Genomic DNA, 288358 nt, shown 5'->3' on the forward strand with positions numbered 1-288358 from the left:
TTGACCTTCTGAACTATGCAATGCAGCCACTGTAAAACTTTTATACCTCCACATTTGAGCATTTCTGGTTGAATGTTATCTACTCCAGCTGCCTTTCCACATTTCAGGTTTTTGATTACTTTTTCTACTTCAAGTGTGGATATGTATTCCTGACTGAATTCCTATTGGGAGTTTTCTACCATTGTGCTGGCACTTGATTCATTTAACAGTCTTTCAAAGTAATTACTCCAGACATCTGGAATATCTTTATGTTCAGTTTTCATGTCACCTTTATCATCTAAAGAAAAAATAAAATAAATAAAACAATGTGAAAATTACTGAGGAATTTCTGTACTAAGTATTCCAGGTAAGATTTACACAAGCATGCTCAAGAAGAGCCTAAGAAAAAGTGTGGAAGAGAAACTGGGAAGAACAAGCTGGGTTCATGCCAAATAGAGGGGTAGTGAAGATCAGATTTTCCCTTTATGACAAACAACTGAGAAATCATAGGAATATGACCCAGATCTATATTTGTTTCATAGATCTGGAAAAAGAATATGGTAAAGTACCAAGAGTAATGCTGTTCAGAATGCCAGTTATGTGGAGTAAATCGGACATTGTATAGAGCAGTACACAGTCTATATTTAATTTGTAAGTCAGCAGTTAGAATTAAGGAGGTATAAGAAGATGGTTTGATAAAAGAAATCAGGTTTGAGAGATGGGTGCACACTAATCTTCATGTTATTCATTATCAATATGGATCAATATGAGGGAAACTGGGATCAAACATGATATGAAAACTAGACTTTAGCTCTTTACTTAATACATATGATGATACACTCCTAAATAAATCTAGTACAAGTTTGCAGATTCCTTAACTAAAAGAGAAAGACTATGAAAACCAGCAGGAATATTGCAAAAATCAACTGCATCCTGAATGGGGAACCTATGGAACAAGATACAATTTTTAGTGACATGACAAATTAAAGTGTGGAAATAGAGTAACAAAGCTGATATTGTGGGAGAAAATCACTGAATAAATTTATATGGAATAAGAGAGAAATTATTCAAAACACTGAACCAGCAGTATACAAGACAGTGTTCAAACCAATTGTAACTTTTGGATCTAAGAAACTGGGTTAGAAATAAAGCGTTTGATCAAAGACTAGAGAGACCTTTGATATGAAAGTTCTAAGAAAGATTAGTGGAGTGAACAGATGGCATCAGTGGCAGTATCTCATCAAAATGAGGATATCAGGAAAGAACCTGCCATTGTTAGCATTCAGAAATGTGTTAGTGGAGCTAATCTCAGTTGGGATGGTCACTTAAACAGAAAGAGAGAGGAAAAATTAGCAAAATAAGTGTTCTTTGCCAGACTGGCAGGAAAAAAGATGCAAAGACCAAAATCTAGGTAAAATTGATGTACTCAAAAGTGCCATAAGAAACACAAATATAAGAGCTGAAACTCCTGAAGTATTGTCAAGTGGCAGGCTAATTTTGTGGAAAATTGCTGATAGAAGAAGAATAATAAAGTAAACCTAATCATGTTCATGAAGTTCATTATAATAAAAATTAATTAACTTAGATTAAAAAAATCCACAATATCATTATGACGTTTAAATTCAATGCACCAACAGTAATCAAATGTTTTCTTGTTCGTTATACATGTTAAGTGTTTAAACTGTACCTTCGCTTTTCTGAAAGTTAACTTTTAGGTGCTACTGATTTAAAAAATGATTAACTGCTTCATAAATTGTATACAGTTTGTTATAATTTTTTTAATGAATTTCAAGGAAAAAAAAATTAGCTCGAAACAAGGCCAAAAAAATAATTTTCTCATAATCTATTTGCATTGCACACATTTAAAAATTCTTTCTGCCAAATGAAATCCCTGATAAGATTGACCAATTTCATATAATATACAGAATGTCATATCCATCTCTTATTATCATTCATGCATGTGCACAGCAACAAAAAGATCACATTTAACTTAATAAAAACTACTCTAATAAGTTTAGAACAGTAAACATATTCAGTACATCAAAATGTATATAACTATATAATTTACATTAATTAATCCATTCAGTTCTTACCTCAAATGGCACCATGTTGAACAAGATTTTATACAAGAAAATTACATAAATAGATAACATGGTCATTAATGAACAGAAAAATAGTTATACAAGAACAATATTTCTTACATTAAAAAAAAAAAAAAATTATATGGCATTTTATACAGTGAAAACACTGTGATGAACCTCTTATCAAAATAGTAGATTAATCTACTATTTAAGTGAACATTTAAAAATATACATATGTATAACAATTACAACTGTACAGCTTCAACAAATTTACAAATATATATTATTTCACTGCAAGACAGTTTTGAAGCTTTTTTACAGTACTCTGATCTAATGTACATAAGTCAAAATCAAATGTTGAGCTTGTGACTTGAAACTGACCTGTTTCTTCAATCACATCCACAATGCGCTGCAAAAGATTGCCATCCCTGAGTGCCATAATGCGTTTCTGAAGTTCGATGAGCTCAGCCAAATATTCTTGGTCAGTAGAAAAAGACTTTATTTTTTTATTCTTATCCCTATCATAATTCTGAAATGTTTTGGGGATATTTTCGGAAAACACATCTGAAGTTTTTTCTGCCTTTACTATTTCTTTCTGCTTGTTTTCTGTTTTTGACTTAGATTTTGAGTTAATTGATGGTTCTAAGCTTCCATCAACATCGTCTTTATCTTTAGCAGAATGTATACAAGATGATCCAGATTCACTGGAAAGCGGAGAAAGGACTTCATTTTCCATAGCTTCCATCATAGCTGCAAGAGGTCCATGTGACACACCTGATGGAAGAGAAGAAAGACTAATACTAGACGAAGGGCTGCTTTCATGTGTATCATGTGAAACCTTACCTTCTGGTTCTTCTGTTACACTGTTAGTATCTGGCTGTTCAGATGCATCCTGACTAGAGTGAGTAGGTAATTTGGTATTAAGAACACAAGGCTTTGGAGATTTATTTGCATCACCTTTTGAAGATGAAGATCTATGTGACTTAGATTTTGACTTATCTTTCTCCTTCTTAATAATATTGTTATTTGCGATTGGCTGTTGTTTATCTTTTTTGTGCTTCTCTTTTTTCTCTTTTCCTTCTTTTGTTTTTACTTTTGCAGGATTATCTTGTTTCTTTTCACCTCCCTCAACATTTGTAGAACTATTCACTGAGGAAGTTGATGCACTTCGACGACGTTTCTTTCCAGAAACACCATTAGGTTGCTGAGAATGAGAAGGAGATGGACGTTTTATTGCTGTTTTTATTTCTTTCTCACTAATTTTTAGACCTTTAGGATGTTTTTCCTTTGTTTCTACAAAATGAGAATCTCTTTCTTTAGTTTTGGGGTCTTTATTAGTAGAAGATGGCACATGAATTGAGCTATTATTTGTAGAAGGTTTGATCAATTTATTGATTCCACTGCTACCACTACTGCTGTTATTTTTTTGGTTTTGGTTAGGTGGATGACTACTGACAGGGACACTTTCCTAGAACAAGGAAAAGAGACAGATAGTTTAAACATTATTCTTTATAATATCTGGAGTAAGCTTTGATCACTTAAACATCAATATATGGCCATGATTTATATAGCTAACAGGGCAAGCGTAAGGATGGAAACAGTCTTGCCAAAAGACAATGAAAATAGGCAGAATCATTGAAAATGTCAACTGTGTTGTGAATGGAGAACCTGTGGAACAAGTAAAACATTTCAGCTACTTAGGCACGATTGTTAGCAAAGATGGTAAAATAAATATGGAAATAGACAACAGAATCAACAAAGATGGTATGGTAGGCAGTCAACTGAATAAATTTATATGGAATAAGAAATTAGACAAAACACTAAATTCTCTGTATACAAGACAGTATTCAAGCCAATTTTAACTTATGGATCTCAGAGCTGGGTTAGAAGTAAAACACTTCATCAAAGACTACAGACTGCAGATATGAGAGTCCTGAGAAAGATTAGGGGCATGAACAGGTGGCATCAATGGCAATATCATATTAAAAATAAAGATATTACAGAAAGAACTTTCCACCATCAGCATCCAGGAATGTGTTAGCTGAGCTAGTCTCAGGTGGTTTGGTCACTTAAATAGAATGGGAGAGGAAAAATTAACAAAACAAGAGTTCTCTGCCAGGCTGGCACGCAAAAGACACAGAGGAAGACCAAGATATAGGTGGACTGATGCAGTAAAAAGTGCCTTAGAAGATAGAATATCATCATCATCAAATTCCTGTCATGTACCCTCAAGGAGTGTACAGGATATGATAGTACAACATGAAAAATTGACATCATTACTAATTTCCTATCTAATTTTCCTCCAAATCAGTCTGTTACTTGTCAAGACTCCAACATTACCAGATCTTATATTTCTATCGTCTAAGGCACTTTGTACCTTAGACGATAGAAACTTTGTACCGTATCAATCCACCTATATCTTGGTCTTCCTCTGGGTCGTTTTCCTGCCAACTCGGCAGAGAACACTTGTTTTGCTAATCTTTCCTCGCCCATTCTGTTTAAGTGACCATACCACCTGAGATTAGCTCTGCTAACGCATTCCTGGATGCTGACAATGTTAAGTTCTTTCAAGATAGAATATAAGATCTGATAATATTGGAATCTTGACAGGTAACAGACGCATTTGGAGGAAAATTGTAGATAGGAAGTTAGTAATGATGTAAATTTTTCATGTAGTACTATCATATCCTGTACACTGTTTGAGGGTATATATCTGGAATTTGATGATGACGATACAAAACATATCTGACCACCAAAGAGGTCAACCATGATGCAACAGTTTGTGAGGAATGTGAAGGCACACCTCTACCGTAATCTTGTGAGAACGCAGAAAGTGGTGTAGCAAGAGAGGAAGGTTTCGCAGAGAATGATGTCACGTGTACTTACTGATGACCTTGGGATGAGAACCTATCATTTTTCTACTGGACACTTCCACCACAACTTTAGCGGCAGAGGGTGAAAAATCAAAGGCACTTCTCTGGCGTTACATGAACTACAAACACAGAGATATCCTCTTCACAGATGAGAAGATTTTCACCATTGAAGAGTCGTTTAACCATCAAAATGATTGGATATATGTCCCAAATGGTGCCATAGCACCCAGGATCCAGAGGTCATCACCTTACATCAGTGATGGTTTGGTGGAGTGACGTATCAAGGGGGGGGGGGAATCCAAGTTTCATTTCTGCAAAGAAAAGGGTCAAAATTTCTGCTAAAGTGTATTAAGACACTGCACAGGAACTTGTGGTAAGGCCCTTCAAACAACATCTTGTTTCACAATATAGCAGTGAACCTTCCAACAGAACTTAGCCCTTGCACAGAAGGCGATGACCACACAACAGTGGTTGGCAGCAAATGTGCCTGATCATCATCTGATTGGCCTCCTGGAAGACCTGATCTGAATCTGTTGGAATTTCAAATTGTGGTCAGAGCTTGAGTGAGTAGCCTCCAAGAAACGACATTCCACCATTGCCAGCCTGAAGGTGGATTTAGAGCAAGCAGTGGCAGCATTTCCATTGAATGTCAAGTGTGCTACCATCGATACATATGGCCTCACAGACTTTTGGGTGTGCATGAAGGCAAAAGGGGAAACATTTCGAACAATAACTGCTGCTGTATGCACATTATACGTGTGGTTTGTATGTGCTGAAAGCTGTAAATGATTTACTGATAGATTAAAGGTTTGTGCACTGTTCAAGTTGTAACAGTATTTATGGCTAGACCCACACTTATGACTATCAGCTCAACAAATTTCTTCTTTGTATTGAATTTTTGTTACAACTTTATAACACAGTAGTAGATAACACAAAAAATTATCTGTGCAATTAACTATGCTAGGCTTATACACTGAATTATGCCAAATGGTCTAACATTTAAATAGTTTACTTTGCTACATTGATTTCAAAAATGATTTTTTTTCAATCATGTGAAGATTTTTCATGCATAATACATGTTTATTGAAAAATTCCCAAAAATTAAGAAAATGTATATGAGCTATTTATTCATACAGACTTTTAAAGATAATAACACATAACTGAAAATTAAATATACAAAATAGCATGTGATAACAGATAATGTGCTCAAACAGAAACCAGTTTTGGTTTGATTATGACATAAAACCCCCTCATAAAAATGTAAAGGATGTGAAGGGTTTAGGACAGCTAGGATTGATCATAGCAGTACACAAGTAATAATTATTTATTAAGTAAAGGAACATGTATAAAAACAAGTGCATAAAAATAAGTGTAAAGTTCTTAAAAAAACACAAAACAACTAAAAGTTGTTTTGTGTTTTTTTTAAGTATTAAGAGACAAAGTATTAAAAGACAAAACACAATAACTATATTCTATAATTAAAAATAATATATACAATATGTACAAGATTATACAGTGATAAATACTGATGTTTTGTAAAAATTTAAAAAAGAAAATACACTTGATGATTCTGATAAAATCTGCCTGATTAATCCTCTCAGGAAGATTTTATCAGATTATGATGAGTACTGGGCTCAGATAGATTATGAAGAAATGTGAATGACAATTAGCCTGGTGCAAGACAACTAATGCACATAGGCATGTCTTCATCTTTCAATAGGAAGGAGTATGTAAAATGACTATTCAAAGCCAAGTAAGAATATATTTCTCTTTATGGTAACTGAGTAGAGAAGACTGCCACAATTGGATTTCAGGCTTGATATGACGGAGCTTGTTATTGGGATTCTATAATGAATGACTTGCCACTGGGATAAGAGTTTCTGTTTTATGATATGCCTGGTAACTCATGTGAGGGACACATGCTGATGGTGAAAGCTAAATAAGATGACTTAGCCACATTATATGTAGCCTTGTTTCCTTAATCCGAATGTGGCTTGGGATTGCCTGCAGACAGCTTAGTGAATCTGTATATACGATTAATCTTTGGTAGCACTACAATGAAATATAAAATATAACATTGCAAAATATAAAACATGAGTGTTGTATAGATTCTTCCACTGTGGGTAAAATATAATTGGGCACATGGGATGATCAGGCAGAGATTTCATTTTGGTAGCATATAACAGAGATTAGGGATGTGAAGTTTGAAATGCTCTAGTTGCAATTCTTGTGGCCTGATAGGTTCCAACCATTACAGTGTGCTCTCTATCTCTGGCAGAAGACAGACTCGGGACCCATAATCAAGATTGATCTAACCAGTGCATGGTACAAATGGAGAAAAGAACATCTGCCAGCACCCCTAGAAGTGGAAGGTAGGGTGATAAGGATGTTCATAGTTTCACAGTACTTATTTTGCAACTGGCTACATGAGGGAGGAAACTAAGTTTCTTGTCAAATATGAATTCAAGGCATGTGGCTTCTGGTGCAACTAGGATTAATGTTTGTTCTAGTCTGAGTTCTGGGTCAGGATGAAAACCATGTCTGCAGCAAAAATACAAACAGCTTTCTGGGAAAACTCAATCCATTCAGAAGTCTCCATTTTGAAAGATGGTAAAGTCATCCACATTAACCTCTTCTTTGATATACAGTTGGGAGAAAGTGGTTTTCACCCAGACTTAGAAGACTCAGTTGGATAAAAAAGTTCTTCATAAAAAAAAGGGAGGTTCCTTCTGAAACCAAAGTTGCAGAGGGCCATATTTCAAATCTTTACAGTGTCACATGCTTTTTCCATACCAAAGAAAACTGATACTAGGTGCTTGCATCCATTTGAAAGTATCTCAAATGGATGCTTCCAGTCAGACTAGATCAGTAGTTGAGCAATGTTTGCTGATTCAAGATTGTGTTCCAGAAAAAAAAAGGCTTCTCTCCAGAAACCATAAAAGACAAGCATTTACCATTATTTCCAGAATCTTACACAAGCATCTGTTGAGGCAATCGGTTGATAGTTTACTGGGAATTTTGGACCCTTCACTGGCTTAGGAAAGCCAATAATTGCTTTTACCAGGTTGGTTGGTTGTTTTGAATTTACAGCAGAAGAAACTAAGGCTATGAGGCCAGTGTATTATGTCTGTAAATTGTGTCCTTCTGGTCTGTTTACCTGTTTTACAGGATGAATATGAAAGATGGTAAAGTCATCCACATTAACCTCTTCTTTGATATACAGTATCTGAGAGGAAAAAAACCCTGCTACCTCCATATGAGACTGGCTAACCTGCCGTCAATTGTAAAGCCATGATAAGGTTCGTGTCCTAGACAGAATTCGAACCCAGGTCTTTCCAACCAAAGAGCATCATTGAAATTGACTGAGCTATGGAAGTTCCTTTTGCCAGGTGTTCAGAAATATATCCATGGTAGATGGTGACACCTCCATGGAGTCTAAGGGCTCATCGAGGGAGGGAACATACTCTACAACTCCACCTGTTGAACATTTAAGCAAAATAGCTAAAATTTCTTGTTTTGTGAAAGACCTGTCGTATTCTTCCTTCTTCCATACCACCTGATGAAAACAAAATTTGTTATTTTTTTCAGAAAAAGTGTAAAACCTTTCCCAAAAATGTAAAGTAAAGATATTGCTGATGTTTTTGGCAAAAATCTCCCTAAGTGATTGCTGTTTGGTCAGCAACTGTACATCCAATTATGTTCAAGGATCAAAAGTGGGAGGGGTGGAGAGCACTGAGACACAACTGAGCACTGCTGTTGTTGAATATCAGCAGAAGATACCACCACCTTTCTTCTGAGCTTTCTCAGCTGTTGTGTAATGATGTGTAACATTCCTATGGTTTACGGAAAAGTGGAAAATGACTAGATATTTTAGAAATTGAAGCTATGGAAGTTTGTGTAACACAATATCATATAATTCGCTCCATCAGTGACAGGAGATGACCTGACTGTTCAGAGAATTCTGCTAATGAAGAGAAGGTAAGTCCAGCTTGCTTGATTTTCCATTGTGATATTCATGATGTAGTATATGGTTTTCCATGCAAAAAAAAGTGCATATCATGAGGAAATTATCACTCCCCAATAAGTCATCACCAGTGTCACACTTAAACAGTGGGAAGATGAGCAGACAATTAAGTCAAGAGCAGTGAATATTCAGGTAGGCATATGGAAGAAGGTGTTGCTTCCTATGTTCAGGAGGGAGAGATTACTGTTGCTGAGCATATGCTCTTCCTCTGATGTTAGTTGAGGCACTACTCGCACTGAGTGTTATGCCCATTTAAATCACCCATTAAAAGTAAAAGGGGATGGCAACTTCAATATGAAATCATCAAGGTCATTCTGAGAGATATTTGCAAGATAACAGATCTGACTTGGCTGAATGGCAAATGCTTCTATGTTTGTATAAAATGGGACTTGCTGGAAGAGGGTACAGCTGTTCATAAGAATTACAACTCCTATGGGCAGTCCAATCCATGTCCTGCCCTTTCAAATGATTGCTACATTTTGCAATGCCAGATCATCATTCAGCTTCATGTTTCCTATAGGCAAAGGCACACTGGTTTATACTTTGCAAAAGACCTTTGGTACCATTGCTATTTTGATGGAATTCATGTCAATTTCATCACAAGAATATCATTATTTATTTTTAGTGGTGTCACCTGGCTTGCAATGGTGGAAGGTCTTGTTTTCATTCACCTTGGACTTTTATTTCCCCTTTTTGGAGAACTGTGGATGGCCAGTGTCCATCACTTCTTTCTTCTTTAAGAAAAATATCCAGGACATCATCAAAATGGACTCCCTTTAAGGTATCTTTCTCAGGGGAATGGAGATATCCATGTTATCTAGTAATGGATCTGGAGGCATGTTCTTAAATCCCTGTGGTGCATGTTCTGTTATTTTTTTAACTACTGGATTTTCATTTATTAGAAGCAATTTTGGTATATCATCAAGAGGGACATTGGACTGTAGCTGAGTGCACGTGTTTGTAAATTTTAATACTCGATATTGTTCAAAGTGCTTTTAATGGCACGGATATGTACCAAAAAAATGTCAGCCAAGGCTTCTTTGTTCACTGAATTCAGCATGAGGGATTCTGTATATCATGTGTTAAATGTTCACAATGCACTCATTGCCAAGAGAGAATGGCTTTATGGAGGAAGAGAGAGTATGCTGTGTGTGAGAGTGCACGAAACGCAAGTTGTGCAGAAAGCAGGAGAATGAAGTAACTGATATTAATGATATAAGGCAGGATAGTGAAAGTGCTGTAGAGAATGTGGAATGATTGAACAAGTGGACAAAATATGAGTGAGGGTATGAAATAAGTGACTGAAGGTAATATGGATCAAGAGGTGACAGTGAGGAGAGAAATAATGCACCTCTAGAGCAACCAGAGGTGCAAAGATCAAGGATGTCAGTGAAGCTGTTAGTTTTCAGAATGGAGAAATGAAAGAATTGAATGTTTTGGCTGACACAAATTATTTGAAAAGTGAGAAATATGCAATGAGACAAGTTATGAAAGAGTTCTTTCATAACTCTTCTTTCTTTTTTGGACTGCATGGAAATGGTTTTGAAGATAGATGTTTGGAGAAAGTGTTGTTCATTGGTAAGTTCAACGTGCAAAATCAAAGGAACTAGATGTACTGGAGTAAAGGGGGGGGGGTGCAGTTCAGTGTTGGTTCATCCACCTCTGGGAGCCAGACCCATGATGAGATCTCAACAAAGTTTGAAACTGGTCTGGTTAGTGGCCCTTCCCATAATGCATAGTATTATACATGTCTGTAAGTATATATGCCTTGCATTATGGAATACTAAGGCAATTGAGGTGAAGTCATTAGCCTCTATATACAAATAGCCCAGTTGTGAAGTTACTTCGCATGCAAACTTTCTCTGCTTCCACTTGGATAAAGGATAGGGTTGAGATATTTTGGAAAACCAAATATGGGACATGGGTGACCAAAAGAATGATGATGCTTTATGCCATGAAATGCCATAGTTATTTCTGTGGCAATAGCTTTTCTTTCATTGCTGGTATTTGATTTTACAAAATAAGTATCAACACTTTTGGAACTGGAACTCGAAATGCTCAATTTGTGTTTCTGAGTGTTAATGTGTTGTGTAATATCTGATTCCCCCCCCCCCATGTGCAATACTATATTTTCGTCTACAAATTTAGCATTCAACTTCGTCATTATGTTTTCTTTTTGCAATAAAATTAAATTCTTTCAAATAATCATTGTTAAAAAAGCACTTTGCTTTTGGCATTGTTAAGGGTTTAAGGAAAGAAACAAAATTTACCTTTGTATAATTAATAAAGAAAATTAATTTACCTTTAATTATATATTTTTATGTATTAACCAAATATCGCACATTCGAAAAAGGCGACATTAATGACTTTTTCTACTTCAAGTATGGATATGTATTCCTGACTGTATGCCTGTTGAGTGTTTTTTTTTACCACTGTACTATCACTGCTTGTTTCATTTAGCAATTTTTCGAAGTAATTACTCCATACTTCAAGGATATCTTTTTTCACCAGTTTTCATGTCACCTTTATCATCTCTAATTCCTTTTACAACACCAATTCCTCCATTTCTGAGCTTCTTGCCACCTTCTTGATATTTATTTTCTATGTTCTTACCAAAGTCTTCCCATGACTTTTTTGCTAGTTTTACATAGCGTTTAGCTTCCTTACATTTGTCTCTGTATTCTCTAAGAGCACAAGCTGACTTATTTGATAGGAACTTTTGATATGCTTTCTTCTTTTCCTTCACCATGGAGTTATGATTTTTCTATCCTTGCAGACAACCTCACCACATGCCTCTCTGGTTGAATCAATCAGGGTTTTCTTCAAGGCTTGGTTCCTGTTCTCAAACTCTTTCATTTTTTCTTCAATAATTGTTGTATATTTTAGTCTACAGTTCACATCTGAGATGTGTTCAACTTTTATTTGCCATAAAATTTATAATTTTATCTTTTCATTAAAAGTACCGGACATTAGGTTGTCTCTATAAGTACAATACGAGACAGTCCCATATATACGGGATGCCTGGCAAGCCTAATAAAGGATGAAACCAAGAATATCATTTCTTGGCATCTTTAATTTATAGTATAACCAAGTGAAAAACTTTCAACATCAGTAAATGAACGTGAGAAAGATTACATTAAAAAAAAAACTTTTAACTTCTCAAAAAAATTTAACATAATAGAAGGTATAACAGCTGTGGATTAACACATGTATCCATAACTAAATACATATATATTTACACAAAGGACATACTTTTATTTTTCCAGTGGGCTCGGGAGAAAGCTTAGCTTTAATAGGAGTACCAAAAATATCTGTGAAGGGTTGACTTGGACGAACTGCAGTGCTTTTATTCCCTTCCTAAGCAGAGAAAATGAAGTTCAAAATTAATTACTGGAACAGCTTAAAAAAGAATTAATTAATTCTCCAACATGTTTAAATTCAAAATATATATTTATAGGGGTGAAATATTCTAAGGGTGATTTAATGATGAAGAAGCTTGGGAAAAAATATCCCATGATTATCTTTAAAATATTTTAATTTGGTTTACAATAATAATAATAAAAAAGAATAATTTCTTCTTAAAAGACAAGAAGGGTGTAACTGCGGTACCCTTTTTGTGCACCCTAATTAAGTGAATTACGAATAATTTTTGAGATGGATGGGGAAAGAGAAGGAGAACGAGTGAGTGGTACTAGTAACATTTTAGATGAGCACGATTGTTACCTATTCCCATGTTACTAGTGGAATTGTTAAATCTAGTTCCATTCCAGATGCATAAAATCACAGGCTAGTTCATTACTATGACTACTTGTTTTCATTATTACAACATCCTTTATCAAAATATCCAACAAAATATACTTTCATAAGGAGAGTATATTTTGTAGGAAGATCTGTTATCATCTGACAAAGAACATAAGAAATATATAAGCTATCATCATCATTATGGCAAATAAGGACTGGTAGACTACACAATGTTCACCCAGGAAGAAATGGAAGAAAACTACAGTACTATTTCATTACAAAACTATAGTGCCATTATAGATCTGAGAAACTTCTTTTGAAGTAAGAATCAGCAATGAAGTACTTCCCAAAATGAACAAGGCATTAATTTACCAAACATTTGGTAAAACACTTTTAAGATTTTCAGGTGAATAGTTGTAAAGGACTTTAAATCCAGCCCCTAGAGGGGATGGATTGAAAGGGTGTTAGCTCTTATTTGTTACAATTTTCAAATGTTTCCATATTTGGTTATGTCTTAATCTGAGATGTGTTTATCATGTTGAGGATAATGGTTTGAAATCCAGCAAAACTATTAGCAGCTGAATAAATTAAATTATTGGACTCTTGAGGTGTTGTGAGTTAATACTGTGAAATAATTAAAATTAATAACAGCCAACATTAATTCTTTTTACACATTTTAAGATTAGGGAAGTTGGACATGAGCATCAGGTAATAACAGCAACTGCATATCAAATAACATAATTTAATTACAAAATAAGTAGAAACAGATAAACACAAAATAATAAAGAACATATCATTATTAAAGTGATTGGGTCCATGAGTTATTCTCAAATACCTTGAATTATTTGCTCTATATTAACAGGATATGAACTGTTAAAGGTGTACCAAGTCAATATATTCATACAGGATTGTGCTTTTCCAAACATAAACGCGACTTGACACATCTTGGGGAGTATTACCATCTGGATAGCTCTGAGTTTTACCATTTTACAGGCTTCACCAGATAACAACATGACAAGTCTGGTAGCTTTCTCTAACCTACCATGCAAAAGTGATCACAGTCACCTAACTTTTCCTAATTCATCAACATTTGGACTTCCTAAATAATATTACACTAACTAACTAAATACATATCTTACAAACAATTCTAGGTGTTTATAAGATATATATTCGGTTTTATAGACCACCCCAACCTCCCATAAGTATTCTTCTATTGGTTATTGGTATAAAGCACGTGCAATCCAAATAAATTGACTTTCATGGAAAGCAAACGTGATTTATCACTAAAATCAGTATTTTCCCCTATGTTTACACAAAATTAACCCCACATTCAAGTTAGCGCTCCATTCCCTTTTTGCAGCTGCCAGAAATCCAAATAATACTTTCAATAACACTGTTTTAGTGGTACTTACAGATTCATTAGGTTTAATGTAAGGAATACAACACAGAAAAAAAAAAAAAAAAAAAAAAAAAACACAAGTTTATCGATCCTATATTTTGTCTCTCTCACAGAGACATCATCCAAGATAAAATCATAATATCATAAAACCACACACAAAAACATTCAAAACAATAAGCAGAAAAAAGACAAAGCCTTAAGTCCTATGAGGGTACCCTATATGGGTGCTGATGGCTAGCCTTAGCTGTTGGGTGGGAGGCCTAAGAATTAAAGTTTCCCAAATCTTAGGAAATTTAGCACAACCATATATTAAGATTAGGTTGGTTTTCGAGGAAAAACATTTTTCAGTATAGCTGAAGTATCAAAAAGATAAATAGTGGAAAATAATAAGTAAATACTGAAAAATGCTTTCCTCTCCTGATATCATTGATCTTTTCAATTTTGCCATCCATGCTGGCTACTTCTTTGAAGGACGGCATACACAGTACACAGACAGAGGGTACAGCAATGGGCTCTGTCCCTAGCAAATTTCCATGCAAAATACTTTGAAAAAAATGTTCTGCATGGAAATTTGGAAAGCAATTTTTAGACCTCAAACCTAACAACATAAATACAGGGCATTCCTCATAGGATTTGAGGCTTTTAGCCTAACTTTTTCCTACTTTTTGTTTTGATTGTGCATGCTTTTATAATTTTAAGATTATATCCCTGATGACTCTGTGACAGAGATGAAATACAGGATCCATTAAACCTGTGTTGAATTGTTTCTCTGTACTGTATTCTAATATATTAATACATAATATATACTGTATTCACTGTGTTGTAATTCTAATCTGATGGTATCCAGCAAGCTATTACAACAAGTTATTATTAAGAGAAATCTCCATGAAGTCAGAGACTCATCGAGGGAGGCCACATACTACATGCACCAGCTACTATCACACTTCTTCTTGAATTCATTCACACTACTTGCAGACACAACATCCAATGGCAATCTATTGGATGTTTGTTTATCAATTGAATGTCGAATCCAACAGATAAATAAACATGAAAAACTATTATTCTAATCACTATTACCCTAATTAATAATACAATGTTATTGCTCAAAAACATATAAACAACATTTAATTACCAATAGCTATCTGACCATTACCAAACCGCAAGGCAAATAAATCTTAATTATGAAAACTTTACTAATTTAGTAAAAGCCTCAAAAAAGGCTGAAACCGGTCTGGGTAGTGACCTCCCACCATAATGTAATAACAGCATACATTTCCTAGGAAATGTGTTTTTACATTATGGAAAATACCTAAGAATAGCGATCAGAACTTCACCACCTTTGCTACGAGTTGTCCGGTATTGTACTACGTACTAGGGTCATTTGCATTAGCTCATGCTAGTGTTAGCCGATACTTTATAGTTTACTATATTCGGCATGAAACTCTCTGATTTCAATCTTTGAGTTTTCTTATTCGGTTTTAGAGCAATGTGGGATTCAGTATCCCCTTAATTTAAATAATGCTAATTAATGTTTCTTTTTTGGAAAATATATTAACATGGAAGAATAACTGATCATTTTTGAAAGAAATAATCATAATCATTCTGTATGAGCTTCTAAAATGTATTTTTTAGAATACATAGGGCTGAAAATCAGTATAAGAATGAAAATATGAATTCATAATATGAGAACTGAAGAATCGAAAATGTATGAAGGAATAAAAATACAAGTTAAAAACATGGAATAAAACAATAAAATAAACCTATGAATATAAACCAATTAAACCTTCTTCTTCTTCTTTCTCATCCATCAGATGATGGTGTACTAACATTTGGCATTTGGTTCTAACTCTGGTCATTTCTCTCATTGCTCTGAAGCTCGATAATTGTGACCTTTCCTTCAAAGACTGTAGCCAAGATCTTTTTGGTCTCTATTGATTGTCTTCCTCCAATGATTCCATTCAAGATTATATTTGGTAATCTTTGAAAGGACATTTGGGGTGCTTAAGGTTCAAAGCTGTGTAACTGAGAGGAGACCTCCACACAGCCTTTAAAAGGAACGAGGAGAACCGACCAGGGCTTCTGACCTAATGTCCAATCCTCACCTTTCCGTGGTGCATCATGTTAGATATCTACCTGGATACTGAACGAACGAGGATGGGCTGGTACAACATGACAGAATTTCATGCTGGCTGGGGCATCACATGGTTAAACAAGGCTCCTTTTGTTTTCTCCAGGGAACCAGGGAGAACAGCCAAAAGTCAGCTACCAGAACAAATCATAAAACATACCAACTCAACATCAGAGTTCAAGACTGGTAAGATCAACATAAGATGCCTGAATGGCGAAGAAATGGAACTAGCTGAGGAACTGAACAAGTACCAGATCGACATAATAGAGGTGACTGAAAAAAAAAAAAAAACTGGCGAGATCTTTCTGAGCAATAAATACAAAATGTTATATTCAGGCAATAACAATCAAGGAAAAGAAGGTCAAGCCACAATATTCAACACTAAATATGAGGCTAATCTTCTTGAATGGCAGGCAGTTTCAAGTAGAGTAATATGGGCATATATCAGAATAGGGAACTGGACAATGAGACTCATTTGTGCCTATGGTCACAGCAGGTTCTACTAAGTAGAAGTGGAGCAATTTTTTGAGGCTTTAGAGAAAGCAAGTGACACAATGAAAAATGATAATTTGGTCCTTGTTGGGGATCTAAATAGCAGAGTCGGAAATGTTTATCACACATACAAAAATATTTTGGGAAAATTTGGAGAAAAGGACAAAGCTAATAATAATTGGCAAATATCTGTTCGACTATTTCTGCTCAGAACATGGACTGGTTATTACTAACACTATGTTCTCATATAAAAATGTGCACAAATTCACATGGACAGAAGAGTCTCATTGACTATGTTGTTGCCAATAGTGAAGTTTTCTCCCTGGTGCAGGACACCAGAGTGTACAGAAGATTTGAAATTGGAAGTGATCATGATTACCATTTAATCTTGAGCATGATAAAATTGAATTTCATACTGAAAAAAAAACCAAAAAACATGTAAGAAAGTTTTAAAGTGAACAAAAGTTGAGCAGCTCTCAGATGTAAGCTGTAGACTAAAATACACAAACATTATTCAAGAAAAAAATGAAAGAGTTTGAGAACAGGAACCAAACCTTGGAGATTCAGTGTCAAGCCCTGAATAAAGCGCTGATTGACACAGCCAGAAGGTGGTGAGGTTGTCAGCAAGGATAGAAAAATCAGAACTCCATGGTGGACACAGGAAGTTAAAGAGGCAGTGAAGGAAAAGAAAAAAGCATATCAAAAGTTCCTGGAAAATATAAGTCAGCTCCTGCTCTTAGAGAATACAGAGACAAATGAAAGAAAGCAAAATAATGTGTAAAACTAGATAAGCAAAAGTCATGAGAAGACTGGTAAGAACTTAGAAAATAAATATCAAGAAGGTGGCAAGATATTCTAAATGTTGTTGAAGATGCTCGGAAATGGAGGAAATAGTGTTGTAAAAGGAATTAGAGGTGATAAAGGTGACAAGAAAACTGGAGAAAAAGATATCCTTGAAGTATGGAATAATTACTTTGAAACATTGCTAAATGAAACAAGCAGTGATAACACAGTGGTAAAAAACTGGGATGCAGACAGGAATACTTATCCCTACTTGAAGTAGAAAAAGCCACAAAGGCCTGAAATGTGGAAAGGCAACAGAAGTAGATGATATTTGACCAGAAATGCTCAAGTATGGAGGTATAAAAGTCTTACGGTGGCTGCACTGCATAGTTCAGAAGGCCTGAACAGAGGGACGAATTCCCGATGATTGGAGTAGAGCTCTCATAGTATCCATATATAAAAAGGGAAATAAAACTGAATGTGAGAATTACAGAGGTATTTCTCTACTGAGTGGTTCTGGTAAGATTTATGCACGTATACTTGAGAAACAGTTGAGAAGGATTGTGGAAGAAAAGCTTGACGAAGAACAAGCTGGATTCAGGACAAAAAGAGGCTGTCAGGATCAGATTTTCACTTTATGACAAACAGTTGAGAAATCATGGGAATATAACAAAGATCTCTATTTAAGTTTTGTAGATCTGGAAAAGGCATATGACAAAGTGCCAAGAGAGAAGCTATTCAAAACGCTACAGTTATATGGTGTCAATGGGGCATTATATAAGCAATACTTGGTCTTTATTTGAGTTTTAAGTCAGAAGTTAGAATTGAAGTACAGGAAGATGGTTTAATGTTAAATCTGATCTCAGACATAGATGTTCATTATCCCCCCCCCCCTCTGTTATTCATTATCTATATGGATCCCATTATGAAGGAAAGTGGTATTAACAACCTTACCAGCCATTATGGATCAAATACGCATACTCATACGCTTCGTATTCATCATATATTTCAATGTAATATCAATGGAATTACAATTTTAATATGCACTTCACATCCATGGTAACTTGGACACACACACACACACATATACATATAAGTTCTGGCTGGTAGCATGGTTAAACCTGATATCAAAATTGGAGATGTTAATCACAGCTCTTTGCTTTATGTGGATGATGTTATACTTCTAAATAAATCCACTACAAGTCTGCAAGATTCCCTGACTAAATTGAATAACTATTGTAATAGATTTGGTATGAAAGTCAGCAGTAACAAGACAAAGACAATGAAAACAGGTAGAAGCACTGAAAATATCAACTGTCACATGAATGGAGAACCTATAGAACAAGTAAATCATTTCAACTACTTAGACACGATTTTTAAACCAAGACATAGGTGGACTGATACAGTAAAAAGTGCCTTAGAAGATAGAATATAAGATCTGATAATATTGGAGTCTTAACAGGTAACAGACTGATTTGGAGGAAAATTGTAGATAGGAAGTTAGTAATGATATCAATTTTTTTCCTTTGTAGTACTATCATATCCTATATAACCCTTGGGGGTACATGGCAAGAATTTGATGATGAAATTATATTCTTGTTTAATCCTTGACATAAGTGCAAGCAAACAAAGTTTGCACTTGAAGTATCATCATGACTATAATCCCATAAATGAATCCAAATTGATCTTTGTTAAGTTCTTTATTGAGATCTCATCATTGAAACCCAAACCCATAATTCATATATTATCCAAATATGAATTATGGCTTTGGCACACTTTATTACTAAAATATTACTAAATATTACTTATTACTAAAGCGAATGTAAAAGAAATTTACGTTCACTAAGGCACTCCGTATTTATGACCGCACAGAAAAAGCAATGCTCAGAGAACAGATCCAAACAGCCCGCCAAAACCTAGCAACAACACAAAATCTGGTTTCAAAATTGCAATCCGAACTATCGAACTATATTAATCCAAAATTCTACAAGTACTTGAAAGAATTACCGACAATTCGGCCAAATATACCCTGGAAAAGAATAAAGAAAAACTCAAGACCAAATTCCACAGTTTGAAACAACGGCAAAATATGGCGGCCAATCGCAGGAATCCATCCAATCTGAAGACCTCCTCCCCGATAAACACCAACAATAAACAACAAACAAGGGAGACAAGAAGCGACCAACCACCACCAAGCAAGAACCATGTAATCAACCTATTAAGCCACACTCTGAACAACGGCGAACTTACGCTACCGAATAAAGGACTTAACTATGCAATAGCACCTAAAAAGGTAAACAAATTGGATTTTATCTACCACACAGAAAGAGGCATCAGGTCCCTACCTAACAATATAGCAGATAAAATACGACTAGAAACTAGTAATGTCCTGAACACTAAGAAAACCATACAGAACAATCTCACAAAAACAGAACTAGCAGCAATTAAGTCATTAAAATCCAAACAAAACATAATAATAACGAAACGAATAAAGGCAGTGCCACTGTCGTCCTTGACAGATCAACATATGTACTTCCAATGAATCAACTAGTAGCCAATAACCACACATATAAGCTGGTAAATTATAACCCAACAAAAAGGGTAAAGGATAAAACAGAGAAACTACTCAAGTCTGTCACTTCTTGGCCACCAGACATGGTTAAAAAAACTCAAACCCCACTACGCCCCCCCCCCCCCCCAGAATATATGGGGTCCCGAAATAAACAAACAAAATGTGCCCCTTCGACCAATCATAGCAGGAATAGACAGTCCCAATTACCACTTAGCCAAGATATTAGCAGCAACACTCAAGGAGTTGGTAGGTCATTCCCCCTCCTACATAAAAAACACACAACACTTTATAAACAAAATTAAAAACATAACACTCGTCAAAGACAACTTATTAGTCAGTTTCGACGTTTCTGCCCTTTTCACTAATGTCCCCATCAATGACACAATTCTCTTACTACAGAACAAATTTCCACACGACATTATGGCCCTCTTTGCCCACGTACTACAGTCCGGTTACTTCGTGTGGCAAAACAAATTTTACCTACAGAAAGAAGGTACAGCCACGGGCTCACCACTCCCCCCCCCACCCCAAATTGCTACCTTCTACATGGAAACCTTTGAGCAAAGGGCTCTTGATTCCGCCACGCTAAGACCAACCGTCTGGCTTAGATACATTGACGATGTGTTCGCGATCTGGCCACACGGGCCACAAACACTAAACACATTCCTTGGCCACCTGAACAAACAACATAAACGCATACAATTCACCATCAAAATCGAAAATCAAAATTCACTCCCGTTCCTAGATACACTAGTTACACGTCTTCCTTCAGGCAGTCTATCCTTCATGGTCTACCAAAAACCGACACACACTGGCCAATACATACATGCTAATTCACATCACCACCCATCACAAAAATATGGAGTCATTAACACCCTTAAAAACAGAGCTACAACAATTTGCTCTAATCAGCAAGCCCTGAAACAAAAACTAAAAATCATCAGCGACACATTCATCAATAATGGCTAATAACAAAAATACTATTAATAAAATACTCCATAAAACAACAACAAAAACAAATCTAGATTACAGTAAAAAAACCCAGTAGCATCCCATACATTAAAGGGTTATCAGAAAAAATCAACAGAATCCTACAACATTATAACCTCAATGCCACCTTTAAACCACTCATTAAACTTAAAACCACATTCAACTCCTCTAAGGATCCTCTCCTCCCATTAGCACATCCTGGAGTCTATTGCATCCGCTGCACCTGTACTTACCGTACATTGGTGAAACAGGATGGACAATACCTATACGCAAGAAAGAACACATTAGACACATTAAATATAACCATTATGGTGAAGCAGGCCTCTCAGACCACGTGCTCAATGCCTTATACCAAATCAACTGGAAAAGCACCCGCTCTTTATACCACACAAAAACCTGGTATGAAATGAAATTTAAGGAAGCCTGCGAAATCCTGATAAACCACCCAAATATCAACAACAACAAAGATGGCATGAAAATTCCGAGGATCTGGATGGCACACATTCAGCCTACCTAATATATAAGATCCAGCATAAGTCAGGACACTAGCCAATCTTCAGCTAGTATTAGAAACCATTCCATACCAACTGGCTGGAATGTACAAGTATAATCATGATGTTAATTTATGTATATAGATAGATACTTGTTGGTACGCCCAATGTATTTCTACAACCAACAGATAACACTAATAATAGGACTCTAGTGTTGATGTATAATTTTTTTTTTTTCCCACCGGAGGTCAGGCCAACAATTGTTGCAGCAGTTGGTCAGTATCTTTAACAAACCAGTTTGATTGTAGTGTAGCTTGTTTTCTGTGTATAGTTGTATGCTCCAGAAGATGACCTTGACATAAAGGTTGAAACGTCAAATGTAGATTTTAGTTATATTAAATTAAAGTTTTTATTCAAACACGGTAGTTGTCTCCATAATTTTCAAAAATGTATTACTAAAATACTCTGAATTAGAGATAGATGTTGAAATTTTAAAGTATTTGTATATAGAAATAAGACTTCTGCATTACTTCAAATTTGGTATCACTTCTGGGTCTGGCTACCACTGATGAGACCTCAATAAATGTCGAAACCAGTCTTGGTAGTGGCCCTTCCCATAATGCATAGCATTATACATGTCCGTAAGGATATATGCATTACATTATGGGATACTAAGGCAATTGATGTGAAGTCATTAGCCTCTGTATTACAAGTAGCCCAGTGATTAAGTTACTGCATGTGCAAACTTTGTTTATATGTGGATAAAGGATGCAACCAAGAATACAATTTCTTGTCATCTTTAATTTATAGTATAACCAAGTGAAAAAAACTTTATAAATAATTCTGATCCAGAGCGCCGCCTAAGTGTCAAAGTCAAATAACTGGGAGGAGACTGCCACATCACTTAGCGATGCTCTGGAAGAATTATTTGTACAGTTTTTAGGTTTCTAACCTAATGTCCCGGCCTCAGCTTGTGGTGCATCCTGTTTCTAGGTGTCCACTGGATGTTGAATGAACAAGGATGTGCTGGCAATTTGAAACTTAACCGACCAAATTGTACTCTCTGTTGGCTTAACCCAGAAATACAAATTATAATACATGAGATTTCGTGGTGGCTGAGTCATCTCCAAGTTAAACAAGGCTCCTTCTGTTTTTGTCAGTGCACCAGAGCAAACAGCGAAAAATCAGTTACTGAAACAAATTCCAACTCAATATCTAGAAGAAGAAGAATAAACCTAATTTCAGAAGAATTGAAGACAGGAATCATCGATATAATAAGTATTAATGGGAAGGAAATTAAACTTGCAGAAGAACTGAAAAATTACCATGCGAAGACACTGTGAGACAAAGGAGACAAAAACAGGTGAGATCCTATGTAATAATAACTATAGGATGTCGTATTTAGACAATAATGATCAAAGAAGGACAGGAGTAGTGATAACCAATAATACCAAACATGAAAATAAACTTCTTGATTCATTATTCAAAACTTTTAGAAACAACTACTGTGTTATAGTAAAACTTCAGTTTAATATAAACCAAAATAATCACTCGACATTTTGACTTTCACATTAAAGTCATCATATGGAGTATACATACATATACAAAGAAACAAGCTACATTACAATCTACATACTATGCTAATGTCACATTAATTTGGTCAACTGTTGAAACTACTGTCCTGACCTCTAGTAGAAAAAAAAAATGCTACTACATCAACACTAGAGTTCTGTTATTATTATTATTTATTCGATTAAAAATCATTAAGCGATATCTTAAGCTAGAGTGCAACACGTTCTCACATAATTACTCTTAAGTACACTCATAAATTAGAACAAAACAGTATGGATGGTGCCCAATAAGAGCTGAAATTATTGCTTAGAGTCCTAAAGTAAAAGTTTGCTGGAAAACTTGAACTTAAGTGGGCCGAACATGTGCTATCCTAATTCTTGGGATTTTTATGTCACCATTATTGTTAACATTAGGACGGTTGGTCAAAATTTTGCAGGCTTCTTTAAATTTGCATTGATACCAGGTTTTTGTATGATCTATAGAACATGTACTTTTTCAATCAATTTGGTGAAGGGTGTTAAGAGCATGATCTGAGAATCCTGCTTCACCAAAATTGTTGAATTTAATGTGTCACTGCCCCCCCCCCCCCCCAGATAGGAATTATACGTCCAGTTTCACAAATATAAGTTTACTTAACTAATTGTTAATTTAATAATTATATTACATTGTATTGTATACCGTAAGGGGTGCTTAAGGGTCAAAGCTGTATAACTGAGAGGAGACCTCCACATAGCCTTTAAAGGAATGCAGAGAACCGACCAGGGCTTCTGACCTAATGTCCAATCCCTCACCTTCTCATGGTGCACCCTGTTGGGTATCTACTTGGATAATGAATGAACGAGGATGAGCTGGCAATTTGGAATTTAGCCGACCAAATTGTATTTTTATTGGTTAAACCAAAATAAAAAATTATGGTACAACATGACAAAATTTCATGCCGGCTGGGGCGTTGCCCGGTTAAACAAGGCCCCCGTTGTTTTCGCCAGGAACCAGGGCAAACAGCAAAAAGTCAGCTACTGGAACAAATCTGAAAACAAACCCCAACTCAACATCACCAGAGTTAAAGATTGGTACTATATTAACGTAAGAAGCCTGAATGGCAAAGAAATGGAGCTAGCTGAGAGACTTATTTGTGCCTATGGTCCCACAGAAGGTACTACTAAGGTAGAAGTTGAGGAATTTTTTGATGCTTTAGAAAAATCAACTGACACAATGAAAAAGGAAAAGTTGGTCCTTGTTGGGGATCTAAATACCAGAGTAGGAAATGATTGTGAGACATACAAAAATATTTTGGGAAAATTTGGAGAAAAGAGCAAAGCTAATAATAATGGCAAATACCTGTTGGATTTCTGCTCAGGACATGGACTGGTTATTACTAACACCATGTTCCAACATAACAATGTGCACAAATTCACATGGAGAGAAGAGGCTAGAAATAAGAAAAGTCTCATTGACTATGTTATTGTTGATAGAGATGTTTTCTGCCTGGTGCAAGACACCAGAGTGTACAGAGGATTTAAAATTGGAAGTGATCACTATTTAGTCTTGAGCAGGATAAAATTGAATTTCATATTGAAAAGAATAACATGTAAGAAAGTTTTAAAGCGAATAAAAGTTGAGCAGCTCTCAGATGTGAACTGTAGACTAAAATACAGAAAGATTATTGAAAAAAAAAAATGAAAAATTTCGAGAACAGGAATCAAACCTTGCTGATTCAGTGGCAAACTCTGAAGAAAACATTGATTGATTCTGCCAGAGGGGCATGTGGTGAGGTTGTCTGCAAGGATAGAAAAATCAGAACTGTATAGTGGACACAGGAAGTTAAAGAGGAAGTGAAGGAAAAGAAGTAAGCATATCAAAAGTTCCTGTCAAATAAGTCAGCTTGTGCTCTTAGAGAATATAGAGACAAATGCAAGAATGCTAAACCACTGTGTAAAACTAGCTAAACAAACATCATGGGAGGACTTTGGCAAGAATATAGAAAATAAATATCAAGAAGGGTGCAAAATATTCTGGAGGTTGTTGAAGAAGCTTAGGAATGGAGGAAAGAGTGATGTAAAAGGAGTTAGAGATGTAAAGGTGACATGAAAAACAGGAGAAAAAGATATCCTTGAAGTATGGAGTAATTACTTTGAAAAAACTGCTTAATGAAACAAGCAGTGATGACAGCACAGTGGTAAAAAGCACTGACCAGGCATGCAGTCAGGAATACATATCCATACTTGATGTAGAAAGAGCCCTCAAAAGGCTTGAAATGTGGAAAGGCAGCAGAAGTAGATGATATTCGACCAGCAATGCTGAAGTATGATGGTATAAAAGTCTTACAGTGGCTGCACTGCATAGTTCAGAAAGCCTGGACAGAGGGACGAATTCCCGATGATTGGAGTAGAGGTCTCATAGTACCCCATATATAAAAAGGGAATAAAAACTGAATGTGAGAATTACAGAGGTATTTCCCTACTGAGTGTTCCTGACAAGATCTATGCAAGTGTACTTGAGAAACGGTTGAGAAGAATTGTGGAAGAAAAGCTTGGTGAAGAACAAGCTGGATTCGGGCCAAATAGAGGCTGTCAGGATCAGATCTTCACTTTGCGACAAATAGGCGAGAAAGCATGGGAATATAACAAAGATCTGTATTTAAGTTTTGTCGATTTGGAAAAGGCATATGACAAGGTGCCAAGAGAGAAGCTATTCAATACGCTGCAGTTATATGGTGTCAATGGGGCATTATATCAAGCAATACTTAGTCTTTATTTGAGTTGTAAGTCAGCAGTTAGAATTGAAGGAACTACAGGAAGATGGTTTAATGTTAAATCTGGTGTGAGACAAGGATGTACATTATCCCCTCTGTTATTCATTATCTATATGGATCACATTATGAAGGAAAGTGGTATTAAACATGATATCAAAATTGGAGATGTTAATGTTAGCTCTTTGCTTTATGCGGATGATGTTATACTTCTAAATAAATCCGCTACAAGTCTGCAAGATTCTCTGACCAAATTGAGTAGCTGTTGTAATAGATATGGTAAGAAGGTCAGCAATAAAAATACAAAGACAATGAAAATAGGCAGAATCGTTGAAAATGTCAACTGCGTTGTGAATGGAGAACCTGTGGAAAAAGTAAAACATTTCAGCTATTTAGGCATGATTTTTAATGAAGATGGTAAATTAAATATAGAAATAGACAACAGAATCAGCAAAACTGGTATTGCAGGAAGCCAATGGAATAAATTTGTATGGATTAAGGGAGAACTTAGTCAGAACACTAAATTAGCTGTATACAAGACAGTGTTCAAACCAGTTTTAACTTATGGATCTGAGAGCTGTGTCAGAAGTAAAACACTTAACTAAAGACTAGAGACCACAGATACGAGTGTCCTGAGAAAGATTAGAGGCGTGAACAGATGGCATCAATGGCAATATCATATTAAAAATAATTATTATTTTTTTTTATATAACGAAACCTGTGGTGAATTCGTCACTAAAAACACACGTAATAACCACAGTAATGATTATTCAATTCGTAAATATTTCATCCCAAGTATTTTGGGACATCATCAGTAGAGTAGTTCAAACAATACTAGAATAACATACAGTTAGAGCGCATGATTACAATGGAATCTCAATAAGCGTGCAGTAACGTGTTATAGAAGTAAATTAAATATAACTGGAAAAAATACATATATATAAAGATTTATTTACACAATTTTGTATGACAATTTCCATACTTTAGGAATAGTAAGAACATTGTTGCGGTTTAAATTTGGTCTGTGTAGTAGGGCTTCAGCACTTTCTTTATATAAACATGCATATTTATATAAAGATCTGTGTAAAAGTTTCGACTTCTCCCAATGGATCCTATGGTTTTGATTTTCAATTCCGTGTTGGAAGAGACCAGATTTCTGCGGTTTGATAAGACGAATGTGGTCTTGATGTTCTAAGATGCGTTTCTGAACAGACCTACCTGTCTGACCAAAGTAAGACAATTTGCAGGAGCATGGATCTCATAAATGCCAGGTAACATCAGAGGTGAGAGTTTGTCCTTAGGAGAAGGTAACAAGTTATAGATTTGGTTGATAAGTTTGTAAGTAGTGGCAAAATTGTATTTGCGATCTCCTTTATCACCAAACTTGTTTCTAGAACACATTGAAGGAAAAATATTCACTTTTGAACAAAAACCAAAAATTTGGTTACGATATGTCGATGACCTATTTGTAGTCTGGGATCATCCTGAACAGGAATTACAACTGTTTCTAGATAAAATAAACCTTCTTCATCCTCGCATCAACTTTATGCTAGAAAAAGAATCTTCACAGGGTATCTCCTTTCTGGATTTACACATTCAAAGAAAAGAAGACAGTTCCATCGCCACGTCTGTCTATCACAAGCCTACATTTTCAGGTTGCTACATTCACAATTCTTCCGCTCATCATCCATCTCAGTAATTTGGCATCATTAAATCACTAGTTTCCAGAGCACACTAATTCTGCTCCTCTGAAAATTCTCTAAACCAAGAACTAGAAATAATTAAAAATACAGCTATAATAAATGGATATAATCTTAAAACAACTCAAAAAATCATCAGTCACCTTCCTGCACAAGAAGAAGTCTATAGGATTCCCATACCTTACGTCAAAGGCATCTCCGAATGTCTTTCAAAAATTATGAAGAAATACAATTTTGCCACTACTTACAAACCTATCAACCAAATCTATAACTTGTTACCTTCTCCAAAGGACTAACTCTCACCTCTGGTGTTACCTGGATTTTATGAGATACCATGCTCCTGCAAATTGTCTTACTTTGGTCAGAAAGGTAAGTCTGTTCAGAAACACGTCTCGGAACAATTATCTTTTCAAACCGCAGAAATCTGATCGCTCCCAACACAGAGTTGAACTTACTACACAGACCAAATTTAAATTGCAATGATGTTCTTACTATTCCTAAAGTATGGGAAATTGTCATACAAAATTGTGTAAAATAATCTTTATATATATATATATATATATTATTTTTTTTTTTTTCAGTTATATTTAATTTACTTCTATAACACGTTACTGCACGCATATTGAGATTCCATTGTGCACCCTAACTGTATGTTATTCCTAGTATTGTTTGAACTACTGTACTGATGATGTCCCAAGATACTTGGGATGAAATATTTACACATTAAATAGTCATTACTGTGGTTATTACGTGTGTTTTTAGTGAAAAAATAATTATATTAGGAAAGAACTTGACATTGTTAGCATCCAGGAATGCATTATAGAGCTAATCTAATGGTATGGTCACTTAAACAGAATGGGCAAGGAAAGATTAGCAAAACAAGTGTTCTCTGCCAGGTTGGCAGGAAAACAACCCAGAGGAAGACTAAGATATAGGTGGATTGATACGGTACAAAGTGCCTTAGACGATAGAAATATCAGATCTGATAATGTTGGAGTCTTGATAAGTAACAGGCTGATTCGGAGAAAAATTGTATATAGGAAGTTAGTAATGATGTAAATTTTTCATGTAGTACTATCATATCCTGTACACCCCTTGAGGGTACATTGCAGGAATTTGATGATGATGATGACACGTGCGCAGACCATTTTAAGTACTATTATTAAGTTATTTATAAGTACTATTATTAAGTACTATTTATTTATTTTATTTTTATTATTATTATTTTTATTTTATTTTATTTTTTTATTTTTATTTATTTTTATCGCTAGAGGTCAGGCTAGGGAAAAGGATTAACTAACTACGTAGAATATTTAGTTTACCGGTATACAGGGCATGAGCATGTAGCTTTGTTCCATATACGCTTATATTCTTCCAATGATGACCTCGATACAGAGGTCGAAATGTCAAGTTTTGTTTTATTAGTAATTAATAAAATAATCTGTTCAACATGTGTGTTTTTGTGTCCCTAAATTTACAAATATGACCATTTTAAGTAATTCATGATCAGATTGTACAATAAATGGCAGGAATATCAACTATACAGTTGGAAAAGATAATATAAAAAGTTTAAATGAAAATGAATCTAAGCAAAACTAAAACAAATGAAAATAGGAAGATATGAGGAAAAAATTTCAATAAACTTAGAAAAATAACATACTTGAACAAGTAAAGCAATTTACGTATGTTGGGAGTTTCATTACTTATTCAGCCAACACAGAAATGGTAAAATATAAACTTAACAAAGGATAATCTAATATGAATAAAATAAACAAAATATGAAAAAATAACAGAATTTCAAAAAGCCTCAAACTAAAACTCTATAAAATCATTATTATACCTTCAACAAAATATGGAGCCGAAACTCATACAATCATTCAGAAAGAAATACAGAAAATCAGAGAGTATTAGATTTTCATAACACAAAACAAATGAGCAAGTCAAACACAAATTAAACTATAGAGAAGATATCATAGCTGTAATTCTTAAACAGCAACTATGATGGTTTGGACACCTCCAGAGAACTCTTTCCTCCAAATCAGTCTGTTACATGTTAACATTAAATTAAATATTTCCTATTTCCACTAAAAATTGTGCCTAAGTAGCTGAAATGTTTCACTTGTTCTATAGGTTCTCCATTCACAATGCAGTCGATATTTTCAATGCTTCTGCCTATTTTCATTGTCTTGTTATTGCTGATCTTCATACCATATTTATTACAACAGTCATTCAATTTAGTCGGAGAATCTTCCAGACTAGTAGCAGATTTATTTAGAAGTATAACAACATCTGCATAAAGCAAAAAGCTGAGATCAACATCTCCATTGATATCAAGTTTAATACCACTTCCTTCATAATGTGATCCATATAGATAAGGAGAGAGGGGAAAAGTACATCCTTATTTGACATCAGATTTAACATTAAATGTTCCTGTATTTCCTACAATTCTAACTTCTGACTTAAAACTCAAATAAAGACCAAGTATTGCTTGATATAATGCCCCATTGACACCATATAACTGTAGCGTTTTGAATAGCTTCTCTCTTGGCACTTTGTCATATGCCTTTTCCAGATCTACAAAACTTAAATAGAGATCTTTGTTATATTCCCATGATTTCTCAACTGTTTGTCATAAAGTGAAAATCTGATCCTGACAGCCTCTTTTTGTCCTGAATCCAGCTTGTTCTTCGTCAAGCTTTTCTTCCACAATCCTTCTCAACTGTTTCTCAAGTATACGTGCATAAATCTTACCAGAACCACTCAGTAGAGAAATACCTCTGTAATTCTCACATTCAGTTTTATTTCCCTTTTTATATATGGATACTATGAGAGCTCTACTCCAATCATCGGGAATTCGTCCCTCTGTTCAGGCCTTCTGAACTATGCAGTGCAGCCACCGTAAGACTTTTATACCTCCATACTTGAGCATTTCTGGTCAAATATCATCTACTTCTGTTGCCTTTCCACATTTCAGGCCTTTGTGGCTTTTTCTACTTCAAGTAGGGATAAGTATTCCTGTCTGCATCCCAGTTTTTTACCACTGTGTTATCACTGCTTGTTTCATTTAGCAATGTTTCAAAGTAATTATTCCATACTTCAAGGATATCTTTTTCTCCAGTTTTCTTGTCACCTTTATCACCTCTAATTCCTTTTACAACACTATTTCCTCCATTTCCGAGCATCTTCAACAACATTTAGAATATCTTGCCACCTTCTTGATATTTATTTTCTAAGTTCTTACCAGTCTTCTCATGACTTTTGCTTATCTAGTTTTACACATTATTTTGCTTTCTTTCATTTGTCTCTGTATTCTCTAAGAGCAGGAGCTGACTTATTTTCCAGGAACTTTTGATATGCTTTTTTCTTTTCCTTCACTGCCTCTTTAACTTCCTGTGTCCACCATGGAGTTCTGATTTTTCTATCCTTGCTGACAACCTCACCACCTTCTGGCTGCATCAATCAGCGCTTTATTCCGGGCTTGTCACTGAATCTCCAAGGTTTGGTTCCTGTTCTCAAACTCTTGACTTTTGTCATGTCTCAAACATGACTTTTGTTTAGCTAGTTTTACACACTGTTTAGCTTTCTTACATTTGTCTCTGTATTCTCTAAGAGCAGAAGATGACTTATTTGCCAGGAGTGTTTGATATGCTTTCTTCTTTTCCTTCACTGCCTCTTTAACTTCCTGTGTTCGCTATGGAGTTCTGATATTTTTATCCTTGCAGACAACCTCACCTCGTTTCTCGGGCTGAATGAATTAGTGTTTTCTTCACAGCTTGCAACTGAATCTGCAAGGTATTATTATGTGATATGCCTGAATGCTCTTTAAAGCTAAAATGATCTTATCTTATTAGTCACCTGGCATGCTGTAATAGGTGTGATAAGAAAGCTAAAAATATAAAACATAAAATATGAAATAGAATCAGCATATTACATAAATAAAAAAGTGATGATTAACCGGAAAGCCTCTTCTGTTAACTTGTCTAAAATGCATAGCATGGCAGGTGTATTCTGCCAGACATTATGGTAAGAATTACTTCCCAGATCTGTGAAGATAATGATAACTATTTTAATGAAAATAATCAAATTTTTGATTATTAGGAAAATGACATTGAGAATTTGAGATAATTATTGCAATTTTTTTTATTTTTTTTATTTATTTATTTATTTATTTTTTTAACCAAGTTGGAAAGCATATTATATTTGACAAGAAATTATATCCTTGTTTTCATCTGTATTGTACTATTTAGCATATGCAAGAAAAATTTGCCTAAAGAGTCCTTATGAATAAACCATCTCTTTGAAGGATGACACTGATGTGCATTTTGGGATACAAAACTGATGATGTTAAGTCAGCTGCTTTCTGTCTATAGGTAGTGTTGTGAAAGCACTCTGCCACATTTGTATGTGGCAATTTCTAGGAAAATAAAAAATAACTTCAATCTGCTGGTCTTGAAATCTAATGTATAATAAGTTTCGTCTTCCTCTAACTTTCTATCCATTTACAGTACTAAAGTATAATAAGTTAAAGTGCTGTGCGTGGAATTATCATTAGTTATATAATTAATTAAGGTGCTGTGCATGTGTGTGGAATTACCATAAAAAACACCTTAGTTTGCTTATGCTGAGATAAAATACAGATGAAAAACAGGATTTTAACTTTTTGTCAAGTATGTATATATATATATATATATATATATATCCTTTCCGAGTGAAAAAATTTGCCATAGATACTCTAGTGTTCTGCAGTAGCAGCAATGTCTCCACTTAAACTCCTGAAATTCTATAACACGACCATCATCCTTCAAAGTTTCCCATTCTGCACTGTTGCTGTTATTGCCTTTTTTGCTGGACATGTTTTTCTGTGAATTCTCTCCAAAGCCACTCTTTGAGAAACAGCTGATTATTAAAGTTAATGTAATAAGATTCCAAGGTTCCATTGTGGCTGTGTGTGTGCCACATGATATGAACAGGGGATTTATACCAATATTTCTATGTACTATACAAGCAATTTATTATATTCTTAAATTACACTAGACAAATTATAGTATTGTTTTCAACCCTAGCAGATGTATTTGAATGGAGAAGTTAGAAAATAACACAGGGAATTTCAAACACAGATTCACAGAAAGAAAGTATTGGAAACATTCGAAAATTACACTTTTTTTTAACTATAGGTTTATATTAACCTTGGATGAACCATGTGAGCGCTGCTTCTTTTCGCCATGCAAATTCTGTTTTCTCTCTGACTGGGATGGCTTGCTGTGTGTCACTGGTTGTCTTTGAGACTCTTTTACTTCAGTAATTTCTTTGGTATGCTGAACAAGGGCACATGCCTGCGTCTGAAGAGAAGCAACCCCTCCACCACCAGGTACCATTGCTCCTACATGCTAAAGTTAAAAAAAAAATAATAATAAATAAAATTAAATTAAAAATTACATGACTGAAATAGTCCTTTCATATACAATCGAGTCTCACTATGGCAAACTTGTAAGAACTGCAAGAGTAATTTGTGAATAGTTATGTAGTGAATAGTTTGTTATACCAAATTTTGTTTAGCATAGCATTGTATTTGTGAAGCTTTGGTCAGGGCTTTCTGGCAGGTTGTTATTACAGTGTTTGCTATCGTGAGAGTTGAATGTACAATAATATTAAAAAAATTTACAGGATTCATTTCAAAAACTGAATATTAATGCATCCTTAAAAAATTATTTCCTCTTCTATAAATTAACAAGTTTCTATGATTATCTTGAACAGCTTATATCTACAAAAGGAATATCCATTATTTTTTGCTTCACTTCCAACAAGCCTTCAGTAGCCCTCCCCTCTTTCAAGATCATAAGAATGATTCTTTAAACCATTCTACATCCTCTTCTCCTCTCCAACATATATACTGCCAGATTTTAGGTATGCCACTGATATCTACATAAATTCACAGCACAGAAACACGAGTACGTGTTGCTACAGTCATTTCTGGGTGATAATCAAAAATTGATTATTTGTATTACACCTATTATTTCTGTATTATCTGTATAATAATAAACATGGCTAATTTTTTTTTAAATCTCTTCTTTAAAATATTAGGCTTAAGAGTTTATTATGGTCAAGTAAACTTGTCTTCTTGTAAACTTAATTTATTCTACAATAGGGTGGTTAGTCATATTTTCACTGTTTGGATATAAATGGATATATATATAAGAATGTATATAAACGTAGTTCTAAAAAGAAAGGTGTACAAAAACAAATATTAAAAAAATGATTAAAAAGTTTTGTAAAAATGATCCACGAAAAAAAAAAAGAGTAAAAAAAAGTGCACAAAACAAATAAACATCATTAAAAGGGTGTATACAAGAAACACTGTACAAATAAAAATAATAAGAATGATCTATATATGATAAATATATTAACTGTCCATAAAAATTTAAAAATAAAAGAAACATTTGTTGAGTCTGATAAAATCTGCCTGTGTATAGGGCTCAGACAGATTGGGAATAAAGCTAAAAATAATGACTGCATTCATTCATGAAATGAGGAGAGGAAATTAAAATAGGCAAAACTCACACACAAGGCATGACATCTGCCCTCAATAGAAAGGAAAAGAGTGTGAGAGCTGACTATGACCTTTATGGAATTAAGCAAGAACAACTTCCTCTGTTCGAATCCTGTGCAGACTAGCCTGCCATAATTTAATTTCAGGCTTAATTTGTTAGAGCTTATTATTAGTCTCTATTCCAAGATGACCCACTGGGATAAACATTTGTGTCTGATAATCTGCCAGTAATCAGTGTATGGTACAGGCAGATGGATGCTTGAGAAATGCACTGACCTGGCTGTATCAGCAGCCTCATTTCCCTTGATCCTAACATGGCTTGGAATTCAAGAGAAGTTTACATTGAAATGTAGCTTCCATAACTGAAAGAAGAGGTGTTGGATTCAAGAGAGGTCCTGGATGTTTCTGTAGCTCTAGAACTTCATTGCTTGAAAAGAACTTTGTGAGTCTGAATGTCATGCACCTTTGGTAGTGATGCAGTCTGATGTATTTTAATACAAGCTCTATCATATACAACTCAGCTATAAAGTTGTTGCACTCTAGTGGTATTTGTAATTTAGTGACATCTGTGCTATGTTGTCTATCCCAATCTCTAGAACATATAAACTTTTTCACAAACCAAAGAGCTTTATGTCAGTCTGTCAAGTGTTATACAGATTCTCCTAGTGTAAATGAAAAATAGTTGCCCAAGTGGGTTGGTCTAGTCGAGCTTTTACTTTCATTACATTTATACAAACAGTTGTTGGCATCGAAACAAAAGAGGTGGTTCATTTGTTTCTATGTACAGACTAGAGATTGGTGAAGCTTGAAATGCTCTACTATTCATGGCTTGATGACGAATAGAGTCAAGCTGTCACAAGGAACTCTCTGGTATAAGAACAGACTTGGGCCTCATAATCAAGTTTTGATCTTATCAATGTCCTGTACAAATGAAGCAAAGAACATCTGTCAGATGTTTCATACTCAGATAAACACGTTAATAGTTACACAAGGTAGAAATTAGTTGCATCACTGTTATTGTTAGCATATGGAAACATCCAAGATACCAGTACTGGCATTTGGATCTAACACAAGGTATTGGTAAAAAAATCACTACTTCCCAGCAGGAGGCTACTGCAAGCTAAAATCATTCCCAAAATGTCCCATGTCTGTAGATATGTGTAGTCACAGGCCAGTTTGTTTGTTTTGAGAAATAAAAAACTAGAGTTTCTGGAAGAAAAAACTCTCCAAATTGGCTAACTCACTTTTAATTAAAAAAAAAAAAAAAGACCTGATAAAGGTTCTTCTCATCATAGAAGGAAATCAAAACCAGGTCTTTTCAACCAAAGGGCTTCAGTCATAGCATTAACAAAAGCTTATAGATTGACAAGCTCTGGAAAACATATAACTATGATATATAAGCAAATAGGATAGAGAATGCACATGCACAATATGCAGAAACAATTGTGTTTGTGGTTGGGAGATGAAGTAGTGTAAATGAAGGATTAAGTGTTACAGATGGTGGAATGTGTGGTGTAGCGTTCTCTGGTAATGAGTCCTTGGACCCCAATGGATATGTTACCTAATAATAATACTAGATGACCACTGTACTCCCACTCCTAGGCTGACACCTAATTAGAGAGACATTTGCTTGAATAGCGAGTCAAGACATAATTTTTCAAGCACTGATTATCGCTAAATTTAGAGACAGTTAAAATTATATTTTGAAGGAACAGAAATTAAACAAAGATTTCATGCAATAAACGTGTTGTATACCTAGCTTGAGACCGGGTGTGAAACAAATGACTACTGAAATTAAGAAGGAATTACATAAAAAACAAAACTTATGGAAAGAGTATAAAGGAAAGAGATGGTGAATAATTGTGCAACCATATACAATGGAACCTCCGTCGTTGAACTTAATTCGTTCACGAAGGCTGTTCGGAAACCGAATTGTTCGAAAACTGAAACCATTTACCCATAAGAATTAACGTAAAATGGATTAATCTGTTCCTGAACCTGAGATGATTGTTTATTTAAACCTTTACAACATGCATAAGATCGTATACAAACATAATGAAAATGCATAAAATCTTACATAAAAAGAATAAACACAATAAATAGATAAAATAAAAATAAAAATTTAACTTCACTTTAACTATACATACGGAGGAGAGATGATGGCATAAGTGGAAGGAGGTGAGTCCCCTTCTATAAAAACATCAGGTTACTGTCCTTCTGGGGTCTTCTCTTTTTCTCTTTTCTGTCTCTTGACACCACTCGACTCTGCTTGAGACACACCGGGCCTCTGGTCTCACTAAAAACCTGTCCAATGACATTTGTTTTTGCCTGCATTTTAAAATGTTTCTGAAGTGAGACGTGGCACTGTCATTGATATGGTTTATGATGAAGTTTGCTACAGCTTTGTGAGGGTGACATCTTGCCACAAAACTTGGCACCTCACCCCATTTCGCACACATTTCTTTGATCAAAGAACTAGGAACATCCTCAATCCCTTCCTCTGAAGACATTTCCTCCACCTCCGTCTTTTGCTGCTCCTTCTGGAGGTGTTCCAGTTCTTCCGTGGTGAGCTCATTCCTGTGATCCTCCACATCAGCAGTCAACTTCCAAACCCATGCTTTTGCCCAGAGACACAATATCGACAAGAGCAACATGCTCACCCTCAATGTCTCTGTCTGCTACACAGTCTGGCCAAGCTCATTGTCCTGTAAGTCACTTGCGCCCAGGCTTTGTCAAGGATACTTAAGCAATGGAGGATGTTGAAGTGATTTTTCCAGAATTCTCTGAGTGTTAATTCTGTGTCAGAGGTCACTTCAAAATACCTTTGAAACAGTGCTTTGGTGTAAAGTTTCTTGAAGTTTAAAATGACCTGCTGGTCCATGGGCTGAATTAGAGAAGTTGTGTTAGGGGGCAGGAACTTCGGTGTGATAAAATCAGACTCCTCCACTAACTCGTCCTCCAAGCCTGGAGGTGAGCAGGAGCACTGTCCATCACAAGAAGGCATCTAATTGGCAAATTTTTTTCTTGAAGGTATTTTCTCACACTTGGGGCAAAGACTTCATGGATCCAAGTGGGGACCTCAAGCAATGGCTTGCAGTCCCCACTTGCGTTTCCACATAGCAAAAGAGTCAGCCTATCATTCATTGGCTTGTGTTCTGGCAATGCATTTTCCTCCTGAGTGATGTAGGTTCTCTTTGGCAATTTTTTTTCAAAATAGGCCAGTTTCATCACAGTTGAACACTTGTTGGGTAAGAAAACCCTCAGCCTTTATATAGTCACTAAATTCTTGCACATATTTCTCAGCAGCTTCTCGGTTCGAACTCGCAGCCTCCCCATGTCTAACCACACTATGTATGCCACTTCTCCTCTTAAATTTCTCGAACCACCTTCTACTAGCTTTGAACACATCAGTATCAGCACTCGTACCAGGGTTTTTCTTTAACAGGTTATCATGTAATCGCCTCGTTTTTTCACAAATTATAGCCTCAGAAACACTATCACCAGCTAACTGTTTCTCATTTATCCAAATCAGCAACAATTTTTCCACTTCTTCAATCATCTGCGATCTTTGTTTAGTAAGAACCTTCACTCCTCTTGCAACATCAGCTCTCTTGATCGCCTCTTTAATTTTGAGTATTGGACATATCGTTGATTTCGCCATACCGAACTGCATAGCAAGATTCGAGACACGAACGCCATTTTCATGTTTGGATATGATTTCTTTTTTCATCTTTATCGTGGTTCTAACAACTTTTCTTTTTTGCTTTGCTGCTATCACTATTCTTCTGCGGCCCCATGGTGGCTTAATTAATAATAATTTATATATATAAAAAAAAAAAAAAACCCACAAAGAAAATGAAGAAAACTCACTGCAAATTCGAGCAGGTGTCTGCACCGAATGAAGGCTGCCACGTAACTGACACTTTCTCGCCTTAGCTCAGCATGCAGAGCACGTGGTTGCCGTTTGCCTGTTTGGGAACCAAAATTCTGTTCAGAAACCGGGGCGCTTTTTGTTTGAAAAATATGTTTGGGAACCGAATTGTTCGAGAACAGAGGCGTTCGACAACCGAGATTCCACTGTATAACATAAGCTATGAAAATGAAAAGAATAGTAAGGAAGGAACTAGGGAACTGAATTTATTTTATTTTATTTTTTCTAATACAGTGAAGAAGAAATGATTATGGCAAAATGACTCTTGAATGGAGATGGTAATCAGATATCTAGGGTAAAAGATATTGTGAAATTATTTAGTATTCACTTTGTCGATTACTTAATTACCATGTCAGAGAAAAGACTGCAAAAACTGGAGGTAGGTAAGTCAGAGATATTTTTGAATTTCACATGCTTTTGATTTTAATAAGGTGATAGGGCCAAATGAGATCTTGCCATGTATTTTATGGCAAGTGCTGGAAAATTACCTGCATTCTTCACACCTGTTTAATGAAAGTCTTGAAATGGGAAGAATCCTGAAGGAGTGGTAAAAGAACATAATATAAGAATAGCGATGAAAAATGAAATACAAAATTATTGACCATAATGCAAGAATGGTAGATGGCAGCCAGAGTTTCTGTGGTGACCAGCATGGGTTTGTTAAAGGGGAATGGAGAAATTTAATAATCTAGTTATATTCTGTAATAAGGTTAGCTGTAGTAATAGATATAGTAATATTTCTGAAATAATTAATGATAATAAGAAATTTATTAATAGTTTAATTTATTAGTAGTTTTTCTATTTATTATTTATAATTATTAGTAGTTTTTTTTATTTTTATGAGTTTGAGTGTGCCTGTTTTTTATATGGCACCAATATGTAAAACACAGCAATAGTGCACGGGACGTCTTTGTTTCAGATCATTCATGTTAAGAATTTATTCGTGAAGGACTTCTGCATAAATATATAAAGGATTATGTGTAAATGTGCAATGGGTGTAAGATGTATTGTTTACCAAGGATGAAGGATTTGATTATGAAAAGTAAGAATAGCGAGTGTAACAAGGCAAGCTACCGAACTAGTGAACACTGATAAAGGAATGAAAGTGCGAGTATCATAGACAATACAAACAGAAAAGTAATTACAGTAAATGAGAGACAGCAAACAAAGTATGAATTATAACATGAAAGAGAAGTGATGGAAGATCAACAGAATGATAAGATAGTAGTAATGAGAAAATATGGCATTTTATGTGGAGTCTTTCATAGAACAAAATGTGAGCTTCAGCAAACGAAAGAAACAGCTAGCATGTGGTACAGCAGAGAAGGGAAAGAAAGGAGTATATGAAAGAGTAAGAGAGGTAGGTGGGAAGGAGTAAGGATAGAGTATTTTATGGTGATCTGCAATAAGAGCTTTGCTTAATGAGAGTGAGAAGAAATTGTATTTTCTGGGTGCAAAGATTATGAATGCTAAATGATGTCATTAGAATGCAAAAAAAAAAAAAAAAAAAGAGAGAACATGAAAGAGTTAATTGTTTTTCAAGCATAAACGATTACAATGGGTCATATAAGGAAGGGCAAGAGGATGTAAAAGGTAAATGGAAGAAGAAGAAAGTATAAAGCTTGTGAGTCTATTGCTGAGGTATAACAAGTGTGAAATGAGATGAGCCATGTTACAAATGAATAAAGACACATGGTGTGAAGAAATGGTACAGTTTTTTATGTGCATATAATAAATCTGATGAATGAAAGGGACTTGTATGTATATTGAATGGATTTGAAGTTATTATCATCATCATCACAAGAGACCTCTAGGGAGGCCACATAATCACTCATATCATGTCATACCTTCTCTTCTTGTATATCTAGAGAAAGTTTTGTTCAGTGAGAGAATGCAAATACAGAATGCAGGTCCCAAAAAATGAACGGGACATTCATTAACAAATGCAAGTGTACTTTTCCCAAAGAGAATGTTACAATTCACATCAAGAGGATGAGGAATTTTTTGGCTCTGTTTAACTTGACTTGGGAAAAAACATTATTCTTGTTAGTGAGACTAGGTGGACAGAGGAGGATATAGTAACAGGTATACACCTCTGAATCAAAAAAAAATTAGAATAATCAAAGAAAATGTGTTGAATGAATTGCCACATATGCTAGTGGTTTCTTCTGAATTAAGAAGAACAAAAAAATAATACAAGGGGTAAATCTGAAACAATTGAGAAAAAGCTAACCTCTTGGCTTCACACTTTCCCTCCAATGCACATATAACTGATAATGGCAAATGCCCTCCAGTCCTGCAATGCCCCCTGTATCCTTTTGCCAAAAACATATCATAAACCTGTTGTCTAAAATTAGACACAAAAAAGTCTCCTGGCCCTGGTGGCATTCCTCCAATTGTCCTGAAAGTCTGTGCAACAGAACTGACTCCTATGCCGTCTATACACTGTACTCTTTTACTCCACTAGTATATATATATATCCCAAAACCTGGAAACTGGCCCACATTCAACCCATTCCTAAAAAGGGTGACAAATCACTACCATCAAACTACCAACCTATCTCGCTCACTTCAATCCTATCTAAAGTGACGGAAAAAACCATAAACTCTCAACCCCTACTCTACCTTGAAGGTGCCCAACTATTAAGCGACCACCAGTACAGATTCTGGCAAAGTCGATCAACAGGAGATCTACTCTCATACATCACCCATCGCTGGACAAATGTCATGGAGAAATTCGCGAATCCCAAGTAGTTGCACTTGATATCTCTAAAGCCTTTGACTGGGTCTGGCACAAAGGCTTACTAAACAAACTCCCATCATTTGGACTGTCTCAGGACTTCTGCAGATGGATTGCCAGCTTCCTATCCTCTCACCATTCAACTAATGCTGGGGTCCCACAAGGTTCAGTTCTCTCACCGACCCTCTTCCTTCTATGTATCAATGACCTACTTCAGTTGATCTCTAACCCAATACACAGTTTTGCAGATGACAGCATATTACACTCCTCCCTCTCATTTGACAAACCCTACTCTACACAACTCACAGAACATCAACTACCACTGCCCTTAATTCTGACCTCCAAGCCATCCTCCAATGGTGCTCAGATAACCTCGTCAACTTCAAAGCTAGTAAAACCCAATTCTGTCTTATTTCTCACAAAAAAGAACCATTTCCACCCAACATTGTTTTTCATAACACTGAAATTCCCAGACAAGATGAGATCTCTCTTCTCAGAATTACCCTGACACCAAGCCTCACCTGGCATAAACACATCACAACCATTGCATCCTCAGCTTCCAAAAAACTAGGTTCTCTCTTTCCCTCAAGATGCTACACTTCTAAACAGCTGTTAACATTATACAAATCTCAAATCTGCCCAGCTATCGAATACTGCTCTCACATTTGGAGTGGGGCTCCTAAAAGCTGCCTCAAAATGCTCGACTCAATACAGAAGAGAGCAATTAGATTGATAAATGACCCATCTCTCACCAACTCACTCCCCTCACTTTCACATAGATGCTTGGTCTCTGCAATTTGTATATTCCATAAATATTTCCTCGGAAAATGTTCATCCGAAACAGCATCAATAATTTTCCCCACTCTGTACTAAGCCCATTGAAACATGTACAGCTGCTGCCCAACATCCGTTCACAGTACACCTTGAAACCCACTAAACAAGTTTCTTTTCCTCCTCCTACATCCCTGCTACTGCAGTACTGTGGAATAGTCTTCCCTCTGATGTATTTCTCAAGGAATACAACATGCAGGCTTTTAAATCAAATGTAAACAAGTTCCTCCTTTTCCAATCCACTATCCATATACAGAACTAACGTACTATAGGTCGACCAGCCAACCTCTTGTATATGGGCCCAACATTTAAAAAAAAAAAAAATCTACTTTATTACATAGAAAATAATTATTATAAATATGAATTAGCATCACCTAATCTACGTACTTTGTAGATTATATAACCATGAAACATATACAAATGTAATAATATAAATTATAAGAAAACTGTTATTTGAAAACATTCACAAAGTTAGAATAATTTTTAACATACTTCAAAATATTAGAATAATGTGAAAATAAATGCACAAAAATTACAGTGAAAGGGAAGCAACATAATTAGCACTTCGTTGCATCTCCCTTAGCTTTTATGACCATTCATAAATGATTGGGCATGTTATTTAGTAGCGGGTCACAGTTTTTTTTTTTTTTTTAAATCAAAACATGTCCATATGGTCTGCAGACTAGAAACAAGTTCATTTTTGTCTCTTGGGACAACTTCTTGAAGACATTTCTCCATGATTCCTCACAAACTCTCAATGGGGATTGAATCTGGTGGGTTTGCCAGCCAAGGAATTACATTGATTTGTCTTTCTTTGATCCATCTAGGTAGTGGTCTTGGAAGTGTGACAAGAAGCTGAATCTCGCTGAAGAAAGAAATCACTATCACATAAATCTTCTGATGCGAGTAACAAAGTGCTCAAGAATTTCTTGGTACACTTTGCAATTGACTCTTTTGTACATGATATACAGCCTACCTAGACCCTCTGTGGTCATACAAGACCATACCATGACAGAGGTTGCAAATTTCACCCAAGGTTTCATGCATTCTTTATCAAATGCTTCTTGCTTAAGACGTCAAACACATATCCCTTGATGACCATGAGACACACAAAACATATTCTCATCGCTAAAATGTACTTTTTTTCAGACCTCTTGACCCCACAACAGTCTTTGCTTACACCATTGCACTCTAGATGCTTTTTGCTTGGAAGTCATAAGCGGTTTGTCTTAGGCACACGTGATTTAAAACCCAATTGGTAAAGTCGTCTCAATGTCATAGATTTAGACACATTCACACCTAGTTCTTTCCATCTCCTGTGAAAATACCTTGCACTTCAGAAGCAGTTTTTCTTCACGATATTCTTCAATCTCCTATCATCTCTTGTAGTTATTACCTTTCAACTGCTATCGCAGTGATTATTTTGAAAACTCCTGATATTAGAATACTGTCTCAATACTCTACTCACGATTGCTTAAGAATATTTCAATTCTTTAGCTCTAAACTGTTGAGTTTGGCTTTCTTTGTGTAACCACACCATACAAAACTTTTTAGCTTCCGATATATCACTCATTTGATCCATGTTTTGCAAATGATTAATTGAAATCCATGTGCAAACGATTCCTCACACACAAGTCAGTCCTGTAGCTACTGAAGTATATCAGTAGCTACAGGACTGACAAACATCCCGCAGTGTGCATGGATGTTTGTGATTGTCTGTGAAAATACTAATGGTGGTGGTCGGCAGTAGATAGCGTTGGTATAGATGATGAAAGTAGTTGGTGGATGCGGTGGAGGTGTCCTCCCTCGATGAGTCTTTGGACTCCCTGGAGGTATAATAATAATAATTTGCTATTTCTATGCTCTCCTGAAAACTAATCGGAAAAAGTTGGAATATTCTAATATTTTGAACCACATTAAAAATTATTCTAATTTTGTGAATGTTTTCAAATAACAGTTTTCTTATAATTTATATTACATTTTCATGTATAGTTATACAACAGTGGCAGCTCGTGGCTTGAAATTGTGGGGGTGCTGCAACTTTCGAAATATACATACACACTGTAAGTACAGTGTATACGTTTTTGGATAAAATATCAAAATGATGGTAAAATAAAAAATAATTAAATATGAAACAAGATTGTTTATTATCGATAAAATTATACAGTTTAGTATAATTCAAAATTACTTAAAAATAAAATCCATTATCATAACCCTAATAATGTTCTAAAATAAAAACTATAACAAATGTTATGTCTTTAACCTTCCTACCGGCTGAAATGGATGAAATATCCAGCCCACCATAGCATTCTGCATGGATCAAAACTTCAACAGCATTGTACCTTTCATCATGCCATTACCTCCCTCCGCCGTTAATCCCTTTATGGCTATTTTAGAGCCATTCGTGGATTAACTGTTAGTGCCTGACTAACAGTTTGTGTCACCTGTCTTTACACACACTGTTTTACTTGGAATTTTCTTTACTGTCCTAAAATTTTGACTTTTTTGCCTCTAAAATGATTTATTGTGTTTCTTTCCAAAAATTGAAACGAATTTCACATGTGCAAAAATAATCAATCCTGAAATGACCATCGATCAGCCTTTGCAATGAATCTATTTAGTAGTAGCAAATTTGCTGTATTATAAATTTATTCTTCAAATTACTGCAACGGAACAGTTGCTCTGGTTGTTCCAATATAGAAACAACTTTTTTCGCAAATTTTCAGATGTTTGCATTGAACATATTATGTCACATATTTATATTTTTAAATAATATTTATTGAAATAAATATGACCTTTTGCTTTCTTTCCTAGCAAAATACCGTTACATGGAATATCACATTTCAGTTCTAGAAACGATTTTTTTTTTTTGTTGTTTTATGAACAGCAAACGATGTTATATTGCATAACTCTGTTTCCGATTGTGAATCTTTTTAGTATCAAAAATTTATATCCAATGATGTTTTAGCAGGGATTCTTCGCCTTTTTTTTTTTTTTTTTTTGTAGGATGCACATTACTATAATATCCAGTGTGTAACCACTGTAGATATGTTGAAAATATAATATGAAGAATATCATATACAGAATAATTCAAAATTTATGCTCATTTTGAAGATATGCTAATGCTTACGCCCCCCCCACACCCATCCTTATCCTCTCCTGGAATTCAATTACATAACCACTCTAAATTTCTACAGGTTCGAAAACGTTTCCAGACAGTATTCAAAATCTATTACTTCATTTTACCGTTTAGACAAAAGAAATAAGGCAATAATATTGTTGTACCCCGAAGCTTCTAATTCTGTACTATTTCTTTGCAATCTAAAACCAGCTGTTCTACTGTCTGCTGAAATGATTTGAAATTTTAGAAATACTACGCTATATTTTCACGACATAAAATTGTTTATATGCATACCACACAAAAAAAAAAAAAGTTCAGTAGTATTATTTTAGTTTCTTTTCTTAAAATAATCTAAATATTTTTACTTCTACTTATGCTTCTGGTTGCTATTTCTGAAGTAATCTATGTCTTAGAAATACTTGTAGTAATCCTCTTAGCTGGAGAGAAAGGTAAAGGCTTAGATTACTTTCAGTGCTATTGAGGAAGAAAATTGAGAACGCTTAGCTAGAAGGGACACTAAAGTGCCTCAAGCTATAGTGCGAGATACATCAAGAATGTCGTGTTTCATTTTCAATTGTTGATTAGTAGACATCCTAACATAGAAAAAAATACAGACATTTCTTTTACAGGCTGATACAGTATTTATGCTGAAATAAGTTCTTAATTTCTAATGATCAGTTTCATTTTTATTATCGAAAAATTATAAATTATTTCATATAATTATCTTGAAAAAGAGGACTTGAATTATTTTAAAAGAAAAGGAGCATATACTTCACATAATCTTATTTTTTGGGGAGGGTAGGAAGGTTATATTGAAGACCTATTCAATTTGCAGATATTTCAGAGAATTTATTTTATAAATCGTTCGCAAGACAACAGTTATGAACGTAAATCACTTGGGGACATGCCCATTCATTTTAGTGTAAATAGTAGCAAAGGTTTAGCTACTTCAATAATGCCACGTATCTAAACTAGAAGAAAATGTTGTTATATCTGCTGATGTTAGAACTCTTACATAAATAATTTTTCTGGCATGAATTCTCTATCAGCTATAATGTAATCAATCTACAGATTTTTGCCCTCTTGTATTCTCCCATCTTATGCGCAGTGATTTCTTCTTTGTACTACAAGAAAAAAATGGAATATTTTCTTTTTCATTGGGTGAATTTACGATGTTCTCGCTTTGTGTTTTGAAAAGAAAGTACAAATGATTTTTTTTTTTTACTATTTTTGCCATTAACATCTGATACAATTACAAGAGTGGCATTTTACTGTTTTCCTCCCACACGAGAAAGGAAATATGACAATAATATTGTTCATTCTGTCGAACTTTTGTAGTGGAAATTTTTAATACAAAACTTTGTAATTTATATATATATATATATATATATAAGCAAAAGTATTGCTTATTATAAAATTGGAGTATAATATCTGAACTAGCAGAAAATATATACATATCAATTTAAATCATAACCGTTAATTTTATTTTGTAATGACCAATTATACAGGGAAACCAAGAAGGTGAAAGTGCAAAGAACAGTAGATTACAGTATAAAGAAAAAAAATTTAGTGATATGTTTAAAGAATTTCATTATTCTCTATAAAGCAAAGTCACTCAAGCACGTCCTTCAGGAAATCTGTGAAGTATTCTTCGAATCATGATTTTGAACAAAAATATAACAAAATCTCAAACGTCAGCAGCTGGTTTTTGAAAATTAGCAAAACAATTAAAAACTAAATTGGTTCTGGAAGGTAACGCAATATTTAAGTGAAGAAATTAGGCAAGGATCTTTATTTTGTCCAGGCATTAAAATTGTATTGTACAATAAAAAGAGAAAATAAAAATAATTTCTATATTTTTAGTGTATCCAATATAACTAAAATTCAGTTACCCAGCATAGAAACAAGGAACTGCATTTCTCATTATAGGTAACTGAGTCACAGTTATGAGCCTGAGATAATCTGATTAAGTGGTCTCTTCAGCGTGAGGGATTATCACACCTTCTAATGGACATGCTGGCGAATTCCACTTCTTATCCATGTTCTTTCAGCAGATAGCATGCATCGTATCCAGATTTAGCTGGACGTCTATAGACGTCCTGGCTGGTTGGGAGGTTAATTGTAATGTCCAAATATTTAAACAGACAGAGTAAACATGATAAGTACTACGAACACTCTACTACTGGCGCAAACTGCATATAAACAACAGTGGAACTGCACGACGGACAGTGTTGCATTACGCTAATAGGTCGCATCTCACTATGACGTGCATATGCTTGCGCACGTAGCAATATGACACTGTGGTAAACAGTACTGCTAGCGTCCTTCGCCCTCCTAAATGCTACAAGATGGATTTTTATTACTTTTTTATACAAAATAAAAGAATTGTATAGGATTGATGATAAAATTAAATATTACAAGCAAATATAAATAAATTAATAAATATATTTATATATCGAGAAAAATTGGGGGTGCTGCAGTTCAGCAGTGCTATGCACGAGCCGCCCCTGTTATACAATCTACAAAGTACGTAGATTTAGATGAAGCTAATTCATATTTGGTAATAATTATTTTCTATGCAATATATTGGAAATGCAAATCATTCGACACATTTTCTTTGATTATTCTAATTTTTTGATTCAGAGATGTATTAGGTGAGTGATACTTAATTTTCAGGAGGATAGAAAGAACAGAAAGGAGTAGGGTAGTAATGTTGCTGTCACCTGATCCAGTTGAGTGCTGGATCAGGTGACAGAATCAGAGAAATTGTTCAAATTACTCTGTCATGTAGTTTTGACCTAGAAGTTGGTCACATTTTCTTTGAGCAAGTGGAACTACAGAGCTAATGATTATGGCAAACTTAGGTGACAGTGGCACCTGCATAAAAAAACTGTAAGGGATGTTAACCATTCTAATTAAAATAGTGAAAGGATGTTTGAGGATAACAGTATTAGAACATATGCAGTGTTGAGTGGATAAATCAGGTGGGAGTAAAATGGATGAATAACATCTTTAACTAGGAGCGACAAAATAATCAACTGTTTGGGAGGGAATACCGAGAGAGATGTGACAACAAGCTCATGGACAGCACAAAGCACACAGGTAAGAGTAACCAGTATGGTAAAGAAAGAAAATCAGATGAGAGGAAATTAGCCAAGAAGGCCACAGGAAATTCTAGAGTTCTTTTGCTATATGGTGAATGAGCAAAAGAAGATATGAATATGGAAGAATAGTTTAAATTAATATAGATGACAGAAAGGTAACAGAAATAACCGACTTACTGAGTGATCACTTTACAGCAGTGTAACACTCTGATAGAAAGCTGCAATAATTGATGTGATAAGGACTAATACAAAACAGAGATGATGAAATGATGTTTTTAGGTTATTAAGAATTCTTAATATAGCATATCGGCCCACGTTACAAGTGCAAACTAGAAAAATTGCAGTGTAGCTATTTTTCTAGTTAAAACTATTCCTGATTAAGTTAATCAGGGATAGTTTAACTTAAGTCTCACCACTGGAAGAGTGCCAAGGTAATGTAAAGAGGACAAACAAGTTCTTTTACATAAAGGAGGTTCCATGACAGAGATAATAAATTAGTGACCAACCAGTATCTCAAGAATGGTAATTAAAGAGAATGGACATATAATAATGTAAAAATAACTGACATTGGATTTTATTAGGCCATTATAGTATAGATGATTATACTAGCTAGTTTTGCCACATATGCTAGTGGCTTCTTCTGGATTAAGAACAAAAAAATAATACAATAAGGGGTAAATCCAAATCATTACATAATTAAAAAAACAGAACATAATGGTCAGTCAGGCAGGGATGGATAGGAATATGATATTCAATGGAGGACATCATGGTTTTGTGAAGGGGAGGGGGGGGGGAACTGTGTCTTAATGAACTACTCTTCATTCTATAATAATTACAATAACCAAATCTGAAATAATTCAATAAATTCAAACATAAATCCTACATAGCAAATTTCATCCAACCAGTAGAATTATGAAACCATAATTATATATCAGTTTGAATCATTTTGTTAAAATGATCTGATTAACACCAAATCTGAACTTTATGGGTATTTTTGTTTACATCCTAAACCTCAATTATATTAAATTCCATCTGGCTATTTTCACAAAGAATTTTGAAATGTATCTCCATTTATGCTCCTTGTACAACCAAAACAAAAACTTGAATGGCTCAGTAAATTTTTGTAAGGATTCAAATACCAAATTTCAATAAAACCTGTCTAGCCACAATTCCAGAATAACTTGCATAGATGGGTCAGTTGGCTGAGTGGGTAGAGAGTCAGCTCTTCAACAAACAGGCTGTGGGTTCAAATATTGGCATGGATATGGATGTTTGTGATTGTCTTTAGGTATGAGATGAACTTCGTTGCCCGCTGTGAGACCACCACCTGCTTAGTGGAGACCTAAAAAGTTGCATATTTGGTCTCTAAGAGCAGGGTTTATATACTATGTAAAAATAAATTTTAAAAATTGCAAAATATATTGTATATAAAATTAATAAAAATACTAAATAGTATTCTGAACTTTGGGTTCACCCTGCATCTTTAGTTCAGACATAAGAAGATAAGCAAGCTGTTTATGTTATGGAGCTCTCTGCTTTAATCAACTGTTTTTGGCTATGGTTGATTTATAATTATGTCATGAATGTGCTTGAAAACTATATTAGTGAAAAGAAGGCATCTATTTCAATTATTATTCTTTTTTTAGTAAAAAAAAGAATAATAATATCAAAGACCTATCTTGGTAGGGTAAACTTCACCTAGATATGCAGAAACAGTATGGAAATTAGATTAAATGTGTAATATAAATTTAAATTGTTTGAGAAATAATAAGAAAAATTAAAAATATTATTACATGGGCAACTCCATGGAGTCCTTACACTGCTTTGAACTCATTCACAATCATGGAACTTGCAACAGACTCTGGCAACCTGCTCTTCCACTCATTCATCACTCTAAACAAAAAATCTAGTCCTGATTATAGTTAGCCCTGCTACCTATACTCTTGCTCAGTTTCCAGGGATGGTCCCTAGTTCTTCCACTACCAGAGCTGTTCTGAAAAATTTCCTCTGTATTAATTTTGTAAAACCCCTTCGGTAATTTGTGTGTCTCAATCATATCACTCCTTTTATGATGGTCAAACAATTTCTGTAACCCACAAACCTTCAAACTGTGCTCATAAGGTTCATTCCATAAACCATAAACCTGCTACCATCTTATTCACTTGCCTCTGGATCATCTCTACTTCTTCGTCTTCAAGAAACCAAGGTGACCACCAGATCTGTAGACAGTAGTCAAGATGGGGTCATACCAAGGCTCTATAAAGGAGTATAACCTGCTTGTCAGGATATTCTTCAGTAACCAAGCAATCTGATGATCTGCTTTAGCCCACTAAGGAGTGATATGGGTACGAAATATGAAAGGGTGATGGGTTAAAACTGGGATATAAAGTAAGATGGCAAAGTAATGCACAAACATTGAGATGTAAAAGTCAATCAACAACAACCATGGGTTCAATGCCCATAGGTATCTGATGCCATCTTGATAAGATTCTTCCATTGCATTCTATTTTGTGCAAGATGACTCAGTTTGTGTATAGAGTATCTGCACCATTTGACAACATCATCGCCCCATTCTCTGTTTGTTCTTTCCTTCATTCATTCCAAAGAGCAACGTTTTTAATATTCTCTCATTGTTCATTCTACATATATGGCCAAATAGACATAGTTTCCTTTTGATTATTTTCTGTATCAGGTTTTCTTTTGGTTGTATTCATCTATAGTTTTCCTCATTATTCACTCTCTGGATCCAGTTCATCCTCAAGATCTTTCTATAGCACTTTCTCTCAAATGCCAATATTCTCCTTTCAGATTCTCTCAGGAGTACCCAGGCATCCATAGAGCATGCTGCTGAAGATACAGGCTTCCACAATGCACAGTTTAGTGTGCATCTTTATAGCTCGGCTCTTCCATATTTTGTCCATGGCTTTTAAGATAGTTTTCACTCTGGCTATTCTAATTTTTACCTCTCTTTTTCGGTCCAAGTCATGCATCATGCGGCATCCAAGATATGTGAATTGTTCCACATTTTCCAGTTGAAACCTCCAATGGTAACTTTGTTCAGTAACTCCCGCTAGTGATGTCATCAGCGTTTTAGTTCTTTCAAAATTGACATTTAGTCCATATCTTTTTCCTTCTGTGAATAGTGTTTGCAGTGTCCTTTCCAGCCTTGCTGCATCTTATTCAATCAGGATGATGTCATCTGCAAAGCAGATGTAGTTTATTCTCATTCCATTTATTGAAATGCCTTCACCTTTTTCTTTGATCTTATCTAGTGTCCTTCTCAGATGTGTGATGAAGATGGTGATATCGAGTCCCCTTGTCTTGTGCCTTGACTAGTAGCAAACCAATCTCCAGTCACACCTGCTATCCTGACTGTTGCTTCTGCTAGGCTGTTTATATCTTTCAACAGATAAACAATTTATTGTCTGCACCATAGGATTCCAAGACAGCCCATGTTATATTTTGATCAATATTATCAAAGGCTTTTTGGAAGTCCCCGAAAACAGCAGTATATCTTTTTGTTATGTTCTTTCTTTGAGCTTTCTCTGCTATTAGTCTTAGTGCAAGTATTTGTTGCACTGCACTTCGATCTTTTCAAAATCTGGCTTGCTCATCAGGAAGATGTACCTCAATATGACCAGTCAGGCGTTCTGTAAGTCTTTTCATCAGCACTTTGCCAAGATGACTCATCAGTGCAATAGTTCTGTAATTGGTGCATTCTAAAGCACTGCCTTTCTTATGAAGAACAACCAAGACCAATTTTTTCCACTCTTCAGGGGAATACCCTGATCTCCATATTTCATTGCATAGTTATGCATTTCTTTTACAACCAATTCTCCCTCTTTTTAGCATCTTACCTATTATGTTGTCATTTCCAGGACTCTTGTTGTTCTTGAGATGTTTTATAGCCTTATTTACCTCCTCTTCCAAGATGTCATTTTCAAATATCTCGGCTGGTGGAGAGATTGCTTTTAGTTCTTTGATTACTTCTGTTGCAGTATTATTTAGTTGATTTTATATAGTTCACTGCAATATCTTGTCCATCTGTGTATGATTTCTGTCTTGTCCATCAATACTTTACCATCTTCATCTTTGACTGCTACTGATCTGGTTTGCCACTTCCTATTGATATTTCTTATAAGTTTATAGACCTCTCTAGTTTTGTGCTCTTCATAGTACTGTTCAATGTCTTTGCATTGGTCCTCCAGCCATTTGGCTTTATCAGATCTTGCTGCTTTCCATATTTCATTGCATTTTTGACGGTATAACTGGTCTGCTGCCTCTGAATTCTCTCCTAAGTTTCAGTTCTCTTGTACCAATTTCAGGGTTTCCCGAGTTATCCATTTCTTATTGATCTTCTCTTTTTCAGGAATTACTTCCTCTACTGCTTTTTTAGTAGAGTAGTCAGTCGTTCTGCTCTTGTATTTATATTTTGTTTTTCACTTGTGGTCTTAAGCTTAATTTCCAGCATGTTTTGATATGCTGTTCTTAGCCTGTCTTCATTTAGTCTTGAGATGTCTCTAGCCTTTTGGAACTTTACTTTGTATTTCTGTTTCAGTTTTAGTCTTATATTCACAATCAGTAAGCTGTGGTCCGAATCAGTATCAGCTCCTTGGAATGATCTGCACTTTTGAACTGATGTTTTCCATTTCTGATCTATTAATATCAGGTCAATCATATTCCTATGCCTGTCATCGAAGGAGCGCCATGTCCATTTACGACAATCTTTTTGTTGGAATTTGGTATTGCAAATCATCAAGTTGTTATCAGTGGCAAATTCCAGAAGCATCTCTCCACGTTTATTTCTTTTTCCGTATCCAAATTTTCCCATCCTGTGTTATTTCTGCCAATCTTTGCATTCCAGTCTCCTCCAATGATGAGTATATCTTGCTCTGGTACCTCATCAATTTCTAGTTGTAGGTCTCTGTAAAATCTTTCAATGTCTTCATCTGCACTCTCCACAGTGGTCGCATATACTTGAATGGTGATATTAAATGGTTGGGCACTGAATCTTGCAACTATTATCCTTTCACTAACTGGTTTGTATCCTATCATTGCCTGACAGGCCTTGTTACTTAGCAGGAAATCTACGCCTGCTTCATGCTTACTTTCATTTCCTGACCAGAGAACTCTTCCACCATTTGTTTTTCCTGACAGTGTCCATCTCATTTTTGAAATACCCAAGATGTTGCATCTGTATTTCTTCATTTCTTCTTGAAGCAACTGCAATTTTCCAGTTGCCCATAGTGTATGGGCATTCCATGCACCTATTGATATTCTATACTTTACAGGCTTGGTTTTTTTTTTTTTTTTTTTTGTCTTTGTTTTCAGTAGCTGATTTTTCGATCTAACCCTGATTGCTCGATATTGGGGATGCGGACCTTGTTTGACTGGGCGACATCCAAGCCGACACGAGTCTTTTCTCTTGTTCTTTGGCATCAGATTTCAATTGTATTCTTCTTACTGTCAGCACATTGACACTTATCTGACAAACCCTCAATCATCCTTGAAGAGCTCGAGAGATGTAAGAAGAATCGTATAGGTTATGTTTAGGCTTAGAATGGCCTAAGCTCACCTTGATGCAGTACCGTCACTGGACTTCTGTGGCATTTTATAGAGTTACTGGAGTTGTCTACTAACCCACCACGTCCTGGATATAAAAGTACTGAATAAAAAATAAAATATAAATAAATAATCCATTAATGCCTTTTAATTCATATAGGCAGTAGGTGAGGCTGTTTTAGTCCTATCTAGCTTTTGGAGACTTCAATGTCAACCAGTGACCAATCAGAGATAACTTTTCCAAGACTAAACTCAGGAACTGGCCGAATAAAGGGTTAGAAAAAGTAACTCTAGTCTATGACCAGATTCGAACTACGAATGACTTGGTTCAAGTGGCTCTATGGATGCAAACACTACTTACTTATTAATTTTTTTAAATTAATATGTAAAACTAAAGAAATGAAAGTAATACATTAAAAAAACTATAGAAATAATAAACTTCAAGATTTAATGAGATAAAGAACAAAAATCCAATATACATATATACACTAGTGGCCAAAATTGGAAACCTTTTGGTAAAAGTGTATTTCAGAGGTTTGATGCTCATAACATCACTTTTTTTGGAGTAATACCCATAAAATTATATATCAATGGAAAGATAATTTAATCAAGAATGTAATGCGATAGCTTTTATGAAGGATTTTTTATTAGAACAGCAATTATAAAGAAGAAAAGTGAAACACAGAAAAAATGAGATATACAAAAATTCTCACAATGTGAGTTAATACTTAGTTGGGTAACCTTTGGCGTTAATTATGGCCTTACAATGCCTTCCCATGGAGCGAACCAAGTTTTTTAGTTCTACAGCTGTTATAATGTGAAACCAAGATTGAATTATTGCTTCTATTAATTGGGTTTTATTGGTGGGTTGCTTCTGATTAACAAGTTTCTTTAGTCGGCTCCACAGATTTTCAACTGGGTTAAGGTCCGGGCTATTCCCAGGCCATTCCAGCAGTGGAATATGATTTCTTGAAACCACTTTTTGCGCACAGCAGCAACACGACATGGAGCCGAATCCTGTTGAAATATAAATGCTTCATTATCTTGGAAAAGATCACGTGTGGAAGGCTCCAGTTTGGGCTCAAGTATTTCATTTATGTATTTTTCTGCATTTATATTCCCATTAATCACGCAAATTCTGCCCACACCTTTTGATGTCATACAACCCCAGATCATAGCACTAATGGCTGTTTCACAGTAGGTGTAATGCAATCAGGATGCAAATCTTCTCTGATTCTTCTCCTTACGTATTTTATGCCATCACTACCAAACAGGGAGATTTTGGTCTCATCACTCCAAATAACACTGTCCCATTGTTCCACTGTCCAGCTAACATGGGTTTTAGCCCAGTTTAATATTTTCGACCTTTGTTTGAGAGATAAAAATGGCTCTTTTCATGGAATTCTAGCATTTAGACCAAATTCCTGCAGTATGCGCCGAACAGTCCTTGCACTCAACTTCACATTGTATTGCACCATTTCATTTTGTATACACCCAGATGATTTTCTTCTGTCACGTAGGCACAGCTTCTATCATCACTTGCTGTTGTGCACCTTTTCCTGCCTTTACCAGTCTGGGTTTGTAGTGACTGAGTCTCCTTAATACCTCTTCAAAAATTTAGAAATGCCACCCTTGGTGAAGTTTCCACCAATTTTTCTTCTAATTTCTTCATAACTGTAGCCTTGTTCACTTAATAGTACTATTTTACATCGCTTTTTGGGTGACCAGTCAACTCTTTGTGCAATTTCTTTAATTTTATTAAGTTTTACAAGCTCACTAAATGAAAGAACACACACACAAAAAAAAAAACAACCAACTTGATAGCAATCACATAACACACTGACAAATGTCCTCCTCTCAGCTCCAATACATGCCATCTATAGCTGAATCCTACTATGACCTTATTGGCTCTCTAAACACTCATGCTCATTGGCTACATTCAAATGAAGGAAAGCTACTTCATATCAATCTAAGCAAGTTGTGCTTCTTTTTTCTGGTTATTTAGCTATAACTTTTCATAGAATACAGATAATTGAACAGTCTTTGTTGCATTACATTCTTGATTAAATTATCTTTCTATTTATATATAATTTTATGGTATTACACCAAAAAAAATTGAACCTCAAAAATACACTTTTACCAAAAGGTTCCCACAATTTTGGCCACTAGTGTAGTTATGTATAAAATCCAAGATATAAAAAATAATAAAACCTAAAATAAACTAAGCAATGAAAGTATGTAGAAGAATTAGAAAGTTAAAATAATACCTTATGGGAAAATAAAAGAACATATCTGCAATTCTGAATGACTGGTATGAAACTAATCGTGATATCAAGGTTCATTTTACAGGATAAGATTCATTTTGGATTCAGCCATCCTCAGAAATGTGGAAGAAGAAAAAGAGAAAAAAGTGCTGCCAATATAGTTAGCATCAATGGCATGCAAGTATTCTGTTTGGCTGTGTGTTTTGTATTCATTTTTATGTGATGGAGCCATCCAACCTATGAAATAAGGGGGTGGGATAAACAGGGCTGTTTTAAGGTAATGGCAAACCCGGTAGCTGCCGGGGTCCCCATTCTCTTATTTTTTAAAAAAGAGAAACCAAACAAATTTTCAGTGCTCAATGTGAGCCAGTTAAAATATTACATAACCCTAATATAACTTGATGCAAAGTATTTTATGAAAATGTTATGAGGAAAGACCTTAGGATTATGTTGAAAAGCTTAATTTACTTTTGTCGATTGTTGTTTTCAAACTCCAGTTACAAGAAACCTGGTTAAACAAAAACTGCTACTAAACTTTTACACGTGGATAGGCTTATTGTGTTCGTCAGACATTTCTGTAATAGATTTCACAGTTTGATATGAACAGAGATGGATAAGAAAATAGCTATTTATTAACTTAAAAGCTAATATTTTGCTGATATCCAGCATCTTCAGAGCACACAAAGTTTATTACAAATGCAAAACAACCACAATCTGGTGTAACAGTGGGGCTAGTAAAAGTAATTGCAGCGTGCAACACAAGACTAAAGTCCTAATATGGCGCCATCTAGGTTTAAAGAAAAAAAAAATTCAAAGTTTTGAAATAGTAGTCCAAGTGATATCTTAGAGAGTTTGAAAAAATGAAATAAAATAAAAGTAATAAATATTAATTTGGTCTTAAGATGACTGTCTCCCAAATCTTTGGTAGATTTATACAGCCATACGTGTTAAGGTTTGGAGTATGTTTTAAGGCTTCTGTTGATTCCAGGAACAACCTCTCTGACTTGTAGAAGCTTCTGTGCATTACTTTTGTTTCTTTCCAATTGATCCTGTGTGCAGGGGTATCCAAAGCATGGTCTGCCAGACCCGATTTGCCACAGTGAAAGTTTCGGATATATTTTTTGTGTTCACTGAGGCGGATGCCCACAGTTCTTCCTGTCTGTCTGTAGTAGGCTTGATGGCAAGAACAGGGCACTTCATAGACTCCTGGATGTGATAAAGGAGTGCATTTGTCCTTAGATGAACAGATGAGAGTTGCTAATTTTACATAAGGTTTAAATACTGTGTGTAGTTGGTGTTTGTTAAGCACCCTAGATATCTTTTCAGATGTGCCTTTAATGTATGGGATGGTGACAGTTTTGTTGTAGTCTTCTGTGGAGGATAGAGGGGATTTCTGGATGGCATTTAGTATGTTATCTATTTTATGGGGATTATAACCGTTGGTTAAGAAGGTGTGTCGTAGGTGAGAAAGTTCAGCAGTGAGAGCAATGTCAATGGAACAGATTGCTCTAGCTCTATGGGTTAGTGTTTTTAAGATACCATATTGTTGAGAAGGGTGATGGTGTGATTGTTTGTATAAGTATCTCCCTGTATGTGTGGGTTTTCTATAAACCAAAAGTGATAAGGAACCTTCTGGAAGACGTGTGATCAGTGTGTCCAGGAAGGGTAGGCGGTTATTGGCTTCTGGTTCCATTGTAAAGTGGATTTTAGGGTGCTGGCTATTTAGATGCATTAAAAATGTATTCAATATGTCTGGGCCACGTGGCCAAATAGCAAACACATCATCAACATAGCGTAGTCAGAGACTAGGTTTGAGAGTGGCTGTGTTGATAGCTAATTTTTTCAGATGTTCTATGTAGAAATTGGCTAAGGGGGGAGAAAGGGGCAACCCATAGCTGTCCCATCTAATTGTTTGTATATTTTCCCTTTCCAAGTAAAATAACCTGCCTGTACTGGGAATTTAGTAAGTTAAGTGTTGCAATCAGTGGTACATACGGAATAATGAGGTGATATCAAACTTTCCATTAGGACTGAACTATTTAAGGTGTGGTTTTCTAAAATACTTTTTAGGTGGGTAGAATTTTTAACAAAAGAGGAATAATTGTTTGTGTAAGTGGTTAGTAATTTGGCTAAATGTTTAGCTAGTTTATATGTAGGACTGTTTATACTATCTACAATAGGATGCAAAGGTGTATCTTGTTTGTGTATTTTAGGAGCACCATATATTCTGGGTGTTTTAACGTGCAAGGGCTTGAGTTTTTTGACAATTTCTTTTGGCCAGGAAGTGACTTTGTTCAATAACTTGCACACCTTATTCTTTTTGTGAGTTGGTGGGATCTCGATTTATGATTTGATATGTGTAACCCTAAAAGAAAGGATTACGATAATTCATGGCGATTCGACCCACAAGCGATGTAATCAATATGGTAAGCTGAAGATCCAAGTTTCAAATTTGATCAATCGACTGGCGTTTTTAAAACAGTGTGGGGACAGTGATATTATTCCTAATTGCATCAGGCTAAAGAGAAAATTCACTTCAGCAAAGGCACAAAGAATATACCACCGCATGGAGAAAGCACTACTGAGAGAGCAGATCCAAGCTACCAGAAAGAATCTAGCTGCTACACAAAACCAGCTACTAAAAGAAAAAACGGAGCTGTCGAGCTACTTAAACGCAGATATCTGGATAATCATAGAAAGGATTACAGACAGCACAGCAAACCACATCCAACAAACGAAGAAAGAAAATCTAATTTCCAAATTACAAGGACTAAAAGAACGACAAAACCAGCTGCCATATTCAAAGTTTGCCACAGTGAACAACAACAACCAACCAGAAGCAAGAAACAACAGGAGCCACCAATCACCCACAGGTATCAATAACATAATTAACCTATCTAACCATGCTCTAAACAAAGACGAAATCTCTATACTTAACAAAGGTTTAAATTTTGCTATAGCACCAAAAACGATAGACAAACTTGAAGTTATTTGTAATATGGAAAGAGGCCTAAGATTCATACCTAACAACATAGCAGACAAAATACGTATAGAAACTGCACACATTTTAAACCATAACAAAACAATAACAAGCAAAATAACCACACACGAATTAACAGCGATAAAATCACTTAAAACAAATCCGAACATAGTAATAACCAGAGTCGATAAAGGAAATGCCACTATCATTTTAAACCGTACCACTTATATAGAAAAAATGAATCTGCTGGTCTCTGACAATAACACATACAAATTAGTTAACTACAACCCAACTAACAGAACAAAAAACAAAACAGAGAAACTACTTAAATCAATTACCACATGGCCCGAAGATACAGTCAAAAAACTGTTCCCTCACTGCACGTGCTCCCCTAGAATTTACAGGCTACCAAAATTTCACAAAGAAAATACCCCGCTAAGACCTATCGTTGAAGGAATTGATAGCCCGACGTATCACTTAGCCAAAAAATTAGTGGCAACACTCAAGGAGTTGGTAGGTCATTCCCCTTCCTATATCAAAAACACACAACACTTCATAAACATCAAAGACATTACATTAAAAAAGATGATTTATTAGTCAGTTTTGACGTCTCTGCCCTCTTTACGAATGTCCTAATCAATGACACAATCCTTCTCCTACAGAACAAATTCCCTCCAGATATCATGGCGCTTTTTGTGCATGTATTACTGTCGGATTATTTTGCTTCTACTTATAAAAAGAAGGCACAGCCATGGGCTCGCCATTATTCCCCCCCTCCCACATTGCTAACTTTTACATGGAACATTTTGAGCAACTTGCCCTAGATTCCTCCCCTCTAAAACCCAAAGTCTGGGTTAGATACGTTGATGATGTTTTCGCGATCTGGTCCCATGGCCGCCAGACATTAGACACATTCCTTAGCCACCTAAACAAACAACAAACGCATACAGCTCACAAATGAAATTGAAAAACACAACACACTTCCGTTTCTAGATACACTTGTCACATGTCTTCCCTCAGGCAAACTTTCCTTCACTGTTTACTGAAAACCGACACATACGGGACAATATATACACATAAACTCCTACCACCACCCAACACAAAAACTAGGTGTCATCAACATGCTAAAAAATAGAGCTCAGACGATTTGTTCCAGTGAACAGGCCCTGAAAGACGAATTTAAAATTATCAGTAATAACCTACAAAAAAACGGATACAGCCAAAATACTATAAACAAAATTCTCTACAAAACCACAATAAAAAACAAAGACAAACCAGACTACAGTAAAACTATAACCATTTCCTACATTAAAGGAATATCAGACAAAATAAACAGAGTACTACAAAAGTACAACCTCAAAGCCACCTTTAAACCTCCTGCAAAATTAAAAAACTTACTCAACTCATCCATAGACCCACTCCCTCTGCTAGCTCACCCTGGAGTATACTGGATTTATTGTACTTGCAACATACCATATATAGGAGAAACAGGACGCACTATTCCTATTAGACAAAAAGAACATAAACGACATATTAAATATAATAATTGTGGTGAAGATGGCCTTTCTGATCATTCCCTGAATACCTTACACAGAATTGAATGGAAAACCACCAGCTGTCTACATCACACTAGAGCATGATATGAACGGAAATTCAAGGAAGCCTGTGAGATTATCAGCAACCACCCCAATCTGAACAACAATGATGGTTTAAAAATCCCAAACATATGGAAAGTATATATTCGACCTTCCTCACCAAGAACAACTATAAACAGTCCTGTTTATAGTTGTTCTTGGTGAATCCAGTATTGTAATTCCATTATTGTAAATCAAAAATTAGAATTGTAATACTAAAAATAGGGCACCAATTGTTTCTGAAAGAAAACCATCTAAAAGAATGTTTATTCCTGTCATTGTTAAAACAGAATTTAGCTTGATGTAAAAATTTATTTATTTTAATTTTATTTTATTTTTTCACCAGAGGTCACGCCAGTAGAATAACATGTAATCAAATCATTGTTTCTCTAGCTTACAGTTAATGATGTAACTCAGCTTGTTCTCTATACTTATGTACGCTCCAGATGATCTTGATGTGAAGATCGAAACGTCGGGATAATAAAAAAAAAAAAAAAAGTTTTTTTAACACTGTTGTAAATTCCATAAAAATTTTTAAAATTAATGCTGATCACCATGTAAACCTAAAAGAATGGAAAAGTTTTGTGCAACAAAGTCGATATAAAACAAATCGAGCTTTTGGGAAGTATACCGGCACTTCTAAATTTCTATTTAGAGCACTGCAAAATATAATACATAAATGAATAGAAACTTTTTTTAAATCTCGAACAACCTTTCATAGCTGGAATGCCACAACAATAAATGAATCTTCTCGTGCGGCAAGCAGGTGATTGTTGAGTACCAACCGTAATATATACATTGCAGTTCAGGTTCAGCTTTCTGCTTTACAACTTTAAACTAGTAGATAAGTATACTGTGTTATTGTCTTAGTCTAGTTTGAAAATAGTTAAAAGTTATAGGCAAGTCATAGGGATATTAGGAGAACATGCTTCCCCCTCAGTATGAAACATTACGAAAGTGGTTGTGCCAAACAAAAGAAAATGAAAGAACAGGCAAGGGCTATTCAAAAACTTCCAGAATTAATAACATTTTTTAAGAGCAGTGAAAGTGAAGTTGTTGGGGAGAATGAAGTGCGTAGGGAAAGGGAAAATACGGAATTGCCAGCAAATTCTGTTTCAAGCAAGTCCTTGTGCAATAACAGTGTACAGGAAGAAACAACCTCCACTGGTGCTACAGCAAACGTAAGTACAAATAATGACAATTATAAGAGTACAGATCCCAGACTATGGCCAATGGCAAATCATATCTTACAGGAGTACTGGGTTCAAAAAAGGTCCATCTGAATGCCACATCAGTCAGCCCGAGAATATATGGTAGGAAGTAGCAACTCAGATAAAGAAACTAGGTATTTAACACCAGCAATGTTTTCGCAATGGTTGTCGAATAGAGAAACTCAACTTCGAGATTGGCTTATTTATTCACCCACAAAAGGGAAAGTATATTGTTTTGTTTGTAAATTGTTTTCAACTACTACTTTTTTCCCATTTATAATGAGCAGATTCAATGACTGGAAACATGGAATAAAGGTCATTTCATATCATGAAAATGGGGCGGAACACAGAAAATGCATGATGATATATTGCAGTTGTTTAAAAGCATGGGTACATACACACAAAATTGGTAATCCAGTTTGACAGTGAGCTTCAGTACTGGATAGAAGTATTGAAAAGAATAATTGCAGTTATAAAATTTTTAGTGTGTGTAGAGGCCTGCCACTAAGATAAAAATGCCATTCCTAGGCTTGTCTAGGAATGGCAATTATTTAGACATTTTAGAACTGAACAGTCAGTTTGATCCATTTTATGTAAACATATAAAGTATGGTAATACAGGAAAGGGGGTCCCATCATATCTATCAGCTACTATTTGTGAAGAATTCATACAAATTATGGGAGTTAAAGTGTTGGAAACCATTGTTGCTGAAATACAGAAAGCTAAGTATTATTCCATATTGGTGGATTCAATACCTGATATCACACACATAGACCAACTGACATTTATAATAAGATATGTTTCTGGAGGTATTCCTTAAGAGATTTTTACAGTTATTCCTATTCGGGGGCATAAAGCATATATTCTCGCTGACGTAGTCACGACTTTTTTGGATCCAAATAATATACCACTAATGAACTGTAGAGATCAGTCCTATGATAATACAGCAAATATGTCAGGGCATTATTCAGGATTACAGGATTAAGGAAACAAAATAAATATGCATTGTATATACCATGCACAGGACATTCCTTGAACCTTGTAGGTGTTCATGCAGTAAATAGTACCTTAAATGTCACCATTTATTTTGATTTTGTTCAAAATCTTTACATTTTCATCTTCGCCTTATCGTTGGGAAATGATAGTTTCGGATTCGGGATCTCGGCTTAAAGTGGTAAAGCAACTGTCAAGAACTTGGTGGTCTGCACATGAAGATACAGTAAGTGCTCTATATGAAGGTTATGAAGAAATCAGATAGAGTTTGGATGATTTAGGAGGCAGTCAGGAATCATCGTAAACATGGCTTACAGCTCAAGGTTTAAGAGGCAAACTAGAAACAAATTTTCTGACTATTTTTTGGAATGACAGATGGTGGTAGAAACACAGACGACTCAGACAGGCAACTTAAGTGCAGCAGGAAATTTAGAGTGGACACATACTTACCGATCATAGATTCCTTGGTAACTAGTTTGGACACATGAGAAAAACAGTAAGAAGAAATATTTAATAAATTTGGCTTCTTAGAAACTCTTCATACTTTAGATGATCAAGACATAAAGACTCACTGTGATGATCCAGCCAACTTCTATAGCGAAGACCTTACTTCTACAGAACTATTCATGGAATGTCTCCACTTTAGGTTACATATGATGATTTATAGAGAATCAGTGAAGAAAATAAACGTAGGTGATAAGTCCTTAACCACAAATGAAGAAGACGACTGTGTTACCATTAACAAAATTTACGCTTATATGCATAATAAACATATATTTTCAGTATTTCCTAACATGGAAATCTATAAGGATTTTTCTTTCAATGATGGTTACTAATGCCTGCAATGAACGTTCATTTTCTAAAATGAAATTACTAAAAAATGAATTAAGAAACAGCATGGCACAGTCATGATTAAACCACCTAAGTTTAATGATCATTGAATATGAGATTTTACAAAATATTAACTTTGATGACCTAATACATGATTTTGCCACATCAAAATGTAGAAAAGTCACTTTATAATGTTAGTTTTGCTATGGGGGAAGCATGTGTGTGGGAAGGAGTGAAGTGTTGTGTTATTTGTGTTTTGAATATCGTCTTCACATCCACCAATGGGATTACTTGGCACTTCAAAATTGATGAGTATATTATTATTACTGAACATCAGGAAATGTGATAAGTGGCCACATATTTCCCCTTTGGAATTTTTATTGGTCTGTTTTTTTATTCTTTTTTTGGAATTTGTAAAAATTTTCTGGAATGGGAAACCAGTCATTCAAAAATGTTCATATAGGCACGAACTGAAACATCTGATGATAGAATCAATATTAACTGAACTGCAATAAACAATATTGTAATGGAGAATTTTTTGGTCTGTCTGTTTTTCTATGGATCTGAGATTTAATAATTTAAGGTGACTAATAAAAATTATGATTATTTATTGGTTTATTGATGTACAGAGTAGAAACCTGGAGCCTAACAGTTGCAAATATCTGAAAATAAATTCTACAGAAAAGTCTGTGAATGTGTAAGAGATAATACAACAGAAGAATGGAGAAAAAAGACAACCAAGAACGATATTAATTCTACAGAATTAATATCGTTTCGATATTAATTCTGTAGAATTAATATCGAAACGATATTAATTATAAAAATCTGAGATTCGAGTAAGCAGATTGAGAAGGCTTAAACAACATGTGGAAAGAATGTGTGAGGAGAGAATGGGTAAACAGGCATTCAGGGTGAGGCCTGGTGGAAGGGCGGCCCTTTGGGGGGGGGGGGCTGCAGATGCGTTGAGAGAATGATATCCCAACGCATCTACAGTTTTCCTCGGGGTTGCTTTCCATCAAGCTTCGCTTTGAATGCTTGTTTACATACCAACCTCTTTCATTCCTTTTTGTCTTGAGCTTTTTCATATAAAATGGGAATTCAGAACTGGAATGAAAAAGCTCCAGACAGAGGGGAGTGAAGGAGGTACGTGCGTTCTTAAGCTAATTGAACCTCTTAGCTTCAACTAGCTAAAGAAGAATAATTAGACTGATTTACAGAATTTGGTTCAGAGCATTTAAAAAGAGGGTAAGGTGAGTGATGAGTACTGTAATAATGTCTTCTTTTGCCTTACTGGTAGTGGCGTGGCAATAGAGAAAATTGCAGGAATTATTTCACGCCAGACATCACAGGAAATTGCGGGATTTATTTCATGACATAAGTATTAAAGAAAATTGCAGGTAATATTCACACAATAGGCGTCAAAGAAAATTACGTTATAGTAATCATTAATCATGTCTTCTTTGTGTTGAAAATAGTTCATTGCTTTAAACACACCCACCCACACACACACCCACACACACACACACAAACAGACTGTTGTGTAGCATGAGATTGGTAACAATCAAATGAACAGCAACACTTAATACACTTAGACATTTTTGCAAAATCATTATTCTCTAGTATACAAACACATGCTGGCCTGGCTGGCCGAGTGGTTAGTGTATCTGCTATCCAGCCAAGAGGCTGCGGGTTCGAATCCTGAGTAGGCATGGATGTTTGTGATTGTCTTCCACCTTCATACGTTCATTCACCCAAGTATAAATACACTCCCCCAATATGGACTGGGTGACCATGGGAGTAGTAGACCCAAACCTCCTGCAATGGGAGAGGCCTTGAGCCTGCAGTTGGTAGAAAAGTAGGATGTGCATCATCATCAATAAAAGCTATCTTATAATCAGTATATTTATTATTATATATCTACTCCTCACTCCCTTGCTAACCACACTCTTACTCAATTTACATGGATGACCTCTAGTTTTCCTCATATTATTCATGTACTGAAATATTACCTCCACATTAATCCTGTAAACCCCCTAAGCAACTTATATGTCTCTATCACATCTCCTCTGAATTTCAACTTCCTATCTAACAACAGCCCCAAATCCTAGGCTTAATCAAATTCTTTGAGTACAGTCCCATCAATATGGTACACAGATGTTAATATTTTGACTCCAAAATGCATAACCTTACACTTTGCCACATTAAATTGGCACCATTCTCCTTTGCCCATACTGCCAGTCTATTTAAATCATCCTTAAAATATCACCATTATCTTTTTTTACTATTGCTCCACTTGATTTTGCATCATCTGCAAACAACTGAATATTTCCCCTCCTATATCATTAATGAACAAATTAAATAGTAGTGGAGCAAGTACAGAGATCCATGGCAGTACATGACTGTCTGATCTCTCTCCATCGACCACTCTCTTATCCACAACACCAGCTTCAAGTCCATATCTATTTGATGTAACTTATGTATCAGGATTCCATGTGGTATCCTATCAAATGCCTTTGTGAAGTTCAACAGTATGACTGTATAGCCATTATGGTTATCCAACTTGGCTTGTGAGTGAGCAAGCTACTAAAGCATGACATACCCTTCACAAAGCCATGCTCCCCCCCCCCCCACAATATAACATTCCATTCTTATCTATCCAGTCCTGAATTTTGCCTTTAACACCTTTTCCAATACTTACACTAATATAACTTGGTTATACTATAAATTAAAGATGCCAAGAAATTATATTCTTGGTTTAATCCTTTATCCAAGTGTAAGAAAACAAAGTTTGTCCCTGAAGTATTTTCAGGACAGAGCAACTCTTATCACTTGCCTTAATATTGCATAATGCAAAGCACATATCCTTACGGACACACATATAATGCTATGCATTATGGGAAGGCTCACTACTCAGACCAATTTTGACTTTTATTGGATCTCAACAGATCAACAACATTTTGCTATTTGAAATATAAATTAGTTTTGGTGTGCCCTGAAATCTTGGCTTAAATATAATTTTCTTTTTTTTTTTTTCAATAATTAAAACTTAAAATCAAATGCACAGTATAAGTTATCAGGAATTTATATATAATTACATGAAAAGAAGCTACATCCAAATTTGATTCCATGATAAGACATTAATAAGTAATGCTTTATACAAATACGAGTTAAGATAATTATTGCTATTACTTTAACTGTAGCACTCAGGCTTAATGCAATATATTTTTGGCTACTGAATAATTTTTGGATTTAAATGCAACTGTTTAAAAGAAAACTACATGACACAATTCATTTGTGAATGTACATGCACAACACTGTCAACAAATTTAAAGCAAGGCAGGGAAATTTTCCATATAATTATGTGCAAAAAAACTGGACTACTGGCATACCATTTTTATTTTAATAGAACAATGAGACAAATGGTGCCACAACTTGACATCATATACCCACACTGCTGAGTGCTCATTATGAGAAGTATTGTAACATGATACATTCTTTTTTTTTCTTTTTTTTGGTAATTTTTCTCACTTATTAACATAAAAAATCAAGTATAAATAATACTTCAAGTATTATTTATACTTGGTATGTTTTTACATGTTTATCATAAAATCACAGTAATATTATATATAAAAATTGATCATATTAAATTTTAATACTGGTAGCAATATTTTATTAATTTGTTATATGAAAATTAGCCTCTGTTTATCATAACATGTAGATTTTACAGATTCTTTATTCTAAAACACATCATTTATATATATATATATATATATATATAAAATCATACTGTCCAATTGATGAATTTATTAAGTATAATATAAACAAAATTTGATATACAACAGGAAGTATAAATAATACTTGATAAAGCATTATTTATACTTTGTATGATTTTTATGTGTTTATAATAATGTATCATATTAAATTTTATTCGTCAAAATTATATATACCAATGTAGAAAGTATTTTACCTTGGGTATAATAAATGTTAAAAATACCAAGCAATTTTAAACCTGGTTACAAGTCAAGTTTGCAGGCGCAAACTTGACTTGTTTGTCTGTTTGCTTACTTGGGAAATGGAGTAAAACCAGGTTTAAAATTGCTTGGTATTTTTAACATATATATATCAATATTTATCTAATATTATAACTTTGAGTATAGATAGGGATAGCAATATTTTGAAATAATTCACTAACTATTTTGTGGAGGAAAAAAAATATGGTTTTGTTACTTTTTTTTAAAAAAAAATATTTGTCTAAAATCAGTTGGAAATTATAAAAAAAAAATAACTTGATCACCGAATTACAATTCACAATTTCAAAATTGTATGTCATAAATTACTTGTTATCCTTACTACCGATGCTACACTTCCAGAGGAATGTCACACGTCAAGGCTGCCGGTATCTACCGTCACAGATACAGGCATACACAGGTGAGCTAATTCACCTAGCAACCAAGTTAAGACAAAATAGCCAAATAGAAATAAAAAAGTTATCACATTTTAAATTCGTGCAAATCAGTATAACCAACATTTAAATCTAGTGTAGGCGACCACAGTGTAAAATAAATTTCCTGCCATTTTTAATAAGAACAAAACAGCGTTATATGCTAAAAGTTAGGAGGTTGCAATTAAATAATTGATTAACGGAATAAATGCAATCACTCAGAAGTTTTCGAAATAATTCAGATGCGCGAGCTATTATGATGAAAACCAGTGAGATATCTTCGAGCTTAGTACCGATCGCTAACACACACAGCGTCACGAGGGTAACACATGGTTCGTGCCAGCTGGAAGAATGCTATGCTGCTATCCTTCGAAATAAAAGCTACTTCAAAGAAGCTTTTATTTTCATGATTATTATTCATTTATTATTATTTTATACTTACCAGGAGCAACTGTCCCACTGGGCTCGCCGTCTCCCCGCTGACACCCGAAAAATGCGGGGAGGGCAAGAGAAGACAAACGGTATTAAAATGACTATTATAATAAGAGTAATGAAATCTGCCGAGAGGAAATTGGCAGTGAAGTAAAAAGCTCGAGCGACGTGGACGTTTCAAGTGTGACCTATATATTGCGCCTACTAGCAAGATAACTAATTGTACAACTTCTCTCTCTCCATTGAACAATGGCAATGCCAAAATGAAATACGGGAAATTACAAATGCAGAAAATTATCGATGTGAAATTTGTGACTGTTCAACATTCATGGTCCTTGTGGAACAACAAAGATAATCCACTAACCACGTGGATTTTATACATTATGAACTATAATAAAATTCTCAACAGGTGTTTTAAATAAATAATATTACATGTTAAGCATATCTTTGCATATAACATCGCTTTTTGCTACCGCTTGTCGTGAATCACCACTTTTACATTATTTTTTATATAAAACTACTGAAGTATGTGCAACAGTTGAGAAGAACCAGTAGAACACAGTTCCTCTTACAATTCTACCCTTAATTCCAGCTTTTTCAGATTATTTGGTGCCATGTTTTACTTGAGTGATGACAAAATGATGACTCAAAATCGGGAAAAAAGTGGTAAGATTTAAATAAAATGTTGAAACTAACAGAAAATAAGTAATTTCATAGGCGAGGAGAAAAGCGAGGGTCAATACCAGGGGCAAGCATTGCGAGCTATGGAGGGGGAAAGGAGGTCAAATAACTGGGACCCCAGACTATTTTGTATATTTCTTTGCCTTTCTTCATAGTAGTATTATTAGTTGGGGGAGTAACTGATCCCCCCCCCCCAAGTATCACAACGTTGAGTCTAATGTTTAGAATTTTTAACAAAATTCTCCAATGAGGCTGTTGACTCCATACAGGAGTCAGACATCAAGAAAGATATCGCTGTGCTACAACATATTTATCATACTGGGCCTTAAATTCATTCATCCTGGCAGTCATAATGCACTCTTGTCAAAGCATTCCACTTCCTCCTTAACCTCCAAGGACGGTTCTCTCTATCTTTTTTTAAAATTTAGAATTTTTAACAAAATTCTCTAATGAGGCTGTTGACTCCATAAAGGAGTCAGATCTCAGAAAAGATATCACTGAGCTACAACATATTTATCATACTGGGCCTTAAATTCATTCATCCTGGCAGTCATAATGCGCTCTTGTCCAAGTATTCCACTTCCTCCTCACTCTCTGGTCTTCATCACACTCTTCTTTAACCTCCAATGATGTCTCTCTCTCTCTCTCTCTCACTGAATCCTGCAATTTATATTTCTTGATAAATCCCATAGCCAACAGTCTCTAGATTCAAACTTGCTATCTGCACATGATATGGACCTATGTGGTCTAATCAAGGTCTTGTACAACAATACAACTGCTTAATGATCTACTTGTCAGTGTACTCCTTATTATAGCAGCAATACAGTATGTAGTTTTGCAACAACTCCAATGTGCACTTTGAATTTCAGGCCACTGTCAACCATCATCTCAAGATACTGAATCATCTACCTCCTGGCATACAGTCCCACCACACACACAGTCTTACACTTCTATACTCTCAAGTGCAACACCTTGCACTTATTAGATTAAAATAGAAACCAAATTCATCCATCTATAGAAATTAAAATCTTCCTTAAAAACATCTGACATCAGTATTACTGTCCTCAACCTTATATCAGCAAACAATTGACTATCTTTCTCCTGTCAATTAATCCACACAAAATATAATTAGAAAATAAGCTGAAGTAGTGGTCTAAATAACTCTGTATATGCTACTTATCATCTTCCACCTGGGAGGAGGAGGGGGGGAAGGATGCTGCCCAAAAGCCAGACGACATCATTCAGATATAAATATCCAATTGAAAGAAGCACAAATAATAAATTACTATTACTTGTGCTTCTTAAGAAAAATAATAAGTTTCATAATATTTCGATAGAAATATTATTAGTTTCATTAGATCAAGAATGTCAGCTTTTTCTTTTGTCTGAAATGAAATTTTTCATTCTCTGCTGGCTTCATCGATATTACTTCACTTTTCACACAATTTTTATTCTAATGGCATTCTTTTTTATATCTTAATAATTTATATATATATATATATATATATATATATATATATATATATATATATATATATATATATATATATATATATATATATATAACAAAACATTAAATTTTTCATGTATTTTAAAAAGCTTCATTTTTTCATAACCTTTGGACTTAAACTAAAAAATAAATAAAAAAACTAAGAAAAGATAAAACTTAAAACAGCAAGTTTATAGATGTCCTTATAGTGACTAGAACACTACTACTACTACTGGCTTCTTCTAGGACAGTACAGTGGATGTTTAGATCTCAGAAGCATGCTTTGCATTTTTAAAACCTACTCAAAATCAGTGGCATACAGTGGTTATTCCAGTGAGTGTGCTGTGGTAATTTTTTAATCATAAAATTTGTATAAAAAACATGTTTTATTAAGAAAAACTGTTTTTATTATACATCAGTTCAATAATTTGTTTCCAGTATCTAAATACTATGTAAATTTGGAAGAGGTGGTTTACAATCTTAATTTTTAACTTGATCTTGTACTCTCAGTTTGAAAAAGGTGTGTATAAAATGCCTTCGGCACTATTTTTGAGCTGACAAGAAGGATAAAAATAAATGCCAGTTAAACACAGTTATTTAACAGGAAACCACAAGGAATAACTAACTACTGCATTTCTTGGTCGCAGATAATCTACTGAAAAGAACTAAGCTACCTGTGAATTGTGGGAAGCATGGGAATTAGGATGTGTAGCTCTGTTGAGAGCCACGCATCCTAATTCCCATGCAAATATCATTCAGTGTGAATGCACCAGCATATGTACTGCACAATCACCACTCATCTTCAGCTGTTAAAAATGCATGTTGATGCCTCGTCACAGAATCCACATAGGAAATTAACTTTATTCTCTCTTCATATATGACTAGTCAACACATGTGGTGACAGCTATGCTTGCCTATCTGATTTACATTCATGCTGTGAATGTTTTGATATCTGTAACAGCTCATGACTATTCATTTCAAATAAAAACTGCTCATAAATCATTTCTTCATGAATTTTATGGGTGTGCAGCGCACACCTAGCAACATCTGGAACATACATCCCTGACTAAAATGGCAAATGCATAAATTATCTTTATTTCTCTTTCCTGAAAAACTGCATTTGTAGATTATCACTCCTCTTGATGATGAGTGATATATTAGAATCAACTACCTGCATTAAAAATAGTAGGGTTACCTATGTCCGTATTTAGAATACAGGACATTTGTATTCTAAATGTCCTGTCCGAACTGTACTTTGGTAAAATAAACGAAATGTCTGCATTTTATTTATTTATTTATTTATTTTTGTATAAATGTAACAGGAAAAATAAAGCAACACAAAAATAATTTTTGCGGGAATTTTTGTTACATAGAAATAGGGGAATCATATGAATCACCTGATCCAAATTTTGCACACATGTCCCTTCTCCTACTCCCTCTCCCTATTCCTACAGTTTCAGTTGTATTATGTCATGCATCCAGTGTTGTGTATGATCATATTGAGAATATTCAGATAAAATATGTTACATTGGCGATTGATCTAATCCTATATGTATTTAAAATAATCCATGCTGTCAAAAGAAAAACTTCATAAAGTGCCATTTTAATACAGAATTACAAAGTGAATTTAAATTTCTGAAGCTAGAGAATGAAGAGAGAGTGACACTGTATTTTGTTCTTTGTGCAACAATAAATTTTCTCTTGGATTTGGTGGCCAGCATGGCATTGTTAAACACATGCACTTCAAAATATCAAAAGACTGTAAGAGCAGGTAATATTAATAAGACTCTCAATGCATTTTTCAAAAACAAAGAGCCAAAATCTGATGACCATGCTCGTGTAGCTAAAGAAGCCACATTTTCTTTTCACACAGTTGTACATGATCAAAGTTTTAAATCATGTGACTGCCAGTGGAAACTTATTTCAAAACTTTATGATCCAAAATAATGTAACTGTAGCTTTTGGAATGGATTGGTTAGTGTATCCACTCTCCAGCCAAAAGGCTGCAGGTTTGAATCTTGCTGTGGGCAGGGATGTTTGCGATTGTCTGTGAAAGTGGTGGATGGTACATACAGTCGGTGTAGTTGCGGTTCATTGTAGTTGGTGGATTGAGAGTTGTAGAGCAAGTGCCCTCCCTCGATGAGTCTATGCACTCCCTGGCAGTGTCATGTAATAATAATAATAATAAAGCACAAAATTAATTAAATAGTGCCAATTTTGTTACTATAAATGTAGATGCCTCCAACAGACTAGATATGAAACTTGTACCCATCTTAACTAGAATATTTGTTCCACACTTGGACAACTGATAGAATTTGATGATTTAGGAGAGATAGTAGCTATTTTAACCCAACATGCGACTGAAATCTTACTTCTTTTCACAGCCTAAAAATTCTCATTACAAACTAATTAGAGACTTTTTTGAAAATGCACTTAGTGAATTATTAGCCTTATTTGTTCATGGTAGCCTTCAAATTTTTCAAGAAAAAATGAAATTTCAGCTACAGGAGTAGCTTTGACGTACAAGGAATTGAAAGTAAAATTAATAGCCAGAAGAGACAATTTCATCCCCAAGTTTTGCAAGCAAAAGCTGTCTCTGTATGCCAATGAGAGATGTAAATAAAGATTTTGAAAAAGCATATTTTGAATTTTTATGAGAAATGTATCCCTTATTTAGAAATGAGAGAAAGCAGTCTTGAAGGTACAGAGCAATTTTCTTTGATATAATTAAGTTCAGATATTGAGCTTCAGGAGATAGATGCTGAAGCATCTGCAGAATTTGTTACTTCCATAGTTCCTTCCAAAAAAAAGCAGTTGACATAGAGCAGTGGTCACCAAAGGGGTCAATATAAAATTGTTAGGGATCGATAGAAAAATATAAGACATCACTGTACGGGTAATATTTAATTCGGTTAACTTGGATTACCTCCATCCTGAATGACAACACAATTAAGAGTGAATCGTGGTAACAGTGACATGAATAGGACCTGTAAGATGGAGCAAGGTCATGAATATAGTTATGGAGGCCAATCAAGTAGGCCAAAATGACGTATTTACCAATAAATGGATGTTGGTGGTTCCCGCCCGGTTGGCGCAGGAGAGCGAGATTGCAACGCACGCGCCATTGCTTATTTACTTATACTTACACGTATTTGATCCCAGTCTCATTTTTGCACATCGACATACAAGTGAGCATTAATGTTCTAAAATTCATCAACATACATATTATGTAATATTAAAATTACATAATAGTAAAACAGAGGGGGTCGATAAAAAGTCAAGAAACTCTTGAAGGAATCGACGGTCAAAGAAGTTTGGCGACCCCTGACATAAACTTTTTGATGTGGTTTCAATTAGAAAAATAATATTGCAAGACTTAAAAAGTAAAATTGAGAAAAACATGCATCCAGATGGAAAAAATATAGAAGAATATCAGAAGGCCACATCAAGTGTTAATTTATGGGTTGAGGTATTCAAAATGATTAAAACAAATGGGAATCAATGTTAAAACTTGGAAAAGTTGATGAAGTTCATCTTTTGCTTGCTAGGATCAACAGCACCAGTTGAAAGAGTTTTTTTTCCTCTGATGAACAATGTTCGGTCTGCTGATTGAAACAGACTGAAAACACTAACTATCTCCTTCAAATAAAAGTGAATTTTGGGGGTCGATAGAAAAATATAAGACATCATTGTACGGGTAATATTTAATTCGGTTAACTTGGATTACCTCCATCCTGAATGACAACGCAATTAAGAGTGAATCGTGGGAACAGTGACATGAATAGGACCTGTAAGATGAAGCAAGGTCATGAATATAGTTACGGAGGTGAATTGCTCAGAATTCTATGAACTGACAAAAAATGACAACTTTTTTAAAAAAAGTTCATTCCTCTGAAAAATATGAATGGCACAATTAAAGTGAATGAATGAATATTTATATGAAGGTAAACATTTCATTTCTCTTTATTTTATTTTTTTTTGGTCGACATTTTCATTCATATTTTGCTTTCAAGAAATATGGTAATCCTAAAAATAGATAACACACTTTCACGATGGAGATAAAAAGGGAAGTCTGATAAATGCGTATTAGTTGTTTGGGATCATCTTAGAAAGAGTCAAGAAGTCTATATAAATTAACGATGCCAAGAAATTACTGTATTTTCCGTGTATAAGACGAACCCTACTTTTTACGAACCAAAAATTAAGAAATCAATATTTTAAACATAAAACAGAACACATTTGATATTTTGTTAAATATTCAAAGTATATTTAGTAATTAGGTAATATTTTTATACATACTAAGAAATTATGCATCACTCTCAGTTCTGGGCATAATTTTCTTCAGTACTATTAGTTACAGACATATCACTTTCTTCAACCTCTGCATCACTGCTGTCTTCTGAGTCACTGTCTCTCTCTCTCTCTCTCTCTCTCTATATATATATATATATATAAGATCATTCTCAGTTCCATCAATGGCATTGCTGATTATTCCACATTTCCTGAAGAAGTTCATAACCACTTCTTGCTTGACTCCATTCCGTGAGTTTAGGATCTATTTGCATACCTCAGTAAAAGGGTTGGTTTTTTTCATTCTTCCTGTCGGTGTCAAGTTATTACCTCCTTTTTGCATCCATTTATTCCATTCTTCTTTCATCAGAGCTTTGAAGGGCTTGTTGATAGAAATATCTAGTGGCTGTAGCTGACCTGTAAGTCCACCAGGAATAACTGCTAGCTCTGTTCACAAATCAGCTGCAACCCTTTTTGACTTTTCTGTTAAATGTGCTTGGAAATGATCAAACACGAGCAGAGCTGGCCTCTTCTAGAGCCCTCCAGGTCTTCTGGACCAAATCCATGATCTCTTCATTCATCCAGCCGTTCTCATGAACTTCGACAAGAACGCCAGGTAGTATGCTCTCTTTAGGATACATTTTCCTCTTAAAAATGAGCATAGGAGGCAGTTTGGTACCATCTGCACAGCATGAAAGGACAGCAGTATAGTGTGTCTTTTCATGACCACTTGTTTTGATTGTCACTATTTTGACCCATTTCATATCAACAGTTCTGTTGGAAGGCACCTCATCCATGTTTGCAATCTGACTTGGTTCAAAAGCATATTTTTTCTGAAGTTTTATGATATAGGAGTAAAACTGTTGGATTTTATCCTCATAAGCTGGTGGCATTTTCTGGGATAACTTGGTTCATGTTCTCATGGCCAATCCTTCTCTCTCCTCATGAAGTTGAAGCACCATTTTGTGTATCCTGTGAAATCAACAATGTTAATTTCTTGCAAACCTTTTTGCCTCATATTGAATAAGCTTGGTTGACATATATCTCACTCTGGTGCTGCTCCATAACCCAAGTCTTAAGCTTTTGCTCCAAGTTTGGCCATTTTGCTGGTATTCCTCTAAGGCCCTCTTCTTTTTTGGCATCTTGAGTAGTTGTTCTTACTGTTTTCTCCACTGTCTAATCATATACTCAGTGGGAAGAGGTCCAAACTGTCTCTCTGAAGCTTTATTTCCATGTTCTTTCACGTAATTGATGACTTTTAACTTGAATTTTGAAGAATATGACAATCATTTTTTATTTTCAGACATTTTTATGGGCTAGTGCTCAAAGTATTGTTAATGCATTAACTTACCCTGCCAACGAGTTGCAGATGTATGAATGCTTTCAGAGTTCTGATTGGTTTATTCAGAATCAGCCATTAATGACGTCAATCGACAGTGTTAACAAAGATTAGTGATTGGCGGAAGTCTGTCTGCAAAGACAAGGTACCCGCAGTTTCTCATGGCAACCGTGGGTCTCTCAACTGGTTACACCCTGTGTATAAGATGACCCCTAATTTTTGGTCTAAAAATTTTAGAAAAAAGTATCATCTTATACATGGAAAAATATGGTATATTCTTGGTTTCATCCTTTATCCAAGCGTAAGCAAACAGGGTTTGCATGTGAAATCACTTCATGACTGGGGCTACTTGTATATAGAGGCTGATGACTTCACCTCAATTGCCTTAGTCATCAACACAAGTAGCCCCGTTGTAATAATATCCTTACATGTCTGTAAGGATATTATTATTATCTGAGACCTCCAGGGAGTCAAGGACTCATTGAGAGAGGCTATAAATCACCCAACGCATCATATCTTCCCTTAAATTCATTCACACTAGATACACTCCTGCTCTCTGGGAGAAAAAACCTAGCTCTTACCCCCTTTCTTGACTGCAAATAAATTTAACTTCCATGGATCCCCCCCCCCCCCCCGTGTTCTCTCCCCACCTTCCATATAATGAAAAATTTCATCAGTTGGTATCCTATAACACTCATTCAAAAATTACTAGACCTTTATCATATCACCTCTCTTTCTCCTATTAACCAGTCTGCAATCCACATACGTGCAATCTGTCCTCATAATCTAAATTCCATAATCCAGATATAATCTTTGTAACTCTTCTTTGCACCCTTTCCACAGCTTCTTTATCCCCTTGGAATCCAGGAGATCAAATCTGCACACAATAATCCAGTGTGGTCTTATCAAAGCCTTATAAAGAGGAAAAATGACTTCCTTACATGTCAAGGTTCGCTTCACCATCGCAATTATCCTCCGAGTTGTATTTGCAACTTTTGCTATGTGACCTTTGAAGTTTAAATTCCTATCCACCTATATGCCAAGATCCCTTGCTTCTTCAAGTTTCTTGTAGCATATCCCCACTAATATAATATGCCGCTGGAACTCTAATCACAGCAAAGTGTAACTTTACACTTACTAAACATTAAACTGACAGCCATTTTCATTTGCCCAAATTTCCAGTCTAATCAAGTCATTTTGTAAGTGCTGAATATCAGTAGCATCCCTGATTGCCCTACCTTTCTTCTCATCATCTGCAAATAATTGCACATCTGATGTTAGATCCTTCCTGATGTCATTAATGTATAGATTGAACAATAATGGCCCAAGGAGTGAACCCTGAGTTCACTCCTTGGGCCATTATTGTTCAATCTGCTTCTTGGGCCAGTATTGTTCAAGACTGCTGTATACCACTTTTTGATATTTATCTATCAACCATCCCCTGATCCAAGTCAAGAGTTTATATTCCAATCCCATATTCTCCAGTTTAGGCAACAACCTTCCACATGGTATCCTATCAAATGCCTTAGAAAAATCCAACATTATCATAGTGTATCCATTCCCTTTATCAAACTTGGTGGTAGCATTGTTATAAAATATGAGCAAATTACTAAAACATGACCTTCCTTTAGTAAACCCATGCTGTTCCTTGCAGAGTTATAGCATGTTTGTCTACTGTATGTGAGTTCTTACCAACTTCTCTAAAATCTTCACTCCCAACACCAGAGATACTGAAGGTCGGTAGTTAGACACATCAGTTTTTGCACCACCCTTGTACAGTGGAACTATCATACATTCCTTCCATTCCTGTGGTATCATTCCTGAGCTGAGACTCAAGTTATACAAACACGTGAAAGGCATAGCCCTATAGACAAATTCTTATCCAGGTTATGCAACAGCTCTTCAACCTCATTTTCATGAACCTCTAACTCTTCAGCCATATTCTTGACAGAGATCCCTTCTGATGCTAAGAGAAATTCCAATACTCTTTGATCTCAAGTTCCTTCTTTCACATGCTGCTTGAGAAAGTTGCCTCACAACAATTCAATAAAATTCCTCTTCTTTCTTATGAGATTTCTCTTCTACCCAGTCAATATTTGGAAAATTAAAGTCACCCAAAACGATCATTTTTTAGCACCCATAAAGCTAAATTGGCGATGCATTTCTCCGTCTCCTGCAACTGAGCCACCAGGTCTGTAGCAACACCCCCCCCCACCATATTTCAATCTATTAATCTCCACTTCACACCAGGTACACTCAAACTCACTGCTACATGGGACATTTACATCACTGTTTTCTTCTGTTTCTACCCGAACAGGACTTAAGTCATCTGATATCATTAGTAGCACTCCTCCTCCTCCTCCTCTCCTATCTCTTCTGTCATTCCTAAAAATAGTATACCCATTACACTCAATCTCACTTACCATATCTGATTCTGATAGCCTGGTTTCACTAATGCCAAGAATCTTAGGCCACACTGTATTCAATAAAGCAACGAACTCAACCCCCTTTGTTTCTAATGCTCCTGGCATTTGTGTATAGGCATAATAAATTACCTATTCTTATAATTAGATATGCAATCTATTTGGTCTTGTTCTGGAGTTTTCTCTTCCCCCTCTACAGACATACTTAAAATGGCCAAACCTAAAGCATATTTTTCCACCCCTTTGCCACATACATAACCATGTTTGAAGACATTAATATCTTTATCATGTATATTATTTCTGGGAAAACTCCCATGTTACTCCTCTTTATAAACTATTATGATTACAGCTATTTTGCCTGCTTCAGTTTAGGAGTACCCCTGTTTAAATGTCATTGGCTATTTACTCATGGATTCTTAGGGCATTATGAGTGTAGATGTACTAAAAAGTATATGTAGCCTAAGGAATAGAAAATTGCACATACCTTTTTCTGGGTGTTGTGGCTTTTCCTCAGTCTGCGATGTCGAAAACTGCAGAGTGTGTGTGTGGGGGGGGGGGGGGGGTAGGCAGTATGGTATAATAAGTTAGAAAAACCCGGGTTTTTTTCCATAACATATAGAAACATATACTTTTATATAGGGTGGGGGAAAAATGAAAGGGTTAATTTTTTTAAAATAATTTTCCCCTTCCTCCTCCCTATTTTAAAAAAATTAACCCTTTCATTTTTTCCCCACCCTATATAAAAGTATATGTTTCTATATGTTACGGAAAAAAACCCGGGTTTTTCTAACTTATTATACCATACTGCCTACCCCCCACACACACACTCTGCAGTTATCGACATCGCAGACTGAGGAAAAGCCACAACACCCAGAAAAAGGTATGTGCAATTTTCTATTCCTTAGGCTACATATACTTTTTAGTACATCTACACTCATAATGCCCTAAGAATCCATGAGTAAATAGCCAATGACATTTAAACAGGGGTACTCCTAAACTGAAGCAGGCAAAATAGCTGTAATCATAATATCTTTATCATGTTTGCATACCATAGCTGAACTTTCACACACATTTTTCCCATTCTTCCCTTGATGATCTAGTTTCCCTAACTCTCTGCATTACGTCTCATCATACCAAGAAGTAATTTCTCCAGGCTTCTGATGCCAAATGAATTCAAATGCAGGCCATTCTTCTTATACAAGTCTTTTCTGCCATCAAACACACCCCCACACATCTAAAACCTCTCATCCATATCTTCTACACAGCCTGTGCATAAAATCATTTGCTATCATCGCTCTCCTTCTTAACTCAGTACTGTCATATCTGGGTAGTAATCCAACAATTTTTACTCTCACAGTTCTTTCTCGCTTCTTCCAACAGACTTTATCTTCTCTCATACTATATTTGTCATTACTTAAATTATTTGTACCTACCAGAACTATCATCTCTTTTACTTTTCTTTTTTAGTTTACAATTAGGTTTGTCATATTTTTAATTTTTGCTCCCAGGAAACTAGAAGTGGTGACTCCCTCGGCAAGTGCAAATTTTAAAATATCTACATTGCATTATGGGATAGTAATGCAATTGATGTCAAGTCATTAGCCTCTATATACAAGTAGCCCAGTCATTAAGTTACTTCACACACAAACTTTGTTTGTTTACGTTTGGATAAAGGATGAAACTGAGAATATAATTTTTGACAGCTTTAATTTATAGCATAACCAAGTGAAAAAACTTTCCACATCAAGAAGTCTCAGTTGGTGAAACAAAATAACCTAATATATGCAGAAGACATGCTACTAATCGCTAAGAACAAAGATTTGCAAAATGATCTAGTTAATAAAAAATTTATCATCAAAACCAATAGCAACCATAGATTAAAAGATTAATAAAACCTAAACATAACTTTCAATCATTACTCCACAAATTTGTAGAAAAAAAAAAGAGCCACATTGCACATCATAGAACAAGTGAACTTTTTAAAAATTGGCAAACAACAAACAGAATAAAGAAAAAATCAACAATGCATGAAATCATGGAAAATAAAATTCCCTTGGATTATCCAAATAAAATAGCCAACTACCCAGCATTTCCTCCAAAATCAAGACAGGAAAAATATAGTTATCAACTTATAAATAGGGAAACATGAGAAAAAAAGCCTAGAAAATCCTGAAATCTTGAGATCATTAGCTCTTTCAAAAATAATGGAATATGGACCTGACTCAATAAAGATCTACACAGATGGCTCCAAAAATCCAAATGGCAATTCTGGGAGTGGCATACTCCCATTAACACAGCACTGCAACATTTGGATAAACAAAACCCAAAGGAGTTTATATTTTTCACAGATTCCTTAGCAGCCCTTCAAGCTATTAAGAACTGCTACACTAGCCAGCAAGAAATACTTACAAGACATAGCAAAAAACAAACAAACTACATAAGGATTCCGAAATAATTTTCCAATGGATCCCATCCCATGTGGGATTAAAGGGAAATGAAACTGCAGATGAAGTAGCAAAAATGGCTGCAACATCCAGTGATACCACAGATTTCAATCTTTTTAAAACCACTCAAAAAGCAAACATAAAAAGAACGATTCTCCAGGACATGACTCACCACTGGTATTCAGCAAAAAAAACCAGAAGCTAGCATCAACTCCAAGTTTAATCATTGTGCCACTACCATGATCTCTCGCCTTAAGACTGACCACACAAGACCAATCAAGTTTAACAATGGCATAAAAGTCTTCCCCATCTGCAAAATCTGTAACATCGAGGAAGCATCGCCAATGCATTTACTAAATTGTATGAATATTTTTAAATGTGAACTTTATAACAACCCAGAAAAGGTGCTGTACAAATTACATGAATTTGACCTCTATGATCTGGTGTAATAATACCATGAAATAATAAAAACTCCACAGAAGACACAGATATATATCTGGAAAATCTTTGCTCATATAATTTCACTACATTTACTGCATATCATTCTTCTGTGATTACTGCTCTTCTCAGTTGCTAAATATTGGAAGAACTCTCAGGATTCTTTAGCCACATTGGAAAATCTCTAATATTGCATCCCCCCCCCTGACCACCAGTGCTTTTCTGTCTTGAATTTTATACTCCTTATGCATCTGGTCATTGTCCGCTATCTCATATCTCCTCCATAAAAATTCCATTTTCTACACTGCTGGTTAATTTTTGGAGTTTATTCATCTCATCCTACTTTACTGACTTACCTAACTCTTGGTACACAGCTGTACATCACTTATGTCAGATGTATCCTAAACAATTCTCTTGCTCTATTAATCTCTTTTGGTCATAGCTCAGAAAGAGTAAGCTAATTGCAGAGCCTTTTAAAATACCAGCTTAAAGTTCCACATATAAATCGAACGAAACCTTGCAATGCATGGTTACTTTCACACTGATATAAGGTAGTTAGTTATACATCAGCTACTTGGAATTTCATCCTGTGTGCTTCTATATGATCTTCCCTCTCCAATTCATATGCTCATAATTAAAATTCGTTGTGAAGATCAAACTTTTAAAGAGGGATTTCGTATTCCATCTTCAGAACAAGCTTGTTTCAGCAGCAAAGCATCTCTGCTTTGAAGACCTCCAATAAATAGGCAGTCTCACACCAAGTTCAAATTTATCTACCACCTGAAGACATCCACAAACAGCTATGGATTTGAACCATGTACTACTGGTTGGAGAGAAAAAGCACTACCAAACTCAGACAACCAGACAGGAACCCAATTTGCCAAAATATTTCAAGATCACCATCCTTTATATTCCTAGGATTATAACAACATCCAATTAGATATACTGTTTCACTTATTTCACATTCACCCAAAATAGCCTCAAATCCATCAGATGCAGACACATAGCACTAATGTGCTAAGTGTTAAAACCTTTTGTGTATCAGAATGAAATTAAAAGTATTGCCATTCTTCATTGAGTTGAGACAATGTGCAAGCATGAATAGGATGAAACACAGAGAAGTGTGGAGCTAAGGAACAGATGGAACTGTATAATAGTGATGGATTACATTTGAATGGATTTGCATTGTCATCTAGTGAGGTGTTGTTGTAAGGAAGAGTAAAGAGGGTACATGCATGCATGTGTAATTTTAAGATTTTCATACAGTCATGGGTGCACAAAGTCAAAGAAAAAGAAACATACTTGCACTGGATTTAAAGACTTTTTAAATTGTACTCAAGGAAATACAAAAGAATGTAGACTGTTTCAAATCACAGCAGCAGAAGGAATGAATGAGAAGAAAGAAAATTTGTTATATGAGTTAGTAATTTGTTTCAAGAGATTCAGAGGGGGATTAGAGGATCACCTATGTCAATTATAATAAGCAATCGCCATTGAAATATTATGTAGAAAATACCAATAGAAGAATGTGAAATGAATATGTTAAAGATGGGGTATTAATGTGACATTGCCTTAACAAGTTCCTGCTGATCTTCATAGAAAATCCTGTTATTATCAATAATCTTGAATTCCAGTCTTTATCAACCTTTGTCTCTAAACCTTAATCACATCTCTAGATAGCTGTCAACTGAAGCCCTCATCCCAACAGTACCTCCATAGCTCAGTTAGTTTTGATGAGGCACTTTGGTTACAAAAGACATTGGTTCTATTCCCGTGTAAAATGAGAAGAACCTTTATCAGGACTTTTCAAGTGAATGCGAGTTAGCCATAAAATAGAAGAAAATTATTTCGGAAGGATATAATGATTAAGGACCTGTATACGTCTGATGAACTGCACTTAAATGGTTTTGGAGTTAGATGCTTTGAGAAAGTGTTGTTCAGTGAGAAGTTTGAAGTGTAAAACCAGGGAAACTAGAGATATCGGAGGGGGGGGGGAAAGCAATCAAGCATATGTCTAGCTATCCCTGGGACAAATGAAGGTGAGTGTAGGAATGACCTATGTGGAAATAGTCTTCCCTGGGATAGATAAGTACGAGTGCGGAAATGATTGTGAAGAGTTGGGTGCAGTTTCCCAGGTTTCGAATCTAAATGGGCAGATAATGACATTATGTAAGAGTAACTGTGGGTCCAAGGGGATGTTGAAATGCATGTACACGAATGCCTGATGTATTAGAAATAAAGGAGAGGAGTTTTTAGCATTGATCAGCTCAATTTGGTCAAAACTCATTGGCATCAGCAAGACCTATTATCAGAGAATGATGTAGTTACAGAATAGAATGTAATGGATATTGTATTTTCAGAGAAGATAGAAGAAATAGGGCAGAAAGAGGGGGGTATTATTAATGATAGCTGAAGAATTTCAACCAAGAAAAATAGAAGTTAAGGAAGATTGCAGATCTAATGGAAATGGTTAATTTGAGGGTGTCTGGTGTGAGATTTTAGAGGCCAACAGAGCAAAATGCATTGTTGGTTATTACTATAGACCTGGGAGTGGGGGGGGGGGGATAATTACCTGAAACAACACATGATAGAAGGGACCAGGGATTTGAGAGTGATGAATCTGGTAACAGCATCAGAAGATCTATATATAACTGCAGTAGCAATTCTACCTCCAATCAGAGAAAGTGATCATACAGTCTTGTCATGCGAGGTTGCTCAAAATGTGGAAATTTCAGTCAAGAACTGGTTTATGCTGAACTACAAAGCTGGTGGTTATGACAAACTTAGGAGGCAACTTGGAACAGTGTCATGGTATAAGAAACTACATGGAGTGAATGTCATTAGTGCATGACATTCACTCCATGTAGATGGTCAAGGATTGTTTGAACAGAAAGTATCAGAGTGCATACCTGGAGATCGGTATGCCCATGAGCATTATAAAGCACAAGCAAGAAGATAAACAAGTACAGTAAGGAAAGCCAAATCAGATTTCAAGAGAAAATTAGCTAAGCAGACTGTAGTAAATCCAAAAGAGTTTTATAAATTAAAGATACCAAGAAATTATATACTTGGTTTAATGCATTATCGAAGTGTAAGCAAACAAAGTTTGCGCTTGAAGTATCTTTCAGGACTGGGGCAACTCGTGGCAAAGGTGGTATTGACTTCAAATCGCTTGCCTTAGTATCCCATAATGCAAAACATCTCCTTGCAGACATTTATAATGCTATGTATTATGGGAAGGGTCACTACCCAGACTGGTTTTGACCTTTATTGAGGTCTCATCAGTGGGAACCACACCTGGAGGTGAGATAACAAGGTTGAAGTAATGCAGTGTCATATTTTCCTATATGAGTTGCCAAAAGGTGTCACAGCTTATTATTAAAATATTCTGGATTAGAGATAGATAGTAGTTGAAAGTTTTTCACTTGGTTATATATTATAAATTAAAGATATTAAGAAATTTACATGTCTGCAAGGAGATGTGCTTTGCATTATGGGATACTAAGGCGAGTGATGTGAAGTCATACCACCTTTGCCACAATCCTGAAAGATATTTCAGGTGCAAACTTTGTTTGCTTACACTTGGATAATGGATTAAACCGAGTATATAATTTCTTGGTATCTTTAATTTATAATATATAACCAAGTCAAAAACTTTCAACAACCAAAAGAGTTTTTGCTACTGCAAGAAAAAGAATGATTATGGAAAGATAACTTTACTCAGTGATGATGGCATGAAAGTTAGAAAAATAGAAGAAATAGTTCAGTTATAAGTGATCACTTTGCAAGGGTTTATCATCCAGGTGGTAATTTTGCAGTTACTGAGGTGAGCAGTGAGATAGATGAACTGAAGGTATTCAGTATATTCATCATCATCATGAACCATGGGCACACTGCCTGTTGGTGTCCGATGTCTCCTTCACTATCTTATTCCACCTTTGTTTGTCCAGTGCACAATGTAGTAATTTCCTTCCACACCAGTCCTTTATGTCATCTATCCATTCTCTGTATGGTCTACCTCTTCTGTTTACAACATCCATAATAACCAGCATGAATTTTATCTTCAGATCCTCACTCATTCTTCAGATATGTCCAGATGATTGCAGCTCTGTTGTAATAATTTTCTGCATTAAATTCTCCTTTGGTTGTATTATCTTCTGATAGAGCTCTTCATTTGTGATTTTCTGTACCCATCCCGTTCTTAGAATCTTACTGTAACAAGTTCTTTCAAATGCCAAAATTCTTTTTCTTGATTCCTTATTTATTACTCACATTTCAGATCTATACAGCACTGCTAAAGATGCATGTTTCTAGTACTCTTAATTTTGTTTGCAGACTGATCGCTTTACTTTTCTGGATGTTATCCATGGCTTTCAGATTTGTTCTTCCCTTTAAAATCCTGATCTTTATTTCTTTTTTACAGTCCAAGTAATATGTCATTTTACTTCCCAAATATGTGACTTGTTCTACATTTTCTATATCAATTCTTGTATCTTTTGTTTCATGTTCTTCTCACCAAATACCATTGTCTTTGTTTTTTCAAGTTCATATTAAGTCCAAATCTCTTCCCTTCCTCATTTAACAGTTTCGGTGTTTTTTGTAGTTCTCTTTCGTCTTCTTCAATAATAACAATGTCATCTGAAAATCTCAGATTGTTATTTCTCATCCCATGTACCGATATTCCTTTTGCATCCTCCTTCATTTTGTTCATTCTTCTTTCTAAATATGTGATGAAATGCTTGGTGACACTGGGTCCCCCTGTCTAGTACCTCTGCTTGTTCTAAACCATTTTCCCAAATTCTCACCTATTCTAAGTGCTGCCATCGCATTCTTATAAACATCTTTTAATATGGCTATTACTTTTTCTGTTTCCATACTTTCAGTTCCATAGGATCGACCACAAAGAGACACTAATGTCACTTTCTGGTTCATGCTGTCAAATGTCTTCTGAAAATCAACAACGCAAGTATATATGTTTTTGTTTTTTCTCCTAGCTTTCTCTGCTATTAACTGCATTATCAAAGTCTGTTGAATTGTACTTCTATCTTTCCTAAATCCTGCTTGCTCGTCTGCAAAGGTATGCTTCCAATTGTGTTCTCAATCTTTCTTTCAATATCATTATCATCACCTTACCAAGGTTACTTGTCAAAGCAATTGTTCTATAATTTTTACATTCTAGCTTATTTCCTTTCTTGTACAATGTCACTAATATCAATTCCACCCACTCCTCTGGCATTTTCCCTTCCTTCCATACCATATTACATAGTTGGTGCATTTCTGCAACCATACTGTCGCCATCATATTTAATAATTTTCTCCGGTGATGTTATCATTACCAGGACTCTTGTTGTGTTTTAGCTATCCTATTGCATTTTCTACCTCTCCTCTTAAAATGTCCATGTCATACTCATTACCTGGTGATGATATCTGCTTCAATTCTTCAATCAGTTTCCCAACTCTAAATCTAGTTTTTCTTCATATAGCTCACTACAGTATCTTTTCCACTGCTGTCCAATTTTATCTTTACTCATCAATACTTTGCCTTTTTCATCTTTAATTGTGATCTGTTTTGGTTTCCACCTTCTATTAACGTATCTAATCATTTTGTACACCTCCCTAGTTTTTGCTCTACGTAGTGCTGTTCTATATTATTGCAATGAACTTCTAACCATTTCATCTTATCCATTCTGACTGCTTTTCTGACTACTCAGTATATTGAAAATATCAATGTGAATACAGCAGTGGGCCTGAACAGTATGTCTGCTCGTGTGCTATGAGAATGTGCAAGTGAACTGGCAGTGCCTCTGGCAAAGTTGTTTAATCTATGTCTCAGATCTGGCAAGATTCCAAAGGAGTGGAAAGAGGATAAGATAGTTCCATTACATAAAGGTGGCCCCAAGACAGAAGTAGCAAATGACAGACCAATTAGTATCTCCGGAGTGGTGATTAAATTATTGGAAAAGTTGGTTAAAAGTAAAATTCAGGAATGAGTGGATAGGAATATGATACTCTATAGGGGCAGCATGGCTTTGTAAAAGGTAGGTCCTGCCTCAGTAATTTATTCACATTTTATAATAAGGTGACAGTGAACTGGATAAAAGAAATGGCTACACCATGATACTGCTAGATTTTGCAAAGGCATTTGACAGAATAACACATGGAAAACTATTATATAAGTTGGAACAAATAGGGATGTAATATGAGGCTGGTGGCATGGATAGGGGGGGGGGGGATGGCTGATAGACATCAGAGAATAGTGTATAGTGAAATGGCATCAAGGCAAATCAAGATGACTAGTGAAGCCCTAAGGTCTGTACTAGGACCACTACTCTTTAATCTGTACATTAATGATATAGCAGAAGATTTGAAGGGGGATATTCGGTTGTTTGCTAATGATGCAAAACTGGGGAGGGCAATAAATGATATACGTGATGTAGATATCTTACAGGATGATTTAAATAAATTGGCAGTGTGGCAAAGGAGAATGGTTCAAAATGGTTCAATTCAATGTTGCAAAATGTAACTTCAGCCCAACAGCCAAAACAACCAATATAGCCTGCTAGGAGAACCTTTAGGACTCTAGTAAACAGTAGTTTTCTCTTCTCTGCCCCATGAAGATGGCAATGTGACATTGATGAAATATAGGAGGTATTTATTAAAGTTTATTTTAATCAATATTCCAGTATACGTTGTAAATTCCTTAAATAATTTAATAGTCATGTGTTACCAATGTATAAGCCTATCTACAAGAATAACTGATGGTACTAGTTTACAGGAAATTGATGAAGCTAAGGATCTAGGTGCAATGGTGGATAGAAATTTGAATTTCAGAGGACATATTGCAAGAGATGGCAAAATAGCTCGGAGGATTACTTGGATGCTGAAAAACAAATTGGCAAGTAAAGATAGGGAGGTTATCTCTTTTATATGGCTATGATTTGGTCACACGTTGACTACTGGGCAAAGATTTGGTCACCTGCGTTTCTTGGGGATTGGGAGGTGGTGGAGAGGATTCAGAGACGAGTGACCAAGTCAGTGACTGGTCTATGGAATGTTCCCTGTGAGGGGAGAGAGACAGAGAGAGAGAGAGAGAGAGATTGAGGGTTGTGTGGGTTGGAGAGTTTAGCTGACAGGTGGAAGAGAGGGAAGATATGATAGAAACTTATAAGTTACTAAAGGGATTCTATAAGGACACAGAAGAAATTTTTCAATACATGGGGAGTAGGGAGAAAACAAGAGGTCATACTTAGAAGTCGTCTAAGAATGTTAGTAAGGGTAAGTGGACTAGGTTCTTTACTTGTAGAGTGGTGATGAGTGGAATGGATTGCCAGAAGTGGTTGTGAGCACCTCAACAGTGAATAGGTTTAAGGAGATGTATGATAAGTATTGTGTTAATAGATAGAGTGGGTCTCCCAAGGTGAGTCTTTTGACTCCACGGAATGCCCATATAAATAATAATAATAATTAATGGAGGTATTGGCAATGGGGCCACTTCAAAGGACATACAGTTTAGGCATGTAATTGCTTCATAAGATACAGAGAATTTGATAAAATTTTTATCAAATTCTCTTTTTATCTAATTTTATCAAATTAGAGATCATAGTTGCAGGGAATTTGATAAAATTTTTATCAAATTCCCTGTAACTGTGATCTCTCATATTTTGGACAAACTGGACGCTCTCTTGAAAAAAGAATCCAAGAACATCAATCCTCCATTCATCACAACAAACCTGAAAAATCTGGATTGGCTCCATACGGGATTGAAACTAATCACAACATCATTTGGTCAAAAACTCGCCTCTTACATAGATCCTGCTATAAATTAGAGGCATTACTCCATCGTCCTAACCTCAATCGGAATGACTGTATATCTGTATCAAAAATCTGGGAAAGTCTAATCAGGATAACTCATTAATTCATATCTTTATTTCAATCATGTCTCTGCTTAATAATATTCCCTTTAATATTTAGTGATATAACATCATGCGGCTTGTTCTATTTTTAATGATCTATTGTTAGTATTCCACTTTGTATTTTTTAAAACTATTCTTGTAGTGCCACTGAAGATGGTCTGCAATTTTCAGACTGAAATATTTGGCTAATTAAATATCTTTCTTGTGTTTATGTGCTTATATTATTCAATCTTTATGGCACAAGTATCCTTAAAATATCAAACTTATCGGACAGCCAATCCTGAATCCAGTTGACCAACCTGACATCTAGACCCATGTGCTGCAACTTAAATATCAGCTTATCATGTGGCACCCTATCAAATGCCTTTGTTAAGTCCAAGAAAATGGCAGTATATGCCCTCATCTACTGCTCTTCTAACTTTATTATAAAAGGCTAGCGTATTGCTAAAACAAGAGTGCCCCTTCACAAATCCATATCGACTTCACAGATAACATTACCCTCATCTTCTCAATGCTGTATACGGTCCCTTACTAATTTCTCCAAGATCTTAGTAACTACTGATGACACACAAACTGGCCTATAATTAGACTTCCAGTCTGCTACCGTCCTTATGCAATGGCACTATCTTACCTTCCTTCCATTTGAAGTGAAGAAGGGCACCTTTCCCACAGCCAGACTTTCACTGAAAAGCCAGGTCAAAGGCGCTGTCAGTTCTTTAGCACATTCTCTCAAAACTCGTGGTGAAATACCAACCAGTCCCACAGCTTTACTGGCATCCAGAGTACTCAGTATTTGGAACACACTCTCTTCCTGCACCTCTAAACCTGCCTTATCCCTCTAGTATTAAAATTTACTCCTCCAGGATGAAATACTCCAATAAAGTGTTCATTGAACAATTCCACTATGACCTCTGGATCAGTCACTCTCTTCCCATTTTTATCACACATCATTCTTCCATAGTCATTTCTCCTCCTACTGGCCACATAGCTAAAAAATTCCCTACGATTTTCTTTTGATCTTACAGCCAATCTCTTCTCATATTCCAGTTTCGCCTTCCTTACCATACTAGTCACTCTCCTGGCCTGTGTCTTATATTCTTCATGCATCTTCTCTTCACCTGTCTCCTTATCTCTTCCATAGCCTCTTTTTCGCATGCAATTCCTTTTTAATATTGTTTGTCATCCACTTTACTCCTAATTATGTCCTCTTCTTCACTTGTGGAATACAGCTTACTATTGCTGCTAAGAAATATTCCTTCACAATTTCCTAAGTACTAATGATATCCCATCCTTCTAATTCCTCCCTCCATGAAACTTCCCCAAGCTGATGTCTAAGACTATTACAATCACCTGCCCTATAATTCCACATACCATTCCCATCTCTTTGATACTCCTGCATGTCTATTCATCTTCCAAGTCAAAACCATATGGTCACTCTGTCCAGCTGGTGGGAGAGATGTCATCTCAGTTATTATCAACTCTTCTGATGCTATGACCAAATCCAAAACTCTTGAACCTCTTGTTCCCTCTATTACATGTTGCCTAAGACATTTGTCCCTCAAGAATTCTAGAAATTCCATTCCCTTATTGCTACATGCATCTTCCTCTCCTCAATTTATACTGCTATAGTTAAAATCTCCCATAACAATCATTCTTCTTGCACTTGCCAAACTCAACTGTCTAAACATTTCCTGGTCCCCACCCTCTGTGCTCCTTGGTCTGTAGAAACACTCCACTAAATATCCTGTCTTGCCCACCTCTACCTCACACCATATGCTTTCAAAATCATTAGTGTCACTGCCTTCCAAAGCCTCCACTCTTAGAGGACATAAGTCATCATTTATCATAAGCAGTACTCCACCCCTACGCTTTCCCTTTCTCCTGCCGAAAAATGCTGTACCCAGCTACTTCTATTCCTATTATTATATCCTCTTCTGTCAACCACGTCTCAGTGATCCCAATAATCTTTGGCCAGGCTGATGCTATCAGCACCACCAATTCCTCTCCTTTATTCCAGATACTCCTGGCATTAGTATAAACATAAAAATGTCATTGTTTCTATACCCAGCATTATCCCCTCTAGACTCCACTGAGCTCAGCGTTACCTGATGTCGTCCCGCTTCTTCCAAGTACCCATTCCCACAAGGGATCACCCCTGCTACCATCCACCCTGGGACACACCTACTTGTTCAGAACAGCAATTTCTCCAGATGCCTACGTCATTCCTCATTCAAATGCAAGTGGTCTCTTGCATACAATTCCTCTCTGTCCTCAAATGCCCTCCAAGTATCCACATATTCCAATCCTCTCTTCTGGCACATTCTAGCTATTATGTTATTCAATATTACTGCTCTTCTGCTCAGCTCATCACTATCATACCTAGGCAACATGCACACTATCTTTCCTCTCTGCATCTTCTTTCGTACAACCTCAAGCAAGAATCTCATATCTCTCACTGCCCAATTTACATAACCACTCAAGTCATTTATTCCTACCATCAGAATCATCTCATCCACCCTTTCACCCCCTCTTAATTGCATAGCCACACTTTCTATCGTTCCTCCACGAAAACACTCCTCATGCATCCTATCTTGAACACAACGGATCATTGAGTCCCCATACATTACACCTCTTACCACCCTATTCCTCAATTGCTCACATGCATCTCTCTCTCTTATCTAGCACTTTCTCACTGTGCTCTCCTACTTACCTGCCTTTGCTCTATCCCTGGTTCTAGTACTCCCTTGCATTCCTCTCATTCCCTCTCTCCTCTTCTATCATTCCCATAACTCTCTCTCATTCCCTCTCTTCCACTGTTCCTATTCTCTCATCTTCTATCATTCCCATATGTCTTTCTCATTCCCTCTCTTCCATTTATCCTATTCTCTCCTCTTCTATTATTCCCATATCTCTCTCTCTCTCATTCCCTCTCTTCTACTGTTCCTATTCTCTCCTCTTCTACCATTCCCATAACTCTCTCATTCCCTCTCTTCTATCATTCCCAAAGCTCTCTCTCTCACTTCTACTCTGATTCGCCTTGCATTCATCTCTTCCATCTGCATAATCTCATCTTTCACACTTCTCTTTTCATTTCCTAGACATTCCACCTGCTCTTTCAGCTCATCTATCTCTCTGCAAGTCAGCCACTCTTATTTGCCATTCATCCTCCCAGTTGAGACCATCTCCTAAACCTTAACAATCATTCAACCTTTCCATATTCCCCATTCTCATTATTTTATTCATATTTCTCTCACCCTCTATCATACCACTCATCTCTCTCTCTCTCTACATGGAGAATCTCCTGTCTCAGACTCAAAGAGGTCAGTTATAGTCATCTCTAACTCACCAAGTTCCTCCCGTTGCCTGCATTTTGCACATATACGTATTCCCCCTTCTCTCACCTGCCACATGTACAACCGCCGGGACGTATATATTCCACAAGTCCCGCATGCTACAAAATCCTGTATGATATCATGCAAAATAGAGTCCTTAAATGGGGGAGGACTTGAAGATATGCCATTTGCAATTTTAACTGCCGCCGCCATTATTCAAAATTGTGTCGCTAATTAGTGTCACAACTAAACGCTAAATAAATATAAGGGAGTATAACTATATAAGTAAAAGTACAAACAATTACAAACAAAACATTTAAGTATATTAAATATAAATAAAATAAAACTAAATAATGAAAACTTATGCTATCTGCATCTTGTCTTCCACCATTATGCATCCGATTCCGACCCTGTCTTCTCGGTAACCAAAATACACAATATAGCAACAACTAACTTCAAAAACAACCACTGAAGGACACTCGTATTCCAGAAAAACAATGTAGGCACTACAAAACATAGAAAAAACAGACTATTCACAGATTAAAAAGCACCTTTTTTTTAGCACAGCTCAAATTCCCTGTCACGTTCTCTGCTGACTCTCTTTCCCTAAATCATTGATATACAAATTAAAGAGTAGCAGCCCTAGTATGTTGGCCAAGTGGTTAGTGTGTCTGCTCTCCAGCCAAATGGCTGTGGGTTCTAATCCTGCCACAGGCATGGATGTTTGCGATTATCCTACAAAAAAAAACTTTGTGTGGAAAGGGGATCTGCAACCCTATCACTTATTCTAGCAGAAGACTTCACTCCAAAAACCCTGTGAGGTATGGGAGTGACCATATGGCATCTGCAGACATCAAATATGAAAAAAAAAAAAAAAACCCTAATACAGAACTCTGAGGCACTCTGCTAGTCATCCTCATTTTCCTAGATTCCACTCCACCATATACCACTCTCTAATATCTGTCAGCTAGCCACTCCCTATCCAGACTGAGACTTCGTATCCATTCCTATTTGCTCCACCTTTTGTAATAGTTTTCCATGTGGTATTCTGACAAAGGCATTTGTCAGAATAAATGATACTACTGGTGTAGTCATTTCCTTTATCCAATTCCACTGTCAGTTTATAATAAAATGTGAATTACTAAGACAAGACCTGTCTTTTACAAAGCAGTGCTGCTCGGTATAGATTATTTTCCTTATCCACCAACTGTTGGATGTTACCTTTAACTTTTCCAATACTTTAACCACTCCAGAGATATTAACTGGCCTATAATTTTCTACTCTTATCTTGAAGCCACATTTATGTAATTGAAGTACCTTACTGTCTTTCTACTCTCTTGTAACCTTGCCAGAGCTGAGACTTAGAATGAACAACTTTATCAGAGGCAATGTCATTTTTCTTGCATATTCACATAATACAAGGGCTGACATATCATCCAGTTCCACTGCTGTATTTACATTGATATTTTTCAATATGATGAGCACCTCCTGTTCATCTACCTTAATTTTGACATGCATCTCTGTCACATCAGCAACTGCAAATTTTTCACCTGGATGATACACTTTTGCAAAATGATCACTCAGTATTTCAACTGTTTCTTTTACTTCTGTCACCTTCCTATCATCAGCACTGCCTAATGTTATCCTTCTGTAGTCATTTTTCCTCTGACTTGCTACATAACTAGAAAACTCTTTTGGATTTACTTCAGCCTGTTTAGCTAATCTTCCCTCATAAAATAATTTGGCTTTTCTTACTATACTGATCACCCTTCTTGCTTGCACTATGTATACTGTTCAAGAGTATACTATAATCATCTTTTCTTTATATTGCTACCACAATGCTTTCTTTCTTTTTTGCAGGTCTTGCTTTATATCTCTACTCCACTTAATATATGCTCTTAACTTTGGATATGCAATACGATACTGCTTCTCTCAAACAATTTCTGATCACTTCCCATGCACTACTGACTTTCTTTCCTTGTAGCTTCTCAAGCCATGACACTGCTCCAAGGAAGCCTTCTAAGCCTGTCATAATTACCAGTTTTATAGTTCAAATTACATTTGAACTATAAAACGATATCAACATGTTTAGAAACGTCAAAGAACACAACTGCATGGTCACTGTCCCCAACTGGAGGTAGAGTATCTACCTTGCTTCTCTCAAACAATTTCTGATCACTTCCCATGCACTACTGACTTTCTTTCCTTGTAGCTTCTCAAGCCATGACACTGCTCCAAGGAAGCCTTCTAAGCCTGTCATAATTACCAGTTTTATAGTTCAAATTACATTTGAACTATAAAACGATATCAACATGTTTAGAAACGTCAAAGAACACAACTGCATGGTCACTGTCCCCAACTGGAGGTAGAGTATCTACCTTGCTTCTCTCAAACAATTTCTGATCACTTCCCATGCACTACTGACTTTCTTTCCTTGTAGCTTCTCAAGCCATGACACTGCTCCAAGGAAGCCTTCTAAGCCTGTCATAATTACCAGTTTTATAGTTCAAATTACATTTGAACTATAAAATGATATCAACATGTTTAGAAACGTCAAAGAACACAACTGCATGGTCACTGTCCCCAACTGGAGGTAGAGTATCTACCTTGCTTCTCTCAAACAATTTCTGATCACTTCCCATGCACTACTGACTTTCTTTCCTTGTAGCTTCTCAAGCCATGACACTGCTCCAAGGAAGCCTTCTAAGCCTGTCATAATTACCAGTTTTATAGTTCAAATTACATTTGAACTATAAAACGATATCAACATGTTTAGAAACGTCAAAGAACACAACTGCATGGTCACTGTCCCCAACTGGAGGTAGAGTATCTACCTTGGTTATGGGTATGTCTTTTAATGCTATTATCAGATTCAGCACTCTGCCAACTGTATAAATTCCTTCCATCTTGCCACACACTCTTACCTCCCTCCAATCTACATCCCCCCATATAGTTCAAGTCCCCTATAACTGTTTGGCCTGCACTCATGTTAATCTGTCAATGCATGGCATCTACATCTTCCTGTGGACTTTCTGGTGTATAAAAACAATATTTTGTCCTATTGACCTCTATCTCACACCAGACAGCCTCAAATGATCCCAGTCTTAAAATCCTCAATTTCTAATTTTGTTAGTTGTGGTTCTTCAGCTATCATCAGAAATACCCCATCTTCTGTCCTCTTTCATCCCTGAAAATACAATACCCTTTACATTCTATCCCTGTAGCTATATCAGGTTCAGTCAACCAGGTCTCACTGATGCCTATAACTTTTGGCCAAATCGAGCTGACCAATGCCAAAAATTCCTCTCCCTTATTTCTGGTATTTGAATATATGCATTTCAACATCTCCTTGGACCCTTGTGTAATGTCATTACCAACCCACTCAAAGCTAAAACCTGTGTAATGACATTCAGCATTGCATAATCATTTCTGTACACACACACTCATTTATACCAGGAGTGGCCAAGCTAACCTAAACATGCTTGATGCATCCCTCCCTAATATCTCTAGTTTCCTGGTTTTCGCACTTCCAAAATATCCTCTTGGATGCTAACTAAATAAAACTAAACTGCTAACTAAATACTTTCTCCAAACATCTAACTCCAAAGCTATTCAAATGTACTCCATCAGGCAAATATAAGTCCTTTCATCCATCAAATTCACTCCATACATCTATAAATTGCACACCATCTCCTTAGTATTTATTTATTCCATATCTATATTATTTGAATTCCTAACCTTTGAAATATATTCAAATACTGCTGCTATTAAATATTCTCTGTCCTGCAATTCAGGTAACACTGATCTTTTCTACCTAATTCTTTCCATTCCCAATAGTACTCTAAGCTTTCTCAAGTTTTCCATAATCATGACTTATCGTTCCACATAAATCCTTTACTTGTAAAAGTGTTCATAGGAATGGCCACAACACATGGTTTGCCACATTCCACAATCTGGGGACAAATATGACTCCTCATTCAGAATAGCATCATTGGAATAATAAAGCTTAAGGCAATTCAAGGTGGCTGTTCCTCCAAAACTCAAGAAATTCATTTTGCTTCTTTTATCATGCTATTTTAATCTAAATTCCATAATTAAAATCAACCATAATGATCAATCTTTTCTTAACTGCTGAACATATTTGCCAAAACATTTCACTGTGATTATGACAATAGCAACATCCAACCAAATATCTCCTGAAATGTACTTCTACTTACTAGCATATACTAACACTCCCCATTATCACACACTAATCACTATTTTTATCCCCTAGAATTAGAATAAGTCTTCTATTATCAAGTGCCCTCCTACTTGTCTGTGCTGTCTTCAAAGAGGAGATCATCTCTCTCTCTCTCTCTCCATCTTGGTACATATCCAATCACATTGCACTTTATATCAATGATTTTCAGACAAATGAACTTAATCAGTCTATGACTAACTTCATTTATAACAAGTCTATAACAAGCATAATCTACGCCACCTCTTACCTATGGTTCCTCCAACCAGACCACAACCATTCCCCTTTATCAACATCTATCATATTTTTCCATAAAGAACCTACTGATCACCATGTATTATGGGTCATCCCATCTTCACAATGAGGTCCTCCTTCCCATAACACACATTTACTATTGTTTCCTTGTCTTCACTCCTACATGGACACATGAAACAGTAGCAAACAGAGAAATTTCCTGATCTTCCATACTCATTCTCATTAATATATAGCAGTGGTGTCCATAATGTATTTATGATTGACAGTTGATTGCATAAAGATTTTTAGTTGATTGCCTAGAATATATTCATATAAAACAGAAATTATCAAGAACTCAATCCATTAAAAATTTGTGTGATAGAATTCAAAGCAAGACACTGCTCGCATTCTGATAACATTATCAAAAGTACATCCATTCTTAGAAATAATTTCACTTCAATTTCACTGCAGGTAGACAGGAAAACTGGAAATGTGAATAGTGATGGCAAGTATAAGCAAATTGGTTTGACAAGGAAGGTAATATGATAAATTTTAATTATGGATATATAAATTGGAATGAAGTGATATCATCAAGGAGGAAGGAAAAATTTTTCACGAGTTCTTGAGGGACAACCAACTTCGTATTAACAGAGGATTGAGATTATTGGGTTTGATCACTGTATCAGGGAGAGAAAAGCAGGATTTTTTGTTTAGAGAGTGATGAATGAGTTATATGCACTGCCTGCATTTGTGCTAAGTACAGAAATGGATAGCAAGTATGTGCATAGTGCAGTTGAATAGTGAGGAGATAGCTCATGAATGATGTCCAAACACACTGACCATGATGAGAATGCAGATTATTTTGTTTTTCCTAATTTTGTCATTAAACTGGGCCAATGAATAACTTGCAAAACTTTAAGAGTGATCCTAATTACCAAATTCAAGGAAGGAATTATCCTTATCATTTTTGAATTGTTTCAATAAAAACAATCCAATTCTAGTATGCTGAGGGGAAGGGGAAGTGTTTCAATTATGGAACTATCACTAAATGAAGAACAAAAATTATTGCATTCCATGTGCCCAAATAAACATATGCTCTTATAACTGATAAAACACAATATAGTTTCAAATCATTCAAACTGAATTTTTGATTGTTGATATTTCTATAATTTTCATATGAACTATTATCATGATACGTGTGGAAAATCTGTTATTAAAATGATCTCCAGCATGATGAAAATTCAAAATTTCATATTAATATTTAAATTTATCATCAAAATGGTCCCACTGAAACACCTAGATAAATTTTAAGAGAACCCTAAATGCCCAATTTTATTAAATTGGGCATTTAATATCATTTTCCACTCAGTGTACCAAGAAATCAAAATTGCACTGCATGAACATATTTTCATGTTCAATGGTTTCCATAAATTAAGGGAAAAAAAGAGAAAAATCATGATAACTCAAAAACAGTATGATGAATTTTTATGCAATTCAGTGAAAAGCAATATAATATAAGATGTGAAAGAAACACCCACAAATGTTGTAAATAGTTCAATTAAGTAACAAATATCTACATGAAGACAATGATCAAAAACAAGAGGTCAAACTGAGATTGTCCAAGTGCTTCAATAAGGAATGTGGTCACCCCCTCACAGCAATACAGCACTCACAATGATGTTTCACACTGTTTATAATGGTGTCCAGGAGCAATGGTAATAACAACCATTGCTCCTTTCAATATCTACTAAGTCCCTCATGGTTTTGTGGAGGCATGTTGAAAGCAGCAACATGCCTACTTAAAGCATCCCAGGCATAAGAGACCTGGTCGTCCAGTCCATATGTACGATATGGCTAACAAATGGTCTGAATGAAACAAAATTTCACATAGTTTGACAGATTTCTATACAGATATGCAAGACAAATTCACATATGGATTCCAAATATGTATTTCGGTAAAATTCATTTTAGCTCAGAATGATTTGCACGTGAACAGACAAATGGACTAACAAGAATTTAATAGACGCTTGCATATTTTGTAAAGTAATCCTCCTTCTACTAATAATTTTTGGTTTCCAGTTTAAAATTAAAACTGAGATATTTCAACGGATTTCAGTAAATATCCCAAATGCTATATTTGAACAAAATCCAATCAGAATAGAATTGTTAGATGGATAGATGTGGACATGGGAGGACAAACAAAATACATCTTATAAGAACTTATATTTTCTATGATGGTCAGCATGGGTTTGTGAAGGGTAGGTCTTTCTGGATGACTGCCGCATGACAAATTGGTGTACAAACTAGGTAAGATCGTGATGGATAATTGCATGTTAAATGGACTGGCAATACCAACTCTCTACGAACAATACCAACAAGATGTGTATGGCAGGGCAGTCCCAGAAAAGAAAGATAATCATTGGTATGATAACCATTAACCTATGTGTTAATGATATATGATGTGGATTGACTGGGGGTTCGGCAGTTTGATGATGCAAAGTTGGGAAACATTAGAAAGAATGATGTTAACTCCCTTCAGGAAGATTTAAAATAACATATACCTAGAATGAATGAGTGCATATTGTTGAAATATGAAGTGTAGAGATATAAGGCTGTGTACTGTATTAGTAGAACTGTGCTGCAGGAGGAAGACAAGATTTAAGCTCTGGTTTGGGACGGGTAATTATTGTCATCATCCCAAAGTTTAGATGACAGCAAGCGCTGTAAAGCTACTAAAGATACTATGCTCAGATATGATCACCTAGTTTCCTGATATTGCCTTAGTGATAATTAAGGCAATATCAGGACTTTGGAATGTTGGTTATGAGGAGAGGTTGAAGGAATGTAAACTGTAGAGTACAACGAATAGACAGAAAAGAGGTGATATGATAGCAGTATTTAAGTGAGTGATGAGATTTTATCAGATTATGGAGTGGAAAATGAAAGAAAGAAAGAGGGAATGAGGTCATTTCAAGTTTTTTAAAGATGTAGTGAAGAGGAGAGAGTGCAGTAGATTTTATTACATAGAGTGAACAGTGAGTGGAATGCACTAGCAGAATATGTTATCAATGCTAATAGACTCTTGATCAATACTCAAAACTTTCTTCTCTCCACAGTCGTTCTTCTATCTCAGCCAGTTGTTTCTTGTTTATTACATTCATTTATAAAAACATCACAGAATATCACAGAACTTTTTTTAAGCCACCTCATGCTACTAGTAAATAAACAGGGTTATGGTGTCACACTGAGCAATGAAATTCATCTATCTCCTAAATATGGACTTTATGTGGACTTTTTCAATCAAAGGTGAGTTAGCCGATCTCATATGGAGGTAGCAGGGTTTTTTCTCCCAGAAACTTGGATTTTTCATCCCACATACAGACAAATCGACCCTTCAGAACACAAGTAATTTACAGACAAATTGTGGTGGAGGGTGGTAGATGCCGTTGATGTGGATGATTGGTAGTAGAGGTTCGGTGTAGTGGAGGAGACGGAGAGTTGTACAGTAGGTGTCCTCCCGCGATGGGTCTTCGGACTCCTTGGAGGTGTCATGAATAATAATCACACTTCCCTGACCCCCCTCCCCCAACTTTCTCATTCATTCTCTCAACATACATATCCTTGGCATTGCCTCAGGCATAGATGCCATACATCTACTTTAAACCATCCTCAAGAAATAATTACTACTTAATCTGTTTGACCTATGGATTATCTAAGAGTTAGATAATCTGAAACTCTGCTTTAGAGATCAAATACAGAACTTTTTTTTTAAAGCCACCTCATGCTACTAGTAAATAAACCGGATTATTGTGTCACACTGAGCAATGAAATTCATCTATCACGTAAATACAGTAAAATGCTGATTATCTGGTACTCAATCATCTGTGAGGTCAGATTAACTGTGGTCCTCTGTAGTACATATAAATTAATTTTTTTTAAAACATTCTCTACGCAAGTGGATTCATAAAAGTCATTACTGTGTATTTTAAACAACACTGCAAATAACAGAAAAATAAAACAAAAAAATAATGCTACAAAGAAAAAAAACAATGAACTTTCTTATCTAATTAAATTTTAAAATGTTCATTATAAAGTAACTTTATAGCTTACAATGTAGCAAAAATTATATAAATTTTATTTAAAAACTCAAATATATTTCATTCAACATTACATGGATGAAATATATTTTTTTTTGTCAGGGAGATAGACTGTTAACTACATTCAAAAGATGAAAATCACAATAATGAGTCATAATTCATGACTTGTACAGTAGGTAGTAGAGGAACAACTGTAAAAAGATTGCATAGATTTAAAAAAGAAAAAAAAAAAAAAACTTACGAACAGTTAATAGTGATCACTTCCCAAAATTTAGATATCAGAATGCAGCCTGATCAGTTCAGGTTCAGATGACTTTGTAGAGTTGCACATGTTTCTAGGAAAACGAGATCAAATTTGAATTTGCTGGAATAAAGAAGTTTCATCTGGTTCCAAAGAAGTCTGGTTCTTCATTCCAACAAGTTCAAATTCAATTGTCTTTTCCTAGAAACAGGGGAAACTCTACAAAATTGGCCAAACCTGAACCGATCAGACTGAATTCCAATATTCAAGTTTTGAGAAATGATCACTATTAACTGTTCATAAGTTGTTTTTTTATTTATCTACACAACTTTTAACATCTGTTCCTTTGAACTCTAATAGTGTAATATCATTTACTTCAGCTGCAACCTATATAATTTTTGATACATGTGTAAGCCGTAAAGTTACTTTATGATTTCAAGTGCACACATCCCATTAAAAGTATTAATTAAAAATGTTCAGTTTTGTAGTTACATACTACAGGAACATTTATCTTATGTTTTTATAAGTTTTTTTTATGTATTTTAATCCAATAAAATTTGGTTAACCATGTTTTTCAAATTATCTGGGCTCTAGCATCTCCCAATTACCACAGATAACTGTTGTTTTATTTTACTGTACTGTTTGACAAACATCCATGACATAGAGTAGAATTTTATGGTCAAAGAATGGAGATGTTACTCATCAGTCAGATGATATTACTATGCAAGAATACTATTACTAAATGCACTATTTTTTGGTATGAAAGCCCTCAATCATTTTCAAAAATACCCTAATATTTTCAGTATTTATACAAATACCCCACAATGAAAAGTAAGTAGATAGATCATATTAAGACAAATTGTTTTAAAACTCTACAAATTCTACTAGTTCAATAATTATGGAGTAAAGAGCACACCCAGTAAGGCCACCACCAAAATAAATAATTGACATGCAATAATAATAAATAATAACAACAACATTGGTAAGCAATGATGGGATGCAAAGTATACACTTGGTGAGGAAACTTTAAAGGAGGTAGAGAAGATGAGAGATCTGGGAGTGGTGGTAAACAAGGACCTGAAATTCAGGGACACATTGCACAAACTGTGAGGACATCACATTGGATAATGGCAATGATGCAAAGGACCCTGACATGCTGTAATAAAGAGATTATAAATGCCATTGTGTAACGCCTAGATGAGGCCTTCTATGGATTATTTGTGCACAGATTTGGTCACTTAATTTTCATGGTGATGAGGATATGTCAGAAAAGATCTGGAGAAGATTTCAAAGGTGGTCTTTAGAATGTGGAATATGAGGAGAGAGAGATCGAGAGAATGTAAACTGCAAAGTCTCATGAATAGGAGAAAGAGGGGAGGGGGTATGACTGAGACATATAGATTAGTCAGGGATTGTTATCAGGTTAACATGGATGAGATTTTTTTATAGAATGGGAGAGGGGAAAAGGACAAGAGGCCATCCTTGGAAACTGTATAAGGACGGTGTGAGCAGGGAAATGAGGAGAAGGTTCTTTACATAGAGTGCGCTTGGTGAGTGCAATGCATTGCCTGAGTGTGTTGTGAAGGCAGTCAATACTGAATTAGTTTAAGGCATGGTTGGATGAGCTTTGTGTGCGATAGTGTCCCATGGTGAGTCTCTGACTCCATGGAGGTCAATGTTAATAATAATGACCTAAATAAACTTTTGGCTTAACAGGAGCATAATATGTCAAAATTTGAAATTATGGTAAATATTAAATGTAAAATCAACAATGTAACTCTTCTGTTGTTAACAGTGTTCATTAAGATGTGGCCAACATCTTTAGCCCTCCTAAAGTCAATTCTCCTTAAAATGAAATAAAATGTAACTAAGATGGATAAGAGTAATACCATTATAATAATGAATCAAAGAGACTACATTTAAAAATTTAATAATATTCTAAAAGCTCATTATATCTCCTAGATCACAAATAACAATTTTGCAAGTACACAACAGAAAAAAAAAAAAAAAAAAGCATGTGAATTGCTAGAAACGGTTCCTTTTAGACTTGAAGAAATAACAAGCTGAAACTTTACTATGAAAAATGTGCTTGGAATATATGAAACCCCTAATCAGAAATAGACTACTACTCAACATTTGTGCAATAATGAACAGTATTCTGCATCCCATGTGGCCTTACAAGAAGACTTGAATAAATTGAGTGATTAGGCACGGGAATGGGGATGCACGTTCAATGTTGCAAAATGTAAGATTTTAAAATTTGGAAAACAAAGATGGGATGCAGAATTTATGCTTGGTGAGGATATATTGTCGGAGGTGGAGGAAATAAGAGATCTAGGGGGGGACACAGCCAAAATTGTGAAGACAAAACAAAGGCTTCTGGGAATTATGCGGAGGACACTGACTTGTAGAAGTAGGGAGATTCTTGTTCCATTGTATTAGACTTTGGTTAGGCCACACATGGACTATTGTGCCCAGATTTTGGTCACCTGGTTTTCAGAAGGACGAAGAGATGTTGGAAAGGGTCCAGAGGCGACTGACTAAGGTAGTTTCTAACCTCTAGCATGTCGAGTATGAAGAAAGATTGAGAAGATGTAATTTACAGAGTCTGGTGGAGAGAAGGAAGAGGGGAGATATAATAGAGACCTACAAGTTGGTAAGGGGTAGTTATAGGATCAATAGTGGGGAAGTTCTACAGAGAATAGTGGGAGATCAGGGGAGAACAAGAGGTCATCCCTGGAAACTGTATAAAGAACGTGTGAGTAGGGGAGTGAGAGGCAGGTTTTTTTCGTGTAGAGTTGTGAATGATTGGAATGCCATGCCTGAGAGTGTGGTGTCTGCAAGGAGTTTGAGTGTGTTTAAGACAATATAATGAGATGTGTGTGTGATAAAAGGACCTCCCAGATGAGTCTTTGACTCCATGAGGTCTTGGGGTAACAATAATAATATTTGTCCATCAGCCACCCCTCTAATCCAAAATTACCAGATTCATATCCATTGCCATTTGCTCCAATTTATGCAAAGAGTGCCATGTGGAATCCTATCAAATGCATTTGTAAAGTCTAGCAATATCACTGAGAAGCCATTTCCCTTATCCGACTCCATTGTCACTTTTATTACAAAAAGGAAGCAAATTACTAAGGCAAGACACAAAACCATGTTATCCCTTATAGAGTATCATATTCTTATCCACCCAGTCCTGAATTCTATCTTTTGCCAATTTCACCAATACCTTTACCACAACTCCTGAGATGCCGATTGATTTCCTACTTGAATTGATTTGAAGTAGCAAATCTTCTTGGAGCCTCCTTTATGCAGGAGTCTATTTATCCCTCTTTCCTCTCCATAGTACCTTCCCAGTACTGAGGCTTAAATTAAACAGCTTGGTCAGAGAAGTTGATAATTTCCTTGCATATTCTCATAATACACAGGCTGATATGCCATTTAATTCCATGAGCGTGTTCAAATTGAGGTTCTGCAAAAATTTAAGCACCTCCATTTCTTAAATTTCTATTTTCCCATCAGTCAATGTAACACCTGACATTCCAACATTACCACCTAGATGGTACACCTCTGCAAAATGCTCACTCAGTAATTCAACTATATAGTTTGGTTTTGTTACCTCCTACTATCAGCACTTTTTAAAGTTGTCCTTCCATAGTCATTTTACTTACCACATAGAGAAAGAACTGTAGAATTTATTTTGGCCTCATCAGTTAGCTTTCTGTCATAAGTAGCTTTAGCCTTTCTTAACATACAGGTCACCCTCCTCACCTGTGCATTTTACTGCTCACGGGCATGCTAAGCACCTTTTTCTTTATATTCCATCCACAACTTTTTCTTTGTCTGCAACTCCAGCTTAATGATGCTAATCTATCCATCTAACTCCAACAAGATTTATCCTTCTGACTGTGTATACATTCTGACATCGCTTTCTTCAAACAACCCCCCCCCCCTTCTAAATTCTTATGCCATGGCACTGCTGAAAACCGACTCCTTAGCTTGTAATCATCTGCTTTGTAATTCCATATATATCCCTTCTTAACAGAAAATTCTGCATGTCGGCAATCTCCCAGGTAAAGACAACATGATCACTTTCCCCAAGCAGAGGCAGAGTAGCTAGATTGGTTACTGTTACATTCTCTGATGCTATGATCAGATCCAGCACTCTCAAACCTCATATTCCCTCAAATTACCTGTCACGTCAGGTAATTATCTCTTAGCAGCTGTATAAATTCCATTTCCTTCTCTTTCTGTGACCATTCCTCCTCCCATTCTATGTCCCCACAGTTGAAATCCCCATTAATAATTACTTGACCTGCACTCATTGTGCTAATTTGAAAATGCATGCCATCTACTGCTCGGCATTCAACTTCATATTTAAAGACCCAGTTTCTCTTCCTCTTTTTGCATTCCATCTAACTCTATTCTTTAGCACTTCTACCCTCACACTACTTTCTTTAAAGATTACAACCTCCAGATGCTCAAGAAACATAACTGATTCCATATGTCTCTTTAACTTCTTGACCAAAGGCACTAATGTGCTATAAGATTTGCAACTAATATAAAATATATATATATATATTCATCCAGCTGAAAACAAACACATTCACACATTCAGAATAAATATATACAAGTCCATGCAAAATATTATGACCACCCAACCTTACCAGGTGTCACTCATATAAAGAAAGCCATTAATTACACATTATACTGGAGGCGTGTAGCACACTGCTCTTTTGAAGTTGCTGATAAACATGGACAAGGGATGTGATATGACAGATTTTGAAAAAGGCATGATCATGAATGTAGGGTACTAGTATCCAGGAAGCTGCCAATATTGCAGTTTTTTGCAGAGTGCTGTAGTTAATATGTTCCAAGTGCAGAAGGATAATTGGTGAAACATTGGGTTGTCGGGACCAGGCTTGGTAATCACCCCTCATCGATGCCTGTCCTGCTTGTGCAAGCTCATACACACACAAAAAAAAAAAAACAACCCTGTGGAACAGCTAATCATGGAATTTAAGCAGAACACAAATGGCAGTATTTCCCAGACCACAATCCACACACTCTCCTTGGTAGGTACCTCAGAAGTAGGTGCCTAGTCAAGCTACCCATATGTATGCCTGACCATCAATAACTGCATCTATAGTTTGCATTTGAGAGATGTTGTTGGAAAACTGAAGACTGGGAAACGTTGTCTTTTTGGATGAATTGTGTTTCCAGCTCTGCTATGTATAGAGTTGAAGGATTAGGCAAAAACCTAAGGAGAGGAATTATTCCAATGTCAATGATTGTGCAGAAACAGGCAGGCAGAAGTTAGCAGTCATGATATGGGTGATGTTTTACCCCATATCATGACACTGCTTGAAAGACAGTTCCATCAATGATATCCTATTGAACTGTCTTTCAAGGTGGCAAAGGTGTGTCCCAGGAGGACAATTCATCATTCCGCACTGCAAGTATAGTTGAGTGTAACTGCTGATTTTGATGGATATGAATTTCAGAGAATTTCTCTAGGATTACATATATTGAAAGATCTGGCAACATCCAGCATACCTCCTGCAATATTCAAAGGTCTTTTTAGAGTCCTTGTCTGGCATTCAGGGAAGAGGGACTAATGAACTATCAGGACATTGGTCATAATATTTTAAGTGAAATGTTATTATTATATGACCACAGCTGTTATGACCAGTCCTTGACTCCTTGGAAAAGTGAGACTTCCAGGGAGTCAAGGACTCATCAAAGGGAGCTACATATCACCCAAAATAGCTATGATACCTTCCCCTTAAACTTATTCATACCAGATGCACTCACTACTTCCACAGGCAAACTATTCCATTCACTCTCTGCTCTATGAGAGAAAAATCTAGCTCTTTCCTCCTTTCTTAACCATAAATAAACTTAACTGCCATAGATGCCCACATATTGCCTTCCTACTTTCCACATAACAAAAACTGTCATCAGATGATATACTGTAACACTCATTCAGAAATTTACAGACTGCTATCATATCACCCCTGTTACTGCTGCGAACCTGTCTGTCGTCCACATAATCGAAAATATGTCCATATAATCTAAATCCCATAATCTGGATATAATCTTTGTAACTCTTCTTTGTACCCTTTCCACAGCTTCTTTATCCTCTTGGAACCCAGGAACCCAAATCTGTGCACAATAATCCTTTATAAGCCTCTTTATAAGGCTTATAAAGGATTATTGTGAACATGTAAGGAAAAGGAAGGCAAAATGACTTCCTTTTCCTTACATGTCAAGGTTCACTTCAACATTGCAATTATCCTCTGAGTTGTATGTGCAACTTCTGCCACGTCACCTTTGAACTTCAAAGTCCTATCCACCATTACACCAAGATCCCTAGCCTCTTCAGTTTCTTGTAGCATAACCCCACTAATATAATATGCTGCTGAAAATCTCATCATGCCAAGGTGCATAACTTTACACTTACTAACATTAAACTGATGGCCATTTTCAGTTGCCCAATTTCCAGTTTATTCAAATTCTGTAAATGCTAGATATCAGAAGCATCCCTGATTGCTGTGTCCATCTTTGTATCATCAGCAAACAATTGCACATCTCCCTTCCTAACATGTAAGGAAGGGAGACATTTGGAATATAATAAGTTTATATTCCAAACCCACCCACAAGAACATTCCACTAAGGAATTTAGGAATTTTCTGAGGAATCAGCAGCTGACAGAACAGAAAAGGAAAAGTTGGTCATTGTTGGAGATCTAAACATTAGAGTAGGAAATGATGACCAGATGTATAGAAATATTCTGGGCAAATTTTGCAAATCCATTACCTGCTGGATTTCTGTTCAGGACATGAACTAATTTTTACTAACTAACACTGCTGTGTACAAATTCACATGGAGAGAAGATGCAAGAAATAAGCAGTTTCGCTGACTACATTATTGTTGATAGTAAATGTTTTCCCACTAGTTCAGGACACAAAATATACACAGAATTTGAAATTGGAAGTGATCACCATTTATATTTTAGCAGGTTAAAATTCAATTTCATAAGAAAAATAAGAGCAAGCAAATTTTAAAATGACCAAAATACACAAACATTATCCAAGAAAAAATGAAAGAGTTTGCAAACAAGAATCAAACTTTGGAAATTCAGTGGCAAAAATGGAAGAAACCATTGATTGATTTGCTCAGATTGGTGTGTGTGATGAGGTTGTCTGCAAGGAGAAAAATCAGAATTCCATGATGAACTCAGGAAGTTAAAGAGGCAGACAGTGAAGGAAAAGAAGAAAGCCTATCAAAAGTTCCTGATTAGTAAATCGGCTTGTGTCTATGTTTAGTTTTGTTTAGCTTGTTTTACTATGTAAAACAAGCTAAACAAAAGTCATGGAAAGACTTTGGTAAGAACCAAACACTTGACCCAGCTCTCAGATCCATAAGTTAAAACTGGTTTGAGCACTGTCTTGCATACAGCTAATTTAGTGTTCCGACTAATTTCTTTCTTATTCCATATGAATTTATTCAATTGACTTCCTACCATACCATCTTTGTCGATTCTGTAGTCTATTTCCATATTTAATTTACCAGTTTCACTAAAAATCATGCCTAAGTGGCTGAAATGTTTCACTTGTTCCACAGGTTCTCCATTTACATAGCAGTTCACATTTTCAATGCTTCTGCCTATTTTCATTGTCTTTGTCTTGTTACTGCTGACCTTCATACCATATCTATTATCAATTCCCTGACTAAATATTCAATTTAGTCAGGGAATCTTGCAGACTTCTAGCAGATTTATTTAGAAGTATAACATCGTCCACATAAAGCAAAGAGCTAGCATTAACATCTCCAATTTTGATATCAGGTTTAATACCACTTTCCTTCATAATGTGATCCATATAGATAATGAATAACAAAGGGGATAATGTACATTAAATCTGGCATCAGACAATGATGACATTAAACCATCTTCCTATACTTCCTTCATTTCTAACTGCTGACTTACAACTCAAATAAAGACTAAGTATTGCCTGATATAATGCCCCACTGACACCATAGAACCTATAGAAAGTAAATGTCTAGTTGGTTGGCCGAGCAGTTAGCAATCCAGCTCTCCAACAAACAAGCTGAGATTTCAAATGTCACTGTGATGTTTATGATGATTATTTTTAGGTGGGAGATTAATTTCATCGTCCATTGTAAGACCACCACCCTACTTGCTGGGGGGCTGAATTGGCTTTAAAACATTCCATGTTTGGTTTCTAGAGTATGGATAAATATAATAATATAAATTTTTAAAAAAATAATTTTTTATGAATAGAAAATTATAAAAAATTATATAAAATTGATAATGGAAAAAAAAAAATCCTTAGCCCACCCATAGTACAAATGTGATATAGATTTACTGATAACCTTTCATGGGACCACAAAAAAATCAGGAGGGTGGCAAAATATTCTAGAGGCTGTTAAAGAAGTTTAGAAATGGAAGAAAGAATACTGTTAAAAAAAAAGAGAGATGACATGAGAAATGAAAATAAAGATATGTAGATTTACTGGAGTAATTACTTTGAAAGATTGCTAAATGAAACCAGCAGTAGCAGCACGGTGGTAGAAAACACTCAACAGGAATTCATATAGATAAAAAGTAGAAAAAGCAGCTGCTTTTTCAGGAATATCATTTACTTTTGCTACTTTTCCACATTTCAGGTTTTTAGTTTCGTTAAAAACCTCAAATTTGATGCAGAAAAAGCAGCAGGAATAAATGATATTAGACCAGAAATGCTCAAATCTGGAGGTGTGAAAATTTTACAGTGGCTACACAGCATAATTCAAAGCCTGGTTAGAGGGTTGAATTCCAGATGATTAGGGTAGAGCTCTCTCATAGTACCCATCTTCAAAAAGGTGAAATAAAACTAAATATGAGAATTATAGAGGAATTTCCCTACTGAGTGTTCTTGGTAAAATTTATGCAAGTATTTTTGAGAAACGGTTAAGAAAAATTGTGGAAAGGAAGCTTGGAGGAAAATATGCTGCATTCAAACCAGAGATTGTCAGGATGAGATTTTCACTTTAAGATAAATAGTTGAGAAATTATGGGAATACAATAAGGATCTGTCTTTAAAGTTTTGTAGATCTGGAAAAGGCATATGAGAATGTGCTAAGAGAAAAGGTGTTCAAAATGCTACAGTTATATGGTGTAAATGAGACATGATATCAAATAATACTTAGTCTGTATTTTTGAATTGTAAGGCAGCAGTTAGAATTGAAGGAGGTACAGGAAGATGTTTGATGTTAAATCAGGTGTGAGCCAATGGTGCACATTATCTCCACTGTTGTTCATCATCTATATGGATCACATTATGAAGGATAGTGGTATTAAACTTCTAAATAAATCCAGTGCAAGTCTGCAGAATTCCTTGAATAAATTGAATAACTGCTGTAATAAATTCGATATGAAAATCAACAATAAAATTATTTTACTTTTTCATGTAGCAATGTCATGATATCCTGCTACCCTCTCCCTTGAGGATTTGATGATTAATTTTTCACCCAGAAAAAATTTATATTCAAAAATGAAGACAATGAAAATAGGCAGAAATACTGAAAACATTGATTGCATCCTGAATGGAGAACTTATAATGCAAGTAAAATATTTCAATTATTTAAGAACATGTTATTTTCACAGTATTGAAAACAACACAGAATGATAAGAAATAATATTTATTAACTTATTTGCTGATATTATATCCAGCATCTTCAGAGTACAAAAACAGTTTGTCACAGTATGCAAAATAACAATTTGATATAACAGTGGGACCTAGTTAAAAAAAAATTGGAACGGACGATACAAGAAGTCTCAATTAGGTGCCATCTATGTTGGAAAAAGAGAGAAAATAAATATTAATTAGATCTTAAAATGACTGTCTCCCAGATTTTTGGTAAATATATACAGCCATACTTGTAGAGGTTTAGAGTATGTTTTAAAGCTTCTGTTGATTCCGAAAACAATCTCACTGACTTATGACGTCTGTGTAGTACTTTTGTTTTTTTCCATTTGATCCTATGTGAAGAGATATCCAAGTCATGGTCTGCTAAACCCAACTTGCCATAACGATAGTGCCAGATGTTTTTTTTTTTTTTTTTTTTTTTTATGGGTGAAAGTCAGGTATCCTAACCACTAGACCATGCTGAAATACGTGTATGTCTCACACGTTTAGAGCAACGTAGAAAACATTTCTTTAATCATCTCACTTGTATGACTTCCATACAAATGCTGACAGTTCAAGAGCTATAAGATATATATTGAAAGTTTGTGTAAGGTCAGTGTCCTGTGAAGCTAATGAAACTTTCATTTGTATGCTGACAGGTCTATATATCCCCCATGTAAGAAAAATATATTTGGCATCGCAATCTTGCTTTTTACCAGTTATAATTAATCATAAATATCTAGAATTTTTTTTTTTCTGTAAAATAATTTCTTCAAAGAAAATTATATTGTGGAAAGCAAGTTTACTCATCAACCTTGTAAATCCTTCATATTGAACAATGAACTATAGCAAGTTATTATTACTATTATATTACATAACACCTCCAGGGAGTCCAAAGACTCATCGAGGGAGGGTACCTACTCTACAATTCTCTGTCTCCACCAATCACAACTACCTTCATCATCTACACCAACGCAATCTACCACTGACCATCACCTTTATTATTTTCACAGACAAACATCCGTGTCCATGGCGGGATTCGAACCCGCAGCCTTTTGGCTGGAGAGCAGATACGCTAACCACTCTGCCAACCAGGCTAGCATTTTTCCATGCAATCATTTCAGATATAGCCTAATGTCTTTGCCATTTACATCCCATTTTTTTAGATTTTTCTATGTCAAATAGCGTTTGTTGATTTTGGTAGATTTACTTTAGATTCTTATTGCTTATTCGTCCTTCAATTCTGGCTTGTTTCACTTTCACGCTGGATATTTCACTTTCACTGTTTTGTTTTACAAATTTATCACTTGCATTTTACATGATTGATCTCTGGAAATTTCCTAATACCACCTTAAGGGATTTGTTGTTTACATATTTTACATACTGCAAATTTGAATCTTCACATAAATTGTAAAAGTTCAAAATAATGCTTTTATTATTATTATTATTCATTACCAAAACTATACTCTTTTTCAATATTTTAAGTTTATTAATATAAACTAAAATAAAAATGCAGACATTAAATTAAGTACCTATACCAAATGCAACAAGTATTTTCCTAATTTGTAGCATTTGTCATGATGTATGTATAACAAGATTTTTCTATTTCACTCAACTGTATACCAATTCTTCCTTCTGATTGGCTAAGCATTTGCAAACAGAGCAAATCTGCCAAATATCGAACCAAAATCAAATATTTGGAACATTCCTATCCAAAACACCCTTTTTATGCAGTTTTAAATATTTTTAAGTGCTATTCATCAAACTCCAATTCATTTAATGCAATGGAGATTCCTCTGTCATGAAATTTCTAATGCCAAGATGCAGTTTCAAGTGTTGTCCTCTAAGTTTATTATAATCAACTGCATTATACAGTATGTCAAAAAAAGCACTTAACGTCAACTTCTTCATTACATGCAGTATGTACTGAAGGGGGTGCATTAATTGAAGAGCACATGTAGAGTCAGTGGCATTACAGTTAGCTGTAGCAATGGTGTAGTCGTTGGAAGAAAAATTTATTGTTGAGCATTATTTTCATTCACACGGAGCTAGTAGAATAAATGATACAGTAAACAAGCCTACAGCATGTTTGTAAGCAGTTTGTTCATCGTTTCCATAAGCGTGCCCCAAGCAATAGTGTCATCATTGCCTTAATTGAGAGGTTCCGATGTACCAGGAGTGTTCTGCCTCAATGTAAAGGGCATTGGGGAAGGGGGGGGGGGAGAGAAACTGTTAACACAAATGATAATCTTGGGAGTGTGCTGGAGCGTTAAGTCTCTGAAACGCAGTTAACGCTGAAGAGCGGTAAAACTTGGGATACTGAAACAGTCACTACAGAGAATCCTTAAGGAGATGCTTGCCTTTTCGTATGTCATTCAGGTATGTCAGTGTTTAACAACAATGGATTATGCTGCACGGCAAGAATACTGTGCATGTGCGCTGGCCAATGTCTATGAATATCCATTCTTCCTCCATAATGTCTGGTTCTAAGATGAACTGCATTTCCTTCTAAGCGGTAATGTAAACAGACAAACCTACAGGTTTCTTGAGACCTGAATTTGTCCTCTCACAGCAAGGTCACCACATGGTTTGCAGTTTCCAGCCATGGCATAATTGACCACTACTTCATTGAAGAGGGCGGTATAACTGTGACCTTGAATAGCAAACGCTACATCAAGAATGTGTTGGTTCTGTTCACCCAGGATTTGCATAGGATGTGTCGTGCAAAATGCATCCCATTTCGTGCACAGGTATTCCAACAGGATAGAGCAACCGGTCACGCATCACATGGTTTTAGAGCTTATTTATCAGAACAGTTCCCTGGGAGGATCATTTTGAGGTTCACAGAATTCCTATACCATTCATGTTTTCCTGATCTCGCATCACTTGATGTCTTCATTTGGAGTATGCTGAAGGAATGGATATTATACCATGGCCACTCTTCAAATCTTGATGATCTAATGGATAAAATTATACGATATGTCCAGCAGAAGTCCCAACCGTTGATCTCTAAGATATCAGAGAACCTTCATATGCACTATGAAACCTGTCTTGAAAGACAAGATTATGATCTACAGTCGTTAATACTTCATTTGACCGAGATTCCACAGTTGGTTGTGGATGTACATAACACATCAGATGTAAACATATATTTCTTTGTTAAACTCATTTACTCCATAACATAAATCGTTATAGTTATTCAGTAAGTTTAAAAAAATTTAGTACCTTTTTTTTTTGCGCCATACTGACTAGCTTTTATGAAGTTCCTGAAAGATCGGTGATTTCTGATGATTTATTGAGTGTTTTTCTTAGATTTATTGGTGTATTTTTATTATAGTTTTGTAGTTTCTAGTATTTACTGTACTACAGCATTTAATAACATAACTGTAGAAATATTATAAGGTTTTACTACCCTTAAGAATGGTGCCGAAAACTCATTGCAACAGGGCAGTGCCTGAAACTCAAGCTCAAGTTGTTACTACAGAGAACATTTGTCCCAATGAACCAAAGCATTGCAGCAGTGATAATGATAATTTATCTGAGGATAATCGGACATTGGAAATATCCCAATTAAAGAAAATTATTAGAAAATCGACCACAGAATTAAAGCTGTATAACTGAGAGGAGATCCTCCACATAGCCTTTAAAGGAATGCGGAGAACCAACCAGGGCTTCTGACCAAATGACCAATCCTCACCTTCTCATAGTGCACCCTGTTGAGTATCTACCTGGATGTTGAACGAATGAGGATGGGTTGGCAATTTGGGATTTAGCTGACCAAATTGTATTCTTATTGGTTAAATGAAAATAAAAAATGATGGTACAACATGACAAAATTTAATGCCAGCTGGGAAATCGCTCCGTTAAACAAGGGCCACGTTGTTTTAGCCAGGGAACCAGGGCAAACAGCAAAACGTCAGCCACTGGAATAAATCTGAAAGCACACCCCAACTCAACATCACCAGAGTTAAAGATTGGTACTATCAACATAAGAAGCCTGAATGGCAAAGAAATGGAGCTAGCTGAGGAATTGGATAAGTACAAGATCGACATAATGGGGGCGACTGAAACAAAAAATATAAAAACTGGCGAGATCTGACTGAGCAATAAATACAAAATGTTATATTCAGGCAATGACAATCAAGGAAAAGAAGGAGTAGCCATAGTATTCAACATTAAATATGAGGCAAATCTTCTTGAATGGCAGACAATATTAAGTAGAGTGATGTAGGCAAATATGAGAATGGGAAACTGGACAATGACACTTATTTGTGCCTATGGTCCCACAGAAGGTTCTACTAAGGTAGAAGTGGAGCAATTTTTTTTACACTTTAGAGAAAGCAACTGACACAATGAAAAAGAAAAAGTTGGTCCTTGTTGGGGATCTAAATAGCAGAGTGGGAAATTATTGTGAGACATACAAAAATATTTTGGGAAAATTTGTAGAAAAGAGCAAAGCTAATAGTAATGGCAAAAACCTGTTGGACTTCCACTCAAGACATAGACTGCTTATTACTAACACCATGTTCCAACATAATAATGTGCACAAATTCATATGGAGAGAAGACACAAGGAATAAGAAAAGTCTCATTAACAATGTTATTGTTGATAGTGATGTTTTCACCCAGGTGCAGGACACGAGAGTGTACAGAGGATTTGAAACTGGAAGTGATCACTATTTAGTCTTGAGCAGAATAAAATTGAATTTCATATTGAAAAGAATAACATGTAAGAAAGTTTTAAAGCGAGTAAAAGTTGAGCAACTCAGTTGTGAACTGTAGACTAGAATACACAAAGATTATTGAAGAAAAAATGAAAGAGTTTGAGAACAGAAACCAAACTTTGGAGATTCAGTGGCAAGCCTTGAAGAAAACCCTGATTGATTAAACAATAAAGGCATGTGGTGAGGTTGTCTGCAAGGATAGAAAAATCAGAAGTCTATGATGGACACAGGAAGTTAAAGAGGCAGTGAAGGAAAAGAAGAAGAAAGCATTTTAAAAGTTCCCAGCAAATAAGTCAGCTTGTGCTCTTAGAGAATACAGAGACAGAGGTAATAAAGCTAAACACTGTGTAAAACTAGCTAAACAAAAGTCATGGGAGGACTTTGGCAAAAACATAAAAAATAAGTATCAAGAAGGTGGCAAAATATTTTGGAGGTTGTTGAAGAAGCTTAGGAATGGAGGAAAGAGTGCTGTAAAAGGAGTTAGAGATGATAAAGGTGACATGAAAACAGGAGAAAAAGATATCCTTGAAGTATGGAGTAATTACTTTGAAAAACTGCTAAATGAAACAAGCAGTGATGACAGCACAGTGGTAAAATACACTGACCAGGCATGCAGTCAGGAATACATATCCGTACTTGAAGTAGAAAAAGCTGTGGAAATGCAGCAGGAGTAGATGATATTCGAACAGAAATACTGAAGTATGGTGATATAAAAGTCTTACAGTGGCTGCATTGCATACTTCAGGAGGCCTGGACAGAGGAGCAAATTCCTGATGATTGGAGTAGAGCTCTCATAGTACCCACGTATAAAAAGAGAAATAAAACTGAATGTGAGAATTACAGAGGTATTTCCCTACTGAGTGTTCCTGGTATGATTTATGAAAGTATACTTGAGAAACGGTTGAGAAGGATTGTGGAAGAAAAGCTTGGTGAAGAACAAGCTGGATTCAGGCCAAATAGAGGCACTCAGGATCAGATCTTCACTTTATGACAAATAGTTAAGAAATCATGGGAATATAACAAAGATCTGTATTTAAGTTTTGTTGATCTGGAAAAGGCATACGACAAGGTGCCAAGAGAGAGAGAAGCTATTCAATATGCTACAGTTATATGGTGTCAATGGAGCATTATAAAGTAATACTTAGTCGTTATTTGAGTTGTAAGTCAGCAGTTAGAATTGAAGGAAGTACAGGAAAATCGTTTAATGTTAAATCTGGTGTAAGACAAGGATGTACATTATCCCCTCTGTTATTCATTATCTATATGGATCACATTATGAAGGAAAGTGGTATTAAACATGATATCAAAATTGGAGATGTTAATGTCAGCTCTTTGCTTTATGCGGACGATGTTATACTTATCAATAAATCCGCTACGAGTCTGCAAGACTCCTTGTCTAAATTGAATAACTGTTGTAATAGATATGGTATGAAGGTCAGCAATAAAAAGACAAAGACAATGAAAATAGGCAGAATTGTTGAAAATGTCAACTGCGATGTGGACGGAGAATCTGTGGAACAAGTAAAACATTTCAGCTACTTAGGCATGATTTTTAGTGAAGATGGTAAATTAAATATGGAAATAGACAACAGAATCAAGAAAGCTGGTATGGTAGGAAGTGAACTGAATAAATTCATATGGAATAAGAGAGAAATTAGTCGGAACACTAAATTAGCTGTATACAAGACAGTGTTCAAACCAGTTTGAACTTATGGATCTGAGAGATGGATCAGAAGTAAAACACTTGACCATACACTAGAGACTGCAGATATGAGAGTCATGAGAAAGATTAGGATGAACTGATCACATGAATGGCAATATCATATTAAAAATGAGGATATTAGGAAAGAACTTGACATTGTAAGCATCCAGGGATGCATTAGCAGAGCTAATCTAAGGTGGTATGGTCATTTAAACAGAATGTGCGAGGAAAGATTGACAAAACAAGTGTTCTCTGCCAGGTTGGCAGGAAAACGACCCAGAGGAAGATCAAGATATAGGTGGATTGATACGGTACAAAATGCCTTAGACGATAGAAATATAAGATCTGATAATGTTGGAGTCTTGACAAGTAACAGACTGATTTGGAGTCAAATCAGTCTGTTACTTGTCACTATCAGTCTGGATAGAAATCGAGGTATCTGTTACTATCATTCTGGATAGAAATCGAGGTATCTGTTACTATCAGTCTGGATAGAAATCGAGGAAAATTGTCGATAGGAATTAATAATGATGTAAATATTTCATGTAGTACATACCTGCCATGTACCCTTGAGGGTACATGGCAGGAATTTGATGATGATGGAATGTTTAATAAAACTTACGACAAGAAAAAGGATCAGAACAAGAAGAAACAGGAAAGAAAGAACTTGTTAATCAAAATATTAATAACAACAAGATATGTCAATTAAAATGTAAGAAAAAAGAGATGATATGGTATGGTGATTCAATCTTAAAATTTGCACTTGCCAAAGGAGTCACTAATTCTAATTTCCCAGGGGCAAAAATTAAAAACATGACAAACTTAATTGAAAAACAGAAAAGAAAAGTAAAAGAGAGATAGTTCTGGTCGGTACTAATAATTTAAGTAGCACCAAATATAGTATAAGAGAGGATATGAAAGATCTGTTGGAAGAATCAAGAAAGAAATGTGAGAGAGTACTGAGTTAAGGACAACAACGATAGCAAATGATTCCATGTGCAGTCTGTGTAGAAGAAATAAATGCGAGTTTTTAGATGTGTCGAGTGTATTTGATGGAAGAAAAGACTTGTATAAGAGAGAGAGAGAGATGGGCCTTCACCTGAACTTATTTGGGATCAGGAGCTTAGAATTACTTATTAGTATGAGACCTAATGCAGAGAGTCAGGGAAACTACATCATTAAAGACGGATTGGAAAATATGTGTGTGAAAGTTCAGCTATGGTGTGGAAAAAAAAAAAAAGGGTGGAAAAATATGCTTTGGATTCGAACCATTCCCAGAGTATGTCTGCAAATGGAAAAGAGAAAGTTTGTATATTTATTTCATATACAAACACAAGTGGTAGAGCATTAAGTAGGTGGTACAACAAAAATAAGATACATTACAAATGAGACAACTTAAAATTGGTAGGTGATAAGCTAGGTGGTAATTTTTTATGTGTACACACAAATGCCAGGAGCATCAGAAATTTATTGAATACAATGAGGCTTAAGATTGTTAGCATTAGTGAAACCTGGCTATCATAATCAGATATGGTAACTGGGATCGAGTACAATGGGTATACTATTTTTAGGAATGACAGAAGTGGTAGGAGAGGGAGTACTACTAATGAAGACTTAAGTCGAGTTAACGTAGAAATGCAAGAAACAATGATAGTAGCAATGTCCCATGTAGCAGTGAGTTTGAGGCTATCTGGTGTGAAATGGAGACTAACAAAATGTAATATATGGTAGGGTTCTGCTACAGACCTGGTGGCTCAGTTGCAGGTAACAAAGAAATGCATTGCCAATTTAACCTTGTGGGTACTAAAGATTGATTGGATAGAAGAGAAATCTCATGAAAGAATGAACAGCAATTTACTGAACTGTTGCAAGGCAACTTTCTCAAAATAGCATGTGAAAGAAGGAACTCAAGGTCAAAGAGTGTTGGATTTGTTCATAGTGTCAGAAGGAATCTCTGTTAAGAATATGACTATATTACCACCAGTTGGTGACAGTGATCATGCCATGCTTTCTTGGGAAGAATCTAATTATATTGATGTTCCCATTAGAATAGGTTACATGCTGAATTACAAAGATGGAAATTATGATCAACTTGGGAGAATACTATCTTTGGTCCCATGGTATCAGTTACAGAATGGGAAAAATGTCAATACTGCATGGGAAATCTTTGAAAAAGTGTTTAAATGAGACAGTATCTGAATGTTTCCCTAGTGTTTGAAGAATAAATAGGTTGGGAATGAAACGGATGCACAATCTTATTAAGCAAGAAATCCACATAAAAATGATGTGGAGAGAAAGTTATGAAATATACAAAACTCAGGCCTGAAAAGTAACCAGTATTGTGTGGAAAGCTAAATCAGAAAAGAAATTGGCCATGCAAGCTAAAGGCAATCCAAAAGAATTTTATCCACGAGCAAAAGAAAGAATGAATGTGGAAGACTACCTTTATTGAATGCAGATGGCACTCTAGTGTCAGAAGCTAATGAGATTGTTCAGTTAATGAGTGCTCACTTTGCTAAGATATATCAACCGATGATGCAAATATAAGCAAAACAATCAGGGATGTTACTGATATCCAGTATTTACAAAAAGATGAATAGTTGGAAATCTTGGTAAACGAAAATGGCTATCGGTTTAACGTTAGTAAAGTCATGCACTTTGGCATGATGAGATTTTCAGTGGCATAGTATATTAGTGGGTTATGCCACAAGAAACTGATGAGGCTAGGGATCTTGGCATAATGGTGGATAGGAATTTGAAGTTGAAAGGTGACATAACAAAAGTTGCACATACAACTCAGAGGATAATTGCAATGTTGAAGTGAACCTTCACATGTAAGGAAAAGGAAGTCATTTTGCCACTTTATAAGGCTTATAAAGATTTATTGTGCACAGATTTGGTCTCCTGGGTTCCAAGGGGATAAAGAAGCTGTGGAAAGGATACAAAGAAGAATTACAAAGATTATATCCGGATTATGGGATTTAGATTATGAGGACAGATTGCAAATATGTGGATTTCAGACTCTGGTTAACAGGAGAAACAGGGGTAATATGATAGATGTCTATAAACTTTTGAATGGATGTTATAGGATATTGTCTGATGAAATTTTTTGTTATATGGAAGGTGGGGAGAGAACATGGGGTCATCTGTGGAAGTTAAATTTGTTCGCAGTCAAGAAAGAAAGGGCTAAGAGCTAGGATTTTCTCTCACAGAACAGTGCATGAGTGGATCTATGTTAATGAATTTAAGGGAGGATATGACAGCTAGTTTGGGTGATTTATAGCCTCCCTCGATGTGTCTTTGACTCCCAGGAGGTCTCAGATGATGATGATGATGATGATAATAATACTGTAGTTCTCCGTGTTCCTTCTGAGTCAAAGCTCTTACATGTATTATCATCTCCTAAGTCAAAACTGCCCGAGTGCTCTCAACAATTGGCGGCATAAAGGGCACCTCATTTATAGACTGGAAATTATCACTACATCTAATATTGTTGTGCCGCAAGTCTCTTCTATCAGGTGCTACTTAAGGCAGTTATCTCTCAGTTGTATAAATTCTCTTTCTCTCATTTTGCAAATATTCTCCTCTCTCTCTCTCCAGATGATAATCTTGCTCAATGTTGGTGTTGCACCACCTTACCTCAGTCCTGAAGATATTTTCAGGCACAAACTTTGTTTGCTTACACTTGGATAAAGGATTAAACTAAATTTATTATAATCTTGCTCGAATCTATAAGATTTATCTGTCTATGCAGTCCTCTCCAGATGATCTTAGTCTTTGGCACGACTCGGCTATTTATTTTCTCCTGTTAACACCTATCTTGCATTAAGCAGCCTTGAAACCTATTGCATGTATCACATGTGGTAGTAGCATGTGTGACAATTCAACCAAAGTAGGTTTTTACTCTGGTTGAAGTTATCATTTACATTCATGGGCAGTACTCCCCTCCTATGATGTCTGTCTTCGAATATGCTGAAAGAATCTCATTCTGTTCCTGCGATGATATCCTCCTCTATCAGTCAGGTCTCACTGATGCTATTTTTGTCTCAATACATCTACTAATGCTAAGAAATCCCCGTCTTTACTCTTGATATTTCTGGCATTAACGTGTACACATAATTACAAACCACCAAGCTGATGGTATTCAAGTAATTCATAAAACACGACAAGTTCAGATAGCTGGGGTTGATTCGTCAACCAAACCTCCCACTACTTCTACAGTTTCACTTTACTTTCTTTATGAAACTAGTCCCACCCCTGTATTTTCTCTCTCATTCTGTATTCACACTTTCACAAACCACCTGAACACACATCTTTGATTCACAAATTCACACAACTTTTCCAAACACCTTACATCAAATCAATTCAAATGTAATCCATCCTGCAAGTACAAATCCTTTTGATCATTACAGTCATCACTATCCCGTAACATCAACATAATGCCCACCATTTCTTCTTTTACATTACTCAATGAATGATTTGCAATCACATTTCCTCCTCAACCTGGCTCCTGTCATACTATAGCAGAATTTTACTCTTTTGCATTTTCTTCCTCTACCTTCTTCAATTCTTTCATATCTTTTCACAAACTAACTTAACTCCATTCTAGGCATTCATTTTAATCAAAACTCATATCATCTACTCATTTTACTTGCTTACATATAGTCTTGGGATGCACTAGATTAAATAAAAAGAAAAACACAGAAATAAGAGAATGATTACATACAAAAAACATCATGCGAGAAATAGAAGAATATCAGCAAAATTGGCTACACCACATAGGATTCCTTAACTAGCACTAGAATATAAACCTACAGGAAAAAGAGACTGTGGAAGTCCAAGATTATTCAGACGATGACAACATATAGTCTTGGTTATACCAATATAGTCACTCCTAGAAAACAAGCTTTTGTTGCTAATTCGTTCAGCTTGTCCCTAATGATGGAATCATCACAAGCCACTTTTCCTTTTTTACCTGTTCCTGCTTCCTTGAACCTTTATTTCTTCAAGTGTTTCATTTCCTTTCTTACTTTTCCTGCTATTTGCCAAGTGCATGTCTAGCTTCTCTAACTTGCATATGGTATTGTGAAGTACTCCCTGAAACTGCAAAATTTCCACTGTCATACTGGACTCTTCATTTTCTACTGCTTTCACAACAGATTTCACACACACACACACACACCTATTGCAATTTTTCATGCCAACACCTTCATTAATGTTCACATTCCTCTTAGCATGCACTATTATAATGCATACATTCCATACTGTCTTGTGCTTCATCATTCGAAATTCCTAATCCACACACACACACACTTCTGTCCCCATCTCCTTTTTTCCCACAAATTATTCATATTTATCAATGCATACATAATACACAGAATGAATTTTTTTTTGCAAATTTGAACAAACTTGCAGCATTATACCACACACACACACACACACACGTTTCAGCAGTGATGCAAGCACCTTCATTTACTGATAACTGCCTATGGAAACCCATCCCAATCATTTACCAATCTCCAAGGAAAAAATCTAGTTTTCACACTCTTACACAACTTCAAGAAATGATTCTTTGTTCTTCCCCCTTCTTGTCATATATTAAAAAAAATGTATCCACGTCCAACTTATAAAACACCTTTTGAAAGTTATGTTTCTGTCATATTCCTCTTTCCTGTCTCAAACAAAATTTGTAACCCACAAACTTCAATCTGTCCTCATAAGAAGTATACTATAGCTTTGTAACCACCTTGGTCACTCATCTCTGGATTCTCTCCACACTTCTTCATCCCAGGAGACTAAATCTGTGCAGATATCAAAGCATCATAAAGAGGGATAATAACATCTATGTGATCCTTTTTTTTGGATCACTTGGATGTTGTCCTACTAATTTCTCCACTTTTGTGATATATTCTGTGAACTTCAACTCTGTCAACTATTCCAGTGGTCCAGTTCTGTCAATGCAATGCCATTTCATCCCAAAATGTATCACTTTAGCTTTGTCATATTAAACCATTATTTATTCTTGTCCAACCTGACAGTTTATTTAAATCATCATGCATTACCTTTATTAACCTCCCCAGTTTTGCATCTTCATCATCAGCAAACTTGCATTCTATACCCAACTTCTGAAGGACATATGAGTGAAAATAATGTCATGAAGGTCAATGACCCTACAAGAAAAACCAGTAGTAATAGCATTCCTTGAATGGCTCTATGTATTTATTTTGAACTGTTTACTGGATTGAACCTGCTAATTAATTTATATAGACCTCAGGCAACTATTGTTATAAAATAATTTAACTGCAATAATATTAAGTTATAATTTTACTAAATTTTCCTTTCGTGCTTATTCAACATAAATACCTTTCTTTGCAAACACTGGAAATGCTTTACATTTTATATTTTAATTGCACTGTTTTTTTTTTCAAATTTATTATTATTATTTAGCATTTCATGTTTCAATTGTGTGTTTAGTTTCAGATCACTAAACTTCAAATTTTATTTTTATCTGTATTATTAGCTTGGATTATTTTCCAAATGGATTATTATGTGACTACCATTATCAACTCTTCCTTTTTACACATTCACTACTGCATACCTGCCATTGTGATTCATAGTCTAATTCTCAGTCACACAGATGAACAGGAAATGATTATCAGTACATGTTGACAAAGTTTTATTGCAATAATATATACGAGGTGTGACAATTTAATTCCCAGAATGCACCTATTAAAAAAAGGTACATTCGGAACTATACATTATTGGCTACTGTCACCTTCGAAGTAGTCCCCTTGTGCATTTATACAGTGGTTTAGATGGTGTTCCCATTTTGGAAAACAGGTCTGGAACTCTTTTTCCAGAATACTTGTGAATTCCTTTATCACGTGTTGGATATCAGAAATGTCAGAAAATCTTTGTCCTTTTAAATTGTATTCCCAAGGAATACAATTTAAAGTCATTCAAATCAAACGTAAACAAACTCTACCTTTCCCAACCCACTACCCATACATGGTACTAATGTACTGTAGGTTGACCAACCAACCAACCTCCTGTGTATGGGCTCAACATAAAATAATAAAAAAAAAAAAAAGTGCATTCTTTAATTCTGGAAACAGCCAGAAATCACAGGGAGCTAAGTCGGGTGAATAAGCAGGATGACCTAATTCGGTAATAAATTTTTTGGCAAGTGAAGTTTTGGCTCATCTCTCATGATGAGCGCACTACGGCTTGGCGCATTGTCGTGATGGATGATCCACTTGTCAGACCACAATTCAGGTCTTTTTCTCGGAACAGAATCTCGTAATCTTTTCAGCACCTCTAAATAGCACTGATGGCTGATCATTTGTCCCTGTTCAATGAATTCATAGTGGACTATCTCCCCTCGTGATCAAAGAAACACACCAGCATGGTCTTGAACTGTGAATGTGACATGCGTGCTTTTTTTGGAAGTGGCAAACTCGGGATTTTCCATTGCATGTTCTGGTGTTTTGTTTCGAGATCGTACTGGAAGCACGGGGTGTTATCACCCATAATTACTCTCAGAAACATGTGCTTATTTGCAGAAAGATCAGTTGCAACCTGAAGCAGGCACTGCTTCTGTTTCATCAGTCAAGATCTGAAGCACCAACTTTGAAGAAATCTTTCGCATACCCAATTCTTCAGTTAAAATTACCATGACTGTTTCTCGATTCATTTGCAATTCATCAGTCATTAATCGCACACTTAATCGTCTGTCAGAATGTGCCAAATCTCACACTCTGTGCACATTTATGTTCATCATTTTTGTTTTTGGCTGCTGACTTCTGGGGGTCGTTGTTCACATCTTTTTGCCCACTTTTGGATCTCTTATGCCACTCAAAGACACTCGACTTTTTCAGAGCATCCACACCATATGCCACTTTCAACAGCTCCAATGTTTCAGTAGCAGCTTTGCAGATTTTCACACAAAATTTGATGTTAAAACGCTGCTCCAAATTTTGATCACATATTTTTATGCCAAAGTTCACAAGCAGATCTCTATTGTTTTGGCAAGAGCCAACTAGCAAATGACTATCGGCTTGAGGTATACACGTGCATTAGCCCCAAAATGGAAAAACAATGGAAGTATTGTATCCAGCTATTCTAATTTTTAAATACAACACACAAAGCAATGCACAGTTCTCACTTTTATTAGGCTACTGATGTTTGGAATTATGGCTGAAGCAACTAAGGCTAGATCCGTATTATGTCAGTAAATTGCAGTCTTCTGACAAGTTTGCTTTTTTTTTTTGGGAACCATGCCACCTCCATATGAAACCAGTTATTTAATTTTCAGTGGAAAAAACTTTCATAAACTTCTGTTCCAGTGAGAGACAGAATCCAGATTTTCCAACCAAATAAATATATCACACATTGCATAATTTCAAGTTACCCTAATCCAATTATACATCTATGTAAATTGAACTATGATGTGAAAAAATATGCCACAGAATAATTTGTCAAAACTTTAATTAATATAATATCACAAATCAAAAATATAATTGAAATATTCACACAAATTATGCTTTTATAATACTCACCCCACCTGCTCTAGTCAGCTTACGATGAAAATCTTCAGTAGGATTTTGGAAAGTTAATTTCTCACAACGAATATTACATACTGGTGGTTCACTTAATCTCAAGAATAAATCATAATCAAAGCAAACTTTCTTAGGTTCCTCTTTATTCTTAAAATGCACCTCAATAGGCATTATAAATCCTGCATAACCAGATTCTGACACTTGATAAGGTGGCTCTTTGACCACTACAGAATGTAAAAAATAATATTTTCAAACATATAAATCATAACTAATAGATACATATATAAGAAAATTTATAAATATATACATGTGTGAGTCAGTACAAGTAGTAAAGTATCAATTATCGCAGTTAGAGTATGAATAATTTGCTATGTATGGTGCACAATATGCAAACAGAGTTTTCTATTCTATGAAGAGTCAGGCAATTTTATCTGAATAACATATATATTTAATTTTACTTTGCTATATGAGGGTGGTCTGAAAAGTTCTCGGCCTAACAATGAAAAAAATAATTTATAATTTCAAAATTATTTTTTAACATAATCTCCCTTAAGACTAATACATTTATACCAGCGATACTCCAGTGCCATTCCCCTCCATGTGAGGCACCACCTGGAGGGGAATGGCACTGGCCCTTTTCATTCTTCCTCTTTTTCTTTGCTTTTCTTCCCGTATTCTTTGCTCTACTTCTCCTGAGTCTTTTTCACTATCCTTTTTCCAGACCACCATCACTGGGATCCAATGCCCTGCTGCCGTGTTTGCCGTGCGGTGCGCCCCGTGAACATCTGGAAAGGGGGATTCTGGTAGTCTTGCACTACTTTGGCCCCTGTTTCAGCAAGACGGGCGGTCCTGGATGGCCCAGCCAGGATCAATCTGCTAGGGCTTGCCTGCAAGGGTCAACGATGTTGCAGTAAGTCTCTCACCACATGGTCCGGGATCAGGATCCTAGGCCTGCTGCAGTGCCGGTATAGCGTCCAGGGTAGCCCCTGGCGTTCCACTCCTGAATGCAGTCTTTGCTTGCTGGGTGGTGGGCATCCATGTGTGGCTCCGTGCTGGGTGGGGAGCTCTGGCGCCGAATTAAAAATTCCTTAAATATGAATTCTTCATCCTCAAATGTTTCAGGGACCCTAACAAAGTCCCAACCAAGTACTGATAATATAGACACAGCATATGGAAATAGAAGTAAGAAACAAAAGATATCGGATACTAACATAAATGTACCAACCTTTTTAATCATTCATGCAACAAGTGAAAAACCAATTGGGAAAATGTCACCCTTCTTTATCCAAAAAGGTTTAGAAGGACTGGCAGGACCTCCCAAAACTATCAAGAAATTGCATTCTGGTGATATCCGCGTGGAAACAATGTGCAAACAACATTCCGAGAAACTACTGAGAGCAACGACAATGGGTGGAATACAAATTGCAGTAACACCTCACAGAACACTCAATTCCAGTAGAGGAGTGATATCAGAATGGGATCTCTTTAATGTTACTGATGAGGAGATATGTTCAGAGCTAAAAGATCAAGGAGTGACGGGTGTGAGGTGCATCCTGATATGCAAGGATGGTCGCCTGGTCTCAACCAAGAACATCATCCTTACTTTTGATACACCTAGGCCTCTGACATCTGTAAAAGCAGGGTATCTCAGCTGTCCTGTTAGAATGTACATCCCTAACACACTAAGATGCTTTAAATGTCAAAGATATGGACATGCCCAAACTGCCAGTCGTGGTACTACTACCTGTGCCCAATGTGGTAGTAAAGAACATGATAATAAATCTTGCTGTGAAAAAAAAGCTAAATGTGTCAACTGTCAGGGAGATCATCCAGCATACTCTCTGCATGTCAGAAATGGAAAGATGAAAAAGAGATACAAAAAAATTAAAACAGAACAAAACATAACACATCACAATGCAAAAAGAAAGCTAGCCACCATTACACCTGTTCTACAATCCTCTTATGCTGAAAAAGTAACAATTAAAAAAGTGCCAACAGCAACTGAAACATGTCTATTCCACCATTTGATAATTTCACCATACCTGAACTTTATGATTGCAAGTGCTTCTCTGTTGAGTGCATTAATCACAAGACTTATGGCCTTACTCCAGAGACAACTTCAAAAATGGTCCCATTCAATGAAAACTCATCTGTCAAAAAAATTATGGTGGAGACTTCACTCAAAGATAAACCACCACACTCGCACAGAAAAAATGGATAGCTCGATACCCACTGAAAGCAAACTAAGCATACCAACTAACCCTAATACATTTGATATTTTGAACACTCTACCAGAGGAAGAGATGGACACTGGCCGTCCATACTTCCCTAAAACAGTGGATAAATATAAATCTGACAAAGGTAAGCCCTCAACCTCTCGAAAACCAGACAAGTCAATAAAATCAAGACAATAGAAAAATTTTTACAATGGAACTGTCGTGGGATCTGCCAGAATATTGACGATATCAAGATGTTGTTGCAGAGACACAAAGCTTTCTGTTTCTGTCTACAGGAAACTTACTTAAGACCCATTGAGGAGCATACCTTTAGGAATTTCACTGTTGTATGTAAGGATAGAACTAGAGATGGTCCTGCTCCTTTCCATCAAGTCCAACTTAATACTTCTCTGGAAGCAGTAGCGATTCGCTTCTCTGTGGTATTTCTTATTACAGTATGTTCAATTTATTTACCACCAAATGCCGAGTTAAATGAAATTGATCTTGATAACTTTATCTCACAACTGCCTGAACCCATACTTCTGATGGGTGACTTTAACGGTACCAATACTCTACGGGGGTAGTGCCAACACTAATAGACGAGGTCGAATCATTGAAAAAATTCTTGATAATAATAACTTTCCCTTCTAAATAATAAACAATACTTTCTTCCATATGCCTACCCACTCATATTCTGCAATTGATCTTACAATCTGTTCCCCTTCCATTCTTCCACTGCTCATGTGGGATGTTGAAGAGAACATATATGGAAGTGATCGCTTTCCTGTTCTTTGTACAATGTCTTCACAGGAACCATGTTCACCCACATGGATACCTATATGGAAAATGGACCAGGCTGACTGGAACACTTTCTCTCATCTTGCAAAATTTAATGCTGATGCCATCAGGTCAAACAACTATCAACGAAGCTGTAAAATATATAAAGAATGCATTATCCAGGCAGCAACAACCTCCATCCCAAAAACATCATCTCGATTTCCAGTCTATCCAAAGCCTTCGTGGAACCCAGAATGTCAGGCAACCAAAAAAGATCAACACAGAGCATGGAGCATATTTTGTAGATACCCCACCACATCAAATTTAATAACTTTCAAGCATGCTCGAGCCAAAGCACATTTTGTAAGACGTCTGTCAGAAACAATCATGGATCCAATTTACTACATCAATTAATCAAATGACCAGTCCAAAAATTGTATGGGATAAAATCCAGAAAATGAAAGGCAGATATAGTACACATTGTCCACCTTAGACTATAATGGAAGTGTTCTTGCTGATCCCAAAGCTATTGCAGATACTTTTGGGAGAAACATTTACTAAAATCTCAGCAACAGCTTCATATTCTTTGGAATTTTTAATACTGAAAGAGCAGCAAGAGAAACAAAGGCTTAATTTTTCTACCAACATTCTTCAGCCATATAATCAGCCTTTTGACAAGGAGGAACTAAAAAGAGATCTCCTACAATCTCACCCTAGTGCAGTAGGACCTGATGACATCCATTATGAAATGATAAAACATCTATCACCAGGAAAAGATCCTACACAAGCAAATAATTATCGACCCATTGCTCTGACCAGCTGTCTTTGTAAGATACTAGAGAAAATGGTTAATGTCAGATTTCTCTGGTATTTAGAAAGTAACAGTCTTCTTTCCAATACACAATGTGGTTTCCATAGACATCGATCAACTTTAGACCATTTAGTTCGGTTAGAAACTTGTATAAGAGATGCATTTCTGAAGCGAGAACATCTTGTCTCGGTTTTTTTTTGACATGGAAAAAGCTTATGACACAACCTGGAGATATGGCATATTAAAAGACCTCCATAACCTAGGTCTCAAAGGACACCTCCCTATATTTATTAAAAACTTTCTGTCCAGGCGAACTTTCCAAGTCAGAGTGGGAAGTACGCTATCTCCACCACATCTTCAAGAACAAGGTGTTTTCCCCAAGGCTCTGTCTTAAGTGTAACCCTTTTTGCTATTAAAATCAACTCAATCATTGAACAGCTTCCTCCCACTGTAGACAATGCTCTATATGTTGATGACTTCACAATTTACTGTCACTCACGTAACATGAGGGTAACTGCAAGACAACTTCAGCAAGCAATTGATCATGTCTCTCTGTGGGCTCTTAATAATGGGTTTAGGTTTTCAACAGAAAAGTGTCTGTGTACACTTCTGTCGAATACGCACTCATCACCCAGATCTTGAACTAAGAATGGGACCTACCATTATTCCAGTAACTACAGAAACCAAGTTCTTGGGACTCATCTTTGACAGAAAACTTACATTTCTAGCACACATTCGTCAACTAAGAGAAAAGTGCAAAAGAACTTTGAACCTCCTATGCACTCTATCCTCTACTAGGTGGGGCGCTGATCGAGCTTCATTGCTCCATCTTTATTGTGCACTTACAGGTTCAAAGCTGGATTATGGGTCCCAAGTCTATGGTTCGGCAAGACAGAGTAACTTACAATGGTTGGATTTCCTCCACCATCAGGGTATACGGATAGCTACTGGTGCCTTTTGCACCTCACCCACTTGCAGTCTCTATGTAGAAGCAAATGAACTGGCTCTATCACTTCGATGGAAATAGTTGTCTCTTAATTACACCCTAAAAATAAAATCTCTCCCAGATCACCCTACATGGAATAGTATCTTCTCTCTCTCTGCATTGGGAAGCTCAATATCACACACATCAAACTGCTATACATCCATTTGGTATGCGTATTAAAGAAACTGTGCAAGCTGTTAGTATAAATGTCGACAACATTAGCTACACTAAACATAACAGCATTCCTCCATGGCAGGTTTGCACACCATCCTGCAACCTCTGACTTTGTCAGCTACAGAAATCTTATACCCGATCATCCATTTACCTGCAATTGTTTAATGCACACAGAACAGCACATGCTGATTACTTATCTATACTGATGGTTCAAGAACTAACACCTCTGTTGGCTGTGCTGCTGTGTTTCCTGACATTATTATCTCAAATCAGATCCAACCACACTGCAGTAATTATACAGCAGAGTTACATGCCATTCAGCTTGCACTTGTACATATAAAAGAAAACTGCTACCAAAAGTGTATAATTTATACAGACTCATTGAGTTCTTTACAGACTCTCCTCTCCTATGTAATATCCACATCCAGTACTTTATGAAGTGCTACAGCTGCTTCACAAAATGAAAATCCTTAATTTCGATGTTGTTCTGCTGGATTCCCAGCTACATCAGAATCAAAGAAAATGAGGCTGCAGAAGCAGCTGCAAAATCAGCCCATACCTTCTCCACATACTATTTGACAGTTCCATATACAGACAACTTATAAGATCAAAGCTAATTGCTCAGTGGGAGTTAACAGGGCAAGAAACATCAACAAGCAAATTATATAACATTAAACCTGAAATTAAACACTGGCATTCTAGTCAATGTACAAAGAGAAGGGAGGAGGTTGTCCTTGCTGGGCTCCGCATAAGTCACAGTTCACCTTATGCATTCTCATTTACTGAGAGCTGATGACCCTCCCATATGTGAAAAATGCAATACACATCTCACTATTCATCATATTCTGGTAGATTGTCAAAAATTTACATGAGAGAGGAATGAAATTTTCACCTATCTAACCAAGCCATATACACTCAGGGAAATGTTAGTAGACTCAGGCAAATTGCATGATGTTTTTAACTTTATTAGAAAGAATTAATTTGTACAAACACATTTGACCATAAATTTGTTTATATGTAAATACTTTTTTTTTTGCTTAACTTTTATACATATATATTATTCATTAGGTTAAATCTGACCAATTATGTATTACCATGGGCCTTGATCTTGTATATTTGTTTTGTTAATATGTAAATACCATAATGCTAAACTTAAATTTTATGCATCAATGCTGTATAATAATTCCTTTCCGACTCTTTTAGTATTAGTATAATAATATTTGCTGTAATCTTACTAGATGTAGACACTGCTTTCCTTGACTTGTTTTGTATATACATATGTTAACCTATAGTTATCTATTTATGTACTGCTGAAACCTCTGCAGTAATTTTGTTTATATGTGGATACTGCATTACTTAACATACATTTTGTGTATGCATCTTATTTACCACTTTATTTTTCGAATAATCATGTAGTGCTGTAGGGCATCTTACCTATTTGTGTACTTTCTAGTAATTCTATTTATATGTATTCTAAATTCTGTTTATACTGCATTGTTAAATTTAATTTTCATCCATGCATATTGTATAATAATCCCTTTTTGCCTATTTTTGTATACTGCTATAAAGGCATCTATTATAATTTTACATGTATGTAGATACCGCATTCCTTGGCTTAGTGTTTCATATATTATGTATTAACTTATATTGTTAACTATTTTTGCACTATTTTCTTGAACTCTTATCCACTTGGAATCACCCATTTGTGGGTGATTCCCAGTAACCTCAGTAACCAATCCAGTGCCATTATCCCATCCCTGTAGTGGTTCTCAGTAAGATCAGCAAAATACCCCTCTACAGCTGCAATCACCTGTTCATTCAAAGAAAAACGCTGAACAGCGAGGAAGAGTTTTAGTTTTGGGAAGAGATAGAAGTCAGAGGGAGCCAAATCTGGGGAATAGGGTGGATGTTCCAACAATTCATACTGCAAATCCCTTAATTTTTCCATTGCCAAAACACCTTTGTGGGCAGGTGCATTGTCCTAATGAAAAATTATTTTTTTCTTCTGCAAACCGGGTCTTTTCTCACGAATATATTTTTCTACTCTGGTTAAAAGATTGGAATAATATTCACTGGTTATTGTTTTACCTCTTTCAAGATAATTAATAAACAAAATGCCTATAGCATCCCAAAACACCAATGCCATAATCTTTTCTGCTGATGGAACAGACTTTTGTCTTCTTTGGCACTGAACAACTGGCTTCTGTCCACTATTTTGATTGCCGTTTGGATTCTGGTGTGTAATGGTGAATCCAAGTCTCATCCATAGTGATAAATAGACGCACAAAATCAGTTTTATTTTTGTTAAAATGCTCCAAGCACTGTGTGGACAGACTTATGTGTTCGTCGAACATGTTGTTTATTATTTTAACGGTATAATAGAACACAGAAACTAAGTAAATAATTGATTTATTAACTTGATGCTGATATTTCGCTGGTATTATAACCAGCATCTTCAGAGCACAAAAACACTGTTTGTCACAATACGCGAGACTAAAACAACATGGTGTACATTAACAAAATTGTAGCAGCAACACAAAGACTAGAGTCCTGATTTTGGCGCCCTCTATCTGGAGAAAAAAAAAAAAAAAAAAAAAAAAAAAAACGCTATCATATATTGCTAGAGTCCTAGAAAAGTGCTAGTTTTTCCTTAATATGACTGTCTCCCAGATCTTCGGCAAGTTAATACAGCCATATTTGTTGAGATTTGGAGTGTGTTTTAGGGCTTCTGTCGCCTCTAAGAACAATCTCTCTGATTTATATGGGTTTCTGTGTAGTACTTTTGTGTTTTTCCAGTTGATCCTGTGTGCAGGGGTATCCAGAGCATGGTCTGCTAGGCCCGACTTCCCATAATGATATTTCCGGACGTATCGTTTATGTTCGCTGATGCGGATATTCACAGTTCTTCCTGTTTGACCGTAGTAGGCTTGATTGCATGAGCAGGGTACTTGGTAGACTCCTGGATGTGATAAAGGAGGAATGCTGTCCTTGGGTGAGCGGATGAGGGTGGCTAATTTGCTACATGGTCTGAATGTAGTGCGTAGTTTATGTTTAATGAGAATTCTTGAGATCTTTTCGGATGTGCCTTTAATGTAAGGGATGGTGACTGTTTTGTTGTAGTTCTCTGTGGTGGATGGTGGGAGGGGTTTCTTAGGAGTGTTTAGTATTTTGTTTATTTTTTTGTGGATTGTAGCCGTTGGCCAAGAAGGTGTGGCGTAAGTGAGTCAGTTCAGCAGTAAGAGCCTTGTCATTTGAACAGATTGCTCTCGCTCTATGGGTTAGCGTTTTTAATATGCCATATTGTTGAGAAGGATGATGGTGTGATTGTTTGTGTAAGTATCTGCCTGTATGTGTGGGTTTTCTGAAAACTGAAAATGATAAGGAACCATCTGGGAGACGTGTGATGAGTGTATCCAGGAAGGGCAGACAGTTGTTGGCTTCCGGTTCCATAGTAAAGTGGATTTTTGGGTGTTGGCTATTTAAATGTGCTAAGAATGTTTTCAATGTCTCAGGGCCATGTGGCCAAATGGCAAGCACATCATCAACATAGCATAGCCAAAGTGTTGGTTTGAGAGTGGCTGTATTGATTGCTTGTTTTTCCAGGTGTTCTATGTAAAAGTTGGCTAGGGGGGGAGAAAGGGTGGGGGAGCCCATGGCTGTCCCATCAATTTGTTTGTATATTTTCCCTTTCCATGTGAAATATCCTGCATGTATTGTGAATTTGAATAGTTCAAATATATCAGGGTGGAAGTGTGACTTCAGTAGATTGAGGGTTTCTATTAGTGGTACATTTGTGAATAGTGAAGTGATGTCAAAGCTTACTATTAAGTCTGAGCTTTTTAGGGTGAGGTGTTGTAAGATGCTTTTTAGGTGTGCTGAATTTTTGATAAAGGAGGGAGAATTGTTAGTGAGAGTGGCTAGTAGCTTTGCTAAATATCTAGCCAGTTTGTATGTGGGACTATTTATACTGTCCACAATTGGGCGTAGGGGTGTGCCTGGTTTGTGAATTTTTGGTGATCCATAGATCCTCGGTGTTCTAACATGGAAGGGTTTGAGTTTGTTAACTGTGTCTTTGGGCCAGGAAGTGACTTTTTTTAGTAATTTTCGTGCCTTATTCTTTTGTGTGTTGGTGAACATCACTTAGAGAACATCACCGACGCAACGGCAAAAAAAGAATTCGACAGAGTTAAAAACCGGCACCAAAAGAAGTTCGAAAATCTACAACAACGGAACACCATACAACGACCGCAATTACAACAAGACCTCGTCGTTGTGAATCTATCGTCACTCACCTTAAGCAAAGAAGCCACAACTGCTTTAAGTCGAGGGCACAACTTTGCCGTAACTCCCAAGCAAGTTCCAAAAGCCGAAATAATGGCGTCCATCGAACGAGGAATTTACGACCTGCCTCCAACAATAGCTAACAACATACGTTTAGATGTGGCCAACATCCTAATCAAGTCCAAGCCTCCAAAAAGTAATATCCCACATAAGGAATTCATTGCTATAAAAGAGCTACACAACAACAGCCAGATTACCATAACAAAAGCAGACAAAGGAAATGCAACCGTGGTGATGGACACAACTGAATATGAAAACAAAATGCACACACTATTACAAGATCAGTCAACATACAAAATTATAGATCGCAATCCCACCAACACACAAAAGAATAAGGCACGAAAATTATTAAAAAAAGTCACTTCCTGGCCCAAAGACACAGTTAACAAACTCAAACCCTTCCATGTTAGAACACCGAGGATCTATGGATCACCAAAAATTCACAAACCAGGCACACCCCTATGCCCAATTGTGGACAGTATAAATAGTCCCACATACAAACTGGCTAGACATTTAGCAAAGCTACTAGCCACTCTCACTAACAATTCTCCCTCCTTTATCAAAAATTCAGCACACCTAAAAAGCATCTTACAACACCTCACCCTAAAAAGCTCAGACTTAATAGTAAGCTTTGACATCACTTCACTATTCACAAATGTACCACTAATAGAAACCCTCAATCTACTGAAGTCACACTTCCACCCTGATATATTTGAACTATTCAAATTCACAATACATGCAGGATATTTCACATGGAAAGGGAAAATATACAAACAAATTGATGGGACAGCCATGGGCTCCCCCCTTTCTCCCCCCCTAGCCAACTTTTACATAGAACACCTGGAAAAACAAGCAATCAATACAGCCACTCTCAAACCAACACTTTGGCTACGCTATGTTGATGATGTGCTTGCCATTTGGCCACATGGCCCTGAGACATTGAAAACATTCTTAGCACATTTAAATAGCCAACACCCAAAAATCCACTTTACTATGGAACCAGAAGCCAACAACTGTCTGCCCTTCCTGGATACACTCATCACACGTCTCCCAGATGGTTCCTTATCATTTTCAGTTTTCAGAAAACCCACATACAGGCAGATACTTACACAAACAATCACACCATCATCCTTCTCAACAATATGGCATATTAAAAACGCTAACCCATAGAGCGAGAGCAATCTGTTCAAATGACAAGGCTCTTACTGCTGAACTGACTCACTTACGCCACACCTTCTTGGCCAACGGCTACAATCCACAAAAAATAAACAAAATACTAAACACTCCTAAGAAACCCCTCCCACCATCCACCACAGAGAACTACAACAAAACAGTCACCATCCCTTACATTAAAGGCACATCCGAAAAGATCTCAAGAATTCTCATTAAACATAAACTACGCACTACATTCAGACCATGTAGCAAATTAGCCACCCTCATCCGCTCACCCAAGGACAGCATTCCTCCTTTATCACATCCAGGAGTCTACCAAGTACCCTGCTCATGCAATCAAGCCTACTACGGTCAAACAGGAAGAACTGTGAATATCCGCATCAGCGAACATAAACGATACGTCCGGAAATATCATTATGGGAAGTCGGGCCTAGCAGACCATGCTCTGGATACCCCTGCACACAGGATCAACTGGAAAAACACAAAAGTACTACACAGAAACCCATATAAATCAGAGACATTGTTCTTAGAGGCGATAGAAGCCCTAAAACACACTCCAAATCTCAACAAATATGGCTGTATTAACTTGCCGAAGATCTGGGAGACAGTCATATTAAGGAAAAACTAGCACTTTTCTAGGACTCTAGCAATATATGATAGCGTGTTTTTTTTTTTTTTTCTCCAGATAGAGGGCGCCAAAATCAGGACTCTAGTCTTTGTGTTGCTGCTACAATTTTGTTAATGTACACCATGTTGTTTTAGTCTCGCGTATTGTGACAAACAGTGTTTTTGTGCTCTGAAGATGCTGGTTATAATACCAGCGAAATATCAGCATCAAGTTAATAAATCAATTATTTACTTAGTTTCTGTGTTCTATTATACCGTTAAAATAATAAACAACAGCTCCAAGCACTGTTCAGAGATTTTCATGTGAGTGCATTTTGATCTGCTATGAGCAAGCATGGTACGCATCTTGCACAAAGCTTTTTCATTTGCGATTCTTGATGCAAAATATATCCTACACATTCTTTTGAATGCCTATAGTCTCAGCAATTTCATGCACATTGACTTGCCGGTCAACCAATACCATATCGTGCACTTGATCAATGATTTCTGGTGTTACACTATGAAGGCGAAGAGTGCCCATAAACTTCTATGAACTTCGAATGAATTTCTTTTGGTGTTAAACCTTCTTTTACAAAGAATTTTATAAACTGCACAATATTCAATTTTATCCATTTCAAGGGATACAGAAAACACTTTTGCTTCAGACAGCTGCATATAACAAACTACTTGATAGAATGACTAGCAATTTCACATGGATGCTTATTTTCAGACCACCCTAGATATATAACTTTTCTAACAATCCTCTCATTTTCAGCAGCAAACTCTGATGACAACTGTAATTCAATTCTTTTGCAACATAATTTTTTTTTTTGATAAGAGAGATGATAGTAAAACTCTTTCTTGGTACATTTGTTGATCTTACCGTGTCATTATTTTCAGCTATGAAAATTGTGTCTTAGCAAATTCTAACAGTCACCAAAACCAGAAGCAATACATCACTCAAACTAGCAGACTTAGTTGTCTGGCCCAGAGAAACTCCACAGGAAGCATGATATATATATCAGACTTCATTCTAAGCTTACCCCCCCCCCCTGCACAAGTATCTAAAATTCCAAGTCAGACTACAAAGTATGCTTATTTATTTGTATATTTTTTGTATTCGTTTAGTTTCAATGTTTACTTAAATATTTTTGTATTCTGTATAATGCCTTTAACTGCAGAAAATTTTAAATTACTACTGTGCAATCTTATCCCCACCCCACAATCACACACATTGCATATTCTGTGTCACGCTGTACGTTAAAATGAAGGGTGAAATGTTATTATTATTCCGCCAAGCCAATTCATTACAGCAGTGTTTCCCCTACTTTCAGTACCTGCATACCTATAATTCTTTTAAACTTTTAGTAACACTTGTATCCCCCTGGCAAAGGCAATCTGGGAAAAGTTATAATAGTATTTTATTCAAACACATTTATAGAGGTATTTATTTTTTTAACATCTGCAATATAATAAATTACAAACACGAAACATTTTTAAAAAAATTATTACTATTACATATATATTTAGTTATATGAATCCAATATACATACAGTAGAAACAAAAGTTATGAAGTTTAAATTTTCAATAATAATACGTTTAATGAGACACATGCAATTTAGCAAAGAGTTCCAACTGCATGGTTTGAAATTTCGTATTTAAACTTTTGATGCAAACAGATTGAACAATGCAGCTGGAATGGGATTGTGCATTGTTCATTGTTTGATTGTCATCAAACAGATATGGCAGTAAAATAGGTCAAGCAACAGATGATACATGCCAAGAAATAGATTTTGTTTAAAACTTCCTTTAAGATTTTTTAGTTATTGAAAACAATTATAGAATAGACCTGCATTGATCTGCAACAATATGGCAACAAAAATATAAATGCAAATAAAAAAAGTAATCAAAGTTGCAAAGAAAAGGGCCTTGTATACCTTATAGACCTGTCATGTACCCCCCCCTCTCTGCACCAGGGGGTATGCATACCAACATTTTGGGAAACACTGCAGAGAGGAAGAGAAAACTGAGTTTCTGATAAAGCAACTTTGTGAAACAGGCACCATATAATCAAGAAGTTATAGTAGCAGTGATACAATCAAATTTCACTTTAGTAAAATCAAAGCAATAGCTTGTTATAATCAATATCATTTAAAACATCACTGGTGCTACAGTTTGGCTGAGAACCTTTTGTTTGTTGCATTGGAATGGTTCAGTGTAATGGCATATACAATTAGAGATGTCCACCCATTGAAGTGCTAATGGGCTATTTCTATCCATACATAAATTTACAGAACCTCCATAGGTAGATCAGTTCTGACAATGCCTTATGGTTGGAAAGACCTGGGTTCAAATGCCATCTAGAGATGCAAAGAACTATCATAAAGACTTTTCATCTAAAGGTGAGTCATATGGAGGCAGAAAAGTTTTTCATCCTGTAAAACAGGCAAATCAGCCAGAAGACCACAATATAGATAAGAATTAACTACTCTACCCATCAGATTTGGTTTCTTAAGCCTACATGGTACCACGTGGTTTTACATGTAATTATTAAACAGAAAGGAAAGAATGAGCTGATAATGCAAAACATATATTCCTCCAAGCAAAGTCCACTCCACTTTCTCATGGCATACTCTGTTTCTACGAACAGGCTTTGGTAATCCTAGCAAATATTACAGCAATAAAGGCTGCCTTCTTTAGAGGAAATGCCAACTAGACCTCTATGTGGTAGCTAACTTTCATGGTTATCAGAATATCTACCACCCCTAGGTGGTAGATACTTACTGAAGGCCTGAAGTGACTAGAACAGGGTTTCTATTCACTCCACACACATGTATGGAGTGAATAGATGATAGGTGATAGTCTATAAGGGCATGCTAAACATTGCAGGAACCCTAAACTTTTCTCATCCATAGGCTAGATGCTAGATAGTACATGAGGCTGAACTTGATGGTAATGCATCTGGAGGCACCCTGATTGTCTAGCAAATAATTCAATGCACTTACTCTGTCAGTGACTGGAATGAGTCAATGTATAGTGGTATGCAGGTGGTGCCACACATGTGTGGCATGTGAACAGGATGGTCTGTGTGTGAGAGGAATGCCTGCAAGTCATTCATTCCATGTTCATGTCTTATTCTTTAACTCCTTCCAATACTCAACAATGCAAGTCATAATTTTGGGCCTTAGAAAACAATTCGAAAAGCAATTAAAAAAAAAAACAACAACGGTTAAATAAAATTGTAATATCACAATTCCAGATTCCATGATATACAGCAAGCTGTCTCCTGAGATTGTTATAATCACCAGCCCTATTCTTCCACATACGAGGTGGTATCAAAAGTTTCGAGACTAGCTCTGTTTACGAGAAATTACTTTATTTATCTACGTTTACACACTATCACCTTCTAAATAGTCCCCCTTCCATATCAATACAGAGCTCCTAGCATTCTTGCCACTTCTGGAACGTGTCCTGGTAGTCTTCTTTTCGAAGCTTGTCAAGCACCTTCTGCGATTCGCGCTGGATCTCCGCAATGGTGTCAAAACAGTGACCTTTGAGCTAGATCATCTTTGGGAAGAGGGCGAAGTCTGCAGGAGCCAAATCTGGGGAGTAGGGTGGGTGCGGAAGTGAGATCATGTTGTTTCTGGCGAGAAACTCACATGTGAGGAGAGCTCAGTGACAGGGTGAATTGTCGTCGTGGAGCATCCAGTTTTTCGTGCAACACAGATCCAGTCGCTTTCGCTGAATGTCCTCCCTCAGACGCCTTAAAACCTGGCAGTAGAACTTGCTATTGGCAGTCTGGCCCCTGAGGATGAATTCTCAATGCACAATGCCACGAATGTCGAAAAAGATGATGAGCATACACTTGGTCGAGCTGCGGACCTGCTTCGCCTTTTTCGGTAGTGGAGATAATGGGCTCTTCCACTGTGAAGACTGTTGCTTCGTCTCAGGGTCGTACCCGTACACCCAAGTTTCATCACTGGTAACGATCCTCGACATGAAGGTGGGTCATCAATGGCATGCTGATGGAGTTCTTGGCAGACTTCGATGTGGTGTTCCTTCTGCTCCTGGGTCAGCAGCCTGGGGACGAACTTGGCAGCAATACGGCCATGTTCAAATCATACATGAGGATTGCCTGGACTGTTCCGTATGACACACCGACAATGGCAGCAATGTTGTGGAGTGTTCTCTGATGATCCTCATGCACAAGTTGCCGAATGGTTTCGACATTTTTGGGGGTTGAGCTCGTTGAAGGTCTTCCTGATCTCTCATAGTCTTCAAGTGATGTTCTTCCGCTCTTGAAGCACGCGTGCCACCCAAAACACCTCAAACGACTCATTGCAGCATCACCATAAACTTGCCGAATCATGTAAAATGCCTCTGTGGCAGATTTGCCCAGTTTCATGCAGAATTTCACATTTGCTCTTTGTTCTAACTTGCTGTCCATGATGAAATCGCAGATGTGGTAACGCAGGTGGTCAGAATAGCATCAGTTGCACAGCTCCCAATGTACACAGGACGATGTCTTTTGGCACACTGACTTATGAGGGTTGGTGCTCCCTGTGACTGTGCGTTCAGTCTTGTGCTGCCATCTGTTGGCCGTGTTACAAACCTAGTCTCGAAATTTTTAATACCACCTCGTATATCCCTTTCTCACAGAAGTCCTCACATGACTAACCACCACCACATGACTGGCCTCAAGTGATCTTTTTATAACTCTTGCCAAATGGAGGTAGCTTTGACACCCCTTTTATAACCATTTTCTAATAAGATGATCAAATGCAGGAGCCTTGAATTGCATGTCCTGTGTTATGTACTGAGTAAGGTAGGTGTCTCAAAAAATTCATTCTACTTGAGATGCCATAAATAAAATAATGCATACTGATTACTCTTTTCTTATTTGCTAGGCTAATTTGCCTATATATTTCTTTTCATGTCCTCCATGTTACCAGGTCTATAGCAACCCCAACTAAACATTTCAATCTATCAAAAACTACTGCCACTATTTGCCACTTGTATCTCCACACTGGATGGGTATGACTCCTGTGCTACCATCAACAGCACGACATCTCTGTGCCCTGTCTGTCTGTCTTGTCTTCACAAAAAACATCGCATCCATCGATATCTATTCCTGTCAGAATGCTATCCTCATCCAAATGAAGGCAAATGAACTCTATTAATGCAGCATTCATTTTGATAAAAATTATGGAGACTACTACCATGTTAATAATAATAATAATAATTACTGGTGGATGGTTCCTTATCCTCTCACCATTCAACTAATGCTGGGGTTCCACAAGATTCTATTCTCTCATCTATCCTCTTCCTTCTATACATCAATAACCAACTTCAGTTGACCTCTAACCAAATACACAGTTTTGAAGATGACAGCACATTACACTCCTCTCTTTCATTTGATAAACCTTATTCTACACAACTCACCTCAACCTACAGAATATCAACCTCCATTGCTCTCAATTCTGATCACCAAGTCATCCTCCAATGGGGGGGGGGGGGTTTCAGATAACCTTGTCAATTTCAATGCTAATAAAACCCAGTTCTGTCTTATTTCTCACAAAAAAGAACCATTTTCTCCCTTTATTATTTTTGAAAACACTCAAATTTCCAGACAAGATCAGATTGTTTTTCTTGGAATCACTCTGACATCAAACCTCTCCTGGCATAAACACATCACAATGATTATATCCTCAGATTTTAAAAAACTTGATTTCTCTTTTGCTCAAGATGTTACTTCATCTCTGAACTGCTGTTAACCTTATATAAATCTGTCCAGCTATTGAATACTGTTTTTATACTTGGGATGGGGCCCTAAGAACTCCTTCAAAATGCTTGACTCAATATAGAGGAGGACAATTAGAGTAATTAATAACCTATCTCTTACCAACTCACTCCTCCCACTTTTGCACAGGTGTGGTTTCTGCAATGTGTATTCTATAAATATTTCCATGGCAAATGTTCATATGAAATACCATCAATAATTCCCCCACTCAGTACTAGGTCCATTGAAACATGTGCAGCTGCCACCCAATATCCCTTCACAGTACACCTTGAAACCCACAGAATAAGTTTCTTTAAGGCCAGATTTACCATAGTTATTGAATCTAATGTGTCATTTATGTTCCTTTTTCCAGATAAGATTTGTGCATCCACTTTCACTTCACCTATATATGCAGAGGCATTGAGTATGGCATACTTCAGGGTGGATCAGAGGAGGAGGGGGGGGGGAGAAAGGGATTCTTGGAGGAGTTGAATAAGTTTTTTTTTTTAATTTTGCAAGAAGTTTAATGATGGCATTAAAGTACTATTTGTGTAGTATTCTGTTTATTTTATCTGATATCCCTTTAACGTATGGAATGGCTACAGTTTTATTGTGATCTAGTTTATTTTTATTATTAGGTATAGTCTTATGAACAATTCTGTTGATATTGTTTTTGATGTAGCCATTTTTTAGGAAAGTATTGCTGATCATTTTTAATTCATGCTTAAGTGCTTACTCATTAGAGCAAATCTTTAAAGCCCTGTTTTTCAGTGTATTAAGGACACCTAGTTTTTATGTTGGTTGGTGATGTTTATGTGTATATATTGGCTAGTATGTGTAGGCTTATGGTAAATATCAAGGGAAAGACTGTCAGAAGGAAGATGCATGACAGGTGTATTCAGACAAATTAGAGATGCAAAAAAAATTATATTCTTGGTTTAATCCTTTATCCAAGTGTAAGCAAACAAAGTTTATGCCTGAAGTAACTTCAGGACTTGGCAACTTGTACATAGAGGCTAATGACTTCACATCACTTGCCTTAGTATCCCATAATGCAAAGCATATATCCTTACAGACATGTATAATGCTATGCATTATGGGAAGGGGTCACTACCCAGACCAGTTTCAACCTTTATTGAGGTCTCATCAGTGGGAGCCAGACCAAGAAGTGATACCAAGGTTGAAGTAATGTGCAAGTCACATTTCCATATATGAGTAGCCAAAAGGCGTTTACTTATACTTGGATAAAGGATTAATCCAAGAATATAATTTCTTGCATCTTTGATTTGTAGTACAACCAAGTGGAAAAACTTCCAACATCTATCTCTAATCCAGAGTATTTTAGTAATAAGGTGTAACACCTTTTGGAAAGGGAAGAGTACAAAGAAGAGTTACAAAAATTATAGGATTATGGGATTTAGATTATGAGGACAGATTGCAGGTATGTGGACTGCAGACTAGTTAACAGGAGAAAGAGGTGTGATATCATCTGATGAAATTTTTCGTTATATGGAAGGTGGAGACAAAACACAGACGTATCCATGGAAGTTTTTTTGCAGTCAAAAAAGGGATAAGAGCTAGATTTTTCTTCCAGAGAGAAGTGAGTGAGTGGAATAGTTTGCCTTCAGGGATAGTGAGTGCATCTAGTGTGAATGAATTTAATGGAAGGTATGGCAGCTGGTTTGGCTGATTTATAACCTCCATTGATGAGTCCTTGACTTCCTGGAGGTCTCAGATGATAATAAATTGTGCATAACAATTTATTAATATATTATTATACTGTGCCATGCCAGGACAAGAGACTAAATACTCCCTATGTGTAAGATCTGTTCATGAGTCTTTCACCTTCACAATGTATCCCTGCTCTGTAATTTACTTTCTGCCACGTTACCAAGCATGAAAGATGCTATTAAAAAATACAGTAACACAGCAAATCACATAAAATATCCCATAAAAACAGCAAAAAAAATCACAGAAATCAACAAAAAATCATAAAAAACATAAAATTATAGTCAAAAAAACAAAACAAAAATGTATATAAACATCTGATCTACATCATCTCATCTACATCCAATTCACCACTATTCCTGGCCTTCTTAACATGTGGTAGGTATTAATTATGTGTACCACACACATATTCATCTAAATCACACACTACTTGTATCTCATATAACTAACTGATAGCCTCAAAAACTACTACAATTTACATGATCCCCATCCATAAAACGTGGTATTTGTGCATTTGTCAAATTCAAACCTGATAGTCCATTCTGGAATGCTGAAAGTTTTTTCCACTTGGTTATATTATAAATTAAAGATGCCAAGAAATTATATTCTTGGTTTCATCCAAGTGTAAGCAAACAAAGTTTGCATGTGAAGTCACTTCACGACTGGTTTTCTCTATATAGAAGTAGTCCAGTTGTGAAGTGACTTCACATGCAAACTTTGTTTACACTTGGATGAAAGATGAAACCAAGAATATAATTTCTTGGCATCTTTAATTTACAACTGAAATGCCAAAACCATAATTCCCCTCTTAATAATATGCTCTGGTTCAAAATTTCCTTACTACACCCTGTTACATTTATTTGCCCTCTTTATTTTCCTCAAATCCTGATAACCAATTGACCTCTCTCACTATTTCTGAGGCATGATTTTGCAGTCTGATTATTCCAAAAGGGGAGGTCATCTGACTTGGGGACATATTGTAAAAATCTACTGACCAAGATGGAAGGGATGTCAAGGTATTTGCTATTAGCAATGATCTCAACACCAATTATCCATCTAACCAAATACCAGATAATTGTCACTATTCATCTGACACTATCTTTTTTTAACAAGTTCTCCTTCCAAATATACTGTGGATATCAACTCTCTTCTTGGTAACTTATAAGATAACCTTTCTTCCATAATGAGCTTCCTTCAACCAGCCATTCTCAGTCTCATGTCCTTTGACACTACAATAATGCCAAATGGGTTGATTATGCAATTTTTGCTCCTTTTCAGTCTGATTACTACTTCTTGACCCAAAGATCCACTCTGACCAAATCACCAAATTAGTCCCTGCCAGAACAAGCCTTCATTTCCAAATCCACCAAAAAAGATGACAACTATTTCAAACATTGATCATCTAAGCATGCCAGAGCTAAAAATTCAGGATGTCTCAAGTGATTCAAGTAAAAACAACAGCAGCTTCATACTCAGACTATGCTGCAACAGCTGCAGGCTCATAGGTAGTGTCAAAGGTACTTGATCTGTGTTTCCAGTGGATCTGATGGGTTGGATTTTTTTTTTTTTTTTTTTTTTTTTTTTTTTTTTTTTTTTTTTTTTTTTTTTGCAAATGAGTCCCCAGTTTCCTGTCTAGTTATTCACTACTTGCAGTGAGGGATAGTTCTCGATTCAGATTTTCCCAATATTGAAGTTCTCGGGGGGGGGGGGGGGGGTCTACTTTCACCAACTCTCTTTCTCCTATGCATAAAGAATCATCTCTCACTAAGCTCAAATCTTAGCCATAGTTCTCAATTAATCCAAGCTTCAAGATCATCCAAAATCAATGACTTAAGCACTCATCTCCTTGCCATTCCCCAGTGGTGCAGGAACAAACTTGGTAAACTTCAACGTACTGAAAGAAAGATCTAATTTCACTTTCCTTTACCATTGATTACACACATATTTTTAGCCAAGATTTCTCTTATTGGGCTAACTTACACCTTTCATCTTTACTGGCACAAGCATCACATCCATAGTCTCTTCCAAGAATCTTAGGACTTCTCACCTGTACAACTGCAAACACCATATAAATTTCAAATCCATATAAGCTTTGAGTGCTGTTTACATTTAAAAATAAATAAATAAACCAACCTAAAAATGCTTGATGTTATCCAGTAGAGAAAGGTCTGCTTAATACATGTCCTCTTTGATGCCTTTCCACTTCCAAAAACTTACTCCAATCATTTTTTTACACATACTTCTGTTTCTATATATATGCCTTTTATATAGATATTTTCATAGTTATTGTTCTAGTGAACTGACTGCCATCATGCTTCTACTTTTTTTTTAGGCCTGCAAGAACATATGCAGTTGCTAGTCAAAATACACACACAGAGTTCAGCTTCAAACTTACCATATAAACTTCTCATTCTCTTCTTTCATTCTATCTATATTTATCTATTTTTTTTGGAAGAGTTTTTCCTTACATAGTTCCCCCCCCCAAGGGACCATACGCTACATTTCTTCAGCAAATTCCATCATTCTCCTTAATCACTTACCCACACAATACTCTTCATAGGTTATATGTTTGTGTTATACATTTTGCCACTTCACACACGTGTGTGTGTGAGTGAGAGAGAGAGGCTAATATTAAAAATATGTATCAAGGATTGCTTCTTTAATAGTAGTATTTTGGGGCCTTCCATAGGATTTAGATGAGTCTTCTGACTCATCATAGCAGGCCACAATTCATATTACACCAAGGCTTAAAACTATTCAGCATCAGAGCATTCACCACTCACTCTGTTAAAGCATTCCACTCATTCTCTGTTCACCTAATGCAAAAAAAACCTTTTCCCCCTTCATCATTCACATGATTCTTGTATAGCTTTCAGGGATGAACTTTCATTCTCTCACCATCTATTACACTATGCAATACCTACCTATATCTATCTGACAGATTCCTCTCACCAACTGGCCTCTATCATATTACCTCTTCTGATATCTGCAAAGTTCTGCAGAGCACATTTCTTTAATCTGTCTTCATACTCAACAATCCACGATTTGGTGACAGCCTTATTCAGCTCGATGCTATAATGTTTCCTTTTTGTCCAAATGAGAGAGAGAGAGAATCAGATTAGTGCTTTATACAGTGGAATTATCACCTCCTTATCTCTACTTGTCAGTGTGCTTCTTATTATGGCAACAATTCTTATGGATAACCTTGACAGCATTGCAATGTGTTCCCTAAACTTCAGCTCCCTATCCATTAACATTCCTAGATCCCTTATCTACTCTACCTACCAGAACAAAGTTCCTCCAATACAATACACCTCGTTACATATCTACTCTGGCCAAAATGTATGACCTTACACTTAGCAATAATGAAGTGACATCACCATTATCTGTTCAGAGTACCAACTTAATCAATCCTCTTGTAACATTGCATCAGAGCTTCCTGAAATTGCTCTCCTCAATTTAGCATCATCTGGAAAAAAAAAAAAAAGGGGAGGGGGAACAAAACAAACAAACAAAAAAAAAACGAATATCTAATCTTGAAGTGCATCACTGATATACAGATTAAATAAACAGAGATCCAAACAATGTGGTATCTCAATTGTAACCTCACTCTTATGAGATATTGTACCTTGAATAAATAGTTTTAATGGAACATGTGTACTAGATATATTTAAAACTTTCACAGCTTACAGATGTAACAAAAAATATATAGACTTTTATTCAAAAACTCCCATATATTTCATCATTCACTCATCCTCACACAACCATTCTTCACAGGTGGGTATTATCAAGAGTCTTGTATATAAAGCTCATGCAATCTTCTCTTCAGATTCCTTTTTGTTAGATGAACTGAATAAAATTAAAAGCAATCTTGATATGTAACTGATACAACAAAACTACCATTAAAAAAATGATAATTATCATCCTTCTACCAGGCTACAATCCAAAGTGAATGAAAAGAATTTCAATACTCTACTTTAAAGGAACCTCTGAACAAATAGCACAGATTCTTTACAAATTCAACCTATACACTTCCTTCAAAACAGTTTGGAAACTGTCTTCCTCCTTACCATCTACAAAGGATACATTACCACCACTTTCTTTACCCGGTACCCTGCTGTCATCTTTATTATTTTGGATAGACTGGCCATTCTGCCTTGATTAGAATCCAAGAACATCAAGACTATATTACAATTTTGGAATCTGACAAGTATGGTATGCTTTTCATACTACTGACACTAGGCACAGAGTTCTCTGGAACCAGACAAGACTTCTTCATTCCAGCAAGTTCAAATTTGATCGTCTTTTCCAAGAAATATGTGAAATGCTACAAAACTGTCCAAACTTTAACTGCTCTAAGTTTTCACTATTAATTGTTGATAATTTTTTAATAATTATTTTTAATTAATTTTTATTCATGCAACTTTTATAATTGTTCTGTTAAACTCTAATAGTGTAATCATATATTTCAACTGCAACTGAGACACGAGCTAGTATGCACATGCTTTATGACTCACTCTTGTGATTCATGTTTTGAGTGCAGTTATTGGTCTGTCTCCTTGATGATGTCCATGTAAATGTTCGATGAAATATATTGGAGCCTATGAATAAAATTCTGTATATTTTTTTGTTACATGTGTAAGCATGAAAGTTTTTAAATTGCACTCTGAAACATGACCTGAAGACCTACCAAATGACTATCCATCCCCATCCTGCTAAATTTCAACAGCAGTTTATCATGTGGTAATCTAAAGAATGTCTTTGCATGCTCTTAAAAAAATTATCATATATGCATCTTCTCATCAATCTGAGGTGTTTTCTATTCCACTATACACAACAAACTAACCTACAGTGTGACAACAAACATAAATTCTCCATATGCAAATCCTCCTTCCATTCACTCTTCTTCTATGATTGTTCCAGCAGTCACTCTTGCAGACAAACCAAGCTTACTTAAAATTTCAAATACTTCACATTCTTGAAGGCAGTCTCTCCTCTTTCCCATTGTTATTCAACACTAATTCCAACTCCCAGTCCCAATATGAAATACATAGACAAAATACTCTGCTAAAAGTGTAATGTCTTAATTTGGAAGGTAATTAGACATGTGTAGTTTTTGGTTAAGAAAGGGATACATGCAGACAAATTTAGAACTCAGCTTAAGTATTAGAAGAATTCAAGTGAGAATAAATGTACAGGTAACAACATTAAACAAGAGTTCCATAAAAACATCCCATTTATTCTCATATTCTAGTAGAATATAAGAAGAAACAGGATGAGTAAACTGATGAGTAGAATAGAAGAATGACAGTCAAATTAAATCAGATTATGAGAAGAAATAAGCTAGGATAATGATGAGAATCCTAAAGATATTTTTTCTAGAGATACTTATTTTCTTTTTATGTCAATCCCATCTAGGAAAGGTATAGCTCCATGTGCTATACCTTTCCTGGATGGGATTGACGTACCATGGTATGTGTCAGAAGTGGTTGAGAGGAGGAAATAAGGTTAGATAATATGGACATCCTATTTTTCATACCAAACACTGAAGGTTTTGATAATTTATTACAGTGCAATATTTTATTGGATTTCAAACCAGCATCTTCAGGGGGGGGGGGTCAGTCATGGCACACAGCACTAACAATCCAGTGGTAGGAGAAACAATTTAAATGTGTCATAAAAAGTGCCATGTAGATCAAAATACAATATCTCAATAATCAAGTATATTATATTTATATATTTATTTTATTTTATTTTTATTTTTTTTTTTTGTGTGGGAAATGTAGTAGCAGCATCGACAAAAAGAACTAACATCTTATTTTGGCACTCACTGATGTTGGATTAAAAAAAAAAAGTCTATCCATGTTAGATTAAAGCTAGTCTTAAACTGACTAGTACATATTCTTGATAAACTAATGGAGCCATACTTGTTAGGTTTGGGAAGTTCTTCATTGCTGCTGACAGCAAAAACAGTTTCTCTGATTTAAGAGAAGTTGATTTATTTGTTATTTATTTTTTTTGTATATGCTGAAGGGTTTGAAATCCAGCAAAATATCCGCAACTTAATAAATGTCTTATTTTGTGTTGTAGTGTTGTGTTTAATACCTAAATTTAAGATGACACAAAACACAATGAAGTAAACCAGAAATTTAAAGTAGCATAGCAGCTTAACGGGCAAGCCTTTCTAAACAGTTGCCTTCAGTATCTTTTTAGGAAGGCTAACCACACAAATAACATTCCTACCCTGTGTAAAATTTAAATCTAAGTTTCAGTTTGGCAAAGGCATTACTGTATTTACAAATGGTCAAGTTTAGTGCTAATCTCGCAGAAATTACTAAAACAAATAAATCAATACATGTAAGCAGGCTGTGTGAAACTTTAAATCTTGAACTCAGTCTATCCTTTATAACATCACTAAAGCTGCAACTATCAAAAAATCTGCAATGGTAAAAATCCTCCAAATTTACTAGATATCCAACTACATCATAATTGAATTGTTATGAATTTATCACCACTAGTAACAGATAAAGCGGTCACTGGCATCAATTGAAATTATAACTTTGACATCACATCCAGAAGCATCCAAATTAGAAGTGGTGATGAATACTGAATATGAGTCTACACAATCTACCTCTCATAATAGCCAACAGTATTTATTTGGATGTAGCCAACATCTTGACTAAATCCATCTCTCACAAAAGGAAATAACAGCTTTACACACATTTATTATTATTATTATTAGACATCTAGGGATGGTACAACATGACAAAATTTCATGCCAGCTGGGAAATCGCTCCATTAAACAAGGCCCACGTTGTTTTAGCCAGGGATCTGGCTAAAACAACGTGGGCTAAAACAACAAAGTCACTGGCATCAATTGAAATTATAACTTTGACATCACATCCAGAAGCATCCAAATTAGAAGTGGTGATGAATACTGAATATGAGTCTACACAATCTACCTCTCATAATAGCCAACAGTATTTATTTGGATGTAGCCAACATCTTGACTAAATCCATCTCTCACAAAAGGAAATAACAGCTTTACACACATTTATTATTATTATTATTAGACATCTAGGGATGGTACAACATGACAAAATTTCATGCCAGCTGGGAAATCGCTCCATTAAACAAGGCCCACGTTGTTTTAGCCAGGGAACCAGGGCAAACAGCAAAACTTCAGCTACTGGAACAAATCTGAAAGCACATCCCAACTCAACATCACCAGAGTTAAAGATCGGTACTATCAACATAAGAAGCCTGAATGGCAAAGAAATGGAGCTAGCTGAGGAATTGGATAAGTACAAGATCGACATAATGGGGGTGACTGAAACAAAAAAGAGAAAACTGGCGAGATCTTTCTGAGCAATAAATACAAAATGTTATATTCAGGCAATGACAATCAAGGAAAAGAAGGAGGTAGCCATTGTATTCAACACTAAATATGAGGCTAATCTCCTTGAATGGCAGGCAGTCTCAAGTAGAGTGATGTGGGCAAATATCAGAATGGGGAACTGGACAATGAGACTTATTTGTGCCTATGGTCCCACAGAAGGTTCTATTAAGGTAGAAGTGGAGGAATTTTTTGAGGATTTAGAGAAAGCATCTGACATAATGAAAAAGGAAAAGTTGGTCCTTGTTGGGGATCTAAATAGCAGAGTAGGAAATGATTGTCAGACATACAAATATATTTTGGGAAAATTTGGAAGAAAGAACAAAGCTAATAATAATAATAAATATTCCTTGGATTTCTGCTCAGGACATGGACTAGTTATTACTAACACCATGTTCCAACATAAAAATTTGCACAAATTCACATGGAGAGAAGAGGCAAGAAATAAGAAAAGTCTCATTGACTATATTATTGTTGATAGTGATGTTTTCGCCCTTATGCAGGACACCAGAGTGTACAGAGTATTTGAAATTGGAAGTGATCACTATTTAGTCTTAAGCAGGATAAAATTCAATTTCATATTGAAAAGAATAATATGTAAGAAAGTTTTAAAGCGAATAAAAGTTGAGCGGCTCTCAGATGTGAATTGTAGACTAAAATACACAAAGATTATTGCAGAAAAAATGAAAGAGTTTGAGAACAGGAACCAAACTTTAGAGATTCAGTGGCAAGCTTGAAGAAAAAACCTTGATTGATTCAGCCAGAGAGTCATGTGGTGAGGTTGTCTGCAAGGATAGAAAAATCAGAACTTCATGGCAGACACAGGAAGTTAAAGAGGTAATGAAGGAAAAGAAGAAAACATATAAGTTCCTGGCAAATAAGTCAGCTTGTGCTCTTAGAGAATACAGAGACAAATGTAAGAATGCTAAACACTGTGTAAAACTAGCTAAACAAAAGTCATGGGAGGACTTTGGCAAGAATATAGAAAATAAATATCAAGAAGATGGCAAAATATTCTGGAGGTTGTTGAAGAAGCTTAGGAATGGAGGAAAGAGTGCTGTAAAAGGAGTTAGAGATGATAAAGGTGACATGAAAACAGGAGAAAAAGATATCCTTGAAGTATGGAGTAATTACTTTGAAAAATTGCTAAATGAAACAAGCAGTAATAGCACAGTAGTAAAAAACACTCAACAGGCATACAGTCAGGAATACATATCCATATTTGAATTAGAAAAAGCATCAAAGGCTTAAAATGTGGAAAAGCAGCAGGAGTAGATGATATTCGACCAGAAATGCTGAAGTATGCTGGTATAAAAGTCTTGCAGTTCAGAATGCCTGGACAGAGGGATGAATTCCTGATGATTGGAGTAGAGCTCTCATAGTACCCATATATAAAAAGGGAAATAAAACTGAATGTGAGAATTACTGAAGTATTTCCCTACTGAGTGTTCCTGGTAAGGTATATGCAAGTATACTTGAGAAACGGATGAGAAGGATTGTGGAAGAAAAGCTTGGTGAAGAACAAGCTGGATTCAGGCCAAATAGAGGCCAAATAGTGAAGATCTGATCCTGTCAGGATCAAATCTTCACTTTATGACAAATAGTTAAGAAATCATGGGAATATAACAAAGATCTCTATTTGAGTTTTGTAGATCTGGAAAAGGCATACGACAAGGTGCCAAGAGAGAGAGAAGCTATTCAATATGCTACAGTTATATGGTGTCAATGGGGCATTATAAAGCAATACTTAGTCTTTATTTGAGTTGTAAGTCAGCAGTTAGAATTGAAGGAAGTACAGGAAAATCGTTTAATGTTAAATCTGGTGTAAGACAAGGATGTACATTATCCCCTCTGTTATTCATTATCTATATGAATCACATTATGAAGGAATGTGGTATTAAACCTGATATCAGAATTGGAGATGTTAATGTCAGCTCTTTGCTTTATGCGGACGATGTTATACTTATCAATAAATCTGCTACGAGTCTGCAAGACTCCTTGTCTAAATTGAATAACTGTTGTAATAGATATGGTATGAAGGTCAGCAATTAAAAGATAGAGACAATGAAAATAGGCAGAATCGTTGAAAATGTCAACTGCGTTGTGAACGGAGAACCTGTGGAACAAGTAAAACATGTCACCTACTTAGGCACGATTTTTAGTGAAGATGGTAAATTAAATATGAAAATAGACAATAGAATCAATAAAACTGGCATAGTAGGAAGTCAATTGAATAAATTCATATGGAATAAGAGAGAAATTATTCGGAACACTAAATTAGCTGTATACAAGACAGTGTTCAAACCAATTTTAACTTATGGATCTGAGAGCTGGGTCAGAAGTAAAACACTTGACCAAAGACTAGAGACCACAGATATGAGAATCATGAGAAAGATTAAAAGCATAAAGAGATGGCATCAATGGCAATAACATATTAAAAATGAGGATATTAGGAAAGAACTTGACATTGTCAGCATCCAGGAATGCGTTAGCAGAGCTAATCTCAGGTGGTATGGTCATTTAAACAGAATGTGCAAGGAAAGATTGACAAAACAAGTGTTCTCTGCCATGTTGGCAGGAAAATGACCCAGAGGAAGATCAAGATATAGGTGGATTGATACAGTAAAAAGTGCCTTAGACGACAGAAATATAAGATCTGATAATATTGGAGCTTGACAAGTGACAGACTGATCTGGAGGAAAATTGTAGATAGGAAGTTAGTAATGATGTAAATTTTTCATGTAGTACTATCATAATCCTGTACACCCCTTGAGGGTACATGGTAGGAATTTGATGATGACATCTAGGGAATCAAGGACTCATTGAGGAAAGCAATACATCATCCACACCAGCTGTCATAGCTTTTTGCCTCTACATACTAGTCCAGTCAAGGAGATACTTCACATGCCAACTTTGTTTGCTTACACTTAGATGAATGATTAAACCAAGAGAATAATTTCTTGGCATCTTTAATTTATAATGCCATACCTTTTCTTAAAACCATTCACATAGATGCACTTACTACTTCAAAAGGCAAACTGTTCCACTCACTGCTCTGTGAAAGAAAAATCCAGCTCTTACTCATTTCTTAACTGCACACAAACTTAACTTCCACATATACTCCAATGTCTTCTCTTCATCTTCCATATAATGAAAACTTTTTTTCATTTTTTTTATTTTATTTTTTTTTTTTTATCAGCCGATATTCTATAACATCCTCTAAAAAGTTTGTGGACCTCTATCATATCACTTCTCTTTCTTCTGTCTATCAGTGCTGCTGTCCACATACTCTAAATCTATCCCCATAGTCTACATTCTGTAATCTCAATATCATCTTTATAACCTTTATAACTCTTCTTCTATAACTGTCATCTTTTTAACTCTTCTTTGCAGGCTTTCTACAGCTTTTTTATCCCTTTGGAAATAAGGAGTCCAAGTGTGGTCATATCAGAGCTTGGTAGGTAAAGAAGCAAAATGACTTCCAAATCCTTACCTGTCATTGTTTGCTTCAATGTTTTATTTGCAATTTTTGTTGTAACCTTTGAACTTCAACTTTCTATCCATTATAACTCCAGAATCTCTAGCCTCATCAGTTACTCCGAGCATAATCCCACCAATATAATACACTGATATCCAAAACTTAAGATGAACACTATTTCTGAAGATTACAGCTGATTTGTATGACTGATAATTTTGAGCAGAAAGCAGATACACATTCAAAAACCCATCAGAGCAATGTTAAGAGTTAAGGCTATCACAGAATGCCAGAGACAAGAACCTTTGCCTTGTTGAACAACAGTATTATAACACTGATATCAATGATACAAATGAAGATAGGTTAAAACTGATTATATCTCTTTCCACAATCAACAGATTCATGTTAAAACAAATTATCAGACAACTAACTCAAGAATTACAAAAAGTTGAAAAATGGTTTAAAAAAATTTGAACAAAAATGAGCAGAACAATAAGACACAGAAAAACACAGAAGTTAGTAAGATGTCAGTAAATAATAAGTCAATTAAAATGTAAGAAAAAAAAAAGAGAAGTAATACAGGATGGTGATTTGCTCATTAAATTTACACTTGACAATGGAGTCACTACTTCAAGTCTGTTAGGAAAAATATCAAGGATATAATGAATGCAATCAAGAAACAGAAAAGAAAAAGAGATAATAGTACTCATAAAAACCAACGTAGTGATAAACACCATGAGAAAGGATGTGAAAGAGAACTGCTGAAAGAAGCAAAGATGAGTGAGAGAGTGAAACGGTTAGTCTATTACTGAGATATGACAGTAATGAGCTAAGGAGAGTTATAACAAATGATTCAATGCACAGACTGTGTAGAAGAAACGTGTTAGCTTTGGATGTGAGGAAAGAGTGTAATGGTAGAAAGGATAAGAGGGACAACCTGCACAAATGGATTTGGCATCAAGAATCTGGATAAATGATTTACTGGAATGAGACCTAACTCAGAGAAACTAGATCATCAGGTGAATAGTGAAAATGTCCATGTGAGTTCAGGTAAGATATGCAAATGTGATAACGACATAATTGTCAGACTTCGGTTCAGACTTTGTGTGTGTGTGGGAACAGGAAAGAGAAAAGTTGCCCAACTGGACCAGGCAAACTTCAAATGTAAATATATGAAAAAGCTAGGAGATAACTTGTTAGGTCTATACACAAATGCCAGTAGCATCAGAAACTAAGGGGAGGGGTGACAAGTTTGTTGCCTTGGTGAATATGTTGTGGCTTAAGACTGTTGGCATTAGTGAAACTTGGCTGTCAGATGTAGTAACTGAAATTGAGTGTGAAGTGTATAACATTTTCAGGAAGAACAGAAGCGACAGGAGAGGTTGGGAGAGAGGTGCTACTGATATCAGATGATGTAAGTAAAGATAGAAACTCATTAAAATAATAATGGTAATAATGTTCCATGTAGCAGTAAGTTTGAGGCTATCTGGGGTGAAGTTGGTGGAGTATTGCTACAAACCTGGAAGTTTAACTGCTGGAGAGACGATGAAATGCATTGCCAAATTATCCTGCTGGGTACTAAACAATTAATCATCATGTGTAACTTAAATTATCCAAACACTAACTGGGACGAAGAGAATACTCATGAGAATAAAGGAGGATTTATTGAGCTGCTGCAGGAAAACTTTCTAAAGAAGCATGTGAAAGAGAGAGGTCAATGCCAAAGGGATTTGATCACAGACCTAGATAATAGCTAAGTTTATGGATTCAATTAAGACAGGTTAGATGCTACACTACAAAGCTGCAAATTATGACAAACATAAAAGAATACCATGTTCAGTATAATGGCATCAGTTAGCAAATCAAAAGGATATCAGCAGTTCATGGGAAGCTTTAAAAATATTCTTATATTATGGGATTTCTGAATGTGTTCCTAGAAGGACAGGATAGGAATGGATGTGCAAGTGGTCCATAAGAAGACAACACCATGGAAGGAACATTGCAAGAATAAGAATAAGAGAAGTTATGAATATAAACACAGGCCAGAAAGGTTAAGAGTATTGGACAGAAAGCTAAATTGGAGTATGAAAAGAAAATGGCTATGCAGGCTAAAGGTAAACCCAAAAGAATTTTATTGTTATTGTGTCAGTAAAAGAAACAGTGAATGTGGAAGAATAACTGTACTCAATGCAGTGGTATCTTTGTGTCAAAAGTGGATATCACTGTTTAAATAATGAGTGCTCACATCACTAAGATCTATTCAACCTGCTGTACACAATCTGGATAAGAATTTGGCAATATGGACAGATGGGATATCAGCACATATGCTAAATAAATGAATGATCAGCCAAACCCATTAAGCTTGGTTGTTTAATTTGAGTCTCAGCTCATGAAAAATCACAGGAATAGAAAGAAAATACAATTTTCCACACCACAAGGGTGATGGTACAAAAACTGATGTGTAACTACTGATCTCTCAGTATCTCTAGAATGGTGGTAAAGATTCTGAAGAAACTGCTAAGAATTCACATACAAATATGGGCTGATCTCGAGTAGAGTGATGTGGGCAAATATCAGAATGGAGAAACTGGACAATGAGACTTATTTGTGCCTATGGTCCCACAGAAGGTTCTACTAAGATAGAAGTGGAGGAATTTTTTGATGCTTTAGAGAAAGCAACTGACACAATGAAAAAGGAAAAGTTGGTCCTTGTTCGGGATCTAAACAGCAGAGTAGGAAATGATTGTCAGACATGCAAAAATATTTTGGGAAAATTTGGAAAAAAGAGCAAAGCTAATAATAATGGCAAATACCATTGGATTTCGGGTCGGGTCAGGACATGGACTGGTTATTACTAACACCATGTTCCAACATAAAAATGTGCACAAATTCACATGGAGAGAAGAGGCAAGGAATAAGAAAAGTCTCATTGATAACATTATTGTCAATGATGTTTTCTCATTGACTATATTATTGTCAATGTTGATAGTGATATTTTCTCCCTTGTGCAGGACACCAGAGTGTACAGAGGATTAGAAATTGAAAGTGATCACTATTTAGTCTTGAGCAGGATAAAATTTAATTTCATATTGAAAAGAAGAACATGTAAGAAAGTTTTAAAGCAAATAAAAGTTGAGCAGCTTTCAGATGTGAACTGTAGACAAACATTATTCAAGAAAAAATGAAAGAATTTGAGAAAAGGAACCAAACCTTGGAGATTCAGTGGCAAGCTTTGAAGAAAACCCTGATGGATTCAGCCAGAGAGCCATGCAGTGAGGTCGTCTGCAAGGATAGAAAAATCAGAACTCCATGGAGGACACAGGAAGTTAAAGAGGCAGTGAAGGAAAAGAAGAAAGCATATCAAAAGTTCCTGGCAAATAAGTTAACCTTTGCTCTTAGAGAATACAGAGACAAGTGTAAGAAAGCTAAACACTGTGTAAAACTAGCAAAACAAAAGTCATTGGAAGACTTTTGTAAGAACATAGAAAATAAATATCGAGAAGGTGGCAAAATATTCTAAAGGTTGTTGAAGAAGCTTAGGAATGGAGGAAAGAGTGCTGTAAAAGGAATTAGATATGATAAAGGTGACATGAAAACTGGAGAAAAAGATATCCTTGAAGCATGGAGTAATTACTTCAAAAAATTGTTAAATGAAACAAGCAGTGATGACAGCACAGTGGTAAAAAAAAAAAAAAAACACTGACCAGGCATGCAGTCAGAAATACATATCCATACTTGAGGTTGAAAAAAGGCTATCAAAAGCCTGAAATGGGGAAAGTCAGCAGGAGTACATGATATTTGACCAGAAATGCTCAAGTATGGAGGTATAAAAGTCTTACAGTTGCTGCACTGCATAGTTCAGAAGGCCTGGACAGAGGAACGAATTCCAGATGATTGGAATAGAGCTCTCATAGTCAACACATATAAAAAGGGAAATAAAATTCAATGTAAGAATTACAGAAGTATTTTTCTACTGAGGGTAAGATGTATGCAAGTATACTTGAGAAACGGTTGAGGAGGGCTGTGGAAGGGAAACTTGGTGAAGAACAAGCTGGATTCAGGCCAAATAGAAGCATTCAGGATCAGATTTACACTTTATGACAGATAGTTGAGAAATCATAGGAATATAACAAAGATCTGTATTTAAGTTTTGTAGATAGATCTGGAAAAGGCATATGACAATGCCAAGAGAGATGCTATTCAAGATCCTAGAGTTGTATGGTGTCAGTGGGACATTATATCAAGCAATACTTAGTCTTTTTTTTTTGTTTAGGAGTGTCCCTTATTTAAATACATTGGCTATCAATACTCAAGAGAGGTATATATATATTTAGGGCATTATTGGTGAGTATAGAAGGCAATTAAGGCAATAATAATAGTGTTTAAGAGGAGCAACATGGGATTTTTCCAGAGACTATACTTAACTTAGTCTTTATTTGAGTTGTAAGTCAGCAGTTAGAATTGAAAAAAGTATAGGAACATGGTTTAATGTTAAATCTGGTGTCAGATAAGGATGTACATTATTCCCTCTGTTATTCATTATCTATATGGATCACATTATGAAGGAAAGTGGTATATTAAACCTGATATCAAAATTGGAGATGTTAATGTCAGCTCTTTGTTTTATGCAGATGTAAACTTCTAAATAAGTCTCCTACAAGTCTGCAAGATTCCCTGACTAAATTGAATAACTGTTGTAATATATATACTATGAAGATCAGCAATAACAAGACAAAGATAATGAAAATGGGGAGAAGCATTGAAAATATCAACTGCATTGTGAATGGAGAACCTATAGAACAAGTGAAACATTTCAGCTACTTAGGCACAATTTTTAGTGAAGGTGGTAAATTAAATATGGAAATAAACAGAATCAACAAAGCTGATGAGTAGGAAATCAACTGAATAAATTTATAAGGTATAAGAGAGAAATTAGCCGAAATACTAAATTAGCTGTATAAAAGACAGTGTTCAAACCAATTTTAACTTATGGATCTGAGAGCTGGGTTAGAAGTAAAACACTTGACCAAAGACTAGAGACTGCAGATATGAGAGTCCTGAGAAAGATTACGGGCATGAACAGATGGCATCAATGGCAATATCATATTAAAAATGATAAATATTAGGAAAGAACTTGACATTGTTAGCAACCAGGAATGTGTTAGCAGAGCTACTCTCAGGTGGTATGGTCACTTAGAATGGGAGAGGAAAGATTAGCATAACAGGTGTTCTCTGCCAGGTTGGCAGGAAAACGACCCAGAGGAAGACCAAGATATAGGTGGATTGATACAGTAAAAAGTGCCTTAGAAGACAGAAATATAAGATCTGATATATCAGATGTCTGTTACTGGACAGGTAACAGACTAATTTAGAGGAAAAATGTAGTTAGGAAGTTAGTAATGATGTAAGTTTTTCATGTAGTACTATCATATCCTGAGCACCCTTAAAGGTATATATCAGGAATTTGATGATGATATGGGCTGATGGACAAGCTACACTTTCAAAGGAACAGCATGAGTTTTCTAAAGATGGTCAATGTCTAAGCAATTTTCTCATATTTTATAATAATGTTACTGAATTATACAAAAGGAATGGATACAATGCTATACTGTTGAACTTTGCATAGGCATTTGATAAGACAGCACATGAAAGAATGTTGTATAAAATATAAACTACTAACTTGAATAAGCAAGTGTCTAACAGATGGATATCATAAAGTGGTATATGAGCATGGTGAGCATACATCCTGGATTGTCTGGTACTGTCCCAGTTTTCATCTGCTTTCCTGACATCGACGGGTTTTTTATTTTTGTAAACCTATCTACTTTTTCCCAGTGCAATGTAACTACCACTTCTTTTTAAAGACAGCAACATAAAGTGCTTGCTGCTATTAAAAGAAATGCACGTGGACAAGAGCGGCAAGGGACAGTTAACTCTTTTAGGTAAAGGTAGTGGAAAAATTATTTGCAACCATTGCTGCTGTGGCAGCCACTTCGTGTACTAGTCAGTTGCTATCATTTACAAATGGGTCTCATGTTACAACCTGCGAGTTATACAAAGCTGACAGGCCACGAATCGGCAGCATCAGCAATGGAAAACATTGGAAATTATGTTTTGATGTACTTCAGAAATTATGTTTATTAATCGCATTTGAAGTCTCACAGATGTGTCAAACGAAATGCTACCCACTCTCTATATTATATAGATGTTTCAGAATCAAAATAAACAATACAAATAGAAATATTTATATTCTTTATAATAAAACAATAAGAAATAAAAACAATATAAATTTAATATAAAATACTTATTTATTACTAACTTCTATAATTATTTTGTAACTTTCTGTATTGTATCATTAAAGATATTGTGCAGACTGATGCAACCAGACAACAAATATATATATATAAATTTGTTTGTTTTTTTTCTTTTCTCGTCAGAAAATTTGTGTATCCTGGATTCATGCAAGTAAAAAATAGTAACCTATATATGAGGGGTGTTAATCTCTCATTAAGGTGACCAGAGGTGTACCCGAGAGATACATTAACGAGATTCGGAAGGACCTGAGAGCTGTTCAATTATTTGCTTCTGATGATGATGTAAAGATAGGCAGAGTAATCAGGGATGCAATGATATACAGAATGATTTGATTCTGTCCATGCTTCCAGCTGATTTGAATCGGACTGGAAGGATGGACAAACGATAATGGCCAGGGGCAGGTAGTGCATAGGCACTGTGGAACTGCAGCACCTCCAATTTTTCTCGATTTATAAATATATTTATTAATTTAATTATATTTGCTTATAATATTTAATTTTATCATCAACAATCCTATACAATTCTCTTATTTTGTATAAAAAATAATAAAAATCCATCTTGTAGCACTTAGGAGGGCGAAGGACGCAAGCAGCGCTGTGTTACCACAGTGTCATATTGCTACGCGCGCAAGCATATGCATGTCATAGTGAGATGCGAGCATTTGCATAATGTGGCACTGTCTGTCGCGCAGTTCCACTGTTGTTTATATGCAGTTTGTGCCAGTAGTAAGAAATAAGTAGAGTGTTCGTAGTGCTTATCATGTTTACTCCGTCTCTTTAAACATCTGGACATTACAATTAAAGACATACCAATTGTTATAGTTTTTATTTTAGAACATTATTGGGGTTATTGACAATTATGACCTCAGAAATGTAACCGCAAGAAATAAGTTCTGTGACATTAGTGACTGTAAGTGAACTACAAATTCTTCAGCAGTCACACAAACATCGAGGAAAAAGTTATTGACCTTTTCGCTTGAAACAAAACAAGAAGAATGGATTTTATTTTTAAGTAATTTTGAATTATACCAAACTGTATAGTTTTATCGATAATAAATAATATTTTTCGTGAACAAAACAAGAATATATTTTATTTTTAAGTAATTTCGAATAATACCAAACCATATAATTTTATTGATAATAAACAATATTTTTCACGTTTAATTTTTTTTTAAAATTTTTATCATAATTTTGATATTTTATCCGAACACATATACACTGTACTTACAGTGTATGTATATTTCTAAAGTTGCAGCACCCCCACGATTTCAAGCCACCACTCATAATGGCTGTTGAGTAATATAAAGTTAAGCACTTTGGCATGATGCTATTCCCAATAGCATATGTTATTTGTGGGATTAGGCCTACACAAACTGATGAAGCTAAGGATATTGGAGTTAATACAGACAGGAAGTTGAAGTTCAAATGCCACATAGCAAAAATTGCATATGCAACTCGGAGGATAATTGTGACTCTGAAACGAACATTACATGTCAGGATAAGGAAGTCATTTTGTACATCTCATGCCTATTTACAAGTCCTTGATATGACCATAGCCTGATTATCATGTACAGATTTAATCTCCTACGTTCTAAGAAAGATAAGAAGCAGCAGAAAGGAGGTAAAGAAGAGTTATAAATGTGATATCAGGATTATGGAATGTAGATTATGAGGACAGATTGGGATATTTATAAAATTGACACTTATAAACAGAAAAAAGAGGAGAGATATGAAAGATATCTATAAACTTTTGAAAGGATGTTATAGGTTACCAGCTGATGGAATTTTCAAGGTTATTAGAGAGAGGACAAGGTGATATCAGTGAAAGTTGCATTCATGTGCAGTTAAGAAAGGAATGAGAACTAGATATCTCTCTCAGAGAGCAGTAAGTGGGTGAAACAGTTTGTTGAAGTTGTAAATGCACCTAGTGTTAATGAATTTAAAAGAAGGTATGACAGCTAGTGTGGGTGAGGGATGACTTCCCTCAATAAGTCCTCCACTTACTGGAGGTCTCTGATCCTAACAGTAACAGAAACCTACATTACTGAAAGTCTTTTAGAGAATATATGTCAAAGAAATTTTTCAACAATAATAATTATTATGATTATATGATGCCTCCACAGAGTGCAAGGTCTCATCGCTGACAGGACCTCCACATCACATAATCTAATGCCTACACAGTATAATGCACCATATACACTATGCAAACTGCCAACAACTATTACACTACACAATCCACCATTCCATAGTACACCATCTGCCAAACCATCAATACACTACACCATCCACATATTATTATTATTAAGAGAGACATCCAGGGAGTGAGGGTCACATACTACATGCACTAGCTATCATACTTATTTTTGAATTCATTCACACTGCTTACATGCAATAACCAATGGCAATCCATTTCAATAAGGCACCACCCTATAAGAGAAAAATCTACTCCTCATCCCTTCTTAGTAGCATTCATTTGGATATAGCATTTGGAAGCACTCAGCTTCCAAAGATGCCCTCTTGTCTTTTTCCTCTTCCATAAAATGAAATCCATCATCTCCATCAACTGAAATTCTGTATGACCCTTTCAGAGGTTTGTACATCTCAATCATATCATCCTCTTTCTCCTGTTTGCTAGTCTCTGCAGTCTACAAATTCTCAATCTGTCTTCATAATCAGTATTCCACAATAGTCCAAATCCAAATTAAGTCTTATCAAGGCCTTGTAAAGAGGTAAAATGACATCCGTATCTTTTCACGTAAAACTCTGTTTCAGCATTGCAATGAGGCATCCATTTGAGTTGTATTTGCAATCTTTGATTTTATTAGCATTTGAATTTCACCTTGCTATCTACTAACTCCAAGATCCCTAGCCTGATCAGTTTCTTCTAGCATAATTCCACCAATATAATACGACAACAGATATCTAATCACGCCAAAGTGCTTGGCTTTGACATTGCACTGATATTAATTTTTCTATGCTCACAATTTCAGCCTATTCAAATCATTCTGCAAGTACTGCATATCAGCAGTATTCTTGATTACCTTACTTATCTTTGCATTGTCAGCAAATAGCTTTATGTCACCTATCAAATCCTTCCCAAAACCATTAATGTACAGATTAAATAACAATGACCCAAGGACTGATCCTTGTGGTACACCACTAGTTATTATTTTTTTTTAATTAAGCTCTGTACTGGTTATGGGCAGTACTACCCTTACATCACATCCAGACTTGATATAGGCCTAAGCCTTTACAAGTGTTTTACCCTATGCCTGTTCTAGTTATCATTGTAGTCATTCTCTGGTGGCAACGCCATGCCACCAGTGTGCCCTGTAGGGCCCTTAAGAAAAGAACTTTTATATCCTTCTGTGTAAGCCCAAGCTCTTAAGTCCTTATAACTATCTGCACTCCATATGCCATGTAAAGAGATGGTGGTGCTGGTAAACTTCGGAGTTGCCCCATGCTCCTCTCGTATCTTACTAACTAGATCTTGGTTATTTTTATAATAATTTACTTTATTATTATGACTATAGGTTAGTGGGTGCCCTGTTCACACCACCGGGGCATCAACTACCCAAACGTCACCATCTCTTTTAATCACTAAGTCTGTCTGACTCAAACCCACGGAGGTCCTATAATGTGGTTCCACCGCAGTCTCCCAACCTTTATTCTCATCATCATCAAATTCCTGCCATGTACCCTCAAGGGGTGTACAGGATATGACAGTACTACATGAAAAAATTACATCATTACTAACTTCCTATCTATAATTTTCCTCCAAATCAGTCTGTTACTTGTCAAGACTCCAACTTTATCAGATCTTACATTTCTATCGTCTAAGGCACTTTGTACCGTATCAATCTACCTATATCTTGGTCTTCCTCTGGGTCGTTTTCCTGCCAACCTGGCAGAGAACACTTGTTCTGCTAATCTTTCCTCTCCCATTCTATTTAAATGACCATACAACCTGAGATTAGCTCTGCTAACGCATTACTGGATGCTGACAATGTCAAGTTCTTTCCTAATATCCTCATTTTTAATATGTTATTGCCATTGATGCCATCTCTTTATGCTTTTAATCTTTCTCATGATTCTCATATCTGTGGTCTCTAGTCTTTGGTCAAGTGTTTTACTTCTGACCCAGCTCTCAGATCCATAAGTTAAAATTGGTTTGAACACAGTCTTGTATACAGCTAATTTAGTGTTCCGACTAATTTCTTTCTTATTCCATATGAATTTATTCAATTTACTTCCCACCATACCAGCTTTGCTGACTTTGTTGTCTATTTCCATATTGAATTTAACATCTTCAGTAAAAATCGTGCCTAAGTAGCTGAAATGTTTTACTTGTTCCACAGGTTCTCCATTCACAACACAGTTGACATTTTCAATGATTCTGCCTATTTTCATTGTCTTTTTATTGCTGACCTTCATACCATATCTATTACAACAGCTATTCAATTTAGTCAGAGAATCTTGCAGACTTGTAGCGGATTTATTTAGAAGTATAACATCATCCGCATAAAGCAAAGAGCTGACATTAACATCTCCAATTTTGATATCAGGTTTAATACCACATTCCTTCATAATGTGATCCATATAGATAATGAATAACAGAGGGGATAATGCACATCCTTGTCTCACACCAGATTTAACATTAAACCATCTTCCTGTACTTCCTTCAATTCTAACTGCTGACTTACAACTCAAATAAAGACTAAGTATTGCTTGATATAATGCCCCATTGACACCATATAACTGCAGCGTATTGAATAGCTTCCCTCTTGGCACCTTGTCATATGCATTTTCCAAATCGACAAAACTTAAATACAGATCTTTGTTGTATTCCCATGCTTTCTCGACTATTTGTCGTAAAGTGAAGATCTGATCCTGACAGCCTCTATTTGGCCTGAATCCAGCTTGTTCTTCACCAAGCTTTTCTTCCACAATTCTTCTCAACCGTTTCTCAAGTATACTTGCATAGATCTTGCCAGGAACACTCAGTAGGGAAATACCTATGTAATTCTCACATTCAGTTTTATTTCCCTTTTTATATATGGGTACTATGAGAGCTCTACTCCAATCATCGGGAATTCGTCCTTCTGTCCAGGCTTTCTGAACTATGCACTGCAGCCACTGTAAGACTTTTATACCACCATGCTTCAGCATTTCTGGTCGAATATCATCTACTCCTGCTGCCTTTCCACATTTCAAGGCTTTGATGGCTTTTTCTACTTCAAGTATGGATATGTATTCCTGACTGCATGCCTGGTCAGTGTTTTTTTATCACTGTGCTGTCATCACTGCTTGTTTCATTTAGCAGTTTTTCAAAGTAATTACTCCATACTTCAAGGATATCTTTTTCTCCTGTTTTCATGTCACCTTTATCATCTCTAACTCCTTTTATAGCACTCTTTCCTCCATTCCTAAGCTTCTTCAACAACCTCCAGAATATTTTGCCACCTTCTTGATATTTATTTTCTATATTCTTGCCAAAGTCCTCCCATGACTTAGGTTTAGCTAATTTTACACACTGTTTAGCTTTCTTAGTATTCTGTAAGAGTAAAAGCTGACTTACAGGGTGTTCGGGATAAATTTGACATATTTATAATTAATTATATTTTTCCATAAGTTACATGTATTAACACACACTTCTCTTCATTTAAAAGTTTGGACCCTTCTTCATTCATATACAAGATGTCAGAAAGGATGGATAGCTGGAACCCACCTGAATCATGGAAGAGAATAACTTGTATCATGATGATTCGTGCCCGCCATCAAAATAAGGATATTACGACTGCTGCCCAATGCTCCCTGAATACAGTAAAAACAATCAGGCATGAACTAGAGACTTGCAATGGTGACTACGAGGATGTAGCAAGAAGAAAGATCCCTAGCAGACGATCTGATTGCGTTCGTACAGCAGAATTCCTCGCAAATCTGCAGGAACAGGTGTTGAAGAACCCTGGCATTGGAATTCGGGCTTTGTTCGTGGAGTTGCTAACTGTAGTCAAGCCCTGGATAACAAGGGTAGCCAATGGTAGGCCGTATGTATGGCAGCAGGATTCAGCCCCTTGCCACACCTCTGGGAAAAGTCAAAAATGGTTGTCTGAAAATTTCTACGACTTCACCAGTCCAAATGTTTGGCCTCCAAACTCCCCAGACCTTAACCCCATGGATTATTTTGTATGAGGCGCAGTTGAAAAAGACACCAATCGCACTTCCAGTAATACAAAAGCACAGTTAATGGATAAAATTAAAACAGTTTTTGCGGCCCTTCCCAGGGAGACTGTAGCATCAGCTTGTTCGAGGTTCCAAAGCAGAATTGAAGCTGTGATCGATGCTAATGGTGGTTATTTTGAGTAAATCTTGTTGATAGTATTGTAATTAACTCTGCCTGTAATGTTTTTTTGTCAATTCATTAAATTTAATAGATACAAAGAATATTTTCTTTTTCCTTACGAAACTGTCAAATTTATCCCGAACACCCTGTATTTGCCAGGAACTTTTGATATGCTTTCTTCTTTTCCTTTACTGCCTCTTTAACTTCCTGTGTCCACTATACAGTTCTGATTTTTCTATCCTTGCAGACAACCTCACCACATGCCTCTCTGGCAGAATCAATCAGTGTTTTCTTCAGAGTTTGCCACTGAATCAGCAAGGTTTGATTCCTGTTCTCAAACTTTTTCATTTTTTTTTTCAATAATCTTTCTGTATTTTAGTCTACAGTTCACATCTGAGAGCTGCTCAACTTTTATTCGCTTTAAAACTTTCTTACATGTTATTCTTTTCAATATGAAATTCAATTTTATCCTGCTCGAGACTAAATAGTGATCACTTCCAATTTCAAATCCTCTGTACACTCTGGTGTCCTGCACCAGGGAGAAAACATCACTATCAACAATAACATAGTCAATGAGACTTTTCTTATTCCTAGCCTCTTCTCTCCATGTGAATTTGTGCACATTTTTATGTTGGAACTTGGTGTTAGTAATAACCAGTCCATGTCCTGAGCAGAAATCCAACAGATATTTGCCATTATTATTAGCTTTGCTCTTTTCTCGAAATTTTCCCAAAATATTTTTGTATGTCTCACAATCATTTCCTACTCTGCTATTTAGATCCCCAACAAGGACCAACTTTTCCTTTTTCATTGTGTCAGTTGCTTTTTCTAAAGCCTCAAAAAATTCCTCCATTTCTACCTTAGTAGAACCTTCTGTGGGACCATAGGCACAAATAAGTCTCATTGTCCAGTTCCCCATTCTCATATTTGCCCACATTACTCTACTTGAGACTGACTGCCATTCAAGAAGATTAGCCTCGTATTTTGTTGAATACTATGGCTATTCCTTCTTTTCCTTGATTGTCATTGCCTGAATATAACATTTTGTATTTATTGCTCAGAAAGATCTCACCAGTTTTGGTCTTTTTTGTTTCAGTCACCCCTATTATGTTGATCTGGTACTTATCTAATTCCTCAGCTAGCTCCATTTCTTTGCCATTCATGCTTCTTACGTTGATAGTACCGATCTTTAACTCTGGTGATGTTGAGTTGGGGTTTGTTTTCAGATTTGTTCCAGTAGCTGACTTTTCGCTGTTCACTCTGGTTCCGTGGCAAAAACAACAGGGGCCTTGTTTAACCGGGCGACGCCCCAGCCGGCATGAAATTTTGTCATGTTGTACCATCATTTTTTATTTTGGTTTAACCAATAAGAATACAATTTGGTCGGCTAAATCCCAAATTGCCATCCCATTGCTAAATCCCATCCTCGTTCGTTCAGTATCAAAGTAGATACCCAACAGGGTGCACCACGAGAAGGTGAGGAGTGGACATTAGGTCAGAAGCCCTGGTCGAAGAAGGCCTTTACAGAAGCCCTTTATTCTTAAAGAGGTTATTCAGAATGAAGACTACGGCATCATACCTCCTCATGCAGACCCCATGGGTGCGGAAGCAACACTGGGCTATATGAGAATGTCTCACTGTAGTGGCAGCCAGCCCTACAGTTGGAGTCATCACTACCCCATCAAGCTCTGCGGGCTCGAGTAGGCAGGGCATTGATCTTTGTCCTGATAAGGTCAATATACTCGAACCCAGGGAGGAGTCTGATGCCATCCCTTCCAATCATGCTGGGGAGGCACCAGATATGACTCTTTTAAAGGAGCACCATCTACAGAACAGTGCAACAGAGATGCCCATCTCGTGTTCTGCGGGTGCTGACTCGATTAAAGTACCTTGATAATGGGACCAGCCTTTAGCCCACCTAAAGTCTTCTTGTATTAATCGGCTATAGAAAGCCTCTCTGCAGATGGGGGAAGAAAGATAGTTCTAACTGTGCGATTCTTGACAGCTGCAGGCATGGGATCAGCCTCTAAGTGATGGAACCCCAAGTCCACCATCCTTCACCCTCGCATGGAAATATGTAGTAGGAGTGTCAGGCGGCAGTCGGAGCCATGATCTCATGGCTGAATGGATAGCCCTGTCCATTTGGGACAGTACTGAAATATATGTCCTACCAAGCACCAACTTGTGGTAAAAGCGAGATAGGAGATAGTGGGAAATGAGAAACAGTCTTTGCTGGGGGCTTGAGAGGAGCTTTCCTCAAAGAAGCGATCTCAGCTTCTAGTACAGAAGACCTTCCCTTTGGGGTGAACATGATACCAAGGTATCTCCACTCTTCCAGGATGGTCAAAGCATGCAACAGTCTCTCGTGCAGGGAAAACTCTATAGTCTCGACCTTAAGCTTCTTGTCATGACCAGAGGGGGGACAAGAGCTAAAGAGCAGGACTTCTCTACATTAATAGAAAGGCCTCGAATAGAGAAGTCAACTGCCTGATCAAGGAGTTCCTGCAAGCCTATCTTAATAGAGGCTACGAGAATAAGATTGTTCACAAAGGCCATAGCATTAAAGGAAGAAGAGCCTACAGAGTAGCCTATATGGCTAGGAAGAGAATGAAGAAACTCATCTATGACACCGTTAAAGAAAGGGGGAGACAGAGGATCACCCTGGCGAACACCCTGCACTGCGGGAATACAACTTGCAGACTTCCATCCCCCGTATACCACTTTTTGATATGTCAGTCAGCCATCCTCATATCCATGCTAATATTTTATAATCCTAACCCATATTCTCCAATTTATGCAACAGTCTTCCATGGTGTATTCTGTCAAAAGCCTTAGTAACATTTTAAAGTATCATAGTGTATTCATTTCCCTTGTCTATGGTAACATTATCATAGAATGTGAGCAAGTTGCTAAAACACATGACTTTCCCTTAGTAAATCCATGCTGTTCATTGCAAAGTAAAGATTCACTGTCAACCCATTTCTGAATGCGAGCCCTAACCAATTTTTTTTGCTTAATAAGATTACACATCCATTTGACTCCTGCCCTATTTCTTCTTCGAACTCTCAGGACACATTCTGATATTGCATCATTTAAGTATTTCTTAAATGCTTGCAAAAGTCGATATTCTTCCTATCCAGAAACCAATACCATTGTGCTGAACTCAGTATACTCCTCAGTTCGTCATAATTTCCTGTTTATAGTTTAGCATGGAATCTTTTCTGAATGGAGCATTCATAAACTTCAGTCACTTCCCAAGTAAGTACTGCATGATCACTGTCACCAACCGAAGGCAGAATAGATACATCTTTAACTGAAACACCCTCTGACAGCATATTCTAACTCTTTGATCTCAAGTTCTGTCACATGCTGCTTGAGGAAGTTGTCCCACAACAGCTCAATAAATTCACTTTCATTCTTCTCATGAGATTTTACTGCTAGCCAATCAATATTTGGATAATTAAATTCTTCCATTATGATTACTCTTTTAGCATCATTGTTTCTATTTGGTGATGCATTTCTTCATCACTAGAAACTGATCCACCAGGTTTGTAACAACACCCCACTAAGTAATTGATCTTGTTAGATTCCACCTAACACCAGATGGCTTCAAATTCACTGACACAGGGTGTGCTGCTAATATGATTAGCAGCACGCCCCTCCTCTCCTATCCTTCCTAAAATAGTGTACCCTTTACACTCAATACCAGTTAGCATGTCTGATTCTGATAGCCATATAATTTAATGCCTACAATCTGAGGTCCAAACATATTGACCAAGGCAACAAACTCTACCCCCTTTGTTTCTGATACTCCTAGCATTCATATATAGACATAATACGCTACCTAAATGTTCTTTTGTATACTCTTGTCTGCAGTCTGCATGAGACAGCTGGACAACTTGCCATCTAATAATATGCCATTTACCATTCACTAATAGTATTTTTGTCGGTGAATTGAGTATATTCTCTGGCTGATTTCTGTAGAGCAGGGATCGGCAAACTTTTGATGAAAAGGGCAGGATGGTAAATATTCTAGGCTTTGCAGGCTAAGAAATAAAATCGAAGGTAGCATGTACTTATAAGATAATTAAAAATTGTGTAAGTTTTCTTTTCTAACAAAATGAAGACTATAACTGTGTATAGTTTTCTGGGGAAATTAGTGATAAATATGGAAAATTTGTTTTTATGACATGTAACTGGGGTGAGTGGGGATAGAAATTTGAAGTTCAGAGGACATTCTGCAATATTGAGGAAGATATTGACCACTAGAGAAAAGTTTGGTGGTCCCACTATATTAAGCTTTGTTTAGATTACATCTGGATTTCTGTGCTCAGATCTGGTCACTAGGATTTGAAGGGGGATAAAGTAACCTTGGAGAGGATGCAGAGAAGAATAACAAAAATGATATCAGGACAGTATAATGTTGATTATGAAGATAGACTGCAGAGTTTTTGGCCAATAGAAGACAAATGGGGGGGGGGGATATGACGGAAAGATTTATACTGTTGAAGGTTATCATATTAACCTGTTAACATACAAAGACGTCTGTGACAAGTCTTTTGTTTATTGCACCAAAATTGATTTTGACGTATCGCAGACATTACGAAGTTCACATCAATTTCAAACGAATTAGAATTAACATACAAAGATGTTTATGACACATCTTTTGTTTATTGCACCAAAATTGATTTTCACGTATCGCAGACGTTACGAAGTTTGCGTCAATTTCAAATGAATTTAGGGTGTTAGGCAGTGAATATATATGCATATAAACTCTATTCACTAGTTAGTTTGTGTTGCAATTTATTATCGTCCCTAATATGTCTGTAAATATTTATAATATGTTAGCCGAAAGTGATATTGAAAGTGGAGAGGACAGTTTGGATAAAAACAGCGAGACAAATTTATATCATCAAAATGTTGGCATTTTTGACTTGTCGAGTGACAATAGCGATAGTAGCAGTGGAAGTTCGGTTCGAGGCCATGTTCGTAAACGTTTGAGACCGATATCATCTAGTAGCGATGATTCCGATGTAACAGAAAATGAATGGAATTGGCAAGAAAAGGAAAATATTCCTATTATAAAACCATTTACGGAAATTCCCGGCGTCAATGCAATTGATTTGCTAAGATTTGGTGCAAATCCGACACCTCTTTCTGTTTTGAAACAAATACTTTGTGATGATTTCTTTGACATGATAGTTACAGAAACTAATAGATATGCGGCTCAAGCAATAAACGAGGAAATTACTAAAAAGACTGAAGAATGGTATCCAATAACAAGTGACGAATTGCAGGCATATTTTGCATTATGTATAATTATGTCACAGGTAAAAAAATCTAATATAGACATGCATTGGTCAAAGAGGGCTGTGGTCGAGACACCCATATATTCAAAAATTATGCCTCATAAAGCTTCTTGGCTATATCTCATTTTCTCCATTTCTTGGATAATGAAACAATAAAGAAAGACGACAAAATATGTAAAGTGCGAAATATAGTAGACTACCTGAGCAATTATATACACCAGATAAAAATGTAGTAATTGACGAATCCCTTATGGAATACAGAGGTCGACTAAATTATGTACAGTTCATTGCTAGCAAACGAGCACGATTTGGGATAAAATTTTAAAAACTATGTGAATCAGACTCTGGAGATTGCTCAAAGTTCAAAATTTATACAGGAAAGGATAAAATTCTGGGAAACGATACACCTGCATCTCAAAATGTCGTCATGGAGTTCGCCAAACCTATTTTAGGAAAAGGATATATGTTATACTTAGATAATTGGTATTCGTCACCAGAATTATTTTATTTCTTACGAAAAAATAGTACAAATGTTGTGGGGACAGTTAGAAAAAATTGCAAGAATATGCCTAAGAAATTGATGACATATAAAATAAAAAAAGGCGAATCAAAAACTTTATCTTGTCGAGGAATTTTGTCATTATGTTGTGCATAATGTTTACATGATAAGCACAACGCATTCAAAAGAAGAAATGGTAGATACAGGAAAAGTATGGAGAAGTAAGAGGGGCAATGAAGAAAAAGTAATAAAACTTAAATGTGTTCTTGAATACAATTGTGGAATGGATGGTGTAGATAGGCAAGACCAACTACTTGCTTGTTTTCCCAATTATGCGCAAATGCATCAAAGGTTACAAGAAAATATTTTTCTATTTGATGGATATCGCTATTTACAATGCTTATGTTTATATTCCAACTACCCAATACATCAAAACTAACAATAGTCAATTTCCGTTTGAACATAGCAGAAGATATGTTGTCAAATATATCTTTACCTAATTATAGTACCTATGGACATCCATTGCAAAAGGACTGCAGGCAAAAAATTGGGCACATTTCCCTGAACATATACCCTCTACTGATAAAACTTGGCAACATCCAGCAAAGAGATGCCATGTATGTGCCAAGCATAATGTAAGAAGTGAGACTACATGGCAATGTAAAAAATGTTTGATACCGTTACATTTACCTAAGTGCTTCAAGAAGTATCATACCTTGCAAAATTATTAAAAATCAACGAAATAAATCACATGAATTAAATAAATAGTAGTTTTATCTGTTCCAACTTTAAAATTAATTTATATGTCAAAGAGTTAACACTGAGGAAAATTTTCATGTGCCAAAACAAGTGGAAAGGAACAAGAAAAAGAGGCCATCCCTGCAGTTACAAAAGGAAGTAGTGAGTAAAAGGGGTAAGAAGTAAGTATTTTGCATTGAGAATGGTAGAATAATGGAATGCATTAACTAATAGGGTGGTGAAAGTGCAAATAGTGGATAAGTTTAAGGAGCGGTATGATAGAATTTGAACTGTCTGGTATTGATCTCTCATGATGAGTCTTGTAACTTCATAGAGGTCAAGAAGTTAATAATAATTGGCATTCAAATTTAGTGTTCTTAATTATCAAAATCTATTGCAAATGTTCATCAGATAAGGCTGTCTGTAACATGATTTTATATATCTCAACTATGAAAATGTCTTTTAACATGGTGAATATTGGTACAAATATGAACTAATATTTGCTGATGTCAACTTGTGATACTAAGAAATCTGTGGCATTCAAACCACTGTCAAGTTTGCAATGTTCAACACATGCAACAAGAGTGCAATATACACAAGCAAATGGGCATGGTTGTGTCACATTAACACTATGGAAACTGAAACAACAATTTCGTGATTCTGTCACGATATTCATTTAAAAACCATCCTTAGCTCATAGGCAGTATAATAATAGGCCATGGGCCATAGCTTGCCAACCAGTAATGTAGAGTATGAACAACTCATTTCCATGAGGGGAGGGAAAACTCCTCTTTCTCTCCATATGAGATCAGGATTCGATTCCTTTCATTTCCTTTCTGATCAAAGGTTGCACTGTTCTCATCATTCTTCCAATGATGAGTCCTAGGTCTTCACAGAGGTGAAATAAAATGTATATAATTGATACTATAAAACCAAGATATTAAAATAAGTTATTTTAATATCTTGGCAATGTGGAAGTTAAGGAAAGAGGATTATTATGTGTGAGATTGTGACAGGGGAAAAGTCTGAAAAGGCAAAAAATAGCATTACGTTATGGCCGAGTCTTTTATGATATTTCTACCCATCTTTTCATCAGCCAAAATGCATGATTTCTTTGTGTTTACAGATATGAACTCTGATAATGATGTCTTGACAATTATATTAAATTACTTCCATGTTAATTTTAAATGTTGCAAATGAATCCCACTTGTGACATTTTAATAGAATTATGGAATAAATAGAATTATTCAGTCACATTTTGAAGCTTGCAGCATTCCTATTTAAATTGATATACTGCCTGGAAAAAAAGTCTTTCCTTGACCATCTGTTCTCTTTATAGCAGTTTTGTCTTTTAGTGACTTCATTCAGAATAATAAATATCTGCATGAAAAAATAATAAAGATCTCTATTATTCTAAGCAAGCCTTTTGAGTATTATTTTATTATTCTAAATTAGAATTATTCTGATGAGTCTTTTGACTCCATGGAGGTCTAGTGTTAATGAAAAATATCCTGTGCTTAAGTATACACAATAACAATAATATAAGTTGTCTTTGTTTTGTAAGAGAGAGAGAGAGAGAGAGAAAATAGCTTCAACTGCAAGGCAAATTTTACAGTTATATAAACTGAAGATTAAATTAAAATTACCTCTTTTTGGCTTTGGAAAACTGTCATGAAGTTGAAACACAACTTTTTCAACAAAATGCTGAATATTGCAACCCTCAGGTCCCCTAACAAATACAGTCCAATCATGAGTAAATCCCTCACTAGTAGGTTTATCTCGTAGGGCGGCTCTATGGCCTAACTCCAATTTCACCTCTACAACACTCTGAAATATAATTTTGAAAGCATGATATTTTATATTATATAAAATTAATATTAAAATGTTTTAATAATAAACTCAGGAACTTGATAACTATTTTGTTTAAAGAAATAATGTTAACAGACTTTCTCACAGTAATAAGATGCCAAGTGGACTATTTAAAATTAATGCCAAGGCAACAGAGAACATGAAGTTTCAAGTCAATGTTCATCAGTCTGTCAATTGTACATATATTCTCAATTTTATCTATTTGTTGACTGGTTATTGTACACGGTGCTGATAATCAGAGAACCAACCTGAGATCAACTCAAATTTGTCCTCTGATCACTTACTTAGGCACCTTCCTCTCTCAGGTTCCTATTTACAGTCCAAAAAAAATTTGGACTGTAAATAGAAACTTTTTCCCCTCCCTAGATTAGGTTTGCAATATTTTAGCCTTTAATTCAAGTTCTACATTCTGGTAGATATCTATGAGAAATCAACATTATGGACGTTTAAATATTAATTATAAAAAACTTTAATTAATACTTTCCTATATTTTGGCAATGTTGCATTGCCATCATCAGGGATCATCCTAAGATCCTAAGGATTATCCTAAGATCTTCAGCCCAATGGCCAAGACTACCCAGTTCAGCCAACTAGAGGAGTGGGATCTATTTAGGGCTGTAGGCCCAACTTTAGTTGCCTTTCTTCAGCCTCATTTACCCAGTTAGTGCCCATACATATATCATCATGTTTTTGTGATCCTTCATGATGGCAATGTAACACTGCTGAAATATAGGAAAGTATTAATTAAAGTTTTATTTATAATTAATATTTTAGTATATGTTACTTCAAGTTCTACATAGGCAACCACAAGCACATATCTAGATCCTTTACATCCCTTAAACTACTGAATGACTTTAAGGTGAGATATGATTTTGGTTCTGTCAGTAACAATTAGCATAAGCCTCTCACGATGAATCATTGAACTCCATGGAGATGCCTGTGTAATACAAATAATAATAGACATGCATCTCCATGGAGTCCAATGATTCATTGTGGGATGCTCATACCAATTATTATTGACATAGTAATCTCACATATATCTCACCTTAAAGTCATTAACTGACAAAGTGCTCATGATTACCTTTGGCAAACCATTTTCCTCATGTATCAGTAAGCAAAAAAAAATGTAGTTCTTACTGATTTGATTTACTGTATGAGCTTATACAGGGATGAATCCTTGTTCTTTTCCATCCAGTCACAAACTCGAGATTTCTTTAGGATGGATATACTTCATAAAACCCCTTTAGTAACTTATGTTTCTATCATTTCTCTTCTTTTCTGCCTATTAACTTTGTAACTCACGAACCTTCAAACTATACCCAGAGGGAACACTCTACAGGCAACTCACCATTTTGGTCACTCACATCTGAATCTTCTCCACAACTTCTACATCTCCAAGAAACCCAGGCAACAAAATTGGTGCACAATAGTCCAAATGTATTTGTAGCAGGCTTATAGTGATAACAATATCTTTATTCCTGAGCGTCAGTTTTCCCAATTGCTGCAATATATCCTCAACCGCTGTAGTTTTTTTCATTCTGAAGCCTAGCTTTACACTTTGACACAATTAAATGGCTACCATTTTCCTTTGTCTAAAGTGCCAATCTATTTAAATCAACCTGCATGATCTCTATTGGGAATGATTTGAAAGTGAGCATCAGACAACTGAATATTCACTTTCAAATCATTCCCAATATAACAGATGTACATATTGAACAGCAACAGTCTGAGTATAGAGTCTGGTGGCACACCACTGCTCACTTGCCTTCCCTTTAATTTCAACTCCACCATATGCTACTCTTTGATGTCTATCCATCAGCTAACCTTTTATCCATATCACCATCTTCATGTCCAACCCCATTTGCTCCAACTTATATAACAAGGCTCAATATATCCTGTTAAATGCTTTTGCAAAATTCAGCAGAAACAAGTAAAATGACTAAGAACAAGATCTCCCCTTCACAAACTGCATTGTCTGTTATAGAGTATCACATACCTATCAGTCTGTGTTTCCTGAATTCTGCTTAACTAATCTTTCCAATACCTTGGAAATTAACCACGCTACCGGCCAAGACGTCTATAGATGTCAAGGTAATCACATGGATGCGAAGTGCATATTAAAATTATAATACCATTCATATTACATTGAAATAGATGATGGACGAAGCTAATGAGGATGCGTATTTGATCCATAATGGCCGGTAAGGTGGTTAATACAATAGTAATACAAAATTATTATTAATGATTAATACAATATTAATTACCACTCCACCCATCCATCTCCATTTGTTCATTGGACATCAACAGATGCTCAGTGATGTGCCACACCAGTCCTCACCATGTGGTCCTGTTACATGCTTTTCTGGAGGCTTCAACTCTCTGAAGAGCGGTCACTCCAGACAACACACCATACATCTATCTCACTGACAGCCTATCCCTTCCTCTTTTTTCCAGGATCTATTACTGTTTTGAGAAGTCCTCCTTTCAATGTGTCCAAAGTATTTCAACTTTCTTCTGTCAATATCCTTAAGGAGCCTCAAGGTTCTACTGATCTTTTCTAGCACCCATCCATTTCTCCACCTTTCAGTATATGATATTCAACAGCCTTCTGTAACACCTATGTCAAAAGTAGTTATCCTTTTCCTATCAGACTTCTTTAGGTTCCTTAATTCGCTGTTGGAAAAACAGGTGCATCCAAAATCCTCAACTTCGTTCCCATGGAGATAGATACAGATTTTAGACAAGTTTCTGACTCTTGTTTTAGCCATTCTTAATCTTCTTCTGATGTCTTCTGAACAGCAATTCTTCACATAAATAATGGATCCCAGATACTTGAACTTGCTGACTTCCTCAATGGTACCTTTCTCCATTAAGGTACCATTAAAATACAGACAGGAGCTTCCCTGCTTGTATTTCCTTTGAGAACCACAATCTTTGTCATGCCAGGATTGAGCTAGTCCTCTTTTCTACTGATCTTGTTAACTTTGTCAAGAATTTGTCCTAGTTCTTCCTTGTAATTAAGAAGGGGTACTGTATCATCAGCATACCTCAGATTACTGATCAATCTACCAGCTATCCTAATTCCTATCTTGTCTTGAACTCATCCAATGCTACATGCATGTGTCCTCAGCATAGATACTGAACAAGTGAGGAGAAACCTACACTCTTGAGATATCAAACTGGTTTATAACTTGAAACCTCAGTCTGGGATCCTCCTTTGTGTAAAAGAACTATTTGACCCTCTTCCACTTTCTTGATATTCTATCATCACTGAGACTTGATGTACACAGTCCAGTTAAAAGAACTGCCATTTCTCTTGCACCTTCCAAGTTCAGCTGATATCTCCTACAACCCCATGAGATATATTCACATTGAGATGTTATACATCCAAAACATCTTGAGTTCATCAACCTCTATTCTTGTCTCAATTCCGGTCACTAATCATTGCATTAACTCCACTCAGATGACACACACACCTGCAAAATAACTCAGTAGTTCAACTGTCTCTTCTGCTGTTGTCACCTCTTTACCATTACCATTCATTAAAGTCAAAGTTATCCTTCCATAATCATTCTTCATTTTGCTTGCCACAATGTGAAAGAGCGCCCTAGGATTTCCCTTAGCCTGCTAAGCTAATCTTCACTCATAATCTGATTTAGCCTTCCTTACCATGCTCGTTATTCCTTCTTGCCTGCCAAACGCTTTCTCATGAGTTTGCTGTTTCTTCTTACTTGCCACATAATGAAAGAATGAAAGAACTCTTTCATTATGTGGCAAGTAAGAGGAAAAATTACTATGGAAGAATACTCTTAATGAGTGCTGATGGTGACAGAAACAGATAAAACAGTTGAGAGTTACTGAATGACTATGCTGTAACAGAGACTTATGTGGGAACAGACATGAATGAATTGGAGGTTCTTAGGATATTGCAGAATTTCAATGCATGGGACATCAACTTGCATTTTGTGGGAATGTGCAAGGGAACTGGCAATGCCACTGACTAAGCTCTTTAATTGAAGTCTCAGCTCTGGCAGAGTTCCAAGGACGTTGAAAGGGGGCAAAATAATTCCCTTACATAAGGGAAGTTCTAAGACTGCAGTAACAAATTATAGACAAATCAGTATCTCAGGAGTAGAGGTAAAAGTATACTGGAAAAATTGGTCAAAAAGAGAATTCAGGAATGGGCAGATAATAATATGATACTCTATGAGGGCAACATGGCTTTGTGAAGGTCATGTAAAGTACTAAGGTCATGTCTTAGTACCTTACTAACTTTTTTATAGAGTGACAGCTGAGTTGGATAAAGGAAATGGCTACACAATGAGTTTGCAAAGGCATTTGACAGAATATCACATGGAACTTGTTACACAAATTAGAACAAATGGGAGATGGATATGACACTGGATAAGAGGATGTCTGCTGGGCAGATATCAAAAAGTGGTATACAGAGGAACAGAGTCCAGGCGAAAGCAAGTGACTAGTGGTATGCAACAAGGTTCAGTGCTAGGGCCACAACTGTTTAATTTGTACATAAATGATAGAGAAAATAACCTGAAATGAAATATTCAGCTGTTTGCTGATGATGCAAAATTAGGCAGAGTAACATGAATGAAGAATAGGCTGTCAGTATGGGCAAAAGATAACAGGCATCAGTTTAATGTGGAAAAATGTAAAGTTATGTACTTTGGGATAAATTATCTGTGTACCACATTGATGGAACTGTACTCCAGGAAATAAATGAAGCTAGGGATTTTGGGATGGTGGTAGACAGAGTTGAAGTTTAGAGGATATACTACTAAGATAGCTAATAAGATTACTTGGCTATTGACGAACACACTAACAAGTAGAGATAGGGCAGTTATTCCTCTTTATAAAGCCTTGATATGTCCACATCTGGATTACTGTGCTCAGGTTTGGTCTCCTGTGGTTCAGAGTTTCTTGGGAGATGAGAAAGTGGTAGAGAAGATTCAGAGGTGAGCAAACAAGATGGTGAGAGGTCTGTGGAACATTGCTTATGAGTATAGATTGACGATGTGTGGACTATAGAAATTGGTTGATAGATGAAAAAGAGGGTATATAATAATAACATTTAAGTTAAATCATTTTACAGGACTGATGCAGGGTGTTTCAGCACTTGGCTAGAGGGAACAGAACAAAAGGTCATCCTTGAAAGTTGAGTAACAGTATGGTTAGTAGGGACATGCCATTATACTCTATCTCAGCCAGCCTGGTTGGCCGAGTGGCTAGCGTATTCGCTCTCCAGCCAAAAGGCTGCAGGTTCGAATCCCACCATGGGCATGGATGTTTGTGATTGTCTGTGAAAATACTAGTGGTGTTGGTGAGTGGTAGATGCCGTTTGTATAGATGATGATAGTAGTTGTGATTCATTATAGTCGGTGGATTGAGTTGTAGAGTAGGTGCCCTCCCTCGATGAATCTTGGGACTCCCTGGAGGTGTCATGTAATAATAATAATAATACATACACTTGTTACAGAGATATTTGGGAGGAATACTGTGTGTGGGGGGGGAATTCCTCCTCAACTGGAGACCAGACTTAATTGAAAAGACAAAAAAAACTTTCCCAATATCCTTGATATCTAAATCCACATTTCACATCCTGGGGCAGCCATAACTCTTCCAACAGAGACATTATTATTGTAGCTCATTCATAAGTGAATTATCTATAATTTCTAAAATAAAAGTTAGGAATTCACTAGTGTATTATGATGAGCAACAAACTGGCATTTTTGTTTTGCTCTAAAGTAAAAGTTGGTAAGTTTGATATTAACTTTTAAATTCTAAATTGAAATATGAGCTTAAAAGCATCTATCATCGTCGTTTTTCAGAAAACAAAATTATTTGATATATTAATTGCATTTCACAAGAACCATATATATATATATATGTAAATATATTTACAGCTGAGGAAAACCTAATTTTGTCTTTTACTTATAGCTGGAATCATCGGTGGTATCTTTGATTAAAAACCAGCAAAAATCAGCAAGTAGACTAGAGTTCCACCAGTCTGAGTACCATTGTCCCACATACACACAAAAAAATCCTAAAAGAATAGTTTGCCATGAAAGAGAACCAGATGTAAGTGCAGAAAGTGGGCCTTTAATGCCATGCTACATCCCATCGGTTAGTAAGTAAGTAATACTCGTGTCATTTTACAAGATTTCTTTGCAATAGTCACTTTTTTTTTTCACCAGAGGTCACAATAGTGTTAAACGGCTGATCAAATTAATGTGACTTTATCATACTATGTAGACTGTAATATAGCATGTATAAACTCCAAATGATGACTTTGATATGAAGAGTGAAATGCAAGGTGATTATTTTTTGTATTAAACTGAAGTTTTACTATACCACAGTAGTTGTTTCCATAAATTTTTTATAATGAATATCTAAGACATTTAAAAAATCTAAATAGACAACAGCGTATGCATTTTTAAAATAACTTTTAAAGACACATAGATTGGCATATAATTTGAAGACTCAAATCCCTTTGTAAAGTAGAACAATTTTACCATCTTTCCATTCCCTTGGGACTTATTCTGTTGTACAGTTCTTGGTAAACGGATACATTAAGAAGTCATTAACTTACTGGAACATTTCCTCAAAGCACATAAGTAAAATATCATTTAATCCTACTGGCTTAATTCCTTATATACCTCCTGTTCACTTATGCCATTTCCTCCGTTGCCACTCTGGCTGCACTCGGGCTCCACATGATTTTAAACTTGCAAGGATGAAATATTTTGATAAACCGTTCATTAAATACTTCACCTATACCTTCTATTATAGTTACTATTCTACCATTCTCATCATTCAACAATGTCACCCTCCCGTAATCATTCTTTCTTTTATAAACCACCTATCAAAAAGATATCTCTGCTTTTTTGACCTAACTACTTAATTGCTATGTCATACTGCACTTTTCTTGAGTCACCAACTGAGTCATCTTCCTAGCCTATCTCTTTATATATGTGTGAATTGTCATTACCCCTCTCTCTCTCTCTTATACTGCTTCTATAATGTCTTCTTCTTTTCCAATGCTTAATTTCTCTATTCAACCATTTTAAATCAACTTATTCTACTTCCTGATTTCAGAATACTTTCAAACATCGCTGCTGTTATTTAGTTCTTGACCAATTATGAAGCAGCACTGATCTCCTTTCCACCCAACCTCTCATTCCACATTATTATTCTAGATTGTCTCTTGAAGTGATTCCCAAGGTGATTATGGAATCACCTTCGAAATCACTTCCAGCCAATAATAACATCCTTCTGTCTGCTTCCACCTCCTTACCACCACTATCTCCCCTATGAACATCTCAAGAGTAAATGACGTCAATCAAAACAACTATTTCACTCTTCTGCTCCTTTATTTTTGATACTCATGGCATTCATAAATAAAATAAATTCATTTGGGGATCCATAACCAGTCCTACATAAGCAATATATCAGTTGTTAACCTTCCACACCAGACCTTGGCCTATCATTACCTATCTGTATTTTTCTCCAGATCCAATGACCTAAATGACGAGATGACCTAGGATGCAACTAACTTTGCATCCAAGGTCATCTCATTCTTATGGTTGTCATCCTCAACATTAAGTTAGGCAAGTACTGTAACAAATCTTATATAAGAAGAGGTTTAAGGGAGGAAATGAATTATTTCATGTTGAAAGTTTTTTTGCTTGGTTATACTATAAATTAAAGATGTCAATAAATTAATTCTTGGTTTCATCCTTTATTCAAGTGTAAGCAAACAAAGTTTGTGCATGAAGTAACTTCACAAGTGGTCTGCTTGTACATAGAAACTAATGACTGCACATCAGTTGCCTTAGTATCCCATAATGCAAGGCACATATCCTTATGGACATGTATATAGGGTGGTTCAAAATTCCACATAGAAACTTTGAGGGAAGGTAGAGAACATCAAAATCAACCATATTCACATAGGAAAGCATGACCGGAAATGCCACCCAAAAGTGATAGGTGGTGCTGTTCGCCAGCGTGCTCCAGCTGAGCAATTGAGGCTTCCTCATTCAAGCTTTTGACATCGTATGAAGAACAAGCGGCATTTTACGAACCCCGAGATGGCAGACATGCACCTCGTTTACCATATTATGTATCCAACTACTACTGAACTGTTCAGTTACATCTAATAAAGTTTTTTACACTACTTACTGGTGTTATTTTTGTATCTTTGTGTCCCTGTTAGTACCTTCCAGTGGCGTTTCCGGTCATGCTTTCCTATGTGAATATGGTTGATTTTGATGTTCTCTACCTCCCCTCAAAGTTTGTACGTGGAATTTTGAATCGCCCTGTAATGCTATGCATTATGAGAAAAGCCACTACCCAGACCGGTTTCAACCTTTATTTAGGTCTCATCAGTGGAAGCCAGACCCAGAAGAGATACCAAGGTTGAAGTGATGCAGAAGTCATATAATTCCCATATACAAGTAGTCAAAGGGCATCACACCTATTACTAATCTTATTTTATTGTTTTGTTAAGGTGTTATATTATTACACCTTATACTCTGGATTAGAGACAGATGTTGAAAGTTTATTCACTTGGTTATACTTGCATTCTAAGGCAACTGATTCACTGGGATACCAAAGCAATTGATGTGAAGTCATTAGCCTCTATATACAAGTAGCACAGTCATGAAGTTACTGCCAGTGCAAACTTTGCTTACATTTGAATAAAGGATGAAACCAAGATATAATTTCTTGGCATCTTTAATTTATTGAATTATTTCAGTTCCTATAAAAAAGATACTACAGTAAGAAAAGGAAATGAGGAGGAAAATGAAACACAGAGGAGACAACAGTTTTGGATGATAATAGTGTCAGTGACCAGTGTAGGGGATGTAGCAGAAGTATTTCATGAGTAATTTTGTGAACAGCACAGCATCACACTCACTAGTAGGCAAGAGTGATGGTATGCTGTCAGCATTTTAGGGAATGTTTGAAGGGGAGGGATACACGATTCCTGAGTGATATTTGATTTCCTTTTAAGATGAGAAATCTTGGAGTGATGTTGGATAAAGACTTGAAATTTAGGGTTTACATTGCTAAAGTTGTGAGGACATCACAATAGATTATATTAATGATGAGGAGGACCTTGACATGCAGAAACAGAGGTTACAGTTTTCTTGTATAAAGCCTTGATCAGACCACATACAGTCACTGTGCACAGATCATTTCATCTGAGTTTTCAAGGACTGAGGATGTCTTAGAGAGGATGGGGTCCAGAGAAGATTCGCTAAGGCAATGTAAGGTCTGATCTGTGGAATGTAAAGATAGATTGAGGAATGCAATTTGCATTGCCTTGTGAATAGAAGGAAAAGGGGATATGACAGACATAAATTGGTGAGGGATTGTTACCAAATCAATGTGGAGATTTTTCATAGAATGGAGGAGACAGAGGTAGAACAAGAGACCATCCCTGGAAGTAGTTTGCTGCATAGAGAGTGGAATACATTACCTCAGAGTGTGGTAAGGTGAAAATTGTGAATTAGTGTAAGGCAGGTTTTGATGTGTTGATCTTGTTTAAGTCTCCCATGATGAGTTTTGACTCCATAGAGATCAAATGTTAATAACAACAATAATAGTTGACTGTGCTATTGACATGGCTGTTTAATGAGTTCCACAATTGGGAATGGACTCTCCCATGAAGTAGAAGGGAGGCAAAATAGCTTAACTATACAAGAGCAACAGCTATACAGGTTTCAAATTTCATTTTTATGTCAGTACCACCACCAAAATGTTGATAACATTATATTCTATTTTGTACTGAGTAGATCAAGATTTAAAAATAGGAATTCTAGATAATTTAACAAGGATTAAATAATCATGGTTACAGCAACACATAAACAGGCAAAGAAAAATTGTAAACAGTATTCACATACAAAAACCAAGCCAAGCAATGCAATATATACAGCATGGTAAGGAAGGCCAAAGTTAATTGGCCTAACTGGTGAGGCCAAAAGAAATCCTAAAGAGTTCTTTTGCTATGGAAGGATGACTTTTAAAAGTGCTGATGGTGGGGAGATAACAAAACCATACCAAATAATTGAATTATTTAAAGCAGCCATGGAATAAGATGGCATATCAACCTGTGTTATGAGAATGTGCAAGGGAATTATCAGCTTGTGTGAATGAGCTGTTTAATTTAAGCCACAGTGCTGGGAAGGCACCAATGGACTGAAATGAGGGCAAAATAGTCCCACTGCATAAAGGAGGCTCCAAGATGGAAATAGCAAATCAATCAGCATCTCAGGAGTGGTGGTTAAGATATTGGAGAAATTGGTGAAAGACAGAATTCAGGACTGAGTGGATAGGAATATGAAAGGAAAACATGGTTTTATAATAAAGTAACAGTGCAGTTGGATAAGGGAAATGTATATTTAATGATATTGCTAGAATTTGTCCATCACCCAAGGGTTGGCCAATGGACAAATATCAAATAATGGTTTATAGAGCAGTTTAGTCCATGAAAAGTCAAGTGACCAGTGTACCACACTGGTCAGTACTTGGTCCACTGTTGTTTAATTTGTATATCAATGATATAGCAAATGATTTGAACAGCAATATTTAGTGATGATGATGATGTTAAACTTGGAAGAGCAATGGTAAATGAAAGTGATGAGAGATCCTGCAGAAAGACTTAAATCGACTAGCAGTATGAGCAAAGGCAAATCGCTGTCAATTTAATTTCCAACTGAGAGATGATGCATTCTGGGAAGCAGTTACAAGTTCTGTAATATGTTGATGGAATTGATCTGCATGAAACTGACTTGGGGGTGATTATAGACAGGGAGCTGAAGTTTAAAAGGATACTGCAAAGATAACCAAAACCAAAAGAGAGAGAGAAAGAGTGACAAATATTGTGGCAGGTCTTCAACAGCTAGCTGATAAGAAAAAAAGAGGAGACATGATAGAAGCCTTTAAATTATTAGAAGGATTTTATATGATTGACACTGAAGACTTTTTTTCAGTACATGTCAGAAGGGGAGAAAACTAGAGTTTACCAGAGGAAGTTGTGTAAAAGTGTGGTTAGCAGAGATGTTAGGAATAGATTTTTTTAGTTGGAGGGTGGTGGCTGAGTGGAATGGGTTGTCAGAGGTAGTTGGGAGTGCTTCAACAGTGAATGAGTAAGGATTTGAGTGAATAATGGATATCTTGTGATACTTCTGACTTTATAGAGATACCTGAATAATAAATAAAATTTTTGCAATAACCCAATTTTTTTCTTGATGAAATAACTGCATATTATTATCATGTGACACCTCCATATGATAATCTTGAAAAGGTGTTCACACCACACAACCACCATCTACACCACTTAAGCCATCATTTGCATAGCATATCACCTATCCATTCATGGGTTTCTATAGCTCAGTCGGTTTCAACAATGCCATCTGGTTGGAACGACCTGGGTTCAAAACCCCTAGAATGAGAAGAACCTTTATCAGGGAACCGAAGGCGAGTTAGCCAGTCTCATACTGAGTTGGAAGAGTTTTTTTTTTTCCCTACATGGAAACTCTGGGCTTTTGATCCCACAAAATTATAACACGGGATTTATAGGAAGACACGATACACTAGCCTCACAGTCCAAGTTGTTTTGACTGTAAATCCAAATTAAGCAACCATCCATGATGTACAGTGTATGCCATTCCACCACCCAATAATGGTATATCTGTCTGTTAATTACATGTATTCTCTAGCTGATTTGCTTGTCATCATCATCAAATTCCTGATGAATCCTCAAGGGTGTACAGGATATGATGGTACTACATAAAACTTATATCATTACTAACTGAAGTAAGTTTCATGTAGTACTATCATATCCTATCATATACCATTATTGGGTGGTAGAATGGCATTCACTGTAGATCATGGATGTTGCTTAATTTGGATTTGCTTGTGTAGGATGAAAAACCGGTGAAAAAAATTCTGCTATGCCTGTATATAATCAATTAAATCACCAAGTGAAAAAGCCCATAAAAGATTCTTCCATCGTGAAAGAACTGAACCCAGGTCTTTTACAAATGAAGGGCACAATGTCCTGTCATTCTTCCAACTAGCTTTTGCTGGCTACTGTTAGCATGCTAATAGTCTACTTTTCATACAACATTAATAACTATTATATGTTGTTTTTTTTAAAAAAAAAAAAAAAACATTAACACTGACCAAACAAGGACTTAAGCTTATAGTATGAATAAACTTGAATGTAAATAAATAAGCTATGATGTAAAGTCTTGCTATTAAACATTAGTGTTTAAAAGCACTGAATACTGTTGTTCAATAAATTAAAGATGCCAAAAAATTATATTCTTGGTTTAATCCTTTATCCAAGTGTAAGCAAACAAAGTTTTGCATGTGAATCAGCTGCTTCTTAAAGAAAAACAAATTTTTAAAAATTATATAATTTTTTAAAATTGCTATCCACAGCTATGCAATCATATCACAATTCCTCAAATTTATTTGTAACCAAGTGCCATTTAGTTAGAGCGAAATTCTCTCAGAGCATTTTCTTTCTTGTACATTTAAGCCATCAGTTGTTGGGCGATTCTATAAGCGTAATGGTTATGCAAATTCTGTAAAACACACTTAAAAGTACTGATTTACAAAAAGTACTTCAAGCACCCGTTAGTGCTCTAACATTCATTTACTTCGTCATAACATTTCAACCTCAACCAATTAATGTAACCTTCCAGAGTAACATATCACAACTGAAATGTTTATTTCTTAAACTGTCATTTCCTCTCATCAAGAATTGTCTGTTCTTACAAGCAATATCAGATGTGGTGGTTTCAAAAAAACCAAAATAAAAATATTAACGTAATATTTTTCGGCGTCATAATGCGCAGTAGATACAATTAAGGCAGGAAACTAAATATTTTTAGAAGTTACTGTGACTGAGAAACCGCAACTTACCATTGCATGTAGCAATTATCAGTTTCTCTGTAAAAAGCAGGATATATTTCAAAAAATCCTGTGACAAGATAAATGAAACTTTAAATGACACTTGCACCCCCCCCTTTTTTTTTTTTTGTTTATTTCTCTTTTTTCTCTTTACCGTTTCTTACCTAGCTCTAGCTAGGTACCACATTTGTTTATCTTGCCAAAAATTCTTACGCTTCTTGGCCATTTTATCAAAAAATAAAATAAAAATATATAAGAGCACTTCAATGCCTTAGCAAGTGACTAGAATATCTTCAGTCTATTACATATAGATTAACACACAAAAACAATGTTTAACAAATACAGACAGTATAAGAAGTTACTTCTAAACTACGAAACATATTACTTATTTAACCCCCATCCATGTTGCCCCAACAAAAATCAAATTGATTTTATATACCGAAGCGCCACCTTTATAATTGAAAACTAGAAATTAGCTGAAAAATATGCAAACCTTGAATGAACATGTATTGCAACCCCATTGGGAAAATCAAACAATAAATAATAAATAAATAAACTCGTTGAGATTATCGAAAAATAATAAACCACTAGAACAATATTCGATTTTGACATTCATTTTTATTTCCAATTCTTCATTTTTGTTTAAAAATGCAGATTACTTACACTATATTATAAATTTAAGCATGAATTAATGAGAAACATATCTTCTTTTCTGCAATATTTTTCACAGAATATCAATCCAAAGTTGTACTTGATATTTATGGCAAATTTCAAATATTCTGTCTGCTTATAGGTTACCAGAGATCAAAACTTTATATTTTTATCCGACATGCGTTTTCATACGGGCAATTCACAGTGTATGTATGTACGTCTAGTACTTACATCACCATCATCTTCTCAAGAGTCACCGCAATGACACTTTACCATCCCAGTATGTTGTAACAAGTCATTGACTGTCTTTATTATAAGAATCTTTAATGGTCCATATCCATCCCTAAGTCGGATTCGAGCCATAAGGATATAAGGATATAATAATAAATATTATTATTATTATTATTATTATTATTATTATTATTATTATTATTATTATTATTATTATTATTATTATTATTACATACATAAACAGTAGCAACAACATAAATAGTGAAGCCAAAATCCCACTCTCTTCACAAAAGCTAATCCAAGCTTCGAAGTAGGTGGGATTAACTCGCCTCACTCAGCCACACATAATCCTTATAACCAAAGAAGCAGATTATGTAATAAAACAGTTAGTAAAGTATACAACAATAAAGAAGATACTGATTATTATGTGTAATATCATTAATATAATACTCTTATGTAACATGAAAAAACAATGTAATAAATTATTCTTATAATTAAAAAATTATTATAAACAATAAAAAATATTATACAAAAAATTCGGAATAATCTTCATTGTTAACATTATTATTATTATTATTATTATTATTATTATTATTATTATTATTATTATTATTATTATTATTATTATTATTATTATTATTATTATTTTAACGGTGTCTCCATGGAGTCAAAAGACTCATCGTGGGAGACCCGACATTGACACACTAACCATTATTTACACAATACCTGTCATACCTCTCCTTAAATTCATTCACAGTTGAAGCATTCACAACCAGTTCTGGCAAAGCATTCCACCCATTCACAACCCTCCAAGTAAAAAATCTAGTCCTAACACCCTTGTTAACCACACTCTTACACAATCTCCAGAGATGGCCCCTCGTTCTCTCACATCCTGCATTGGTCTTAAGAATATCACCAGTATCACTCCTGTAAAATCCCTTTAACAATTTAAATACCTCTATCATATCTCCTCTCCTACGTCTATCAGCTAGTTTTTGGAGCCCACCTACAGATCATCAATCTATCCTCATAGGGAACATCCCACAGACCTGCAACAATCTTTGTAACCCGCCTCTGAATCCTCTCTACCACTTCCACATCACCAAGAAATCCTGGCGACCAGATCTGTGCACAATAGTCCAAATGCGGCCTTATTAATGCCTTATAGAGTGGAACAATAACTTCCTTATCCCTGCTTGTTAGTGTGTTCCTCAACAACCATGTAATTTATGTAATTTGATGTGATATTTTGGCAATCTTAGCAATATGCCCTTTAAACTTAAGTTCTCTGTCCACAATAACTCCCAAGTCTCTTGTCTCATCAACTTCCTGCAGTTCAGTTCCGTTAATATAGTAAACAGCATGCGATGTCATCCTCCCGAAGTGCATCACCTTACACTTAGCCACGTTGAACTGACAGCCATTTACCTCAGTCCATAGCGTCAGCCTATTTAAGTCATCCTGTAAAATATCCACATCATTTGAATTGATTATCGCTCTTCCCAATTTTGCATTATCAGCAAACAAGTGGATATTTCCATTCAAGGTATTTCCAATATCATTGATGTACAAATTAAACAATAGAGGACCAAGAACTGAGCCCTAAGGTACACCACTAGTCACTTGCCTTTTCCTGGACTCAGCTCCTCCGTTAACCACTCTTTGATATCTGTCTGCCAGCCATCCTTTAATCCAAATCACCATCTTCGGATCCAAACCCATTTGCTCTAATTTATGTAACAGAGTTCCATGTGGAATCCTGTCAAAAGCCTTTGCAAAGTCAAGCAGTATCACTGAGTAAGGATTTACTTTATCCAACTCCACTGTTACTTTATTATAGAACGTAAGCAAATTACTTAGGCAAGACCTACCCTTCACAAAACCATGTTGCCCCTTATAAAGTATCATATTGCTGTCCACCCAGTCCTGAATTCTAATTTTAACTAATTCTCCAAAATCTTAACCACCACTCCAGATATATTAATTGGTCTATAATTTGCAACATCAGTCTTAGAGCCTCCCTTGTGCAATGGAACTATTTTCCCCTCTTTCCACTCTATTGGCACTTTACCAGAACTGAGGCTTAAATTAAACATCCTGGTTAGAGGAGTTGCTAATTCTCTTGCACATTCTCGTAACACATGGGCCGATATGCCATCTAACCCAATGGCAGTGTTAGCATTAAGGTTCTTTAATATATTAAGCACCTCAATTTCATCTATCTCTATACTCTCATCAGTCAATGGCACATCTGACACTGCACTATCACTACGAAGATGGTACACTTTTGCGAAATGATCACTAAGCAACTCAACTATTTGATTAGCTTCAGTAATTTCCTTACCATCAACACTTTTTAAAGTAATCTTTCCATGGATATTCTTCCTTTTACTAGCAACATAGCGAAAGAACTCTTTAGGGTTTCTTTTGGATTCATCAGCTAGCTTCCTCTCATAATTAGCTTTGGCTTTCCTTACCATACAGGTTACTCTCTTTGCCTGTACCTTATATTGCTCATTGGAACGCTCATCACTTTTTTCTTTATATGTCTTCCACAACCTTTTCTTTATCTGCAACTCTTGTTTAATAGTATTAGTCATCCATTTTACTCCTACTTGATTTCTCCTTCTGACTCTGGGAATACAGTCTGATACAGCTTTCTTCAAATACTCCTTGAGAATCTCCCACGCACCATCAACATCTCTCCCCTTGAATTTCTCATGCCATAATACAGCTGAAAGCTGACTTCTCAGCTTGCCATAATCACCAGCCTTGTAATTCCACATATACCCATTCTTAATAGAATATTCAGTACGTCTTTCAATCTCCCAGGTCAAGACCACATGATCGCTTTCCCCAAGTGGAGACATTATAACTAAATTACTTATTAATATGTTCTCCGATGTTATAACCAGATCTAACACACTAGAACCTCTTGTCCCTTCCATCACATGCTGTCTCAGGTAATTATCTCTTAACAATTGTATAAACTCCATTTCCTTTGTTCCTTGTGACCATTCCTTCCCCCAATCTATATCCCCAAAGTTAAAATCCCCCATAATAATTACTTGACCTTTACTCATCGTGCTAATTTGCCAATACATGCTATCTACATTCTCCCTTATTCCCCTTGGATTATAGCAACAACCAATTACATATTTCGCCTTGTTAATCGCTATCTCACACCAAACAGCCTCTAATGAACTGCCCTCTACATATCTGTCACAGTGAGGTACTTCTATCATTTTTGGCTTTAATGTTTCGTCTATCATTAATAAAACCGCTCCCCCCATTCTGTCATCTCTGTCCTGCCTGAAAATACTGTACCCATTACATTCAATCCCAATAACTATATCATTCTTGGTTAACCAAGTTTGCTAATTCCTATAATTTTTGGCCATGTTGTACTAAGTAATGACAAAAATTCTTCACACTTATTCCTAATACTTCGAGCATTGGTATACATAAACTGCAATACTCCCTTCCTCCCATAATATCCCTGTGTGCGAATTACCCCACTCAGTATACTGTTAACATTCTGCGAACAATTAATCCCAGTTTCACAACGATTAATGACCTTAGTACTATTTACAGCTAACTCTATCACCTGCCTCCCTAGCAAATCCCATTTCCCTGTTTATGACCCTTTACTCTGTCCTTTATCAATAAATGTTCTAAATGGAAAGCTCCTAATCCATTTAAGTGCAAACCATCTCTCTTAAAATACTCCTTCCTTTTATCAAACTCATCCCAGACATTCATAAAATGAATATTCAGTTTCATTTCTTTGCAAAACCTTTTACACAATCTGGACACCATTCCATTTACTATAATTGCTCTTCTGTTCATTTCATCACAATCAAATCGTGGTAGCACACTCATGATCTTTCCACTCTCACTCTTCGCATTCATCGCAATCATTAAATTCTTCAAATCCCGTCTTACAGAAAATCTTTCACTACGTAGATCATTCGTCCCTATAACTGCAATAATCTCATTCACTCTATCTTTCTGCAATTTCACAGCCCTAGTTACATTAGAAGAACGTGTTGCAAATACATAATTTAGAGGCAAAAAAGTACTAATAACAATTTTAGTTGAAATCAATGTAGAAAATAAAGCACTTAGAGCTGAATTCTATAAAATTATTTCTGTATATTCTATATTCAAAAATTCGGTATAATCTTCATTGTTAATATTAGAAGAACATGTGTTGTAAATAAATAATATAGAGGCAAAAAAGTATTATTAAAAATTTTAATTGAAATCCAATGTAGAAAATGCAGCACTTAGTGCTGAATTCTGTAAAATTATAAGTTGCAATGTCACTCAAGATGTTTATTGTATGTGTAAATATTTTAGCAATCAATAAAAAAATATATATATTATTATTATTATTGGTTATAGCTAGCACACACATACAGCCGTAGCCCGTAGGCGCGTATATAAGCTAATATACATATAAACACACACGCATATAATGTAATATAATATATACAATATATATAATGATCTCTTTGTATATAATATATAGAACTTTATCCATATTCCACTTTACAAACATCCGCTGCATAAATTCTAACATAAAAGACTTTCATCACCACCTGCAGGTATTCAAACCATATTTCCTTCTCTTAACAGAAATATAAATTTCAGCTACATTATCCAGAATTCACCTCCAGTGCTCAAATTATACTCTTAACGATTCGTTTTGCCACAAAATTAGCACTGTGTCTTTGTTTTTTCTAACATTGCCTGCCAGAGAATGGCTAATTTAGAATCCCCTGCTTTTGACCACCTCGGGCTGAAGGTTTCCTTTCTCCGTTTAGTAACACTCATAAATTACATTTACCTGTCCCCAAACTCTGAAAACGAACTCGACCATTTAGATTACAGTTGTTGAAATAGCAAAGTCATCGTCCAAGGCGACTTAAATAACCCCAATTCCAACTGGCTCTCCTTTGTGAATACTACCAATCAAGCTGTACGTAATGAAGAAATTATTATTATTATTATTATTATTATTATTATTATTATTATTATTATTATTATTATTATTAAAAACCTCCATGAAGTCAAAGACTCATCTTGGGAGGTCCACTGTTATACATACAGTTTATCATACTGTGCCTTGAATATATTCACTGTCTCTGCACACCACACTCTCGGGCAAAGCATTCCAATCACTCACCACTCTCCATGCAAAAAACCTGCTCCTCACTTCCTTACTCACACCATCCTTATACAGCTTCCAGGAATGACCTCTTGTTCTCCTGCTATCCTCACCCATTCTGTGCAAAACCTCCCCGACGTTAATCTGGTAATAACACTTAACAGCTTATATGTCTCAATCATATCCCCCTCCTATCCACCAATTTCTACAAATTGCATTTTGTCAATCTGACTTCATACACTACATTCCAGTGACCAGAAACCACCTTAGTCAATCGCCTCTGAACTTTTTCCAACGCAATTTCATCTTTTTGAAAACCAGGTGACCAGATCTGTGAACAGTAATCCATATGTGGCCTGATCAAAGCCTTATACAAAGGAACCATAACATCCTTACTTCTACAAGTCAATGTCCTCCACATCATTCCCATTATCCGCTGTGTTGTCTTCACTATTTTAGTAACATGCCCCCGAAATTTTAGGTCCTTGTCTACAATCACCCCCTAGATCTCTCATTTCCTCTACCTCTTCCAAGATATTCGCACCGATTGTGTACTTTAAATCCCATCTCTGCTTCCCAAATTTCAAAACCTTACATTTTGAAACATTGAATTGACATCCCCACTTATTTACCCATTCAGACAGTGTATTCAAGTCCTCTTGCAAAACTACAGCATCCACACTACTCCTGATAGCTCTGCCCAATTTTGCATAATTTGCAAACAACTGCACATTACCATTCGGACCTCTCCAGATGTCATTTACATACAAATTAAACAGCATTGGACCCAAAACAGACACTTGAGGTACAGCACTAGTAACTTTCCTCTTCTGGGATATCGCTCCTCCATAGAGAACTCGCTGATACCTATCAGACAGCCAATCTCCAATCCAGTGAATTAATCTACTGTTCAGCCCCATCCATCCAATTTAATTACCAGCTTGTCATGTGGCAATTTATCAAACGCCTTTGCAAAATCTAAATATACCACTGTATATGCAATACCCTTATCCAACGCATTTGTCACTTTATTATAAAAAGTAAGCAGGTTGCTAAAGCACGATCTTCCTTTAGTCAATCCATGCCCACCAAAGGGTATTTTTCTGTTGTCAACCCAATTCTGAACTTTATTCCTAACTTCTCCAATACCTTGACCACAACTCCAGACACACAGACTGGTCTATAATTCAAAGCCTTACTCTTATCACCTCCTTTATGAATTGGAACAATTTTACCCTCTTTCCACTCTTTTCGAACTTGACCCAGTGAGCGACTCATGTTGAAAAGATATACAAAAGTTGTTGTTAACTCTATGGAACACTCTCTCAAGACATGTGGTGAAATAGCATCAAGTCCCACAGCCTTATTTATATCAAGTCTGTTCAATTCCTCATATATCTCCTATACACTTACTAACAGTTCCTCCTCCTCCTTTCCCACTGCTTTCAAGTTTTGCATGCTGCCACATTCACAAGAATGAAATGAAATGTTTGCTATAAGCAATGATCTAATGCAAATCGTGCAACTACCTAGCCGAATTTCAGATAATCCCCTCCACTCTCTCAACACCGTTGATCTTTTTTAACTAGTTCTCCTTGCAGATACACTGTAGAAGTTATCTCTCCTCTAAGTAACACAGACCACCATCTAATGCAAGTTTCAAGTCTCATGGAACGCGCTTCCTCTAACCACATCCACCTCGTGTACTCCGGCACTACAAGCATACAAAGTCGAGTGATCTCCGGGAATACTATCCTTCTTTCCCAAGGCATGACTATTGCTTCCACTCTTCTGTCACAGGTAACTGCAAAGTCCCCAAATGGATGGTACACTCTTGCAACGGAATAACTTAGCAAATCAACTATTTCATCTTCTGTTTCTTTCACTTTCCTACCTCAGCATTCAGTCAGGTCACCTTTCCATTAATCATTCTTTCTCTTATTTGCTACGAAAACAAATCTTTACAATTTACTTTATTTAGCTTAGCTAATTTTCTCTCATAAAGTGATTTGGGGAAGGTCTGTGTAGCTCAGTGGTAGTGAAGCTTCACTCTGTCCTAGGCCGTCCAAAGATAGATATAAGTTCAAGTCTACTCACCAACTATAGGAACTTGTTCAAAGTCTTTATTCAACCAACTGATCCCTGAGTTAGTCGATCTTTGGCACAGGTAAGTGAGATTTTTCTCCAGGACGGATATTTCGTCCCATAAACTCAATAAAATCTACTGTAGACCTCACAATACTTCAAACAAGAACATTTTTTTAGGGTAAGTAACAAAAATTACAGTACTTGTTTGCCTGTCTCTTCATCAGTTGCCGCTTGTAATTAGTGACAGTCATGGGCCTGCTATCTCTGATGAGCTACTGGGTGAAGAATGAAATGCCTGCTCGCTTTCCACTCAGTTTTAACCCTGCCTAGTCTCATTCTAGGCAGGGTTAAAACGCCTGGCTGGCCGAGTGGTTAGCACATCCGCTTCCCAGCCAACAGGCTGTGGGTTCGAATTCCCATGTAGGCATGGATGTCTGTTATGTCCTCTCCCAATATGGACTGGGTCACCATGGGAGCAGTAGACCCATAACCTCCCACAATGGGAGAGGCCTTCACCCGATAGTGGGTAGAAAAAATAGGCTAAAATTTATATTTTTTTTTTGTCTCATTCTAGATAGGGTTAAAAGGCCTCGCCATACTCAATGTAAGGGGAAAAAAGGCGTTAGCTGATTTATTTTAAAATTCTCATTTAGCTTTCTTTACCATAATACTTATATTTCTTGCCTATGATTAGTATTGGTCATGGAAATAATGACCAACTTTTTCTTAGTATTCATTCCAGAATGGGTTCATTTTCCTTTTTTTTTTTGTAGTTCTTGCTTGATATCTCTACTCACTTACATTCCGCAATCGGCTTTTCCTCCTGTTTCTAGATATGGAGTCTAATATTGCCTCTCTCAAACAATCCCTATCTACTTCCCACACACACTACTGATATTCATTCCTCACCAACTTTATAGTTTCATATAAACGCTCCCAGTACAAGACTGTAGGGTCACTTTCCTCAATAGTGGTACAGTTGCTGTTGTAGTAATAGAAAGATATTCTGATGTTATTGCCAGATCCAAAACTCCCAAACCAGAGGTACCCTAGTTGAGCGGTGGTTTCTGTACCCCATAGCGAGGAGATGGTTCCGGATGTGTGGCTGCTCACACGTCGTTGTTGTCTAGCATTGAATTGGCGAGTGATCTGCGGCACTGTGGCCCGTCTATCCGATGTCATCCGAACTTGCCGACAGGGTCCCCTGTCACCGAAACGTTGTACACCACGACAGTTTCCCCTGATGGCTGTGGTTTTACCCGATTCCATGTATTCCCGATACACTCTTGATACAGTGGCCTGTGAAAAGCCCAGTGCCTGCAGGACTTCGGGGATGGAGTGCCCCATACATCTGGTTCCGACTATCTGGCCGCGATCGAATTCGCTAAGATCTCGAGTCTTCCCTATTCTGTGCTCGACTATTACTCAGACGGCCAGTACAAGGTCTGACGACATTTCCCGTCACGCGCCAGTATTCCATTCTCCAGGGCGACCACAAAACCATTTCGATTTCGCCAACACGGCAGGTATCTCAAATTCAACTGCTCATGAGTGAAATTATTATTGTAAGCGGGTTACAATAGATACTAGAAGAAAACCATTGCAAAAGAATAATTCATCATCATCAAATTCCTGCCATGTACCCTCAAGGGGTGTACAGGATATGACAGTACTACATGAAAAAATTACATCATTACTAACTTCCTATCTACAATTTTCCTCCAAATCAGTCTGTTACTTGTCAAGACTCCAACATTATCAGATCTTATATTTCTATCGTCTAAGGCACTTTGTACCGTATCAATCCACCTATATCTTGGTCTTCCTCTGGGTCGTTTTCCTGCCAACCTGGCAGAGAACACTTATTTTGCTAATCTTTCCTCTCCCATTCTATTTAAGTGACCATACCATCTGAGATTAGCTCTGCTAACGCATTCCTGGATGCTGACAATGTCAAGTTCTTTCCCAATATCCTCATTTTTAATATGTTATTGCCATTGATGCCATCTCTTTATGCTTTTAATCTTTCTCATGATTCTCATATCTGTGGTCTCTAGTCTTTGGTCAAGTGTTTTACTTCTGACCCAGCTCTCAGATCCATAAGTTAAAATTGGTTTGAACACTGTCTTGTATACAGCTAATTTAGTTCCGACTAATTTCTTTCTTATTCCATATGAATTTATTCAATTGACTTCCCACGATACCAGCTTTGCTGATTCTGTTGTCTATTTCTATATTTAATTTACCATCTTCAGTAAAAATTGTGCCTAAGTAGCTGAAATGTTTTACTTGTTCCACAGGTTCTCCATTCACAACACAGTTGACATTTTCAATGATTCTGCCTATTTTCATTGTCTTTGTCTTTTTAATGCTGACCTTCATACCATATCTATTACAACAGCTATTCAATTTAGTCAGAGAATCTTGCAGACTTGTAGCGGATTTATTTAGAAGTATAACATCATCCGCATAAAGCAAAGAGCTGACATTAACATCTCCAATTTTGATATCAGGTTTAATACCACATTCCTTCATAATGTGATCCATATAGATAATGAATAACAGAGGGGATAATGTACATCCTTGTCTCATACCAGATTTAACATTAAACAATCTTCCTGTACTTCCTTCAATTCTAACTGCTGACTCACAACTCAAATAAAGACTAAGTATTGCTTGATATAATGCCCTATTGACACCATATAACTGCAGCGTATTGAATAGCTTCTCTCTTGGCACCTTCTCATATGCCTTTTCCAAATCGACAAAACTTAAATACAGATCTTTGTTATATCCCCATGCTTTCTCGACTATTTGTCGTAAAGTGAAGATCTGATCCTGACAGCCTCTATTTGGCCTGAATCCAGCTTGTTCTTCACCAAGCTTTTCTTCCACAATCCTTCTCAACCGTTTCTCAAGTATACTTTCATAAATCATACCAGGAACACTCAGTAGGGAAATACCTCTGTAATTCTCACATTCAGTTTTATTTCCCTTTTTATATATGGGTACTATGAGAGCTCTACTCCAATCATCGGGAATTCGTCCCTCTGTCCAAGCTTTCTGAACTATGCAGTGCAGCCACTGTAAGACTCATACCACCATACTTCAGCATTTCTGGTCGAATATCATCTACTCCTGCTGCCTTTCCACATTTCAAGCCTTTAATGGCTTTTTTGACTTCAAGTATGGATATGTATTCCTGACTGCATGTCTGGTCAGTGTTTTTTATCACTGTGCTGTCATCACTGCTTGTTTCATTTAGCAGTTTTTCAAAGTAATTACTCCATACTTCAAGGATATCTTTTTCTCCTGTTTTCATTTCACCTTTATCATCTTTCATTCCTTTTACAGCACTCTTTCCTCCATTCCTAAGCTTCTTCCACAACCTCCAGAATATTTTGCCACCTTCTTGATATTTATTTTCTGTATTATTGCCAAAGTCCTCCAATGACTTTTGTTTAGCTAGTTTTACACACTGTTAAGCTTTCTTACATTTGTCTCTGTATTCTGTAAGAGTAAAAGCTGACTTATTTGCCAGGAACTTTTGATATGCTTTCTTCTTTTCCTTCACTGCCTCTTTAACTTCCTGTGTCCACCAGGGAGTTCTGATTTTTTTATCCTTGCACACAACCTCACCACATGCCTCCCTGGCAGAATCAATCAATGTTTCCTTCAGAGTTTGCCACTGAATCTCCAAGGTTTGATTCCTGTTCTCAAACTCTTTCATTTTCTTTTTAATAATATTTCTGTATTTTAGTCTACAGTTCACATCTCAGAGCTGCTCAACTTTTATTCGCTTTAAAACTTTCTTACAGGTTATTCTTTTCAATATGAAATTCAATTTTATCCTGCTCAATAATAAATAGTGATCTCTTCCAATTTCAAATCCTCTGTACACTCTGGTGTCCTGCACCAAGGAGAAAACATCACTATCAACAATAACATAGTCAATGAGACTTTTCTTATTCCTAGCCTCTTCTCTCCATGTGAATTTGTGCACATTTTTATGTTGGAACATGGTGTTAGTAATAACCAGTCCATGTCCTGAGCAGAAATCCAACAGATATTTGCCATTATTATTAGCTTTGCTCTTTTCTCCAAATTTTCCCAAAATATTTTTGTATGTCTCACAATCATTTCCTACTCTGCTATTTAGATCCCCCGCAAGGACCAACTTTTCCTTTTTCATTGTGTCAGTTGCTTTTTCTAAAGCCTCAAAAAATTCCTCCACTTCTACCTTAGTAGAACCTTCTGTGGGACCATAGGCATAAATAAGTCCCACTGTCCAGTTCCCCATTCTCATATTTGCCCACATTACTCTACTTGAGACTGACTGCCATTCAAGAAGATTAGCCTCGTATTTTGTGTTGAATACTATGGCTACTCCTTTTCCTTGATTGTCATTGCCTGAATATAACATTTTGTATTTATTGCTCAGAAAGATCTCACCAATTTTGGTCTTTTTTTGTTTCAGTCACCCCTATTATGTCGATCTGGTACTTATCTAATTCCTCAGCTAGCTCCATTTCTTTGCCATTCATGCTTCTTACGTTGATAGTACCGATCTTTAACTCTGGTGATGCTGAGTTGGGGTTTGTTTTCAGATTTGTTCCGGTAGCTGACTTTTCGCTGTTCGCCCTGGTTCCCTGGCAAAAACAACGGGGGCCTTGTTTAACCGGGCGACGCCCCAGCCTGCATGAAATTTTGTCATGTTGTACCATCATTTTTTTATTTTGGTTTAACCAATAAGAATACAATTTGGTCGGCTAAATCCCAAATTGCCAGCCCATCGTCTTTCGTTCAGTATCAAAGTTAATACCCAACAGGGTGCAGCACGAGAAGGTGAGGATTGGACATTAGGTCAGAAGCCCTGGTCGGTTCTCCGCATTCCTTTAAAGGCTATGTGGAGGTCTCCTCTCAGTTATACAGCTTTGACCCTTAAGCACCCCAAAAAGAATAATTATAAACATGATTTCTCGATGTGTATGATAAGAAAGGCTTCCTTCTCATACATACCTAAAAGAAGCCTTGTTCATCTCACTTCAGTGAAATTTATAATGCAAAACTTTCTTAGATGCTATGCTCTCTTGAAAATTTCAGCCAAATTTGTTAAAATGAATGATTAGCTGTATGTGTTGGTGAGGATCTTCCATTGCATATTACTTCAAAGGTCATATGGTTCAACATTTCAGAAAATCTTTGGAATATAGATGTTTTAGATACACTGTTTAATGTATGATTATTATTATTAGTGGTCAGTATAACAGTTAATCAAAATGTGCTATGCTCTTCAGTAAATTCGGTTATTTTTTGTGAAATCCGCCATCTAACGTGGCACAATCATAACCACTGGAATCAGTAAGTTCAAATATTTCTCTTCAACGATACATCCGATTTATTAGTAGTCAGCATTAAGAGAAACAGTTGCTTCGTTATCGTTTATTATCGTCGTTCGCGTCACTTCGTCATTGGGGCAACATGGGTTATTTCCACGCCTACGCTTCTGATATATACGACAACGAAGCAACTGTTTCTCTTAATGCTGACTACTAATAAATCGGAAATAATAACCCCCCCGCTGATGACTCAACAGATGTCTAGTCCAAAAGTCGCGGAGAGATTAAAGGTTACACACGCTCACATTATATCGTGCTACAAGTGTCCAAGCCATTGTGCAAAGAAGGGGATGGACCTATTGCACTGGTTGTCAACAGAGGCTGACTACCAGTGTTCCAGAATTTCCGAAAGGCGAAAGGATTAACTAAACGCACCAAATGGCACTGCCCAAAATGAGAAAAACTGAGATGTAAAATTCAATCACAAGGGAAAAAGCAACGAAACATGGAAAGTAAAGTCAATGTCAGTCATCTCTGTTATTGATAATTAATTCACTATTAATTATGACACTTAATTCCAATATGGAGCAAATTAACCAAAAATTTAAGGAATACAAACATTATTTACAATACAACAACGATAGAGTGAAAGAAATACTTGGAACTCTGCACACTATAAAATCTGATCTTTTTGCAGTAATGGAAGACCAACAAATTCTTAAGCGCGATAAGACAAAAAAAGTGAAATCCCTCAAATTTCAAACAGAAAATGTCTTGCTGCAAAAAAAAGAACCGCAAATAGATTGGATATCCAAAGCAGGGTCAGATCTCAACTCCTACTATTGATTGGCACAGAAATCGGCGTACAGGTCACATACACTAACATCGACTCCGTAAATCGAGGACCAGAAGGAAATAAAGAAAGACCAACAGCTGTAATTGCACACTTCAGCAGTAAAAGCATCAGAGATCGCATCCTACCTACATACAAATGTCAGTTCTCAATAATAGACAACCGTCAACTAATTTATCCCATAAATATGGCTACAATAAATCCCGCAATGCATACTCAACAGGAAAAGGTTATATTTTGTATTAAAATCTTTAAATAAGATTGATAACTTAGTACAAATTCTGAACTCACTACACTACACAAAAAACACGAGAAGAACAAAGAAATACTGGCTTACACTATCAACCATGCTCAACAACCTCTTGACATATATGGATGTTTTCTAATCCTGACCAAAATTTCTATATATGATATAGAAGTGTCGATATATAACATTAATAATTACCAACGCTACAAATTATGTAGACCAAAAAGAAGAGGAAGTGGCACAATCGCATTTGTAAATAAAAAAGCATACTATGACCGAAATGATAACCACTTTCGAACATGCAGAAACATAACATTTGGAAATCATGACAAGCTACAACCACAAATACATGATAAGCATAATATACAAACTCCCAGATAGGAACTCTCTCAGCTTCCTAGAAGAATTAGAAACATGGATAAATGACATCAACAATTACACAACCGATAGAATTATTCTAATAGGTGATCTTAACATTAACACGCTCGACCATGGCACTCCAACCACTAACACATATCTTGACATATTAAGCCAGTACAACGTAAACCTGACTACAAGCACCCTAACAAGAGAAGAAATTCTTAACGACTCACTAACACAATCATGCATAGACCACATAAATATATCGGCTCCCACATATACGTCATCGGTAATCACCATTAATTTAGATGACCACCACATTACCGCAACTTCATCAACATGACCTCCATCACGTTTCCCACACACAATAAAATGAAATAACTGAATCCCTAACGGCAAAACACAAAATTCTGAGTATAAAGAATCTAAGACACTACATACTAAGACACTATTTCAACAAATCTGACTATAATAACAGGGAAACGTATTACATAACCAAACCAAACACGACCGTGTATACAACCAGGCATTATAACAATTTGTATGGAGCTGCTGTGGGGGAACATCCTATAACCACATTACTCAACAACGTGCCATATAATGTAAAAGTCTGAACAATTACACAACATTAAAAGCAGAAGTATGAAAATTGTGTCAGCACACTTAAAACTGCATAATGCTCCAGTTACCATACATTTCACACAAAACATATTAACTACAGTAACAATCGCTAATAAAAAGGAAAATAATAAAAACGTTTAGTTAATCGTTAATCCCACTGGCTTCAAAAAAGCTAACCCTAACTTCGAATTCAGTGGACCACTGTCTCATCATCATCATCATCCATTTACTATTATGAGTACCACTTAACTCATTTTCATAAATATATGATTTTCGTTCCTTATTTTACGTAAGATACACACACACATACTCAAATATACTTAATTATTCAAATAACGTCCTTAGTCTCCTATACACCTTATTATAAATGAACCAAAAAAAAATATTTATTGCATAAAACATAATCAAATTAATACAATTATTAAAATTGCTAAATATAATGAAATAATATTATTAGGTAAAATATGACTACTAGTTATATAGCAGTAGTCATAAAAAACCAGGCAACGCCTTTTATTCCAGTATAGGGAGTAGGCGATGCCATTTTAGCCCTATCTAACTTTTAGAGACAGAGTGGGCAGTTCAATCTCCACTGGTAGCTAATCAGAGATAGCTGACTCAAGGCTATCAATAATTTAACCAGCCCGCAGTGAAGAGATGGCTCAACCACTGCCGTCATCCCGTGATCCCCAACACAATATTTTTAATGTCTTAAATAGTGGGTTCTAAGGTCGATTTTCTTGAATTTATACGGGGGGACAAACCCGAGATTGCGGAGTAAAAACACGTTTGCTTGTGCCAGAGATCGACGGGTTGTCGATCTCTGGCACAAAAAAGGCTTAGAAAAAAGTTCCTCTAATAATACGGTGACTAGACTTGAACTTAAGTCTATCTTCGTTGGGCAGTTTACCACTGAGGAGTGCAAACACCACTTCCAGCGAGCTACACGGGCTCATTATATAATTAATATATTAGTATTACTATGCATAATGTAAAAAAATAACTATGTAATACAGTATATGAAAGTATACATTGTAATAAAGCATTAATATTTCTCAAATGTTTGCAATAATGAATTCACTTTGTACTCTATGATTGTAAGAAATAGTATGAAATATATTTAAATTGTAAACATAAATACTGTGCATAATCACACATTCTCAAATTTTGTACTCAATGGAATTGAATAAAATTATCACTACGATTGTTATCAATAATAGCAATACATGAATGATGATTTTGTTCCATTTTCACGTTATCCAAATTGCAGGATATTATTTAAAAACTGCACTGAACCGCAAGTAGTAAAATGTAGTATTTCTACCTAAACTGGCAGTATAATGTCAATAAAAATAGTCAGTATAATTGTTGTCAAAATTGTACTTGGAACTTGGAACTTGAAACTTCTTTGGGAGATGGACCGAGTCCTTGACTCTTTATCCTTTCATCTGATTTTAGCTTGTGTATGAGAGGATTATTGTGGGTAAATTACCCGCTCATCGTGAGCATTGTAAGCTGTATTAGCTTTATCTTGCGATAGAGGATTTTGGTTTTTTATGTTTGAAATGATCTGAGGGTTTGTAGTCTGCTGCCTGTTGAATTAGCGGATTTGGGTGATTATCTGTGTCTGTGAAGAATTTTTCTGCAATGCCTGTCATGTAGGTCTTGATATCTGGAAGGCTGGCTTCCTGGTGTAACTGGAGGTTTCTCATGAACCAAGCGGCATTAAATGCCATTCTCGGTCATTTGTTCTGAATCGTCTGTAATCTGTTGATGTTGCTTTTAGCTGTGTGTCCCCAGGTTGGTGATGCGTAAGTGAGTTGTTGTCTTATTACTGATTTATAGAGGAGGATTTTGTTATTTATGTTTAGGAAGCTGTTTCTATTCAAAAGTGTATATAGCTGTGCTATTGTCTGACTTGCATTGGTGGAGATACTATTTATGTGTCTTGAAATTCAGGCGTTTGTCAAGATGAACTCCTAGGTATTTGGTAGAGTTGTGCCAAGGGATGATTTTCCCAAACATTTGTATGCTTATGTTCGGTTCTGCTTTACGTCTGGTGAAAAGTACTGCAGAGCTTTTTCCTGGATTAATGGCAATGCGCCATTTGGTGTACCAGTCCTCTAATTCATTGACTGCTCTCTGTAGCTTGTTTGTGGCCAAACGGAGGGATCTGGCTATGATAATTGTGTCGTCGGCATAGAGAGCGGTGATGGATGGGGACAACTTGGGGAGATCCGCCATGTATATGGAAAAGAGTAGGGGAGATAGCAGAGAGCCTTATGGGACTCCTGCCATGACTCTCTTTTCTGTGGATCTGATTCCATTCAGTTTTATTTTAAATTTTCTGTTATTGAGATATGATTTGATAAGTAGAACAAGTGGTATTGGGATTCCTACTTGGTGTAGCTTAAAAATTAGTCCACGATGCCAAATTCTATCAAATTCTTGTGTTATTTCCAAGAAGACTGCGCCAGAATGTTGGTGCCATTCATACCCTTGGGTGACGTATTCAATGAATCTGCAAATTTGGAGGGTCGTAGAATGCTATTTTCTGAATCCGAATTTCTCGTATTGTATGACTTGGTTGTTATCTGTTGCTTCTTGAATCTGTGTTAATATAGCGCGTTCGGCTATCTTGCCTACACATGATAGAAGGCTGATATGCCGATAGTTCTGTCGGAATTGTAAATTTTTCCCAGGTTTTGGAATTAGGAAGACATCTGCAAGCTTCCATCGCTGTGGGAAATAATTTAGCCAAAGGATGGCATTGGTGATGACTACTAGATGTATAACCCCTTTATGTGGGAATAGCTTGAGCACCTTAGTCCTTATACCATCTGGACCAGGAGCCTTTTTGTTGTTTAGTTTTCTTATGATGTCATATATTTCTGTTGGTGACAAGGATTTGTTGTTGGATTGCAGTAAGGCGTTTTGAGTTATTTTACGCACTTAGGTGTGGATTTTTCTTATTAAGCATAAATCTACATTGGCATAATTGGGACTGCATTGTCTTTCTAAGCTGTCTGCAAATGCTTCTACCTTTTCCTCATCACTATAGGCGATTTTATATTCTCTTTGGATTTGGGGAAGCGTGTTACGTTTTGAACGAAGTGTTCTCATCATTCTCCACAATAATTGATCCTCTGTGTTTAATTGATGTATTTTGTTATTCCAGAGTTCGTTACGGTGATCCTTTAGGGCATACCGAACCTGGTTTTTAGCTCTGTTAACTGCGGGATCCATTGTTCTGTGATATTTTCTTCTTAACCTGTTTTTCTCTCGGATAATACATTTTATGTCCTCTGGGAGTTAATTTGGTGGTGCACATTTGGTTGTATGTGTTACCTGTGATACTGCTGTTAGTACTTGCTTTTCAAAGGTTTTTACTGCTTTTTCTATGTCTTCAGTGGATATTTTATGTGGTACTGGGACAGGAATTTCCTGGAAAGCTTAGGAAAGTTGTTTCCAGTTTATAAAGGTGGAGGTATTTTCCGTTAAATCTTGTGTGGTGCCTAGTTGCGATATGATGGGGTTGTGATCAGAACTTAATTCGTTGACTGCATCTATTTGATAGCTGTGTGCTATGTTTTTTAATATAGCTATATCAAGTACATCAGGACGTCCGGTTTCTCCGTAGTGTGTGGGTTCTGTGGGTCCTATTACTGCTATGTTTCGTGAAGTAGTATGAGCTGAGTATTCTTCCGTTGATATTTGAGTTTATGCTATTCCAGGCTGAAAGTTTCGCATTAAAATCTACAGCTATGATTACTGCTTTGCCTGCATTTAGTATTTCGTCCAAATTTGATTCTAGGAGTTTTTTATTTGGGGGGATGTATGCTGCAAATACCATGACACTGCTTGTGTTCTCCATGTGTATTTCAATTCCTGTTGTTTCCATGTGTTCTGTTTGAGGTGTGGCGATTGCGTTGTGTTTTATACTTCTTTTAATGAAGATGGCAGTTCCTCCTCCTCTTGCATAGGTTCTGTCTGTGCGGTACATGTTGTAGTTGTTGATTCTTGTCTTGTCAGGTGGACGCAAGTGCAGCTTGTTATGTTTAGGAGATTGGTCTTGCTGGTTTGCTGTGAGTGGTTTGTTTTTGGTTTGGAGTCTTGTTGTTGGGTTGGACTGGCAACTTCTGCATATGTTCTTCCGTTTGTTGTGGAGGCTGTGATTTGTTGGGTGGGTCTGCTTTCTTGTATGGGCTTGCTGCTTTGGGGTTGTATCTTCTGGTTTTGGGATGTGCTGTACACCCCTTGCAGTTGGCGAGGGGTGGGCCCCCCGCAGTTAGCATATTTCGCTGGCTGGGTGCGTGGTTTCTTGCATTCTTGTGTGGCGTGTTTTCCTTCACATTTCACGCATCGGAATTCTGCTTTGCAGCATCGCTGTGCATGACCGAACTTCTGACATCTGTGAGATTGTGTTGTTGTGGATTTGCGTCTCAGAGATTCTACTTTTATAATTAGGTCGCAGATGGTTTGGAGGTCGTATATCTTTCTGGTCTTTTGAGATTTCGACTGGGATCAAGGGGTAGGGAGTCTTCTCTGCTCTGTGCATTCGGCTTACCTTAATGGGGTTAAATCCTTTGTTATGTAGGTCTATGGTGACTTCTTCTGTTGATATTGTTTCTGTGATTCCTCTTAGTAATACTTTCAGATGTTTGTCGCTGTTGAGTTGGAATGTGTGATAAGGTAGGTTGTTGTTGTTATCCAAGAACTTTGTTATGTTTCTGTAGGTCTGTCGATGTTTTAGGTTGAATGCGTATTCCTTCTTCCGTGTTTGTTGCTTTTGTGAAGGTGATTCCTGTTGTTTTCAGAGCGGTGGCGATCGATATCGTGTTCCTTGGCCCTTAGGATGACTGGGGATATTCTTTCCTTTGTTACGTTGTCTGTTTCTGTTTCTCTTGTTTTGGGTATTTCTGTGGTGTTAGATATTTTTCTTTTCTTTTGTACTTTCTGGAAGTCTGTGTGCGATTCTGCTGTTTGGTAGGCATTGCTATATGTTGCTTGTTCTTCTGGTTGTGGCAAGAGTGCTAAGTCTTGTTGAGGATGTGTGTCGTCTTCGTTGTTTTGGTCGTCCATGATGTCGTCTGTAACTGCTGCGGGGGGGGGGGGGTGTCGTACTAGTTTTACCTTCCCTGGCCAGTTATCATTTAAGAGTTTTCCTAATCTTATGAACTCTCTGTAAACTTCTTCGAACGTTAGGGGCTTTTCCATGGTCTTGGTATTGTCAGAAACGCTCCTGTAGTCCTTTTTGTAATAAAGTTCCAATACTTAGAGAATAATCCTTCACTAAAACTACTGTCTCCTCACTTCACTATCTCGCTAACAACTCAATATCATCACTCGTAATCACTGGGTAATAAATTTGCCTCTATCTCACTAACCTAACACTCACTAACTCACTCGTCAAAATTATTATTATTATTATTATTATTCCTGATACCTCCAAGGAGTCCGAAGACTCATCGCGGGAGGACATCTACAACTGTCTCTACACCTAACCGCTACTACGAATCATCTCCATCAACGCCATCAACCGCCCACCTCCAACACCACCACAACCAGTAATTTTTGTCTGTAAATTGCGTGTTTTCTGAAGGGCCGATTTGTATGTATGCGGGATGAAAAACCCGAGTTTTCGGGAGAAAAAACCCTGCTACCTCAGTATGAGATCGGCTAACTCGCCTTCGACTGAAATCGACCAGATAAAGATTCCTCCCGTCGCGACGAGAATCGAACTTAGGCCTATTCCAATCGAAGGGCGCAATGTACCGTCGTTCTTCCAATTGCGCTACGGAGGCGCTTGTACAGAATATATACATATAATTATACGTAACTTGTTTGAGTGATAATAGTGTGTGTGTAAAGTAAATAATAATAATAATAATAATAATAATAATTATTATTATTATTATTATTATTATTATTATTATTATTATTATTATTACTGAGAGGGCGCTGTATAGGCGAACGGATGCACGCACACTGTTATTGCTGCTTCCGTTTTCATATGTTTAAAATGGATTTAAAACATGTTTTTAATTTAAAAGTGCTGCCATTTAATTCTACTTGTTACGATGAAGAGAGGGAGTCCAAAGGTCACCGAGACATCGAAGGTCGAGCACAATGAGCAGTAATAACAAGTGTAATAAACCATTAAGCGACGAAAGTGACGGGCCGCATTGCTGTGAATGTGGACGAAGACAACAGTACATTGGGATTTCAGAGATCCCAATGCTCTGGGATCTCAGAATGTATGTGGAAAGCAAAAGGAGCTGGGTGTCAGTGTCAGGACCGAATGGTGCTGTCTATAATGCCATGAGAAAATGAAGAACAAAAATACAGACGCCAAGCAAAAGCAATGACGCACATCAAGGTAAGCTCCTTCCTGATCCTAAAATTACAGATAACTTTGATTCATTCAAACTCATAGTTAAAGACTTGCTAAATACACACATAGATCGAATTAACAAATAACTCGAGGAGTATGAACATTACATACAGTACAATAATGTGAACCTTAAAGAAATGTTAGGAACCGTGCGAGACATAACGACGAAATTAACTGTAGCAATAGAAACACAAGAAAACCTTAACAGCGAAAATGAAGAATTGCAGAAAGAGGTAATGCCTGAAATGCCAAATTGAACACATGTACTACAAAAGGAACGAAAAAAAGAACTTCAAATAGAGGGAATACCAAAAGAAAAGACAGAAGACCTGAGCAACATAGTGCAATTGATCAGCACTAAAATTGGCATTCCAGTCACAACCACAGACATCGCCTCTATTAAACGAGGTCCACAAAAAAAGAGAGAGAGATAGAGACCATCGTCAGTCATCGCTCATTTTGCCAGAAGAAGTCCGAGAGACCGGATTCTTGCTGCAAGCAAGAAAACAAGGCCGACAACATCGATCCTAACTTACAAGAAACTCCCAACACCAATCTATATATCTGAACACTGGACTCCATACTTTTAAAAATCTTTTATACCAAGCAAGGAAAGCAAAAACAGAGAAAAACTGCAAGTTCTTGTGGACTAAGGATTCACAGATATTTACTAGACAGAATGAAAACACTCGAGTTTATATAATTGCAAGAGTATCCGACCTACAGAGCCTACATTATAAAGCACTAACTCTAAACATCCTTAAGAACAAGATTTAATCACCTTAAAAACTATATAATGCAGATTTCTAATCAAGGCAAACATCAAAGTGTTTGACTCTTTGAAGAGTCAAAGAGACAACATTTCCACCAATACCGAATTCACTATCATACAAACAAACATATGAAGTATAAAGAAACATTTGCTTACATTGATAACACTGCCAAACTACACCTTGACAAACATGCATGCGCTAATACCGACAGAAGTTGCAATAAACGACACAGAAATTTATGCATACAACTTTAATTACTAAACCTACAACCTACGTAGAACAAACAAAACAGGAGGTGGCATCTTGGCATTTATCAAAGTAAAACACAGTGTGACTGAAAAACAAACTCATTTCAAACATGCGGAAACATTAATTTTGGAAATCACAAATAGCATCAAATACACAATAAACATAAAATACAGACCCCCAGAAAATAATCCACTCATTATTCTGCATGAATTAGAATCATGGCTAAGCGACATTGAACCCCGTACAACACATCGGCTCATCCTAATAGGAGACATTAACATAAATACTCTTGACCACGCTTCTTCAATCACTAACACGTACCTTGATATACTAAGTCAGCAACATAAACCCTACCATTAACTCCCCAACAAGAAAAGGAATATTTAACAATTCACTAACACAATCATGCATTGACCATATCAACAACGTCAAAATTGCCGATCAATACTTTGTTTCATTACATTAACTCCCTCCCCCCCTCTTAATACAGACTGGAATGGCCTACTTAAAATAAAAACCTGTAACTTTATATGAGAACTTCCAACTAATATTCGCAGAAATATACAAAAAAGCAACAAAACCTACACACCCATTCTAAATAGTAAATCTGTAAAGGAAAATCTATGGAAAAAACTAAGAAAATTACCCAGTAACACTCAACTACAAAGTTTATATAAAAACACAAGAAATAAACTAACAAGAAAAACTCGTAGAGCAAAAAGACCCTACTACTACTTCCAAAAATTTACGGAATATAATAACAACATGGGCTATACTTAACGAATTACTGATTTGAAATAAGAAAACTTCAGCACTAGATTTTATTGCAAAAAGCTTCGATCAGGATATAAACCAAGAGGAACTAGCAAACTCATTCAATCACACATTCACAAACAATATCACACAACTTAAAAAAAGATAAATCTACCAACAAACATAAAAAAATTACGAACACAAAATCAACAGCAAACTATGTATTTTCCACCTGCAACAAAACAGGAATTGAAGAAAGCACACTTAGAACTAAAACCAAAGACTCCAGGAACGGACAAAATAAGACTCATAGACCTTTTAACACACTTTGAACATATAAATCCAAACTTTTGAGACTCGTCAATATAATATTCGACACTGGCATTATTCCACAACGACTAAAAATTGCGATAATTACGCCAATTTACAAACATTGTTATAGAAATGATACACAGAACTAAAGACCAGAATTCTATAAAAAAATAACACACACACACACACACACACACACACACACACACGACTACAGAACTATTTACTGAAGTACAGCATTATCTCACAAAACCAATATGGCTTTAAAAAACAAAAATACCATCACTTTATTAGAAGACATTGCCAACGCAATAAACAAAACCCTCGATAAAAATAAGTACGCTGACCTTATACTGCTTGACTTAACCATAGCTTTTGATACACTTCAAGATGACATACTACTGACTAAACTATACCCAATCGGAATAAGAGGAACACTGCATACCTGGTTCAGGAACTATTCATAAACACGACACAAGTAACAAAAATAGGTACAGCCGAGGTATACAAATAACACACGGTGTCCCTCAAGGCGCCATTTTATTACCCACTCTGTTCAACATATACATTAACGATGTTCATAACCTGGCCATAAGAAGACAAATATTTCAGTACGCAGATGACACCGCGCTACTAGCAGTTCACACAGACATCAATATGGCTCTCGCCAAAGCACAACAAGACCTAAATGAAATCACAACACACTTCTACCAAAACTCAATTGTAATCAACGGCACCAAGACACAGATCTTAATAATCTATGACTGGATTATAATACATAATCTGAGAACCACTATCACTACACTGTCACACATACCACTGCATTAACAACAAAAATACCTGTCATTATCGCGAAATCAAACCCGTAACACATACAAAATACCTTGGCCTCTACATTTATTGCCACCTTAAATGGACCACACATTTAGATTACCTACGTACTAAACTCCGCATCATCGCAGCAAAACTCTTCCGAGTAAAAGATGATTCCAACTAACATAAGAAAACTCCTATATCATGGGATTTGCGAATCTCTATTCATGTATGGTATGACGGTCTACGCAAACACATCAAACAGCCACCTATCAAAATTAGAAACATTACATGGCAAAATTGTGTCAACGGTGATTTGGAGACCTAATACACAACGGTCAATATCCGAACCGGTTATGGCGAAACACACAATGCTAAGCATTTGAAACACTACTTACTGTTACTAAGAAATTACTTCATCATCACCTATCGTAGCAACAGATAAATATCGCATAACACGGCCCACAACAACTCTTTACATTCCTAGACCCTTCGACAACCCATACGCTTCTTTTGTGAGATCGCATCCGATACCCACGGTACTCAACAACGTACCAAGAAATTTAAAACACGTAGACAACTACAGAACATTAAAACACGAACTGTGGAAACTATACCAACATAGTTAATATAGCATTAATACTTATATACACATGACAAATCACCAGCATTCAATATTCCATTCTATCATATACAGATATACAGTACCAAGCAACATAAATAGTGATGGCTAATCCTACTCTCTCTTCATAAAAGCTAACCCTAGCTTCGAAGTAGTGGGGGGGGGATTAACCCGCCTCTTTCAAGTAATCGTCTTAATGACTGCAAATTATTGTAATTTATATATCAATACTATAATAATAAATTATATACTGATATGAAAAAAATTGCGTATTTATATTTAAAGAAAAAAATATTAAAAAGAACTAAGGCACGTTAAACTGAGTACTTAATTTTTATAGAGCAGAAAATGTAATATATCTTAATTGTATATATGTACGTTGTATGATAAGAATAGAAATATATTTATAGAATATATTTATATTTAATAGAAAATATTTATATATACTGACTATAACCGAGACTAGAATAAATTTAATTGTTATTCTAGTCTCGGTTATAGTCAGTATATATATATATATATATATATATATATATATATATATATATAGTTTTATGAAGAATTAAATGACTAGAACCGAGATTTAAGTAAAAAGGTTTTAATATAAACACACTACTAGTTTCGGCCTGTAACAGCCTTCTTCAGGTGACATTATAAATATAATAAACATAGTATAATAATATAATATAATAATAAACATAGACTATATATATCAAATCTGGCACGATGTGCTAGAGTTGAAATGATACCCACTTTCCATGACATCATCATCATCGTGCCAGATCTTTACTGTCAAATGATGAAGAGCTAAAAAATGAACTACATCTACAAAGAACCTTCACAAGTAATGGCTACTCGTCGAAAACTATTAATAAGCATTATACCGCCGCCATCAAAACAACTCAGAAACACGAGACAACCCCAAAGGTTATATCTCCTTAGCATATATCAACTCACTCTCCACACAACTAAGAAGAATTTTACGAAAGTTAAACATAAAAATCTGCTTCTCTACTCTTCCTAAACTAAGATCGATTTTAAGCAAATCCAAACAAGCTCACAACCATCTACAATTCCCAGGAATGTACAAAATCACGTGTAACTGCGGGAAACAATACTCTGGCCAAACTGAAAAATCCATCCTCCTACGTCTGGAAGAACACCAGAGGGACATTGCCTACAAAAGAACTAGAATTAGTGCCCTGTCAAGCCATGTACTGTTTTCAGTAAACACAAATGATGAAGGCCGTCAACATGAGATAAACTGGACAACAACTTCAAACCTTCATATATGCCGTGACGAGGTGGAGCGCCGTATAACCGAGTCTAAGGAAATTGTTATGGACCCTCATCACATAAATAATAACCTTAGTTATAATCTACCGGACTCTTTCAGCTCTGCTATCCGATATTGGCACACTCGTGAAATCAGACGCACGCAGCTACCTAACAATAGAACTTCAACACAGGGCTGCCACTCACATTTTTTGAGATTCCCCAGATTAGACCTCAAAAATTCCCCAGATTAGGGAAAAATTCCTCTGGTAGTAATAACCAGGGCTCGGATTTTTAGGTCATAAAAAAGTGCAAAATATGCGTTCAAGACACTACAAACATTTAAAACATCCGAAATATGCTCTTAAATATGCAAAAAACTCAAACTATGCACTTAAATATGCCTTTATTAAATTATAATTCTGCATGGTTTAATTGAACATTACACATAAATTAAAAACATAATATAAAATACAAAAAATTGACATTTAAATAGTTACTACTAACTGACCAGAAAAATGACTTAAAAAATTGCTCATTTTTTTTATTATTTTTTTATTATTATTATTAATTCCCTCTTTCTCTTTTCCTGTAACAAAGTATACTTTCATTTAAAAAAAATGCATGTTTATATTATAATTGTATAATTTAATAATTAGACTTAATTAATTTTACATTGTACCTCGTAGTTCTCCTCTTTTTTTTTTCTTTTTTTTTATTAATTCTCTCTTTCTCTTTCCCTGTAACAAAGTATACTTTCATTTAAAAAAAAAAGTATAAGTTTATATTATACGAAGAATACATGCTTAACTTACTTTAATTGACATTTCCTTCCTCTTCTTCTTCGCCAATATCTTCTGGTAATTGATCACATTCCCTTTGCTGCTTTGCGATATTAAGTCGATTTTTATATCTATTATGAACTGTGTGACTTTCCAACTCCTTAATTAATGTTTTCGGTGGCTCCCAAGAAGTACACGTTACATTTTGTCTCGCTAAGCACTGCTTTGCTAGGACTCTGTCTCTCACAGCTTCTGTTTTTAATGAATTAGCTAATTTTGTTTTTACACAATTCACTTGCGAGAAAATTCACTCCACGCATGCAGATGAATGCGGCAGAATGGTAAGATTTGTCATAAAATATGACAGTAAACCATATTTATTATTATTCATGCCATCTTTTATGTCAGTCAATGAATGCCAATATCGAGGAATGTAAATATCTTTAGGAATTGGTAGATGCTGATGCTACGAGACGATAACTTCTCCACTCATCATCTATTTGATTTAACCTGATATCATCAACAAGTGAGGGGAATTGAGCAACAAGAGGAATAATGGTAGATGGTGACTGGCTAGGATGACAACTTTTGGGTCCAAGATTCGTAATTTTGCAACAATGCCGTCTTCTTCGAAGAGAAATCTTTTCTTTATTTGCGAACTAAGTTCCACAAGAACCTTTAAACAATCATTTTTAAATCTCAACAAAATAGAGTTATCTTCGAAAGAGTTTCTAATTAAGTGCGCCATTGCTCTACCACCGAAGTAAATATCATTGACATTTTTATAGTTGTTTTGGTTTCTTGGATCAATTTCTGATAATTTAGCTGTTCTTAAAATCTCATCTTTAATGAAGCAACTAAGTAAATTGAGATATTCTGTTGATACATTTAGGAATAGTTGGTGTAACCTGAAATGCTCTGATTGAAAATCTATATTAAGTGTATTTACTTTTTCAAGAATATACTGAAGGAAAGTAAGCATTGGTCTGGTTCCCAGGTCAGTAAGTGTATCATAAATTTTTTTGGCATTGTCAATTTTATCTGTCCTTGATTCATTTTGAGAGTATAGAACTAATGCATCATACTGTTCTAAAAATAGTTGATACAACTTTTTCCTCGAAAACCACTTGGTTTGAGCAAGTTTTGGAATTTTATGTGTAGCTATATCAGCAGCTTCTTGAATGAGGACAAAATCTCTTTGCCGCTTAGCACTGCGGGAGAAGTAGGAGGTTAAATCCTTTAGAAAAGCTTCTAAGTATGAGGGTAAAACACTGACTGCATGACTAGCGCATAAAGCAAATGAATGACAAAGGCAACCCATCACAAAAACAGATGGGACGTCATCTTTCAACAGTTTCTGAAATCCACTGTTAACGCCCATCATTGAGGAACAGTTATCACTACCAAACCCAATGATATTGCTAAGGGGAATGCCATGATCAAGCAGAAGAGTTTTGACACCACTGTGAAGACTTTTTAGCACTTCCGTTCTCTATACATACTATGTCTAGTAATGCATCAGCTACATCTTTTTTATCTGTATCAAAATACCGTACAACAACAACCAAGATTTGAGTGACGGAGATATCTGTACTCTTATCTATTATAATTGAAAATTATAATAGATGCCATTTGTCCATTTGCCACATCACAGAACTGTGGTGTGACAAATGGACAAACCGAACGGATTTCCCAATGTCTGGTACCTGGTCCACAGAGGGAAACAAATACCTGGGGATTTACCTAGGAAACACGCCCTCTTATGTGGATAAGAACTGGGAACACTAAACAAACGTTTCAAGCTAGTACTAGGAAAGTGGGCAGCAATACGAGCCTCTGCCTCCACAACAGAGAGAACAATAATCGTTAACCAAATAGCCACCAGTGCAATTCATCAAACAAATAAAGTCAGCCATCTATCGATTCATATGGAACAAAACAAACTGGCTTTCCTACTCCAAGCTATGTACTTCTCTCAAAGATGGAGGACAAAATTTGACCTCCATTGACAACAGAATAACAACGTTCCGCGCTCGATTTCTCCTTAATACCCTACAACAGGAAATATCACACAAATGCACCAATGAATATATTTTCACTTCTGCCACTAGAGGTCTCTCTCTCTCCACAACCTTAAGAATGATAACAGCTCAAGTGCCAGTAAATTTAACAAACTTCTACAAAGATGCCCTTCGACGATGGAAGAAGCTAAACTTCCAGCACACAGTGAAAACAGCATCCCTACCTGAAATCCTCATGGAACCCATCTTCCACAACATGATGGTAAGTTGCCCGATCACTCTGAAGGAGATTTTCTTTCCTCCATGGATCTGGCGAAGCATGAGGATCTTGGGTGATATTCTTTCTCCAAATCCTCACCTGGCGCTTTCCAAACCTGGAATATGGGAATCAGTCTGAGCAGATACACACTGTAAAGGCCGCTTTTCAAGCCGCTATGCCTGGTAGCATAACAGAAGAAGGGCTTAGCCCTCCCAACTCAGAAGATCCGGCGCCTATCTTTCTGATAAAAACCAATAACTCATGGGAGAAACTTACACCCAGCAACACCAACAAAATCTACAGTACTCTAACACAACAGTCGAACCAAAGCACTTTGCTGGAAAATTCTGCATCATCTGATCAAATACTATTTCAATGGGACCTACCATATCGCACAAGAGCCATTAAACCTGACTCAGATATTCAGTGGAGAACGTGGCACAATATATTACCCACTCCTACTATATTACGAAAATTTAACTCAAACGTCTCAGATAACTGCCTGTTCTGCTACCAATTAGGAACAGTCCGGCATATCTGCTAGGAATGCCCAGTCAACACCCAATTAACCAGTTTGTCTCGGGAAACGGCAGCTCTCACCTGTGGTAGTCTTCATACAGAAGAGGAGTATTTCCATCTCGTCCATGCGGAGTCAAATAACCATTCATTCTGCAATTACCTCTTCATCACCGCGAAAGCGGTAATATACAACTTCTACCTCAGACATACAAGACCAGACAGCACAGCAACTTCACAGGGATAGGCAACTGACCAACTCATTGCAGCCTTCAAACAAAAGGTGAGAAGTCGGATCCTACACGAGCATCACCACCATAGGCAAAACAACACCTTAGATCTTTTCCACCAAGACTAGAATCCACGGAATCAACTCCTGGCTGAGCAGGGCGACTGCATCATAGTCCACTTTCCATCATAGAAGTGACATCATTTCTCCATCCCCCCCCCCCAAAAAAAAAGAAAGGGAGAAGAAGGATTGTTGTGCTTAACAGTGCGAAAATTAATCAGCTGGCACTCTCATGTAAATAGATAATATTGTGCTATAGTAACTCTTATGTTCTTCCACATAAGAGTTACTATATTTATGTTCTTATACAGTATCATGTCAAAATAACTCTTAGTGGCTTTAATCTATATATATATATATATATATATATATATATATATATATATATATATATATATATATATATATATATATATATATATATATATATATATATATATATAATTCGGCTTATACAAAGTGACTTCGATGTAACATACCTCAACAAGAGTATGGGCATGTAACCTCTCTCTCTCTCTCTCTCTCTCTCTCTCTCTCTATATATATATATATATATATATATATATATATATATAGAGAGAGAGAGAGAGAGAGAGAGAGAGAGAGAGAGAGAGAGAGAGAGAGAGAGAGAGAGATAATGATAATGATGATAATGATATTCTAGCTAGTTTGGACATTATATCTTTATTTACTAACGTTCCTACGGACGAGGTACTTACATTACTACAGGATAAATTATCCAAAAAAATGTTCACTTTATTAAAGCATTGCATTCATTCTGGTTACTTCAGATATAAGGACTCCATTTACCAACAAAAACAAGGCCTGGCAATGGGCAACCCTTTGTCCCCTGTGCTAGCTAACATCTTCCTTGAAGACTTTGAAAAGATCCTAACATTTATAACTTATTAAAAATATTTGCAACGCTACCGGTAACAACATGCGTCAGTGAAAGGTGTCATTTTCTAACTTACGCCTTTTAAAAACCTATTTAATATCTACCATGACACAATCACGATTGAACAGACTGGCTTTTCTATATATATATATATACAGTATATACAGAGAGAGAGAGAGAGAGAGAGAGAGAGAGAGAGAGATTAATGTAACCACGACTGAAATAATTCAAAAGCTTTGTAAAAAGAAAAAAAGAAAACTGGATTTTATTCTTTAAATAAATTTTATAATCACCTAATGAATTTTATTTAATGAATGAAATTTAACGAATTTTAGTTAACGGATAAAAATATTTTTAATGCAAATTCATTGCATTAAAATTTTTATCCGTTCAACTCCCCCCCCCCCCCCCCACCTTCAAGATTAAATCCTGGGTGCGCCACTGACTAGGCATGCGTTAATAATTGTCAGCTTCTTTTCTAAGCATAATGTCCCATTTTCTCATGTTGATCATTTTGTAACGATGTGTAAACGCACATTTCCGGATAGCCAAATTGCTGGAAAGTTGGCAATGAAGAAAACTAAACTTTCTTTTGTTATTCAGGATGGAATATCATTCCATGAAAAGTCTCAACTTACCGAAATATGCAAGAATCTAAAAATTTTCAATTATAATATATATATATATATATATATATATATATTTCAAAAAATAGATTTAATGACTCCAAGACCGAGATAACATATAAAGATTTTAATGATAAATACTACTAGTTTCGGCATATAGCAGCCTTCTTCAGGTATTTATAAAGGAAAGAAATACTAATAAACATTGAATTATTTAAATAAACAAACTGGAAATTACAGGTACAAATTGCCTCACATAATCGATACATAAAAACGTTGTATTTTTCAAGTTGTTCCAACTGGCGTGCCATTGTTTGTTGCAATTGTGCGTGCAAGTTCACGTGAACGCCAATATTGAATAACTGCAGCATGGCTATCTGGGATGTTATAACTTAAATTATTATTTAAGTGGACCGGGTTCAGTAGGATTTCCCGTGATTCTACGATTTTTCTTTCAAACTCATCTTCACAGCGAAAAATATTTTCTGATCTATTCCAGCATACAGAGTGGCTTTGTTGGTCATCATTAGGATTATTTGAAAAAAGAACATGACTGGATAAAGCAGTTGCATGAGATCTTTTGTATGAGATGTCTCTCTTATGCTCTTCTATGCGTTGTTCAATAGATTTGTTAGTTTGACCAAAGTATGGGATATTGCAATCACACCACAATTTATATACTCCAGGGTACTTAAGGTTGTGATGAGTAGGTTTTGGATGGCTGATTAGAGAGCGGATTTTTGGAAGTGTGGTGAAGAAGGTCCTGATATTATATTTTTTAAGGACTTTAGCTATTTTCTTAGAGACTGTGCTAATGTATGGAATAGAGATGCTACCTTTAAAATTAATAGTCTCTGTTGTGCACTGCTTAGGAGGGTTCAGAAGAAGTTTCTTAATTGTTTTTTCAGAGTATCCATTTTGTTTAAAAATAAGAGTGAGGTGATTCATTTCTTTTTGTAGTTCATCTTGTTCATTTAAGAGAGAACGTGCTCTGTGTCCTAAGGTAGATATAATTCCAAGTTTTTGTGGTGGAAAATGATGAGAAAGATTATGCAGATATCTATTGGTATGCGTAGGTTTTCTGTACATAGAGATTTTTAATCTTTCAGAGTATCGTGTAAGCATAACATCCAAAAAAGGTAAAGAGTTATTATTTTCTATATCAGCAGTAAATTTTATATTAGGATGTTGGATGTTTAGATGACGAAGAAAATCTGTGAGAGCTGTGTGCCCGTGATTCCAAATAATGAATATATCATCAACATATCTTTTCCAAACTTTTGGTTTAAATGAGAAGGAAGATATGGCTTTCTTTTCAAAGTCTTCAAGGAAGATGTTAGCTAGCACAGGGGACAAAGGGTTGCCCATTGCCAGGCCTTGTTTTTGTTGGTAAATGGAGTCCTTATATCTGAAGTAACCAGAATGAATGCAATGCTTTAATAAAGTGAACATTTTTTTGGATAATTTATCCTGTAGTAATGTAAGTACCTCGTCCGTAGGAACGTTAGTAAATAAAGATATAATGTCCAAACTAGCTAGAATATCATTATCATCATTATCATTCTCTCTCTCTCTCTCTCTCTCTCTCTCTCTCTCTCTCTCTCTCTCTCTCTCTCTCTCTCTCTCTATATATATATATATATATATATATATATATATATATATATATATATATATATATATATATATATATATATATATATATAGAGAGAGAGAGAGAGAGAGAGAGAGAGAGAGAGAGAGAGAGAGAGAGAGAGAGAGATAATGATAATGATGATAATGATATTCTAGCTAGTTTGGACATTATATCTTTATTTACTAACGTTCCTACGGACGAGGTACTTACATTACTACAGGATAAATTATCCAAAAAAATGTTCACTTTATTAAAGCATTGCATTCATTCTGGTTACTTCAGATATAAGGACTCCATTTACCAACAAAAACAAGGCCTGGCAATGGGCAACCCTTTGTCCCCTGTGCTAGCTAACATCTTCCTTGAAGACTTTGAAAAGAAAGCCATATCTTCCTTCTCATTTAAACCAAAAGTTTGGAAAAGATATGTTGATGATATATTCATTATTTGGAATCACGGGCACACAGCTCTCACAGATTTTCTTCGTCATCTAAACATCCAACATCCTAATATAAAATTTACTGCTGATATAGAAAATAATAACTCTTTACCTTTTTTGGATGTTATGCTTACACGATACTCTGAAAGATTAAAAATCTCTATGTACAGAAAACCTACGCATACCAATAGATATCTGCATAATCTTTCTCATCATTTTCCACCACAAAAACTTGGAATTATATCTACCTTAGGACACAGAGCACGTTCTCTCTTAAATGAACAAGATGAACTACAAAAAGAAATGAATCACCTCACTCTTATTTTTAAACAAAATGGATACTCTGAAAAAACAATTAAGAAACTTCTTCTGAACCCTCCTAAGCAGTGCACAACAGAGACTATTAATTTTAAAGGTAGCATCTCTATTCCATACATTAGCACAGTCTCTAAGAAAATAGCTAAAGTCCTTAAAAAATATAATATCAGGACCTTCTTCACCACACTTCCAAAAATCCGCTCTCTAATCAGCCATCCAAAACCTACTCATCACAACCTTAAGTACCCTGGAGTATATAAATTGTGGTGTGATTGCAATATCCCATACTTTGGTCAAACTAACAAATCTATTGAACAACGCATAGAAGAGCATAAGAGAGACATCTCATACAAAAGATCTCATGCAACTGCTTTATCCAGTCATGTTCTTTTTTCAAATAATCCTAATGATGACCAACAAAGCCACTCTGTATGCTGGAATAGATCAGAAAATATTTTTCGCTGTGAAGATGAGTTTGAAAGAAAAATCGTAGAATCACGGGAAATCCTACTGAACCCGGTCCACTTAAATAATAATTTAAGTTATAACATCCCAGATAGCCATGCTGCAGTTATTCAATATTGGCGTTCACGTGAACTTGCACGCACAATTGCAACAAACAATGGCACGCCAGTTGGAACAACTTGAAAAATACAACGTTTTTATGTATCGATTATGTGAGGCAATTTGTACCTGTAATTTCCAGTTTGTTTATTTAAATAATTCAATGTTTATTAGTATTTCTTTCCTTTATAAATACCTGAAGAAGGCTGCTATATGCCGAAACTAGTAGTATTTATCATTAAAATCTTTATATGTTATCTCGGTCTTGGAGTCATTAAATCTATTTTTTGAAATATATATATATATATATATATATATATATATTATAATTGAAAATTTTTAGATTCTTGCATATTTCGGTAAGTTGAGACTTTTCATGGAATGATATTCCATCCTGAATAACAAAAGAAAGTTTAGTTTTCTTCATTGCCAACTTTCCAGCAATTTGGCTATCCGGAAATGTGCGTTTACACATCGTTACAAAATGATCAACATGAGAAAATGGGACATTATGCTTAGAAAAGAAGCTGACAATTATTAACGCATGCCTAGTCAGTGGCGCACCCAGGATTTAATCTTGAAGGTGGGGGGGGGGGGAGTTGAACGGATAAAAATTTTAATGCAATGAATTTGCATTAAAAATATTTTTATCCGTTAACTAAAATTCGTTAAATTTCATTCATTAAATAAAATTCATTAGGTGATTATAAAATTTATTTAAAGAATAAAATCCAGTTTTCTTTTTTTCTTTTTACAAAGCTTTTGAATTATTTCAGTCGTGGTTACATTAATCTCTCTCTCTCTCTCTCTCTCTCTGTATATACTGTATATATATATATATAGAAAAGCCAGTCTGTTCAATCGTGATTGTGTCATGGTAGATATTAAATAGGTTTTTAAAAGGCGTAAGTTAGAAAATGACACCTTTCACTGACGCATGTTGTTACCGGTAGCGTTGCAAATATTTTTAATAAGTTATAAATGTTAGGATCATTTTGTCACACTTTGAAACTGCATCAACGGCATTTTTGCACGGAGCTATTGCAAATGGTTTTTCAAATTTCTTATACCACAACTTGAATTCGGCGTTCAAAATTGCTGGATTTGCATAAGGCAAATCACCTGCATAAAATTCACACAGCTGACGAAAACCTTCCATTGCGCTTGCTGTTGGAGCATCTTTTCCATTTGGTAGAAGATAAAAAAAAATTTCGAAATGTTGCGGTGCCTAGTGAAACGTTCCTGAAGTTGAGTCCATATTTGATCAACAAATGAAATGAAAATAGTTCTTTTGAAATACACTGCTACAGAATCGGCTGGAACATTCTTAATGTTTGTTTTGATGTAGTCCTTGGCTTTTAATGTCAATATTAAAATTACTGGCTTATACATGTTTCATCGTAAATATCTTTAAATGAAAATCTGGTGTTTCACGAATGGTATTTAATTGAGCCACAACATCATCAACAAAATTTAGGACAATTAAGAGGTACTGTTAGATTTTTGCATTATTTTAGACAATGGTAAGGTGTACGCAAATATTTTTTGCAAGCTAAATAAAGATATTATAAAACCAAATTCACACAATGAATTATTCAAACGTTTTGCGTTAGAGGACGAGTCTCTGTCTTCCCAAGAAATGATTGTTTCAAGACTATGAATCACTGCATCATATAATTCCACCATGGAAACTACGCAAAGTTTCCACAGAAACTTGGCGTAGTATCTGTCTCTTAGTATCCGGAGTATATTTATCAATGTTGTCAATACCCCTAAGAGACAGGAATTGAAGAAATTGTATATCTTTTCAATTATGCCAATGCAATTTCTTATTTCAGTCAAGATACAGCATTTCCAATTGCCAAATTCAAACTATGTGATGCACCATGAACATATAAAGCTTGTGGATATATAGCTGATATGTGAGATTGAACACCATTAAACTCTCCGCTCATTGATGCAGCACAGTCGTAACCATGCCCACGTAAATATGACAAATCGATGCCATAATTATTTAAGCTTTCTAATATTTTGTCGGATAATTTGTCTTGTAATACTTGTTACAGGAACAAATTGTAAAAATTGTTCACAAACTTTGCTGTCATTTTCTTCATCTATATACCTGGCACACAAGGAAAGATGTTCAGTTGTAGAAATGTCACAAGTTGCATTGGCAAGAATTGAAAAACATTTCGCCGAATTAATTTTTTCGACTAAACGGTTCAAAATGATTTCATTACATGCATTTATAATTTGATTTTATATGTTCCAGATAATGTAGGTAGCGTTTTTGGCAGAATGTTTAAAATGTTCAGCCAAGTTTTTGTCGTCCGCATCCAAAATTGCCTTCATTGGCGATTGCCTCCTGTTCAAATGAAATTTCTTCATAATCACGATGTCGTGTCAAGGGTATATTTTGCCTACCACATAAAATTACTGTTTTTATAATCGGCTCTAATCGTTTCCGATTAAGTGCAGCTTGTGATGTACCATCTACATCAATTTGTAGAATTATTGGAATACACTTTCCATCTCGAATATTGTTTAGCCTTTCGTAAGTCATAACAGCTGTTATGTGATATTTTGTTTTTTGATGCTTATTTAATTTTTCAATGGCTTTCTTCCAATTATCATAACCTTGCGTAACCAGCTGCCCAGGTACTTCAGATTTAGATTTTCCAACATTAGCAGGTGCAAAAACAACACAATATTTACAGTACGCACTATTTTCAACTTGAGAGTATACAAGCCATGTAAATTTTTCAAACCATGTGTATTGAAAACTTCGGTTGTGAATTGCAGCACAGATTGCAGGAAAATTAAAAATTGGGTCTGGTTTCCACAACTTTTTTTACAATATCTAAATTATCGTCAGAATTAAATGTTTGTTCTTTCAAAACTGCGATGTCGTGAAAATTTTATTAATAACTAAGAAAGTACTTTCTTCTGGATAATTCGATGGTTTTGTCAGACCTATGACTGGGGAAACCGAATCCAAATCGGTATTGACAATATTAATAGCGCCAACATTGCTACTAACATTTAAATCATCCTTTTTTGGTTTTTTGTTTTGTTTTTAAATAGTTCAATAAAATACTCTGCGTACGTTTTTCAGCCATAATTTGAAGCACAAAATAAAAAAATAAAAATCTTTTACAAATTTAACTTTAACTTAACTTCAATGTTATTGAAGAATTTACGTACGGTAAGGTTACTCTTCAGAGATGGAAAGACGTTTCAAGTTCAAGACATGCTTTTCAACAAACTCAATGCAATATAGCACAGAATACGAGCGTATCGCACACGACCTATAACTGAGCATCTGCAATGATTTCCCTGGCCCGGCCTGGACAGCTGTAGGACAGCGTTTCTCATCCTTTCTAAGCCCAGATACAAGTAAAATGCCTAAAACAATTCTATGGACCACTAAGTTATGTAATTTTTTTAAAAAAAACATATGTGGGGATTACCAATTTGGGAGAAACTGTGCCATTTATAACATAATAAATCTAAAAGCATGTTTTGAATATATATGGAAACATAATTAACTTGGAATTAAACGATTAAAAGTGTATCATCATCATCGAACAAAGTTTTAATTTTTATTAAACAAATAAATAATATGATATAATTATTTAGTATTTACTTTCAATGAGATGGATGAGCTTCTCGGCCTTGCAGAGTTGCTGGATATCTGGCTCAATATTGGTCAACTTCAGTCGAAGATCGGCACACACACTAAGACGAATTCTGTATTTTGTTTTTATTTGAAGGAGCGATGAAAATCCTTTCTCGCAAAGATAAGTTGTAGAAAACTGCATGACGATTTTCGATGCTTCTTCAGATAATTCGGAAAATTCACTTCTCAGTGAAGGCAAGATCCAGAATCGAGCAAAATCACGATCACTTGCATTTTAAACCCACAGCCCACTGTCACTTCAAAGCTCAATTAGCTTATTTTTTCGAAAACGAAAGGTCGTTCTCGTGACTGCAAGCCTGAAATGGATCGTGAACCCACAGAAATTTCTTATAAAAGTTATTCGGAAAATATGTTTCCAAATTCTGTTTCAGAGTTTTGAGGTGGACACAAACGCTTTCCCAGTGGTTAAATTATAAACTAATAAGTTTCTGGACCCTATACAAAATAACCAATTGTATACTATCTGGGGAAGCTCCAAACCTTCCCCCTCCCTTTCATCTCGCGTTCGTAATCAGGCTGCTGTTGATATTGACTTTATATACACATTCAAAACTATAAACAATTGTTGAATAATAATACAATAATATAGGCATAATTACCGTAAAGAGAGAAAAGTCACAAAACTGAAAAATGTTCCTACAAAATAACCAATGGTATTTATCTTTGAATGAGATCCACTGGTCGAGTGTCCAGCAAGTCAGCAAATTTTCTTTCGTTCAGTGTGTTAATATTATCGCATTGTAATTGATGGGAATTCTGTGTTTCTGTGGATTCGTTGCAGACCTCTTTCTCTTTAGAAAGTACAGTACACACAAACTGTCATTACAAACTCGTTTTGTATTATCACTGTCATCCCAGTTATTTTTCCATTTCAAGAAGGTACCAATGGACTTATCCATAATTGAAATACCGTACTTACTCGAGTATAACTCGCACTGCTGATTTAACTTTTCGAAAAAAAAAATTTAAAAGTTTCGCATATACCTCGCAAATGAAAAAAAGCTGAAACACGTTCAGAGCGGGGGATAGTAACTTGCTCCCGCGGTAAACAACACTCCCTCCCCAATAGCCACTATATTGCAGAGGCAAAAAACACAAGTACTTTTATTATGTCAGCGAATAAGGTATAAGCAGTCTGTGTAATATATTTCTCAACAAATAGTGCAATCAGAGACAATTGGGATAAAAACGACACTAATTAATAAATCACATGTTCCCTCATACAGAAACTATGCTGTATATATAGACTCAAGTAAAACCATATGTTGCACCAGCAAACGCAGTATCTAACTAAAAACTATTGTTATTAATCAGATGCGTGTGTGTGTGTGTGTCAGTTCGCCCTGCACCAAAGCAGCAATAAAGCAATATATATATATATATATATATATATATATATATATATATATATATATATATATATATATATATATATATATATATATACAGGGTGTCCCAAAATTCACGCAAGAAGTAATTTTGATAGAAAACAAAGGTTTGTAATTAAAAATTGTAATTTCTTATTGATTCATAAAGTATACGGTATAGGGTTATGCATGGAACAGCATATCGGGTAAATGGCCTCCACGGCTTTGCTGGCACATACGCACCCTTTTGTCGAAATTTTCCATGACCGTTTTGCATAAATGTGGCTGAATTTCGTTGACACAGCGCTCAATTTCCTCCTTCAAGGCGTGGGTGGTCGTGGGCTTGTTGGCATAAACCTTAGACTTCAAAAAACCCAAAGAAAAAAGTCCAACGGCGTTAAGTCACATGATCTAGGCGACCAATTCTGATCACCAAAACAGGAAATTACACGACTAGGAAATGACTCATGCAGTAATTGAATTGTTTCTCGGGCTGTATGGCATGTGGTACCGTCTTGTTGAAACCACATGTCGTCCACATCCATATCTTGCAATTTAGGCACAAAAAAACTGGATTATCATGTCGCGATAGCGAGCACCATTAATTGTTATTGCCTTACCAGCCGCATTTTCGAAGAAGAATGGATCGATGATGCCTCCAGCCCAAACTCCGCACCATACAGTGACACGTTGTGGATGCATTTGTTTCTCAACAATCACTCGTGGATTTTCTGAACCCCAAATGTGACAATTTTGTCGATTAACGAAGCCATCAAGATGAAAATGAGCCTCATCACTGAAGATGATTTTGTCCGAAAAGTAAGAATCCACTTGTTGTTGTTCCATAATCCATTCAACGAACTCTCTTCGCTGTGTGTAGTCAGTAGGCTTCAGTTCTTGAGTCAATTGAACTTTGTCATCATAAAGATGCAAATCTTTCGTGAGAATACGCTGTAGAGAGCTTCTCGAAATGCCCAATTCAAGACCACGGTGCCGAATAGATGTTTCTGGACTCTCAGCAACACTCTCACGAACTGCTTCGATGTTTTCTGTTGAACGACTTGTTGAAGGACGGCCAGAGTGTGTAAGATCACTAATTGATCCAGTTTCCTTGAATTTTTTAATTAATCTTTTCACAGTTGATGAAGGTAAATCACTATTCCGACCATAGTTTGTACGAAAATTGCGAACTGTAGCTGCCAAACCTTCATTATTTTTGAAATATTGCTCAACAATGAAAATGCGTTGTTCTTTCGCGTAGCGCTCCATTTTTAATAACCCTGAACTGTCAGCTGTCACGCTGTCTTTTTTTTCTCGTTGGCAACACTTTACCGCACAAATGGCGCTAAATTTAAATCTTGCGTTTATTTTGGGACACCCTGTATATATATATATATATATATATATATATATATATATATATATATATATATATATATATATATATATATATATATATATATATATATATATATATATATATATATATATATATATATATATATATATATATATATAGTGAACGTTGTTATGGCAGTTTCACATATGGAATTCGGTTGAAGAGCGTTAGCATTTTAACTCAACTGGCAGCTTGCTTTTATCTTTCAGTAGCGCGATTTCCTAAAAATATATAAATACTGGGATTAACTCACAACACATTTTGTCCAAGTATTGCGTAAGCACTTCTAAAGATATATTGAGCCTTGGTTGAAGGAGGAAACCCTTCAACAATAAAAATCAATAAATAACAAGCAATTCGTTGAGATGTGTCATGTGGAAAACACATGTTCACTTCAAATCTGGCAAAACATCAAGGGAAAGTGGAAGCAATAAAACCATATTGTTGTTCACATAACCCCTCTTTTATTACTCGTCATTCTGCCGCTATTTTTATTTATTTATTTTTTAAGTATCCATTTTATTTCAATAATTTTTACTTACTTATTCAATTTTAATTTGCTTTGTTTGGATAATTAAAATATATAGATTTATTTGATTAATTTAAGTCTGCCTGTGGACCACCTGTCCCATCCTCGCGGACCACAGGTTGAGAAACACTGCTATAGGGTACTCTCACCTTATGTGACTCCCTAATTCATAAATAGTATAGAAATAGAAGACATGACACAACATAAATAATAAAAAAAATGAATTTTAATTAGGTAAAGTATTTTGGAAATTTTTTAGTGTTTTTAACTTTTCTTTTTTTTGGGGGGGGGGCCTTGGCCCCCCTCCCTGGGTGCGCCACTGCTCCTAGCTAATTGTTTATCCTCTGTTGACGCTTTCTTATTAAGAAATTGAGTAATAACAGCTGTCGACTTAGCAGACTGATAATTACTTTTATGTTTGGCTGAATCTTTATGCTTTATTAGCGCAGATTTGTTAGCGTTTTTAAATGTAATATTACAACACTTACAGTAACTGGTATCTTTGCTGTTCACGTCTTGCTGCAGCCAATCTTTTAATTCAGGATATTTTAACCAATCTTCTTTAAATGCTTGAGAATACCGCTCCCGTTTTTTCTTTGATGCTCTATATGTCAAACACTGTACAAGTTGACAATAAGTAGGAGGGAGTTGATTGCATCAACGATGGGGCGTAAAGGAATATCATCTTTGTGCACTTTTGGACAGCCGTAGATTCTCGGAGTTAGAGGATGCATGGATTTTAGATCTTTAATCAGATCTGTTGGCCAGTTTGATAAACTGCGTATTAATTCATTGGTACATGGTGGGTTTTTAATGGCGGATCTTTCGTTAAAATACGGTAAACGTATAAGTCTGATAGTAGATGGTTAACTTTGTCTTCATAGTCCTTTGAGTTCAATATTACAGTACTGTTTCCTTTATCTGCTTTAAGTATTATGATCTCTTTGTTGTTTCTTAATTCACGAATAGTTCTTCTATATAGTGAGGAGAAGATTTGTTTTATGGAATAGGGAGAGGAAAGTATTATGCAACAAAACATCTCTCGAAACTCTTAAAACAACACATCCACAACTCAGAGAGTTACATCAAGAACTCAGGACATTTCGTGGAAAAGCTAAAAAACATCAACATATCGGATAATGACCTTCTAGCTAGACTAGATGTCACCTCTCTCTCTCTCTCTCTCTCTCTCTCTCTCTCTCTCTCTCTCTCTCTCTCTCTCTCTCTTTACAAACGTTCCTGTAGTGGAGGTCATTGACATCTTAAGTACCTTGTTCCCACAAGACATAACCTCATTATTTGCTCACTGCCTAAATTCTAACTACTTTTCTTGGAAAAATAAGATCTACCAACAATTAACAGGCTTGGCGATGGGGAGCCCATTTTCACCTTTATATGCCGACCTCTTTATGGAAGACCTCGAAAACAAAATCCTGTCCCAAATTATTCCCAAACCTAAAATATGGTAAAGATATGTGGACGATATCTTCATCGTTTGGAACAACAACAAAGATGACCTATATGACTTTCTCAAAAAGATTAACTCCTTCCATCATTCGATTAAATTTACTCTGGAACTTGAAAGAGACAAACAACTACCATTTTTAGACATCTTAATCAAAAAACAAATTGATGGCAGTATAAATCTATCGGTTTACAGAAAACCGACCAATACAGGACGCTACCTACATTTCACCTCCTCTCATCATATCTCACACAAACTCAGCATTGTACAGGTGTTAAAGAAAAGAGCTATTGGCATCACAACAGACAACGAGACCCTTAAAGATGAGTTAACATTAATTTCTAACAATCTTTACTTGAACGGCTATCCAAGAAGACTAGTCAATAAAATCCTTTTCTCTGAACCACTACAAAGAGAACAAGAAGATATTCAATATATAAAAACTATTGCAATTCCGTATGTAAGTCGCGTCTCCAACAAGCTCGCCAGCCTCCTCAAACCACACAAAATAAGAGTAACGTTCAAACCAATAGCAACTATTCGTAAACTACTAAGATCTCCAAAAGATAACCATCCTTTCTATAAATATGCTGGTGTTTATAATATTCCATGCTCATGTGGCTCAAGTTAAATAGACAGACTTCAAGAATTTGCTGTTTTAAGGATACTTGTGACATAAGATTGAATGATATATTCACGTAAACACAAGAAAGATATTTATTTAACCAAATATTTCGGTCTGGAAATAGCAGACCATCTTCAGTGGTATTACAAGAACAGTTTAAAAAAAAAAAAAATACAAGCTAGAATACTAACAATAGATCGTTAAAAATAGAACACGCCGCGTGATGTTATATCACTAAGTATGAAACGGAATATTTTGAAGTAGAGACATGATTGGAAAAAAAAAATTAATGAGTAATCTTGATTAGACTTTCCCAGATATTTGATATAGATATACAGTCATTACGATTCAGGTTGGGACGATGGAGCAAGTCCTCCACGCTTTCCTTGAATAAACGTTCGAACCTATTACAGAATCTATGTAAGAGGCGAGTCATGGACCAAAAGATGCTGTGGTCAGTTTCAATCCCATGTTGAGCCAATCCAACTTTTCAGGTTTGTTGTGAAGAATGGAGGATTGATGTCCTTGGATTCTTTTTTCAAGAGAACATCCAGTCTGTCCAAAATAAGAGAGATCACAGTTGCAAGGAATGTTCAGCTTTATCTCTTCCTGGAGTTTATCAAATTCCTTGCAACTGTGATCTCTCTTATTTTGGACAGACTGGACGTTCTCTCTTATTTTGGACAAACTGGACACAAAAAGTCAATATCAGGTGAAATATTTTAAACTGAAATTCTTAGATTTCTGCTTTGAAATGAAACTTATATGAATAAGCATATATTTACTAATATTCATTAAGCGCCGAAATACGCTGGAAGCAAAATTTGTGAACCAACACCAATGTGTGATTTTTTCCCATTAAAATTTAAAAATTAACAAAAAAAGAAGAAAGAATAAATAATAAAAATTAGATACGTTTCTTTTAAGATAAAAAAATTTACTTAGTCTTAAAACATTTTCAATTTATTTTCATTATTTCACGGTCCCCCTCAACAAAACCTACAGCTCCCTAAGGGCGCCACTGCCCATAGTTTGAGAAGTGCTGCATTAGACGACAGAGGACATTTATACAAGTTCTTGCTGATTATAAACTTTTTCGGAGAAAAAAAAAACGCGTTTTTTTTTCTCCGAAGTTATCAGTGTCAGTTGGAGGTGACATCACTAAAACATATCTGCAAATGGTGAGCACGCTCATCTCCCCTTGGATGAGCAGACATCTACTATAGGAGAGGGGGTGGGGGTGAGGTGTAGGGGGAGCATAGCAGGGAAGACAACTGTCAACCTCTCAACTACCCTTTCACCTCCACCACCTAATGTTGTTTATTTTCCATCCCAACAATTTCCGATATATGAGTGACTGAACTAGTCACATGCTCTAACGTTAAAAACGCTGTTTGAGGATAAAAGTACTTAACATAATAAGCATAAATATAAATAATATAGAATACCATTCGAGTCACAGAGATATAAGGTTTTTCCTATGATGTCACAAAGGAAGATAAAAATTACATGAATATTATATACACCAGCATGGGAAAACATGCCCATGAATCATCTGTACGAAAGTTTCATTTTGAAGGAACGGTCAGGGTAGGATGTGGTAAACAGTACTATAAGGGAAAAAACATTCGAGTCGAGTGCCTTTTCAGTTACTGCAATCGTTCATCCCATGCAGCTATTGTATTGTTTTGTGGTGTTTTGTGTCCAGTACAGTAAAATAATGAGTCTACCACAAAAGACTTCGAAATTTTCTTTCTTCAGGAATATAGCACGAGACAAAAATCTTCTCATAGCTCTAAAAGGGTGGAAACTGATTATTAATTTAGAAGACATGTAGATTGTGAGTATTTTTCCAGGACCACTTGGGAAAAGTTACACAGGAAGTGGTCTGATATCCTCGGTTACATGCAAAGAAGAGTTGACTATGAAATGGACCTCGGTGAGTGTTATATTTTGAAATGCTAAGATGGGGAACTAATACTTGATGATACAGGAGCTGATGGAAGTAAACTTTTCTCTATTAGTTGTGAAGAAGCTGAGAGATTTTCACCAAAATTGTATGACATTGATAATCATTTACTATTTTTGGAAACTGAATTACCAGCTATTCGTATAATGGAGAAAATGATCACTAATCATCTAAATTCACAATGGTAAAATTAGACTTTCAAGATTTTATTCAATTCGATAAAGATTCTTTATTTTGGGACATTTACGGACATTTTACAAAAACTGCCTGTGTATATTTGGTGACAAAAGAATACACAGAAAGTTTAGGGAGGCATGGTGTCATTTCCAGACTGATGCAACATCAAATGTATAAACCTGTTTACTATGGTATCTGATCTGAAGAGTCTTTGGCATGACCAGTTATTTTGTTGTAATGTAACCAAGAAACAGTGAGTAACGAATATTTTCTTTACTGAACTCTTTGGAAAATGTTAAGAGTGTAAACTAAATATTGTGAAATTTTTTTAGGTAATTACATGTTTCAAATTTTTTTGTCTGTAAATAATATTTCAGCAAAATAATATATGCATTTGTAACTTTAAATGAACAAAGATGCATGTTGTTGTTATTGTGTTTTCCACAGTGAAATGTTTACTCAGTTTTTCTGTTTAGAATTTGATATATAAATCCATAACTTTATATAACTTAACTCAATTCTGTTTAATTATTGTAAAAAAAATCACTGCTGCGAAATTAATACCAGGAACAGAAAAAAAAGTGGGGAAAACTGATATCCTGTAATTAATTATTTTAGAAAATTGTCTAATGCTACCTATTGACATTATTTGTGTTATCTGTAAAGATTTCATTCACATACTCGAAAACCGGACTGTTAGAATTTAGTGATTTTACAGAGAGACAGTTGATAACTTTAGAGACACTCTAAAGCTATACAATTATAAAGCTATAATATTCGATAGTAAATTATAGTTATTATGAACTTGAGCTATAGTCTGTGTTAAAGTTCTATTGTTGTACACTTGTGCATGTGTGGAACCACGCGATCTCCTGTATCTGATAGTAGAGCTGAAAGAGTCAGGCAAATTATAGCTGACATTATTGTTCATATGAAGAGGGTCCAAGGTGATTTCTTTTGACTCGACAATGCAGCGTTCTACCTCATCATTGCAAATGTGTAGGTTTGAAGTTGTTGTCCAATTTACTTCATGTTGGCAGCTTTTGTTGTTTGTTGTTAGCTACTGCCCTATCAGGCCATGCCCTGTTTTCAATAAACACGAACAACGAAATCCGCCAACACGAAGTAAATTGGACAACAACTTCAAACCTACACATTTGCCACGATGAGGTAGAACGCCGCATTGTCGAGTCAAAAGAAATCACCTTGGACCCTCTTCATATGAACAATAATGTCAGCTATAATTTGCCTAACTCTTTCAGCTCTACTATCAGATACTGGAGATCACGTGGTTCCACACACGCACAAGTGTACAACAATAGAACTTTAACACGGACTATAGCTCAAGTTCATAATAAGTATAATTTACAGTCGAATATTATAGCTTTATAATTGTATAGCTTGAGAGTGTCTCAATGTTTTTTTCAGTGTCTTTTAATAGCTTTCTCTGTTCTTAACGCCTGATGAAGTCAATCCCGACATATATATATATATATATATATATATATATATATATATGTCGGTAGGCCTGAAGGGTTCACTCTAGTGAGTACGGGCATTGCGAACCCGAGGCACCTGAAGCTGGACCACGCCTTACTTCATGGAATATACACCTGTTATATTATCTGTAGACTGGTCCCTACTCTTCTTTCCCTCTGTATTTCTTTTCACCTTGCTCCTTCCCCTCAATGCTATTAGAGTATTCGAGGGCTAGGGGTGATTCTGTCCTATTTACCTATTTTTTTATCTCATGCACCTTCCCACCCCCAGTTAAAACTGGTGAAGACAAATCAGAAGTCTATACCGCATCGATCGTCGCGCGGGTTACCAAGGACCGCACTGGATGTTAAGCTTCCTGGACAGCCAGTGACAAATTGGCTACAAGAGCAAGATCCACAGAACTCGAAAGTATTTACTAGGAAAAAGTGGAGCCTGGCTGAAAATAGACAAGTCATGCAGTGCTTCTACAGTTCAAACCCATTAGTTAGGGGATTTCAGAAACGAGTGTTCCAACTTTGGCTTGAACGACACCTAAATCCCGAAACTTCATTCGAAAGGCTGATGAAGCAACGTAGCTTCATTATCAAACGCAAGGTATTTAGTGAACTTGAGCGAAGCACTGAAACCTCAAGCTGTAAAAGGAGACCGTACTGACCCTGAAGTGACCAAGAATATGAATGAAGCAGAACCAGATTCCAACGTGCAGAATGCTGAAAATTTTGAAAATATACAAATAGTTGAAAGGAAGCAATCAGATAAGGAACAAGAACTCACACGAAAAATTATCGAGCAAATGAACAGCAACCAGGAACGAGTTAGGCTTCCAGTATTGAAACAAGTACCTCAACAAAAACTGAAGGAACTCCTACAAGAGGCCAATAAAGCTGCAAGGGATATTCCTACTGGAACTATTGGACAAACGAATCAACTTATGTACTCAATAGCCTACGTCGTAACTTCTGAAGTAGGATATAAGATTAGTGAACCCAAAAGCAGTAAGGCTCAGGAACCAAAATGGAAGCATCGACATGGAGAATAATATTCTTAAACTCAGAGCAGACCTAAGCAATGTGAAAAACCTTAAGGAAAAGAAGCTGAAAAACACAAAAATCCGAAATAACCCCATAAAGAGATATAATACTGGAACACAACCTATTGATGAAGTATTAGAGGAAGTGAAGCAAAACATAGTTGCAGTTGCAGCTAAAATAAGAAGATACAGTGCACGCATTGAAGAGTAGAAGAAAAATTCGGTGTTTCGCTCAAATCAGCACCAGTTTTACAAGAAAATTGATTGCTGCTGTAATGATAACCTTAAAGAAAATATAAATATAAATCCCAGAGACAAAGAAAATACACTAAAGTTTTGGAAAAACCTATGAGACAACCCTAAGAGGCACAATAACAAAGCAAAATGGATTTAACAAATTACGAACGAATCTCAACAAGAACGAAAAATGGACCAACTGAAAATAACAACTGAAATATTCAAAAGTAAGCTAAAAAAATAAAAAATTGGTCGACACCCGAGAAGGATGAATTACATGGTTATTGGTTGAAATATCTAACAGGCTTACATGAAAGACTTGCTAACCAAATTTATGATGTTTTAGAAGGAAAAAGCAAAGAAGAGTGGCTCACAGCAGGGAAAACTTTTACACTCCTGTTAAAGAAAAAGAAGGATAAAGAAAAAGGGCCAAACCCAGAAAACTTCTGACCTATAACCTGCCTGCCAACAACTTTTAAGCTACTCACAGGCATACTAGCTGATAAAATATACAGCTATCTTAAAGCAAATTCTCTTCTCCCAATTGAACAAAAAGGAAACAGCAAAAATTCAAGAGGCACAAAAGACCAATTGCTGATTGATAAAATGATTCTTAAAAATTGCAAACGTAGAAAAACCAACCTTCATATGGCTTGGATAGATTATAAAAAAGCGTTTGATGCGGTGCCTCATAGCTGGATTTTAAAATGCACAGAACTATTCGGTATTAGCGAAAACGTGCAAAATGTTTTGCAATCCAGCATGAAAAACTGGAAAACAACATTGGTTATTAATGGAGAAGAAATTGGAGAGGTAAACATAAAAAAGGGGCTTCTTTCAAGGAGACTCATTATCTCCTCTATTGTTTATATTGTCATTGATCCCCTTAACTAGAATTTTAAATAAAACTGGTCATGGTTATCAAACTGTGCAAAAGAGTGCAATGATATCTCACATTTTATACATGGACGATCTGAAATTGTATGCAAAATCAGAGAATGAACTCGAATCGTTGATAAACACTGTGCACATATTCAGTCAAGATATATCAATGGATTTTGGCTTAGACAAATGTGCAATTGCTGGAATAACAAGAGGAAAGTTTGAAGATATGAACGAAATCGAGCTACTCAGTGGTGAAATAATCATAGCAATAAAATTCGAAGACAGCTACAAATATTTAGGAATTTCAGAATCATCACAAATTCTGCACAATAAGATCAAAGAAAGAACTGGAACAGAATACATAAGACGATTAAGAAAACTCCTTAAGTCAATGCTGAATGCTGGAAATTTGATAAAAGCAATTAATACCTGGGCCATGACTGTTCTGAGATATTCAGCAGGCATTGTTGAATGTACCCAGCTAGAGATGGAAGATTTAGATCGAAAAACTCGAAAATTAATGACAATGCACCATACCCTCAATCCTCGCAATGACATTGATAGGCTATATCTATCACACAAAAAAGGTGGTTGAGGATTATTACAAGTGAAGCAAATTACTGAAGAAGAAAAACGAAATTTAAATGATTATCTGCAGCAAACAACGGAAAAATTTCTAATTGAGGTAAGGAAATAGGGTTTATTTAAACCCATGAAGACAAAATTGGAATACAAAACCAACCAAGTAAAATTGAGAACTGAAAGATTGAAAAATAAGGCTTTGCATGGAAAATATCTTCACAGGATTGAGGACAGCGCTGACAGCAACTTGACCTGGCAATGGTTGAGAAATAAAGCACTAAAGAAAGAAACAGAATCGGTAATTTTTGCAGCACAAGAACAGGCCATTAAAACCAGCGTTATGAAGGCAAAAATACAAAAAATTCAAGAAGACAGTAAATGTAGATTGTGCAAAGAAAAGGAAGAAACGGTAGACCAAATTATAAGTGGATGCAGCAAAATCGCACAAATTGAGTACCGTAAAAGGCATGATAACGTAGCTAAGATAATCCACTGGCATTTATGTAAAAAATATGGGTTTGAAGTATCTAAAGACTATTGGAAGCGTACAGTTCACCAGAAAGTGGTTGAGAATGAAAAAGCTAAATTACTCTGGGATTTCAAAATCCAGCCTGACAAAAGCTTGGAATGTAATACACCCGATATTACAGTGGTTGAAAAAGTGAAAACAAGGGTTGTTACGTTTATCGAAATATCAGTACCAGGAGATAGTCGGATTGGCAACAAAGAAAATGAAAAAATTACAAAATATCGCGATTTGCAAATCGAAGCTGAACGAATCTGGCAAAAGAAAACGAAAGTTGTTTCCATAATAATAGGTGCTTTAGGCGCCATCCCTAAAACATTGAAAAAACATCTAGAAGCACTCGAGTTAGATGGATTAAAAATTGGGCAGCTGCAAAAGGCCACTTTGTTCGGCACAGCTTTCATTTCCAGAAAGTATTTCCACAACTCATAGGCTCTTGGGTAGGGCTCGAATTAGTGGCCGGCCTTTTCTTAAGACTGAGGAAGCAAATCAAGCTTTGATGAATATTATATGTGTGTGTGTGTGTGTGTGTGTGTGTGTGTGTGTGTGTGTGTGTGTGTGTGTGTGTGTGTGTGTGTGTGTGTGTGTGTGTGTGTGTGTGTGTGTGTGTGTGTGTGTGTGTGTGTGTGTCTACACATACACATATATGTAGTCTGACGACCATTAAACTTCCCTTATTTAGAGCGGATTATTGCTTTGTTATTGTCCAGGAAGCCGAAAATTTGAATTCAAGCTGAATACCTGTTCTCTGACATCATAAGAGCTATAATTTCAGGGAAATTTTCACAGTCGCCTTCTTATTGATAATCGTGTTCAATATGTGGCTCAATTTACCTTATTGCGCGTTACTTGTAAAATTATTTTATCTTAGCCAATGCAATGCATCAGCCGGTCTTAGTGAGTTTATAACCAGCAAGAACTTCTATAAAAGTCCTGTGTCGTCTAATGCACTGAAATCAATGATTTGGAAATTTGAAGAAACAGGATCTTTGGAAGTTTGATCTAGCAGAGGAGGGGAAACCAGTGTTACCACGTGTAATTGAAGAAAGCGCAACCGCGATTCTTGACAGATCACACGAAAATATTGCTTGTAGTAACAGCAGCCATAGAGTAGTGCGACAATTGGATATTCCTTATTCCATGGTAATGGTAGAGTTTACTCAAAATTATTATATTTCATCCATACATGATCAGAAGCATACAGTAGCTGCTACATGGTTAACAGTACCCTAGTAGCTAGACCAAATTAATACCCCTATACTACTACCAGGACTATACTACCAGGGGTATTAATTTGGTCTAGCTACTCACTGATGAAGCCTCAAAAAAGGCTGAAACCGGTTTGGGTAGTGACCTCCCACCATAATGTAATAACAGCATACATTTCCTAGGAAATGTGTTTTTACATTATGGAAAATACCTAAGAATAGCGATCAGAACTTCACCACCTTTGCTACGAGTTGTCCGGTATTGTACTATGTACTAGGGTCACTTGCATTAGCTCACGCTAGTGATCGCCGATACTTTATAGTTTTTACTATATTCGGCATGAAACTCTCTGATTCCTATCTTTGAGTTTCTTATTCGGTTTTAAAACAATGCTGGATTTAATATCCCCTTAATTTAAATAATGTTTATATCGCCGAAATGAAGCTTATTAGCTCTTTATATTTAAAGAACTTAATTATTATTATTATTATTAGTAGTAGTAGTAGTAGTAGTAGTAGTAACAGTAGTAGTAGTAATGCATTCACGCTGATTTCGCTGCTCCCGTTTCTATAGCTTTAACGTGGTTTTGATTAAGGATTTTAATTTAAAAGTGTTGCAGTATAATTCTACTTGTCATGCTGAAGACGTCCGCGCGGTTAGCCTAGTGGCTTAGCACTTCGCAACCATATGCCTGGGGAAGGAGTGTCCTAGGTTCGATTCCCGTCGTAGACGTGAGGAGCTCAAGGATCTTCCTCAGCCATAGCCAAGTTAGCCGGTCTTGGGCGTGGACAGTAGGGTTTTTTCCGCCAGTTTATCTGGGGTTTTTCATCTCGCAAGCAGGCAAACCGGCCCCGTGAACACACAGGTTACAGTCATAAAAAATACTTACGGCAAGGAAGGCAACGGGAAACCACCTTGCTCATGATCATCTCCCTAGTATGGTAGCATATATAGCTACCCTCCCCTGGTCATATGGCACAAGGGAATAGATAGATGCTGAAGACAGAGATGTATAATTCTTCTAAATCGGCTAAGTAGAATATTTAAACTTTGTATGCTGAAAGCCTTGGACAAAGAGGACTGTGATCACCAACGATTCGTGAACGAAGCATGTCGCCATTTTAACACACACACACACACACACGCAACGGTAGTAGTAGTGGTGGTAGTGCAGTTGCTCACGGGAAGAAAGTCAAAAGATCACCGAGATATCGAAAGTCACTCATCAAAATGTCCTGTAACAAGTGTACCAAGCCATTAAGAGATGAAGGGCACGGACCGCATTGCTCCTGTTGCGATCGACGATTATACTACCAGTGCTCCGGGATCTCGGAAACCACGTGAAAAGCAAAGGGGTCTTCAAATGGCGCTGTCCACAATGACGTGATAAAATGAACAGACACCAAGCAAAAGCAACACCGCACACCAAGGTAAGTCCCTTCCTAATACTAAGATTTTAGATAAATTAGGTTCATTCAAACTCACGATTAAAAACTGCTAAATAAACACAGGAACAAATTAACGAAATATTCGATGAGTTTGAACATTACATATACATACAGTTCAAGAACGAGACCATTAGGAGAAATGTTAGGAACTGTGAGAGACACAAAGACGAAATTAACGGTAGCGACAAAAAAAAAATCAAGAAAACCTCAGGCACGAAAATGAAGAATTGAAGAAAGAGGTAAACACCCTCACTGTTGATTGACTTCTATGGCAAGATGGACATCGATCCCTTGGATTTTTATCCCGTAAACGATACGTTTTAATTATTTAATGAAAGAAATTTATGAGCACCTGGCTTGCCCTAATGAGGGCTGTTTAGAATTATTTCAATCTGTGATCAGAGCCGCCTTTGGGCGTTTGTGTTTTTGTGTTTCCATCTGTCTTTTTTATCGTAATCTGATGATTCACGAATGAGTTGGTTGGGATGGAGTGATGCCTGAGCAAAGTACTTGGCTGCTATCTGGAAAAGAAACCGTGGTATGACTGGCAAGTTTCCGTCTTGATGGAGGAGAGTGTTCCTTACAAACCATGGGCATCGAAGATCATTCAGAGGCATTTATTTTGGATTACGTGTAATCTTTTGATGTTGTTAGGGGAGGTGTTGCTCCACGCTGGTTGTCCGTAAGTTAATGTGTGACTTCTGGACTGGCTTTGCTTCTTCGGTTGAGTAGAGGGTAGAGTTGAGCTATTGCTGAGTTAGTTTTGTTGCAGGCATGAGAGATGTGGCAGCTGAAGTGAGTTGGTTATCTAGTTTTATTCCCAGGTATTTTAATTCTTTTTGCCATGGGATATCAGTATTAAACTTTGTGGCTGTTCCGTGGTTGTTTGCTTTCTTCCTTATAAAGAGTATGGCCATGCTCTTATCTGCATTCACGTCTATTCTCCGTTTTTGAAACCATTTTGCAAGATTTGTTGCTGCATTTTGCAGTCGTTGTGTGGCTATGTGTAGTCTGCGTGAGCTGGCTAGTATCGCCATATCATCCGCATAAAAAGCGGTGATGGTTAATGGAGTGTTTGGGACGTTCCAGATGTAAATATTGAAGAGTAGTGGTGATAGAAGGAAGCCTTGCGGGATACCTGCTGTGATGCTTCTTGCAGAAGATCTGAGACCACGCAGTTTCACTTGAAATTTTTGGTCATTCAGATAAGAGTCTAAGATTTGGATGAGCTTTAGTGAGTATTTTGAAGTTATTAATTTGTGAATGAGGTCTTTGCGCTACACTTTATCGAAGGTTTTCATCACATCCAGGAAGATTTCACCTATATGTTGTTTCCAATTGAATCCGGCAGTTATGTATTCTATAAGTCTGTGAACCTGTTGAGTTGTGCAGTGACCTGTGCGAAAACCAAATTATTCTTTTGGGATTAGGTCTAGATTGTCCGTTTCGTTTTGTAGGCTATTTAGTATTACTTTTTCTGCGATTTTCCCCAGGCCTGACAAGAAGCTGATAGGTCTGTAATTCTGGGGGAACTGAGGTGCTTTCCCCGGTTTGTGGATGAGGATTATATCTGCCTGCTTCCAGCGAGTGGGGAAGTAGTTTAGTCTTAGCATCGCGTTGGTGATTGCCACTAGATGCATTATTGTTTTTTGAGGGAGTGCTTTTATAATTTTGTTTGAAATCTTATCAGGACCTGGTGCTTTTCTGTTATTCAGGTTCTTGATGATTTGGTATATTTCCTTTGGCGTAGTATAGCTCGCGTTGTCCCGGCTGGTGGGATGATGAAGTGCACAGCGTACTTGCCTGTGGATTTTTTCTATGAAGCTCAAGTCCGCATGAGTGTAATTTGGTTGAAATTGCAGGTCCAGGGCGTCTGCAAAGGCTTCTGCTTTCTCATCGTCTCTGTAGACTATGCCTCTTTCTCCATGGATTGGATGTATGTTGGGGCGGTCGATGCGAAGGGCTTTAGTCATTTTCCGTAATGAATGGTCTTCGGTGTTTAGGGAGCTTAGTTTCCTCTCCCATAGCTGGTATGGTCTTTGATCGCATATCAGACTAGGTTTGTCATCCTGTTTAACTCTTGTTTATCCTGAGGCGATAGAGTTTCATGGCAGCGACGTGTGATCCTGTTTTTGTTGCGGATAAGCTTTAGAATCTCTTCTGAAAGCAGCTCGAGCGGAGCGGTAACGGTGGAGGTTGTTGAAAGGCCAGTTTGGATTGTGCTTTCCAGTTTATTGATCGCTGTGTCTACTTCTTTGGGTAAAGAGATGGTTGGGACAGGGCCTGTGAGGTTGCAGAGAGTTTCGTTGAGCTTTTTAAAATTTGTGCAGGACTAGTTGGGGATGATTTCTGTTGCCCCTCCTTGGCTTAGCAGAACTGGGTTATGACCAGAGCTGAGATCATTAACAACATGTAACTGGAGTTGGTACTAGGTGTTCCTGAAGATGGCTATATCCAGCACATCAGTTTTGCCCAGTTTTGCCGAACCAACACACTACGGTCCGTAGTGTGTTGGTTCGGCAGGACCTGCTATGGTGATGTTTCTTGTCATAGCAAACTTGTGTAGGCTCCTCCCTCCACGCTGGATGTTTAGCGTTTATGTCTCCTGCCATTATTGTTGCTTCATTTGTGTCGAGAAGCTGGGAGAGATCCGCGGCTAGTAGTGGTTTACTTCGAGGATTGTAAACAGAATATAGTTTTAGTCTACATATATTGTTGGTGTGTATATCAATTCCAGTTTCATGGTCGTTGTTTTCTTGATCTCATTGTATGTTTTTTTTTTTTTTTTTTGATGAAGATAACTGTGTCACCCCCTCTGACGTTGAGCCTATCATTCCTGAGTAGTGTGTAGCATCTCAGTTTGAGGTTATCACATGGCCGGAGGTGAGTCTCGTTGATTAAGAGAATGTCCACTCTATAATGCGCAGCAAATTCTTCCAATTCTAGGAGATTATTGTTTAGTCCATTAGCATTCCAGACTGCGACCTGCATGGAATTTATCGTGATCGTCGAATTATCCATTAATGATTGAGAATATGACTTGGGTATTTTTCAGAAATCTGTTTGTATCAGCCTGGTTTGGATTTGATTTGCTAAAATCTGTTAGCATTTCTCCTAAAATGGCGGCATGCATCGCGACGGAGTTTTGACTGCTTGGTATAGTTTCTGCCGATTTGGTGTGTGAGGAAATCACTGAGGTATACGATCTGTTATTTTTAGAAGCTCGCAAAGGGTTTTCTGGTGTAGCATGCTTTTGATGGGACTCCTGTTTCTCTAGCTTTAGACAGATAAGATGGATGGGATGAGCAACCTTTGTAGTTAGCAGGGTGCGGTCCATCGCAAATTGCGCATTTAGCGGGAGTAGTTCGTGGTTTAGAACATGTATGAGAGGGATGATTGCCTCCACATTTAACGCACTTGTAATCTGCTCTACAAAGCTTCTGCGCATGCCCATATTTCTGGCAGCAGTGGCATTGACCTGCAGATGTTTTCCTTCTGAGAGGCTCTGTCTTAATTACTAGGTTGCAAACAATTTTTAGGTCATATATTTCTCTCTGGTCTTTACTAATTTCTACTAAAACCAGAGGCATGGGACGTTTGTCTGCACGGTACATGCGCGAGACTTTTATAGCTTCTAATCCTTGTGACTTGAGGTCAGCGGCTATCTCCTATGATGTTATTGTTTTCACTAGACCTCCGATGACTACCTTTAAGTTTTTCTCGCTTATTAGCTGGAATGTATGATATGGAATTTTCAGATCGTCCATAAATTTAGCAAGCCGACGATAGTCCGATGCTCCTTCTGGTTGAATGCGGAGGGGTACGACCTGTGCACCTTCATCTGAATTTTTAGCAGAGGTGAACTTGATTTCAGTGTTCTTCATCACCTCTGCTACTGTCGACTATTTGTCTTTAGATCTTAGAATCACCGGTGGAATTTTTTCTTTGGGCTGAGCCGCTGTGTTCCCTGAAGCTGCTCTTTCAACGGGCTCTACTGATGTGTCCATCGGTGCTATCCTATCTTTGGGCTGAGCCTCTGTTTCCGCTGTTGTTTCAGGTCCTGCAGCTGGAGACTCCTTCTTACGCTTTTTTCTACTGACCACCTGGTAGTCTCTAGAGTCATCTGAATCCACTAGGGGCTGGCCGATAGCTGGCGACATAATCTCCCTGGTGTCATCTTGAGAAGTGCTGGAAAGTGGATCAGGCGTTTGGTAGTCCTCTGATTCGACTTCAGTAATCTGGTGTATCTCTACCCTACCGGGCCATTTGGAGTTAAGGAGGTATCCAACATGTTGGAAAACTGCAAGGAGTTCCTTAAAATTTAAGTCATCATATGGGGGTATTCATGATTAAGCCTAATCTGTAGTTTGAAGGGCGTTTCGCATGGAACAGGACCTGCCTTGTCGCTTCCTACCACCGAGTGTAGACCGACAGTGGAAATCTCCTTTTTAAAGGTGGAAGAACATTGCCGGGCGCAGGGCAGGGAACAGGAGAGGGCCTGAGAAAATTTCAGTGGGATAAAATCTTACCTTGAACAAATATAACTGAAAGAACGCTGTGTTGAAGATAACTATCAATCAAAATACTCCGACACTCGCGAAAAACTCAAAACTCTCGGTTAACACCATCAGAATCAGCTAATTCCTTTTATTCTCTTATAGGGAATAGGCGAGGCCTTTATACCCAATCTAGCTTTTAGAGACTGAGTGGGCAGTTCTGTCTCCACTGGTAGCTAATCAGAGATAGCTAGCCTATGTCTATCACTAATGATAGGCGGCCACTGATGGAAAGACCGGAAAACATGTGCTGCCATCTCTTGGTAGCTAACCCTTACAGGATATGTTACTGTCTGAAATAATGTAGGTACTACGGTTGATTTTCTTGAATTTACGGTAAGAAAAACCTGAGTTTCCGTGAGAAAAAAATCGCTTCCCAGTGCCAAAGATCGACTAACTCGGGACCGGTCGATGATAGGCTTAGAAAAACCTCCTCCATTCGGCGACTAGACTTGAACCTAAGTTCAACTTCGAGCGACCAAGCGCAAAGAACGCAAGAGCCAGTTCCACTGATATACAGGTCTTTCAGTAAACACCCTCAAGTGCCTAATCCAGGACGTTCTACAAAAAGAACGAAAAACAGAACTTCAAATAAAGGGGATGACAGAAGATTTAAGCAACATAGTGTAACTTTTCAGTTGCATTATGTTGCACTGTGGTTGCGACTGGAGTGCCAAAATTGGCACTTCAGTCGCAACCACAGACATCGCATCTGTTAACTGAAACCCACAAAAAAACAAAAAGAGACCACCACTAATCATCGGTCGTTTTACCAGCAGAAGTCTGAGAGATCGCAAAGCAAGAAATCAAAGCCGACAATATCGATCGCAACTGAAAAGAGACTCCCAACACTAATCTCAGATAATGGTCTGAAAGGTTCTTGGCCTAACAATGAAAAAACGAATTTATAATTTCAAAATTATTTTTATTTTTTTACATAATCTTAAGATTACTACATTTATTCCAGCGATGCCCCACCGCCATTATCCCGTCCCTGTAGTGGTTTTCAGTAAGATCTGTAAAATACCCCTCTACAGCTGTAATCACCTCTTGATTCGAAGTAAAATCTGACCAGCGAGGAAGAGTTTTAGTTTTGGGAAGAGAAAGAAGTCAGATTGAGCCAAATAGGACATTTCAACAATTCATAGTGCAAATCCCTTAATTTTCCCATTTCCAAAACACCTTTGTAGGCAGGTGCATTGTCCTGATGAAAGATGATTTTTTTCTTCTGCAAACCGGATCTTTTCTCACGAATTTTTTTCATTCCGTCTGGTTAAAAGAACGGAATAATATTCCCCGGTTATTGTTATACCCTTTTCAAGATAAATAATAAAAAAATGCCTTTAGCATCCCAAAACACCGATGCCATGACCTTTCCTGCTGATGGAACCGACTTTGTCTCTTTGACGCTGAACAACCGGCTTTTGTCCACTGTTTTGACTGCTGTTTAGATTGTGGTGTGTAATAGTGAATCCAAATGTCATCGATAATAATAAATCGATGCATAAAATCAGTTTTATTCTTGTTAAAATGCTCCAAGCACTGTTCAGTTTTTGCATGTGCGTTTTTGATCTGCTGTGAGCAAGCGCAGCACATATCTTGTGCAAAGCTTTTTCATATGGAATTATTCTTCATACAAAATATATCCCACACATTCTTTTGAAATGCCTATAGTCTCGGCAATTTCACGCACTTGGACTTGCCGGTCATCCAATACCATATCATGCACTTGATCAATGATATCTGGTGTTGTTACACTTTTTGGACTTACTTCACCTGGATCAACTTCAAGGCTAGTACAGCCATGTTTAAACTCGGCAGCCCATTTCTTAATTGTCGGAAATGATGCAGAAGAGTGCCCATAAACTTTTATGAACTTTGAATGAATTTCTTTTAGCATTAACCCTTCTTTGAGAAAGAATTGTATAACCCGACTACACTCAATTTTATCCATTTCAAGGGATACAGGCAGCAGTTTTGTTTCAGACAGCTGTATAGAACAAACTACTTGATAGAATGACTTGCAATTTCACATGGATGCTTATGACAGATGTACCAACTTAGGAAAAAAAAACATGTTACCGATAGTGTTGCCATCTATGTGAACACTGGACTCCATACATTAAAAATCTTTAATACCAGACAAGGCTAAGGATTCACAGATATTTATGAGACACAATGAAACAGAATGAAAAATTATATAAACATTCAATTGTGTTTATATAATTGCAAGACAATCTGACCTACACAGCCTACGAGTATAATACATTAACTCTCGACATCCTTAAGAAAGAGATTTAAAATCCCCTTAAAAACCATATAATGCAGATTTCAAATCAAGTCAGACATATCCAGTCAGACAATATAAACTTCAAGGTGTTTGACTCTTTGAAGAAATGGACAGGCAACATTTTTCCACCAATAGCGAATTCACTATCATACACACAAACATATGAAGTATAAAGAAACACTGGCTTACACTGATAACACTGCTGAACTACACCTTGACGAACACAGAGGTAAACACAAAACAAAAAAACATATACCTTGATATACTAAGTTAGTACAACATAAACGTAACCATAAACTCTCCAACAAGAGAAGAAATATTCAACATTTCACTAACACAATCATGCATTCACCATATCAATGCATGATTGATATGGTCAATACAGTAATGAACGTCAAAATTGCCGATCACTACTTTCTCTCAACTTCTTTTCATTATGTCCCCAATCCCCACAACACCTAACACCACAGACCTCGATAATATTAAAGTGCATTGTCGACAACTTTGTAAAAAATACAGACTGGAATCGCCTACTTAAAATAAATAACCCTGTAACTTTATATGAGGACTTCCAACTAATATTCGCAGAAATATACAAAAAAGCAACAAAACCTACACACCCATTCTAAATAGTTATTCTGTAAAGGAAAATCTATGGGAAAGACTAAGAAAATCACCCAGTAACACTCAACTACAAAGTTTATATAAAAACACAAGAAATAAACTAACAACAAAAATTCATATGTCAAAAAGACAATACTACTACTTCCAAAAATTTACGGAATATAATGACAACTTGAAGGAAACATCGGCTATACTTAACGAATTACTGATTCGAAATAAGAAACCTTCAGCACAATATTTTATTGCAGAAAGCTTCGGTCAGGATATAAACCAAGAGGAATTATCAGACTCATTCAACCACGCATTCATAAATAATATCGCACAAACTCAAAAAAGATAAAATATCACCGATGAACAAAAAATTACGAACACAAAGTCAACAGCGAACTATGTATTTTCCACCGATAATAACAGGAATTGAAGGAAGCGCTCCTACTGGTAATACCAGGAATAGACCTGGTATTACCAGTAGGAGTAGAATAGAATCTATTCCAGGAGTAGAATATACTCCTACTCCAGGAATAGACAAAATAAGACTCATAGACCTTTTAACACATTTTGAGCAATAAATCGAATACTTTTGAGACTCGTGAACAAAATATTCGACACTGGCAATATTCCACAACAACAAAAAACTGCGATAATTACGCCAATTTATAAACATGATAAAAGACAAGATACACAGAACTACAGAGCAATAGCAAACGCACCTATCATTTCAAAAATTCTAGAAAAATTAACGCACACCAGACTACAGAAATACATTACAAAGCCCTCGATAAAAACAAGCACGCTCTCCTTATACTACTTGACTTAACCAAAACTTTTGATACACTTGAACATGACATACTACTGACTAGGAGCACTGTATATCTGGATCAGGAATTATCTCTCAACAGACAGGGTCGCCCCTAGGAATTTTGTCGTCCCATGCAGTAGCATATTTTGGCGCCCTTCTCCCTTATTTTTCGTATAGTCACCCCGTGCAGTAGTATATTTTGCCGCCCCTTCTCCCTTATTTTTCGTATAGTTTATGCCAACTTTGCGGCCCCAAGAAAACTTGTCGCCCCGTGTAAATACACGTTTTGCACCGTCGGTAGAGCCGGCCCTGTCAGCAGAACACAAGTAACAAAAATAGGCACATATTACAGCCGAGGTATAAAATAAAAAACGGTGTTCCACAAGGTGCCATATTATCACCTACTCTATTCAACATATACATTAACGATGTTCATAACCTGGCCACACGAAGTCAAATATATCAGTACGCAGATGACACCGCGCTACAAGCAGTCCACACGGACATCAACACCGCTCTCTCAAAAGTACAACAAGACCTAAATGAAATCACAACATACTTCTACCAAACCTCAATTGTAATCAACGGCACAAAGACACAGATGTTAATAATAATACATAATCCGAGAATCATGCGTCCGCGGCACTATCGCTACACTCTCGCACATACCGCATTAGCAATAAAAATACCTGCCAATGTCCTGAAATCAAGCCTGTAACGCATGCAAAATATCTTGGCGTTTACATAGATTGCCACCTTAAATGGACAAAACATATAGATTATCTACATACTAAACTCAGCATCATCGCAGCAAAACTCTTCCAAGTAAAAGACATGATTCCATCTAACATTTAAAAAAAAAAAAAAAAAAAAAAAACCTCCTATATCACGGTATTTGTGAATCTGTAATCAGTTACTGTATAACGGTCTACGCAAACACATCAAACAGCCACCTAACAAAATTAGAAACATTACATAGGAAAGTTGTGTCAATTGACAATTGACATTCATGACTTCAGGGGTGAAGCAAGATGCTTTTAATATTCCCCACTATCTGTTGTGGTTACAGTGAGGGTAAAATTTATGAGCAGATTGCTCGCCCTGAATGGGCATGGAGATTATGCATCGCTAAAGGAGGCTAATATCGCTTTTGGTCTTCTATATTTGAATATGTCCGTTGCCTCGTATGCTGCAGCTTGCTGAACCAAATCGTTGGGGTGTGTGGACGTCTTTAGGAAAAACTTGGATGTTAAGGATTGTAGAAAAGAGAACATATAAGGAATATTTGTATCTCTATGAAGTTGATTGTTTCTAACATACCACGGGGCGTTCAGAATCATTCTCAAGCACTTGTTCTGCACTCGTACCTTGATAATGTTAGTATTAGAGGTGTGGCTCCAGGCTGGAGAGGCATAGGTGATTATAGGACGAATCGTCATCTGGTATAGTTGCAATTTGATTCTGTTACCGAGCTTGCTATTTCTGTTAATTAGCGGGAAGATCTGAGCTATGACTTTAGATGCCTTTGCGCACGTAGACTTGATGTGTTGGTTGAAAGATAGCTTTTTGTCGAGAATTACACCCAGGTAATTTGTTTCTGTCTGCCAGGGAATTTTAGTATTGAATAGTAACACATCTCCTGCAGGAGACATTGGCCTTTTTGAGAATATAACGGCTGAGCTTTACTGGGGGTTAACTTCCAATCTCCATTTGGAGAACCAACCCTCCAGCTTCAGAAGGTTTTCATGAAGCTTTCTGGTAACGAAATGGGGTCGGAGAGATCTGGTTAGTATTGCTGTATCGTCCGCATACAAGGCCAAAATGGAAGATATCGGATTGTGCGGTATGTCCGACATGTATACAGAAAACAGCAATGGAGCCAGTAGGGTTCCTTGCGGCACTCCAGCAAAGATATGGCGCTGGGACGTAGAACCGTTGATTTTTACTTGCATTGATCTATTCTGAAGATATGAATGGATTAGATGAGCCATTTTTAGTGAGTTACCGGCTGAGATAAGTTTGTGTAGGAGTACAAAATGCCAGATTTTGTCAAATGCTTTGGATAGGTCTATGAAAACAGCTCCTGTGTACTGGCGCCAGTTATAGCTGCTGGTGTTGTATTCCACAATTCTGTGGATTTGCTGGATAGTACTATGGTGTTGCCGAAAACCAAACTGTTCTTTAGGGAGGATGTTTAGATCATTTACTGAGGTTTGGAGTTGTGAGAGAATGACCTTCTCCGCAACCTTACCCGTATTAGAGATAAGAGTGATTGGACGATAATTATGCGGTAGGTGTTGGTCTTTGCCAGGTTTAAATATAGGAATTACATCAGCCAGTTTCCAGGTAGAAGGAAAATAGTGAAATCTTAAGATTGCATTTATTATACTGGTCAGGTGCACTACAGCTTTCCGAGGTAGCAGCTTGATCACCTTGTTTGAGATGCCGTCTGGTCCAGGAGCTTTATTGTTCTTAAGTTTTTTAATAATATCATATAATTCAACAGGTGGAGTGGGTCCAATATGGTCGGCACTGGTATCTGGGAGATTTAAAGCGTGTCTGACTTGTCTGTGGATTTTGTACAAGTGATTGAAATCTAAGTTGTTATAAGAGGGTTTGCACTGCTCTAGATTCTTTACTATGGCCTCTGCCTTATCAACATCTGTGTGAACTAAGCCCTGGTTTGAGATTATGGGGGGAGGGAACTGTTTTTGTTTCTGATGTTTCTCAGTAACCCCCAGATAGAGTGATCAATAGGTGAGATAGAGGATAACGTTTTATCCCAAACTTGGTTTCTATGAGTTATAAGTGCATCTCTTACTGCCCCATTTATTCTGTTTAGAGCTGTTTTATCTTGTGGTGCACGCGTCTTACGGAATCTTTTCTTAGCTCTGTTTTTGTCTCTGATCAAGTTCATGATGTCTTCAGGCAAACGATCTGGGTTGCGGGCAGATTTGTAGGAGGTAGCTACCTTTATAGCAGAATTAATTTGTTGTGTGAGATTTGTAACTGCAGTTTCTACTTCTTCTTTTGTGTGTATGTGAGGAACAAGTCCAATATAATCCTTGAGTGCTGTTGGCAGTCTTTCCCATGCAATGTAGGAGTGAGAAGGAGGACACAGGTATTCTTGATTTCCCAGTTGTAGTAGAATTGGATTGTGATCGGATGATAGTTCATCCATAGATATGATGCTGTATTGAAGTTTGATATCCTGTAGGATAACTATATCCAGGATGTCAGCAGTGCCAAACGTACTGAGATGAGTTGGTTCGGTGGGGCCTGCTACAACAGCGTGGATTGATCCTAAGTAATTAGAAAGGATACAACCATTCTTGTTGATGGTTGTGCAATTCCACGCAGGGTGCTTGGAATTCAGATCCCCGGCTATAATGGTGGGCTCTCTGACCCATAAGATGGCATTTAGGTTAGAGTGAAGTAGAGATTTTTGGGGAGGGTTGTAAGCTGAGTAGATTTTCAGTTTGCCAGTGGAGCTGGTGACAACTTCCACGCCTGTGATCTCAAGGTTAGTGGTTGAAGGATTGCTCACAGAGTGGTGCTTAACACTTTCATTGCCAAGCTGAAAATTGGAATTTCGTGTGGTGGACAAATTTTTTTAATTTTTTTATTTAGTTAGCGACATCCACGCGATGATGCGTGATCGGCCGTTTGGTGGAACTCGCATCGCGTGATATCGTTCATTGCCAAGCTGAAAATTGGAATTTCGTGTGCTGGCCAAATTTTTATTTTTTTTTAGTTAGCGACGTCCACGCGATAACGCGTGATCGGCCGTTTGGTGAGAACTCGCATCGCGTGATTGGCAATGAACATGTTAATGTAGTTTTTAATGAAGATGGCAGTGCCGCCGCCTCTGTAGAATAGTCTGTCATTTCTGTATAGGTGATAGCCCCTTATTGTAGGATTGTCTGATGGTCTTAAATAAGTTTCACTGATTAATATAAAATCTGGTGGATATCTATAAGTGAAATTTCGGAGTTCCAGAATTTTGTTTTGGAGGCCATTTGCGTTCCAAGCAACTATCTGAAGTGATGCTGGAATGAGTTTGTTACTATCCATTTATGAGAGCTGTGAGGATGACCTGAGTTTCACGAAGAAATCTTTTAGTGGAGGTTTCAGTAGGGTTTGATAGGCTGAAATTTTGTAGCATGTTTGCTAGTGAGGCCGTAATAACAGCTGTTAGATTTTTAGGTGCTATTGGTTGATTTTGTTCTGGTATTAGTCTATTTGTGCGGGTTACATCGGTATAACTTCTTGTTTGCTTTTGGGTGTCTCTATTTTTGGAGGTCTCCGATTTTGGCCGCTGAGTCTCCGGTTTTGATGCCTGGGCCTCTGGTGTTCTTATAATGTAGGAGGAGGGCTGATTGACTGCCTCTATCCGTCTGTTCTTTGGGTGCTGAGTACATCCTTTGTAGTTCGTAGGATGAGGGCCACCGCAGTTTGCACATTTGGCCGAGGTGGTCCTCGGCTTTGTGAAGATATTGGTTGGGTGGCTGTCCCCACATTTTAAACATCTATATTCTGCTCTACATAGATTCTGGGCATGGGAAAACTTCTGGCACCTGTGGCACCACCCAGAAGATGATCTTTTCCGGAGTGGTTCTGGTGTGACGATGACACCACAGACTGTTTTTAAGTTGTAGATATCCTTGTATATTTTATGAATCTCAACTAGGACTAATGGCATGGGAGTCTTGTCTGCTTTGTACATTCTGCTGACCTTGACTGGAGGCAGATGTTGAGAATTCAGGTCAGCAGTTATTTCTGCTGTGTCAATGTCTTCACAGACACCACGAAGGACCACTTTTAAGTTTTTTTCGGAGCTGAGCGCAAAGGCATGATACTGGATGCCTCTGTCGTCCAGTTATTTGGACAACTTTCTATAGTCTGTCACTGTTGCTGGCTGGATCTTTATGCCTTCATCCGTGTTTTTGGCCTTAATGAAGCCAATGTGCAGATTGGACATTGTGGATCTTAAAGCTGCCCACTTCTGCTTTTCTCTAAGGATGATCGGAGGCACCTTTTCTTTGGGAGAAATAGCGGCGTCCGAACCCTGAGAATCCTGTTCCATTTCATTATTGTCATTGTGCGGTTCTTCTGTTGCCCCCCCCCCCCCTTCGCTTTTTTTGAGTGCACGCACTTCTACAAAGTCTGAAGGAGTAGAAGGCAGAGATTCTAGTTGATCTTCTACGACAACGTCTGTGACACTTTTTGGGGGAAACGTGTCGTACAATTTCACTTTTTCCAGCCAATTGTTGTTAAGTAGTTCACTTAGTCTTATAAATTCTTTATATACCTCACAAAAAAAAAAAAAAAAAAAAAAAAAAAAAAAAACCGCTTACTGTGCAGTTGTAGTCTTACCGGCACTGCTACAGGACTTTGTGCTGTTTTGGCAAGAGTACTGAATCAAAAATTGCATGATCTACAACAGCACTTCCCAAACTGTGAGCCGCGGCCCCCTTGGGGACCATAGGTTTTGTTGAGGGGGCCGTGAACTAATGAAAACAAATTTAAAATGTTTTAAGACTAAGTAGATTTTTTTTATTTTAAAAGAAACGTATTTAAATTTTTTTTTCTTTTTTGTTATATTTTATATTTTAATGGAAAAATTCACACATTGGTGTTGGTTCACAAACTTTGCTTCCTGCGTATATCGGCGCTTAATGAATATTAGTAAATATTGCTTATTCATATATTTCATTTCAAAGCAGTGGTTAATTGTATTTACTTCGAATGTTCTCCAGGGAAGCTCCAAATCTTCCTGTCCCTTTCATCACGCGTTCGTAATCAGGTACTGTTCATATTGACTTTATATACATATCAAAACTCGTTTTATATTATCACTGTCATCCGAGCTAGTTTTCTGTTACGAATAAAAGTTTCGCATATACTTCACACATGAAAAAAAGCTTAAACAAGTTCATGTGGGGAGATAGTAACTCCTTGCAGTGGTAAACAACACGCCCTCCCTAACAGCCACTATACTGCAGAGGCAATAAAAACAAGAACTTTTATTATGCCAGTGAATAAGGTATGAGGAGTCTGTGTAATATATTTCTCAACAAATAGTGCAATTAGAGACAACTGGGATAAAAACACACTAATTAATGAATCACATGTCCCCTCATACAGACTATGCTGTATAGACTGAAACAAAACCATGTTGCATGGGCAAACACAGTATCTAACTAAAAACTATTGTTATTAATTAGATGTGTGAGTTCGATTTCCCAAGGCAGCAATAAAATTCAACAGAACGTGTTAAAATTCGTAAAAGTGTTAAAACTAAGTAATATATATATATATGTATATATATATATATATATATATATATGTATATGTATATATATATATATATATATATGTATATATATATATGTATATATATATATGTATATATATATATATATATATATATATATATATATATATATATATATATATATATATATATATATATATATATATATATATATATATATGTGGCAGTTTCACATATGGAATTCGGTTGAAGAGAGTTAGCATTTCAACTCAATTGTCAGCTATGCTTTTATCTTTCGGTTGCGCGACCTTTTGTTAATACCGCACCCAGTGGCGCACTCAGGATTTAATCTTGGAGGGGTCCGAGGGCTCAAGATTTAACCTTTGGGGGGGGGATGAGTTGAGTAGACGTTTTGCGAATACACACTACACATCACATACGGCCTATAACTGAGCATCTGCAGTGATCGCTAATTCATAAATAGCACACAACATAAATACAAAAAAAAAAAGAATATTAATTTGGAAAAGATTTTTCTAGTGTTTTTTCCTTTTCTTTGGGGGGTGCCCGGGCCCCTTGGCCCCCTCTGGGTGCGCCACTGACCGCACCAATCATATGCACGTTTTAATAACCTGCCTTTGCTTTCTTTTTCGCGTTAGGCTTTGTTACCGTAAAGGGAGAAAAGTCACAAAAGAGAAAAATGTTCCTGGTCCGGGGATTCCCTTATTCAAGTAATATTCACTAATTTCATGTTATCAGTCTGTGGTGTGCCAGTATCGGTAAGTGGTGATATTATTTGATCTATTCTACGTTAAAAAATTTAACCCTGAGATGGATAAGTGGCTGATAAAAAATAATAAAAAAAATCTCGCGAACAATCAGAAGAAGCAGAAACAGACTCAAAAAAAAAAAAAATAGGACAGTATTTCATATTTTACCATAACAGCCCGCATCGTCTTCAGAACCAAACGGTAAGAGGCAAAAAATGTAATATATGCATTTGATTTTTGCAATATTCGCTGTGTATGTTTTGTATTGAATATAAATACAATAAATATTATAATAATATATCTCTCTATTACGATTTTTTTTTTGAGGGAGGGCCGTGAAATATTTTAATTTTTGCAAAGGGGGCCCTGACATCCAGAAGTTTGGGAAGCACTGATCTACAAGACACATAATGTAATAAAACGCACTACAATTCCAAAACTGACCAAGGACGCGCCAAACAAAAACTAATCTTCTCCCCCTCTTTACTTTCGCTTTCCTATTAAATACTCTTCGCTCCAAGTTGTGTCAACAGTGATTTGGAGACCTCGTATATAACAACAATATCTGAACCGCTTATGGCGATACACAGAATCCTGAGCACTAAAAATCTGAAACACTGTATAATGTCACTAAGGAATTACTTCAGCATCATCCTATCGTAACAACAGAGACACATTTTGCATAACACGACCCACAACAACTCTTTATATCCCTAGATCCTTCGAGAACTCGTGTGGTTCTTTTGTGAGATCGCATCTGAAACCCAGGATACTCAACAACCTACCAAGAAATTTAAAACACATACATAGATAACTACAGAACTTTAAAACACGAACTCTGGAAACTATAACAGCACAGTTAATATAGCCTTAACTATTATTATAATTACGGCTATTATAACCTGTTTTTGTTTAGGAGTGTCCCTTATTTTAAATACATTGGCTATTATTATTCAAAAAAGGGGTATATATATATATATTTTAGGGCATTATGGGTGAGTATAGAAGGCAATTATAGCAGAATAAAAGAGGTGGAAAAATGTTGTACATACCTTGTTTGAATACTAGGATATCTTCCAATTTCATGATCCTGCTGAAGGGTATTTATAACATGAGGGGGGGGGGGGTTGACGCGGGAAAAAATTTTGTAAACCCGGGTTTTGTGTTAATAATATATATATATATATATATGTGTGTGTGTGTGTGTGTGTGTGTGTGTGTGTGTGTGTTAAAAATACCAAGCAATTTTAAACCTGGTTTTACTCCATTTCCCAAGTTTAAAATTGCTTGGTATTTTTAACATTTATTATACCCAAGGTAAAATACTTTCTACACATATATATATATATATATATATATATATACATATTGGGGGGGGGGTAGAGGAAGGGTTTACTTATGGGGAAACTGGGGTGGGGCAGGGGAGAGCGTTAACGGAGTGTGGACCGTTTCGGTCGACTGACCATCATCAGAACATTTTCTGATACTCTGGGAACAAAGAGAATACTTATATACAGTCCAGACTTATATGGACAGAAAGGACAGAACACAAAATATTTAAGGTGAAACACTTATGCCATTCATTCCATTCCACAGATTAACCAGAACAACATATCAGGTAACAAGATCACAGTCAACAAACTACTTAACATATAATTATAATAATCACTACGGAAAAGCCACCCAGAAACTTCTCATACCTGACATGATAAGGAAACTGTCATTCGATGACCAAACCTAGGAACCTACAGAGAGCTGAAAGGAGGCGCTATAGAGAGATATTATAGTGAGACTGAAAATAAGAGGTTGATTACTCTCTCTCTCTCTCACACACACACACACATTTTTCTTTTAACCAATATACTAGGGAAAATTCTTTCCTAAAAATGTCACCATGGCAGTGACTTTAAAATACTATGACCGGATTTGCTTAGGGAGTATCTGTAAAATACTGACAGGTCTAGGTAATCTGAAACTCCTCTAAAGACTTACTATTAATTTCCATGATATTCCATTTTTCCTCATCTGTTTAAAAGGGATTATTGAAAAATAACAGAATTTTGTCTCTTTCTCTCTCCACAATGGCTGACATGACTCTGCAGACATTGCATTCCTGAAGAAATAAGGGATAAAAAAACGAGGTTTTGCAGGATTCTACATATAACTTTATTTTGGCTGCTTCGAGCTTCCAGTAATCAAAACGGTGTTTTGAAACTCTGATATGAAATTAATTTACCACATAGTGATAGCTATTACCAGAAAGTCCTAGAATTTCTCTAAGGGATTTGGTTGTCACCTATCGACCCTCGACTGTGTGTTTAATCCACGCCTGTAGTTTGCTTCTGCCTGAGGGTTTGATGTCTGTTGGTTGCGGATTTATCCAGAATTGCAACAGATTCACCAGAACTTCACCGAAATTCGGAATGTTCTGCATTACAAGTCCCATCAACGACGTTTAGGCTTCAGAGGTTTAGCCCTGGGCACTTGAACGGTAAGCTACTGAATCTAACGAAACCATTGCTCGTAGATGATGGGAGCGTGTCCACTAAATTTGACATTCTGTCTACCTGTATATACGTTCATCAATAGAATATATCAACAATTTATTATACAGATAGACGGAGTCTATCTGTATAATATAACTATAATATAACTAAAAGTTATATAATAAACAAAATTATATAATTAAACAAAATATATATAATAAAATATAATAATAACTAAAAGTATCTGTATAATATAACTAAAAGATAACTATCATTTCGCTTGACAGTTATTCCTTTATATATTTTCCAGATAAATATTGGCTTAGGAAATTTATATATTATTTATTTTTGTTATTTGCATATTTTAAATGCTTAACCTTCATTATTCCATAGCAATACCAACATCACTAACTCCATATTTTCATATGAATGACCGCAACGGATTCTAAGGAAAATTTTCCTCATAAATGTTTCACAGCAATTCCCGTTAATCTGATGGTTACCTCAGATCGGATAGCTTTCCATGCAATGATTCACTCTCTCTCTCTCTCCGTTACCATTAGTTCCGTAGAAAATGATGTCATTACCACGAGACATGGAACAAAATTTTTCATACATTATTATTGTTTTTTTTTTTTTAAATATTTTCGTTAGTAAACAAAAATAATTAGCTTTGATTTTAGGTGAAAGGCACAGCTTTATTTCTTCCATATTCTACACCAAAATATTCAAGGCTAAACCTCTACAGAACTGGTAGACTTCGTACTTATGGTGACGTCAATATCATCTGAAAATTGATGTCCTTGGGCAGGTTGTTCACATATATGCCTGTAGTAACGTAACTGCTTTTATTCATGAACATTTATTAGCTGTTCATTTCCATTATTTTTTGTTTTTAACTTCATCTCATTTTTGCCATATTCTGATATGTATGAACTTAAGAACGCAATGTGAGACGAACTACTTTTGTATTAATTTTTTCGAAGTATCATTGCGCCTAACGGACTGCTTTTACATTGCGATTCGTCTATATGGAGGTTTGTTTTCGATGTAGCAGTGTTTGCTGTGTATAGTTATATGTATAAATGAGTGTTTGTGTAAACAAATATATATGTATATTTAAATAAATGAAAAATATATACAGTTGTATATATGTGTATGTTGTGTACTTTGCACTGGGGATTTTTTTGACATCGTTTATGCGGAGAATATTTTGCTGTTTCGGTAAGTCTGTCAGATAGTGTTTATTAATGCATGTCATGGAATTTAAGTAAATAAAAAAAAATATCGTTGTTTTATGTATCAATACTTCATCAGTTTTAGATATTGGTAACTTACTCATGTGTATGTACTTGCCAAGATCAAACACGACCAACGATAATTTTGTAGAAAATGCCATTAGCAGGTTATCAACAATGTTGCCCTTAATACATGTGGTTAAAAAAACTAATAAATCGTGGACATACAAAGGAAGTCTTCGAATAAAGAATAAGAAAATGTTATGTTTTTTCTAAAGCTATCGCGTATTTTAACAATTGAGACCAACGCGATTTGATAATTTCTGGGTCAGTAATGTACTGTGAAAAATCGCGGAGGAATTTCTTTCAGTGAGGTATTTTGGATACCATGTGGACTTCCAATTCTAGTTCTGAAATTTTATTTAGGTTTTGAAATCTGGGTCTAAGTGTGATTATTAAGGAAAATAACTTAAAAAAATAATCATTGCCATATCATAAGTTTTACCTGTGGATGAAATAATTTTACCTGAATGGGTAATGAATAAATATTACCATATCGAATTATTAATGAATAATTCTTTCCTCTTTGCGACATATGTATGATACCAATGGTTAGATGTAGATCCATATTTCATGTGATCAAGGAAGGAAAGCCGAGTTCATTTTCATTCACCGCTTGTATCCATTTTTCTTTAAAAATATCCATTATATTTCTATCCTAATGGACGACAACAAATTTTTAGGCATTGTATAAATCCTTGAATTCCTGTCATTGTTTATTATTACTTGGTATTTCCAAATGTACTCCGAACAATTAGTTTCATTACGTGGTTCAAGTAATTAAAATATTACTTGATGGATCTCATCAGTGGTATTCTTTCGGATCCATTCTTTGCATCTGAACTTATTTATAGTTAATGATTTTCAGCTTAATTAGTTACTTATGTCATTGTACTCATCACTACATATTTCACTTATTATAAGGAAAATCCCCTGTACATTTACATTCCTGTTTGTTAATCCCGCTCACAATACTGCCCATCAGTAAGCATACTTTGTTTGTAAATTGCATGTGTTCTCTTGGCTGATTTGCTTTTATACAGGATGAAAAACCCGAGTTTTGGGAGAAAATACCCTGTTGCTCCTGTATACAATCACCTAACTGACCTTCATATAATGATTTTCAGCTTAATTAGTTACTTATGTCATTGCACTCATCACTACATATTTCACTTATTATAAGGAAAATCTCCTGTACATTTCCATTCCTGTTTGTTAATCCCACTCACTCTACTGCCCACCAGTAAGCATACTTTGTCTGTAAATTGCATGTGTTCTCTTGACTGATTTGCTTTTATGCAGGATGAAAAACCAGAGTTTTTGGGAGAAAAATACCCTGTTGCCCCGGTATACGATCAGCTAACTGACCTTCATATAAAAAAGCCCAGTTGCACAATAGAGACACTTATACCTTTATAATGGCTGACATATTATAGAAAAATTAGAATTTATTAAATTCTGGTATATTTCATTCAATGTTACAAGGACATTATCAGGGAAAGAAGAGAAGATCTGTTAACAACACTTAAAGCATGAATCACAAGATATAAGTCACATAGCATGTGTTTATTTGCTGTGATCTTGGTCAAACCTGAGTTAATGTGAGGATGCACTATTAAAGTTCAAAGAGAAAAAGCAGATAGCCTTTGTAATTTAAATCCAAATTTACATAACTTATTAAAATAATAAAAAAAAATGAACAGTTAATGGCAGTTGCTTCCCAAAACTTTGAGACTACTAGCATGCAGTCAGAGCAATTAAGATTTTGTGTTGTCATAAAATTTTGCAAGTTTCAAGAAACAGACAATAAGACTTAGTGAAATAATCCTGATATCCTGGAATTTTAATGTTTGTAGTAAGTATACCTCTACAGGCAAAGAAAGAGGTGCTAATTTACTCTGGTAGATGATAGAAGATAATTTCTGAGCTAGTTTGAAGGTGGTGTATGGGTAATACTTGTGAAGAATCTGTGCTAATTTGTTCTGATGTTTTCCTTTAAAGTCGAGTATGGAATTCTTTTTTACATCTCATTGTAGTCTCTTTGAGTGATGATATCTATTGATAATTTTCTGGTTGGTGGTTTCATTATATCCATTAGAAATTAACATGATTTATTTTATTTTATTTAATTCTTCCACTGGAAGGAACTTATACTTGCCAAGAAATTATATTCTTGTTTAATCCTTTACCCAAGTATAAGCAAGCAAAATACTCTGGATCAGAGATAGGTGTAGAAAGTTTTTTTTCACTTAGTACAAAGTAAATTATACTTGCCAAGAAATTCTAAGCAGGCAAAGTTTGCACATGAAGTATAAAAATCCTTGATGCAGTTCAGAAGAGAGTGGTTCAGTTGATTGATGACCCCCTCTCTTACAAACTCTCTTCAGGCACTGTCTCATAGATGGTTTCAACATTGTCTCTTCTACAGATATTTCTGTGGTCACTGTTCATCAGAATTAGCATCCCATCTTCCATTCCTGTTAAACCTACAGGAACACAAACAGTAGCTGCCCAACATCCTTTTACATTTAAACTAAAAACTACTGAACCTGATACTTCCAGTCATCTTTTATTCCATCTACCTCAATTCTATGGAAAAGTCCTGCCCTGAAATATCCAATGGCCTACAGCATCCAGTTTTTTTAAGAAGAATATAGACAGATTACTTTGCTCTTGATCCTATCTCACACATGGCATTTATTTACTACAGGTCTTGTGGCATCTTGTGTGTGTGAGTGATATAAAAAAAAATGTTCACAACTTTTGGATCTTGCTCCCACTGATGAGACCTCAATAAAGGTCAAAACTGGCAGTAGCCCTTCCCATGATGTATAGCAATATACACATCCAAAAGAAAGTGTGCTTTGCAGTACGGGATATTCAGACATTTGATGTGATGTGTTGACATCACATCAAATGTCTACAGCCTCTATATATAAATAGCATAATTGTGAAGATATTTTACACACAAAAACTTTGTTTTCTTATGCCAAACAATAGAATTTTGTGGCAAGTATAATTTACTTTGTAACTTGTAACCAATTAAAAAATTTTTTTACAACTATTCTCTGAAGGGAATCAGAAAAAACATTGTATGAGTTCTGTGTATAAGAGTTTTGATAATACCTGTCTTCTGTGATGGATAATTCTGTGAAGAAAAATGAATGTATCTGCTCATTAAGTCTGAATATCACGTACATTTACAATTTATGTGATTGAGAATTCAGTACTGCCTGTAAATGTATGTATTTTTCAAGTATCCAGAAAGGGAAACTGTGGTTGGATTCACGTTCAATAATGAATGTGGAGTTTAGTGATCCAAAATTTGTAGTAATTCTGTCTGAGCAGGAACAAACTTACGATAATCAAATCAGCGCCTAATATTGTTGAGGGAAAAGTACTGAAGAGTTAACTTTCCATATGTTTTATAAAATAATCAGCTAATGCTGGCGAGATAGGACTCCACATGGCTTCTATAGGGTTCTCACTAAATACACTCTCTACAACTATTTCAACTATGGGATGGAAAGAGAATTTATAGTTAATGAGGCATAACTATCGTATGCAGCATGTGGTGAAAAGGACTCATGGATGAAGAATGGTGGATTTATTAACAGCATTTGTGCAACTCTTCTGTATAAATAAGGTAGCTGTTGAAAGGTTTTTTAAGGGATATTTGCTGTAAAAAAACAAGTGATTGTAATAGACAGAGAAGATACCAGCATGGGAGGTGGTCAGCATAGGTCTGAATTAAGTTGTAATAAATTGCATTCTCTAGAGCCAGGAGTTGAAGTCTTATCTGTATAGACAGATAAAATTAAACAAGAACTGCATGAAAAGAAAATTGTGGATGTGGTACTTAGAAAAAGATGATGAACAGGCCAAGGAGTAGCATAAAAGTGAACTAGGAAAGGAGCAGCTTTGGTGAGGAAGGTGAAATCAAACTATGAAAGCTGTTGGTCTTAGAATTTTTTTTGGATCCAAGTAGCTGGACACTGATTTGGCATGTCTTTTAATTTTTACTTGGACTTAGTACTTGATCTAAAACTCAACGAGTCTAAATCCAAATTTTGTATATGATGATGAACACAAAAAGAAAAAAAGAAGAGATTTTTTACCACTTCTTGTCTACCTTTACTAATAACACTGTTTATCATTATATCATATCATATCTGCAATTTTGACACTATGCATAATGCCTATCTTTAAAGATACCTGTGGCATGATTATAAATAATAAATTACACGATAACCACAGTAATTAACTTTAATGAAATGAAAGTATAGATATTTCGTATTGAAAATAGCAGTACATTGTTATTTTCAATAAAATCAATAAAAGTACATTGTCAGTGTGTAGAAACAAGCAATCAAAAGAACTGGATTACAAAGTACATACAGCAGTCAGTGGTTTACCATGTTGCCATGTGCTAAAAATGAGTTTTAATAAATATTATTAAAAATATTATTAAACAACTATTATTGATGGTTACATAACATAAGAATCTCCCAAACTTTTGGGAGAGAGAGAGAGAGAGAGACAATAGTTTTGATTCAGATTTGGCCTATGTAAAAGGGCTTCACAACTTTCATTGAAAAGGCATTCATATTTAAACCTACATCTGTGGAGAAGATGAGCTTTATCCCACTGGATATTGTGTTTAGTGTCAATACTATGATATGCCAGACCAGACTGAGGTTTCATGTATTCAGTAGTCATCGCAACTGTGAATATGAAAATGAGGGAAAGATTACCTACAAAATTAACTCGTAAAAGATATGATATAGAAAAATTAAAAGATCCCCAAATAAATACACTATATAAATACAAATTAAAACAACTTTTTGACACAAGCTTCAAGGAATATAATAGTATCGAATCTAAAACCAAATACTTCTCACAAAAGATAACTGAGACAACTGAAGAAATCCTTGGATACAAGAGGAAAATAAATAAACCATGGATAACCAAAAATATTTTGGACCTATGCGACGAAAGAAGATATTTGAAATCTCATATTAATAGCAGTGATAATAGACAACAGTATAAAAATATTACTAAGATTATTAAAAAAGAAATCAAACATGCTAGAAACTTATGGATATTGGATGAATGCAAAAATATAGAACGGACTTAAATAAAAATAATTCTAAAAGTGCTTTTCAAATTATCAATAAGTTAACCAAACCTTTTACTGCAATTAATTGGAGCATAGAAGATGAAGATGGAACTCCTATCACGGATAACCAGAAAATAGTTGATAGATGGAAATGTTATGCAACCAAACTTTTTCAAAAAGACCCTCAACTGACTGATGATATTTTGGACGGAATTTTGCCAGGAGGTTCGGAGGAAGGAGATTATTAAAAGAAGAAGTTATTGCAGCAGTTAGCTTCTCAAAAATAGGAAAATCACCAGGAAGTGAGGGTGTCACAGTGGAACTGATACGCGAAGGAGGTGACATCATCATAGACACCTTGCTAAATTTATTCCAGGACGTATGGAACACAGAGACTTATCCTTCTGATTGGCAGACTTCTGTCCTTGTACCTATTCCTAAAAAAGGAAACAGCAATAAATGTAGCAACTATAGAACAATAAGCCTTATTAGTCATCCAAGCAAAATCCTGTTAAAAATACTATTGTCAAGAATCGAAAAGAAAATAGAAAGCAGACTATCAGATGAACAAGCAGGTTTCCGGAAGTCCAGAAGTACAATTCACCACATTTTTACAATACACATACTAGGTGAAAAATACATAGAACATAACAAAATAATCTATCACAACTTTTTAGATCTTCAAAAAGCTTTTGACTCAATAGGCATTATGGAAAATTTTAGAACATTATGGTATTGACAACAAAATCATTAGGATTATTAAATCTCTTTATTCCTCATGTGATATGAGAATTGAAATTAAAAATTACAGCAGTGAAACGTTCTGGGCAGAACGGGAGGTAAGACAGGGATGCATCTTGTCCCCCTCTTTTTTTTTAATTGTTTTCTGGAATATATCATAGATGAAGCTCTTTATGAATAGGACACTGGAATAGTAGTTGGCGGACTAAGAATAAATAACTTACGTTTTGCTGACAATATCGATCTTCTGGCAGAAAGTAAGAAGAATTACAAGAGAGAACCAGCCGTGTTTTTGGAATATTAAAAAAATATGGATTATATATAAACCTACAGAAAACAAAAACAATGATAACCTCAAAATCAGACATTGAATTCTTAAAGATACAAATTGGCAATAAGCAAATTGAGAATGTAAAGAAGTTCACTTATCTAGGAAGCACGTTGAGTCAAGATGGTCGTTCAAAAACCGACATTAAATACCGAATTGCTAAGGCAACCGTGGCCCTACAGAAGTTAAAACCGTTGTGGGGAGATAACAGAATAGCAATCAGGCTAATTGACACCTTGGTGAATTCTGTCCTCTTGTATGGTTGTGAGGCCTGGACTTTATTGAAGGAAGATGAGAGGAGACTCCTGTCTTTCGAAATGAAAACTTACAGAAGACTTGTGAGAATTCCCTATACTGCTCACGAAACCAATGAAAATGTCCAAAAACTGATTGATTCAATAGATGGGAGAAAAAGGGAAAATATTCTTGACAGTCATCAGAAGAAGACAGGTGAAATGGTTTGGACATGTGGAGAGGGCTAATGGCATTCCAAAGCAAGCACTAGAAGGAATCATTCTGGGATCTTTCTTCTCAATCTTTGCAAGGATTAGGGGCCAACCTCGATTAAAATGGACTGATAACATCGAAAAATGGACAAATTCCTCCCTTTCTCAACTGACATCAAAAACAAGAGACTGAGACGACTGGAGGAGGTGACATTATTAATGGTTATGTAAAGATGGTCTAGCAAAGAGTATCACCTACCAGCCATGAATGACCCAACAGTTCATTTAGGACTATGGGAGAAGAAGATCTGGTAAATGCCAGCTATTGATAGAGGTGCCAGTTTGTCTTTTGTAGAGGGCAACAGATGTGAAATTTTGTTGATCAGAAAATTTGCCGATGTGAATAGATTTCTTTCTCAGTCCTTACCAGCAACCCCCCCCCCCCCACAACACTGATATATTATTATTATTATCCCAAGACCTCAAGGAGTCAAAGACTCATCTGGAAGGTCCTTTTATCACACATACACACAGCTCATCATACTGTGTCTTCTTAAACACACTCAAACTCCTTGCAGACACCACACTCTCAGGCAAGGCATTCCAATCATTTACAACTCTGCACAGAAAAAACCTGCCTCTCATTCCCCTACTCACACCCTCTTTATACAGTTTCCAGGGATGACCTCTGGTTCTTCCCCTCTCTCCCACTATTTTATGTAGAGCTTCTCAAGCATTGATCCTATAATAACCCCTTACCAACTTATAGGTCTCTATCATATCTTCCCTCTTCCTCCTGTCCACCAGACTCTGAAAATTACATCTTCTCAATCTTTGCTCATACTCGACATTCCAACAGTCAGAAACTACCTTAGTCATTTGCCTTTGGACTCTTTCCAACATCTCTTCATCCTTCTGAAAACCAGGTGACCAAATCTGGCCACAATAGTCCATGTGTGGCCTAATCAAAGTCTTATACAACGGAATAAGAATCTCCCTTCTTCTATATGTCAGTGTCCTCCGCATCATTCCCAGAAGCCTTTGTTGTCTTCACAATTTTGGCTGTGTCCCCTAAATTTCAGATCCTTATCTGCTATCACCCCCTAGATTTCTTATTTCCTCCACCTCCAACAATATATCCTCACCAAGCATAAATTCTGCATCCCATCTTTGTTTTCCAAATTTTAAAATCTTACATTTTGCAACATTGAACTCACATCCCCATTTCCGTGCCCAATCACTCAGTTTATTCAAGTCTTCTTGTAAGGCCACAACATCTTCACTACTCTTCATGGTTCGTCTCAACTTTGCATCATCTGCAAACAACTGAATATCTCCATCCGAATCTTCACCAATATCATTAATATACAAGTTAAACAGTAATGGCCCTAAAACAGACCCCTGAGCATTATCCTTTTCCTGGATATCGCTCTCCCCATACACAACTTGTTGATATCTATCAGATAGCCAATCTCCAATCCAATGCACTAATCTAATATCCAACCCCATCTGCTCTAGTTTGACTGTCAATTTATCATGAGGTACTCTATTAAAAGCCTTTGTGAAATCCAAGTATATTACTGTGTATCCTTCTCCTCTGTCCAAAGAAGCAGTCACTTTATTGTAATAAGTAAGTAGATTACTAAAACATGACCTCTCTTTAGCAAATCCATGCTGTCCATCAAAGATAATACCATTGTTGTCAACCCATTTCTGAATTCTATTTCTCACAAGTTTCACCAACAACTTAAGCACAACACCTGCCTATAGTTTGATGCTTGAGTTCGATCACCTCCTTTATGAAGTATCACAATCTTGCCCTCCTTCAACTCCTTAGGAACTTGACCAAGTACAAGACTCGTATTAAAAAAATATGTCAAGGCAGGTGTCAATTCCCTGGCACATTCTTTCAGAATACATGGTGATATATTATCAAGTCCCACAGCATTATTAACATCTAATTTACTCAACTCCCCATACACCTCTTGCTCACTTACAGTCAGTCTCTCCTCCCATCATCAAGTGCTCTCTCAATCTCTCCATGAAGTCACATTCACAAGATTGAAAGACCTTTATGAACTTCTCATTAAGTATCTCACCACACATTCTGCAACAGCTGTCTTTATATCATTTTCTCCTATCAATGTCATCCTTCCATAATCATTCTTTCTTTTGCTGGCTACATATCGAAAGAACTCCTTAGGATTCTTTTTGGCTTCATTAGCTAATTGCTGTTCATACCTCTCTTTAGCTACCCTCACCAACCAAGTCACTCTTCTTGCCTGGTCTTTGTAGACCTAACGGAATTGGTTATTTCTATTTCTGTTATGCTGCCTCCACAATGCCCTTTTTCTCTGTATCACATGCTTAATTTCTTTATTCATCCATCTCACACCTACCTTATTTAACCTTCTCACCCTTGGAATACATTTAGACATTGCATCTACTAGATAGTGTTTGAAAATCCCTCAAGCTGCATTGATCTCTTTTCCAGCTAACTCCTCATTCCATGCTACACCCACAAGCTGTGTCCTGAGCTCTTCATATCCCCCCCTCCCCCTTGTAGTTCCACATATACCCTTTTCTCACAGAGGTCCTCACACTGTTGGCAACCACCCAGGTAATCACCTCATGGTCGCTCTCACCAACCTATGTGCTATAGATTATAATATTACTTACAGATTCATTTTGTATGTTGCAAAACATCGTCACTATTTCACGTTGTTGAAAAATGAAATATCTATAACTAATGTTTATTTAAAGTATTTCTTTACTGTGGATTACATGTTTTTGTAAAAATATGGACTTCCCACTGATTTCATTACATCTTAGATCAGGGCTCGAGAAATACAACTTAAACTACTAACCGCAAAAAAAATTTACTCTTCTAAGGTATCAGTCTACTTTATATAAATATTGTTATAAGTGACATTTTAAAGAACTAAATGTTACAATCACAAAAAAAAGTAACTTTATTTAATTCTTACTACACATTCACTGTAATTATATAGAAGTATCCTACCCTTTCAATGTGAATAAAATATATGCCACTAACACTTACTGTGCATTTATACAAGGGCTTCATATGTCCTGCAGTTTGTCCTTTCTTAAATAAAGTCATGCAGATAGGGGCCATTTATATATATATATATATATATATATATATATATCATCAATAAATCACTCAGAGTGGAGGGATTTGTTGATCACCTCAACTTCACTTTTATTAGATTCACTTGCTAAAACCTAATTAACACGATGTCATATTTGCAGGTATAAAACTTGAAGCAGTTTTGAGAGAAATGGTAATCTTTTCTTATTACTCATTATTCTTTCATAAAGATCTTGTATGTTTAAATGCTTCCCCACAATGTTGAACTCATTACTACTTATAAAATTTACTGAAATTGTTTCTTCATTATCATCAAAATATTTTGCTGAAACATTTATCCAAAATCTCTTTCTTTCCCAGAATCTTCCAGATCTGCAGCCCAAGTAAATTTGACTCAGCTTTTAAATACATTATTCTTCCATATGGATTTTTTCATTCAACACTGAAATAGTTCTCTGCATGCTATCATTGAATATCATTGTATGTTATCGTTTTTTTTTAACAAGCTTTTTGATGTTGCTGCATCATCCCATTTTCCATTGCCACTGCAGAGTAGTTATTAACAAGTGCAATCAGTGTCCCACTCTGTTAGATTCTTGCATTGCCAAATGCCAATGCACGAACTTCACTGTTTTTGTATGAACATGGCTGCTACTTTTCTCAATTCTTTCAGTCTTTTTGGTAAATTCTGGTAAAAGGTATATACTTTTTTTGCTACTGTTTCATTGTTAGAAAGAAAGGGAATATCTTTAAAACAACCAGATTCAAATTATATATATTACAATGTATTGATATAAGATCTGGCATATCTCTCTTTAATTTTGCCATTAGCCCATTATTTTCTCCCAGCATGTTACCTGCTCCATCTGTTCCAATCCCTACCAACTAACTGCAAGTCCTTAATAAGTGCACATGAGTATCTTCATGACTAAGCAAATTGTATATAGAGACTGTTGAATTCACATCAGTTGCTTCACTTCGCAGCCTAGTCATGAAGACACTTCACATGTAGACTTAGTTTCCTGGTCTGAAAGGGAATGTGCTGCACATTATGGACTACAGGCAAGAACTTATGTGTAGAGGCTTAAGTGTTGTGAGGACATCATGTTGGAGGCATAATGGATTGTATACAGCACTCAGGCACTGAGAGAGGAGGCACCTGGAGTTTATAAAGTACCCTGCTCCTGTAAGCTGGTGTACTTGGACAGACAGGCAGATCAGCAACCATCTGCCTGGAGGAACACAAGTCATACATCTGCAACCATGACTATGGTCAGTCAGGCTTGGCTGACCATGTCTTGGATACAACCCACAGGATCTCATGGAAAAAAACCACCATGCTCCACCACAGCAAATTTAAAAAAGCGAGACTATTTTTAGAATCAGCAGCAGCCCTCAGAAATCGACCAAATCTTAATAAATATGGTTGCATTAAGCTTCCTAAGATTTGGGAAACATTTATCATCGGAGATCCCTCCTTACATTCCAGGCCACCTACAACTGCCCTTAGAGGGTGCTCTACCTAGATAGGACTTTAGATTCACCCACGTGGTTGGGCTTAGTATTGTATGGTATTTGTGTATATGTTACATTAGTTTTTTTGTGTAATCCCTGAAGATGTCTCAGTGGCATCTTCAGGGATTACGATATATCTGATATCGTAATCCCTGATTTAATACTTCATATATATCTGAGACGATATATAAGAAGTATTAAATTCTATTTTAATACTTTCTGAGTGCTGTATACAATCCATTAAGCCTCCAACATGAGGCAAGAACATGTTCGTTTCACTCTCTAATGTATCAGACTACCTGTAGCTATCAGCAGAATTACAGTAATAAATACCTCCTTCAGTTTCAGATTTTTATTTATGTATCTTATATGGAAAACTTCATCCTCATTTGAAATATCTGTTGAAGCATTTAGAAGAAGACTAACTCTGCTGGGGTTTTCAATTTCCTTAACTAATTCTTGTTTAATAACATCAGCAACATGTCATTTTGATACTGGTATAACTTACATATCATTTTGATACTGGCTAAATTAATTCCTTCGTAATTACATAAGATACTATTTCTGATTGGAAATAAAACTTCTTTGATAAACTGATTGGCAATCTACCCTGATCAGATAACTTGACAGTGAATAAGATGTTTCAAAATGAAAAAAAAAAAGTTTAAATTATGCAAAAGAAATATATTTTCAATGCATTTAGAACCTGACTGAAAATTCACTTTGTAATTACATAAGATACTACAATGTTTCTGATTGGAACTAAAACTTCTTTGATAAACTGATAAGCAATCGATCCTGATCAAATAACTTGACAGTGAATAAGTTGTTTCAAAATGAAAAAAAAAAAAGTGTAAATTATGTAAAAGAAATATATTTTAATGAATTTAGAACCTGACTGAAAATTCACTTGACATTTGTCTGTGATAACTGGCTTTTTATAGTCTTCATATTATTCTTCTGTCAAAAGAGAACTGAATTTGAGAATTAAAAGGAATTTGCTTGCTCTTTACTTTATGCAAATGATGTTTTAATTCTGAACACATCTGCTGTAAGGTTTATTCATGACTAAATTTAATAACTGTTGTGTACAATTTTGTAAAAAAACAACAAAAAACTACAGCATGGAAACTGTGTATTCTTAGTAGAGAACCAAAAAAAAGCATTTTAGTGAAGATGGCAAATGGAAATATAGAATAAAACTGATTTATAACAGCTGGTGTGGTGGGAAACCATTTGGATTAATTTCTGTGAATAAGAGACATCTTCAAACCAATAAATTTCATTAAGCAGCTGAGAAATTTGTTAATTTCTATAAATCATTTGATATAACCACATTTCATCTATAAATTATTTTGATTCATTGCAGAGTGTAAAATTTTAATAGACAGGTAGCACTGATTTCTCTTAACAGTATCAGTGACTCCTGAATATATATTCTGCTATTGAGTCTTAACAGCTTGTCTATGATTAAAGTTCATTAAGTGTTCTACCAAATGAAACATACATTTCTCTGGTAGGGTTGAACTGTAGTATTTGATTTTATAAACCGCACTCTCTTTTTGTTCTTCATGCATTTTTGTTTACATGTATACAGTGCATGTCAAGAAAATGAGTATATGCAGCAAACACATACTTGCTGAAGTGGAAGCTTTATGTCATTAAGAATATGAGCCTTTTTTTTTTTTTTTTGATACTAATGTTTCAAGTGATACAAAATTGTTACAGGTATTTTTCCACTAAGAGCCTCATCTCTTTTAATGATTACTTTTGATATATAAATAAGTGGAAGCATCGCAAATATAAGTAGCAGTGTGAAAATTAGGTGCATATGCACTTTAGATAGATGACAGAAGTCTTTGTAAGCAGTTGCAGCACATCAGTTCTCTGCACATTCCAAGCCACATGAATCTTTTATTTAGTCTTGCACTGACTGGCAAACATCATCTGGCAGCTAACGAGAGAGTTCAGAACATCTCTATTCTAGGGGCCCACAGAGTAGGGATGTTATTCACTCTTCATATGCCAGCATTGCACATGCGCTTTTTTTAACTTTACATTGCATATGCTTCAAATGCACACAGAAAAAGGATATATCATTAGGATGTACATAACTATTTAGGCATGATGAAAATATCAGATTTCACACCATTTTAGATGACTCGTTCCCAAACTGAGATTCACAAACACCTGAAGGGATTCATGAGAAATTTTCTGTGATGTTTGCCAAATAATGTTTCGGAGTCAATCATATTTTTGTTGGTTTAAGGCAGAAAATCATTGATTAGCTAGTGCATGAGCATAAGCAAGATGTCCTGGGTGGGGAGAATTTAATGTTCCCCACCCATGAATGTTCCTGAGTGCACTGGTGCCACCATAGCACAGACACATCAACTCAGAATCTATTTATTTAGTATAAAAAAACAAATGCTTTGTTGTCTGTACACATGCTCCTAAGCCTTTTGGATATAAATTTTTTTATTTAACTGTTACATTTTCTTCACTAATAAATTTACAGGTCTTAAATGTTTCAGTTTAAATCATCCTATTGGTATGTGGTTAAAAACCAGAAATATTTCAAAAATAAAAAAAAAAGACAATCAGCCTGTAGTGGAGATTCTTCAAAATTCAAATCATATTCCAATAATTAGCATTTTTCCTGAGAAAAGAAAATATAAAGATTATCTAAAATTCTTTCTTTAATTTTAATTTCAGGAAAGTGAAATAGCACTCATCGTATTAATTACAAAAAAAAAAAAACTATCATCACTGCAGTCCCAAAGGATTTTTATCAATGTTCAAAATAATATAAACACTTTTCTGATGAACAGAACACAGATTTTGAATTCTCTTGATTACTTGTATATCATGAAAGTGATCCTCACTGGCATGGAATCATGCATTCCCCCACATTTCTCTGAACTGCCGTTCCCTCTAACTAAACCTGGTTCTTCAAAAGATGTGCCAAGGCTGTACAAATGAAAAATCAGGCATACCACAACTGGCTAAAATCAAGAACTCCATCCTCCTTTAATGCTTATACTGAAGCCCGAAATAGATGCTAGAAAACTATCAATGCTTCTAAAACAGAATTTAAATGGGCAAAAAGCAGGAAACTTGCAGCCTGCCCAAATGGCAGCCATGCCTTTTGGTCTCTTGCCAAAGCAATTGGTTGTAACTTTTGCCCGACACTATTCCCAACCCTATGATACCCAGCTGGATCTATCACATCAACCCCCACAGAAAAAGGTAATCTCCTAGCTTCACACTTTGCCTCCAATGCATGCATAACTGACAAAGGCAAATTTCCCCCAATCATTCCAACTGCCCAACATACAGTGCCCCCCCCATATCCTTTTGCCAGAAAGAGATCAGAAACCTATTGTCTAAATTAGACACAAAAAAGTCTCCTGGCCCTGATGGCATTTCTCCAATTGTCTTGAAAGTCTGTGCATCAGAACTGACTTCTATCCTCTGTCCCCTGTACATACTCCTTACTCCACTAGTATCTATCCCAAAGCCTGAAAATTGGCCTATATTCAACTCATTCCTAAGAAGAGCAACAAATCACTGCCATCTAACTTCCACCCTATCTCACTCGCTCTCAGTCCTATCTAAAGTGATGGAGAAAACCATCAATTCTCAATGACTACACTACCTTGAAGGCACCCAGCTATTAAGCGACCACAAGTATGGATTCCGTCACTTCCGATCAACAGGAGATCTGCTCTCACATATCACCCATCTCTGAGCAAATGCCATGGAGAGATTTCATGAATCTCAAGTGGTTGCACTTGATATTGCTAAACCTTTTGACTAGGTCTGGCACAAAGGTTTACTAAGCAAACTCCTATCATTTGGACTGTCTCAGGACTTCTGCAGTTGGATTGCCAGCTTTCTGGCTGGATGCACAGTATGTGTGATGGTAGATGGTTTCTTATCCTCTCACCATCCAACTAATGCCGGGGTTCCACATGGTTCTGTTCTCTCACCAACCCCCTTCTTTCTGTATATCAATGACCTACTTCAATTTTGTGGATGACAGCACATTGCACTCCTCCCTTTTATTTCACAAACCTTACTCTACACAACTTACTTCAAACTGCAGAACATCAACCACCACTGCCCTCAATTCTGACCTACAAGCCATCCTCCAATGGGGTTCAGATAACCTTGTCAATTTCAATGCTAATGAAACCCAATTCCATCTTATTTCTCACAAAAAAGAACAATTTTTCCCTAGTATTTTTTTATTTATTTTTTTTTTTTTTGATAACACTCATATTTCCAGACAAGATGAGATTTCTCATCTTGGAATTACCCTGGCATCAAGCCTCTCCTGGCATAAACACATCACAACCATTGCATCCTCAGCTTCCAAAATACTAGGGTTTATCTTTTGCTCAAGACATTACTTCATCTCTAAACAGCTGTTAGCCTAATGCAAATCATAAATCTGCTCAGCTATCGAATACTGCTCTCTTGGAGTGGGGGTCCTAAAAGCTGAGCTCCCTCAAAATGCTTGAGTAAATACAGAAGAGAGCAATTAGATTGATAAATGGTCCATCTCTTACCATCTCACTCCTCTCACTTTCACAGATGTTTGGTCTCTGCAATTTGTGTATTCTATAAATATTTTTATGGCAAATGTTCATCTGAAATAGCATCAATAATTCCTCTGCTCAGTACTAAGCCCGTTGAGACACATACAGCTGCCACCCAATATCCTTTCACAGTACACATTGAAACTCACAGAACAAGTTTCTTTTCCTCCTCCTCCTCCATCTCTGCTACTGCTGTATTGTGGAACAGTCTTCTCTCTGATGTATTTCCGAGGGAATACAATATAGATGCTTTTAAATCAAAAGTAAACAAGTTTCTCCTTTCCCAACCCACTACCCATATATAGTATAATGTACTATAGATCAATCAACTAACCTCTCGTGTATGGACCCAACATTTAAAAACAAAAAAAAAAAGTTCAATTTTTTACATTGTACATTGTTTTGATTTTCTTTTAAAATAGAGATTTTTATTGAATATAATTATTAAGGTATATACTATGAGAGATTTTGATATCCAGAAACTAACATTTAACTTGCTGTTTTTTTCATATGTACATAAAATATGTATATGTGAAAGATTTTGTGAGGTTAGTGTTATTCATGAAGTGGTTCGCAGACTGAATAAGTTTGTAAACCACTGCTCTAGATTGAAGTCTGTTATTTATTTCTTTATTTTTAATGAATCACTAGATTTGCTGGTTACTGCATTAAATCTGAATGTGTATCATACATTTCTTTCTTTCTTTCTTTAATTGTTACTTGATTTCTACACCTACTATGCTGTGCATTGTAGATAGTAAAAGCATATGTATTGGGTTGTTGCAAATGAAATGGCCTTTGAATGACTGTCAGGTTTCTACTGGTTGCTGAAGAAAGCAAGTGCTGAGGTATATGCATATTTTTTATGTCATGTGGCAGCGTCACACGTGGGTGATGCAATTGTAGTATTTGTTTCGTTCAACGAGCATTAAACATTGAATACTACCGACATCAACTCAATCAAGGAACCAAGTCAATTAAGGTTGCTATATCTTTACGAGTTCGGATTGGGAAATTCTGCAGCGGCTGCAGTAAAAAACATCAATAAAGCATTTGGTGGAGGAACAACTAATGAGAGATCCACTCACCGTTGGTTTGCAAAATTTTGCTCAAGAGATTTGAGGCTACAAAACGAACCCCCGTGGCCATTGCCCTTCCTCCATTGATTCGAATGAATTAAAGGATTTAATCGAATCAGATCCACGACAAACTGTACGAGAGATCGCCCAGACACTAAATGTACACTTCTCAACTGTTTCATAGCACTTGTCGAGCTTCCTTACTTTTCCTATTATTGCCAAGTGGGTGCCTCATGAACTTGCTGATGAAAACAAAGCAAACCAACGGTGAGTGGATCTCTCATTAGTTGTTCCTCCACCAAATGCTTTATTGATGTTTTTTACTGCAGCCGCTGCAGAATTTCCCAATCCGAACTTGTAAAGGTATAGCAACCTTAATTGACTTGGTTCCTTGATTGAGTTGATGTCGGTAGTATTCAATGTTTAATGCTCGTTCAATTCGTTCAAAAGTAAGGGAGTCAATGTTCAATTGACTTCCTTACTTTTCCTATTATTGCCAAGCGGGTGCCTCACGAACTTGCTGATGAAAACAAAGCACGTCATTTGGAAGTGTGCTCTTCTCTCTTAAGAAGTAAAGAAGAAAGGTTCCTGCAACGAATTGTGACTGTGGATGACAAGTGGATATTCTACGACAATCGTACATGTTCGTTGCAGTGGTTGGGAGTGAAAGACACTCCAGGAAGGACTCCAAAAGCACCTCTGCATCCAGTGAAGATGTTTATTGTATGGTGGTCTTCTGCTGGTGTTATTCACTACTCATTCCTTCCACAAGGTGAAACGATAAATGCAGCTCGATATTGTACAGATATGCGGCAAATGCATGACGAATTGTGCCTTAAGCAACCAGCACTTGTGAATAGACATGGAGTCCTATTGCCATGTCAACCATATGTTTGGTTGACACTGTATGTATATACATTGTATGGTTGACACGGCAGTGTCAACCATACAATTTGCTGTATGTCAACCATACAGCAAATCAACAATTTGGGATACAAAATTGTGCCTCATCCTCCATACTCTCCTGACATTTCCCCAACAGATTACCATTTTTTCCAGCACTTGAGCCATTTTTTTGTCCACGAAATGCTTTGCCAATGATGCATCAATTTATCGGGCAGTGGAGGACTTTATCACTTCCACAGACACTGATTTTTACAAATGTGGTATAAATGACATTGCCACATGTTGGCAACAATGCATTGATGCTGTTGGAGATTACTTTGATTAAACAGGTATTCTTCTTCTTTTTATTCTCTTCTTTTTCAATCGTCCTTAAAATCGGCCATTTCATTTGCAACAACCCAATAGAACTTTAGCAGTAAGTCGTCACAGGAGCTAGTTTAGCTCCTTAATCAGGGTGAATGCAGTGTCAATGAACAATTTTGAATACACCATTGACATAGCATTATTTAGTGTAATGCTCTAAGAATACTCAGTAATAATATTAATTGTAGTTTAGAATTTAGTTCTGTTTGTATTATAGCAGCCTTTTCGATATTACATCCATTGCTCATAGTTGTAATAATGGAACCCATTCAATCATAGGAATTGAAAGATTTGATACAGATAAATGATTTTTAGTGATGTTTGATGCTGTCTGTAGAAGGAATTCAATTTCCTAGAAATTGAATTGCCCCTTGTATATTTTGTACAGGTATTTTCATGATTCTCTGCTGCTGAACTGTCCACTATCCTCCATTTTCCTTTGTGGGTAAACATACAGCTGACCAGCATTCATTTACTGCCCTCTTCAAACCTACTAGACCACCTTCTTGTCCTCTTATTTCATTCCATGTGCCTTTTGTTATTTGGGACATCCTTTTTTCATATTGTTTTCCTCAAGGACAGAACCCTCGCCTACTCAAGAAAAATAGCATGTTCCTTCTTTCATTATTTACTTGCCATGCTACTGATTTGCTATTCTGCAACTTCTTGTGTGTAGGGTTGATAATAAAAACAAAAAAATTACATATATTTACATACCAATATACATTTGGGCCAATGACCACCTACCTAGTAGTTTGGTAGGCCTTCATTTGGTAGGGATATAGACCACGAAGGTGTCCTGAGGTATTTATTCCAGATCAATTAGACAGAATAACATCCCTGAGGTCAGCAACTGAGCAAGGTACTGGCATTGAGTGATGGATGCAGTGTTTCACATGATCCCACAAATGTTTGCTGGTAATCAAATCAGGTGCTTCCCTAGCCACCTGATTGAACTATGCTTGCGCATTGCAAAAGTTGTGATATGGGTTGTCTTGCTGGAAGAGTCCAGATCCATCAAGCCAAATTGTCACCCTGTAGGGCAATACCTGATCTGAATCAATCATAAAGTAAGAATTAGCAATCAGGATGTGTTTATTAGGGGTGAGAGAACCCTGATGTCCGTGAGAACACTTCTCATACAGGAAACCACCGCCACTGGTCTATTTCCTATTAGCCAAATGTGCAGTTATGTTGGCCAGAAATAGGCTGGGTGATCATGTCTTGGTTTATGAATATTTGTGTGTGCACATGTACACTCCACTCTGTTCTCACACTCGACATTCCAGAGACTAGAAACTGCCTTAGTGAATTATCGCTGAACCCTCTCCAACAACTCGTCATCCTTTTGAAAACCATGCCCCCTTGTCCATTACACTTGTCACCTTGTTATAATAAGTAAGCAGATCGCTAAAACATGATTTTGTCCTGACTAGCTTCTCCAACACCTTGACCAGAACACAATTCTGAACAAGTAGATTGATCTATAATTCAAATCCTTAGTCTTATCACCCTCTTTATGAAGTGGAACAATTTTGCCCTCTTTCCGTTCTGGTCAATCTAAGACTCTTGTTAAAAAGGTAAGTTAAAGTTGTTTTTAACTCCCTGAAACATTTTCTCAAGAAAGCAATGATGTATCATAAAGTTCCATGGCCTTGTTGACAGTTTACTTAATTCCTCATATACCTTTTGCTCACTCACCATCAGTGATTCCCCACCCTCCCCATTTCTTCTGCTCTCAAGTTCTGCATTATTACAATCACAAGGATAAAATACCTTAATGAGCTGCTCATTTAAGACCTCTGCTATATCCTCCTCAGTGTTTATTATTTTCCCATTTTATCACTGACCACATCATCCTCCCATAATCATTCTTCCTTCTACTGGCCACATATCGAAAAAACTAGGATTTCTTTTAGCATCATTTGCTAACTGCTGCTCATACTGCACTTTTTCTACCCTTACCAAGTGAGTCACCTTCCTTGCTTGCTCTTTTTACGCCTCATGTAACTTATTATTGCCACTCATCTTGTGTTGCCTCCATAATGCCTTTTTCTTTGAGATTGCACACTTCACCTCTTCAGGCATCCATTTTATGGCTACCTTATTTAATCTCCTGACCCATTTCCTTCCCACCTAATTCCTCATTCCATGTTATCACTGCAAGTTGCCTCCTGAGTTTGTCATAATCACCTGCCTTATTGTTTCACATATAACCATTTCTCACAGAAGTGAGAAATGGTTATATGTGAGAATAAGGATATGCTACCATCCAAGTGATCACTTCATGTTCACTTGCACCAACTGGAGGAAACACTTCATTTACAATAATATCTTTTGATGAGATAATCAAATCCAAGACCCTCAGTCCATGTGTAGCCTCTGTTATTTACTGCTTAAGATAGTTGTCCCTCACAAATTCAGATTCATTCTTTTTTTTTTCCCTCCAGATTTGGCTCCAGATGCTCTCTTTTCATTCCATATTACAATAATTTAAATCACCCCTTTTTTTTATTAGCCAGACTAATCTGCCTAAACATTTCCTTCTCACTGCCTTCCATATTACCAGGTCTATAGACTGATCTTTCTAACCATCTGTGGCTTAATATTTAACTATCTCATTATTCTTATTTATCTACTGGCTGTAATTTCACGGATAAGAAATTTACTAATTTCTTATTCGTGAAGCTTGATTACAAATAATACAAATTCTCAAACAGTGAATTCATTTTCTTTGGGGACTTTAGCTATCTGCTGTAGGGTTGCAGTGATTGACTAGAGAGAACTTACCCAGTTACAGATTTAGAAGATACTAAGGATGAAAATTTGATGATCAGGCCTATGTGTCAGATCTGATCAAATATCTGGATATGTCAAGCAAGTTTCACCAGACCTTTTTGTGATATATTTCCAGAGATGGCAGATATTGGCTAGATCTGCCATGGATTCAGTGTGCCTCCAAGTAGCAAAGAAGTTGACTATTTGTAACTTTCCATTATTTTAGAGAGAGTGCTTTTGAAATGGGCTGATGAATATAGGCTTGCTTACATGCTGTTGGTTTAGATGAATATTAAAAAGTGTAGAGGCGATACAAGATTTTTGTCAGTTATTGGAATACAACTTTTTCAGTAAAATTGAGCACTGTATTCTGGTTTTCATAAATTAAGGAACAAAGAGAAAACTGATGATAGTTCAAAAACACCATGAAGAATTTTTATGGAACCATATTCCTCAATAAGGAATATGGTTACTCCTGGCAGCAATACAGTATTCCCAATTATGTTTTGGATTGTTTATTAATAGTGTCCAGGAGCTGAGTTGGTAATAACAACCCTTGCTCTTGCAATCCTAATTCTCACAAAGATTTTGTTTGAAGGGGTGAGAGCACCAACATGCTCAATAGGATTAAGGTGAGAAGACCTCGCTGACCAGTCCATTCATACAGTCTTCTTGAAGAAATTGGTCCACAAGCTTCACTTGATGAGGATAAGCATTACTGTCTTGTAGGAAAAATGTCTCCTCTATCGCATCTAAGTAGAGTAGGGGTTCCAGGATGTCATCTATAAGTTGCAGCATTCATGGTTCCACTAGGAAATGTATACAGGTCAGTGCGTCCACCCAATGAGATGCTTCCCCAAACTATCACACTAAAATGTCTCCTCTATCGCATCTAAGTAGAGTAGGGGTTCCAGGATGTCATCTATAAGTTGCAGCATTCATGTTCCACTAGGAAATGTATACAGGTCAGTGTGTCCACCCGATGAGATGCTTCCCCAAACTATCACGCTACCTCTGCCATAAGTGTCCCTTTCATGGATATTAGAGGGATGATAATGTGTTCCTGGTTCTCCAGATCAGAGCACACCTGGTATTGCTTTGTAGAGCATATCAGGGACGCGTGTGTAAACAATGTTGACCTCCTCCATTTGTCTTGGGTTCATTTGATGTGAAGCCTGATCCATTTCAAATGTTCTCTCCTGTGTCATGAAGTTAGGAGCACACAGGCTACTGGTTGCCTAGCATACAGACCACCATTGTGAAGCCTTCCATTCACAGTGGAAGTAGATACTGTTGTTCTGTAGCTGATGTGAGGGCAGATCATAACGATTTGGGGGTAGCATTCCTTTTCTGGTAAGTAGATAATTGGAGATATTGGTCACCCACTGTAGTCCATGGATTTTCTTCACTTCCTTAGTTTCACAGTCCATAAACCATAGAACGACTTACATTCAGCCATCAGTAAATTATCTACATATAAACACAAGGAATGAATTATTAATTATACTGCGAAATATTTCAGTTTGGAATTAACAAACCATCATCAGTGGCTCAAACAACAATTGTAAAAAAAAAATATTGTTTAAGCCACTGATGATGGTTTGTTAATTTCAAACTGAAATATTTGGCAGTATATTTAATGAATTTACGTTCAATCTGGCCACCTCTGTCTCACTTTGGCTGGCCTCTAGCCTTATGAAGGCTCAACAGCTTTCATAAATTAAATGTCTTGTTCCCATGCCAGACACAAAATGGGAAAACTGCTCCAAAACACCTGCCTCCTTTTATGCCATGACTTATTTGTATATATTGATGACAGTGCCACTTATTTGTGTATAATAACCAGACTCACCATCACATTTTACATAATGTACCTGACTTGCATATATTTCATCCCTCCCCTCCTCCGAGTTATTGTGATTTTTCTCTCTGTTCTTTAATTTATGGAAACCAGTATATTTGCTATAAGTAACATAAAACAAATTATTCATTTCCCAACCAGAATTTCTGCAGTTCCCCCCCCTCCATACTCTGGATCTTTTCTTAACCAGTTTTCCTTACTAGTACACTATTGAGGTCCCAGCCTCATGTAGTTTGATATTATAACAGTGCAAAGTGGGAAGATCTTTTTGGCTTCATTTCTCCTTTCCATGATCTGCTACTTTTTCTGCTCTTCAGATGGTACTTGTTGTGAACATATTTATGAAGTTATCCATGTTGGAATTGAGTTCTTCATTTCTCACTCAGTTCAGAATTTTCACCCTATATTCAGTCTATAATTTTAGAGAAAGTGTGTCAATACAGCCCAAGTAAAGAACACAGAATAAGCATCATGAGGCAAAAAATTCGCATAAGACAAATTCCTTCACAACTTACACAGATGCCTGCAATGCTTGCAGAATCATCGTTAAAATAGCTGTCTGACTTCGATAGGACTAAATGTAGAAAACTTGCTGCCTGTGCCAGTTTTTGTCTTCTAGTTCCTTGCAAAAGCTGTTGGATGTAATTTTTCCCATCTGTGCTTTCATTTCTTATTTACCCTAATGGTAGCATCACCTGAAGATAAGGCTGACCTTCTACATCATTCTTCTCATCCAACTCCTGCATAGATGAAAGCAAATTGTCTTCTCCTTTAATGTTGCATTTGTATGCTTTCTGCCAGAAAGACAACGGATAGTTCTTGAACAACCTGGATGACAAAAAGGCTTTTGGTCTTCATGGACTCCCACCTGTTATGCTCAAGAGATATGCTCCCGAACTAACACCTGTTTCTCTATCATCTATGCACTATATTATACTCAGTCAGTTGCCATCCACCCTATAGTATGGAAGCAAGCCCACTTATAATCAATTTGCAAAAAATGATTAGCATCTACCATCCAGTTAACAGTTGCTTTCTCATCTTAGTGTTGTCCAAAGTAATGGAAAAAGTCATCAACAGCCAACTTCTTTGACAATGAAAATGGCTGACATCCAACTTCTTTGACTGGATAACAGTTCTTTGACAAGAACTGTTATCCAGTCAAAAAAATCCATAATGGTAGTAAATGACTGGATAACAGTTCTTTGACAAGAACTGTTATCCAGTCATTTACTACCATTATGGATTTTTTTTCGCAGTCAAGATCTACAGCAGATCAACTGGCCTACTTCACTCACCTGTGGACATATGCCATGAAAATGTTTTCAGAAACCTGCTGTTGTGCTTGATATTTCCAAGGCATTTGATAGTCTGGCATTGAGGGCTTCTCTGCAAATTGTTATCTTATGGTCTACCTTTTTCCCTTTGTTATTGGATTGCCAGTTTTCTATCAGTTTGTTCATTACATGTAATGGTGGATGGTGTTATCTCTTCCGATTTTCATGTTAACACAGGTGTTCCTCAGTGCTTTGTTATTTCACCTGACCTTGACCCCTACTCACAGTTTTGCTGATAGCAATCTCTACTCATCCTCTTCATATGATAAACCTTGCAGGGCTGAAATATCTGAAGCTTCAAGATTTTATATTGATCTGAACACTGATCTTCGTACCATCTTGCAATGGAGCAGCAGCAACTAGTAACCTTCAATTCTTCCAAAACACAGTTTTGCCTATTTTCTTGAAAAAAAAGACCTTAGTTCTCCACTTACTTTATAATGATTAATTTAACATCAAGATGAGGATCTCACTTCTTAGACTGACTTTTACTCCTTGTTCTTTCATAATCACATCACTTTTATAGCGACTTCAGCTTCTAGAAACTTTGGCATATATATTTTTTTTATTTGCTCAAGACATTAGTTTTCAGCTGTCCAGTTGCTTACTCTGTAGAAATCTCAAATCTTCCCAACTTTGGAATACTGCTCTCACATTTGGGATAGTGTTGTGTAAGTTCTTTCTAAAAATTCTCAGTGCTGTGCAGAGGAGAGCCATTCAGTTGATTGATGACATCTCTCTTCAGACACTGTCTCATAGATGGTAAGTTTCAGCACTGTCTCTTCTACAGATATTTTCATAGTTACTGAGTCACATAATAGATGCAGAATTAGCATCTATTATGTGAGCAGCATCCTTTTACAGTAGAACTACAGAACTATCCAGCATCCTTTTACGGTAGAACTACAGACTCACTCCTGATACTCCCAATCATCTTTTATTCCATATATCTCAGTTCTGTGGAACAACCCTCTCTTGAAATATATTCCATGGCCTACAACCTCTAGCTTTTTGAGAAGAATATGAATGGATTACTTTGTTCTTGATCTTATCTCACACAAGGCTTTTATTTGCTATATGCCTTTTGACTTCTTGTATGTGGGATTGATATAAAAAAAAATTTCCCACAACCCCATCCTCCATTTTGGTTCTATTTGGAAATTGTCAGGAGATTTAAACAAAGAAAAATAAATAATTCCAAATTTTATAGAAATGGCTGACCTGTGAGAGTTATACAGCTGCCTCAGACAGAAACAATTCACCCACAAGCCTTTATTTTAGTCTATTTTGGTCAGATTTTTCAAATCTTTAAACAAATTAGTAACAGATGCATTCCATATTTAGTCAAAATTAGGTGAAATACAATGGTTTGCTTGAGGTTGGTTGGACTAGGAATCACATAAGTCAAATCTAGACAGTTCAGAGACAACCTACAGTCTGAGAGGAATGTTGAGAACAAACCAGGACTTCTGACAGTGTCCTATCTCACTTTGTTATTCCACATCTACTCCATTATTTGGTATACACCTGGGTAGTACCAAATGAACAAGGATGGATTGGCAATTTGGGATTTAGTTAGTCTACCACATTATATCCTGTATTGGTTTAACAACAAACAGAATTGATGGAACAGCATGTTAAAATGTTATGTTGAGCATTGTCCACTTACACTTGATTTCCTTCTCCCCTTTACATTAATTGTCCCTATCAGCGGAAAAGAAATGGAACTCTCAGAATAATTAAGAGAACTATCATGGTGACCAACCCTTGTTACCAATAAAAAGATCAGGGAAATGAATAAGTAATTAGAGTAT

The 288358-nt window shown here is 36.1% G+C and overlaps 2 protein-coding genes across 4 annotated transcripts in view; one reads left to right on the forward strand and one right to left on the reverse strand.

Moving 5' to 3' along the window:
- Positions 1–1739: 1739 nt before the first annotated feature.
- LOC150108561 (protein ENL-like) lies at positions 1740–189891 on the reverse strand. The gene is made up of 6 exons (XM_090415996.1): positions 189518–189891; positions 176341–176521; positions 126031–126254; positions 32761–32961; positions 12210–12314; positions 1740–3528 (listed from the first exon to the last, which is right to left on the reverse strand). Exons 1-6 carry the CDS (start codon positions 189518–189520, stop codon positions 2344–2346), a joined length of 1899 nt encoding a protein of 632 aa, XP_090272122.1. The 5' UTR covers positions 189521–189891; the 3' UTR covers positions 1740–2343.
- Positions 189892–261871: 71980 nt separating this feature from the next.
- The window catches only part of LOC150108562 (myocyte-specific enhancer factor 2C-like), a 279724-nt gene continuing 253237 nt past the window's right edge, over positions 261872–288358 (forward strand). For all 3 annotated transcript variants that reach the window (XM_090415997.1, XM_090416001.1, XM_090415999.1), the window contains exon 1: positions 261872–262281. The gene's annotated coding sequence lies outside the window, so the exon portion shown is untranslated. The remainder of the gene's footprint in view (positions 262282–288358) is intronic.

The sequence above is a fragment of the Typopeltis vanoorti genome, chromosome 3, assembly GCF_054136105.1.
Source record: "Typopeltis vanoorti isolate ZY-2024b chromosome 3, IOZ_Tvanoo_1.0, whole genome shotgun sequence".
In the NCBI taxonomy this organism is placed as follows: domain Eukaryota; kingdom Metazoa; phylum Arthropoda; class Arachnida; order Uropygi; family Thelyphonidae; genus Typopeltis; species Typopeltis vanoorti.

Coding starts and splice junctions, on each gene's coding strand:
- LOC150108561 (XM_090415996.1), bottom strand. Junction 126,255..176,340: donor TTTTCCAAAGCCAAAAAGAG/GTAATTTTAATT, acceptor TACATTCTGTAG/TGGTCAAAGAGCCACCTTAT. Junction 3,529..12,209: donor AGCCCACTGGAAAAATAAAA/GTATGTCCTTTG, acceptor TCCTTGTTCTAG/GAAAGTGTCCCTGTCAGTAG.